This window comes from Dama dama, chromosome 24 (genome assembly GCF_033118175.1).
Source record: "Dama dama isolate Ldn47 chromosome 24, ASM3311817v1, whole genome shotgun sequence".
NCBI classification, from domain to species: Eukaryota; Metazoa; Chordata; class Mammalia; order Artiodactyla; family Cervidae; genus Dama; species Dama dama.
In genome coordinates, this window is record NC_083704.1 from 21644967 (window position 1) to 21849137 (window position 204171).

Consider the following 204171-nt stretch of genomic DNA (forward strand, 5'->3'; position numbering starts at 1 on the left):
GGCAGAGAAACGATGGCAAGGGTGTGGAAAAACTGGAGCCCCCACACACTGCTGGTGGAAATGCAAAATGGTTTAGCTGCCTTGTAAAACAGTCTGGCAGTTCCTCAAAAGGTTAAATATAAGGTTGCCATATAACCCATCAACCCCACTCCTAGCTATATACCCTGGTAACATGAAAACATATGTCTACACAGAAACTTGTGCACAAATGTTCAAAGCAGCATTATGGATCATAGCCGAGAAGTGGACCCAACCCAAATGCCTATCAACAAACAAAATGTGGTCTAGTCATACAATAGAGTATTATTCAGCAATAAAAAGGAATAAAGTACTAATGTACTATATGATATGGATGAATCTTGAAGACATGCTAAATGAAAGAAGCCAGACACAAAAGATCACATATGTACAATTCCATTTTTATGAAAGTCCAAAATAGGCATATCCGTAGAGACAGAAAGTAGATTGGTGGTTGCCAAGGGCTGCGGTGGTTGGAAGAAATGAGGAATAACTCCTAATGACATTGGGGCTTCTTTGGGGCATAATGAAATGTTCTAAAATCAATTGTGGTGATGGTGCAGAAGTCTGAATATATTAAAAAAACAACTCTGTGTTTTTAATGGGTTAATTGTGTGGTGTGAGAATTAACATCATTAACATTAAAATAAAGCTGTTATTTTTTTAAACCCATTACAATAAAACTAAAAAGCCTAAGGGAACAAAGTTGTTCTATATTTCAAAAATCTTTTCGGGTGAATTTGTTGACAATTAGATCTACAAAATAAGATATTCTTCCAAGTGCATTTCATACAAACAGGGCCACTAGGAATGGTTGGGCAGGTTGTAGACTTAACAAAGTATTAAAATTAATACTTAGCAGTATGTAACAATCATGCCCAAGGGGAACTCCATCTCAGACTGTGTGCTTTCACAGCTGACCTGTGCCTTTGACCCTTCTTCGTGTCAACAATCAAATAGTAATTATTCTTCATTTTCACCCATTATTCCTTATTTCACATGGCCCAACTCACCTAAATCCTCCAAACAATTCCCATGAAATGCATGGCACACAAAAGAAAGCCAGAGCCAGGAACAGAATGGGTGCAAAACCTCAGCCTTCTGTCTGGTTGGATTTGAAACTTTTCTATCTACTTCCTGAGTCTGTAGTGACCATCTGAGGGCTCCATCTGTCTCCTCCTTGGCCCTGCAACCCTGGATTATGATTCTTGCTAACAATTAATTGGAAAAGACCCTGGTGCTGGGAGGGATTGGGGGCAGGAGGAGAAGGGGACGACAGAGGATGAGATGGCTGGATGGCATCACCAACTCGACGGACATGAGTTTGAGTAGACTCCAGGAGTTGGTGATAGACAGGGAGGCCTGGCATGCTGCGATTCACGGGGTCGCAAAGAGTTGGACACAACTGAGCGACTGAAATGAACTGAACTGAACAATTGATTGCCATGATTCCATTTCAACAACAATGATCTGGAGTTTTACTTTGAGTGTTTAAGAATCCTTCATTATCTACTAATGGCATAACAGAAAACACACTTTAACCACTAAAGAAAAGTGAACAGCTTGGTATTATTTTGAGAATAAAATGAGTTGACACATGTGAAAAAACCTTGAAGGTTTATAGAGAACCAATGATTTGATAGAAATAATTAGGGAGTCTATAGTAAAACAGTTGAAGTTATGTGTCATCAGGTTAATTATTTTACTTCAGTTTATCCATTTGTAAAGTAGGCAAAATGGTAGTAACCTTCCTATAAAGTTGTTGTGAGTACCAAATGAATTAATACATATAAAGAACTTTAGAAAAATATGTAGTCCCTACTTTGCTCTTATTATAGTGTTGGTGTTTCATTGAACATTCCCAATTTTCCTTTGAACAAATTTTGATGGGATTTGCTCCAATGTATTGACCACCAATTTATGGGTTTCTTCTTATTCTGGCTCTAATTTTTCTACATAAATAAGTTAAGCAACATAATTCAGTGGCTAAGAAGTTGATTCTGGAGCTGATAATCTGCATTTTTAAACCTGGTTCTGTCATTTCTCTATAATTTCTCTGAGCCTCAGTCTCACCATCTGCTAAACGGAGATAACAGTAGTATCAACTCGATAGAGTTGTGAGGATTAAATGAACAGAGACTGGTAAATAGTAAGCACTGTGTAAATGTTTGCTATTATTATTATTGTTAGGTTCAAAATATAAAAATATTACTGATGGTCTTATGATCAGTATTCCTCACTCCTCCAGGCTGCTGATAAAGGGAAAAAAGAGAAAAAAAGATCTCCAATAATAATCAGGAACAAACTAGACCCACCCTCTCAGGCCAAGGTAAGACAGACCTCACTACTGGAGAAGAATCCCAGGATATCCCTCCTGAGTTTAAAGCCCAGAATTTACATCAGTTTAAACAATTAATCAAGTTAAACACAAAGGAAAACAACTAGTAGGAACCATTCAAGGTGATTATTTCTTCATCCAAATTCAGATTTCAGAAACACACAAATGCTGCATGCCTTCAAAGGAGAGCAAATACAATTTGTACCCGTCACAATAGGGCAGTAAGTTTGTAAGCAATACAGAGGGAGTGCTACAGTTGTAACAAAACAAGTCATCACACTTTAGAATTGCTCAATGACTGTCATTTTTCCCATTTGCACTTTCCAAGGCCCCAATCTCACAGGGGTTAAGATGAACATCACCTTGATGCAAGGCCGTAAGGTCTAGAACTGTAAGAGCAAGTACCACTGGACTGGTTCTGACCTGGTGTATCACCAGGGAGAAAGCTGAAAACATATACTTGAAAGCAATACTATTTTTTTTTAATCTTCATGATATTATGCTGACTTTGTTTGCTCAGTCGCTTAGTCATGTCCCACTCTGCAACCCCATGAACTGCAGCATGCCAGGCTTCCCTGTCCTCTATTTCCTGGACTTTGCTCAAACTCATATTCTTTGAGTCGGTGATGCCATCCAACCATCTCATCCTCTGTCGTCCACTTCTCCTCCTGCCCTCAATCTTTCTCACCACCAGAGTCTTTCCCAATGAGTCCTGGGAATAATTACTTCTGACTGTTCTAAAAAAAAAAAAAAGAAAAGAGTAACAATAGTCCATACTAAAGCCCAAGTCAGTGTTGGACCCCAGTCCTACCAGAGTATGGTCATGAATCCTGGACTTTAGATCCTAAAAATAGACAATATTCTCCTGTAAATACTGATTAGCTTTGGTTAGATTAGAAGTCAAAGGATCAGAGGGAATTCAACACAATAGGTACACTCAAGGGGTTACTTCTGAAGAATTTCTTACTGATTCACACAGAAATTATTTAACCATTTAAAACATTCAGTGAATCAGAAAACCAAGTGATGATTACTAATGTCAGCTAATGATGAAGAAAATGAAGGAAATATAAAAAATATTAATCCTGACATACTATTATGTGTCTATAGCATGCATATGAGAATTTGGACCCCCAAAATTGAATATACGGGAAGATTCATCACCATCCTACTTAAAAATATCTTTATTAGCCATAAAATAAATATTCCTCAGAAAGGGGGCCTCTACCTCCACATTTCTCTTCTTATTAAAACCAGTTGCGGAAAGGAAAACATTACAGATTGAAACATAAAAAATCCAAACGCTTTGTTTAACAAAAGATATTGCAGACAGAATTAAAAGACAAGCCACCCATGTGAGAAAAATACTGGTAATATACATAACCAGGAAAGTAATCATATCTATAATTCAGAGACTCCATAAATCCATAAAAAAAAAAAAAAATAACAAAACCCCCAAACTGGCAAAGGTCAGGAACACAAATTCACAGGAGAAACAATAGTAATAAATGCATGAAATATGTTGAACTTCAGTAATACTCAACAAAGTTCAAGTTAGAAATAGAATATGCCTTTTTTGCTAATCACAAGGTAAAAAATATTGACAATAATACTATGAATAGAATTTTCTATTGTAATTTCCATCGTCATTAAAATAAAGAGACTTTTAAAATCTCTTTATGACTAACTTCATTTATTCAACCAGTATTGACTGGATGCTTCTAAAGCCGGTGACAGTGCTAGATGACGCAGTAGTTACTAAAACAAATGAAAAGACACCTACAAGGAAACTACAGTGTAGGGAGGCAGAGAGAGATCAACATCCAAGCAACCAACAAAATACAAGACAGAGTAAAGGAGCTACCCACACGAGAGATTTGGAAGGTCAGAAAATTCCCAGTGGGAGATGTCCTCAAGAAAGGTTGACATTTGAGCAGAACCTGTAATATTGAGCTGAAATAATATAGGCAGAAGGAGGAGGGAGAATACTCAGTCAATGTTTTTTAAAAAAAGAATAAGAAAGAGAAAAGTGAAATCACAGGAGGAAGGTCACCTGGAAGTCTGTGAATATTGAGACTGGTGTGAACATGGCAGCAAAGTGACTTAATGGTGAGACTGTCAGGGAGAAGATGGCCTATTCAGATAAAGCTGAAAAAGAGCCAAAATTTTACTAGCATCATTTAAGAACAGAGGCTTAGGTAAACACAAGGAATAGACTTGAGGTTGCCAAGGTGGCAGGGAGGGAAAGGGATTGTCTGGGAGTTTGAGGTTGGTAGATGCAAACTATCACATTTAGAATGGATGAACAAGGTCTTGCTGTCTAGCACAGGGAACTACACCCAGTATCCTGTGATAAACCACGGTGGAAAAAAATGTTTTTTAAAAAACAATGTGTATATGTACATAACTGAGTCACTTTGCTGTGCATCAGAGATTGGCACAACATTGTAAATCAACTAAACGTCAATGAAATAAAGTTTTTTATAAAGTAAATTTTTAAAAAACCATTTTTGAAAAAGACTATGCCTTAATCTCTGAAATCATAAATCAACTATACTTTTTTAAAAAAAGAACACGTAGGTAGGGATTAAAGCTATAACAGAAACAAGAAATGGTTACCACAAGAGGCATGAAAGAATTGGAGCAAAAGTAGCTTTCCATAATTGGGAAATGTTCCCTTTGTTGGCCCCAAATGGTGGTCACACAGGTATGTGCTTTACAATTATGAGTTAAAATATTCATTGATGAATGCTATAGATCACAATTAAAAGCATAATTTTAACACTTTTTAAAAATACAGATTTGGATCTCCTTTCTGTCCTAAACTATTTGGTAAGATTTGTTTTTAGGTATTTACACGAAATAGTTTGTAACAAGTAGAAATCAGTCCTTCTACCTTTATGAGAATTTCAGTATTAAACTACTGAACACAATTCAACTTTATGGGTCTCAACACTAAAGGAAGGAGAAAGCGGAAGAATGAGCTCAGAATTCACCCAGCACCAGATCATGAACAGGCTACAAGCAGTCACACACTCAGAAGTGATACAGAATGAGGTCGGAAGGGAGTTACGGGAATTCTAGAGCCTCATCAAACTTTTGGAGGCAAGACTTGCCACATTTATAAAAAACCATAGCATCTGATACTGAAAACTAGATTTATTTCCAGAAAGTTGCCCTTCATAAATTCCTGCTCAAAAAGAATCAGAGGCCAGAGCTCTTTTTATCCCTCCTTTTTCTGAGAGAGAAAAGGAGATTCTTAAGAGATGCCTATCTTAGTTTGGGATTTCCACAAAGAAGGAAACAAAGGGCTGCCTGAAATATCCAACTGTCTGAGCTATGCTGAATTGGAGGTTAACTTAAGAATCTAGCTGTTTGGGACCTGGGGTGGCAGGGTGGAATAGTAGGGAGGGGAGGAGTCAATTGCCAGGTGGAGACAGTAAACTAAGACTCCTCCCTCAAGCCAGCCAGTTAACAGCCTCCCTGTTAACTCTAAGTCTGCTAGGCAGCAAAATCCATCCAGAAAAGACACACCTCTCAGGCTTTCTAAGATGAAGGGGAGATACAAACAATTGAGCATCTCAAAGTTATTCCAGTTTGTACCCCAACTCCTCACTCCTTTGAAGGTTCTAATAAAGAACTGGGTGACTAGGAGGAGGCAGAACTCCGAGCAAAGGACAAAGAGCAGGGATAGGCAGGAAGGTTGGGACATAGAAGCTGATGTTGACTCAGGAACATGTGCTTAAAGCCTTAAAGTGTTCATGTCACTGCTTCCCAACTGCCTGTGTCTCTGCCTCTCCCAAATTCCTACCATTCTCTCATTAGGAAGATCCACAGGACTATAAAAGTAACTTCAGGGGATAACCACATAGGAATTGCTAGAGACAGGAAGGATGCATTTTACGACAGACCTTTGGAGTTGCTTTCCTGTTGGCTCTGCTTCCCACTTAAAGGGACCCAAAAGAAAAACTGGTCAGGAAGAAGGCACCCCTGGCGAGCTCATGGACAGTAGTATCTAACGCAGGTTACTGAATGGGGCTTGAAGAGCATTAAGGCCTAGTGCCCCTTTTTTCCTGCTCCACTGGCCTCTCGCAATAATTGAGGCAGCCAAGATTCCCCCCAAATTGAATTCAAGGTAAATCAAAGGGAAAGTAGGCAGCAGTAACTGGGCGACCAAACCAAGCTCAGGGAAAAACCCATAAAATGTGAACGTGGCTTACCACAGTGACAGGCAGAATTTTTAAAGTCTGAATTCTACTTGGGGGAAAAAAACCACTTCTGGAACATATTTAAGCCAACCATACTATAGAATCTTACCTCATCTAGTCTCACAAGGCATGTCGGAAGTGACTTCTCACCCAAATCTTAGACGGCAGTTCTCATACATGCACGTGCAGGAGAATCCCCTGTAGGGTTTGTTAAGGCACACATTGCAGGGTCCCAGGCTAGAGTCTCTGACTCAGGCAGTCCAGGGGAGGTCCCAGGAACCTGTATTTCTAGCAAGTCCCCAGGTGAAGCTGTTGGTTGAGGATATTTCTCATTGACGGAAATATTGTGCATAGGAATGGGCAGTAGTTTAAGTAGTGACTTAAGTAGAACAGCAAGCAAATACTGTCTTCCTAAATTTTAGTACATACAAAGGTGGTTACATTGGCTGACGCCACTGATTTCACGAAGAGCAAAGGATTTCAGTTTCAACAAAGACCTAGCTCTCTGAGATAAACTGTGTGTTTGCATTGTGAATACACTAAATGAAAGTTGGGGATGTATCTTCCTGAAGTCAGAAGTTTGCTATTAACTTTCAAACGGAAGTGCCAACCTTTTGGGTAAATGGTTTTTGAGAAAGTCACAGCAGGTATCAAAGGCTCTGGAAAGTGTGTACAAATGAGAATCACTGAGCTGCTGTTTACTTTGTCTGATGGGATAATGATAGGAGTGAAGTGCACATGTCAGCACCACAGAGCCAAAAACAACTTAGATAAAATAGGGGAGTTTTGCGTGACTAATTGATTTCATTTCCTGAAACTGATTGCCTGTTTTCCCTTCACTTACACCTGCATCACTAAGTATATTGTTGCAGGTATTAAATTGCTACTTTGCTTTTCTACAGGTAGAGCTTGCATTTGATGACCACATTGTCCAACTTACAATATACCAGTAATATCCTGACAGCTTCCACTTATGGAACTGTACTACTATCTTTATCAAGACATCTGAGTTGCATTTTCATGATTCCAAGTATAGCTTGTTTGTTTCTTCTCTTTATCTGAAGTGACTTTGAGAATGTTGGAAGTTCTGGTGGAAGTTATGAGAAAAAGTAACAGAATCCGAACTGAAGTTTTAATTGACAATATGGAATTCCAACTTTAGGAGTCCCTCTGGGTGATGTGAGTTTGAATAATTTTCTAAAAATATATTTCTATATTGTTGGAATGCTTAACAAAAGGCATGTGGGGGTTTTTTCCCCCAAAGGAGACACAGATACAAACTTTGACAATAAAACTTTGAGTACTTCCTCTAAGAATTGCCCTTCCTTTTGTAATCCTCCAAACTCTAGAAGTTTTCTGTTATTTCTTTGCTTAAGAACCTGGAAGTAGCCATGACTGTGACCTTACTTTTACATCCTTTATGCTAACACACCATCTGGTGAGATTATTAGAATTGCATAACCTAAGATGTCAGGTGAAGGGAGGGAAGAGTGTACATGTTCACAAAGATGAAAATACCTCTGTAAACATAAGACTTTGGTCAAGTGCACCTCCTTTTTCTTTGAAATCTGCTCTTTTAAATACATAAAGTTCTTGTACATAGGAGATGCTGAAGCGCCAGTTTTAGCCTAAATATTCCTGGGTAAGCTCCTGCTTATGGGGAATTAGGGTTATAAGGGAGAGAATATAAAATGTAATACTTATTTGCTCTGGGAGTATAGATGGAGCAAACCATTAAAAGCAGAGAGAATGGAGAAAGCACAAGGAAAATTAGCCATCTTCAGCATTCACTTTGGTGGTGGTAGCAGCATTGGTTTTGTAGCTCTGAGAGTTATAGCATGTGCGGTGTAGGAGAGCAAATGTGTACTTCCGAAATATTCTAATCTATCATCTTCTGTACCTTTGAGAACCAGGATTCTCTATGTGGAAGAAAGGAGATGACAGAGATAATACGAAGGAAGTTAAGAAAAAATCCCATAGTCATGCATTTCTCCAAAGAAGACATACAGATGGCCAATAGGCACATGAAAAGATGTTCAACATCGCTAATTATTAGACAAATGCAAATCAAAACTACAATGAAATATCACCTCACACCAGTCAAAGTGGCTATCAACAAAAATCCACAAACAATGAATGCTGGAAAGAGAGAAGGGAACCCTTTCTATACTTTGGTGGGACTGTAAATTGGTATAGCCACTATGAAGAACAGAATGGAGGTTCCTTTAAAAGCTAAAACCAGAGCTATCGTATGATCAACAACACCCAAGACATGGAAGCAACCTTTTAAACATCAACCAGGAATGGATAAAGAAGATGTGGTACACAAATATAATGGAATATTACTCAACCATTAAAAAGAATAAAAGAATGCCATTACAGCGACATGCATGGACCTAAAGATTGTAATACTGAGTGAAGTCAGAGAAAGAGAATATCATGATATCACTTATATGCATAATCTAAAAAGAAATGATACTTATTTATAAAACAGAAACAGATTCACAGACTTTGAGAAGGAGCTTACGGTTACCAGAGGGTAAGGGTGGGAAGAAGGGATAGTTAGGGAGTTTGGGATCGACATGTATATACTGCTATATTAAAAATGGATAACTAAAGAAGGACTTTCTGTGTAGCACAGAGAAAGCTGCTGAAAATTCTGTAACAAAGTAAATGAGAAAAGAATTTGAAAAAGAATAGGTACATGTATATGTATAACTGAATCACTTTGCTGTCCATCTGAAACTATTACAACATTGTTAATCAATAACAAATATAAATATAAAATAATATAAAATTAAAAGTTTTTTTTTAATCCCATAGTCATGCATTTGAAATAAAAGTATTAGCATGAACTCAGGGTATTTTCATTTAGCTTCTTAATTCTGCTGAGGAGATCTAGAAATCATGACCAACCTGATAGCAATGAACACCCCTAACACTTAGACTAAGGCCTGAAACACACCATTTTCTGTTCAAAGAAACCAGGGTTTCTTAAAGAAATGGATGATTCCAGGGACAGTATAGAAAATGCACTAGATGAACCTGGAACATCTTGCCATAAGGAAGCTATCAAAGCTATCAAAATTTAACAGAACTGTGTTTCTAAGGATGAGGCAAAAGCCAGACACGAGAGAATTTACATGGTAATAAAAAATATAATGGTAATAAAAATATTCAATATGTAAGTTATCAGTAAATCCACTATGAAATTTTACTAAAAGGAAAAAAGTCACCTCTGGAGCATGATAGAGAACAAACTCTTTTTAAAAAGTAATCAATTGAACCAAATACTTTCCTGCTTTTTCTATATAGACAGAATCACTAGGTAACCAACAAACTGATGAGAAGAATTTTCTCTCTATAGAAGTAGCTACCCAGATAATACATAAAAGAATAATATATTTAGAACGTTAACATTTTACATTCTCCAGTAAATTAATGCAAGTAGCACTGAAGGCTAATAATACCATAGAAGGAGAAATGACCAGACATTATGTGCTTCCCAGTGCAAAAACACACTGCCACCTATGAAATTATCTTGAAAAAAAGAAATCTGAATAGGATCAAGTCTCAAAATTCAAAGGACAGAAGAAAGTGACAAGTTACATTACAAGGATGCAACCACCAAAATCCAGTCTATGGGAAAGTTTAGAAGACAAATAATTCAATTTCTTCAAGCTATTATGCAAAAGGAAAAAGGGAGGTGAGGGAAACCTGTAGATTAAAAGATTTCAAAGACATTTACTTTTTTAGAAACAAAGCTAAATTATTGCATATAAGGATGCACATTTGGGGGTTAAAACTATAAAGAAGGGACTTCCTTGGGGGGGGGGGGGGTCCAATGTTTGGGACACTGTGCTCCCAAAGCAGGAGACATGGGTACAATCTCTAGTCGGGGAACTAAGATCCTGCATGCTGCTCTGTGTGGCCAAAGAAAATTTTAATATTTAAAAAAAAAAAAAAAAAACTGTAAAGAAAAGCAAGGAAGAGCTATGATTGCACAGGCTACAAAGGTGCTGTCAAAATAGATGGCAAAGGTCTATTTCTTGACCTGGGTAATGATTGCAAGGTTATTTGTTTTATAATTTATGAAGTTGTATTTTATGTGGGTTTTCTGCTCCTGTTTTACGAAAAAAAAAAAAAAGTAGTGGGAGAAAGAGAATCATGTTACCAATGGGGTTCATATCACTTGTTGGAGAAAAAGTCTTCTAGTAAGAAAAAGACAGTCAACATAATAGAAAAATCAGTAGAAGACTTGAAGAAGCACTTCACAGAAAGAGAAAATCCAAATAGCCAATGAGCAAAAGTGCTAAAATGAAATACAAATTACAACAATTAGATACCACTGCATGCCCACCAGAATATATTTTAAGTGCTGGCAGAGATGTACAGGGACTCTGAAATTGCTGATGGGAATATAAATTGGTACAACTACTTTGAAAATAGTTTGGAATTATTTGATAAGTTTGAGGACATACATCCAGTGAGGGCTGCTAAATATTTAACAGTTAGCTCTTTGGAAGGAAAACCCTGATTTGTAATGTCTGCTGATTTCCATGTGTGTAAAAAACTAGTGATGAGTCTTTTTGAGAAATATCATTAATTGCAAGTTTATATAATTTAAATTTTCTTTAATTTTTGGCCACACCCCATGGCATGTAGGACCTTAGTTTCTCAATTAGGAATCAAATCTATGTCCCCTGCTTTGAAAGGCAGAGTCTTAACCATTGGACCATCAAGACAGTTTCATATGTTGCATTTCTAAATATTTTTCTGTATGTGTGCTGCATTTCCCAATTTAAAAAAAAAAAAAAATCAAGTGAATATAAAATTGTCTCGAAGCCTAACTCTGAAGGTACAGCAAAGTTAGTCTCTGAAAGTTATACTTGAGAGAGGCAGAAGGCCTAGCAGAGAGCAAGAATCCACAACCTGGCCATGGAACAAGACTGATTCTCTCCAAATTATTTCCCTACTGTGAAACTGGGCCTGTCACCACCTACTGACCCACTTCATGGCATGACCATAAAGATAAAATGCTGCTATTGGTTTAAGCCCCAGGAAGCACTAGAGAAATACATTCAAGGAAGGCTTTATGGTTCAATGATAAATTTACTGGGCAATGCAGGTGTGAAGCTCTGCCTTGCTCCTACCCACTGAGAGGACACACCTCTGAGCCTCGGTGCCTGATCAAGGATCCTGCAGTGGCAACCAGCCCTTCCTTGAGGGTTGGTAGGGGGATCTTAAATCCTTGTCCCACATAGTTCAGTTCAATTTGTCACTCAGTTGTGTCTGACTCTCTGTGACCCCAAGGACTGCATCACGCCAGGCTTCCCTGTCCATCATAAGCTCCCCATGTTTGCTCAAACTCATGTCCATCAGGTCAGTGATGCCATTGAACCATTTATCCTCTGTCATCCCCTTCTCCTCCTGCCTTTAATCTTTCCCAGCATCATGGTCTTTTCTAATGAGTCAGTTCTTGCATCAGGTGGCCAAAGTATTGGAGTTTCAGCTTCAGCATCAGTCTTTCCAAAGAATATTCAGGACTAATTTCCCTTAGGACTGACTGGTTGGATCTCCTTGCAGTCCAAGGGACTCTCGAGAGTCTTCTCCAACATCACAGTTCAAAAGCATCAATCCTTCAGCGTTCAGCTTTCTTTATAGTCCAACTCTCACATCCATACAAGACTACTGGAAAAACCATAGCTTTGATTAGACAGACCTTTGTTGGCAAAGTAATGTCTCTGCTTTTTAATATGCTGTCTAGATTAGTCATAACTTTCCTTCTAAGGAGAAAGCATCTTTTAATTTCACAGCTGCAGTCATCTGCAGTGATTTTGGAGCCCAAGAAAATACAGTCTGTCACTGTTTCCATTATTTCCCCATCTATCTGCCATGAAGTGATGGGACTGGATGCCATGATCTTCGTTTTTTAAATGTTGAGTTTTAAGCCAACTTTTCCACTTTCCTCTTTCACTAGCATCAAGAGGCTCTTTAGTCCTTCTTTGCTTTCTGCCATAAGGGTGGTGTCATCTGCATAAATGAGGTTATTGATATTTCCCCCAGCAATCTTGATTCCAGCTTGTGCTTAATCCAGCCCGGCATTTTGCATGATGTACTCTGCATATAAGTTAAATAAGCAGAGTGGCAATGATGTACTCTCCTTTCCCAATTTGAAATCAGTCCATTATTTCATGTCCAGTTCTAACTGTTGCTTCTTGACCTACATACAGATTTCTCAGGAGGCAGGTAAGGTGGTCTGGTAATTCCCATCTCTTGAAGAATTTTCCACAGCTTGTTGTGATCCACACAGTCAAAGGCTTTGGTGTAGTCAATAAAGCAGAAGTAGATGTTTTTCTGGAACTCTCTTGCACTGTTAGGAAATTCTCACACTGTTAAGAAAGTTCTAGGACCAACAACAGATTTCCCAACCTGGGGATCTGGCAAAGGGACATAGAACTCCCAGGGAATTTGACTTTGGAAGCCAGTGGGATTTGATTGCAGAACTTACACAAGTCTGGGGAAACAGACTCTTGGAAGGCACAAGAACTTGTGCGCACCAGGAGCCAGGAGAAAGCAGCAGTGTCCCCACAAGAGACTGAGCCAGACTTGCCTGTGAGTGTCCAGGAGTCTCCGGCAGAGGTGTAGGTCGACCGTGGCCTGCTGCAGGGTCAGGGGCACTGAATACAACAGTGCAAGCATAAGGCCTTTTGAAGGAGCTCACAATTATCAGCATTATCCCTACAATAAGTCTGGCCTCAGGGAATATGGCCCTGCCCATCAACAGAAAATTGGACTAAAGATTTACTGAGCATGCCCCGCCCATCAGGACAAGATCCAGATTCTGGCACAGTCAGTCTCTCCCAACAGGAAGCTCCCACAAACCTCATCCATATCTATCAGAGGGCAGACGGAAAGAAAACCACAGTCACAGAAAACTAACCAAACTGATCACATGGATCACATCCTTGTCTAACTCAGTGAAACTAAGAGTCATGCCAGGTAGGGCCGTCCAAGACAGACGGATCATGGTGGAGATTTCTGACAAAACGTGGTCCACTGGAAAAGGGAATGGCATACCACTTCAGTATTTTTGCTTTGAGAACTCCATGAACCTCAAATCATGATTCTTTATTCTCTTCAGTCTGTGCTTAGTTGCAGCACACAGGATCTAGTTCCCCAACTAGGGATCGAATCTCAGCCCCTGCATTGAGGGCATGGCATCTTAGCCACTGGATCACCAGGAAAGTCCCCAAATTGTGCTTCCCTGGTGGTTCAGCTGGTAAAGAATCCACTTGCAATGAGGGAGACCTGGGTTCGATCCCTGGGTTGGGAAGATCCCCTGGAAAAGGGAATGGCTACCCACTCCAGTATTCTGGCCTGGAGAATTCCATGAACTGTATAGTCCATGGGGTCAAAAAGAGTTGGACATGATTGAGTGACTTTCACTTTCACTTTTTTTTTCAACAAACATATGACCTGTACATTGAACAAGCATTTAGTTGTGGAATCACAACTAAACTTTTGTCTTCCTCTATCCCTTCACTTTCTACAGTGAGTAATAAATAATATTCTCCTGAGCCTGGATGACATAGGCAGGATGAGAATTTTCTGATCACTCACAGAGAGTCCTCCATTGCCTTTAGCCACAGATAGTCTCAGTAACAGAAATTCAAGTGTCTAGCCCCATGCAGTGGTCTTGGTTGACAACTGTGATTATCGGTTGGCTTGGCAATGTCTCCCCTTTCAGCTGACTCCTGCTCCCACAGGGAAGTCCCCAATGGGAATAGGGGTCTCTTTTCTTCTTGCCCCTCTTTCCAGCTCACTGCTTTTCCTGTCCCTTACTTTGTTGTCCTCCCTTACTCAGAGAGAAACAGGAGTCAAAGTTTTCTCTCATGGGCTCACAGAGACTCCTCTCATCCCTTAACCTGAGCAGGTGCATCCATTTTCCAGGTGGTCCTTGAAACTCTTAGCCTCTGGGCACCCAGCCTCCTCCTTCTAATGACATCCCATCCCACTAGCTTGCCCTACTGGACGTGACCAAGACTCCTTCATGTCAGTTCTCCCCTGTATGGTCTACCTTGGGTGCATGGTGGATGCTGTCCAGTCTCCTGCCCAGATGAGTCCAGGAGTGCAGCCCCATCCCCAACTGGCCAGCCTGCTGTTTCCACTAACAAGGCAGAGTCAGCTCTTGCACATTCTGCATTTCCTGGGGTAACAGGGCATCAGGCTCCATTTGTAGTTCACTTTAGGTTTTTGAGGCTTGGGTCAGGTCGCAGTTCTGGGGTTCCCAACTAGATGGAATCCAGATCAAACTCTCCAACTGGTTTCCTGGAAGCCACCCTTGCTAGGCTTTTGTCACAAAACATCTGCTTCTCACAAAGGGAAATGGTTGAGCAGAGTGGCAGCTCTCTCCTTTGGATATCCAAGGATCTACCATGAATGTTAACTGTTACTTCTAAGGATTGACCCATGACCAGGCATAATGCTGGGTGCCAGGAGAAGAAAGATGAATAAGATACTGTCTTGGTTCTCAAAGGGGAATTATTCCTTGGAGTCTCTTAAACTTGCCAACTGCTTCTCGGAGTCTCTTAAACTTGCCAACTGCTTTTCTAGTGTTTCACTCTGACAAAAGGCTATGGAGAGGTTCCTCTAGTTGGCTGCCTTCTTCCTTCATGCTCAGCCCTTCCCAATCAGCCTTCCTGAGCCTTGACTCTGACAGTCCCAAGATTCTACCAACTGCTCAAAAAGATTTCAGGCTCCATGAACCCAACAAACGTGTACTCTGGGTCAGGCACTGTTCTCAGAAGGAGAACATCAAGGCATAGAGAAAGACTCTGCTCCAGCTGGGGGTTGGGGCAGACTCACAGGGAACAAGCACACCATATGGCACATGGCAGAAGCACCAGGAGGAAAATGAGACTGTTGCAGAAAGAAAGACCCCTTCCAGGGCCCAAAAGTGGGCTGTCTAACACTCGGAAATGAATTGTCTGAGGAGACATGTGCTGACAAAGCAAGAGATTTTATTGGGAAAGGGCACCCGGGTGGAGAGCAGGAGGGTGAGGGAACCCAGAACTGCTCTGCCACGTGGCAGATGGGATTGGTTTCCAGATTGTCTTTAGCCAATCGTTTTGACTCAGAGTCCTTCCTGGTGGTACACGCCTTGTTCAGCCAAGATGAATGCCAGCGAGAAGGATTCTGGGAGGTGGTTGAACATGTGGTGTATCCTTTTGACCTTTCCCGAACTCTTCTGATTGGTGGTGGCTTATTAGTTCCCTGTTCCTTACCAGGACCTCCTGTCATAAAACAACTCATGCAAATGGTTACTATGGTGCCTGGCCAAGGTGGGTGGTTTCAGTCAGTGTGCTTCCCGTAACAAGACCAGGAAAGTGCAGTGGTGGATTATCCCATCTTCCAGTGGTGTCCATGTTAAAGCTACCTGGGCCCAGCAATCCTGCAAAACAGGGAAGGTTAAGGAATGCCCCACCCCCCTACCCATCCCCCACCCGCTGTCCTTTGTGTTCTAGACATCTGCTACTGCAAAGAGCTACCTTTTCTCCCATAACTCAGATAAGACTCCTGGGTGCCTCTTATCTACCCTCAAAATTCCCTTTCTTTGCCTTGTAAATGATTAGCTGAAGCTTGTCCCCACTGATCAACTGGAAAAAAATGCTTGTTTATCAGACTTTGGTTAAGGTTCTCTCCTCCCTCCAGGTTCCTGAACTTTGGCCTACCTTCAAATCACCCTGAGCTAGCATACCACACTCCCACCTCCAGAAAACAGACTGGCCTCAGGGTCACACATCCTTTGATCTACTATCCAATCACGCCACCCTGTCAGTTCCACTACTCAAAACCTAGTTCCTTCTAGCTTTATTTACTCCTCTCTATAAATAAACTCTCTGAATCAACCCTTTGACACCAACTAGATCAGTGATGTGTTTATGTGTATAGGTGAAAAGATGTACTTTCCCAGTTTGTGAAACTGGGAAACTGAAACTCCTACTTTATTCTACACAAAGGTTAAAGTGAGATGGTGTCCTACAAAGACAGTTTCCAGTTTTAAAATTTAAATTATATTAATGAAGATAATATGAAACTAAAAGTTCAAAAATAGACCCATAGATATAGAAAACGAACATAAGGTTACCAAAGGGGAAAGAGAGGAGGGGTAAATTAGGAGTTTGGGATAAACATATACACACTAATATATATAAACTAGATAATCAACAATGTCATAATACATGGCGCAGGGAACTATGCTCAATATTTTGTAATACTCTATAATGGAAAAGAACCTGAAAAAGAATATAGATATAGATAAATATATAACTGGATCACTTAGTTGTTTACCTAAAACTGACACAACATTGTAAACCAACTATACTTCAAGAAAAAAAAAAAAGTACACTATAATTAAAATAAATAAAATTAAAAGTTCATTTTCTCAGTTGTACACCTTACCTTTCAACTGTTCAAGAGTTACATGTGGCCAGAAGTACATTTTTGAGACAAGAGCATTTTTTAGAAAAACTGAATTTTATTCCTTTAAACATTGAATGAGAGGTCATTTAGATTGAAATATTTAAATATATATTTAAATATGGGCATAGCATCTGCCCATATTAAGGATTTTTGGTGATTCAGATAATTCATCTTTGAACTGTGTATATAAACCACAGTACTGTGCCTATACCTTGTACATACTATGGTCTCCTCTCCCTTTGATGTTCACTGTGTTCTGGCATTCATCTGCTTTTAGTATTATTTTCTCATCTGTGAAAAGGAGATGTCAACTAAAAAAGATGCACAACTTGAGAGCTGCGAGTTAAGTTTTATTTGGGGCAAGATGAGGACTGCAGCTCAGAAGGCAGCATCTCAGATTGCTCTGACAGACTGCTCCCAAGTGGCAGTGGGGGACGTCAACATATAAGGTTTTGGTGAAGGGGGAGTTCAATACCATTAAGCACTCATTTTACAAAAGGTTTTTTGTTAGTCATGAGGACCTGAGGTCACCATGAAGGGATTTACTGCTTCTCTAAATATGAGGAGATACAAGGATTGAGATCATAAAATCTGTTCCTAAAAACATCCAACTATGTAAAGACCTGTCCCACCAAGATTCCCTGGAGCATAGCATGCTCATTCCACCCTGAACTCCCTCAGGAGTTGTTGAAGGTCAACAGTTATAGCGGCACAGGGTTCAGTCTCTGTAGAGGCAGATGGCAAATGCCTTTGTTGTTCAGTCGTTGGCATTGCTCTTCATAAGTGCCAATTTGTAGTTGACAGAAATAACAATACTATTAACTATCTCATAGAGTTAAATGATGTAGTGAATATAAACCACTGAGGACAGTACTTGACATAAAGAAAACACTCAATAAATATTATATATGTTCAAATTACAGTATATCAACTATTCAGTTCAGTTCAGTTGCTCAGTCCTGTCTGACTCTTTGTGACCCCATGGACTGCAGCACACCAGGCCTCCCTGTCCATCACCAAAATGCATGTCCATTGAGTCAGTGATGGCATCCAACCATCTCATCCTCTGTCATCCCCTTCTCCTCCTACCTTCAATCTTTCCCAGCATCAGGGTCTTTTCAAATGAGTCCGTTCTTTGCATTAGGTAGCCAAAGTATTGGAGTTTCAGCTTCAACATCAGTCCTTTTAATGAACACCCAAGACTGATCTCCTTTAGGATGGACTGGTTGGATCTCCTTACAGTCCAAGGGACTTTCAGGAGTCTTCTTCAATGCCAAGTTCAAAAGTGTCAATTCTTCAGCGCTCAGCTGTCTTTGTAGTCCAACTCCCACATTAATACATGACTACTGGGAAAACCATAGCCTTGACGAGACAGACTTTTGTTAGCAAAGTAGTGTCTCTGCTTTTTAATATGCTGCCTAGGTTGGTCATAACTTTCCTCCCAAGGAGTAAGCATCTTTTAATTTCATAGCTGCAGTCACCATCTGCAGTGATATTGGAGCCCAAAAAAATAAAGTCAACCACTGTTTCCACTGTTTCCCCATTTATTTCCCATGAAGTGATGGGACCAGATGCCATGATCTTAGTTTTCTGAATGTTGAGCTTTAAGCCAACTTTTTCACTCTCTTCTTTCACTTTCATCAAGAGGCTTTTTACTTCCTCTTCACTTTCTGCCATAAGGGTGTTGTCATCTGCATATCTGAGGTTATTGATATTTCTCCCAGCAATCGTGATTCCAGCTTGTGCTTCTTCCAGCCTAGTGTTTCTCATGATGTACTCTACATATAAGTTAAATAAGCAGGGTGACAACATACAGGCTTGACATACTCCTTTTCCTATTTGGAACCAGTCTGTTGCTCCATGTCCAGTTCTAACTGCTGCTTCCTGACTGCATACAGATTTCTCAAGAGGCAGGTCAGGTGGTCTGGTATTCCCATCTCTTTCAGAATTTTCCACAGTTTATTGTGATCCACACAGTCAAAGGCTTTGGCATAGGCAATAAAGCAGAAATAGATGTTTTCCTGGAACTCTCTTACTTTTTCGATGATCTAGCGGATGTTGGCAATTTGATCTCTGGTTCCTCTGCTTTTTCTAAATCCAGCTTGAACATCTAGAAGTCTATGGTTCATGTACTGTTGAAGCCAGGCTTGGAGAATTTTGAGCATTACTTTACCAGCGTGTGAGATGAGTGCAATTGTGCAGCAGTTTGAGCATTCTTTGGCATTGCCTTTCTTTGGGATTGGAATGAAAACTGACCTTTTCCAGTCCTGTGGCCACTGCTGAGTTTTCCAAATTTGCTGGCATATTGAGTGTAGCACTTTCACAGCATCATCTTTCAGGATTTGAAATAGCTCAACTGGAATTCCATCACCTCCACTAGCTTTGTTCATAGTGATGCTTCCTAAAGCCCACTTGACTTCACATTCCAGGATGTCTGGCTCTAGGTGAGCGATCACACCATCGTGATTATCTGGGTTGTGAAGATCTCTTTTGTACAGTTTTTCTGTGTATTCTTGCCACTTCCTCTTAATAGTTTCTGCTTCTGTTAGGTCCATACCATTTCTGTCCTTTATTGAGCCCATCTTTGCATGAAATGTTCCCTTGGTATCTTTAATTTTCTTGAAGAGATCTCTAGTCTTTCCCATTCTATTGTTTTCCTCTATTTCTTTGCACTGATCACTGAGGAAGGCTTTCTTATCTCTCCTTGCTATTCTGGAACTCTACATTCAAATGGGTTTATCTTTCCTTTTCTCCTTTGCTTTTGGCTTCTCTTCTTTTCACAGCTATTTGTAAGACCTCCTCAGACAGCCATTTTGCTTTGCTGCATTTCTTTTTCTTGGGGATGGTCTTGATCCCTGTCTCCTGTACAATGTCACGAACCTCTGTCCATAGTTCATCAGGCACTCTGTCTATCAGATCTAGTCCCTGAATCTATTTCCCACTTCCACTGTATAATCTTAAGGGATTTGATTTAGGTCATACCTGAATGGTCTAGTGGTTTTCCCTACTTTCTTCAATTTAAGTCTGAATTTGGCAATAAGGAGTTTATGATCTGAGCCACAGTCAGCTCCCTGTCTTGTTTTTGCTGACTGTACAGAGCTTCTCCATCTTTGACTGCAGAGAATATAATCAGTCTGATTTTGGTGCTGACCATCTGGTGACGTCCATGTGTAGAGTCTTCTCTCGTGTTGTTGGAAGAGGTTGTTTGCTGTGATCAGTGTGTTCTTTTGGCAAAACTCTATGAGCCTTTGCCGTGCTATACTTCAATCTTAAAAAATAAACTTAAAAAAAAAAAAACTTTTTGCCTAAATCTGGAGGCACTTGTAGATCTTATTTTCTCCCCTCACAAGGGGAGAATACTTGTCAGTATTTTCTCCCCTGCAGTTGTCTTTCTCCCCCCTTGCAACAATCCTTTTGAACGTAAGTCTCCCCTTGCTAAGTCCAGATTTGTTTTTTCTTTGGCTTGATCAGGGAGAGTCTCTTTCTACAGGAACATTTCAGCAAAGACCTGAAGGAAGTGAGGACACAAGCAGATATTAATAGATTCTGATGAGAAGAGACATTCTAAACAAGGGAGGAGCAAATGCAAAAGCCCCAAGAAGAGAACACATTTAGCATATTCAAGTGATAATGAGAAGACTACTGGGTTAAAGCATCACAAGCAAGAAGAAGGTGACCAAATTAGGGCAAAGGGATGCCAAAGACATCATTATGTAGAGCCCGTGAAACATCAGAAGGCCTTGGGATTTTATTTTAAATAGGGTGGGTACCCACTGGAGGGTTCAGAGATAGAGACAACTTGGATTTTACTGAATCAACTTGACTATCAGGTGAAGGATAGTGGGACAAAATTAGAAATAGAGGAATGAGTAGTTTGATAAGAAAGATTGTAGCCTGACTAGTGGACATAAGTGGTGGAGATAGTAAGGAATTAGGAGACTTGGGATGTTTATAAGGAAAGCAGCCCTAGTTCACTGATGATTAGATGGGGTCAGAGATGTAAGCTAGTGAGAGAGAGGATTCCAGAATGAATCTAAGTAACTAGAATTATAAAGTTATGTTTACTGAGCTGAGCTGATGAAGCTATGGGAGAAATGGGGGAATCAACAGTCATATTTGGGGCATGGGAATTTAAAATGTCAAATAGATACTATCTCAGCTGGGACAGAGCCCAAGGAAAGCACCAATGTGTAAATCACTTAGAGGGGCCAGTGGTAAGGATGGGGCCAGTGAGACCAATGAAAAGGTATGCTATCCACTACTATACATAAAATAGATAACGAATAAGAATCTACTGTAGAGCACAAGGAACACTACTCAATACTCTGTAATGACCTATATGGGAAAAGAATCTGAAACAGAGTGGATACATGTATATGTATAATTGATTCACTTTACTATACATCAGACACTAACACAACATTGTAAGTCAACTATACGCCAACAAAAATTAATCTAAAAAAAACCCCGTGATATTAAGGTTGCTGCCATGAGCAATGAGGGCTCAAATCTTCAGAGACGCCTAAGAAAATATACCAAAGGCCTTCAGGATTGTCTATCTGAAAGGCAAGAGGCAGGAGGATTTATCCACTAGCTCCATACCCCTGCTGGTTGAGGGTTTCTCCAGGCATGCTAATAACACTATACTATCTAGCTGCCCACTCCCTGGATGAAGCCAGATTTCTTCTTGGGGCCTGGAGGAATCCCTGAAGCAGGAAAGCAAAACTCTTGGTGACTGCTCTCTGCTAAATGAGTCAAAGTCTTCAAGGAACTGTTTATCCCAGCCATTTGGATCAAAGGCATGGACAAGGGACTGCAAAGCAGGACACTGGGCTGGAGATACAAAGTCATCAGTGTATATACAAACATAAGACATTCTCTTGAGTGGGTAAAAAGAGTAAATAGGAGGAAATTTTCCCTCTCACACCTCAAATCAAACCATTGAGACAACCACCCACTCTATTCATTGGTAAACTTGATCTTGACACCATAGCATGGGAATAGCCCCCTCCTCTCTGAGGTTTTCCCACACTGGAAAGTGAAAAGGGAACTCCCTCCTCCACCAAGGATATAATAGACTACAATGCTGGTGCTAATTCAACTGGAAAATTTGAGAGGCATAAATACAAGATCCTTTACAGAGATGCTAGAACGTGGGTATATGCACCACAGACATCTTTAGACAGGTGTTCAGCCACATGCAGAAGCAGGAGAATAAATTTGTGCTTGCTTCACTCTCTCTCTCAGACCAGAGGTGATTGTCTCCTGAAGAATGTCTACTTGGAAGTGTGGGCAACTCAGCAGCAAACGGAGGAAACACTTGGGAAATGACTTATTCACAGCACTTATAAATTACTTAGCTTCTTGTGCCTCACAGTAGTAAAATGAAGAGGTTAAACTGGATGATCTCTGAGGTCCTGTTCTACTGACAAATTCCCATTGTGCTTCATTTTGAACTTATTACATTGAGTAATAGACTTCATCTGATTCAATGACACAATCAAAGGCTCTTAGGTTAAAGAGCAGAGTTCCTGAAGCCAGATAAAACAGTGGTGCCTCGAGGGTGGGATGTTTCGAGAGAACAGCATCGAAACATGTATATTATCTAGGGTGAAACAGATCACCAGGCCAGGCTGGATGCATGAGACAAGTGCTCGGGCCTGGTGCACTGGGAAGACCCAGAGGAATCGGGTGGAGAAGGAGGTGGGAGGGGGGATCGGGACAGGGAATACATGTAAATCCATGGCTGATTCATGTCAATGTATGACAAAAACCACTACAATACTGTAAAGTAATTAGCCTCCAACTAATAAAAATAAATGAAAAAAATAATAATAAAAAAAATTTTAAAAAGAATGGTGCCTCATCCTTGGCTGCTCTGGATCTAGGGCCCCCTAGTGGATAAAAAGTTAATCGAGTTTCTAATTGAAAGAGACACATGTACCCCAATGTTCATTGCAGCACTGTTTACAATAGCTAGGACATGGAAGCAACCTAGATGTCCATAGGCAGATGAATGGATAAGAAAGCTATGGTACATATACACAATGCAACATTACTCAGCTATTAAAAAGAATGCATTTGAATCAGTTCTAATGAGGTGAATGAAATTGAAGCCTATTATAGAGCGAAGTAAGTCAGAAAGAAAAACACCAATAAGTATATTAACTCATATATATGGAATTTAGAAAGATGGTAATGATGACCCTATATGTGAGACAGTAAGAGAGACACAGATGTAAAGAACAGACTTTTGGACTCTGTGGGAGAAGGTGAGGGTGCGATGATTTGAGAGAATAGCATTAAAACATGTATATTACCATATGTGAAATAGATTGCCAGTCCAGGTTCAATGCATGAGACAGGGCGCTCAGGGCCGGTGCACTGGGATGACCCTGAGGGATGGGATGGGGATGGAGGTGGGAGGGGGGTTCAGGATGGGGACACATGTACACCCATGGCTGATTCATGTTAATGTATGGCAAAAACCACTACAATATGTAAAGTAATTAGCCTCCAATTAAAATAAATTAATTAATTTAAATTTTTTTAAAAAGTTAATTGAGTTTCCAAGTCTGGACTTTAATATCGGAAGCAGAATATTTGGGACCACAGGCCAATTTTGAAATCTTTGATTTTTTTTTTCTACCTAGAGGTATAATAGGTTCATTGACTTTTTTTTAAACATTTAAAGGGTTAGACCATGTTTCTATAGGGCCAGCTTCATGGGCACACAATCTGTGTAGTCACACAGGGCTCCACACTTGTCTTAATGCTCTGCTGTGTCTCAAAATCCGTAATCTTCATCAGAAGGTCTCCAAAAAGTACATTTTCATTTTGTACTGAGCCCCACAAATTGTGTAGCCAGTCCTGTGCATAAGTCATCTACAACTTTAGTTGGAGAACACAGAGAATGTGACTCTGCTGTCATCTTTCTAGCATAAACCTAGGACTTACCATGCACAAAGGACATGGGTGAAGCAGTGACCCCAAAGTTGACTTCAAGGGCTAAGCAGTAGTGTCTATCAGGATTCAGAGACAAGGGGGAAAGTGTAGAAAATAAAAAATGGGGAGGGGAACTGTCGAGGCCTGTGTGAGGAAAGCAGGAGAGACTCCATCTTGAAGCCTGTCATCGATCTTAAAGATAGGATGTGAACTGGGCCTGAACCCTGCTCAAGAGTGAGGAAACCGTTGCTAGTGAAAACCAGGTCTCTTGGAGACTTCCTTCCCTACAGATGACAAACGGAGATTGTAGTTGAGGTCAGGCTGCCCCTGTTAGATTAACCATGGAGACATCCCCACTTGATGTATAATCATTGTTCCCCACCTTTAACCTTAATTGTTTATTCTCCTAGCACCTACTTGTTGTAAAACTCAATCATATCCAACAAAGAGGTTACTGACATGTAACCAGTCACGTTCAGTTCAGTTCAGTTCAGTCACTCAGTGGTGTCCGACTCTTTGCGACCCCATGAATCGCAGCATGCCAGGCCTCCCTGTCCATCACCAACTCCTGGAGTTTACTCAAACTCAGGTCCATCGAGATGCCATCCAGCCATCTCATCCTCTGTCGACCCCTTCTCCTCCTGCCCCCAATCCCTCCCAGCATCAGGGTCTTTTCCAATGAGTCACATAGTGGGGGGTATAAAACTGGGCCTCTCAGAAACATCAGGGTTCTTGTTGGGAACTGATTCCCCTTGGACCTGCTGGCATAATAAACTGTACTCCACTGTTAAGGGTCCTCCAAGGTACGTTTTGCAACTCCAGATTCCACAAAAGAACTAGAAGAGAAGAGCCCCCCAGGTACCCACAAAGGGCTGAGTCTGTGGACCAAGATGTGGCTCAATAGGTAAGGGTAAATATTGGGTAAACATTCTGTGCAATCTTCTGAACTATCATATATGTGAGATCTGCCACCAGGAAAATTGAGTTCTCTGGGAAACAACTGTGCCTGTCCTTTCCAGATACTGCAAAGCACAATAGTAGGATTATGATAATCATTTCATGGCAGAGAACAGAAGAAAAGTTGTATAAACACACCTCATCTCCTCAAGTTTTTCATAAAAGCAGTTTGGTATGAGGAATTTAAAACCTGTAATAAAGATTATAATTTTTTTTTAATGCAGAACATTCAGTGAGCTTGATTTTGCAATTTCCTATGCTACTAAGCTCTTCCCATTTCTCTTTCATGCATTTGAACAGTTATGAGCATACATCTTTAAATTCCTGGGCCTATAGCTGAGTTTAAGACCATCTGTTTTTATTCAGACTAAGGAAGCTGGATTCTTGAATTTTTATCTTTATTTTACTAAGATCGTGGTAGCAATGTTTATTTTGAAGGTAGTAAATATTAGAATTATATAGGATTTATCTTTCAATATAGAGGTTTTTATTTAACAAACTTTAGTGTTTACAATCTGCTAGGCATTGTTCTAAGTGCTTTACAAATATGAGCAAATTTCATTCTCACAAGAACTCTTTAGAAGTCACCTTCTCTAGCATCTTCAACAAGGAACAATAAACCCACAGAGAAATTACAGGACAAGGGAAAGTATCTTTAGGTTTCTAAGAGTGGCAAACTGCAGGAAGGTAAATATATGGGAAGACACGAATTGAGGAAATTTTATTTGCAGATTCCTCTAGTACCATTTCTAGACTGCAGAGAGTTGAGAGTCATCTCCAATAAAGGAGAATTTATATCTTGCCTCCAGGCAGAAATGGGGGAGGGTAGAGAGTTTTCCCTGCATTTCCTGCTGTTTAATTGCCTTCAGCTCAAACAAATGTTTATGTCAAAGAGACATATTTTGGGATGACAGATTCTGGTTTCCTTCAGGATGGTCTCTTATTTCATTTCACAGATAAGGAAACTGGTGCACAAAGTGAACTTGGAATAAGCATGTAGCCTGAAATCCCTAAAATTACTTTTTCTAAATTCTGCTATTCTTCAACTTGGTTTTCCTTTTACTGGGGATATTTCCAAGCGGGGGGAAAAAAAAAAAAGAAATTTCTAGGTCCTTTACACCTCCTTTACCTAAATTCTATTTTCTAGAAGCTCTTAGGATATTTCACTCATCCGAACTGCCACAGTACTCTAAACCAAACCTACTATTTTTTAATGCGTAATATACATTGTGTTCAAAATCATCAATCTCCTCTTTTAAAATACAAAGATTAAACAAACATGCAAACATTAAAAGAAGGTACCTGGAAAAGAATCTAAACAAGAGTGGAAAAAAAAAAAACAAGAGTGGATACATGCCAATGTATAGCTGATTCACTTTGTTGTACAGAAGAAACACAACATTCAAAATCAACTATACTCCAATAAAAATTAATTTTAAAAAAACAAAGTACCTGCCGTGAGGGGAGCATACAGTAAGTCCCCTATATATGAATGAGTTCCATTCTGAGAGCATATTCATAAGCCCAGTTTGTTTATAAGTCCAACAAAGTTAGCCTAGATACCCAACTAACACAATCAGCTACATAGTATGTAGCTGATTAGTACATAGCTCTATATAGGTTTATAATACTTTTCACACAAATAATACATAAAGTACAAACACAAAAAATAGTGCTGTACGCAAAGTACACAAAAGCACAACTACCTGTAGAGGATGCACACATGTGACAATGTACACCAGACATGTGAACTAACTTACGAAAATGGACAGGCAAACACACAGTCTTATCTTTGAAAGTTCACAACTTGAAGGTTTGTATGTAGGGTACTTACTGTACAAGCAAACAGTTGAAAATGATGTGTTGACAGGCAGGAACATCTCACTCCTCCAAGTATAAGAAGAAAGGTAGCTGGGAAGCATCCTTGAGGGGTGATCCTTACTGAATCTTGAAGGGAAATTTGTACTTCATCAAGTAGACAAGCAAAAGAATTTCCAGGACCAGTATATATTGAACCAGCACAGGTATTGAATAACTCTTCTCAGGAATTAATGAAGCTCAGGTTCTTTGTGTCTCAGCACAGAAGTAATTAACTGAGGGACAAAGTGGTAAGTAAAAAGTGGGTTTATTAGTATAGGATGCTTGTGAAGGATATAAGAGGGCAGGCAAGGTAGCTCTTCCCTGAGAACTAAGAGGGCTTCATTTTTGTAGTCAATGGAAAAGTGGGGAGGAGAAGACCACCTTCCTCCTCATTTTTGAGTACAGTGTAGGCTTATATCATTAGCTCCTCCTTCATGGCAGGTTATTGACCCCATATGGTTAAACCAGGAATGTCATAGTGCTATTCAAATCAGCAGAGAAGTGGTAACATACACTATGTTAAATCATCTCAGATTTCAGTCTGAGGATCTTCTACTTTGAAATGTCATCTTTGCCCTATATCCTGTCCTTGGCGTGCAGAGGTCCTTGTCCTAAGGACCATTATCATGCTGACCTCAACCAGCATGAGGCATGAAGGTCTCATTTTTTCACCTAATGACCTGGAGCATATCTTGTGCTTTTACTGCATGGGTACATTGTTAAGCAGGCCTGTTTTGTTTCATGATGTTCTGATTCCTTTTTTGAGCAATCATTAATGTACAATGGTCTCCCAGAGTTAATTCTCTATACATAATCCCCTAGTGGGATTTCTAAAATCATCTGTGTAACTGCCCTACTCTATTTCTATCAGCATTCTGGATCATATGGAATCTACGGAACTTCAGTAGTAGTCCAGCGTGAGGTAAATGCAGGCAAGGGTATGTGTGGTGTTAACAAACAGCCACCCTCCACCAGGCAAAAAAGATAAAATTCTTACCCAACTGAACTTGAGTCCTTTTGCCTGCAGCACAAGAAAGCCAATATAATATCATGAGTTGTGAAGGAAGGTACAGTAATTATCTGCAGGGCACCAAGCAAGGAGTATTGGCAGTTCATGTTCAAAAGACCCAAACTCTCTGAGTCCTGCTCAGTTTCAAAATTATGACTGTCATATAGATATAAAAATGAGCATGTTAAAGATTTTGTTTCTCATATCAGGCAGATTTTATAACCATCTGCTCAAAGGACAAGACCGAAGAATAGACACATTTATAGACCAGAAATATTGAAATAAATGGAGGCAAAACCATCTTCTTTCACAGGGAGTGCAACTGTTTCACAGGGAGTGCAAATGTTCACAGGGAGTGCAAATGATTGAACTTCAGTAGGAGAGAATTTGCATTTCCATAGACCATCATTTTGCACTGCTACCACTCATTTACAACTTACACAATTGTAAAATAGCTCCCATAGAATTAGAATCAGGTAATGCAGAAAGGTCAGTTTTCATCTCAATCCCAAAGAAAGGCAATCCCAAAGAATGCTCAGTTCAGTTCAGTTCAGTCGCTCAGTCGTGTCTGACTCTTTGCGACCCCATGAATCGCAGCACGCCAGGCCTCCCTGTCCATCACCAACTCCCGGAGTTTACTCAAATCCATGTCCATCGAGTCAGTGATGCCATCCAACCATCTCATCCTCTGTGGTCCCCTTCTCCTCCTGCCCCCAATCCCTCCCAGCATCAGGGTTTTCTCCAATGAGTCAAAGAATGCTCAAACTACCATACAATTGCACTAATCTCACAGGCTCGTAAAGTAATGCTCAAAATTCTCCAAGCCAGGCTTCAGCAATACGTGAACCGTGAACTACCATATGTTCAAGCTGGTTTTAGAAAAGGCAGAGGAACCAGAGATCAAATTGCCAACATCCACTGGATCATCGAAAAAGCAAGAGTTCCAGAAAAACATCTATTTCTGCTTTATTGACTATACCAAAGCCTTTGACTGTGTGGATCACAATAAACTGTGAAGAGACGGGAATACCAGACCACCTGACCTGCCTCTTGAGAAACCTATATGCAGGTCAGGAAGCAACAGTTAGAACTGGACATGGAACAACAGACTGGTTCCAAATAGGAAAAGGAGTACGTCAAGCCTGTATATTGTCACCCTGCTTATTTAACTTATATGCAGAGTACATCATGAGAAACGCTAGGCTGTAAGAAGCACAAGCTGGAATCACGATTGCTGGGAGAAATATCAATAACCTCAGATATGCAGATGACACCACCCTTATGGCAGAAAGTGAAGAGGAAGTAAAAAGCCTCTTGATGAAAGTGAAAGAGGAGAGTGAAAAAGTTGGCTTAAAGCTCAACATTCAGAAAACTAAGATCATGGCATCTGGTCCCATCACTTCACGGGAAATAAATGGGGAAACAGTGGTTGACTTTATTTTGGGGGGCTCCAATATCACTGCAGATGGTGACTGCAGCTATGAAATTAAAAGACGCCTACTCCTTGGAAGGAAAGTTATGACCAACCTAGACAGCAAATTAAAAAGCAGAGACATTACTTTGCCAACCAAGGTCCGTCTAGTCAAGGCTATGGTTTTTCCAGTGGTCATGCATGGATGTGAGAGTTGGACTGTGAAGAAAGCTGAGTGCTAAAGAATTGATGCTTTTGAACTGTGGTGTTGGAGAAGACTCTTGAGAGTCCCTTGGACTGCAAAGAGACCCAACCAGTCCATCCTAAAGGAGATCAGTCCTGGGTGTTCATTGGAAGGACTGATGCTGAAGCTGAAACTCCAATACTTTGGCCACCTCGTGTGAGGAGCTGACACATTGGAAAAGACCCTGATGCTGGGAGGGACTGCAGGCAGAGGAGAAGGGGATGACAGAGGATGAGATGGCTGGATGCCATCACCAACTCGATGGACATGAGTTTGAGTAAACTCCGGGAGTTGGTGATGGACAAGGAGGCCTGGCGTGCTGCGATTCATGGGGTCGCAAAGAGTCAGACACGACTGAGCGACTGAACTGAACTTAATGCAGAAAGGTAACTCCTGTGCATAGATTTCCAATGAAGCACACTTTCTCCCCCACAGTGGCAGTTAGAGATAAAAATCAAATATTCAGGGGCCATACCTGAAACAGCAAATAACACACTTTCTGTTAGTTTCAGTCTCTGAGCAAAGGAGGTTCAAGAAAGGCCAAGGTGGGAAATGCCAAGATACCCTTTCACTGGAAGGGCATGGCCTGGCGGCAGGTGGAAGCCAACTGAAAAAGCACAAGGATGGAAGCACGAGTAACATCCAGTAGGCTGATGCAGTAGGTCAGTCAGAGTCTGCAAGCTGGAGCCAAGGTGAGTGGCTGACAAACACAGAAAGTCGAATCCAGCAGATGTCCTGAATGCGGATGTGAGGGATCAAGTCGAAAGGATATTTCTGACTGCTTCCAGGTTCCTTAATCAGACAGCTGGGTAGACAGTGGCGCATCCACCAGTACAAAAGGAGCAACTCTGTGAGGAAAAATAAGTTCAGTTTTGCATAACCGGAGGCTGAGGTGCCTACAGAACGTCGGGAAGGCAGATGGAACGGGACCCCAAGAGGCCAGGGGTAGAGTTAGAAGCCACTCGGTCTTTCAAAGCAACCAGGCACGACAGGAGGCAGGTTTGAGAGGGGTCCCGAATGGTCCCAGGAAGAGTCCAGCCTAGTGGAAGGTTCGACCCGGCAGACGTGGAGGCTTCACGGTCACGCAGCGAACCAGAGGCGACAGCCACAGAGCCTCGCGCTCCTTCAGCCCGTTGAGCCTCATAGCATTTTCCACAGCTAGGCTGCACGGGCCCCACTTCCGCTTCCGGTCCCGGGGTCTTGGCGGCGAGCGGCGTGGGGCGGGGCCTCAGGTACTTGGCGGAAGGAGCAACCTTCCCTCGGCTGGTGGGCTCTTGCGAGCCGGCGCGGCCTGCCTCGGCGGGGAGAGTGGCAGCCCCGAGCGGATGCGGCGTCTTCCACCCTCGGGCCCCACGACGGCCCCAGGGCGTGAAGGCGACACTCGAGGCCTGAGGAAGAGAAGCCGGCGGGCAGGGCCAGGCGAGGCAGGAGGCTGCGGCCCTGAGGCGGCGGGGCGCGAGGAGAGCGGGCAAAAGAGGAGGATGGTGGCCCGGGCTTCTGGGAGAGAAGAGGTGGAAAGTGACAAGTCAGGTGAGACGTCCGGGACTGGGAAGGCCTTAGCGAGGCGGCGAGTGGAGGGGCTGGGGGGACATGGGGCTTTTCAGACCCATCTGACAGGGCCAGCTTAGAAGCAGCGAAGGAGGCGGAGCTCCCATTGCAAGAGGGAGGACGCCGTAAGATAGCACTTAGGGGTCACTCCCTTTCTAGCCTTTGCATCCATTCTCCTTCACCCGTGTTTTATCAGTAGCTTTTCACTTGAATCTGCATGGGCCTTACTGATGCTCTCAGTTGACCAGAAAGGGGGAAAACACAGGAATTCACTTAAAAGTTATTTGTCCCGTTAGGGTGCCTTGGTCAGAAGTACTATAAGAGGAGGACTTCCCTGGTAGCTCCCCTGGTAAAGAATGCTCCTGCAATACACGAGACCCCGGTTCCATTCCTGGTTGGGGAAGATCCCTTGGAGAAGGGATAGGCTACCCACTCCAGTATTGTTGGGTTTCCCTGGTGCCTCAGACAGTAAAGAATCCGCCTGCAATATAGGAGACCTGGGTTTGATCCCTGGATTGAGAGGATTCCCCTGGAGAAGGGCATGGCAACCCACTCCAATATTCTTGCCTGGAGAATCCCCACGGACAGAGGAGCCTGGCGGGCTACAGTCCATGGGGTCACAAAGAGTCGGACACAGCTGAGCAACTAAACACAGCACAGCACTATAAAAGGGACTCCTACTAGTGAGCCACTTTGGCTAGTGCAGAATGATGACGCTAGAGGTTATTCAGCTGCCTTAGAATTCATACAGGTTTGTATGTAGTTCCTTAATAGAAATAAGGTCTTTGATTTTAAAAACAAACCTATGTTTTCCTACAGCTATTCAGGGAAATAAAAATGGATGACTTCACTTTTTTTTAAATTTGTATTGCTTTCCCTCCCTCAATATAAAATCTTCTCTGATATGTTTTGTTGTTTTGATCAGCCAAGGAAAAAAGAAAAGTTACTGAAGCCTCAAGTGATGATCCACAGCCAGGGATTGACCTGGTAAGAAAGGAATCATTAACCAGTTCGGAATCTTTCCCAACAGTGGAATGCAGTGAATTTCAAAGTATGACTTTCTTGCAGTCTTTGGGTAAGGAAAGGTTGATAGAAGGTATTAAAAGAAGAATTCGAATTAAAAAATTTAAAAGCTTAGAAAACCCACCTCTCAAAATGACTGAAAATAAGGCTACACAAAATAGTAAGGTTGAATTCCAAGATGAACTGTACAAGAATACTCAGAGATATTCTTGTAACAGCTTGTCACCTGGAGTAGAAAATAATTCCATTTTAAAATTACATGATTGCAGTTGTCTCTCCCATTCCAAGGATTGTAATGATGAAAATAATCTTGCATATAAACCTGATGGAGGATGTTTGCATGTACCAGAAAATTCCTCAAAGAAAGAAAACCCTAGGAGTCTTATAGATAAGACTAATCCAAGCAATATTCCTCAGCTTTTACAAACTGAAGAAAACTTAATGCAAGTAAGTCAGTTATTGCTTGAAGAAAATGATTCATACCTAAGTAAAAATAATGGCATGTTTTCCTGCCTTCAAAGTGAAAAAAATAAACATTCAGTAGAGGAGAGCAGTATTGGGAGAAAATCCAGAAAAAAGATGAAGGTGTCTGAAAAAGGAAATGGAGTGGTTATTGAGATGAAGTTTTCTAATATGTGTGACAAATCTGAGTTGATGTTACAAGGAAACCAAACAGGTGCTGAAGGTAAAGAAACAGAGACTTTAGAAGCTAAAAAAAGTTCTTTGAAAGTTTTGAGAAAAGTAAATAATAATACGCCGTCACCGATGGATCCCTTATTAAGTCTTCCAGAAACAGGGAAAAAAACAAGTCCTGAACATTATGTAAATGCTGTGTTTCAGAAAGCCCTTGAGCAACTTTCAGAAGAAGAAACAAAGAATGTTTCACAGCCTTTAGGATGTACCAGCATGGATCCACCAGGAGATTATTTTAAGTCAATGAAAAACTCATTAGTGAAGTCACTTAGTGATTGCTTTCCTGTTGAAAAGAGGTCTTCTAGGGAAGGCTTGAAGAATGAAGCTGAAGAATCTAAATATAGCTGTCACAGAACAATACCAATGACTGGCAAGAGAACTTGGCCTTGTTATTCATGTGCTAGAATATCTGCCCAGTGTTGGAAAAAAGCTTCCTTGCCACAAAGTTCTAGGCAAGATGATTTTCTTAAACATCAAACAAATCAAACTCACTTAACTGACTCCAAATTAATGCTACAAAGTTCTGTAACAGAAACAAACAGTGCATCTTCAAGTATAGAAAAATTGGATTCTAATTTAAATTGTTTACCTTCAGTCTCTACAGTGGAACCTACCTCCGTGGTTATAAAGGAACCTATAGTCAATGGTGACGAAAAAATGAAGTCAGAGAAACTAAGCAGAAGTGCATCAGAGGTAGTTTCTAATACTACTGAGAATACTCCATTGACTAATGTGACTCACAACTTAACAGGAAGTAAAAAAAAAGATAGAGGGAATTTAACAAAACTGAATTTGACAGTGGCTTCCCAGGATGGCCAGGAAGCAAGTAACTCTACAGGCAAAACTGTTCATCAAAAACCATGCATTACTAAGCAAGCACTGGTTGTTCCAGACCTAGTTAAGATACTGAACACAGGACGGCTGACTAATTTTAAAATTCCTTTACTTAAAAACAAAACAGAGAAAAGAAAAGAAATTAATGCCAAGTCATCAGAGAGAGAAGTATATAGTCCCCTAGAACTTCTTGACAATTTATCTGGAGCAGAGGTGAGGCAGAGTAGGACTAAAGAAAATGCTGTCACAGTAACTTCAGGACCTCAATCTCTGAGTATACAACATAGTGTAATTCCAGTGCAAGCTAGTTCTGACTCATTCTGCAGTAAGAATTCCTGTATTATTGCTCCGAGCTTTTTAAAGCAAGGTAATAATAATAAACCATCTAACCACATCTCTGCATCAGGCCATATCATTTCTAATAAGGCAGCTGCTTCTCTCACAGTTGAAAACAATACATTTTCTTGTGATCCTGGATGTATAGAGAAAAATCCCACCTTCTATTCCAATGAGCAAGAACCATTCAAAGCAGGTTCCTCTGAAGTTAGTGGTAGAAAAATGACTAAGAACTTTTCAGAAAGCAAAGTGGGGTTTCCAGATATTCTGAAAGCATATGAAGATGATGTCCTCTTAATTGATGTAATTCAAGATGACCCAGACCTGTTTGGAGTCTCCAGTGAAGGGGAACTCCCATTTCCTTCAGAGGTTCCCATGATAAGCCAGGAGCCCAATGTTGCTGAAGAGCATCAATCGACAGACTCCAAGCACATGGAACTTCCAGAAAAAAAAGAAACAAGCGATGACTTGAGGTATGCATGTTCAAGTATGCCTTTTGGTACAGATTATTGTTGCAGGTTTCAAAAGCACTTTCTGGTCTTAGGTGTCACTATTCAGTAATCATATTGACGCTCCATTATTTTTTCAACCCAGTTATTTATTAAATGTAATATAGTGTATTATTGCTGAGACCTGGAAGTGTCATTATCCTGAAACTTAGAATTGAAATAAAATGATTATTATATTTGAAATTATAATGGAGCAGATCAGCTGTTTGGAATTTTAAATGGTGGTTTATAAAGTGGCTTTTTAAATTACTGAGATTGCTTCTTTCAAAAGTCACTTAAATTGATCTCCATGTTTTTTAATCATTGTAAATATACAGATATACTTTCATTTCAATCAAGTTACTTATTAAGAAAAGTGCTGTATATATATTTTAACCCATTTTCTGTGGCTTCCTTGTTAGATAAAAAATTTATTTTTCAGTTGTCAGAGAAGCCTTGGAAAAGTTTATTTGAATTAAAACTTAAAAGTAAATCAAAAGTTAAACTAAATTTCAGAGGGAAAAAGCTTACAATTTTTTTTCATGGTTTTATTTTTAGGGAGATGGTTTTAAACGATAGCTTAGTCCCCAAAGAGGGTGAGTTTGCTGGAACCAATTTTAAACAGAGCCAAGTAATAACCTTCATGTTCAGGAACTTGCTATATCTGATGGGCCCAAATTTTATTTAATATTATGTTATGTTTTGCTAAGTTTCATAACTTTGAAACCCTAATTTGTTTTTGTATGTTACAATACTTGAATATTGGAATGTTTTGTGAACAGAGTCAAAATAAGAAAACACATTCCACTAAGATTCAATGGTACATGACTTAAATTTATCTGGTATTTATAAATTTAGTGATACTACATTCTCTTCTTGATGTTCTTAGTGTTATAAGAACTTGTAACCTATCACCCAACAGAGTACTTTCTATATCCCAAAGGAAGAACCAAGAGCTCTCTTATCTATAGATAATAATAATAATTATCTATTATTTTTAAAGCCATGTAATGAGGATGGTAATCTGCCCATTTTGAAGTGGAAAAAATGAGGGTGACAAGTTGTCACTTGTCCAGGTTGATACTACTAGTAACAGAATCTGAACTTGAACTATCTTACTTTAAAATTAATGGTCAAGGACTTAACCTTTGTAGCCTGACCTAGGTTTCTGAGTCTTCTTGCCCTAATAGCTCCGTGACCTTTTAGGCAAATTATTTTACTTTATCTGTTAGAAGGGGAGGTACTTGCCTCAGGGTTGTAAGAATTAAATCAGTGAATGGATGGAACAGGTATTGGTTTGACACTGTGTGAATAGTGAGAGCTCAATAAAGGGTAATTGTTAAAGGTGTTTTTAACTCTTCCTCTACCACGCTTCCTTTGAGGAATGCCAAGAGAAATCAGAGCAAATCTGGCATTCAAAAGCAAACATCTGTTAGTTAACAGGATGTTGACAATGAACTGCAATTGAAGGGAGAAAGAGAGAAGTGTTATGAAGTGGGCATAAAGTTTGTTTTTTATACTTTTTTTTTTCCTTTCTTAGAATAATGGCTGATTGCATTAAAATGACACGCGTTCATTACAATAGAAGTGTAAAAGGGAGGTAATCCCACCACCCAAAATAACAAATTAATTACTCAAAATTTGTGTGCATCATTCCAGACTTCTGTCTAGGCATGTATGTGGATATAATTTCAGAAAAATTGGTTCATGCCACTTTTTAGTAAAAACATTTAATTTTACTTACACTTAACTTGGGGAAGGAGAGACTGAAGTGAAACTAAAGGAATTGCTGAATCAAAAACCTCTTTACCACAAGAAATTAGTTCCTAAAAGTCTCTCCCAAGCTAATAAGAAAGATTATTTTAAAGCTTGAGTTTTGTTATCATGACTTTTAAAAATTGTGTTCTAACTTCAGACAGTACCATTTGCTTTCCTGATAAAAGACGGACATATCAGTACATATTTGCTTTTTCTCCCAATCTTGCCTCTTACATTTTTCTTAAAATTTTTTGTTTTTTCTTGTTAAGGCTTGTGCCGTTTACATTCTCATCAATAATCTGAATTTCCAAAGACTCTTCATTCTATATTTAAGTTGATTCAGTCTTTACCATCAATTCTTTTTACTCTCCTTTAATCTTGACTATTTTGATTCATTTCTTAGTTGAGTAGATTGCAGAGCAATTTTTTTTCAATAGTTCTTGATTGCTGTGTTTCCTAAGACCTTGGGCACATAAGAATGCCTGTTGTCTGCAAACAAATTGGGTATAAAATTATTAGTTTATATTTTTTCTTCTCACAACTATATAGTTATTTGTCCCAGCTTTCTGGCTTTGAATGTTATAGTGGAAAAGTCTGAGGCCAAACTAATTCACCATTGCCGGGCTCTAAGCTGCCTTCTTTTTTCTTTTCACTTCTTGCTTTCTGTTTTAGGATTATGTACTGTATCAAATTATGTATCAGATTTTCCTGGCCAAGCTGAACCATTTTGGTTTGCAGTATCAAATTTACTTCAGATAGTTATTCTATTATTTTAACCTCATTTTCCTTCATGGCAGAAGCACCAATGTATTAGCTCTTCTTTTTCTTTCATTTCTGCTTCTGAAGTTTGGGTTTTTAAATAAGCTTGAAAATTTCCTTAGTAGTTATTTTAGTATTTTCCTTTTCCTACAATGGAAATACCAGTTTTAGTTATCCACAGTGCTAGAATAAATCTTAACAGGAAAAAATGGAGGCCTGATCACCAGAGGGTCTGCTAATAGCTGTACAGAAAATTGTTAATGAATGGTTCTAGAACTAGATGAAGCTTAAAATGTAATTTCTAATGTCAGCTCTCTCCTTTTTACCAACTAGTTGCTAACTAATACATTGTTTTTTCATCACTCTGTTACACTAAGAGTTTGAAACCTGTTAGGATGAGTTTCTGTTTTGTCGTCGTTCAGTTTCCCAGTCCTGTCTGATTCTTTGTGACCCCATGTGTCAAAGCACGCCGGGCCTCATTGTCCCTCACCATCTCCTGAAGTTTGTCCAAGTTCATGTCCATTGCGTCAGTGATGCCATCCAGCCATCTTATCCTCTGTCTCCCTCCTCTCCTCCTGCCTTCAGTCTTTCCCAGCATCAGGGTCTTTTCTAATGAGTCAGCTCTTCACATCAGGTGGCCAGAGCATTGGAGGGAGCTTCAGCTTCAGCATCAGTCCTTCCAACAAGTATTCAGGGTTGATTTCCCTTAAGATCGACTGGTTGGATCTCCTTGCTGTCCACAGGACTCTCAGGAGTCTTCTCCAGCACCATAGTTTGAAGGCATCAATTCTTCCGTGCTCTTTTTTATGGTCCAGATCTCACAACCATATATGACCACTGGGAGAACCATAGCTTTGACTATACAGACCTTTGTCGGCAGAGTAATGTCTCTGCTTTTCAGCACACTGTCTAGGTTTGTCATAGCTTTCCTGCCAAGAAGCAAGCGTCTTCGGATTTCATGGCTTCAGTCACCATCTGCAGTGATTTTAGAGCCCAAGAAGAGGAACTCTGTCACTACTTCCACTTTTTCCCCCCTCTATTTCCCATGAAGTAATGAGGCACTGACTCAATGGACATGTGTTTGAGTAAACTCTGGGAGCTGGTGATGGACAGGGAGGCCTGGGATGCTGCAGTCCACGGGGTCACAAAGAGTCAGACACGACTGAGCGACTGAACTGAACTGAATGGGGCCAGATGTCATGATCTTAGTCTTTTTAATATTTTAGTTTTAAGCAGCTCTTTCACTCTCCTCCTTCACCCTCATCAAAAGGCTCTTTTAATTCCTCTTCACTTTCTGCCATTAGAGTGGTGGGACAAACATCAACAACTTCAGATATGTGGATGATACCACTCTAATGGCAGAAAGCAAAGAGTTCCTGTTTTACAGAAATAGAAATTGAAAATGGCTAAGCCCGGAAATTTTCAGAAGCTCTACACTGTCTCTTCTTGGTAAAATAGGTAGACAAACCTGAGTTAATTTAATGGTTGGGGGAAGTAGTCTCAGACCTTGTTAAGGAGAATTTGTAAGGTATTTCAGTTATGTTAGACGTATTCATTGTCGATCTCCACAGTGTTTGAAGTCCATATTAAATTTTAAAGCATTAGCATGTTAGAACTAATTCGTGAAGACTTGAACTGATGAACTTAGAAATGGATAATGAGTAAAATTGGTAAAACTTTTGAGTTAGCCTGTGACTATAGTTAGAGATCTGAAAATGTCTGTAATAGTCAATGCTATTAATCTGTATTAGGACACAGCATTATCTTCAGTCACAATTTAATTATATACCAAAATTTCAGTTGAGTGATATTATACAGGGGATCATTGAGATTTTAAAAAACTGCCAAATATTCAAGGGAATTGCTATTAATATATAGCTGGGGCTTCCCTGGTGGCTCAGTAATGAAGAATCCGCCTGCCAATGCAGGAGACACAAGTTCCATCCCGGGGTCAGGAAGATCCACTGGAGAAGGAAATGGCAAGTCACTCCAGTATTCTTACCTGGGCAATCCCATGAAGAGAGGATCCTGGCGGGCTGCAGTCCATCAGATCACAAAAGGTCAGATGTGAATTAGTGACTACACAATAACTATATAACTAGGGAATTGGGAACTAATGTGTTTGAAATGAAAATATGTAAACTGAGGTACAAGAACACTCAGTTCAGTTCAGTCGCTCAGTCGTGTCCGACTCTTTGTGACCCCATGAGCTGCAGCGCACCAGGCCTCCCTGTCCAACACCAGCTCCCGGAGCCTACCCAAACTCATGTCCATTGAGTCGGTGATGCCATCCAGCCATCTCATCCTCTGTCATCCCCTTCTCCTCCTGCCCTCAATCTTTCCCAGCATCAGGGTCTTTTCAAATGAGTCAGCTGTTCGCATCAGGTGGCCAAAGTATTGAAGTTTCAGCTTCAACATCAGTCCTTCCAATGAATATTCGGGACTTATTTCCCTCAGAACTGACTGGTTGGATCTCCTTGCAGTCCAAGAGACTCTCAAGAGTCTTCTCCAACACCACAGTTCAAAAGCATCAATTCTTCGGCACTCAGCTTTCTTTATAGTCCAACTCTCATATCCATACATGACTACTGGAAAAACCATAGCTTTGACTAGGTGGACCTTTGTCGGCATAGTAATGTCTCTGCTTTTTAATATGCTGTCTAGGTTGGTCATAACTTACCTTCCAAGGAGTAAGCATCTTTTAATTAGTTTAGAAAAGAGTGTTGTATGTACTCTTAGATGTTTGATGCTCAGTTGAACCCACATCTCTTACATCTCCTGCATTGGCAGGTGGATTCTTTACCACCTGGGAAGTCTAGATAAGAGGGTTGAGAAAAAAACAAAATTTGTACTGCTCCTTAGTGACTGGATTGATTTAGATTAACAAAGGGAAAAAAGTTTGAGTCCCATTAGACCCATGACTAGCACGAGTGTACCCTGGGTAAACTATATCATCTCAAGAAACCCACCCCAGTTACTTCCCCAGAATCTTAGAAAATTAGTTTTTTTCCCCCAAGAGATTTGCCTTCTGTCACCAGGTTTCCCATGCCAAATTCCCAAAAAAACAACCAAAAGAAAAACCAGTTTCCAGCAAAAGTAAAGGTCATTCTCTTTCTTTCCCTCATGTATTGTATTTAGACTCCTTGGCCTGTTTTTCAAGAAGTTCACCTTGGTCCATTCTCCCTTTTCACTGAGTGTCTAAGACACTCTAATTCTAATACACAATTTTATACTTAATTGTAAGAACTGACATTTCATGTCTGTCCTGTGCTACCTACATTTATTATTTCAGCAAGTGGAACCATTCAGAGATTGAAACTGGCCCTATCTTTAAAACTGAGTCAAAGTCATTAACTTTCCAAAGAACACTCAGCTCAGTCAGTATCAGAGCTGAGATCTGGACCCAGGCCCACCTGCTCCAAAATCTGTCTCCCCTCCCCAAAACAGCATGCTGGAAGAGTGGCATTTTGGCTCTTTCTATGGCTTCAAATCCATTATTCTATAGACTGCCAGCAAACATTGTTTTCTTTTGGCCCCTTTCCTCTCTCATCTCATCTTCCTCTTTAAAGTATCAGGTATAAAGAAGCATCATTCTGATTTTTACTTTTTTGTCTATTGGACCACATAAACCATTGTTTGTTTTTGCTAAAATAAATAGTATTGTACTTGATGGAGTTATTATTTGTAATGTCAGGAAACCGAGCACTCTGCATCATGGCATCAGGCTTGGGAACCTTTGGCCCAGTGAATTGGATACTGTAATATTTCTCTGCTTTTGGCCACTACTATCTACAGAATAATTGCCCCAGTAAGTTTAGGGTAGTCTTTTCCACAATCAGTCTGTGAATATATAAATAAGTGAACATCGATTCTATTCAGCTAGTTAGCATCTCAAAAGGAAGCAATAACATTATGAATTTTTCTTGGGCAATAGTTTTCAAGTTTTTTTCCTGTTAATAATTATTCTAGAGCTGTCATCTTCAAACCTTTTTGTCAGTTACTCATACTAAAGATACATTTTACATTACAATCTGGTACATACTTATGAATATGTAAGACACTAGATTTATAAAAATAATATTTTCCTTACTACAAGTGGTATAGTATCATATTTTTATTTTACTCTGTTTTACTTAAAAATCCTGGTTGGAACCCATTAAATTTCATTACCCCCTTGAAAAATGCTCTGTTAGAGGATAAGCTTCATGTAATCTGTGTTGTTCTTCAGAAGCTTCCCTAAGTCTCCTCTCCTTTTTACTCAGATCTTCTCTTTTGCTTCCCTGTATTCTGTAGCCTCAACCAAGTCTGCTTCTCTCCTTTCCTCCTCCTGCCTTTCATTTTTCTCCCTTTCTGCTCCACTGACACAAAGTTATAATATATTTATGGGAGTTACAGTTTTATTTTTTCTACTCTAGGTAAATTTAAAAATTTTATGTCTCTTTGTGTCTCACAAATTCGAAACAAAATTACTTCTACCAAGACTGGCATGTGCAATTTTACCTTCCTTGTAAGTTAGTTATGCACAGTGAAAAGTTTCTCACCCTTATGAACTATACCAGCAGTGTTAAAAGTACTCTTGTAATACTTTGATATTAAAGCAGTACACTTGCTATACCTATTTACTTTTTTTTGGTTTGGATTTTTTTTAAGGAGTAATCTCTTATGTGTCTGGATCCGTACCTCTTTGTGAATATAACTTTCAGGATAATTTGAAATATCCCTCAATTCTCTTATTTATTGAGTCAGTTCATCTTTTTCATGCTATTACCTTAAATATCTCTCATGGTTTTTCCTTTCTCTCAATTCTCACTGCTATTATCTTATTCATATTTTTTCTATATTATTACAATGAGCTCCTAGTTAATCTTCCTGAGCTCTTGGTATATCCTCCTCTTCTGTAATTTTCGGGACTAGAAATTGGTCTCCCAGTGACTGCTGGCAATGCTGCAGTGGCTTTTAGCCACCTGAGGTCAGAGTCTGAATTGCTTGGCACAGCTTTTTATGGCCCTTTGGTGGATCTGCATGTGTTCTCCCTTTGGCAGCTATGGGGCTGAGGGGGAAAGTGCAAGGAGAGGCTAGTAAAAGATGAGCAGAGCAGGCAGCTCACTGTTTCCACAATGTCAGATATTTGAATCCTTTTACATGTGTTTCTTTATCTGCCAATTCCTTTCTTTTCAATTCAGTTGTCCTTTAAATCACATCTGAGATGTTCTTCTAGGGATTTGTTCCAGTAGTTCTCTTGGCCTCAGGATATCTCACAATATCTCAGGATATTGTGTATGTGTGCCTCCTCCTATATGGGAAGTTCCTAAAGAGGAATCTTCATTTGAGTCTCCTTCATGTCTGGCCAGGAAGATGTTAGGGGCTGAGTGTACAGAGAGCAACTAGATGCCTGTGGACCTTATTCTCACAGAGCGTTTAGTCTATCAAGGACTGCAAATGATTAAACAAACACAATAAAATATGATAGGAAAAATACAAGATGTTGAAGGCTTCCTGGTCCTCATGACATTTAAGATGAACACTAACGAATAAGTAGGAACTAGGCAATAGGTAAAGAAAAGTGAGAGAAAAGGAAGCGTCTATATACAGGCCTGCAGGGAAGAGCATGTTACAACTGAGAGGCAGAAATAACATGCCATGGCTTAGTGTTCAGGTGGTAGGAAATGAAGCTACAGAATATGCAGAAAGCTCAGCTGTGTGGGGCTTTGTAAATAGGATGACAGTAGAATTGACCTTTTGAATTGCAAAAATTTTGAGAGGGACATGGGGAGGTATTAATAATTAATATACCAGGTTAAGAGGCATACACAAATCATCCTAGATAAACTAGAATCCATGGTGAGTTTGAACTTTATCCTAAGAACATATCAGGATTCACTGAAGGACTTTTTAAGTAGAAAATTTGATCAGATTTACAGTTTAAAAATCATGATAACTTTGCTGTGGAGAATAAATTGGCAAGGAGCTGTTGTAATAACTAGATCAAAGCACATGGTGACTTCAGCCAGAAGTGGGACTGGATTTCAGAGAGGTTTTAGGAAGTACAGATCTATTCATCAAATGGTGGCAAGGTCCGAGGTAGGAGTTAAGGATGATAACCTGGTTTCTCTTGTTTCAAAGAAGGGCATTACAATTCCCTGATCAGAACAGTCAGGACTGTGGAACAATGCTGGTTATGAGCTCAAATTTAGACATGTTGAGTTGAAGAGACCTTTGAAATACTGAAATGGAGATACTCTAGTAGATAGACATGAGTCAAGATGGGGTGGGGGAGATTTGTCTATGTTTCTGTCTTGTTTGTAATTTTATTTTTCCTTTCTTTAAACTGTATACTTATAATTTTCAGCCTCATGAGTTTTCTAGGTATAATCTGAAACTGTCCCCACAACACTCACACACACAGACACATACACACACACACACAAGGCAGAGAGAAACCAGAGAAAGAAGCAAATCACTCCAGATTGGTAGGTAACAGGTTTAATAAGCAAAGGAACTTACCTTCAAGACTTGTCTTGGGCAGCTACATGATGAGCAGATCTCCACTCCAGTCCACCAGAACCTTTTTGCTTTGGACTGTGCTGGGGTTTGTTGCTGTGCAGGCTTTTCTCTAGTTGCAGTGAGCAAGGGCTGCTCACTAGCCATGGTGCGTGGGCTTCTTGTAGCGGTGGCTTCTCTTGTTGCAGAGCACAGGCTTTAAAGCGCACCGGCTTCAGTCGTTGTGGCTCGTGGGCTTATTAGTTGCAGTTCTCAGGCTCTAGAGCGCAGACTCAATAGTTGTGGCGCATGGGCTTAATTGCTCCACGACATGTGGGATCTTCCTGGATTGGGTATCAAACCCCTGTCTCCTGCTTTGGCAGGAGGTTCTTTACCACTGAGCCACCAGAGAGGATGCTCCAGAATATTTTAAGATTACATAGAAACCTTAACTGAGTTCAGTCACATATAGCATCCAGATGGTCTCAGCACCACCTCCCATCTCAAGACAGTGTCCTTGGGCGCCTTCCAGTGTGGGGAAGGCAAGCAGAACACACATTCCAAGGACACATGAAGGAATGAGGAGTCCCAGATTGTCTGGGTTCGGCTCACAGGTCAGCCAGCAGTTAGCTCCTCTTAGTTAACCTCCTCTAACAACTTCTAACCGTTTCTGGTATTTACGTTGGGGGAAAGTTACTTCATGTTTTCCAATGCCTTCAAAGAATGGTGTATATAAAATGTTGTATTTTCTTCTTTCTTGGCGAGGAAGTATCCCTGAACCAATGGGCAGTCATAGAACTGTAGGATAAGTTTAATAAAACTCATTTATTAAAGGAATAAATAGTGAGGTCATGGGTGTTTATTATATTGTATTTGGTGTACTTTTATTTATTTTTTGTCTTAAGTTTTTAAAAGTGGAATAATATTAAGCCATTTTTTTTAGTGGCTCCTGTAGATGTAGTTTTCATTTGTTGAGCCTGTGCCATTGGCTTTAAGAACATTTTATCTCATTTAATCCTCACAGTAACCTCATGGGTGGGTGGTATTCTCATTTTACAGATGTGGTTAGACTCAAAGTAGTTTAATAATTTAATTTTGACATAGTAAGTGGCAGAACAATATTTGAACCCAGGTTGCCTTAACTCTCATCTCCATAGCTGTTACTATTAGTCCATAGGTTGTCTTCAGAGACTACCAAAAAAAAAGACTCAAACTGCTCTCAAACTCATCCTTTTACATTGACAGTAAGACATATATATGCATGCTTGAGAGTAGGAGTTAGTCATTATCTTGCATTGGTGTAATACTTAAAAAAATGTTTCAAATGCTTGGTGTATGTTCTCAGTTCTCTCTGAGTAACAAAGTTTGAATGGCAGCACTTCCTAACTATTGTGGCGAATGTGATTAAAAAATCAAATTCAGAATTGACTTAGGTGTGTGTCCCCGTATAGTGCTCTGACTTTGGAGGACTTGAGCTGATGTTCACCAGCTGCTAAAGCTAGTGTTATTTAATGTTTAGAGAAGTGGATAGTTCTGCAAGAATATGTGATAATGTTTAAGCTCTGTTTGCTTTGTAATAGAGAACTGCCTGTACCGGATCCTGGATCAATGAAGTCAGAGATCTGTGCTTCCTTGTCAGCAGGTAAAACTTGACATTTTCATAATGTATAACATTGAAGTGTTTTTGTATCTCTGTTTAGGCACAGTCAGAATGAATTCATTTAAAAAGGAAGCTTTTCATTTCAGAACCTGTCAACCCTGTTGTACACACTTTGTCAGTTTTTCTCAGTTTTAACTGCCTTGTTGGCAGATCAGATTTTGAGAAATTTTCCATTTGATTTTTTAACAAATAATTTTGTTAGGCTTTATCTACAAAAGATAATTGACCTCAGCAATTTTTGTAGTCTTATTTTGAAACCGAAATATGTATTTAAGCTTAACCATATTTTAAATGAGTCCTTTTAATATTTTTTATAATTAGCAGTTAATCATAAGTTTAAATAACCAAATCTTTGCAGGAAATAATTTAATTGGAAAGTTAATTTCAGAAACTTTCAAGTTTTAAAAATACATTGAAAATAACTGGACATGATCAAGAAAGATTCTTAAATTTATCTTTATGTCTTAATTTTGTGTTACTGCCATATCTTTTTATACCATGTAATGGAGTTATTTTGATAGAGAGGGAGGAATAAATGTATAATTTGCTGAAAATGCTACTTCATATTTGTCACATTGGACTTTAAAAGCGTCTCTGAATTCTAACTCACTTTTAGAACAATCTCTAAATGACTTGGTTATTTTGCCGTTTAAAGTTTCTACAGTTGAATATTATTTCTTTTCAGTAAGTGAGATAAAACATGATTCCAAAGATGCAAACATTTCCGTAGGAGAAGTTCCTCATGAAACTTCTTCAAATGAAAAACCAGGAGACCTAAGTGAACAGACAAAAAGTTCAGACTTGGACGAAAAGGTACTAGAGAATCTTTTGCATTTCCTTGTTTCTTGGTCCAGATGGTGGTAAATATAGAAGTTCATCTTAGCTGTGCACTCACACAACAAGGATAATGCCTTTTTGTTGAATAAAAGTCACATGATTCTGGCCATGGAATATATAGTTTGGTACTTGGCATAAGCACAGTATTAACAGAGTCTCACTTGTCTGAGAAAATGGGGTGTACTGTTTAATTACATATTTAGCTTTTAAGGTTCTTCTCAAACCTATATGAATCTTTCAAAATTGTTACATATCTTCCTGCCTCATTAAACACAAAGTACTGAATATCATTTGATATTCTTTGAAATTTTATTTTTTTCCCGTTTATTTTTATTAGTTGGAGGCTAATTACTTTACAATATTGTAGTGGTTTTTGCCATACATTGACATGAATCAGCCATGGATTTACATGTGTTCCCCTTCCCGATCCCCCCTCCCGCCTCCCTCTCTATCCCACCCCTCTGGGTCTTCCGCGTGCACCAGCCCTGAGCACTTGTCTCATACATCCAACCTGAGCTGGTGATCTGTTTCACCCTTGATAGTATACTTGTTTCAATGCTATTCTCTCAGAACATCCCACCCTCACCTTCTTCTTTGAAATTTTAGAATATCACAGTGCCTGAGTACTATGAATGCAAGCATCAGTTATTAAACCACAGACGCAGAAGCCCTAGGAATTGAATATAAACCTAATTTGATGTTGAAACACACCACTGGTGTATGATATGGGGAAAACAGGGTATGCGTTATCTGCCAGATAAAGTGTATGATTGTCTTAACCTGTTGAATAATTTAATTGACACCTCAACAACTATTTCATGGTTTCTTCTTTCTCCTTATTCCTCCTGATTTGTCCTCAACAGCTAGCAACTTTGTTTCCTGCTTCACTAACAAAATTAAAATAATTGGAAAGAAACTTAAGTTCCCACCAATACGTTAGCCCACCTACCTGCATCTGTTCCCAAAACTACGGTTTTTCCTCTGTTACAGTGGATGAACAGGCCAAGGCTATTCCTTACACCTGTGTGCTAAAATCCACCTCTTCTCTCTCTTAAAATAGGACTGCAGCAATTCTCCTTTCATTACTGGATCAATTCTGTTCTACATAAGCATTCTTTTCTCCCATCTTCAAACAAAACCATAAAACACTTTCATGGTTCCATTTTCCTTTTCTGCAGTCATCCTGTTTCTCCAAAGGCTTGTCTAGACCCACCATCTCCAGTCTTTTTCCTCCAGCTCCAAAGATATTCGCCTTCACCTCCACCGAAACTACCCTTCTTAACACTCCCCGGCCACTCCTCATTGATGAATCTAACGGACATAGTTCAGTCTTAATCTTACTGAAACTGTCACTAGTATTTAGCAGTTAATTACACTTTTGTTGAAACCTTCTTTTCACATGACTTTCAGGATAAATATAACCTGCCTGGTGTCATTTCTGTCTGCAACTCCCCAGTTGGTTTTGCTGGTTTCTCCTGATCTCCCTGACCTCTATGTGTTGGAGCAACCCAGCACCTAGACCAGGAATCTGTTCTTTTTTCTGTCTAAATTTGCTCCTTAGATGATCTCATGCAACCTCATTGCCCTGAATGCCACCTGTGTGCTAAGACTCTCAAATTCGCATCTCCAGCTTGAACTTCTCTGAGCTGCAGAGCTTTGTATCTGGTTGCCTGCTTGGCTTTTCCTCTGGGATGTCCAATTGGGCTTCTCAAACTTAACATGTTCCAAACTGAACTCCTGTTATATGTCCCCTCCCCTGCCACACACCAGCCTTTCCTGTCATTTTTCCCCTTTTCTATTAATGGCATTCCCATCCTTGATAAATCACTTAGGCTCAAAACCTTGGATTTCCTTCCTTCCTTTTTCTCTCACTCCATATGCAGACTGTAAGGAAATCGTGCTGGCCTCAGTTTCAGATGATGTCTGGAAATTGTCCTCTTCTCTTCACTCCCACCCACACCACATCACACCCGGGGCCAAGCCATGTATCATCTCCTGCCTGAATTACTGTAGGGGCCTCTTAACATTTCTCCAGCTTCTAATATTGTTATCTTATAGTTTATTGTCAACACAGCGTAGGTTAGATCATGTTATTCTTCCACTTCAAATTATCCAGTGGCTTTTAATATTCAGACTCGAAGCCACAGTCCTTGCTATGACCTACTTGACTGTGTATCTGTCTCCCCTCCTCCTACCCAACCTTGGTACCTCTCTGATCTGACTACTCTCCTTAGCTCTTGCACTCTGATCACTTTAGCCTCCTGCTGTTCTTGAAACAAACCAGGCTTTCTCCCACTTTAGAGCCTTTGATTTTGGCATTTTATCTCCTAAAAAAAATAAAAACTATATAACTGACTTTCTTATTTCCTTCACATCTTTACTCAGATTTCATGTTCTCGGAGAGACCTCCCCTGGCCGTCCAATCCAAAAATCCAATATTTTCCTTGCTGTCAACATTTCATATCCCCCTTTCTTGTACTTTACATTTACTTATTTATGTTTATCTCTGTCTCCTCCTGCTAGAATGAAACTCCATGAAGGCAAAGATTTTTGTCCATTTTGCTCACAAATGAATCTTTTATACCTAGAGCAGTGGCTGATAGAGAATAATAATACAAATGATTGTAGGTTTTTGTTTTTTGTATGTGTTTTTGTTTCTTTTAGCCACCTTGCATGGCAGGTCATGGGCCAAGCTTTTAACAGATAACATATGGACAACCCAGATTTACTGAGTTAATACCTTACCGTACCTGAAATGTGTACTGTTATTTCCCTTCACAGATGAAAACACTGAGACTTATTATCTTATCCAGGGTCACACAGTAGAGTCGTCTATACCAGGGGTCAGCAGTGACTCTATAGCAGGGGTCAGCAAACCTTTACTTTAAAAGACTAGATAGTAACACTTCTCTGTCTTTGTGATCCCTGTGGATGCTGTCACAGCTTCTTAACTCTGTCACTATAACAAGCAAGAAACCATAGACAGTATGAAAACAAATGTCAATTGCTGCATTCAAATAAACCTTTATTTACAAAAACAGGCAGCCTGCAGGCCATTGCTTGCCAACCTTTGCTCTAAAACATTAAAAAATAAACAGTTTGTATCCTGTTCTACTTAAAGCAGAGAGAAGACTTAATGCATTCTCTTCTGCAAGGATAGATTTTAAGAGATGTTTGCCAGAAATCACTGAGTTCTTAACGCTAAATATTTTAAGGATGTAGACTGTTTTCAATATTAGCTCTTTTAAAAATAATCCACAAAATAATTTAGCTGCTTCCTAAAGTGATGCTATTTTTTGGATTTGTTTAAGAGAAGAGAAATGATGCTTTTTTCCTTGTAATACCATGGTAAGCTTCAAAGTATCAACTCTTTAGAAAATACATGACCCTGTTAATAATATTTGTCTTTAAGATATCTGGCCCCCAGATTTGGGAATTAACAAACTTTAACTATTTCTCACCTTACATTTTCGGAATTTTAGAGGGTAAATAAGTTGATTTATAGGACATAGGTCTGGACTGCCATTTTTTCTGCTTTTATGTATGGTTTTCTGTGAATTTTTAGAAATGCTTCCTATTGATCTTCTATATGTGTATATATTTCTGTCTTTTCCGCCCATAGACCTTGTTTTTTCTTACTTTTACGTATCAGTTATACTCAGAATCCATATACAACAATTTTTAGGTTTACCATGGTGGTAATTGCTTAGTGATTCTAGGTTTGAGCCCCAGATAGTCAAAATGCTAGTGTCCTTAATTTTTATTTGGAAACAATTGTAAATTCACAAGTTGCAAAAGTAGTTTTCCCCCATGATTTCATCTCAACGCCCAGTATCAGAAGCAGAAATATGGTATTAGTATAATGAGGGTATACAGTTCTGTGTATTTTATCAGGTGCTCAGATTTTTGTAGCCTCTAGTGCAATTAAGATGATAATTACATCATTACAAAGACCCTCCTTATACTACTTCCTTGTCACACCTCCCTCCCTACCCCTAACATCTGTAACCTTAGCAACCATTAATATGTTTTCCATCTCTATAATTTGGTATTTGGAAAGAAGCGCCCAGGTTTGCAGTTGCTGGGCTATCTGGTAATGGCATGCTTAGGTTTCCTCAGTAACTTGGGTGGACTCATCCTCCAGGTTATTCTCCAGTGGTAGTAGGCAGTTGAAATGTTTGTTCAAAAAAAAAAAAAAGAAATGAAATATTTGTTCAGTTCTTTTAGTGTCACCTGGGTTGTTTGGAGTCTGCCTTACAAAGGTATAGCTCAAGGGTCAGCTGGAGATTTGGACCAAATTTAAAGCACATTTAGGGACTTCCTCTCTTAGGCACTCTCCTTTCCAGGGTCCCCAACCTCACATCCCAATTTCTGACTTTGCCCTCAACTCTGTCTTCTGGTTCTTTGTTTCATTCAGTAGGGCAAATTTTTAGCTTTCCCAAGTGGTTACAACCGACTGAGTTCTCCCTTTAAAAATAAATTCATAAAAACAAGACTGTTACCCAGTGTCATAAAAACAGGACTGTTACACGGTATGATTCCCTCTCCTCCAGACTGCCTGCTTTTCCTATCTCTCCTGTGCCTTCAGGCAGTTTGTTTGTTTGGTTTTGTATTTTGTCTAGGGTTCATAGTTGTTACTTAAAGAAGGATTAGCCCAATAAGAGATACTTACTTGCCATTTCTTAAACTGGACCTATTGTGTATTCTTTTTATTTTTTGTTTGAAACTTTAAACTTTTTATTTTATTTTGGGGTATACCCCATTAACAATGTTGTGGTAGTTTCAGGTGAATAGCTAAGGACTCAGCCATACATATACATATATCTATTCTCCCCCAGTCCCATCCAGGCTGCATCCAGTTCTTTTTAATATCTTGTCTAGGGTTTATAGTTGTTACCTGAAGAAGGATTAGCCTAGTAAGAGATACTTGCCATTTCTCGAACTGGACCTATTGTGTATTCTTTTTAATTTTATACAAATGATAACATACCATTCTTTATCTTCTTTAAACTTACTATATAATAGGGAGTGTTTCCTTTCCATATATGTAAGGATGCTTTCTTTTACAATTATATAATTATCCACTATATGGATGTACTCTGTTCAACAAGTTCCACTATTGATGGGCACTTGGTTTGTTCCCATTTTTTTGCTATTTTAACATTGTTGCATTATGCATCCTTGAGCATAAGGCATTTTGCATATGTGCAAGCATTTTTGGATTGATTCTTAGAAGCAGAATTTTCAGATTGCCCTACATAAAGATTGCTTTGATTTATGCTTCCATCAACATTGTATGGGAATGACAGTTTTCTCCCCCATACACTCACCAACTCAGTATTAAAATTTTTTTTATTTTTGTCCATCTGTGTATTTTTACAAATGACTTTTCTTTTGCTTTCCTCTTATGAGTCTAGTTAAGCATCTTTTAGTATGTGTAAAAGCCATTTACATTTTCTTCTGTGAACTTCTTTTTTATGTCCTTTGCCCATTTTTCTTTTGGGATTTTGATCTTTTTTTATTTGTAAGAACTTTTCATATATTAAACATATTGGTTCTCTGTCATATGTTGCCCTACTTTTTCCTATTTTTCATTTGTATTCGACTTAGTGTAGGAACTTTTTACCTTGAAGGAGCTTTTTATTTTTATTTAGTCCAATGTATCAGTTTTATTTTATGATATTTGAGTTATGAGTTGTATTTAGAGAAAGACTTCCCCATTTGGGGGTTAAAATTTTTCACCTGTATCTTTTTCTAGTATTTTTTGGTGTTACTTATTATATTTAAATTTATCAATATAAATCTAAATTTTATCTTGGAAGAAAGAATGTAGAAACAATGTAACCTTTCTATTCTTATTTTGACAGTTGATTTTTGTCATCTTAGCATATGAAAATACTTTGAATGTTTGTATTCAGACCTATTGATCCATAATTCATGGTTTCTGCCTTTGGTGTTATCTTAGGCTTTCTCTACCCTCCAAATTAGATAACTACTCATATTTTATTTTTGATACCGTCAGTATTTTCTATATTTAAATATTTATTGAGTGTATTTTGGAATATGGTGAATTGGAGTCAAGCTTATTTTCCATCCAGCTAACTACCTGTTGTTGTTCCATTACTATTTATTGAATCATTTCCTCACAAATTTCAAGTGCCATCTTTAATATGTTCAGTTTTTATGTATAGAATGATTCCTTCTCTTTTAATTAATGAAAATTAATTGCTCAGGTCCTGTACCAATTCCATACTGTCAATTACTTGAAAAATAAAAACAGTAAGGAAGGCTTGCTTTACAAGATACCAAAATGTTTTATAAATCTAAAATATTTTTGGCTGTTCTTATATTCTTTTTTTCTAAGAAAGAAATATATATTCTTTTCTTTTAAACTCCTGTTATAATTTTTTGAATGTATAAATTAATTTGGAGGGAATTAGCATTTTTATGTTTAACATTCTCATCCAGGAACATGTTATATCCTAATATTTCGTGTTTCTCAGTTGATTTTTATAGTGTTCTTTCTAAAGGTTATAATAGTATATATAATGTGTACTGTTATTATAAAATATTCTTGTATAATTTTAGAAAGACTAGAAAGATATAAAGTAAGATATTAAGTGGTTAACTCTGGCTACCCAAATGATGGGTGATTCGGGGGATTTATTTTGGTGCCTGTTTTTCAAAAGCCTAGTATTTGAGCATGTATAACTTTCTTGTAATTAGAGAATCACAATTCCCAAAACAGTTATTGTAAAGAGCTTTAAGTATAGCAACATTTTAAATAGGTATAACTATTCCTAATGAAAAATACATTTATGTTCATAAATACCACCTATAAATAAAAATCACTCAAAGCTTTTCTTTCTGAATAAAAGGAAACATGTTCAAAATAGTGTTCAAAATTGTTCAAAATAATTTGACATGGTAGTTTGCATAATTAAAGGTGATATCAAAAACTAGGGAAAATGTGTTGATTTATATTTTTCTGAACACTGGAAATTTTGAAGTCAGTGTTCAGTGTTTTAAATAATATAGAGTAGAATTGCTTCCTGGCTTGGCCGTAAGCTAGTTGTTTAATTAATATCTAATACATTCTGATCTGGTAAGCCTCATAGCCTAATATGGGATGTAGAGATATTCACTTGCATTTTTTAACCATAATCTCTCCACAGTGTAGATTTTCAGACAAAGTAGCTATTCAAGAAGAACAAGAAACTATTTCTGAAGTTTGCAGAAGGTCTGTAACATAATTTTTAATTACCTAATGTTAAAATAGTCATTCATGTAATTTGTGTTTTGAGCATGTTTTTCAGTCTCTCCTGTATGTAGTTGGGCTCCTATGTCATAAACAGTATGCCGGTATTATTTAATGTGTCACATATATACAGAGTCAAGGATATTATAAGTTACTTTAAAACTGTCACTAACTGTTCTCAGCCATAAATTATTTTTTGAGAAAGGAATGAGTGATGGTAATACAATAAAAGAAAAAAAAAAGATGTGGATGTGACTGTTATGAAGGTAAGAATAGCTGAAATCAGATGAGCATTGCAGTTTGCAGGTACTTTCCATGTCGGCAATGATTAGTACTGAGAGGTGCAGTACATTCACTGGGACATGTTACAGATACCAAATTTAGGTTTGAAGGGTACCTGGGAGATCATTTGATTCACCTCCCACACCCACTTTGCTGTGAGGCAAGGCACAGTCAGGTCAGGTGACAAATCTGTTCAAGTTCTTTTATGTTAAGACAGTGTTTTTCCAAATGTGAGCCTTAGAGTAGCAGCATTGTGTGGGAACTTGTTAGAATTGTAAATTATTTGTTCCATCCCTGACCTACTGAATCAGAAACTCCAGAATTAGGGCCCATCAATCTGTGTTTCAACAAGATCACCAGCTAACCCTGATACATGCTCAATTTGAGAACCTTTACATTAAAGAAAAGCCTAGTTAAGAATTAGATTGACACAGTATGATTCATTACCGCTTGAAGATCTTAAAAAGAAAATGTGACAAGGTTAACTTTTTTGTCCTATTAAAAAATTGTTTTCAAGCTAAATAGTTGTAACCTGCAGAGTTTTGTCATCACCTTGGCTCTGCCATAATGACCAGGAGTGTGATATTGGGCAAGTCACCCCCTTACCCTGGATTTCATCATCTAATCAAAATAAAAGAAGTTTGCTAGAAAGTCTTTTCCATCTATAAAATTCCATAATTCATATTTCTTTGTTTTATGTTACCTGGTTTACTTTGTTTTATTTGGAGGAGAGTTATGATGATGGCTGGATGGCATCACCGACTCTATGGACATGAGTTTGAGTAAACTCCAGGAGTTGGTGATGGACAGGGAGGCCTGGTGTGCTGCGATTCATGGGGTCACAAAGAGTCGGACACGACTGAGCAACTGAACTGAACTGAACTGAACTATGATGATGGCACATATCAGGGATATCCCTAGTTGGGGAGAGAAACAGAAATTTTTATTTTGTGTGAAATGATTAAACTCCATCAGTGCTACTAGGTTTCAACTGTTATAAGCATTGCCCCCTCTTCTTACTATTTTTACTCTCCTCTGGCTTATTAGAATTGTATTTAAGGTAAAATGTTTTAGCATCTGAATAAGGACATGAATCTTTCTCTGAGAAAGTAAATTCATTTCTATCTGTTAGTTCTAAGGTAGTTCTCACCCTTCCACCTGCTTAAGTTACTTATTTTTCTAGGTAAGTGACCTCAAGATTAAAGTGTTTTAATTGGCTATATAGGATCTCACTAATTAGAATATAATCAAAGCTGTTTAAATCAGAAGCCTCAAACTATGCATTTCTTATACCTTCTTCTCAAAGGAAGATCTCAAGTACATGTATAAATTTATTATATATACTTGTCCTGAAGAATAACTTTTAAGTCATTTGTTTCATTGCACTATCAGTAGAATTGTTGAATGATCTTTTCTGGATGTGGACATTGATCTAGTTCCTCCTCTAACCTTTTGGCTGGCGTGATCAAAAGTATTTTGCTCTAGTTTCAACCCCACCACCCCACTTCTCCCTACACCCTAGCCATTTAACAAGTATTGGTTTTCTAGTTAAGGCAGGAACAACCTATTGAAATTACTGAAGAATCATAGTATATAATAGTAGTATATTAGCATAGTATGTAGAACATATATATCATTAGGATGTGTTTCTACTTATTTGATTCTCATTATTTTAATGTTTTTAGAATAAATCTAAATTCTGATTTTGGTTTTTCTGCTCACACAACAGCGATTCTAAAAATACAGAGATTATGGTTGGTGAATGTCACTTAGCAGCACTGGTCTCCAAACCTCTGTGCTTACCAGTGCCATTGCCGCCTTCGAATCTAAGTGCTCATCAGGAAGACACATTACTGAATCCCTGGATGAATGGTACAATTTTCTTAATAAAGTTCTATTGACTTTTGACAATATAGAAATGATACAGGTGATTTTTCCACCCAAAACAGAAAAGTTAAGGAAAATAATTGAGGGAACTCCCTAATGGTCCAGTGGTTAGGACTCTATGCTTCCACTGCAGGGGGCACAGGTTCGATCCCTGATCAGGGAAGTAAGATCCTGCAAGCCGCAGGGTCAGGCCAAAAAAAGGAAAAAGAAGAAAATGGAAACAAGCGTAGGATATGTTAGGATTAGAAGGTTTGTGTACCTTTAGTTACTATTTTTGATTAAATAACTTCTGGGATATCTGTGTATTGTGTATTTACACAATAGTGGCAGTACAGGCAGATTACAGTTTATACCTAAAATATTCATAATTTAGTTGAGTGTTTTAGAAATTTAGAATGTACTTTATAATTTGTGTCATTTTTAATAATTCATAGTGATGTGTGTGAACAAAATAAGCTAGATTGAAGAATTAATTTAGAAATAATAAAGTCCTTTTGTGTATGTAGCTCACACCTAACTGTTCCATACCTCCCATCTCTGCCCTCATGCTGCCCGCTTTTGTGTCCGATAGCAGCAAGCCCATGATTATCGCATGTTTATAAAAGCTTTACAGGTGTCACAGTAAAACGTACTGCAAAGCTATGCAGCAAAAACTTCAACTTGTCCCAAATTATATCTGGATGCAGCCAAAGTAAAAACTGAAATGACTTAAGATAAAAAATGTTTCTATGTTATCTTTAGAAAAAATAATTTCTAAATGTCATAATTCTCATTTTAAAAGACTAAGGAATAATGATGCCTGGTATAGTAGTCAGCCTGGGCTGCCGTAACACAATTCCTCAGACTGGGTGGCTTAAGCAACAGATACTCATTCTGGAGGCTAGAAGTCCAAGATCAAGTTTCTGGTAGGGTTCGGTTTCTGGCTGTCTTCCTGGCTTACAGACGGCAGCCTTTTCACTGAGTCCTCACATGGCCTTTCCTTGGTGCATGTGCTTGGAAAGAGAGAGGGAAAGCTCACTCTTGATGTCTCTGTAAGGACACTGATTCTGTCAGATCACAGCCTCATTTTTATAACCCCATTTAATTTTAATTACTTCCACAAAGGCACATTGGGGGTTAAGGCGTCAACATGTGAATTGGAAGAGACACAATTTAGTCCATAACACCTAGGTTTGTCAGTAGTTTTTATCCCTATGAAAAGTTTATTGTGTGTAATTTGTTTAACTTATCGACCTTTTGAATATAGTACTCAATGCTGCTATGTGAGACTTTTAAGAAAGTATCCTTAGCTCATAATGAATTTAAAATGTTAAATTCAGATCTAGACATCCTTAAGGAACACCTAAGGTGTTAATCATTGTATATTTCACAGAACTATACCACTGGCAACAGCCTGTGAATTGAACACAAGAAGTCCAAAGTGAAATATTGAAACAGATAGTAGTAGTCTATTCCGTTGTTTTGAAAGGCATAAGTTATAACATATTGGAATGTAATGTCATTCTTAATCATTTATAGATTTCAGATTTCCAGGGAAACATTCTCTCCTAAAGCTACAGAATCCTGAAATTTGTGAAATATTTAAGAGGGAAAAAAATGTAGGGGTAAGTGCGTTATTTAAAAAATAATGATAATCTTATAAGCATATACTTTGGGGCTTTCTGGTTTTATTTCATTATTATCATTTAAGCAGTTCTGGACATTTTATTGATTTTAAATGGGGTTGGTGAAAAGGGACAGAAAATGTGTAGCCATTCAGAGGATGTTCACAAACAATATAAGACGTTTAAGGCTGGGGGAGCGGGGGAGGGATGGGATATCCAAAACAGAAAATAATAGGATGAATAGTTTTCTATGGTGGAGGAGAAAGCTAGTAATAAAAAGCAATTGATAGGAAAAGCTTGTTGTAAATAACTTTCACTCATTACCTTTTTTCTGTTAATTAGAAAAACTGAGGAAATTTTCAGTTCTAACAAATGCATCTGAAATAAGTATATATAAAAGTAGAAGTAACTTTTTATAAAACTAAAATGGGCAGGCACATGACGAGGAGGGAAAGTATAAACATTTAAAGCCATGTGCAGTGAAACAGTAGTAACTGGTGGACTATAAGTTTTACACTAAATGAAATTGCAGAAATTCAGACAAATAACTTTAAATTGATTGTATCATAATTTTTTTAAATATAAATTGTTTGGAGTTATTTTTTAATCAAGTTAGTGAACAATTTATCTTGATACTTTTTTTGGACATATATTATTTCTGATTGTTTCAGATGCTTTCTCACTTGATTGCTGTTAAGTGTTTTACAATTAACACAGAAAGGGAATTTGCCTAATTTTCTAGGTGTTCCAGAAGCCACTAGGGTTGATGATACCCCACAGATACTGCAAATTTCATTTTAATACGTTACGTGGCTGTGAGCGATCACAATGCAAGTTTGCCCACGTGCCTGAGCAAGGGGATGAAAAGGTAAAATATGTTAAGTCTTTGAAGTAGAGATTATTTTAATAATGATTTCAGTCATATGGTTTTAATTCAGATTTGCATCAAATCCTGATATAAGAGCTTTGCCTGATTTTGAGCTTATGTAAATGGAATCATACACTGTGTGCTTTTGTTTCTAGCTTCTTCTGCTCAACATGTTTGAGATTCATCTGTATCTTTTTACTTAATTGTAGATGTTTCTTTCTCATTGCTATATAATGTTGACTATTCCATTGTAGAGTATAGAAAAATTTATTTTGTTGATAAATACTACTTTTGATGGATGGCTTCTAAATTTGGTAAATACAGTGGTAATGCCATCAATATTGTGCATGTCTTTTGGTGAACATATATAGCCATTCTTATGGGTTATACTTGAAACTGGAATTATTGTGTCAAAGGGTTTGCATATGTTCAACTTTAGTTAGATACTGCCAGATAAATTTCTTAAGTGGCTTACCAAATTACGTGTTTAATTTGGTCTGAAAGTTCTGGTTGCTTTACATTTTCACCAGCTCTTGGTGTTAGCAACCATTTTAAGCCATTCTAGTGGGTGGGCAGTGATGCTTTCCCTCATGGTTGCTGAAGTTGAGCATTTTTCAGAATGTCTGTTGGGTATTTGAATGTCCACTTCCTGTAAATATCTAAATATTTCATCTGTATTCTAGAGGATGTCTTTTTCTTATCCATCTCAAGAATTCTTTATATACTCTGGATACAAACTCTTTGTTGCATATGTGTGTTGCAAATAATTTTTTCTACTTTGCAAGTTGCCTTTTCACACTTTTACTTTTTAGTTTTAAAATTTTTATTGGAATATAGTTGATTTGCAATGTGTGTGTTAGTTTCAGGTGTGTAGCAAAGTAAATCAGTAATATATATTTATAACCACTCTTTTTTAGATTCTATTCACCTATAGGTCATTACAGAGTACTGAGTAGAGTTCCCTGTGTTATACAGGAGGTCCTTGTTAGTTAGTGAATATATGTCAGTCCCAATCTCCTCCCCTTCCTGTTTCTCCTCTTATAACCACAAATTTGTTTTCTACATCTTTCTGTTTTGTAAATAAATTCACTGGTACCATTTTTTCAGATCCCACATATGAGCGATATAATATTCATCATTCTGTGTCTGAATTACTTCACTTAGTATGATCACTATCTCTAGTGCATCCATCCTGCTGCAGATGGCATTATTTCATTCTTTTTATGGCTGCATAATATTCCATTGTATGTATGTACCACATCTTCTTTATCCAGTCCTCTGGCAGGACATGTAGGTTGTTTCCATGTCTTAGCTATTGTAAATAAAGCCGCAGTGAATGCTGGGATTCATGCATCTTCTAGAATGATAGTTTTCTCTAGATATATGCCCAGGAGTGGGTTGCCAGAGCATATGGTAGTTCTGGGTTTAGTTTTTTAAGGAACCTCCATATTTTTCTCCATAATGATTGTACCAATTTACATTCTCACCAACAAGCCTTTTTACCCTTTTAAAAGTGTCTTTTGGTAAATAAAATTATTAATCTTTATATATTCCAATCTTACCCATTTTTTTTCCTTTTATGGTGTTGACTTTTTACATCAGTTCAGTCCAGTCACTCAGCCATGTCTGACTCTTTGTGACCCCATGTACTACAGCACATCAGACTTCCCCGTCCATCACCAACTCCCAGAGCTTGCTCAAACTCAAGACTTTTTACACACTATTGAAGAAAATTTTTCCAAGATCATGAAGGGGCTTCCCTGGTGGTTCAGTAGTGAAGAATCTGCCTGCAATGCAGGATACACAGGTTCTGTCCCTGGGTTGGGAAGATCCCCTGGAAAGGGAAATGATAACCCACTCCATTATTCTTGCTTGGGAAATCCAGTGGACACAAGCCTGGCAGGCTACAGTTCATGGGGTCACAAAAGAGTCAGACACAACAAATAAACAACAACATGAACATGAAGATCGTCTTTTATATTTTTCCTTTAAAAATTTTGTTGTCTTATCTTTCGCATTTAGAAATCTAAGCTATCTAGGACTAATTTTTGTTTAGGATGTGAGACGAGGGTCTAGATACATATTTTTTCCCATGTGGATCTCCAGCTGACCCAACACCATCCTTTCCCCTACTGTGTTACAGTATTACTGTGTCATAAATCTGCTAATTGTGTATAAGTGAGTCTCTTTATAGGATCTATTGTCTAATCATTGGTCAATGTGTTTTTCCTTATACCAGTAAAAGAATCCCTCCCTTCTCCAATTGATTGCTGACCTTGACTTTGTTTCCTTGACTCTTTCTCTGAACAGCTTCTCTGTATAAGGGTTTTATAATAAATTCAGTATGCATTTCCCATCTTAGTTAACCTAACATCAGCTTCTTTATTCCAGTGCCTTAAATTGACTTTAAAAAAAATAGAATAAGAAAAAAGATAGGACTGAAATTTGTATAGTTTTTGTAAAATATGAAAAGGTGATTTTACATTTTTCATGACTTTTACAGGTTTGTATGGATGTGTTTAAGAAATATATAAGTATCAATGAGCTGTGTTTGCTACAACGTGCAGGTATGAGATAATAGAATGATTACTATAAAATCATTAATGCAGGTGTTTCAAACAATGCTATTGTCCTCATGGTTTAAATGTAAATTCAATACTTTCAAGTATGAAAACTGAGTGTCTTAGATTAGTTGTGTTGGTCTTAGAAAGGATTAACAATAAGTGTGGCATTTTGGTTAATAAATTTTAATCCATGTAACATTGTAATTCACTTACATACTAATATTTTCATGATGTAGAAACTTTATTTACAGGTATAAGATAGAAAAAAGGATGTTGTTAATTAGCTTAAAATCTTTCTGAAGGGATCTGTCAGAAACTGAATCTTCCCTACATCTTCATCCTTTTACACGTGTCCCTTGTAGCTGAGGAGAAGGAAATGGCAACCCACTCCAGTTTTCTTGCCTAGAGAATCCTGTGGACAGAAGAGCCTGGTGGGCTGCTGTCCATAGGGTCTTAGAGAGTCGGACATGACTGAAGCGACTCAGAAGCAGCAGCAGCTTGTAGCTGATGCATATCAATCACTCTGTGCAGTTCCCTAAACAGGCCAAAGTGAAAGTCGCTCAGTCGTGTCTGACTCTTTGTGACCCCATGGACTATGCAGTCCATGGAATTCTCCAGGCCAGAATATTGGAGTGGGTAGTCTTTCCCTTCTCCAGGGGATCTTCCCAACCCAGGGATCGAACCCAGGTCTCCTGCATTGCAGACAGATTCTTTACCAACTGAGCTATCAGGGAAGCTTCCCTGGTGGCTCAGATGGTAAATAGGCCAAGCTCTGCTTTAATAGAAAAGGCACTGCTCTTCTACCCAGGATGCCTTTCTTTTATCCCACTTCCCCATAGCAAAGACCTATTCATCTTTCAAAGCCTAGTCATAGAAAATAGGATTATCTCCATTACACCCTTATCTGACTCCATAGCCTCATCCCATTCTCTGCTCCCATCTCCCCCTACTACATTGTGAGTCCCAAAAAGAAGGGACCAAGCTTTAATATTTGTCAAGTTGACAAGTTCACAAGGGGGAAGTACTGAGAAGGTGGGACTCCCCATTACCCTATTTAACCTTAGGTTCATTTTTATCTGTTTGATATTTGAATTTCCACATAAAATCCTTTTTCCAGAAGTTGTCTGATTAAAACCATTATGTAAAACTACTGCTGCTTGGTATATACCAGAAGGAAATCTTCACTGTTGAGTTATACCAAACATTTAAAGAACTAATATCAATTCTCAGACTTTTCCCAGAAATTGAAGAGGAGGGAACACATTGATATAAAATTCCTCAACAAAAACTAGCAACCTGAATTGGAAGGATCATAGACCATGACCAAGTGGAATTTGTTCGTAGAATACAGTGTAGTTCAGCATACAAAAATCAATCCAAGTAACCACATTAACAGAATGAATGGAAAAAAACACATGATCTTCTCAGTTTATGCAGAAAAAGCATTTGACAAAATTCAATACCCTTTCATTGATTAAAAAAAAAAGAAACACTCAAAAGACAAGAATAAAAGGAAACTACCTCAACATTTAAAAGCCACATCTGAAAACCTCACAGTAAACACCATATTTGGTGGCAAAAAAGTGAAAACTTTTTTTTCCTAAGATTAGGAACAAGGCAAGGATGCCTACTTTCACCACTTCATCAACAGAGATGGAAGTTCTCGCCAGAGCAATTAGACAAGGCGTCCATTTCAGAAAGGAAGAAGTCAGTGGCCTGTGTGCAGATGATATGACCTTATATGTAGAAAATAATTAAGATTCTGAGGGGAAAAAAGCTGTTAGGGTTAATAAGTGACCAAGTCAACATGCAAAAATCATTTGCATTTCTATACACTGAAATTGAGCACCCTGAAAAGGGAATTACAAAAACAATTCCATTTACAGTAACTCGAAAGAATAAAATATTTAAAAACTAATTTAACTAAAAAAGTGAAAGACTTGTACAACGAAATCTACACAACATTGCTGAAAGATAAATTAAAGATACATCCCATGTTCACAGATTGGAAAACTCTGTACTCTTAAAATGTTATTACTAAGATCATGGCATCCAGTCCCATCAGTTTATGGCATATAGATGGGGAAACTGTGGAAACACTGACAGGCTGTATTTTCTTGGATTCCCAAATCACTGCAGATGGTGACTGCAGCCATGAAATTAAAAGACACTTGCTCCTTGGAAGAAAAACTATGACAAAACCTAGGTGGCGTATTGAAAAGCAGAAACATTACTTTGCCAGCAAAGGTCTGTATAGTCAAAACTATGGTTTTTCCAGTAGTTATGTATGGATGTGAGAGTTGGACCATAAAGAAGGCTGAATGTCAAAGAATTGATGCTTTTGAACTGTGGTGTTGGGACAAGACTCTTGAGAGTCCCTTGGACTGCAAGGAGATCAAACCAGTCAATCCTAAAGGAAATCAACCCGGAATATTCATTGAAAGACTGATGCTGAAGCTGAAAGTCCAGTACTTTGGCCACCTGATGCGAAGAGCCAGCTCATTGGAAAAGACCCTGATGCTGGCAAAAATAGAAGGCAGGAGGAGAAGGGGATGACACAGGATGAGATTGTTGAATGGCATCACCAATTCAGTGGACATGAGTTTGAGCAAACTCCAGGAAGAAGTGAAGGACAGGGGAGCCTGGCGTGCTGCATCCATGGGCGCACAAAGAGTCAGACACGACTGAGCAACTGAGCAACCACCACCCATGTTAATAGATTGGGAGACTCAGTATTATTAGAATGTCATTACTTCCCAAGAGAGCTGCAGATTCGATGCAATCTCTATCAAAATGCCAATAACTCAGTAGAAATAGAAAAACCCATCCTAAAACTCATATGGTATCTCAAGAAGTCCTGAAATAATCTTGAAAAAGAAAAAACTGGAGGACTCATACTTCCTAAGTTGAAAACTTACTCCAGAGCTATTTAATCAAAAGTGTGGTGCTAGCATAAAGGGAGACATATAAATCAATGGAATAGAATAGAGAGCCTAGACATAAACCCTTACATATATGATCAAATGGTTTTTGAAAAGGATGCTAGACCATTCACCAGCAATAGTTAGATAGTGTTTTTCAGCAAATAATGCTGGAAAACTAAATATCCAAATGCAAAACAGTAAAATTGAACCCTTATCTAACACTGTATACAAAAGTTAGTTCAAAATGGATTGAAAACCTTGATGTAAGGTAATACAACAATAAAACTCTGAGAAGAAAGCATGAGGAGAAAAACATCACAATGTTGGATTTGGCAATGATTTCTTGGATATGAAACCAAAGTCAGAGGCAACAAAGAAAAAATATAGATAAATTGAACTTCATGAAAATTTGAAAATTTTGTGCGTTATGAGACAATATCAACAAGATGAAACAGCAGCCCACCGAATGGGAGAAAATATTTGTAAATCATATATCTGATAAGGGATTAGTATCTAGAATACATAGAGAACCCTTAAGACTCAACAACAACAAAACCTTATTCAAAAATAGGCAAAGTATTTGAAGAGATGTTTCTCCAAAGAAGATACACAAATGGCCAATAAGCATGTAAAATGATGCTCACCATCACCAGACCTAAGGGAAATGCATATCAAAACTACATTGAGATACCACCTCATATCCATTAGAATGACTGCTATCAAAAAAAAAAAAAGTGTTAGGATGTGGAGAAATTGAAACCCTCATGCACTATGGGAAGGAATGTAAAATTGTACAGCACTGTGGAAAAGTATGACAGTTGCCAAAAAAATTAAAAATAGAGTTACCATATGATCCAGCAATTCTCCTGATATATACACGAAAGAATTGACAGCAGGGTCTTGAAAGATACTTGCACACCCCTATTTATAGCAGCATTATTCACAGTAGCTAAAATGTGAGGCAATGCAAGAGTCCATTAAGAAACGACTTTTCAGAGCTTCCCTGGTGGCCCAGTGATAAAGAATCCACTTGCCAATGCAGGAGACACAGGTTGGAGCCGTGGTCTGGGAAGATCCCACACGCTGCAGAGTAGCTAAGTGCATGAGCCGAACTATTGAGTCTGTGCTCTCAAGCCCAGGACAACTTCTGAGCCCATGTGCCACAACTACTAAAACCTCCGTACGTAGAGCCTGTGCTCCACAATGAGAGAAGCCACCGCAGTGAGAAACCCACATACCACAACTAGACAGTAACTTCCACTTGCCATAACTAGAGAAAAGCCCATGCAGCAACAGACACCCAGCCCCAGCCCAGCCAAAATAAGTAATTTCTTAAAAATAAATTTTAAAGAAACACTTTTTCAGTGGAAACTAATCAGTGTTGTAGTTTTTAGGAGAAGGCGCATATCATAAACTAGAATAAAAATATCCCCAGGGTCAACATGTTGATCAGGTTAAAACAGAGAGAAGGGGTATATGTCAAAATAGACTGCTTCCACTCTTAAACAGGCCACTGCCTAAAGTCCCCCTGAGACTCTCAGAGTTCATGTTGAAACCACGATGTTTTAGGTAATTTGGTCCTATTTTTTGTGGCTAGCACATGAGTTAGATCCTAATCTAGTACTTAACATCCTGGTTGACATGTTGTTGCCATTTAACTTTTGCTTTAATGTGTTTTCATCAAATATTTCTGATACTGGAAGTGTATCTTTTAAGAAATTGAGTTAATGCTGCTGCTGCTGCTAAGTCACATCAGTCGTGCCCAACTCTGTGTGACCCCATAGACGGCAGCCCACCAGGCTCCCGTCCCTGGGATTCTCCAGGCAAGAACACTGGAGTGGACTGCCATTTCCTTCTCCAGTGCATGAAAGTGAAAGTGAAGTCGCTCAGTCGTGTCTGACTCTTCGCGACCCCATGGACGGTAGCCTCCCAGGCTCCTCTGTCCATGGGATTTTCCAGGCAAGAGTACTGGAGTGGGGTGGAGTTAATGCTACTTGATCTTTAAATATAGAAAAATTGTCTAATTTAGGAAAGGTGACTGTCTTAAAAGCAGCAAATGACTTTACTGTGTATTTCATCATTTTCAGCAAACATGTTTATGGAGTACTACAGAAAGTTTCTTCCAGGTATACACTTTGATTTACAAGTATTAAATGACCTTCTAAATTCTTTACTCAGACACTGTTTATTGAAAGAAGTATTTCAGGTCATGAACCTCTGCATAATGATTAAGATGCTGGTAAGTAACCTGAAAATACATTTTTCTAATATTTTAAGTTAATTTCTCTGATACATTTCTTATATGTATAATTTAGCAGTTGAATTTCTGTTTGTTAAATACTTCCTAGAGAACACTTGTGTTTTTCAGCATAAACAAATTCGAGAAACTTAAAGTATACTGAAATAAGACATGAAAATGAGTGTAATTTTTTTGTTTTATCCAGCCTGCTCTGAAAATATTACTAAAAATATTTGAGTATGTGGCAACTATGAAATTAAGGAATGCTGTACCTGCTTTAATTGATATCTTTTGCAAGGTATGATTTTTTGTTTTATCCATTTTATTCTTTAATAGTGCGTAACCAAGAAAATAGTGATTTCTGCTTACTCTTAAATTGTCTTTTACTCACATTTTTTATACCAAAGAATTACATTTTCAGAAATGTTCTTTTTCTCCTGAAGTAGGGTTTATAAACAGACTCCAGTGACTAACAGGCCTTGCCCTTAATTAAATAGTTCTAAGGATGCCAGGTGACTTCTTACAAATTCATGAACCATCCTCATCTCTACTTCTTAAGAATGATTGAAGAGAATTTTCTTTTTCAAAAAGATTTGAGGTCATATATAACAAAAATAAATACACAAATCAATGTATAAATAAGACATTGTTACCAAACAAGGTAGATAGATAAGAATATGGTGGTTGTGGTAGTTTAGTCACTAAGTCGTGTCCAACTCTTTGTGACCCCGTGGACTGTAGCCCACCAGGCTCCTCTGTCCATGGAATTCTCCAGGCAAGAATACTGGAGAGGGTGGCCATTTCCTGCTTCAGGGGATCTTCCCAACCCAGGGATCAAACCCACATCTCCTGCGTTGCAGGAGGATTTTTTAACCACTGAGCCACCAGGGAAGCCAAAGAATATGGTGGCAAGGAGTTAACTTTATATTTGGCATATAGCAAAAAGAAAAAGATTTTTATATTTTTTAAAGTATATTAAAATTTTTACTGTTGTTAAATATTTCTTAGTATTTGGTGCTTTCATTTGCTATTTCATTTGCTACCATTTCATTTCAGAGTAGGTCTATAGCAGGAAAACACGCCACTTCCCGCCCATTCTCTTTAGGAAGCAGCATTTGAACCAGTTTAGCAGATGAACAAATATTTCGGTGAATATCTCTAGTTTCACATTACAAAACTTGTCAAACTTACTTGCCTGGAAATTTTTTTAATCAGGAATTACTCAAACTTCCAGTTACATAAGAGCTGAGTAACAGGGATGAAGTGTATGGCACGGTATAGTTAGTAATTGTAATATCTTTGTATGGTGACAGATGGTAACTAAACTTATCATGGTTATCATTCTGTAATGTATAGAAATGTCAGATCACCGTGTTGTGCAGGAGTAACTAACATAGTGCTATAGGTTAATTATACTTCAAAAAACAAACTTGCAAAAAAGGAAATAAGATTTCTGGTTACCAGGAGCAGAGGGTAAGGGAATTGGAAACTGGATGAAGGTGGTAAAAGGTACAAACTTCCAGTTACAAGAGAAATAAGAACTGTGTGTGTCACTCAGTCGTGTCTGACCCTTTGTGACCCCATGGACTTTAACCTACTTGGTTCCTCTGTCCACGGAATTCTCAAGGCACAAATTTTGGAGACAGTTGCCATTCCTTTCTCCAGGGGATCTTCCCAACCCAGGGGTCAAATCAGGGTCTCCTGCATGACAAGCAGATTCTTTACTAACTGAGCCACCAGGGAATCCCTATGTATTATACAACGTGATGAATATAATTAACACTGCTATATGTTATATATGAAAGTTGGTAAGAGAGTAAATCCTGAGAGTTTTTAACACAAGGAAAAATTTTTTTCCTTTTTCTTTTATTTTGTGTTTATATTAGGTGATAGATGTTCACTAAAATTATTGTAATCTTTTCATGATATATGTGAGTCAAATCATTATGCTGTATACCTTAAACTTATACAGTTGCTGCATGTCAGTTATTGATATAGCTCAGTAAAATTGAAGATAGATAAATTAAAAAAAAAAAAAAGGAAGAAATTACTGATCACCTAGAGTCATTGTAGAAAACCTCAACTTGATATATCTCAGGGATTTTATCATCCGGCATACAGTGTAACCACAGTGCTATACTTACTAAAAGACAGAATTAGTACCAAGCAAGATGTTCAGTTGATAAAGTAGTAGACATAACTTGGAGAAAAGGATTAATATTGTTCAAGTTTAAATTCAAAAGTATTATTTTCATTTTTGCTTTAAATTCTTGATGTAAGGTGTCCTATGGTGGTTCTCAAATATTTGAAGAAAAATATGCTTCAGATTTTTTAATGAATTTTAATTCTGTCTCCATGTTTCACTTCTTCCATCAGTCTGTTAGTTTTTCCCACACACATTGGTTTCACATTTTTAAAAGAATGACTACTCTTTACCCTCTTCCACAGCTCGTTGAAGCTGGGATGGTACTTGACCCAGAACACTTTAACTATATCATTAAGCTTTTATACCAAATACAGGCTTCCAAGCCAGAAATAACTGCAGTTCTGGAAATGAAATCCAGGTAAGAAAATCATTATAATTAGGACTAAAATATTTGTATTTTGGTGGGGACTTAAAAAGGATGAAGACAAAGCACTTATCATTCTTCATATGCCCAACATAAGCCCTTGTCCCCCTCTTGGTTATGGCCTGGTCACATTGTCATCAGCTGCCTCTAGCTAGCCCTCCTGGCCAGCCTCACCACATCTTTTTCATCACCTGATTTCATCTCGCTACCTGGCAGATCAAATGTAAAGACTCTTTTGCTTTGTTTCACAACTTACTTAATTCTACTTAATGCACTCTCTTACGTGTATTCAAATTACTTTAATCCTTCTTTCTCTTTCACTCACTTCTTGTCATGTTAACTAGATAAAATATTTTAAGGTCTCTCCTTCATTCTTTCTCTGACTTGTTTGCTTTCTCTGTCTAGTTTATGCGCCTCAAAAGGCCTTAAAAAAAAAAAACAGACCTATAATAATTACAAGAGTAATACCATAAATACCTGTATTGAGAAAAAGGAAAGCCATGACTTTGATAAAAATTTTATTAAACTGTCACATACATAGAGAAAAGTATACAAATTTTAGGTGTTTAAATGAACCATAACTTTTTAACAAAGTCAGATTTGATAAAATGCAAATGACGCCAACCAGAAAAGTCCTTGAGAAAGCCCAGTAAGCTCCTTCAGAGGCACTTCCACATTTATTTCATGTTTCATGATCCTCTGATACAGAGGTTCCCACACTAGTATCCCGAGGCCAAAAGAAATACATTAACAGTAGCATTTATTAAGAGGTTAGATCCAAACAAATTAATAGTAGTTTGATAGTGTCTGACAGATGTCGTGAAAATATTAAAATTACCTGAGGAGCCCCTGTGAATTTGCTCTAGTGCCTTTTTATTAGTTCCCTTTTTCTCCCCATACCCATTTGGTGTGATTATTCATTTATAGATCATTTAAATTTATTTGTTACTGTTTGTATTATATTTTCAGTTATCCCACATCATAGTCTGTTTGATTTGGAAAAGTATGTGAAATACTACTGTTGGTTGTAACCATCAGTATAAACAGATGCAATGAGAAATGTTGCTCCCCCTTACCCCTACTCTACCATTTCTGTTTCCTCCTCCTTTTCACCCCTTTTCCACCTACATACTAGAGGTAACCAATCTTTCAGTTTCTGGGGTTATCCTCTTATAATGAGCAGATACTTATATATTTTCTTATACCAACTTCTTTGTTACACACAGTGTAGCATATAATGAATTTCAAATTTGCTTTTTTCACTCAAACAGTATATCCTGGAGATCAGTCTAAATCAGTTTAGAGGGAAATTTGTCAGTTTTTAATAAAAGCAAAGTACTCCATTGTTTGAATGTACTTCAGGTTATTCAATCAATGTGTGGGTTTTTAAGTTGTCCCCAATATTTTGCAATTTAAAACAATGCTACTAATCTTGGATTGGAAAAATTAATATTGTTAAAATAGCCATACTACCCAAAGCAATCTAGATTTAATGCATTCCCAATCAAATTAACCATGACATTTTTCACAGAACTAGAACAAATAATCCTACAATGTATATAGAATCACAAAGTCAAGAATATTCAATGGAGAAAAGACAGTCTCTTCAGCAAGTGGTGTTGGGAAAGTTGAACAGCTTCATGTAAATCAGTGAAGTTAGAACATTACCTCACAAAATGTACAAAAATAAAATTATTCAAAGACCTAAATATAAGACATGACACTTTAAAAATCCTAGAAGAGAGCATAGGCAAAACATTTTCTGATGTAAAATGTGGCAATATTTTCTTAGACCAGTCTCCCAAGGCGAAAGAAATAAAAGCAAAAATAAGCAAATGAGACCTAATCAAACTTAAAAACTTTTGTACAACAAAGGAAACCGTGAACAAAATGAAAGACAACTTACAGACTGGGGGAAAATATTTGTAGAATGAGGCATCCAACAAGGGTTTAATTTCCAAAATACATAAACAGGTCATACAACTCAGTATCAAAAAAACACCAAAAAAAAAAAACCCCACCCAGTCAATAAATGACAGAAGACCTAATTAGCCATTTCTCCAAAGAAGATATGTAGATGGCCCACATGAAAAGATGTCCAACGTTGCTGATTATTAGAGAAATGCAAATCTACGGTGAGGTACCACCTCACACCAGTCACAATGGCCATCATCAAAAAGTCTACAAACAGTAAATGCTGGAGAGGGTGTGAAGAAGAGGGTGCCCTCCTACGCTGTTGGAGAGAATGGAAATTGTTGCAGCCACTGTGGAGTACAGTATAGAGATTCCTTAAGAAGCCAAAAATAGAGTTGCCATATGATCCAACAGTCCCATCCCTGGGCATTAATCCAGAAAACATGAAGCCTCTAATTTGAAAAGATATGTGCACCACAGTATTCATAGCAACACCATTTATAATAGCCAAGACAGCGGAAACAACCTAAGTGACCATCCACAGATGAATGGATAAAAATTAGGAACTCGTCCTTCCTTTTCAATGCTCTGGAATAATTTATAAAACATTGGGACTAATTACCAAAATTGACCCCATAGTTGGCTCTTCTACAGTATTAACAGTTTATTGGCTCCCTCCTCTTTGCACCTTTTCTTGTCCTCTTCCCAGTTGCCAAAGCATACTTCTTTAATTTTTGTTTTTTTTTCCTGTCCCTGAAGCTATCCATGCATTTCACATTTGCTTTGTTCAAATCATACAAACTTCTAAATTCCTTCTGTGTGGTTTATGTTCTCATCTACCCACTTGTTTTCCTTAGCATTTTCAAACTTTGTGTGGACTTTGTAACAGTGATTTTTAGTCACTGTTAGGTCCTTCTGCTAGTTTCCTTCTATGGTTCTCCCCTTACAGATACTTTTTGTTTGCTCGATTTGGTTGTTGTGGTTAGTGTTTGCTTGCCTCATATCCTTATGGAGCAATAAGGGTGGAGTGAGAGCAGCAGAGAGCAAGTGCTAGGATTTCTTTTGTGTGTGTGTTTTTTTTTTTCTCTTTGTATTCACAATTATTTTGAAGCTTTGACATTCTCTGTGTTCAAGTTGAGATGAAAGTATGGTTTCATATGGAATTGTTTTTTCCTCCTCATTGCCTGTGGTTCAGGAGGAAATAGTTTAAGTAAGGTAACTGTGCAATTACCATTTTATTCAGCACTAAAGAATTTTTATAGCATATTACTCTTTCTCCAGTCTTTTAGGTATAAGTTAACAAATGAATTAGAAGCAATATTGACTTCGGGGGAGTGAACATAATTAACCCTTTTCTGTTGTTAAAGGTTACACATGAGACAATTTAAAAAGAACTGGAAATGTGACTTAGAGGCAGCCTTGAATGAAATAGAGGTACGATGCTTATCTTTTAAATATGTATCTGGGAACTCTGAAAACCAGTAACAACAAAGAATCTGAATAGTAACCCAGTTTTAAAAAAAGGTTTACAAATGCAGCTGTTACACAGAGAAAAGAAGGAAAAGAAGTATAATTTTTTGCAAGTTAATGCCTTCAAATGGAAACATAATTTCTAGAGTTTGAACTATTCTAAAAATCATTCTAGACATAGTTGTTCAGTTAAAAATTAACGTATGTTAAGCTATAGTAATCTATAGCTTGGCTTTTAATTCTTGTAACTAGGTGGACTCCTTCAGTACATGAGTGAGTTGGCTTTTTTGTCATGATCCATGGGTGATCATATTGAATGGACAGGATGTGACCTGACAGGGTAAAGCCATGGTCACTGTGTGCTCTCCAAGCACTTAGAGTCTGAATAAGAAATAGAGGACTTTCAGGATGACTTGACTTTTTAAGATCATTTTTATACTCATTATAATAATAGTTGATCTAGTCTAAATTAATATGTATATCCTTGAAACAGTATATTTTGTTGGTATAGAAAACTTTTACTTTAGAATAGAAAATAATAGAAAGAGAGTAAGTTTAGTGAAATTTACTTTTTAGGTCCTTCTGTAGAAGAAATGTAATGCCCAAAATTGTGTGTGGGCCCCACATCACAAATGGCCAAATAATCGTAAAATGCAATCTCTAACAGTAATAAAATAATGTATTACTGTGGAAGCAGCTCAAATCATGCTGCTAGTCATCTCTTCTCTGAAAATCTATCTCCACTGTGTATTCCAGGTTTGGGGATGACGTCAATTAAGGACATTAGGAACTAAATAATTAAAACAGGTGTACGTTGACATCTGGACCTTATATAGGCTTTGCCATGGTCAGAAAAGCAAATTGTACAGTAACATGTTACTGCTGTTATAACACTTGCCAGGAAGCTTATATAAGATTTGCAGAGATCACGTCTTATTAATTTCTGTAATGCCAACATGTGCCTACCCCATAATATGTTTGCATAAATGACAGCTTACATTTTTTGTTTTGTTTTTAATAATTCTCATAGCATTGTAAAGAAAAAGGTGACTGGACCAAATTGGGAAATATATACATTAACATAAAAATGAGCTGCGAAAAATTGGCAGATTTCCAGAGATTTTGTGCTTGTATTGCTGAAACACTAACAAAAGACTGTAAAGAAGAGCAACCAGGTGTTCCATTTTGTGAATTTGCTGAAACAGGTAAATGTTGCTGTTTTGGTCAGAGTACTGCATGTTAGGGTGATATGGTGTTCTTTCTTACTGATTGATAGATTGACTGGCACGGTATTCAAAACATAAAGCTCCTAATAGTCTCCATGTTGAAGATAAATTAATAATGCAGGTTTTAGATATGATTTCTTCTCTTTTTTTTTCCATCTATTTATTATTAATTTAGATTATAATGATAAAGTGATAAAAGGTCAGTATATCAGATGTTTCATGTTCTTATTTTTCTTTTCATTCAGATTGATAAAACTGTTGCTAGCAAATTATAGTGGAGAATCTGAATTTTGGGATCACTGTTACTATCTTCACTGTTGCAAGTCAATAAAATTCATGTGTTTTTGAGACCTTTCTCTGTGTGTGTGTGTGTGTGTGTGTGTGTGTGTGTGTGTGTGTGTGTGTGTGTGAGCCCTTCACTGCTATATTCTCTGTCAGGGTTGACGAACTCTGTAAAGGAGCAGATAGTAAATATTTTAGGTGTTGCACACACAACATATGATCTGTGTCACGTAGTTTTCTTTTCAAACAACCCTTTAAAAATAAAAACCGTTCTTAGAAGCTCACAGGCTATACAGAAACAGGCCACAGGCCAGATGCGGCCCATGGGCTGTAGTTGGCCGACACCTGGTCTTTGTGGTAGTATCACTAATTCCATATTAAATTTGCCTTTTCTGTCATTCAAAGTGACTATTTCATTTTCTTCCATGTATCTACTTTGTGTTTCAGTTAGCAAAGATCCGCAGAATAGTGAAGTAGATAAAACTTTGCTGGGAAGAATCGGAATCAGTGCTATGTACTTCTATCACAAGCTGTTGCAGTGGTCCAAGGTACTTCACTAAATTTTTGTTTTGGCTTGATCTGTAGAGTGTTCGTTTTACATTTTTGTATAGAATATAAGTTAACCCTGAAAGTTAAAATTTTGCTGATTATCGCTACAGGGGGCGAATTGAGCCTCAAACAGTAAATGAATTACTAGGTGGTATATTTGGGCTTTCCTGATAGCTTAGTTGGTAGAGTCCACCTGCAATACAGGAGACCCCAGTTTGACTCCTGGGTCGAGAAGATCCCCTGGAAAAGGGATAGGCTACCCACTCCAGTATTCTTGGGCTTCCCTTGTGGCTCAGATGGTGAAGAATCCGCCTACAATGCAGGAGACCTGGGTTCGATCCCTGGTTTGGGAAGATCCCCTGGAGAAGGGAAAGGCTACCCACTCCAGTATTCTGGCCTGGAGAATTCCATGGACTGTATAGTCCATGGGGTCTCAAAGAGTCAGACACGACTGAGTGACTTTCACTTCACTTCACTTAGGTGGTGTTATTAGGAACATGTGGACAGGAGGAGGCATGAGACTGACTACCATGAAGAATCTCAGTGTGGGGAATACTTGGGAAGCTGGGCTAAATGTCATTTTTACTTGAAGCACCTGTCAATTCAGTATATTTTGCCAGCTCCTGAGTGTTGGCAGTATTACAGTTTTGGAAGACCTCTCTTAAGATGAGCCCAAGATACAATTAATAGAACTCCTTTGAAATTACTTCTTAGGATTCCCTGGAACACTGTTACCATCTTCATGTCTACCTTTGAGATTTAGCTCATTGTAGAAGCAGTGTAGGAACTCTAGGCCGTATTTTACTACCTGAGGTATACTTCCCTGAGGTGTGGGTAGAGTGATAAATTCAATAAAGTTAAGTAAAGGGCAGGAAAATCCAAAATAGGGAGAGAAGTGCTGAGATATGGAGAGTAGGATAGTTGAGAGTGAGGTTGCTATTGAATCAACTATTAAAATATAACTTTTATTCCTTCCTCCTCGTTTTTTTTAAAAATTCGTGTACTGGTTTATTTCTATGCAGTCAAACACAGGTGTTCCTCCCTCTCAATTCTCTAGTTTTTACATTTCTTTTTTCTTTTAATTTGTTTTTTTTTCTTGAAGGATAATTGCTTTACAGAATTTTGCTATTTTCTGTCAAATCTCAACATGAATCAGCCATAGGTATACATATATCCCCTCCCTTTTGAACCTCCCTCCTATCTCCCTCCCCACTTCCTTCCTTTTTATAAAGAGGTTGTTTCACAATTGAAATAATATTTAAGGACATTAAATGTGTACATGGTCACTCATGTACACATACAAAATTCAAAATTTTTTTAAAGAAAAACATTTTCAAATAATCATTGTACAGAAGATCTCCAGTTTCCAAGCTCTTCAAGAGCACTTATTATCTGATAGACCTGGACTGGACAAAATGTACTTTGTCCCCCTTCTCACAATCTAGCTTAAGGTCTATCATAGCATTAATTTCTTGGGTATTTAATGCTTGAGAATTTGAAGACTACCTAGTAGGAAAGTTCTTTTTACAACTCAGACTGATTTTGCTTTAATTTCAGAGTATATTTTAATTTTATTTGGCTGTTTTTATTTAAGATATAAGCAGTTGGTGAATTTGTGCCTATATTTTAATTTTAAATGTTCACTATATTATTCAGAATGAGTATTTTATTTGTTATCTTACTTAGCTGAATTTTTAATGAAGTGTAAATGAAAATTTTTTTTAAATGAAAATTTTTAATAAAGCTTCCTTTTTGAACATAAAAGTAAAACCATTGGGATTAAACTTAAGGTATCCCTTGAAAAATGCACTCATTTAATGCAGTCAGATTGAAAGTACTTTGACGACATAATATGCATCCGACTCAAAATAGCGTATAATATAATATGAAACAAGAGTCTGTAAACTAAAAGCCAGATCTGGCCCACAGTCTATTTTTATACTACTCATGAGCTAAGAATGTTTCTTACAGTTTTAAAGACTTAGAAATTTAAAAACAACCAAAAAGAATATGCAACTGACCAAATGTGACTTGCAAAGCCCAAAGCATTTACTATCTGGCTTTTTATAGAAAAATTTTGCTGACCCTAATAGAAATAATAACACAGATCCAATTTCTAATGTCTACCCTAGAGACAGTCCTTCTGTAGATTATGTGAAACTATTAGCCTATTGACTCAGAAAAACAATTTTCAGCCAACAATTTTATCCCTTTTTCCCCACTATCATTCTTTATCTCAATTTTATATTAAATTATCTTCTTTTCATTGGCTCTCTCTCCTGGGTCTCAGGGTGATCAACATAAGAAGAGCAAGAACATATAATGGGTAGTTTTCCACTTTAAGGCATGAAATCTTTTTGCCAAATGAGGTCTTTAGAAAGGAAGCTCACTGACTAAAACAGATGAAGGGAGATCCACTGAAGGGAGGCCCAGTGGTTAATGAGGCAAAACCCTGCTTGCTCCCCTTCCCTTTCTGTTTTCATGGCTGAGCTGGAAAGGGCTTAAGGAGAGCATCTTGAAGCAGTTTGATAGCCATCAGTCTCGAATGATGATTCAGATTGCATAATTGCCTTCTATATAATCTTCAGTGACTTTGTATCTCTATAATATTCTAAATGATTAACAATCAGTGTTCTTTTTTTTTTTTAACTCTAGGGAAGGAAGGTCTTAGATAAACTATATGAATTAAAAATACATTTTACAACTTTAAAAGGACTTATAGGGCCTGAGAAGTTAGCACCAAGATGTCAAATTGTGAATATTGCAGCAGAAATTTTTCTAAAAAGTGGAAGCCTAGATGGTGCCATTTGGGTATTAAGGGGTAAGTTCTGATACATATCAGCATGAAATGTTTTGTAAGCTTATTATAAATTCTTGGATTTGTAATTACCTCAAGTTGATATTAAATGGTGGGTGATAATTTGGCCTAAGCCTCTAGTGTTCATGTGGGTAGGAAAGGTTGTTGTGTAAAATGAAAGGAGAATGTTAACAGCTTTAAAGAGAAACTGTATGAACCTTTGTTGAAAAGTTAGTTGTTACTTTGGCCTCAGCACCATAGAAATGCTTTACCTGATTATCTCACTTAATCTTCCTGGAAACCCTGTGAGTTTGAAATTATTACAATCCCCATGTTACTGATAAGAAAATCTTGTTAGAGACAATAAGCAGCTTGCCCAAAATGACATAACAAGTAAGATGTGGAGGCCAGATTTAATCCCAGACAGCCCAGCTTCAGAGCCCAAGCTTAAGCTGCTAAGACAGGGAAATCCTGATTGCAATCTATATAAACCCTATCTTTGCATGTGCCGACAAGCTGGCTCCAAACCAAAACAATAAAGCTTGTTTTCCCTAGTAAGTCAATTCATCTAACAGAAATTACAATGCAGTTAAGCCAGCAGAAGCAACTAAGGTCAGTTGGGCATGAGGTAAATACAATTTAGAGAGCAAAGTAGCAGCACAGCATCTAATGTAGCCTTGGCTACTTAGACCATCAAGCAGATTTTATCTGATAAAATGGGATAAATAAGAATGAAGATGGAGAAGGAAATGACAACCCACTCCAGTATTCGTGCCTGGAAAATTCCATGGACAGAGGAGCCTGGTGGGCTACACAGTCCATGGGGTCACAAAGAGTCAGACACGACTGAGCGAGCGACCTATGAAGGAAAGTGAGAGCGGCTGGTGTGCGATTCACTGACAACACGGGACCAGTGAGTGATGACGTCCAGCCTGACGATGACAAGGACCCATGACTGCCACGCACGGCTACTCTTCGCCCAGGAACGTGGAAGCCACCATTCACAAGTCTATAACAAGATGACTGACAGCTGGAGGTAGTTTCCAATTCTTCGCAGCCCACTGGGTCCCAGAGTGATATCCCCGGCTCTTGTTCACAGGACTTTGCATGTATTATGGATATTAACCCTGTGTCTGTGATGTATTTTCCCTAGTGTTAGGAGTTGCTGTATATGTAAATGGAGCCAATAAGGGTCTGGATTGTTAAGAAAAGGTACAGTATGAGGGGAAAGAAGCCCGTGTGGTGACCAGGAACAGCAACATCGAATGGAAACAGTTACTACAAAGAAGCTGGTGCTTCGGAAGGAAGAGCAGCTGGGACGAGTGTCACAAGCAAGCATGTTTACAAGGCTCTAATGAGATGAAGCAGAGGAAGTCCTTGATGAACCGCTCAGTGCTGTGCACACCAGAGGTGATGCCAGCTTTTGGACTTACACGAGAGAGAAACAAACCCTCTTGTTTAAAAAAAAAAAAAAGAAGAAACCTCAAGAGTCTCAGAGTTTAGATGGAAGACAGGATAAACACATAAGTAAATAAAATTGGAAGCTTTTGCATTAACACACACAACTAGCATACGTACATATTTATCTATATATAAAACACGTGCATTTATCGAATGCTGAGAGTTTATGGAATACAGAGGTTGTGACTAGACTTCATGATCAAAAGCTTGTTGGAAAAGGTTTTCTTCAACTTAACAAATGTAGCCAGTGAAGTTTCCTGGGAGAAAGATTAACCGAAATAGAAAGGTACAACACAAAATACAAATATACAAATACAAAATAGAATGTTTATAAAAAGAGGAAGTAGCAAAATGCAAGCCAGAGTTCACAAGCTCCATGAGAAAGAAAAAATGTGGCAAGAAACGGAAAGGTAAAATAGTTGGAAAAGAAGTGTATAGGTGATCATCTGCCTAAAAGTTTCTGGCAAAATCAGTCTTTCTCTAACTGGAGATTCTGGGAGAGTTTGCAGGAGGGGTATGCAGTGGGTTATGGAGATTTACAGTTTTTACAAATTTGATGTTTCAAGTTTGAGATGATCTTTTTAAATTCTGTCAGTTATCAACACAAGATTTTCTTTTGCAGTGACCTTTTCAATTGAAAGTCATTTTCATAAGTAAGATTTTATTTCTTCTAAAAAAGGATAATTCTGTGTTGTCACCAGAACTTTTTTTGTTCTTCAGAGGGTTCTGCAGTGAACAGGCCATTGTCAAGAAAGGAAACACAAGTGGCTTGATCTCACTTGTAATAACTGAGAAATAAACATTAAAATCCTAAGCACTTGTCAGACCAGCAAAGATTAAAGTTTAGTGATATGCTTTTTGTGAGGGTATAGAGGAATGAACCTTCACACGGATTGTCTTTAGGGGCTTTCTGACAAAAATATCTGTCAAAATTTAGTAATGCATATTTCCTTTAATCTGTTAACTCCATCTCTAGGAATTTGTCCTACAAATACATTTATTTCTATATTCGAAGGTATGCACTGTAAGTTATATGAAATCTTTTTTTCTTTTACCATCAACAATGATAAAGAATTCCAGATAACTTAAGTGTCCATTAAGGATGTAACAGTTAGTGAAGCTGTGTAACAGCCATATGATGGAGTAGAATGAGTTAGAGCCACAAAAACTCATTGGAATGATCTCCAGGATTTATTACCAAATTAAAAAAGGAATATCCTGAATGGTGTACACAGTATGCTACCATTTGTGTAAAAAAAAATTTTTAATGGATACATACATATTTGCTTTATACCCTTAAGATAGTTGCAGAAGGATGCATAAGAAACAATTGATGATGGTTGCTTCTGGGAAGAGGAATTGAGTGTTTGCAGGACAGGGATGAGAGGCATATTAGCTGACATATTTTTCCTATATTTTTTCCTTTTAAAAACATGTGCGATTATTACCTATTAAACTTTTTAAAGAAGGGGTTTACATACACTTATGTTTGAGAACTGTAGAATATTTTACACGTTTTTATTTAATGTGCAGCAGACATTTTGGTGAGAAGTACTCCATTGTTTTGACTTTTCATGTGTTCACTCTCCCATTTTAAACTCTTGCTCAGCACCTTGTTTTCTGGCAAATGATCAACAAATTCCTACCTTGCTTTATACCCTTACCAGCATTTTAAAAAGGGGGAAAAAGCCTTAAAACCACAATTTTATAATCAAGGTTTGAAGCCTGAAAAATAAGTATCTTAACATTCTAGAGTACAAATTTTTGTTTTGAAAAAAGTTATGCTATTTGTTGAGAAACTGCTCTTAAATTTTAAAGTAACTTTTATTGTCTTTATGTAAGTAATACTTAGTCATTTAGAGAAATAATAAGGGATGGATAAGCAAAACTGATGATGAAATAAATTCTTATTCAGCCACCCATCTGATGTTATAAATAACACGATAGTATTGCTATACAGACTCTATTATACCTTGCATTTTGTTTAAGGCAGCAGTCTTTCTTTGGACATTTTTCTATGAAAGGAAATGTTCCTCTCCAGCATCACTTAATGGACTGCGTAGTTTTCCATCTTATGAACAAATATAGATAAACACAGATACATAGATGGGTCCACACGTCCACTTTTCTTGAACTAGCTGGTTTTAAGATTGCCATGATGAAGAATCATAGGGCAGATACACTGAAAGCATAATCACAGAAAACTAGCCAATCTGATCACACGGACCACAGTCTTGTGCTGTGTGGGGCCACCCAAGACGGACGGGTCATGGGGAGAGGTCTGACGGAATGTGGTCCACTGGAGAAGGAAATGGCAAACCACTTCAGTATTCTTGCCTTGAGAACCCCATGAACAGTATGAAAAGGCAAAATGATAGGATACTGAAAGAGGAACGCCCCAGGTCGGTAGGTGCCCAATACGCTACTGGAGATCAGTGGAGAAATAACTCCAGAAAGAAGGAAGGGATGGAGCCAAAGCAAAAACAATACCCAGTTGTGGATGTGAATGGTGATAGAAGCAAGGTCCAATGCTGTAAAGAGCAATATTGCATAGGAACCTGGAATGTTAGGTCCATGAATCAGGCCAAATTAGAAGTGGTCAAACAGGAGATGGCAAGAGTGAATGTCGACATTCTAGGAATCAGCGAACTAAAATGAACAGGAGTGGGTGAATTTAACTCAGATGACCATTATATCTACTACTGTGGGCAGGAATCCCTTAGAAGAAATGGAGTAGCCATCATTGTCAACAGAAGAGTCTGAAATGCAGTACTTGGATGCAATCTCAAAAACGACAGAATGATCTCTGTTTCCAAGGCAAACGATTCAATATCACGGTAATCCAAGCCTATGCCCCAAACAGTAACACTGAAGGAGCTGAAGTTGAACGGTTCTATGAAGACCTACAAGACCTTTTAGAACTAACACCCAAAAAAGATGTCTGTTTCATGACAGGGGACTGGAATGCAAAAGTAGGAAGTCAAGAAACACCTGGAGTAACAGGCAAATTTGGCCTTGGAGTCAGAATGAAACAGGGCAAAGGCTAATAGAGTTTTGCCAAGAGAACACAGTGGTCATAGCAAACACCCTCTTCCAACAACACAAGAGAAGACTCTACACATGGACATCACCAGATGGTCAACACCGAAATCAGATTGATTATATACTCTTTGCAGCCAAAGATGGAGAGGCTCTATACAGTCAGCAAAAACAAGACTGGGAGCTGACTGTGGCTCAGATCATAAACTCCTTATTGCCAAATTCAGACTTAAATTGAAGAAAGTAGGGAAAACCACTAGACCATTCAGGTATGACCTAACAAATCCCTTATGACTATACAGTGGAAGTGAGAAATAGATTTAAGGGACTGGATCTGATAGACAGGCTGATGAACTATGGATGGAGGTTCATGACATTGTACAGGAGACAAGGGTCAAGACCATCCCCATGGAAAAGAAATGCAAAAAGGCAAAATAGTTGTCTGAGGAGGCCTTACAAATAGCTGTGAAAAGAAGAGAAGTGAAAAGCAAAGGAGAAAAGGAAAGATATTGCCATTTGAATGCAGAGTTCCAAAGAATAGCAAGGAGAGATAAGAAAGCCTTCCTCAGCGATCAATGCAAAGAAATAGAGGAAAATAACAAAATGGGAAAGACTAGAGATCTCTCCAAGAAAATTAGAGATACCAAGGGAACATTTCATGCAAAGATGGGCACAATAAAGGACAGAAATGGTATGGACCTAACAGAAGCAGAAGATGTTAAGAAGAGGTGTCAAGAATACACAGAAGAACTGTACAAAAAAGATCTTCACGACCCAGATAATCACGCTGGTGTGATCAGTCACCTAGAGCCAGACATCCTGGAATGTGAAGTCAAGTGGGCCTTAGAAAGCATCACTATGAACAAGGCTAGTGGAGGTGATGGAATTCCAGTTGAGCTATTTCAGATCCTGAAAGATGATGCTGTGAAAGTGTTGCACTCAGTATGCCAGCAAATTTGGAAAACTCAGCAATGGCCACAGGACTGCAAAAGGTCAGTTTTCATTCCAATCCCAAAGAAGCTCAAACTACTGCACAATTGCACTCATCTCACACACTGATAAAGTAATGCTCAAAATTCTCCAAGCCAGGCTTCAGCAATACGTGAACTAGGAACTTCCAGATGTTCAAGCTGGTTTTAGAAAAAGGAGAGGAACCAGAGATCAAATTGCCAACATCCGCTGGATCATCAAAAAAGCAAGAGAGTTCCAAAAAAACATCTATTTCTGCTTTATTGACTATGCCAAAGCCTTCAACTGTGTGGATCACAATAAACTGTGGAAAATTCTGAAAGAGATGGGAATACCAGACCACCTGTCCTGCTTCTTGAGAAACCTATTTGCAGGTCAGGAAGCAACAATTAGAAATGGACATGGAACAACAGACTGGTTCCAAATAGGAAAAGGAATACGTCAAGGCTGTATATTGTCACCCTGCTTATTTAACTTACATGCAGAGTGCATCATGAGAAACGCTGGGCTGGAAAAAGCACAAGCTGGAATCAAGATTGCCAGGAGAAATATCAGTAACCTCAGGTATGCAGATGACACCACCCTTATGGCAGAAAGTGAAGAGGAACTAAAAAAGCCTCTTGATGAAAGTGAAAGAGGAGAGTGAAAAAGTTAGCTTAAAGCTCAACATTCAGAAGACTAACATCATGGCATCTGGTCCCATCACTTCATGGCAAATAGATGGGGAGACAGTGGAAACAGTGTCAGACTTTATTTTTGGAGGCTCCAAAGTCACTGCAGATGGTGACTGCAGCTATGAAATTAAAAGACACTTACTCCTTGGAAGGAAAGTTATGACCAACCTAGGCAGCATATTAAAAAGCAGAGACATTACTTTGACAACAAAGGTCCGTCTAGTCAAGTCTATGGTTTTTCCAGTGGTCATGTATGGATGTGAGAGTTGGACTGTGAAGAAAGCTGAGCGCCAAAAGATTGATGCTTTTGAACTGTGGTGTTGGAGAAGACTCTTGAGAGTCCCTTGGACTGCAAGGAGATCCAACCAGTCCATCCTAAAGGAGATCAGTCCTGGGTGTTCATTGGAAGGACTGATGCTGAAGCTGAAACTCCAATACTTTGGCTACTTCATGCGAAGAGTTGACTCATTGGAAAAGACCCTGATGCTGGGAGGGATTGGGGGCAGGAGGAGAAGGGGACGACAGGATGAGATGGTTGGATGGCATCACCGACTCGATGAGCATGAGTTTGAGTAGACTCCGGGAGTTGGTGATGGACAGGAAGGCCTGGCATGCTGTGATTCATGGGGTCGCAAAGAGTCGGACAGAACTGAACTGATGATAAACAATAATCCCTTCTAAACATCCCTGCTAAATCTTTATTATGCCCTTAGGATAAATTCTGATGGAATTGCTGGGCAAAGGTAAGGGTAGTTTAAAGCTTTTTGGTAAATGTTGGCATATTTGCCCTTGGTGCCATTCAGATTTGCAGTAAATTATTTTGAGTTTATTAGAAAGCTTCCCCTTGTGAGAAAATCCCTGGAGAACTATTGCGTAGGTACCATCTATACAACCTGTCCTGTTCGGGCCATGGGTATATATTAACAATACAGATGTTACTGCCCAATTTCATGGTTTTTTAGTTATCAGACAAACTCTGGTGCACTTTAGTTTAGGTAAACCCTAATCTGGCTGTTCTGAATATTCCAGTCTAGGTTTTAAATCTGTGAGTAGAATTCAGAAGCACTCTAGATCTTTAGAAATGTGCTAATTTTAGTCGTCTTACCAGCATTTGAAGTTGTTTATTATGAAACAACCTTGCCACCTTTGAATATTATTATTTTTCCTATCTCTTTGATAGTTTGATAGAATAAAAGTGATATTCACTGGTTTGTTTTGCATTTAATTGCTTATTACAGAATTTAACTATTTTTCTTTTTGTTTCCATTTGTACTTACTCTTTTGTGAATTACTAGTTCATGTTCTTAGTCCCTCAGTATTTCTCTTCATTATTGATTTAATCACTTTAGGAGTAGGTTAATGAAGGTATCTGTGTAAATGAGTTAATAATTGTAGAGCTGATATTTGTAAAATGTTGCCTCATAGGTAGTATAAATCAAGTCTGCCAGTCAAGTGGGCTCTAGTAATTTTAAAACAAGCTCCTGTTTTAAAGTTTTCTTCTCCATACTTAAGGCTTTATTTCGGCATTGTATACTTGAATTACCAAATCTTTCTGTAATATTTTCTGTGTTTACCGTGCTGGAAAGGCCACAAAAGCATAACTCCTGCTGTTAGTCCAGTTGAAAAAGAATGCAGAAGTGTGATTTGAATGCTACATAATAGCATTTCATTATGTGTCCCATCATGTGTATAGTGATTGAGGGAAATAGGTAAATAGTAAAATTCTGACATTTCTACCATGTTAGCACCTTGGTGTTCTGTACTACAGTCTGCTATTGTTTTTCTCAATGTGAAAATTGGCAGAAATTAATGAACTTCAGTGTAGGTAATACTCTCTTTTTTTTTTTAAGCTATGTGTTGAGTACCTAAGTGTTCTTTTTATTATTATGCTTTTATTATTTATCTATGTTAGATGTTAACTTGTACATAGCAAATATTTTATTTAAAAAATTTTAAATAGGCAGATATTGTGGGGAAAAGCTGTTCCTCAGGAATACCAAAACTAATTAAATTATGTATTCTTTACTGTAAAATTGTTCAATTTGTCCACACAAATAATATTTTACAGTATAACATATACACATTATAATCTTAAACATCATATAAAAATAAACATTAAATTCAGAATCAATAACTGATTAGTACATTTAGAAAAATGAAGAGTTAGTAAAAAGATTTAAATAACAGTGGTCATTAGTTTGCATCTTTTTAGGATGCTAATCATCACTATATACATTGTTTCTAATAAATCTGAGCTGTGGTTATCTTTCTGAGTATGCATATTTAAGTTTTGCCACTTTCTCCAAAAGATGTTTAAAAACATTAGTTGTGATTATACTGTTAAGTAATTTTCATGGTGTAAAGTACTTATACTTTTCCTTCTCGTAAGAGTCCGAGTGGATCATCAGTACACCAGTATGGCCTTGTGATCGACTGGATGTGCTCAATCGGCATAATCTGCTCTGTACAATTGCACATGAAATCTTAGCGAAGAGTCTTTACAGACAGACATTTGAAGTTTTGCAAAATCTACCAGGTTTTCAAAATTCTCAAGGTATGTTTTTTCAAAGTCTAGCTTAATTATCTCTGGCCCATCTGGTATTTAATAAGAAACAGTTCTCCACCTGTCTTGGTTGAATTTTATATTCCAGCATGTATTTTTAATGATGTTGGTTTTTGTAAAATGTGTTCTCTGCAAATTGAATATGCTTTCCTGATGGTTTAAAAAAAAAACAGAAATGCTTATCTTTGAGTTGTCTGTCAGCAGTTCCTGAAGGCATCATTTCATCATTCCCCTTTTCCTTCCTCTGTCAAGTCATCAGCAAACAAGTAAATTAATCATGTAACAAAGATGGAACTTAGTCTGCATTGGAACATAGAAAAACATGGAATAAATGGAGGAAGTTCAGCAGATGACAGGTTCAAAGAGAGAGATGCCCATGTGGGCAGTGGCAGGTAGTGCTGAATGCTTGCAGGTCATAGGTCAGTAGCAGGAGAGAGTCTATGTCAAGGGAAACTGCAGAAGCTTTGGGTCAGGAATGAGCTGAGCAGTGGGTTCAGGGCATGGTTCATGTTTAATGAAAACGTTGACTTGAAGGCCTCCACTCAGTGCTTTGTCAGTCTCCATTTTCCCATGTATTCCACTGAGATTCTGTATTGTCATTAACATTCTTATCCTTTTCTCCCTGTAGATAGTAAACTTCTTAAAGTCAATGAGGTTTTCTTTATTTTAGTATCTCTGGTACAATGGTTGCTGTAGAACTAGCTTTTGATATACAATTATCTTAATAATGAGACAAAGTAATAATAGTGAGATTGATCAGATAGTTGTGCCAGATTTTGGAAGACCCTGAATGGCAGGCTAAAAGAATTTACTTTTCTATATGTAGTTGGGGATCACCCGCGTTTTGGGGTCAGGGAGTGACATAATGAAGTTGGTATTTTAGGAAAGTTCCTCTGCTGTAAGGTAAGAAGATAAATTTCCTGATAAGGCCTGGACCACTGAAAAATCCTAAAGTGATAAAGACCTAGAAAGTGAAAGTTGCTCAGTCATGTCCAACTCTTTGTGACCCCATGCACTATACAGTCCATGGAATTCTCTAGGCCAAAATACTGGAGTGGGTAGCCTTACCCTTCTCCAGGGGATCTTCCAACCCAGGGATTGAACCCAGGTCTCCTGCATTGCAGGGGGATTCTTTACCAGCTAAGCCACAAGAGAAGCCCATTAAAGACCTAGAGTCTAGGTTATAGACCCACCTAATTGAATATAGCAAATAAAAGAGTTGGAAGTCTCCAAGGTGAGTTCACTTTCTTCTGAATGAAAGGCAGAAAGGAGTAGGCATACCCAAGAAAGGAGGGTTTTGGTTTTTTTAATTTGAGAGTGAATGCTTGTGAGTGGTTTTATTTTTAGTAACAGGAGATATAAGTCTGAGGTCCACTCTCTAGATAGAATGCAGACAGAACCGTGCAGATGCAGTCACATGGGAAACCATGGACAGGGTTGTTAATGTAGCCTCTATGGTCACATTTCTTTCACATTCTCCATTACAAAGTGGACACACCATTTTGCTTTTGTTGAATGCCTTTTTTTGGTTAACTTAGTGTATAAGATGATTGCATTTTGGTGACTGTGTCTCCTACAGTGGGGAGGAATGGGCCAAAGAGAGTAGAGGGGAAACGGAAGGAGTAAAAGAGAAGTTTGAGAGATGAAACTAGATCAATTTCATTTTATCAATTATTTTTTCTTTTCAGAAACTGTGGAGGTCTCACAGTATAGCCTACTTTTTAATAAACTTCTAGATGCCTGTATAGAAAGCAACAGCCTTGGTATGTCATCCTCTGTAGCAGAATTCATGATTTCAAAGAGAATCCCTATTGATTTTTCCTTTCTTAGAAGATTAATTACTTCTTTAGGAAGGAGTTGTTTATGGCTCAAAGCCAGAACCCACTACAAAAGTAAGTTACATTTTAAACTTTAATTTTGATATATTGGTTTTGAATTTGATTTTCTAACCTGACATCTATGTATAATATTCACAATGTGACATTAAATATATAAAAAGATCAGTTTATACATGTTTAAAAACAGTGGTCTACACAGATTTGTGCTTTTTTGAAACCTGTTATGTCTCTTGTTTCTAATTACTATATTTTTATTTCTTTGCATATTGGCATGTCCCCTGGAGGATATGAAAAGGAAATAAATGACAGAATTTGAACCAGTTTGGCATATTTTATAAATATATAGGAGTAAAACACTTGGTAAAATGAAGTTTCAGAAATGTGTACTTATGCCTGACATTTTTGGTTAGAATATTTTATAACAGGCACACAGGAAGCACAGAGGCAGTCATTACTGTGCAATATGATATGTAATGGGTTTTCACATGGCTCTCAGTAATAGAACTTTGTTCATCTGTTAACAGTTGTTCTTTTTTAACAAGTAAGCCTAGAAAAGGAATACTTCCTCTAGTCCCAACCTCCTCACAGGTATTTTAATTAGAAAACACTTGTGTGATCTACAAAGGAATTCTTTTCTGCCTTCATGCAGTGATTTGTCATAAATTTTAATTCTACCACTACCATCTGTATAACAATCATTTGAGTACCTACTCTGTCACCATTGTGCCATATGTGGCAAACATCCCAGCCATCCTATTAGCGCCAACAGAAACCTCTCAGAACTGGAAGTGTTTCTCACGTTGCCAGCTGGGATCAGTTTGGCAAGTAGTAACTTTTATTTCCCCAGTGAGATGTGAAAGAAAATATTAGTATGCATTGCAGATAGTAACATTATGTATTATTTAATATTCTTATATGTGTGCTAGGTCATTATGTAAGATGTATTTCTTATTGCCAGTTACAATAAAAAGTTTTCAAAACTGAATTGTTTTAAAAAGGATGATCAGAAAACTACAGGCAAGGTGGAACTGTTTGTTCATAACACCTCATTTCAGTTTTGTGGTTGTTTCAACTCCTCATACTCTCTGCAGACTGCTTGAAATCACACCACAAAGTATATAAGTAACTATTTGCTATAACTTCTTGATTTTAGTTTTTATAATTGATGTTAATGAGATTACTTGTTTTCCAAATAACTGTTTGATTTGGGGAAAATGCCATCAGAAGGCATTTACATATGCCATAGAAACAAATTATTAACTTGGAAATATTTAACTGAGATTTCTATGATCTTTATGTTTTTAGCTGAAGATGAAATTTTGTATTAAAACAGCTAAACTTAACCATTAAAAAAATTTAATTTATAGCTTTATTAAGATAAAATTCAAATACCACACCATTCACCCATTTAAACATGTACAATTCAGTGATTTTAGTGTATTTACAGAGTTGTGCAATCATCACCACAGTCAATTTTAGAACATTTTTATCAAGCCAAAAAGAAACCCATATGCATTGATTCACCCCACCCCCACCCCCCCCAGATTCTTTCAACCCTGGTAATAATTTATATTTAAAGACATTTTTTTAAGCAATGTGTTAAAGCAATTAATGCCTGAGTACAATTCAGTACCTTTCTTATTAGTACTTTTCCTCATATGTAAACACATCTATGCCTGATTTTCATATGCAGTGAAGCTTTAGGGACTTATACAAGTGAGGTTATAAAGAGTGTTTTTGTTGTTTTTTTTTTCCTAATGTACCTGAGTTATAAAATGAAATTAGTAATTTATAGTCATTGATCAATCTTCAGAGCATCAAATTTCCCAACACTGTTGACATTTAAATTATCGATGGAACTGTCTTTGAATTTATCTTCACACACAGGTTAACAAACACTTGAAAAGACTTTCAGTGCCTTATAATCACATCTAGTGGAAATATTTTATTATGTTGTATTGACTATGGCTTAAAGTAAGTGGGCAGTTTTGAAAATTTCTCACTTCGTACTTAATGTTTCAAAAACATTTTACAAAGAATGATCTCAAATGTACTAGGATAAGCTCACTACCATATAATTTAATGCAATAAATCTGCCTCTAATGTGAAGAATTATTCTGAAACAGAAATAATTATCACCTATGGATATTTTGGAAGCCTGTGTTTTCACCTGTTGGAGTTTTAGTAAAGTTTGATCTATTACTTTTCAGGTGCTCTTTCACTGGGTTGCTACCCACCATTGGAAGGAAATTTGTACCGAAAACTTCTACTGATTCCATCCTATATGTCTGAAATTGAAATGCTTTTAGCTATTGAAATCTTCCTGGTATCTAATGCTAGTAGTATTCAGAGTCCTGGAACTTCTACACAGATGCTGCAGATAGTTTTAAAAAGGTTGGTTGAAATATTTCTAACTGCATCCTGACAGTAGGTCATGACTCCCTACACCTGCCCTAGAATGTAAATGTTTTATCTGTTTGTGTATATATGTAAAGCATTTGCATAGATATATATGTTTATATACTTGTGCATGTGTGTATTGGCAAACTTTGGTAACAGGTTGAGAAATTATTTGACCTATTTGAGATTTAAAACTAAACAAGTTAGTACCTTTCAATAAACACTTTGACAGTTTCAAAGATCTTATTAGATATCCAAAGAGATGGGTCTTCTTTAGATATGGACCTTTCTCATTTACTGGTGGTTTTCAGGTAGGTACCTGAAAGTTACTTTTTTTTTGGTCAACACAAAAGATGTAAGAACCAGGTCTAAAAGGGAAATACATGATCATTTATTAGATTCAGTGAAGAATCCTGTTGAAAATAAAGCCATCAACCTAGTTTCGATATTTTAAAATGTGGTAAGAAGTGCATGAATGTTACTGTGTGGCTGTTGGACCAGTGTGGCATCCTTTCCGATCATTTTGTTCAAAGTCCCAGCATGTAGTTGTGCACCATTCCAATTTCTTGTCAGCTTTATCCAGGAAACTTGTAAGATAAGGGTCTCACAGAGCTCCTGTTGGAGAGTATCTTAACAAGAATTTTACTTGAGTTTACTGGTATTAGAAACCAGATCTTCAGACTGAATATTATGTTAGCTATCTCTTAACAGTGCATGTTATCCCAAAACTTAGTGGCTTAAAACGGCAAAAATTATCTTAGGTCCTGTGGGTCAGGAATGTTGGGGGACCTTAGCCACATGGTTCTGGCTCAGAGTGTCTCACATCCTGGAGTCGGGATGTGGTTAGGACCTGCAGTCTCCCACCTGCTGGCTTCACTGGGGCGGGAGGATCCATCTCCAAGCTGGCTAACTCATGCCTGTCAGCAGGAAGCCTCAGCTCCTCACCACACGGGCCCTGCCATAAGTTCCTCAAGTGTCTTCATGGCACGACAGCCAACTTCTTTCAGAGTGAGTGGTCCAGGAGAAAACAAGGAGGGAGCTATAGTGCCCCTTTTGACCTTTGTGACCGGATCTGGGAAGGCTCTGACATTTCACCTATTTGCAGGCTATCAGTGAGCCTGCCGCAGTTTCACGGGTCCTGGCATAAGACACAAGACTTGTGGGTTGGAGACAGGACTTGATCACTCATGGCACAGCAAGCAGCAGGATTATCTGCATATTTGCCTCTCTTCCTCTTGCTCCCAAGTCCCACACTCGAACCCTGATGGATACCTGTACATGAAGTGAGTTCCATTACAGGAGAGGAATTCTGAACTTAGGATCCCAGATCTTTTATAATGGATTATCAGCATGCCTGCCCCTTTGCTCTTCAGGTAGAAAGGCTGTCTCCACCTTGTAAGGCTGTAAGCAAACCTGTCTTTGGCTCTCGAAGGAGAAGCTATCTTTGTCTTTCCAAGTTGTTCACTGTAGTAAACATCCTTAATATCTGGAACAAGGGAATAATCAGTCTCTGCTGTCAAAATTTCCAGAAATGCAAGAAGCCTGAAACATTTTAAATTCACTAAACTTAGTGTTTTTGCTAGAGCTCTTTTCTGAGGGCCTTGTATTTATGACTGTGCACTACAGTAGCATGAGTTATTTGCATTCCCCATTATCCTAATGAGGGTTTGGTTTTCTCATAACTTTCCATTCCCCACACATATGCAGTCTCTATTCATTATTGAATGTAGGGGTATCAGTATTTGTGACACCAGTCCATAACTCGTGACATGCCTAGAGCCTCCATTTTGTCCAAACCGATATTGTTTTCTCTATTATTATTATCATACTGAGCCCTGCTTTGTTACATTAACCTCTGAGAGAGAATTTAATTCATCTTCAGACTGTCAAAAACTGCATGTAGCTGGCATATGCCCAGATTTCAGACACTAATCCTAAGCTAGAATGTACTAGAGGTGGCCTGACCAGTCTTTGCTCCCTGTGATCACTGATTCCTGTTCCAGGTGGAAGTGCTCACTCCCCCCACTCTGTGAATCACACTTGGTGCTAATGCAGGTACACTTAAGCTTGGGCTTTGCTGCTGGACCTTCTTTGTGCCCAGGGCAGGATTCAGTGAACACAGAGGAAAAAGTGTTGCCTAATAACAGCTACATCTCTATTCTATATACTTCTTACTCCCTATCCCACAGGAGAAATAGCTATAATGTATGAGTTTTTTGAAATTTGGAGACTGGTAGAAAAGTTAGTTTAAAAGTAAATTCTAAAAAAAAAGAAGTAAATTATAGCACTTTAGTGAAATACCTTAAATCAAGACTGAAGAAAATAACTGGAAATTGAGTAAAGGCATACAGCAACTATTTGTTACCAGATGTGAGCTTCATATTAAGTATATGCTTAAAATTAAAAACAGTTGTATCAAGGTAAAACATGGAATGTTAGTATCTCCAAACTTGATTAAATTTAATATTACTTTATGCATTATAATAATTAATTATACAGTATTAATGACAGAGAGGTAATAAGTTGTGTTCTAGATCATTGTTTCCAGACTGCAGGTTGTGTAGCCTGTTTGGGTAGTGAAATCAATTTAGGGGGTTGCAACCATTTTATTTTAAAAATAAACCAGAATAGAATATAATGTCATAAGGGTAAGTCTCATTCTGTGAAACTTTTGTTTCCGTTTTTATGTAGCAGGTATATACTCGGTCACAATATAAAGTGTCTTTTTTACTGTGCATCATAGTCAAACAAGTATGAAAGCCACTGATAGAATATAGTAAAAGACTGCCATAGCTTAGAATTAATACATGTAAATTACTATCTTTTAAAGAAACTATATAGCTTCCTTTTAGAGTTTCTGACTTTGTGAGGTGTTCACTTTGTAGATGTGAAGAAAACAAATCTCGGAGCAAGGATGATTATCAAGCTGCAGTGGAAAGATTAATTATGGCTGCTCGTATATCAGATCCAAAGCTTTTCATTAAGCACATGACCGTCAATGTTAATAAGGAACAGGTTTATAGTTTGGAACATTGTTCTGCCCTGAAATGGTTGAAAGAGAATATGAAGTGGGCCGGAAAGGTTTGGCTTTTCAATAACCGTTAGTTATAAAGGCTTTTTTTTTTTTTAAGTTCAAGTAATCATTGTTGAAAATAAAAGGCAATAAAAATATATAGTTTTCACTATATTCAGCTTTTGCTCTTTATTGATGTATAGTATGTCAATAGTTTTCAAACATTAAAAATTTTGATTGATGTATGCAATTTAGAAGTTTTCCCATACTGCAAATGATTTTTGAAATTACTTCTTGACTTCTCTTTAGGTAAACTCAAGGATGGTGAATCCCAATTTGTTATAAAATCTAAGAAATGAAAAATTACAAAATGAGTATTGTGCAGCATTTAATAAGAGGGAGACATAAAGGAGAAAGTATGCAAGCAGGTGTCTGGAGCTTTCAGAACAACCATTAGGGGTCTGAAGTAAATTTGATGAACACTCAGTCCAATGTCTAAAGCCTGTTCTACATTTGTACTCTAGAGTAGTAAAATAATACTGGAAAATGACTCAAACACTAAAATTCCAGAATACCTTCTGAGTTATATCAAAAATGTTATTCTCTTAAATTTTCCTTCAGTGTATCTTAAAATACTGTTTCTTGAAGATTTGTAATTCATGTACATTAGGTATGACTAAAGACAACAGTATTTTAAACAAATATGCCAGAACTTAAAATATCCAAACAAGAATTGTACCTTTCAAACTACCTTAGGAAGTTTAAACTCCTTTTCTGAAGCCATCTGCAGAATCTGCAGCAGTCATTCTTCAAGGTAGTCATCCTCAGTCCTTGATTTGATACTTCAGGCCATAATTTAAATCATTTAGAGAAATGTCTGAGTAAGGGGACTGATTTAAAAAGAATAAGTGGTGACTAGGGGGACTGAATGTATTTCTTAAAGGAGTTCCCAGAATATGTAATGGTAACATTACTGAAATAAGCCTATAACCTCACAAGAATAAAAAAGCTAAAACCTAGAACTTAGCAAAATGCCTTACTATGATAAAATGTAGAATGAATACCCTCCTGAATGGTATATGGGAAGTGAGGCAGAAGATGTCCAGAAAGAGGCCCAGTTTTCCAATATGAACAAACTGGGTGACTGATTGCCATCACTGAAATTCAGCACCTAGGAAATAAATTGGATTTGGAGATTACTACCATCAGTTTGAAGTGCTTTTGAGGACAAGTGAAGAACAGTAAATGGACAGTTAGAAACTTGTTTTTTCTATAGCTGGTAACTAAAACCCAAAGAAAAGAAAGAAATATGAAGCCATTTCGATGCTGGTGGCAAGGTTGGATTTGAAAGGATGAAGATACAGAAGATGGTAAATTAAGCTTTTAGGGAAAATGGGATTGGATGGAATGGACCACAAGTTGACCAGATTGTTTCTAACGAATGAGTAGTCAGGAACCCTTAGGGCTGAAACAAAGGAAGGTCTTGGGTTTTTGTTTTTTTTCCCCCCACATCGGTCAACAGTACCGAAAGATAGGAGAAAGAGGAGAACGGTTATAGTATTTGCTTTATTTCATCTGTGGCAGTTTAGGGAATAACCAAAGCCATAGAAGCGAAATATAGCTAACAGTAAAAAAAAAAAAAAAACCCATAGAAGCGAAATACAGCTAACAGTAAAAACCCCAAACTGATGGTGAAGAATGCTCAAGGTTTCAAAACATCTAGATACCGAAGGGGCCAAAGTCAAAATGCAAATCGGAGACAATAAATCGTTTCCATTGGTATTTGTGTAAAGGAAGTCAAAGGACACTCAGTAAGACCTTTAAATCTGGAGCTGTCAAGTGAGAGTCGTCCTAAGGCGACAGACCCGCGCACTCTGCGGGCTGATCCGCTAAGCCAGCCTCCTCCCCCGCGAGGTTGAAGGGACCCGGGCCGGGGCGGAGAGCAGAGCCGGCGCATGCGCGCGCTCGGTCGCCCTTCCCTCCTTGCCCTCTCCGGCGACCCTCGGGCCAAGCCTGGCTACCTGCCGCCCAGTCACCTTCCAGCTCCCTACCACCTAGTCCTTCATATCCGTTAGCGCTCATACGCGCCTCCTAAAGCTTTCCGGTGAGTGCGCAGGGCCCCCTCCAGGCCAGGAGGTAAGAAAACGGAGGGACGGGGGGCTTCTACGCTGCGGGCAGGCAGGCGATCACCGGGTCGCCGACGTCACCACGGGGCTGAGAACCGCTAGGGTTTTAACCCGCGTCCCCGGCTGCGCGCAGGCGCCCCAGAGAGGAAGGCCTGGCGCGCTTCAGCCAATGAGAGCGCGACCTGCGGCCTGTCCCCGAGCCCGGGCTCCTCTCGAGCGAGCCTCGGCGCTGGGGCTGACGGACTGGCAGAGCAGTACGCGCCCAGCTGAGATTTCAGGGCTAGGGGTTCACAGAGCCCCGGGGGTAGGAGTCTGTCAGCGCCAGTCAGGTGCGGCGAGAGCAGGCGGGAGCGGCGCGAGCTCGTCGGCCGGGCTAGCGCCCCGGTGCGCATGCGCCCCCGCGTGGCCCAGCGCGTCCCACACAGTCCTGCGGGAGGAGCGACCGTCCTTGCACCTGGTACCTAGTGGGAAGTGGAGCAGGTCAGAGCAAGCCCTCGCGGAGGAGACTTGCTGGAACTGTAAGCTGCAGGACCGAAGGGACTCCGTTTGTACTCTCAGGCTGCTCGGGGCAGAAGCGGGGTGGGGGGGTGCGGCGGCGGGGGAGTGCGGGCAGAGCAGCAGAGTCACCTTAGCTCGACGTACTCACTTTTGAACTCGGGCAATGCCAGCGGCCGGCGTCCTCGCGTCGCATCTGTTTTAACTTGTTTGAAATGAGAAACTTGAGACGGTTTATATTTTGTTTCCGCTATCGTATTTCCCCGGTCTTTGACTTATCACAGAAAAATGTTATGATTCAAATCTCAGAGGATAAGATATACGAAAGGAAAGCTTTAAAAACCTAGATATTTTGCTACAATTTATTAATTTATCTAAAAGGCTTCCTGCTTTTGCCTTTTCTTTGCTTTTTCCCTTCCCTAAGAAGTATTAAACTGAAGAGCAATGAGAAATTGCCTGCTTTTATCTCTCCTTGATAGAACATACTACTTTTTATTTATTTATTTACATACTACTTTTTAAAACCGTAGAAGATAGTTACTAAGGAAAGCCACAGTTTAAATGAGAGTAAACCTAAGGATATTAACCCTGTTAAAGTAAATGACTTTCAAAAAAAATTATGCCACCTGACTAAAGATCAGTACTAGGACCTCTATGTGGCAAACATGGTTTCTGTCAAAAGTAATTTAAACAAAAATTTTAAGCTAGCCGTAATTTGGCTTTTCCACCTATTTAGATATCTATTTCTACCCAATTTGATTTGAAACTGCCCAGATTTAATGCCTCACTTTAAAGAGCACAGAATTTGGGTTAAAGTCAGAACCTTTCGTTTTATAAAAAAGAAGCTAATGTTGTCACTATAAAGTGTATTAGGGCAGCCATTTACTATGGTTTGTGATTGAATTGCATCTTTTCCTGGTCTTCCTCCCACCATGCAGAGGAAACTGGCTCCGTGGTAAAGCCTTCCAGAGTCCCGCCATTCTAAGTGTAGCCCCTGGTAGCTGCCCGGGGTACTTTGCGCATTGCTATGTTATTTCATTTACTGCAGTTTTATAATCATCTGCTTGTGTCCAATTCCTCCCTCTCTCCTAGACTGTAAATTTTTGGAATGGTGGAATTATCTTGGTATTTTTCTATTCCCAGTGTTTAGATAGAGCCTGGAACATAAGTGTTAGGGTAAATACCTGTTGATGAGCTAGGTAATTAAGGCCCTGAGTTTCTCCCAAGTGTGGTAAGACAGAGGAATGTTTTAGTCATTTTGTAGCATGCCTGAGGCCTTTTCCAAATGGAGGACTAGTGGGCCAGGCGAAATGCGGACAAGATCGGCCCAGGTATGAATTTGAAGACCGGAATCCTGCCGCTGACCTGGGTGCCTCCGCCTTTTGGACCTATTTCTCACTTGCAAACGGCAGCACCCAGCTCTGCCCTTCAGTCAGCTGATAGTGATTTGATTTTCTGTGTAGCTGGTCCTGTAGATCTGAATCTTCTAGTCTTCTTAGCAATTATATTTCTCATAATAAATTTAAAAATTGTCATGGGAGTTGTCAGCCCCTTATGTTTCATTTTCCCAGGGCCTCTTTATTTCTGGCTGAAGTGATAAAATTGGGTGCTTGGTCTTGAAAAGATGAGAACTGACCCAAGATCTATGCCACGTGAAAAGGCACGCAGCGAGTGTACCAACCTGCTGGCCTATAATCTTATTTCCACTTAGTTGTTTGTTTTTTTTATCTCAAGAAGTAGGTTAACCATACAGGAAACAAAGAACAAGGTCAAGCAAAACTTAGAATCTTCATTTGAATTTTAGCATACAATTGAATATGTAAAAATCTTTCCCTCAAATTGTACTGAACAGGTATATTTAAAGAATTATTTCTTAATTTCTCTTTCTGTTTTCTCATTGTTAGTGTATAGGAAAGCGTAAAAGTTTTCTAACAGACCCCTCAATCCTGTAAAATGATAGAATGCCTTAAGGCAGTGATTCTCGAACCTGAATTTGGAGAACCACTGCCCTAAAGGATATTCCCTCGTTTTTTTTTTTTCTTCTCTTTCTTGCCTTGTGTGTGTTAGCCACTCAGTCGTGTCCGATTATTTGAGACCCCATGAACTTCTCTATCCGTGGGATTTTCCAAGCAAGAATACTGGAGTGGGTTGCCGTTTTCTTCTCCAGGGGATCTTCCTGACCCACGGATAGAACAAGGTCTCCTGCGTGGCGGGCAGATGCTTTGCCATCTGAGCCACCAGGAAAGCCTCTTCTTCTCTTCTTATCCCTCCTGTTTTTTCAAAAAATGGGTCCTGATCTGATCACGCCTTCCTTATCACTTGGTTGTCAGAGCCTGCTCTTAAAGGGGGGCTAATGGGAAATAAATTTTTCCAGCAATTTAAATACAAAATGAACATCTTAGAATTGTAGTTTGGTTGAGTGTCTATCACAGTTATTAAGTAAAAATCTTTCTTATGTGCATGGGCATTTTTCTATAGAAATATGAATGGCCACCTTTGGGGAAGGGAAGGATTGTTGGCAAAAGGAAAAGTAGTCACGTCACGTTCCCTCTCATAATGCCTCTCCACCTCCCAGTTGTGAAACACTGTCTTTATTTTTTTTTTTTTGAAACACTGTCTTTAAAAAGCCATGTTCATTCACTGAAAAGGCAATTGCCACAGCACAATACACTTGATTTTACCCATTTGGGTTCCTTTGCATTTTGAAGAGAGAAATGCTACTAACATGAAAACTTATATTTTTATACTAAGCAAGTGCTTTCCAGCATTTTAAATGTGTCTTTCAACATTTTTTCTTAAATTCACAGCACAGATAACTTCAGCCTGGTGAGCATCAGATAAAGCTCAACAGTGCTACATATATTTGTCGTTGTTTCATTTGTGTTAAACTTGTTATTATTGGTAGTATTAGAATTGTCATGTATTACAATTATTTTTTTATTTATTAGTATTAGAATTGTAATTTTTCCTTTTTATAAAAGGGAGACATTTCAGTAAAATATTTAGTTGTCAAATAGACTTTTTTTAATTGAGCTATAGTTGATTTATAGTGTTGTGTTTCAGATGTACAGAAAAGTGATTATTTTTCAGATCCTTTTAATTTACAAGTTGTTAAAAAATACTAAGTATGGTTCCCTGTGCCATATGGTAGGTCCTTGTTGTTTATCTGTTTTATATATGGTAGTGTGTATATGTTAATCCCAAACTCCTAATTTATCTCTACCCCCTTTCTCCCTTGTTAACTGTAAGTTTGTTTTCTATGTCTGTGGGTCTGTTTCTGTTTTGTAAGTTCATTTGTCTTTTTTTTAGATTCTACATATAAGTGATATTATATGGTATTTGTCTTTCTCTGTGAATTGACATTTTCCACAATGAAGATAAAGTTTCTGACTTAACTACTCCTGCCTAGCAGACTATAGTATTGTGTTGGCTCACAGTATTCTCTCAGTTAATAAAAAATTTTTCTATTTCAGTTTGACATGACAGTATATGTTATGCAGGTGTTTCTGCTATGACATACACACATTCCTGGAAACCTAGACATTCTGTAAGATAATATACTAATCAAGGTTCATCGAAAAAAATATACACCTCTCAAAACAAGACATGTGGGAATCTCTAGCTGTTTCATTTGTGCTATTGCAGCTCCCCAGGTTGCTTGATGAAGTGGAAAATGCAAAGATACTTGAAGCGACTAACCATCTGCTGCTTAAACCAAAGGAAGAAACTACTGGAGGATTTTCAGGGTTTTGTTTTTTTTTTTTTCCAGGATTTTGTTTATAGCTAAAACTTTCTTTGTAATAGTAGAAAGCCCACCACTGATGGTCTCAAATCATTAACATGGTGGGGGAAATGCACCCACCATGATATAAATGATATATAAATGATATAATATCTCTCCCCTGCTGACCAGATGCCCATAAGCTATGTTAATTCCCAGTAAAGAAACTTCTTTGGTAGCAGAACAGACTGCTCTTGGATCATCTCTCTCATTTATTAGATGAGGAGCAGACTCAGGGAGGTGAAACAACTCGTCCGTTCTCACACAGCTAGTCAGTGATGCAGTCAGGATTTGAATGTGGATTTCAGAGACTCCAGACTTCCCAGGTGGCACTAGTGGTTAAGAATCCACTGCCAATGCAGGAAATGCAAGAGACACAGGTTCGATCCCCAGGTCGGCACCCCACTCCAGTATTCTTGCCTGGAATATTCCATGGACGGAAACTGGCAGGCTGCAGTCCATGGGGCTGAAAAGAGAGGGACACGACTGAGCATGCGTGCTCGGAAACTCCCGCCTCCCTAACCGTCGTGCAGACTGCCTTCCCCAGCAGGGTCATGTTCACTTAAATTTGCCTTGACTTGGCCTAAATCCGTGCCGTCCAATAAAAATACAGTATGAGCCCCAGATGTACTTTAAATTTTTCTAGTGGTAAATCACAAAACACAGTTAAAACCAGATTGCGTTTTGCTTTTAAAATAGAAACAAGTGAAATCAATAAATTATCAACAGCTCATCAGAATCTAAAATTCTAAATGTGATACTTGGCATTTTCTCTCTGTGCCCCCTGCCTTCCCCCAGAAGTCATATTCATAACCACTGGACCCCAGGGAAGTCCCTGTTGTGTTTGTTTTGATGTCTTGCTTTGGAAAGTGGGCTGCGGAGCATAACTCGGATCACCTGTGTTGCACATCAGATGGAGGCTTTGTGATTTCTTGAACTTCTAAGATACTGCTGCCACAGACCGTTAAAACGGGCTTCTTTTAGAAGCCTGAGAGAAAAAGCATAGTGGTTAAAGCGTGGCTGCTTATTATTTTCATCTGTTTCCCATTCGTCTTCTTGGGTAACCATATGCCTCTAGAGTATTATTCCTCATTTCTTATCCACAGTTTTAGCTCATTTTATCATCTTTGCAGTTAAGTGGCATAAATGTTCTTAATATGAAAACTGAAATATCATCATGTGTGAATGTGAAGGACTCTTTTCTTCTTGAACTCCATTGGACCACAGTCCAGGGCTGTCCCTGGACAGGTTTCCCAGAGCCGAGGGCCTGTCTTAAATACTCAGTGACCAACACGCATGTCATTTTTGTTTAATTTTGTATGCCAGCAGCACTGTTTTTTTTTTTTTTTTTTTAATTTTAAGGACATATTTTGCATGTTCATGGTAAATAAACCAGGAAATATAAAAAGTAAAGGGCTTCCTAGCTGACACCTAGAGAGAGCCAGTTTTGGGTTGGATATGTATATTCTTCTGGTCTCTTCTTTGCAAACTTTAAGCCTTGTACCTGTTCTCTCTTAACTAAGTCGTGATTGTCCAGTTACTTTGATTGACTGATTTTTGGTTGCACTGGGTCGTCATTGCTGCGCACGGGCTCTCTCTAGTTGTGGTGAGCGGGGGCTCCTCTCCTTCGCTGTGCACAGGCTTCTCATTGCGGTGGCTTCTCTCGTCGTGGAGTATGAACTGTAGCTTCAGGAACTTCCGTAGTTGCGGCACAGGCTCAGTAGTTGTGGCGCACGGACTTAGTTGCTCCAAGGCTTGTGGCATCTTCCCAGGCCAGGGATTGAGCCTATGTCCCCTGCATCGGCAGGCAGATTCTTACCCACCGTACCACCAGGAAAGTCCTGTTTGGTTAATTTTGTGACGACGTTTGGTAAGAATTCAGTCCATCATGGACAGCATTGAAACTTCAATAAAAATGATTCTTCTTCCCTCATTATGTCTCCATTTAATCTCAGAAATCTTCCAAATGGTAGGAATATTTCTAGTATCTGAATTTATTACAAACAAAATAGCAAGGTGAATGGTTAAGTAAAACCTTTTTAAACATTTAAATGAATGCCTATAAACACATTCTATATCCAAGAGAGTCTTGCCACACCAGTCAACCAGAAAATAAATGGAAGCATCCACTGTTGTTTGCAAATGCGCTTTTTAAGTAGGTAATTCTTGACTTTTCTTTAAAATACATCTTCTGTTAGTGGCAGTTATGCTTCATTACATTGCCTTGGTTCAGATATATTAACTGCATTATGAAAGCATTTTTTATTTTAAATTAATTTATTATTTTTTAATTGAAGAATAATTGCTTTACAGAATTGTGTTGGTTTCTACCAAACATCAACTGAAAATTTTTAAACCATTTTTAGTGCTTAAGATTTTGACAGAATAGGACTTGAGCCATGTGGTGGTTTGTTTTGAGGGAATATGGTGCTCCACATGGCTATTAAGAGTGGAATAGTGTAGAAAGCTCCAAGCTTCGTAAGCCCGGGGAAGAAAGGAGAAAGGATTTTTTTTAACCTGGTGATTATCATGTGAATAATAAATCATTTCAAGACTTTAATAAGAGATTGCTCAGAGTTTTTAAAGTCACTTGATCAGTTGACATGGGTTGCTGAAGCTCTGAATTATTGGAAAAGTTCATGTGATTAAAATCATGTTTCCCCTTTATCTGCTTAAACTTTAAAAAAATAAAAAAACCTTTGTTTTTTAGAGCAATATTAGATTCACAACAAAAGTGAGCAAAGTACAGATTCCCACTTCCTCCCTACACACACATAGCCTCCCACACCTGAATTGTACATTTGTTATAATCGATGAACCTATATTGACACGTGATTATCAGCCAAAGTCCATAGTTTACATTAGGGTTCACTCTTAGTGTTGTACATTTCATAGGTTTGGGCAAATGTATAATGATATCTATCTACCATTGTAGTAGTATTATACGGAGTACTTCCACTGCCCAAAAATCCTGTGTGCTCCACCTATTCATCCCTCCCTCCCTGCCAACCACAGATTTCTTTACTATCAGCATAGTTTTGCCTTTTCCAAAATGCCATATAGTTGGAATCATACAGTATATAATCTTCCTAGGTTGCTTCTTTCACTTAGTTATATGCATTTAAATTTCTTCCATGTCTCCTCCTAGCTTGAGAGCTCATTTGTTTTAGTACTGAGTAATATTTAATTAGCTGGATGTACTGCAGTTTATCTGCTCACCTACTGAAGGAAATTTTGGTTGCTTCCAGGATCTGGCAATTACGAATAAAACCACAATAAACATCCGTGTGCAGGTTTGTGTGTAGACATGTTTTCAGTTCATTTGAATAAATACTAAGGAGTGTGGTTACTGGATCATATGGTAAGAGTCTGTTTAGCTTTGTAAGAAGTTTCCAAACTGCCTTCCAAAGTGGCTGTATCATTTTGCATTCCTGCCAGCAATGAATGAGAGTTTCTGTTGCTCCACATCCTCACCAGCATTTGTTGTCAGCGTTTTGGATTTGGCCATTCTGATAGGTGTGTTGTAGTATATCATTGTTTTAATTTGCATTTCCCTGAAGACCTATGATGTGAAACGTATTTTTATATGCTTATTTGCCATCTGTATATCTTCTTCCATGAGGTATCTGTTCAAATCTTTGGCCCATGTTTTAATCAGGTTGTCCATTTTCCTGTTGTTGAGTTTTAAAGATATTTTTGGTGTATGTTGGATAGCAATCCTTTGTCAGATATGTATATCCTTTGCAAATATTTTCTCCCAGTCTGTGGTTTGTTCTTTCTTTCCCTCTACATTGTCTTTCACAGAGCAAAATTTTTAATTTTAATGAAATTCAGCATATCAGTTCTTTCCTTCCCAGACTGAACCTTTGGTGTTGTATCCGAAAAGTCACTGACATACCTAAGGTCATCTAGGTTTTCTCCTAGGTACCTGTCTATGAATTCTGTAGTCTTGTGTTTTATATTTAGGTCTTTGATCCAGTTTGAGTTAGTTTTTGTGAAGTGTGTAAATTGTATGACTGATTAATATTTTTGCATGTAGATGTCCAGTTGTTCCAGTACCATTTGTTGAAAAGATTATCATTGCTCCATAGTAGTGCCTTTGTCAAAGATCAATTGGCTATATTTTTGAGATCTCTTCCTGGGTGCTCTTACTGTCCCATTAATCTATTTGTGTATTCTTTCACCAGTTACTTACTGTAACTTTATAGTAAGTCTTGAAGGCCACTAGTGTCAGTCTTCCAACTTTATTCTTCTTCAGTGTTGAGTTGGCTGTTCTATTTATTCTTCATATAAGCTATTATATGTTGTTTCCAAATAATAATTTGCTGAGATTTTGGTTGGGATTGCATTGAATCTGTAAATCAAGTTGGAAAGAACTGACATCTTGACAAAACTGAGTCTTGCTATCCATGAACATGGAATATCTCTCCATTTCATTCTTCTTTGATTTTCTTTAATCCAAGTTTTATAGTTTTCCTCATAGATCTTCAACATATTTTGTTAGATTTATAATTTAAGTATATCATTTTGGGGGTTGCTAATGTAAATGGTAATGTACTTTTAATTTCAAATTCTATTTGTTCATTACTGGTATCTGCTTAACTTTTTAAGTGATTAATGGATGCCTGGAACTTGACCTACATATATATTCAGAAATGTTTTGCCACCTGAGACCTGTGAGGAGGTAAGCTTTGTGATTCAATCTGTTATTAGTATTTGGGAGGTGGGGGGAGTATGTGGAAGCTGTTAGGTGTTTAATTTCAATTTATTATGATTTATCAAATTCTAACTATTTTGTCTATATTATGGTGGAGGGCAGGAGTAAGAAAAAGAAAATTTATGTAAACATCCATGTCTTTCTCCCAAGTGTCTATTCAGAGTAAAAGATGAAAAGAATAAATACCATCTTTCAAAATAGTTCAGTGTGAAGAGTTTAAGAGGAAAAGAAGATAGTTTGTCCTTAGCACAGATCTTACCCTGTTGCCGTCAAGTCTGTTGCTGTCATATAGAAAACCACTTTACATTGAAATTGTATAATAAGATCAGTCAATCGTTATATTTGCTATTTATATATAGTCTAAATGCTTCCTATTTCAGGAAAGGATTTAAGAAGCTCAATAAAATTTAATTGGCATAGTAATAGGCACATATGCAGTTAATCAAAATGAAAACCAAATGCCCTCTAGAGAAAAAAGATCATTTGTTTAAAAAGTAGAACTGATTAGATGATCATTCAAATATCAGGTTTCTGGCTTCTTGGTAGCCAAGTCAAAAAAGGTAAATTTATTTGGCTCAAAGTATATAACCAAAATAAAATTTGATCTGTTCCATAAAAATAATGTCTCCATTATGTCTCCATAATGACTCCACACTTCGAATGCAGGAGACACGGGTTCAATCCCTGGTCAGGGAACTAAGATCCCACATGCCTCAGGGCACAATCTCCCCCCAAAAAATGACATGTCAAGTTTTAGATTACTAAAACACATTTGGCACTAATTAGTACTTTTAAATAATGATGCGTTGATACGTGACTATCTCAGTGAATAGTCACTGTTAAAAGGACTGTCTTTAGAGGGAACAGACTGTTTCCACCAATTCAGTTTATGATGAGGATTATCCAAGAAAGGGAGACTTTCTCTCACTGAATTTATGACATAAATTGTTTAAAAGAAGAAGAAAAGAGAAACAAAAGAGGCTGAGAGATACTGGATAGCATCCCAAAAAGTTGTTGGGCAGATGTTGAGACATTCTGTGTGTTGTGATATCTGATAATAGTGTTCAGCTGTAGAAAACCAGGCTAACGTGCTGTGTCCTCTTGCTCTGATACAAAGAGAGGCTGTAGGAGCTTGGAAGGATGGGATTTATAACACTTTCTGGGCTGTTTCCTTCAGTGATACCTGCTCCTTCACCCCCATGCCACTGATGGCAGTAAGTACTAGTTGTTGTGGATAGAGACACTGTTTTCTAGCTTTTTTGATCTCAGTCTTTAGAAAGCTATATTTTAACTCTAACCTATAAAAATAAAAGTTTCATAACAGTAGTTAACCTTGCCATACATAATATCCCAGAATATTTTCTGTTCTGAGATATATTTTCTGGGGTTTTTTTTTTTTTTTTTTTGGTGTGTTTTTCATGTTGGTCGTGGATTACTAAATTGATTTCACAACTAAGTTGACTGCACAGTCTGTGTGTGTAAATGAAGCTTCATTCGCCCCCAGCCACCTCCTTCCTTTATTTCTTGCCTGTGGCTTCTTTCCCACTACAGCAGTGGAGTTGCACAGTTGCATCACAAGCCAGATGGCCCTGAAAGCCTAAAATATTTCCTCTTTGGCCCTTTACAAAAGAAGTTTCATGTGCCAGTTTTGCTCAATCTAAAGCAACACACACATACAAAATAAAGCAACACAATATTGCTTTCAATTCAGTTCAGTCACTCAGTTGTGTCCCACTCTTTGCAACCCCATGAATCGCAGCACACCAGGCCTCCCTGTCCATCACCAACTCCTGGAGTCCACCCAAACTCATGTCCATTGAGTCGGTGATGCCATCCAACCATCTCATCCTCTGCCGTCCCCTTCTCCTCCTGCCCTCAATCTTTCCCAGCATCAGGGTCTTTTCAAATGAGTCAGCTCTTCACATCAGGTGGCCAAAGTATTGGAGTTTCAGCCTCAACATCAGTCCTTCCAATGAACACTCAGGACTGATCTCCTTTAGGATGGACTGGCTGGATCTCCTTGCAAACCAAGGGACTCTCAAGAGTTTTTTCCAACACCACAGTTCAAAAGCATCAATTCTTCGGCACTCAGCTTTCTTTATAGTTCAACTCTCACACACATACATGACTACTGGAAAAACCATACTAAACAGACCTTTGCTGGTAAAGTAACGTCTCTGGTTTTTAATATGCTGTCTAGGCTGGTCATAACTTTCCTTCCAAGGAGTGTCTTTTAATTTCATGACTGCAGTCACCATCTGCAGTGATTTTGGAGCCCAGAAAAATAAAGTCAGGCACTGTTTCCACTGTTTCCCCACCTATTTGACATGAAGTGATGGGACCAGATGCCATGATCTTAGTTTTCTGAATGTTGAGCTTTAAGCCAACTTTTTCACTCTCCTCTTTGACTTTCATCAAGAGGCCCTTTAGTTCTTCTTCACTTTCTGCCATAAGGGTGGTGTCATCTGCATATCTGAGGTTACTGATATTTCTTTCTCCCGGCAATCTTGATTCCAGCTTGTGCTTCAGCCAGCCCAGCGTTTCTCTGGTTTTTCTTACTCTTATTTCCTTGCATTAAATATCTGCTGCACAGTCATTTACTATACGTTAGCCAGACCCTGTGGTGGGAGCCTCTGGGCTCTCCTGCCCCTCTGGGTCTACCTCAGGGTTTGCCCTGAGGCCATCAGTGGCTGAGGGGAAGAGGAATACCAAGTCAGGCTCACTCCAGCAGGACACAGGATGCCCCCAGTGGGTGACTGGCTGGAAGACTTCCCGCTGGCAGGACCGAACCCTTCTTGGGACCAGACAGCAGCCCCAGACATCCTCCCCAAGGCTCCTCCCTTCTCTTTCGCCTTCTGTAGGTGTCTGGCCTGAACCATGGTCTGAAAAGTCTCCCTACTTCCTCTCTTTCCCAGTCATTCTGTCTTGCACAGAATGCACATCTACTTCTGTCTTGACTTCTGCTTTTCAGCAGACCCAAACTAGCATAACGTACAACAGAAATACCTGTGAAATGTTTTACCTGCCCTCAAGGATGCCATGGTAGTTGAGGAGGATGAATACATATCATTTCTACATTATGGTATTCTGTTCCATGTATGTGGGGCACACAGGTTGTTTTATTAAAGCTTAGAAGAGGGAAAGACTGTTTATAATGAATATACAAGAGGGAAGGTTCTGGGGGACTGGGCACATTGCCTCCTGGCACATTGCTAGGACTGCAGTAATTAGTGAATGAGTAAGTACAATTTGGACAGACGGAAGTGGGGAACAGAAAGGATGTCTGAGAGCTTAGAAATCATGAGAAGAAAGGGAAGGACAAGGCAGATCGCCAGCAGGGCTGAAGCTGAGGGTTTCTGTCAGGAGTGCTTGAAGATCAAGTTGGAAAGATAGATTGGAAGTTATAAATACCAGACTAAGGAATGGATTTTACTCTGCAAGAGTTGAAACACCATCAGAGGTGTTTCAGTAAGGAATCCAAGGATAGTGGGATTTTAGGAAAATTAACCTATAGACAGCATGGTTAGGGAAAAGAAACAGGAGAATACTGATTAGGAGGCAGTGCAGTCCAATTTTATGGTGGTCATTGCTGGGAAGAAGGAATAATTTCAAAGGACGAGGTAAAGTGAGAAGAATAAGACTTCAGGACTGAAAATAAGGTGGGGCTGGTGAGCTAATTGAGGCAACAGTAGGTTTAAGGGGTTCTGCATTGGCAACAGGAAGAAAAGAGGTACCTCAGTAACAGAAATAAAGAATGTAATCCTGGATGGCACTGTCCAGCTGCTTCCTTGCCTTTTGTACCCAAGCTCAGTTTAGAAGAAAAGTAATAACCTCGGCTCCTTTTTATTAAGACATTTAAAATTTGAGAGGCTGGCAGGATAGCTAAAGTGTCCATCACACATTTGAAAATGGGGACTTAAACTCAGATAGAGAGGAAATGGAGCTGTCAGTAACATTTACTTATCCTGCCTCCTACTGAGGACTTTTCGGCATTTCCTTTACTGTCCAAACTCCTGTTATATAATCCTTAATACACAGCCTGTATGTTGATTTTATAGAAGGTTCAAGTACAGGTTGAAAAAAAGAAAAGTAATCTGAAAATATGATGGTGGTGCTCAGATTGTTTTTTTTTTTTAATCTCCAGAAATGATTCTATAATATCATTTTATTTTTTGAAAATACATATTTATTTGGCTGTGCCAGGTCTTGCTGCACACGGAATCTTTTAGTTGTGCATGTGGGATCTACTTCCCTGATCAGGGAACAAACCCGGACCCCTTGCATTGGGGTCTGCACCAAGTCCTAGCCACTGGACCACCAGGGAAGTCCCTCAGTCATTGTAAAAGTAGAAAACTTCCCCAAAGATTCAGTGCACCTAATGTAGGAGACCAAAATGGACACAGTATTTAGAGACTTCTTCACAGCCCATTGGGACTTCCCTAGTGACTCAGATGGTAAAGAATCCGTCTGCAATTTGGAAGACCTGAGTTCAACCCCTGGGTTGGGGAGATCCCCTGGAGAAGAGCATGGCCACCCACTCCAGTATTCTTGCCTGGAAAATCCTATGGACAGAGGAGGCTGGCAGGCTACAGTCCCTGGGGTCACAAAGAGTCGGACATGACTGAGCAACTTTCACTTCATTTCACTTCACAGCCCGTCATCATACAGTGAAAAAGGTAAATTATTACGTTCAAAAATAGAAGTCATGAAAGTGCTTCCCAGAAATTGCAAATCATTTCATTTGGATTTAAAACTACTTTTTAAAAAAAACACTCCCAGGTGAGTTATGCCAAAATTTGAGAATGAGATGTCAGGGTATCTAACTGGAAAATTTCAGCATGCTGGTAATGAAGAAATGAACTAAAAAGACATTTTATATCTCTCATGAAGCATTACAATTCTCAAACAATTTTTCACTTTAAAGATTATTCTTTTGGATATTGGGTTTTTTTTTTTAATCTGGAAAAGAAAAATGATACACAAAATTATCATCATTTGCAGTGAAGCCAGTTTACATTTCAAGGTAGGCTTTTGAGAGGAAGTTTTATTATTATTATTAAATATTGTCTTATGATGTTACATCAGAGGAATTTATAACCACTGTTTATAGAAATCATGTAGCAGTCACTGAAATCTACTCTTCTGTAGATTTCAGAAAACCACCAAGTTTTACATTCTGGTTTCTACATTGTTTCTGTGATGTTTTCCATACATGGTCATCTTAATGTTACTGTTACTTTATTCATGGGGGGATTTGTGTCTGTGTCAGTGATCCAGTGAGTAATAAATCCATATCTTTTAAAAAGGTTATGTCCAGGAAAGATATTTCCATACTGCTTTCTGTTATCAAGAGCTTTGTCAGGAGCTGAAGCAGTCAATGCCTTGAGGCCATTTTACTTTGCTGTGCATCCAGATTTCTTTGGACAGCACCCCAGGGAAAGGGTAAATATTTATTTTTCTTTATGTTTAATGTTCGGTCTACGTTTGTTTATTTACGTTTGCTACAGTGTAATACAGAGAGTTCTATAAATTGGGTTTGTTTTGTCATAGCGGTATAATCAATGCTTTGAACTGCAGACACTGGAAATTGAAACTAACACCATTGTTTTTTTATGAAAGCTGTCATATTTCTGGCAGGCAATAAAGATACCAGTTTAGGAACTTCCCTGGTGGTCCAGTGGTTAAGACTTCACCTTCCAATGCAGAGGGTGTGGGTTTGATCCCTGATGGGGAATCTTAGATCCCACATGCCTCACAGCCAAGAAACCAAAACATAAAATAGAAACAATATTGTAACAGATTGAATTAAAAACTTTAAAAATGGTCCACATTAAAAAAAAAAAATCTAAAAAAAAAAAAGATACTGTGTAAACTCTGTATGTGAGTAGTCATGTTTTCTGTACCAATTTTGAAAGTAAAATTGAGGGTCAGAAAGACCACTTCTGGCCTCTGTTAGTATAATCAGTCCCTTTTTTAAGGTTGATATAAGGAAGGTTTTTCAGTGCCTGAATAGTTGCCTGCTGTTTGTCCATTTCCCTATACCATCAGTTCATGTGTGTTCAAGGAATACAAACTGATGTGAAAAATAACTCATGATAAACTTAATTAGGAACACCAGTATTTTTTAACATTAGATCATATATTACAAAACCAAATGCTTTGAAATTATCTCATTGGTTCCTTTTATCTTCCTTTATACTGATAACTGGTTTAACATGAAAAGGAATTTAAAACTCTTGAAAATTAGAACATTACTGTATTGCTTTTTTCTACTTACCATGGAAAATAAATCAGTTTTACTTCTTTGCTCTAGGAAAATACTCTGATTATGATGGTGGTTATCTTGGTTGTTAGAAATTAGATCCTTTTTAACTAATTAGTAAATTGAATCAACAGCAAAATATCCACTACCTTGGAGATATAATAAATTAATACAAATTATTGGGAATGTCAGACATGAATACAGTTTAATGTTTCACAATTTACAGTTTTTAAATCCAACGTGTATGGAAAAATTAAGCTTAGTGCTAGGTGATGATTTCCCTCCTCTACCAATATACCTTTTTTTTTCTTTTAACTAAAACTTTTATGTGCCATAAAATGTGAACTCAGCAGACTTAGGTTGCTTTGTTAGAAAGAAATCCCTGGCTTCAATCCTGGCTCTTCACTGCCTCCTGGGAGATGAGCTCTCAGCCTGGGGATATCCTTGCCTGATAAGAATGTTTCTGTGTGCCCAGAGCCTTGGGCCACACCAGACAGTTTATCCTAACAATGTGAGTTATGGTAAAATGCCTAATTTCTCATTTCTGAGACCCTCTGGGAGGCTGGAGACAAATACCTAAGCTCAGTCACATGGGCACACAGTGCCCCAGTGAAAGCCCCGGCCCCCAGGGCTTGAATGAGCTTTTGTGGTTGGCAGCGCTTCTGATGTTGTCACATGTCCTTGCTGGGAGCTTAGGCACTGCCTGTAGAATGTCCCTGGGAGAGAACAGCTGGAACCTTGCACTTGGCCCCTCCTGGACTGCACCCCACACACATTTTCCCCTTGCTGATTCTAATCTGTATCCTTTTGCTGTAGTAAAGTATAACCATGAGTGTAATAGCTTTTCTGAGTTCTGTAATCCTTCTAGGTAGTAAATCATCAAACCCCCAACACAATATAGCTGAGAGTCGGTTTTTGCCTATAGAATTGTTTGTGTGTGTGTGTGGTGTTTCATGCGTTCTTTCTTTAAGCTTGTTTTAAGATTGAAGTATAGTTGATTTACAGTGTGTTGATTTCTGCTGTATAGCACAATGATTCAGTTATACATGTGTATGTATTTTATATTCTTTCTCATTATGGTTTATCACAGGATACTGAATAGTTCCTTGTACTATATTGTTTTTATTATGTAACTGGATTTATCAATCATTTATTACTGTCATAGTTAGGCTTTTTCTACATCTCATTTATAAAGGAACTCAGCCATGTTTTCTTCTAATACTTTTGTAGCTACATTTTTTTTTTTTTTTTAAATCTCTCTTCTCTGTGGAGTTACATGTTGTGAGGTATGGATTCAATTTTATCCTGTACCGAGGACCTATGAAATCCCAACTTTTTTTAGTACTAAATTCTTTAATACATTCAGTAGTGTGTTTAAAAGGTTGGGATATAATTTGTGATGTTTCCTTGTTCTATTTTGTACATAAATGTCTCAATATTTTTTTTCCAGGAAGTCAATGAAAATTCCCTTAAGAGATTAAGTGCCTACTTAGAAAACCTTCAGAAACCAGGCTTCAAGTCTTTGAAACCAACCCAGCTTGTGTTTTATGTAAGAGAAACAGATCAGAATCCCTCTGATGGCCAGGAACACTTCAGCACTTCTGGTACATGTCTTATTTCTCATATGTCCCTTGCACCCTTGCAGGCTTCATTTGGTATGAGTTCAATCTGCCTAAAAGTTGCTAGAAGACCTTTGGAGTGAAGCCTTGTCGTAGAAAGTAATATCATTTAATCAAGTGTTTTCCTGGAGTTAGATTTTATTCCTGTCTACTTCTGTTCAATGAGCCTCCTTTTTTTTTTCCTTAAGGATAGTTGCTTTACAATGCTGCATCAGTTTCTGCTGTATGACAGAGTGAATAAGTTATATGTACACATACATCCCCTCCCCCTGAATACCCCCACCCTATCCCCATCCCAGCCCTCTAGGTCATCACGGAGATCAGAGCTGGGCGCCCTGTGTGGTACGCACCTTCCCACTAGCTGTTTTGTGTATGGCAGTGTATATATGGATGAGCCACTTTTTATGTTTAAACTTTTTTGACTAGAAAACTAAAATGTTTCTGTTTGTCCCCTTCCTGTTTCAGTGCTGTTTTATTAAATGTGTATATGACAATTAATTTTTTTAAAGTATAGCTTACCTTTTCTTATCTAGTCCTGAAAGTACCCTGTGAGGTACCTAGTATTTGCCCAGTTGTAACTTAGTAATGTTCCAGGACCATGGAGACAGAATAAGGGTCTCTGAACTCTCTAACCCCAGCCTCATACTATTTCTAAAATCTGATCAGTCTAAATATACAGCTTTCTGTTTGGTCCTTCGTTGCTGCTTTGCATGTCCAACTCTTTGCGACCCCATGGACTCTAGCCCACCAGGCTCCTCTGTCCATGGAATTCTCCAGGAAAGGATACTGGAGTGGTTTGCCATTTCCTGCTCCAGGGGATCTTCCCTACCCAGGGATTGAACCCGGGTCTCCTGCACTGTAGGCAGAATCTTTACCTTCTGAACCACCAGGGAAGTCCCAGTAATACTTAAAACTAAGGGTAAATGTGGTCCATTATTCTCTAAACATCCATCCTTTTTGTCATTCTTGAGGAAATAACTCTTTTAGAATAAACTTTAAAACAATTTAAAGATTTACTAAGAGTTTTCTGTGAATTAATGCTAAAACAAATAGCTGTAGTCAGCTTTGGCTGAGTAAAGAGAAAAATCCTCTACTTTCAGTTAATGGTTAACTTTGAACCATTTACTAAATAAAAATAGATTGTGAAAAATAATTAAGAGATGAGAGAAGACATAGCATAAGTGAGAAAAAGATAATGTTAGTATATAAGGAGTTTTTAGGTGTCAGAAAAAAAACAGTAGCTCAATTACAAAGATTGGCAAACAGTGTCTAGGCACTTCAAGAAATAATACCCATAAATAGCCAGTGGGTCTTCCCAGGTGGCTCAGGGGCAAAGAATCCACCTGCCAAGCAGGAGATGAAGGTTCCATCTCTGGGTTGGGAAGATCCCCTGGAGAAGGAAATGGCAACCCACTCCAGTATTCTTGCCTGGGAAATTCCATGGACAGAGGAGCCTGGTGGGCTACAGTCAATGGGGTTGCAAAGAGTCGGATACAACTAAGTGACTAAACAGCAAGTAGCCAATAAGCATATAAAAATGTTTAGCTTTAGTAATCAATGCAAACTAAGTTAATTAGATAATATTCCCAATAAAGGATGCGTGCAATCTGGCAACAGGCATTCCAAACTGTGTAGCAGCTCTTACATTGAATTAAGTGATTAATGGAGTTGGTAAATTAAGAGAGAAATTGAGATTTACTCCTTGACTCATCTCTTCTGAGGATAAACTATTTCTTCTGAACCTCAACTGCAGGAACTTGGATTTTCCTTTCCTCTTTCACTGCCTAGAATAATTCTACCAGTATTTCTCTCACATTACCATCAGTGATTCAACTAAAAACTCTTTCTTAGTCTGCATGTTCTAGACTCTGTAAATCTGTGTGGCAGGCAGAAAAGGTATCTCTGAGAACAATCGTAGATTGTGATGACTGTCATCAGTAGCAAAGACACGAAAAAAGCACATTTCAGCTTTGAATAGAATGGTGAAAAATTAAGAACAATTTTTATGCCCATCAGTTTCAGAAGTGTAAAATAAATTATGCTCTATTCATTATGTGGATTAGCATAGCACTACTAAAACAACAGAGGTTGACATATACATACAGATATGAAGGAGTCCCCCAGGTTAAATAACAAGAGCAAATTCGAAGTAATACACGCAGAATGGTGTAGTTTATATGGGGCTTCCCTGGTAGATTAGACAGTAAAGAATCTGCCTGCAATTCAGGAGACCTGGGTTCAATCCCTGGGTCAGGAAGATCTCCTGGAGAAGGGAATGGCAACCCACTGCAGTATTCTTGCCTAGAGAATTCCATGGACAGAGGAACCTCCAAGCTACCATCTATGGAGTCGCAAAGAGTCGGACACAGCTGAGTTTATATGTTTAAATGGAGCGGTTCACACCATAGGGGTGTGTGTGTGCAAAGACATAAGTGTGTATGTCATGTGTAACATGCATACGAAGCACATAGGAAAGGTTTAGAGCAGTGCTATTTCAGAGAACCTCCTGCAGTGACGTCACGCGTGTGTGTGTGTGTGTGTGCATGTCTGTACAGCCGGCACTGGCCCCGTATGGCTCCTGAGCACTTGAAGTGGAGCTAGTATGACCAGGAACTGAATTTTAAATTTAACTTAATTTTAATCAATTTAATTTTAAATAGCCACATATGCCTAGTAGCTACCATATAAGGCAGTGTGTACTTGAATGTTAATAGGATTGTATCTAGTGAAATTGCGTGCCTGTCAACAGACTTTTATTTTATACGTATCATTTTACAGTAAGGATGTACTTATATAATACTTATATAATTTTTAAAACCAATTTTTAAAAATTTTTGAAGAAAAAGGGGTCAGCATGTTATTTATAGTCGGGAAAATGCTTGGCATGGTGTCAGCTCTGATGTAAGCCCTCACTCACTATTCTTAACCCCTTGAGCCTATGCTTCTTCACATTTCAAAGGAGGTAATAATGGCACCCGAAGTGAACGTTGATTGAAAAGTGATACACATTCAACTACTGCCAAGTTTAATAACCAATAAGTAGTGAGGGAACCCAGTAGATTTCCTGTTGTTGACTTAACAAGTTAGATTACTAGTCTGAGCACGGTGACTACCTGTATTAAAATCAGATTGTGAAGTGCTGACTTCTAAAAAATTAGGGAATTTTGAGTCACTTCTGAAAATACTGAGTCACAAGATGGAAGTAGGGGAGTATAAGCACAGTCACTTTGAATCATAGAGAAAATTTGAGATGAGTTTCTGTGACCCTCTCCTCGAACCACTATCCCCGTCAGCCTCCCCTGCCTCTACCTTTCCCCTGGGCCTTAGCCCTGGAGACTCTCTTTGGTGAACACTTGCTTATAGGAGAACTTTCCCATTCCTTAGACTGTAGAGATACAATTTATGAACAGCATTGAAAAATATCCTCAATCCTCTTCTTGGGCCGGGATCACTGGTGCCAAACTAGAAAAGGGAGCTGACAGAGAACTTCATAAATCAAGATAGCATGGTACAGTTCTGGAGAAGGAACATCATTTTCTTTTTCCAGAAGATTTTTCAATAGGATGAATTTTAATTGGTAATGGAGTGTTTTAAAAGATTTTGATTCTATAAATGTTGTATGAAAAAAATGTTTTTAAAGTAAAGCAAATAATCATCTGTATTAACTGTTTGGGGGAATTATATTCTCTAGGATTTCGAGCAGTCAAATTTACTTTGCACACCAGAGATCTGCTAAGCACAGTATTATATATTCTCAACTCCTGCAGTTTATCTATTGAACATGTCCAAAGCTTGAATACTAATGTGCATTCCCAGCCTCTCAAAGAGGCCAAAAGGACATCTGACAGGCCCATCAAATGGGACAAGTCTTACTACTCCTTTACTGGATTCAAGGACCCTGATGAAGACCTCGAGCAAGTCTGGAGAACGGAAACAACCCTAACGTATGTAAAAGTTTTTACTTACCTGATGTTAATGTTTAAAATTATAGTCTAAGATCCTGGTAGTCCAGTGGTTAAGGCTCTGAGCTTTCACTGCAGGGGGCAGAGATTCAATCCCTGGTTGGGGAACTAAGATCCTGCATGCTGTGCAGTACATGCAAAAGAAAAAAATTTTAATTGAAAAAATAAAAGTAAAAGCTTAATTTTCCAGGAAAAGTAATGTTATCAATGTAGTTAACCCAGTAACCATTACAAAAAAGATATTTCATGCTTCCTACTCAAAGTGGCCAGAATACTTCGAATGGTATTTGATTTTTTTTTTTTTTTTTTTTGGCCTTTTCATACCAAATGCAGAAAATTGTTTTGTTTTGAGTATGAGCTAGAAGAGAGTGTCTCCGCCTTACATGCACTGGATTCCAGCCCATGAGACTTCTGCTTACGACGTTAAGAGGGTATTGCTCTGCTTACACCCTTAAGAGGATATTCCTCACAGTATGCCCAGATGAACCAAAGCTTGGGAATGTGTTACCTATACCTTTCAGTAAAGAAAAAAGTGGGATTGGATAAGTCAGAGCAAAAGAGCAAGAATAAGATTTGTTGCACCGTTAAGTCAAGAGGCTTAAGAATAACCTATTAAAGAAATTCAGAGAAGCAGTTAACCTGCAGTTCAGTTGAGTGTTTCATGGGGTACAGTTTTGGTCTGGTGCTAAATGTGTAACCATTGTGAAAAGACTGTTCCAGAGACCCTGAACTCGGAGTTAGTCATCTGGCAAACTAACGAAAAAAGATTGGAACTGGGAAAAGCCAGTTCCCCGAGATAACTGCTATTTCACTGGTTCCTTGTCCAAGCCAAGTATAATTTCCTTACTTGAATGTAGTTCATCTAGTAAAATTCTTGAGTCTTTAATAAAAGACTTTCTTACATTATATTTTATTATACTATTAATAGATAATGAGTTTTTAAGAATAGGGACTATGTTTTAATCATCTCTCTTTCTAATACTAATCTGCTTCACAGATTCATAAAACCTATCCAGCATTTTTATTAACACTGAATTAAAGAACCATTAAATAAGTGTGACTGTGAAGTGCTGTAGGCTCAGTATGGAGAACTCAAGGTTTAATATGGAAATGTAAAGTAGCTTAATATAGATGATAGCAGTAGAGTGACTCAGCAATGAATGCAGAGGGCCCGTTTTTTTTTTGTGGTGGGGGGAGTGGAACAGTGCCTCTGTTAATTTCACTAGTGTTGACTTAGTAAAAGTATCTGCTGTTTTAGTAAGAGATGACATTATCTTAAGGAAAATTCCTGAGTGTAAATGAGTTGTGTTACTATGAATTCTTGATTTTCTCCATAGGTGTTTTTAATTGATGCTCTCATGGATTCTTTACCATTTGAACCACCAGGAAAGCCCAGTAATAACCAGCACTAGCTCAAATCATGTCATTTTGACTTGTCTCCTCTCAAAGAAGATAACATAAATTGAGTAAACCATTGTTTTAGAAATTGAAGTCGGTGGAAATTTAACATTCTAACTTATTGACAAAATGCAGTATCCATTGCTATGTATCTTGTCAGACAATGAAGTAAACCCCATTATTAGCTATATAGCTTTTCTTAGTTTTGGCAAGTGAAATTAATGATGCAGCATTACATGTTTTAACATGTTTTAGCCTTGTTTATAACAGATCTTGCAGTCCCTTTAAAACTGATTTAATGGGGAAGAATGACTACATGTATATGTATGGCTGAGTCCCTTCACTGCTCACCTGAAACCATCACATAGATCTAATATCTACATAGATAGATAAATACCAACTGTAGAACCTTCATTTTTTGTCTTAGGGTTTAGAAGCAAAACACAAAAATTGTTAAACTAGGCCACTTAAATTTTATACATAAATGTAAGAATTCAAATAATCAGGTCATGAATATATAATCATAAGATTCTATTTCAGTCCACATTTTAAGACATTTGGTCCCAGAAGGAAACATGGTATTTGCTTGATAATTCATTTGTCTACAAATCATCCTTTTTCTTGCCTAATTTAAGTTAAATTAATATGTATTATTTAATAAATGAGGGAAAATGGAAAAATTGTAATAGCTAATATTCATGACATAAAGTAAGATATTTTTACTTTTCTTATTTCTCACACACCATGCAAAAATGACAAAGTCTTTACCAATATTCTTAAAGGGGGAGTAGGAAGAAATTATTAACAACTGCACACAATTAGTGAATCAAAAAAATGTGGAATGTAGGGACTCCCCTGGCGGTCCAGTGATGAGGACTCTGCACTTCCACTGCAGGAGGCCAAGTTCACCTCTGTCCAGGAGCTAAGAACCCTGCAGTGGCCAAAAAAAAGATGTAGGACACCTTTACTTAAGAGTGCAAGGTCCCAGTTCCTCATCACAATGTGCAAGACATTTTATGATCTCTCTTTCTCTCTCTGTCACACACACACAACCTCTCCAGTCTCATCTCACGCCCCACCCCACTCCCAGGCATTGTGTGATCTGGTTCATCTCACAGTTCCCTGTGTACTAGCCTCGTGGGCATGCCCTTTGCTCTCACTAATCCGCCTGGGAACACCTGATCCATCTCTCAGGTTCCAGGTCACTTATCACCTGCTCTGTAGAACTTTCCAGGCAGAAGTAATTCATTCTTCCTTTGTTCTCATAGAAGCTCATATATTCTCTTCCAGTTGCTTATCTCTCTACTCCTTGCTAGATATGTCTTCCTTATACTGTTAGGCCTTCAGGGTAAATATGTGACTGGTTTTGAGAGTTTTAACTTGATTTTCTTTTTTTGGCCACACCACATGTCTTTCAGGATCTTAGTTCCCCAACTAGGGATCAAACCCATGCCTTGTATGGAGTCCTAACCACTGGACCACCAGGGAATTCCCTCAACTTGATTAGTTTTTAAATATTGTAGATTACAACATCTAAAACCTTTAAAGTGACTATTAAAAGGAACCCTAAGAAGGTTTACTTGACAGGCATTTTTGAGATGGACAAATGAGCCTTTCTGCACCATTATCATAACACCTGACTGTCACTGACAGGTGTCCAGTGGGTGTCAGATGTCCTGGGGGGGCGGCGCTTTAGACCATCTTCCCCCAGTCTCCCTGGAGCTTTCTCTTTCTCAGCTGTACCCAGGGCCCACTCCACCTCCACCCAAAATGTTCCTCTGGTCCTGGAGTCTGCTTGCTATTCTACCACGGCCCCTCCGGCAGCAGCCTTTCGGCCTGCCAGGCACGACCCAGGCCTTGTCTGTGCAGACGTCCCTCGGGAAAGAGAGGCCCAGCGCCAGAGCCTGCATGCCCGTGCTGTGCCCGTTACAACGCTGAGGGAGAGGAAGCCTCGGAGGGGGAGCAGGAGGAGCGCGCTGCTACAAGGCCGCCTCGGCTGCCTTCAGCTCTGCTCTGAAAGCTGCCCCCTTCTAACCCCTAGGCAGACTTTGACGTTCGTTTTCTCTTTTAAGACTTCACTAAGGTAAACGTTCTCAGAAATGCAGATTTAAGAGAACATCTTTCTGCTGAGCCCATGATGTAGTTGTAGGAGAACGATAAAGGTGGGGAGAGGTGAGACGGGAGCGGCCTCTCAGTTGGGTGGAAAGAAACCAAGGGGCAAACAGACCCTCTTGGGAGGAGGAGGTGGGCGCTGACTGATCAGGTCTGAGCAGTGGGAGCCTTTGGATAGAGAGGTGGGGCGGGAGGCAGGGTTTGCAGTGAGCTGAGAACTCAGGGTGCTAATAGACAAGATGAAGACCAAGGAAGAAACTGAATCTACCCAGTTAGAATCCATAGAGTTACCTTCGCAAGTTCCTTCATCAGGAAATAGTGCCTCTTAAATGACACCAGTACCATTCGGTACGTCTTCTGACGACTTTTTCACCACCTGGCTGCACAACCACATCATTTGCTCTAGTTGGGGAAGGGGTAGTAGCCCTGCCCTCGCATGGAGATGACTGATGTAAGTGAAGGCCTAGTGGAACTTTCTGAAAAGGCAATAAGCATAATGGAGGTTTAATTTTTTTTAACTTATTTATTTTTTAATGCTTTTATTTTTTTTACTATTCTTTATTTTTTGGCCACACTGCAGGGCATGCAGTATCCTAATCCCCAAACCCAGGATCAAACCCATGCCCCCTGCAGCAGAAGCACAGAGTCCTAACCACTGGATCACCAGAGAATTCCTCAATATTCAGCCTTTTGTGGGCAAGGAGGCTGGAACATGCAGAATCTTGGTTCCCCAGCAAGGGGTCAAACCTGCACCCCCTGCTTTGGAAGCATGGAGTCTTAACCCCTGGACCACCAGAGATGTCCTTGAAGCATCTTTGATTTTTAAAAAATGGCTCCATCTCTGGAAGTCTAGTAAAAAGCTTGGTGTAATGCAAGTTTAATTTTCTTGATAGGCTAAGGAAGTTCTCATAACTAAAATATGATTAACAGGTACTGGCAGTTCTCCAAGAAGCCTGTTTTAGAAGTAGGAGTTTACTCTAAAAGTAGACTTGGCAGGAGTACTTATAACTTGGTAAAGGTTTGATGGGAAACTCGGTTTAACATTGGGGCTGCTTTAAGGTAATGAACACGTGTTTCAATAGTAGAAATGTTTGCATTATAGTTAGTATTGCAAAGTGTACATCTCTGTTTTTTTTTCTTTCTAGTTCCTGGTTAGATATCAATGGGAAAAGTGCTATTAAAAAGCTGAAGAATAGTTTGCCACTTAGAAAAGAACTAGATCGTTTAAAAAATGAACTGTCTCATCAGTTGCAGCTGTCAGATATCAGGTAATGAAGAAGAGAAAACCTGATTTATAGATTAAAATAAGCGTGTGTTAACTATTGGTAAAGGTTTCTAACAGTTAAATATTTGCATCTTTAATTATTCTGTTCACTAAATACTCAATTATCTTTTTATGAAACTAATCAAATGTTTATCTAAGAAAACCATTATGAATTTCTTATTTGAAAAAGTGGAGTAAGGTTTAGATACTGACATTTTTAGCATAATAACAATGGATTTATAAGAAAAACATACTTTTCCATATGCATATAATATTTTTAAAAATCAGTATTTATAAGATTGGTATTTGAGTTTAAAAAGAGAAAAGGAGGACTTCCTTGATGGCTCAGCAGGTAAGGAATCCACCTGCAATGCAGGGGACACAGGAGATACAGGTTTGATCCCTGGGGAGGGGAGATCCCCTGGAGAAGGAAATGGCAACCCACTTCAGTATTTTTGCCTGGAGAATTCCATGGACAGAGGGGCCTGGCAGGCTACAGTGAGTGTATAGGGTCGCAAAGAGTTGGACACATCTGACTAAACAACTAAAGAAAAAAGAGAAAGGGAAAGGAAAAAAAAAGTTGTATTCTTGGTTCTATGTTATATAGCATGACTTTTAAAATTTTTTTTAGTTGAGATATAGTTGATATATAGCGTTATACTAGTTCCGAGTGTTTTACCTAATAATTCATTATTCATATTCATTATAAAATGATCACCACAATAAGTCTGGTTGACATCTGTCATCATACATAGCTAGGAAAATTTTTTTCTTGTGATGAGAACTTTTAAGATCTGCTCTTTAAGCAACTTTCAAAATGCAATACAGTATTATTAACTGTAATTACCATATGACTTTTTTAAAAGTTTTCGTAAACTTAGAAATCATTTGCTGAAGTTTATTATAAAATAGATTTAACAGCTGCAGCCCTAAGGAGTGGGTGATGTGATTCATTCATGGGACTCCCTGAGGTATTGTCATCTGGCCTGGTGCTTAAACTTCTGTGACCGTTTTGCTGCAGCCTGTTTTACTTTCAACCTTCATTATGAGGACTGTTTTCTTATATTGAACCACATGACTTGGATACAGTCATGTATCCTTTGGATACATGATGGATGTACACTTTGGATACAGTGAAAGTGAAGTCGCTCAGTCATGTCCGACTCTTTGCGACCCCGTGGACTGTAGCCTACCAGCCTCCTCCGTCCATGGGATTCTCCAGGCAAGAGTACTGGAGTGGGTTGCCATAGCACCTTTATCCTGTGCTTGCAGAATCACATAGTACTTATGCGTTCTTCTGTATTTAAATTATAATTGTTGAAGATAATTCAGGTTTATAAGGAAAGTGTTTACACTTGGAGCTTTCCAGGAGTCAGGCAGGTGGGGGTGAGTATGCGCCTCCCTCTGGGGGGACACGGGTGATAACGGGCCTGTGTGCTCTGTTGGACCAGGTGGCAGAGGAGCTGGGGTATCGCCCACCGCTGCAGCCAGCTACACAGTTTAGGCCGCTTAGCCCAGCAGAACTTGGAAACCCTTAAAAATGCAAAAGGTAAACAATTTCCACTCACTTCCGAAATCCATATATACAAATCTGTAAATTCTAGAGGAAAACTGTTGAAAGTCTTTGTAGATGTGACTTGATCTCAGCTGAATTGTTAAGTCTGTTCCTTTGAATGAAACAATAACTTCTACCAAGTTTACTCCTGAATTGATACATGAAATGTAAGTAATTATTTGCACAGTGCTAAAAAAATGAAGCCTCTCTGGACAGTGACCAAAGGGTTTGTGTTTTATCATCAGGATGTACAATAATATTTACAGACCGGTCCGGGATGAGTGCAGTGGGCCATGTGATGCTAGGAACAATGGATGTCCATCACCACTGGACAAAAGTAAGAAAAAGCTTAAAAGCAAAACAAACAAAAAAAAAAGATTTGTCTTCCACATACTTTTGTTTCAGAAAACTAATATGTCAACAAACTAAAAAAAAACTTTGAATCATAGTTTCAGCTGTTTGCAGAGCAGATGCTTTATATTTAGTAGTTTAAATTCTTAGATGACTGATTTTTAAGTCCATTTTTATTTGGAAAATTTTACAGTCTTTTCTAAAGCACAGCCTAAAGGCCTGCATTCTATTGGGTTTTTTGGTTTTCTTTTTCATGGATGTACTGTGTATAATTGACACAATAGACTGTGCATATTTGGTGGGTATAGTTTGATGAGATATGACATAAGCAAATACCTGTGAAACCATTACTATAATCAAGAGAGTGAACACATCCATTACCCACAAAATTATGTGCATGTCCCTGTGTAAACCCTCTTGTCCATCCCACCACCCCCTCCCAAAGCAGCCGCTGGTCTGCTTTCTGTCACTGTAGATTAGTTTATATTTCTAGCCTTGTATCTGAGTAGAATCACAGTATGTTGGGAAGGATCTGATTTCTTTCAGTCGGCATAATTATTTTGAAATTCATTCATGCTAGTATCAAGAATTAATTTTTTTATTTCCCCAAAGTATTCTGTCCTGTGGATATATACCAGTTTGTTTTTCCATTCACTTATTGATGGATATTGGGTTATGTCAGCTTTTGATCACTTAAAAATAAAGCTGCTATAAACATTTACCTACAAAGTTTAAATGAGCATATACTTCCTTTTCTATTGGGTAAATACCTGAAAGTGGAATGGCCAGATGTGTTAGGGTATTTTAACTTTTCAGGTAACTGCCAATACTTCCTTTGGTGACCTTTTTATTTATTTATTTATTTATTTAAATCTCACTGCGTGACACATAGGATCTTAGTTCTCTGACCAGGGATCGAACCCATGCCCCCTACATTAGAAGCATGGAGTCCCAGCAACTGGACCACCAGGGAAGTCCCTGCTATGGTCATCTTTTTATTTTTAGCCATTCTAAGAGGTGTGTGGTTTTATTTCATTGTGGGTTTTTACATTTCTCTAATGATGAATGGCAGTGAGCACCTTTTCATGTATGTATTTGCCATCCATATGTCTTCTGTGACATATCTGTTCATATCAAATATCTGATAGAAGATATTTACAAACCACCTATCTGACAAAGTCCAACCCTAACCTTTTGTATCTAAATATATAAAGAACTCTCAAAACTCAATAGATTAAAAAAAAAAACAACAGTTCAGTTAGAAAATGGGCCGAAGACATGAACACACATGTCACAGAAGAGGACATGCAGATGACAAATAAGCTCATAAACAACCATAGAGAAATGCACATTAAAACTACAATGAGATACCACTGCTCACCTGTCAGACTGGCCAAAATGAAAAATAATGACCGCCACATGCTGGCAAGGATGCAGAGAAACCGGGTCCCTCGTCCATTCCTGTTGAGCATGTGAAAGGGCACGGGCACTCTGGAAACGAGTCCGGCAGTTTCTTACAATACTAATAAACACATGCTTACCATGTGGTTTGGCAGCTGCCCTCTTCCTCTTAGGCATTTATACTAGAGAAATGAAAAGGTATGTTCACACAAAAACTGTACATAAATGTTTATGATAGCAAACACAAACTGCAGCACATCCATGCAACAGAACGTCAATCAGCAATAAGGAATGAACTGCTGATACAGTCAAGATCTTGGGTGGATCTCAGGGGCATTGTGCGATGTGAAAAAAGTCAATCTCCCAAGATTACATGCTGTATGATGCCATTTATATAACATTCTTCAAACAATAAAATTAACAGATCAGTGGTGGCCAGGGGTCAGGAGTTGGGGGAGCAGAGGTGTGGGTGGCCATGGAAGTGTAGCAGAGGGGATCCTCGTGATGCTTCTGAGTTTGCACATGCTTTTTTCTTCTCCTGAAACTTTCCCACATGCAACTGACCTTCTCTGCTTTTTTTTTTTTTTTTAATTGAAATACAGTTGATTTACAATATTGTGTTAGTTTCTGGCATACAGGAAAGTGGTTCAGTTATATATACATATATGTATTCTTTTTCATATTCTTTCTCATTATGGTTTATTACAGGATACTGAATATAGTTCCCTGTGCCAAACAGGACTTTGTTGATATTTTATGTAGCAGTTTATCATACTAACCCCAAACTGCTAATGTATCCTCCCTTACCTCCTTTTCCTTAGACAAACTCTTGTTTGTCTTCTATGTCTGAGAGTCTGTTTCTGCTTCATAAATAAGTTTATTTCCATCATATTATTGATCCCACATATAAGTGATACCATATGGTATTTGTCTGACTTACTTCACTTAGCATAATCATCTCTAGCTCCATCCTTGTTGCTGCCAATGGCATTATTTCATTCTTTACTGTGGCCAAATAATATCCCATTGTGTGTATATATATATACACCACATCTTCTTTATTCATTCATCTGTCAATATAGACATTTAGGTTGTTTCTATATCTTGTCTGTCATAAGTACTGCTGCTATGAACACTGGGATACATGTATCTTTTTTATAGTTTTTGAAGGAATTTCCATGATGTTTTCCATAGTGGCTGCACCAAGTTACATTCCCACCAACAGTGTAGAAGGGTTCCCTTTTCTGCATACCCTCTCCAGCACTTGTTATTTGTAGACTTTCTGATGGTGGCCATTCTGGCCGGTGTGAGGTGATACCTCATTGTAATAGTGAGGATTTGCATTTCTCCAGTAATTAGCAACACATCTAACCTTCTCTAAATCCTCTTTATCTTTTATTGGTCACATCAGATATCCTTAGGAACCTTTGCTTGACTCTCCCGTCCCTTCACCCTAATGTGGCATTTGTTATGCTGAATTCTGATTCCTGTTTTGTTTCCCTGAACCCTGACCATGAGCCCCTGGTAAACAGGGGCACAAACTTTTAATCTCTACACTCCAAGGGCCCATTTTGGTGCTTTAATTCACTTACAGATCCTTCATAAGTGAATTTAGTTGAACTAAAGTAAATTCTGAAGAAACAGACTTGGAGTTGAAATACATAGAATTTATTTCATTGTACCTTCATTATACCATTTAATTTGTCTAAACTAAGATTTCTACTTGAATATTTGCATATTAGTACTTAGGATTTATTTTTATTTGGAACATATTTCTTTTCTTTTGCAATCCCTTCAGTTCCTATCTAAAAGTCCCTAAGATTTACAGTGGTTTGTTTTGAATATTAATATTTCCAGCATTCCATAGTCTTTTTCTTATCCCTTCTTGAACTTTCCCTAGAGGAAGAAAATTTTCTTGTTAGAATTTCTCATACCATTGATCGGAGTCCTAAATTTGGACTCTTAAAGTAACAAAACTAAATATTCCTTCCTTTTCCTTTTTTAAATACTGTAGCTTTTTGAAAGATTACCAAGTTATTTTGACCTGCAGAGGAGGCTGACACATTTGGAGGACCAAATAAGCTATCTTCTCGGTGGCATCCAAGTTGTTTATATTGAAGAATTACAGCCAGTGTTGACACTTGAAGAATATTACTCTCTTCTTGACGTGTTCTATAATAGACTCTTGAAAAGTCGAGTACCTTTTCACCCTCGAAGTCTGCGTGGTTTACAAATGATCCTTAACAGGTTTGTATCTAAAACAATTACTTTGATTCATTTACTCACACCAGTTGTATATGTATTGCATGAAATTGTTTTGTATTTCCGTGTGTGATTCTTAGAAGTTAAAGAAAGGAATGTTACTGCCTCCATTGGCAACACTTTTTACACATGAGAAAAGTCAACATGAGAGGATTAGAAAGATTGAGTTTCTCAAACATTCTGGAAATACATGGCCACTTCCAGGGCAAATCAGTCCTGTGGAAAACTCTATAGGATTAAACTAATGTGAAATCAACAGTGTGCATTTCAGGCAGTGTGCTTGGAACTTAAATGCATTCTCTCTCTTTAGCTCTCAGAACCTCACCATAGAGTGTGTTTCTGCCCCCATCTTACAGATGAGGAAGGTCACAGGAAGGATATGGTCATCCTAATAAAATGTGTCTCTTTGGGGTGCTGTACCTTTAAAGTGGATTTTCTTAATGAATTCCTTTTCCATTAAATCAGACTAATAAAACCATTCCTTCAGGGATGGAACAGGGGATGGAGAGATGGCTGATTTTTCCTTTTATGTATACTTTATTACAGTGACAGATATGCCCCAAGCTTGCATGAACTCGGGCATTTTAACATCCCAATCCTTTGTGATCCAGCAAACCTCCAGTGGTTTATTCTCACCAAAGCCCAACAGGCAAGAGAGAACACGAAGAGAAAAGAAGAGTGAGTACTCTTAGCCCTCTCTCTTCCTGTCTTACCATTCTAACCTAGTCAAATATTTAAAAGTATTCAGGTATTCAGAAGGGTGGGGCGGAGGGATAAGTTAGGAGGCTGGAGTTAACGTGTACGTTAGTATACATATAAAACAGATCGTTAACACACACCTTCTGTGCAGCACGGGGAACTCTGCTCAACACTCAGTAACAACCTGTATGGGAAAAGAACCCAAAAAAGAATAAGGTGTATGTGTGTGTGAAACTGAATCACCTTGTGTGACAGAAAAGAAACACATCATGTATAGTGTAAATAAACTGTACTCCAGTAGAAAATACAAATTCCATGATAAGAGAAAATACAAATGCCTATTCTCGACCCCTCTATCCTGATGGGCTATGCTGGTGTCACATCTGAGGGGCCTGAGCAGGTACGGGTCCCAAGGGTGGACTGTCTCCTGGCTGAGGGAGGTGGGAGGATGTGTAAGTAAATAAGCCCTTCCCAGGATCCGGAGGGCCTAGTCCTCTGAGCGTGGGACCTCAATCTTCAGATCCAGGCTGGCCCTCCTCCACCCACACGAAGCCTCCTGTCGCCCACAAATGCTGGACGGCTCCGTGCTGGAGGAGCTTTGCAAAGTCACCCTGTCTCCATGTCGCCTGGTGCTGGGGTTTCCACTTCCAAGCTCCTTCCTTAGAGTCGCTCCACCTACATGACAGCAGCCTCAGCATCAGCGATTTGCTGGGGTTAAGATTTGTTTGGAGGGTGATAGGTAAGGGGAAAAAAGTAATGGGACACAAGCCCTTCTGTGTTGGTTCAGGCACTTTCCACTCCAATTTAGAACCTAGGAACACAACTTCTAGGGCTCTGGTTGCCCAGGGAAGCAGAATTGGGCATGAAAAAATGCTGCTGCCTTGTGTGGCCACTTCTCATAACAACAGCTTCCAACCAGAGCTGATTGACACTTAATATTCACAAGGCCTGCAGGGCTGTAAATGACACCTGCCTTCAAGAAATGTCCTTGCAGTAGGTAGTTGAAAGAGATGTCAAAACAGGGCAGACTTTCAAGAAACCAATCTCAAACTGTTTAAGAAAAAAAGTACATGAAAAGATGCTGAACATCGTGAAACACTAGAGAAAAGCAACTCAAAACTACAACAAGGTATCTCCTTGTACCTGTCAGAATGGCCATCATCAAAAAATCTACAAACCATAAATGCTGGAGAAAATGTGGAGTAAAAGGAAACCTCCTCCACCATGGGTGGGAATGGAAATTGGTAACAGCCGCTGTGGGGAACAGTATGGAGGTTCTTTAAAAAGTAAAACTAGAGCTAGCATATGAAGCAGCAATGCCACTCCTGGAATCACCCAGAAGAAACCTATGTATCCAGAGAAAACCGTCCTTCGAAAAGGAATGAATGCACCCCAGCGTTCATTGCAGCACTGTCTACAATAGCCAAAACACAGAAGCCACCAAAATGTCCCATCAATAGAGGAATGGGTAAAGAAGACGCAGTACATGTAGCAATGGAATATTACTCAGGCATAAAAGACAATGAAATAATGCCATCTGCAGCAACATGGATGACCTAGAGATGATCAGAGAAAGTGAAGTAAGTCAGAGAAACAAAGACAAGTATCATAGGCTGTCACTTACAGGTGGAATCTAAAAATTGATACCAAAAAACTAATTTACAAAACAGACTCATAAACCTAGAATATAAAGTTATGGTAAAAGGGGAAAGGTAAGGGAGAGGATAAATTAGGTGGTTAGGATTAAGATATACACACTAATTTATATAATCAGCAAGGACCTAATGTGGAGCAAAATACTCAACACTCTTTTCATAAGCTATATGGGGAAATAATCCAAAAAAGAGTAGATACAAGTAAATGTATAACTCAGTTTAGTTGCCCTATAGCTACTGCAAACACAATGTTGTAAATCAAGTATACTCCAAAAATTTTTTTAAGAAATGGGAATTTCCTGGTGGCCCACTGGCTGAGACTGTGTGCCCTCAATGCAGGGGCCCCAGGTTCGATCCCTGGTTGGGGAACAAGATCCCACATGCTGCAGCTGAGACCCAGTGCAATCAAATAAGTAAATATTTAAAAAAACAAAAATGGGAGGACCATTTTCAGTGTTGAGAGTAGAAACTAACAGCCCAATATACAAAAAATGGGTTTTACATTTTATGTTGTTTTATTTGGTTATAGCTTGTAGCAGTCATATGTTTTGTTTTTGACATAACAGGTTGAAGGTCATTGAAAACAAATTGATGCAGGCTTCCACGAAGAAATTCTCCCTGGGAAAGTTTTACAAGGAGCCCAGCGTTTCCAGTATACAGATGGTGGACTGCTGTAAGAGACTTCTAGAACAGTCGCTGCCTTACCTACAAGGGATGCACCTCTGTGTCTCACATTTCTACTCTGTCATGCAGGATGGAGACCTTTGTATTCCTTGGAATTGGAAGAATGGGGAAGCCATTAAGTAACACAGAAATCTATATTATATTTTAAAGAGAAAAGAAACTATTATACTTATTTAAAATCCACAACTTGATATAACAGTATTATTTACATGTTACAGGAACAGAGTTTCTAATTGCTGCTTTGGAAGTAGACTTTTTAAATTAATTTCTATTAGGAAACTTGTTTTTAAAAGGTTTTACCTGCCAATGCTTTCTTATTCCCACCCCCACCCCCCCAGATAGTGTTTATCTAATTGGCAGAACTGGCAGAAAAGGTGATAGAAAGAACATATTTGTAGTGGTATTAAAATGGAGGATTCTACCGGGTGAAAGAGATATATTTTTTTTTTTCTTTTTTTTTTTTTTAATATGAGTGAACACTGGTAAGTATAAACAGGTCTCATTCAGTATAGCTCTGAAGTCTTGGAACTCATTTCCACATGCAGCAATTCAACATGCAACTTTATGGTTACATCACATGGTATCAATACACATACCTGTACTTTGCAGCCAATTATGCACTGTCTGAGTCCAAAACAGGTGACCTGGGTAGCACAAATTCATGAACCAAATTTTGCCTAAACACAGAGTAGATGGGAAAAAGCCATTGAATGAATATATGATATTGACATTATCACAAGCCATCTGCAACCATTTGTGAAAGCACATCCAATGACAGAGGATTTAAAGTTTTCAATAGGTACATGTATATGTGTGACTGAGTCCCTTCACCGTTCACCTGAAACTATCACAACATTGTTTGTTAATCGGCTTTACCCCAGTACAAAATACAAAGTTTGTTAAAAATAAAGCTTTCCTACCCGTTAAGATACTCTGTCAGTAGCCTATAACAAAGAGACAGCGAATTTTTCTTGAATCATTGAATGAGGTGATTGATTTGTTTTCATGGACAAACACTATCCAGAAAAATCCTTGTTTCTCAAAGAGTACCACCAAGTAGGGTCCAGTTTAAAATGATTCAGACCACTCAGGATCTGTCCCCCCCTCTCAACCCTGGTCTTCCAGTGATTAGAACACAGATTAAAACACCCGAGTCACCTCCTGCCCACAGTTGGGTGGCCTTCGCTGAACCCATAACCCAGCCCCAAGCTCTGTAGACACAGGCTCCTCTGCAGATACTTCCATTAGGATAATATTTTTTTACCCGATCCCAAACCTCTTTTGCTTATTTCTCAAAAGGACAAGGTGAATCCAGCTCTGTAACACCCATTTTTGAGGCTCTTACCACTGAAGAAATAAAGGCAATAGAAATAGAAAGGCAAAGAGATGTTAAAATCGATTCTAGAAGTATGTTTTAAATTTATCTAAAATTGATTATTTGAACGGTTAAAGTACAAATGTGTGTGTGAATAAGTATTGATTTGTATTTAGTATAGTTCGTGCATACCACCCCTTTTAACCTGTGCCTAACAACTGTACTTTTTTTCTTTTTCTAATGTAAAAATGTTGCTGCCTGTGAAAGTTTTCCAGAACCAAATAATGGGAGTGAAACATTTTTCAGAGGTTACACAAGATTTACTGGAGGGACTTCAGTGGTGGTACAGTGGTTAGGACGCTGCTTTCACCACTGAGGGCACAGGTTCGATCCCTGGTTGGGGAGCTAAGATCTAGCAGACTGCATGGCCAAAAAAAAAAAAAAAAAAAAAATTGGAAAAATAAGTTTGGATTATGCCATTTCTAAGATCAACTAATACAGAATCCTCAGTAATATGTTTTGAATTGCACTTTGTCTCAGAACTGTTACATAATAAATAATACGTTAACCAGATCATCACTTTCTCATTATTCATTAATGGTTTACAACTGTTTCAACATAAAGGAATTTACCAAAAAATCGTTGCCTGTTTATGCCTGTTTGACTTCTTCTCCCAGTCTAACAAAGTTCTGGAAAATTCTCTCCCGCCACAGAAAGCTAGGACAGGATCAGACCCCTCTAACCTTGAATCCTCAGCTCTCCAGAGGGACCTGAGTCCCGAGCTCATCCAGGGGTGACCCTCTGCCCGGGCCGTCCCGTCAGGGAAGTGTCCATTCAGAGGCATGACTGTCCACAGGCCAGGTCTCCCGAGGCCCTGCGTCTTCCTCTCCTCAAATCCTCCTCCTCCAGGCAGCCTCCTGAGTCACGAGAGGGCTGCGGGCCTTGGGGCGTGGACAGTTGGGCAAGAGGAACCATGGCTGCCTCGGGAGCCAGCTCACCTAGGAAACGGCTAACCCTTGGCCTCAGTCTCCCCATCTGTGAAAGGAGGCCCAGGGCGTGTTCCCGGAGCTCCTCCTCACCCTGAGTGAGCCTGACCCTGAAAAGAGCCCTCCCTTGGGTGGTTCTTGGCCACCAGCCCAGGTGCCTGTTGCTCCTTAGCAGTTGGAAGAGGAGGAGGAAGTGGGCTGCCGGTGGCCAGACAGAGCAGACCTGAGTTGACACCAGGGGACCCTCTTCCCCGCTACATCCAGCTCCTGCCAACTGGTTCTACTGGTCACTCCAAACCCTTCCCCGTTACAGAGCACTTCAGGGACTTTTTTCTCTAAGCTGACATGTTTCATGTGGGGAAGCTACAGGGTGAAGGCTTGGCGCCAGGCCCTTTGGTCTGCAGCAGGCAGGAGAGGTGGGATTAGAACCCAGGCACCCAAGGACTGTGAGGCGTCCGCGCGGGCGGGAGCACCCAGCTCTGGGAGTGTCCACCCCCAGGTCAGCACCAGGCGTTGGCAGGACCCCCACACGTCCAGCCACACGCTGGTCCTGTGAGGGTGGACAGCCTTGGGGTCAGTCGTGTCAGTCCTGGCCACAATGGTGCACACAGGTCAGCGGGGGCCAGGGCTGACTTTACCCGGCCCGGGGCCCCACCGGTGGCTACAAGTGTCGTTCTGGAAGCAACATCTGTATATACCTCTGCCCCAAAGTCCAACACGGCAGCCCATGCCGGGGAAGCCGGCTCAGCACAGGGCTTAGCCACGCTGGAGGGAGCCATTGGATTTCACCCTCAGTTTTTGGGAGGAGGTCAGTTTTTCTTTCTGTCACTGCCTCAGGCACTGGCCTAGACCAGGTGTCAGCAGGCACAAGGCAGGGTTTCCGGGTGAGCAGGACAAACAGCAGGAAGGCGTCAGAAGGCGTGACAGAGGAGCGCGATACCATCCATGTAGACGGTGGCCCTGGGAACTCACTTTATCTGCACCTCAAAGAGCAAGCAGGATGAACGAAGCGGGAAGCAAGGACAGGACTTGCACCCCTGGGAGGAAGCGGTGGAAGAGGAAAGGTTCCCCCACTCTGGGAAGCCTCTTCACTGGCAGGGAGATCAGCTGGGACTGCGAAGGAGTCTCAGAGGCTTAGAGGAGGGCAGAACAGCCGGCTTGTGGCAGGCAGGACAGAGAGACCGACCAGCAGGCGGTCCTGGCCACCGCGCTGCACTCCCCAACCCAAGTCACGCATCTACTGGTGCACATGGGGGTCGAGGTGCAGGAACTCCGGCATCAGCAGACAGATGGGGCTTGCTGCCTGCTGACACTAGAATGTGGTCCGGGCCACAATTCGGGGTGCACAGGACAGAGCCCGAGTCCGCCCTAGAAGCCTCACTGTTAACACGTGCGAAGAGAGGGGCGCGTCCCCGCCACATCAGCCTCACGCTGTGTGCTCGCAGTGGACTCCGCTCTGCTGCCAGCAGCTCTGGGAGCTCTCGAGCCGGCAGGCTGCCCACACGTGGAGGCGGGCCTGAAATCTGAGCCAGCTCCCAGGGGCTGTTTGGCTCTGTCAGCACCGCGGCTGTGGGACATCTGAGTGCATTCCTGGTGCTCCCATGCTGGGGCGCGTCCCACACTAGCACCAGCGGGCTTTGCGGGCGCGCACCCAGAGGCGAGCAGGGTCTGGGCTTGTTCCATAGCTCCCACAGCAGGTCCGGTGCCAGACTTGAGCGGTTCTGCACCTGCGGCTTTGCGAGCACAGTGTCTGAGAAACACCTGGGCCGACTGTCAGCGTTCCCATGAGTGAGAACGGGCAGTCCCACGAATGAGGCAGGGCTGAGGGCAGTGCCAACAACAGTGTAGTTTGTGAGCGCGCACAGCGGGTGATGGGCGACACTGTGGAGACCCTTCCCAGGGGACACATCCCGCAGAGGAATATTCCGCAGCTCCTCTCTCAGTAGGCTCAGATGGTTAAAGAGTCTGCCTGCAGTGCAGGAGACGGAGGTTCGATCCCTGGGTCAGGAAGACAGATCCTTGGAGAAGGGAATGGCAACCCACTCCAGTATTCTTGCATGGGAAATTCCATGGACGGAGGAGCCTGGTGGGCAACAGTCCATGGGGTTGCAAAGAGCCTGACTCACTCACTGACTCCCAGCCCCACCTCCCTCACACCACAGCTTAAAACCAGACCTGGAGGCTTCTATCCTAACAAGTAAGAGGCAGATCCTGCTCCCAAACAGGGCCGTGACAACCACAGAGCAAAAAGGAGGCCCCACTCTACATCCAGGGCAGGCTCCGGTCATTGTACCACCAACCACAACCACACCTCCTATCCGGGGGATAAAGGCTAGCACACACTGAGGAAAGATGCGACCCGCAGACATGCTAAAAACAGCGCTCACACCAAAAATATTAGACTCATGCAGGCTATGCAGGGACAGGCCCACATAAAAACAGCCCTTCAAGACCAGAGTAGATAACTGTTACTCCTAAATTCAGAGAGACAAGAAGTAAGGAAAAGGAAGAAATTAAGAACCAAACTGATTAAAAGAACAAGACAATTTCCCTGAAAGAACAAACGATGAAAGAGACCTCTCTGATCTCAGAGACCCCGAGATGAAAAAGGAGGTCATAGAGGTCCTCCTCTATGGAATTAAGGATTTAAGAAAAGCCATCAGGAGAAATGCAGATCACTGTTAACAAGGAAATAGAAACTAGAAGCCCCTGCCTTCACAGCTGTGTGATCGTCACTCCACTCTGACTTGAGAACCACCCACAGATCTTTTTTTTTTTTTTTATTACGTTGCTGAATCTCAGTTTCCTGACCAGGGATCGAACATGTACCCCCCGCTGTGGAAGTGTGGAGTCCTAACCACTGGACCACCAGTGAACTGCTCCACCCACAGATCTCTATTTTTCCTTCCCCCATTTCATGTCCCCTAATGTACGTGTGTGTGCACGTGCATGCACACACACCAGCCTATAGTGCAGACCTTGAGTGAAGTATGTGGTCTTGTTAACTGCAGAGCCCTTGCAGTTAGCCACTTGCTTGGAGGGGTGTGGGGATAAGTGTTACACTCACTGCTGGCTAACTTTCCAGATTAGAGACCCTATGGACAGTCAGGCCAACCTGGACAGGAAATTTTCTGTCAAGCTTTTGTCACATGAACGCGGTCAGCAGAAGAGGCCCTGCCAGGTCATGAGGCAGAAGACCAAGCCATGCTATGCTCCAAGGGCTCTGGGTGGTTTGTCCACAGGATGTATAACAGTTACTGTTCCCCTGGGGACTCTGCTGGTGTAGATGGAGCCCTGGTCCCTGCCCCAGGCTGAGCTTGAACTTCTCTGGGCATCCCTGGGACACTTGCTGGGACTCTTGGGGGCTAGATAGAGCGAGGCTAAGGAGCTCCTGCAAAGTCAGGACTAGGGGCCTGGCCACAACAACTCTGCCTGAGAAGCCAGCACCTCTAACCATGACAACGAGGTCTTTGTCAAGGCCATCCATCAGGGACCCTGGAGAGTGTACACTGGTCATCCCCTCTCCCAACCCTGTAGAGCTCATGGCCCCTGCCCTCTGCCACGCTTGGCCATGCCCTTGGCACCAGCTGACCCCACGTGAGGCCTGACCTCCAGGCCCTCCGTGTCCTGGGGGCCTCACCCAGTCCTGGCTTCTGGGGACACAGTCACAGACTGTGCAGTTGAGCAGACCTGCAGACGTCACGCAGGGAGGGAAACTGAGGGCAAGAGGGGTGGGGTTCTGGCAGTGTCAGAGGGACATTGGCCAGAGGATCAAGGCTGGGTTCCAGGCCTTTATTCTCCAGCCCAGAGAACTGGGGTTTCCTGGAGTCCTCAGGCTGGGATAAGGTGTTTCAGAACCTCCACTTGCCACCTCCTGCCCAGCATGATCACATCAGGAGGCAGGAGTCACTCCACTCCTGGGAGGGCCGAGAGGCTGCCCACTGTCCCACCAGAGCATTGCCCAGCCCCTATTCCAACTAGGGAGGCTCTCTGCCCAAAGTATCCCTGGCCCCAGGCTGCCCTCCACCCCCCATCCAGATCCAGTTCTAACCCCTTCCTGATCAGAGCCCAGGCTGGTCCTCAATGCAGCCCTGAAGCCGGGGTGGCCCTAGATTGTGCCCAAAGACACCAGGCCTTCGAGTCCCACTCAGCCCGGCTTGTTCCTATCTCAGCCAAGGCCGGGATCCTTCAGGCTCTGGCTGGGAACTAGGCGTATTACTCTGCTGCTGACAGCAGAACCAAATTCTTGAATCCCAAAGAGTTAAAAATACCAAGATGTCTTGAGAGGTAAAGGGAGTTCTTAAAAAAAAAAAAAATTATGTGTCAAAATCTAAGTTAAATTTATATGGGGTTTGAAAGCACCGGGCATATTCTTGTAAGAACTCTGCCAAGGGTCCTGAGTGCCTCTAGGGGAGGCAGGCCAGTCTGGGCGTACTGGTGCCAGGCGACAATGGTTCAGCAAAGGTGCTTAGAGGGCGTGGTCAGGCGTATTTGCTCGGGCTCAAAAGGAAAATCGGTTATTCCCAGAAAGGATGTTTTTCAGCTTGCAGGTGAAGCCCCAGGGGGCAGAAGGGCTGGGAGGGAAGGCAGAGGCTTGCGGCAGAAGGGCTGGCCCAAGGGGGCTGAACGGTGGCAGAGCGCCTCCTGGCGGTGAGATGGTGACAGGAACTGCAGAGAACGGCAAAGGGCTCGGGGCTCCATCTTTGGCCCGGAGATAGGGCGGCGGAGCTGGGAAGGAGTTTCGGGAGCCAACGTCTTTCAGGGCAGCTTTAGGAGCGGGTGGAGGGGAGGCGTTCTGCGCAAGTGTGCTGGCCGCGTCCTGGGTGCTGGGAGGAGCACCCTGAGCGGCCCCGCGCTGAGATCTGGGTCCCTCTCCCGGCTTCTGGAGAGGAGCTGGCGACGTTGCGGGTGCGTCTGTCTTCTGGGGGTAGGTGATTTCTCCAGTTACCTCGTTTATCCAGAAAAATGTATCTAGAGTTTTCTTCCCGTGTCCAAATCGACTCTTTGACATAGCTACAAGGGAGAAAATAGAGACAACACAGGAGCGTCCTCAGTCTTCCATCCTGAGGACGGAGGGCTCCACCCACTGCATCAAAGGGAACCATCGGCCACTGGGCTTCTATAAACCACCTGTGCTAGCCCTCTGTCATCCAAGATGCTCCAGAAATCTTCCCAGGACCAAGAATAGACCTACCTGGAGGCTCCAATGAATTCTAGAAACTTTTTTTTTTTCTTGGTAGTACCCGTGGGTCTTATGGGATCTTAATCCCCAGACCAAGGATTGAACTCCTGCCTAGCAATGAAAGCACAGAGCCCTAACCACTGGACCACAGGGACATTCCTAGGTTCTTTTGTTTCTTAATTACCTTTTCAAATTTTAACATTTTAACGGAGTATACTAAAAAGTATACTTTAGGGGCTTTCCTGGTCCAGTGGTTAAGAATCCGCCTGCCAATTCAGGGGACACAGTTTCAATCCTTGGTCCTGGAAGATCCCATATGCTGCAGGGCAGCTAAACCTGCAAGCCACAGCTACTGAGCTTGTGCCCTGCACCAAGAGAAGTCACAGCAATGAGAAGCCCATGCACTGCAATGAAGAGTAGCCCCCAGTCACCACAACTAGAGAAAGCCCACAGCAAGGAAGACCTAGTGCAGTCAAAAATAAATCAGTAAAAATAAAATTTTTTTAAGTATACTTTACATCTTTATCTAGTTCAGATACGCTTGTGTGTGTGTGTTTGTGTGAATGCATGTGCTTGTGTGTGAATGAATACTAACAGTTTCATGAAATGTCAGTGGTTGTGTGCCATGGTCTCTGATATTTTCTATGCAACTGAGTTCCCCCATAATCTTTTAAGAAAATGCTCGTTGCCATTCCTGAAACTCATTTTATAAAGGAAGCAACAATGATTAAAGAATGACAGCTTCAAAAACGCTGTCTTAGATTAACAGGAAAACGGAGAATGCTGGACCTTCTACAAAGACGCCAAAAAAAATCACTCTTACAAATTTTACAAACACATGACCATGTGTAGTCAGTGGAAAGGCCCCCTAAAGATGTCCTTGCCCTAGTCTTCGGAACCTGTGAATATGTTTTATTATCTGGCCAAGGGAACTTTGCAGATGTAATTAAAATGATGGACCTAAATCTAGGGCATACTATCCTGTATCACCTGGGTGCCCCAACCGAATCACTTGGGCTCTGAAACATAGAGAACTTTTTCTCACTGGGGTCAGAGAGAGAGAACAGAAGAAGTAGAAGACAAACTAAGTATGAGAAGGATTCTACTGCCATCGCTGGCTTGATGACGGCAGGACCGAGTGAAGACCGTGAGAAGGAAGTCAACTCTGTCAAAATGAATGAGCCTAGAAGTGGATTTTCCTCAGAGTCTCCAGGTAAGAGCCAAGGATAGACAAAAACCTTGATGGCAGTCTTGTGAGACCCTAAGCAGAGGAACAAGCAACACTTGCCAGTCTCAGGCTCTGTGAGATAGTAAATGGCTCTTGTTCCAAACAGCTAAATTTGTGGTCATTTGTTACTGCGACAACAAACTCACACACCATGGGAACACTTTTCCAGGAACACTGCAAGAGGGAGGCTTCAAAGCTGATTCTTTCTGAGCTCAGGGTAAGCCTGCCTTGGTGTGGGCCTCTTGGCCAGTCTGGAGATTCCTCTTTCCTTCTTTCAAGATTGATAATTACTTCACTTTCATTAGAATGGACAGGGACTGTCACCCCTGAGAAACATCAAGTTACACTACCTAGAACGTCAAGGAGCTTTCAAGATTCTGACACCTACATCCTACATGAAGCTCTGATTTGCCCTCAGGCAGAGAGGATTTCTCCACCTTCCCCAGTGGTCCACAAGGCCATGGAGAAGTCAGCACACTCGGCAGGATTCCCAGAATCAGGGTTGTTTGTAGCAAAGGCACAATGGTTTGAACAGGTAGGGGCTGGCCAGGAGCTAGGGGGCTAAAAAGGTGTGAAGGATTTGAAGCTCACCTGTCAGAAGGTGCTGGAGGGAGGAGTCTCTGGAGGGAGCTTCAGAGAGAAAGGGCCGTAGAAGACTGGGGGCTCCTAGCAACCTTATTATTGTGTAAAGTGCTTCCCACCCTATCCCAGCCCAGATTCTACCTAGTAACCTCAACTCTTTCCAGCAAAGCCATACACACACCTCACCCCTCCTCCGGACCCCTCTGCCATAGCATCTGAGATGCCAACCTAGAAGTGTCCCTGACACCTGCCCTTCCCTTTCCCCGAGTTGCCAACTTGTGCCAGCTCCCCTGCATGGCTCCACAAAGCAGCATCTGTTTTCTCTAGGATACAAGCCTATAGACAAGGGGGCGTGTCCTCCCCTGGCAGGGTTAGTTCATGTTAGCATAGTGGATGCCAGGCTAGAAATTTCTCACAGATCTACTCCCTGCTCAGCTGGGCGTGGCTCACCCTTGGACCCAAACTTTCTCTGCGGCCTCAGCTCCCTGAGAACTAGACCTGTTCCCCATGGTGGCTTGTTTGCTGGAGCAACACATTTTTTTTTCAAGCAGGACGCATCGCTTCCTTCCTTTCCATACATCAGGAATTAATAAGTGCTGGCTTCAAATATCTTTTGGCTAATTTAATTTTCAAGGACCAGGGACTTCCTGGCAGTCCAGTGGTTAAGATGCTGAGTTCCCAATATTGGGGGCATGGGTTTGATCCCTGGTCGGGAAACGAAGATCCCACATGCCCCATGAAGGAGGGAAAAAAATTTCAAGGACCAAATTATGTCAGAATCAGACACTCTTTTTTGTGTATGTGCATGTCTAAATTTTTCCTCTTTCCTTACAGAGAAGAATAATTAGCTATCTATCTAAAGTCAATTCCCTCTTATTTTTTCCTGTCACACTTTATCTCTTTTCCCTCTCCTGAATATGTGAAGGATTTACTTATCAAAAAATGCATTCGGATGTTATATATATACTCTATGAACATTTAGGTTGGATGAAGCCAAAATTGTCTAAATAAGAAAAAGGAAAGAAATGTTACTAAAGTATTTCTATTTATGAACATTGGAAAGTATACTTGGGAGTTTCCGGGCTGGTGGACACATGGAAATGCTGGCACGTTGGTCATTCAGACAGGGCATGGATGTTACCGTGTGAGTCTCTTCCATCTGGCTGTTCCTGGGTTATATCCTATAATAAACCAGTAATCTAGGGAGGAAAAAAAGTATATTTACCTAATAGCCTTTGTAACTATTAAGAAATAATAAGAAATTAATTTAAAAGAAAATCTGCTTTGATTCAGTCTTCACTAATTTATCATTTAAAAACATGTTAACACAATATTTTGGTTTGTCTAAGACCAAAATTAAATTTCTCATGGTTCAAACTTCCTATATTTCTTATACTGGTTTCATTAGTTAAATATGTTTCCATTATATTCCATTCTATAACTTAGTGGAAAGTAGGCCTCATCCAATCCATTGAAGACCTGAAGGAAAAAAAAAAAAAGCTCTCATGACTGTCTTCAGCCTGTAATATCAGTCTTCTTGTGCCTTTGGCCTCCAACTTAGACTAGAACTACAGTAGCAGCTCTCCTGAGTCTGGACTTCTCAGCTTTCATAATAATGTAAGCCAATTCCTTATAATAACACACACTCTCTCTCTACACATACACACACACATACACACATATTGTTGGCTCCATTTCTCTGGACAACCCTAATACAGTCTTTTTAAATGACTACATTAGTAGAGGTTCCTTTTTTGTCACCAAACTATTCTGCTAATTCTCAGTCCTTTCAGCATACACTTAAATCCTGTTGTTAGCAATTCCCTTGCATAGATCTAGTTTTCTTTTCTTTTTTTTTTTTTTTCAAAAAGACATATTTACAAAATGTTCATATTTTTAAAGATTGCAGAAATAAATTCACCCTTAAAAATAAAGACTGCTCCTCAAAATTAAATTTCCCAGAAATTATAAGTTCACAGGACTAAAACAATTGCCCTTGCCCAGGCACATTAACCAGCAAAAACAGAGAGGTATATATTTACACTGGTAGCAAAGGTGCTTTCCTCCACAAGTTGCCTTGGAGGGTCCACGTGACAGCACAGGGTGAGCGCTATGACTGACTGAAGACCTTGATGTCATAAACGCCAGGTGCCAGAGAATAAAAGGAGATGGCCGTGGGGCAGGGAGGGGATGACCAGACTTCAGCAACTCTTCCTCCTGGTTCTTTCCTTTGAAGTCCTCCTTCCCTCAAGCCCACTGAACATGGCCTTCGAACCCACGTAGCATTCTAGTCCCAGGCCCAAAGTCTTCTCATTGCCCCTCAACTGGACCCACCTTTTTCACCCAGCGTCTTAACAGCTGAATAGCTGCTCAGATCTTGAAACCTACTCCAACCTAGAAGGTAAGGGCTTTCAGTGACCAGGAAGGATGGTCACTTCATACCTCCTAAAAGAAATAGAACTCACAAATGCATAGGAAACAGCCTTTGGCAAACAAGGGTGTCACTTATTTAGACCAGGAGTGGACTTGGATATATTGGACTGAAGCTCTGATCAAACCTAAAACTGAACTTTGGGCAGTTTAGGAGACCTTTCTTGTTCCTGGAAAAGCTTCTTAAAAGCTGTACTCCCACGGGGCATGGGGTTAGTTCATCGAAGCCCAGGGACCACAGGGTTCCTTGCCGAGTGAGGGGTGGATCCCTCCATTGCCCACTGATGGAGAACTCACCGAGGTTTTCTCTCCCCTCCTGTAGATGTCTAGAAGTCAGGTGGGGTCAAAGAACAGGCCTCTACCCACATTTATGTGGGTAAATGAAGTCACAGCACAAGTCACCTACCCCACGTGGAAGACAGATCCTCCGGCACTGTCTCCTGATTCCCTGCTGAACCTGACATGTGAACCCCCATCTGGATGTGGGGCTGGGGATGTGGTTGCCCCCTGTCCCAGAGGCCCACCTATTGTCCCTACACAGACACGGGGTCCAGCGTCACCCCCTGCTGCTGCCTCTCCAAGAAAAAGTGGCCCAAAGAGCCCTGGCTACTCTCCAGGTGCTGACCAGGGGCCTGTTACTCTCAACAGACCTCCATCGCTGCCAGATACAGGGCCTCCTCTGCTCTGCAAGCCATCCACACCACCCCCTCAGCCACTGCCCGATACATTCCCCTCCCCACAAGGCACTCTCCCAGCGCAGGGGCTTTCCTACTTCCATGATTTGTCCCTGAAGCTGACATCCTTCAGCCCCGAGAAAGTCATCTTCCAGGTTGTTAGCCTCACTCACAGGATGCTACACAGGATCCTCAGAGGCCTCCAGCCTGACATAAATCATGACCTGGTTTGATCTTTAAAATTTTCTCAAAATCTAATTTTGGAGGCTTTCTTCAATTCTTTTTATCATTATATATACATGTAATTATTTTAGGCAATTAAAAAAATAACACCCAGTGTGTCAGTCTTTGTGCTCCTATGTATTTTCTGTTTCAAAAAAAAAAGATATGATTAGGAAAATGATGAAGATATACACTGAAAAAAAAAGGCTGGGACCTAGAGTCTTTCATTTCAGTGGTCCTATAAAGAGCGAAGCCTTCTACTATTGAAAAGGAAAGGAATCCAAAACACAGGGAACATTCAGTGGTCTCTGCTACACCAATGGCATATGGAATCTTTAAGAGAGTTGGAAACACAAACACAAGGGAGAAGAAACAACAGAAATATAAAGCAACCAAAAAACAAAAGATAAAATGGCAGTCATCAGTCTTCATATATCAGTAATTATCCTAAATTTTAGGTGAATTAAATTCACCAACCAAAAGACAGGGTGGCTAGACGGATTGGAAAACAAGATCCCATTATATGGTGCTCCCAAGAAACTCAGCTCTAGAGATAAATGTAGGCTCAATGTGAAAGGATGGCATACTCCAAGCAAATGGCAGCCGAAATAAAAAGTGTGGCCGTACTCACCTCAGACAAAATAGACTTCAAACCATACAAGGTTAACGAGAGGCAAATATAATGATCAAAGGCATGATTCACCAAAAAGGCACAACATGTATTAATATATAGGCACATAACATGGAAACACCAAAAAATATGAAACAATTAATAATATAATTGTTTAAAGGCAGGAAAGGGGAAATTGACAGCAACACAGTAATTGTAAGGGACTTATACACGTCACTTACATTAATGGATAGATACTTCAGACAGAAAATCAACAGGGAAACATTGGCCTTAAGTGAAACATGGAACCAAACAGACCTAAAACTATATATAAAACCTTCCATCCAAAAGCTGCAGAATACATTCTTCTCAAGTGCACATGGAACATTCTCAAGAATAGACCATGTGTTAGGACACAAAAATTTATTCAGTAAACTTAAGAAAACTAAAATCACATCAAATATCATATTCAATGGTGAAAAACTGAGAATTATCCCTCTAAGATCAGGAATAAGACAAGGGCCTACTCTCACCATTCTTTTCAACATGGCATTGGAAGTCCTAGCCAGGGCAATTAGGCAAGGAAAAGAGGGAAAAGGCACTCAACTTGAAAAGAAACAAGTAAAACTTTCACTATTTGCTGATACCATGATTTTGTATATAGAAAACACTAAAGACTCCATTACACATGAAAAAACCTACCAAAAAAATAAACAAATACAAGGCCTTCCCTGGTAGTCCAGTGGTTAAGAACCCACCTGCCAATGCAAGGGACACGGGTTCAATCCCTGGTCTGGGAAGACTCCACATGCCGAGGGGCAACTAAGCCCATGCGCCACAACTACTGAAGCCTGCTAGCTCTAGAGACCCTGATCTGCAACAAGGGAGGCCACCACACTGCAAAGCCCACATACCACAATAGAGAGCAACCCCCATTCGCCACAACTAGACAAAGGCTATGTGCAGCAATAGAGACCCAGAGCAGCCATAAGTAAATAAATGAAGCATTTTTTAAAAATACAGTAAAGTTGCAAGGTACGAAATAATATATAAAAACCTGTTGCATTTTTGTACAGTAACAATGAACCAGCAAAAAGACACATTAAGAAAGCAATTTCATTTACAATCACAACCAAAAAAAATAAAATATCCCTAGGAATAAATTTAACCAAGGAGTAAAAAACTGAAAACTATAAGATACTGTTGAAAGAAATTGAAGACACAAAGAAATAGAAAAATACGTCATGCTCATTGCTTGGAAGAAGTAACATTGTTAAAATGTCCATATTACCTAAGGAAATCTACAGATTCAGTGCAATCCCTATCAAAATCCCAATATTTTTCACAGAGGTAGAATTAAAAAGGTCCTAAAATCTGTATGAAACCACAAAAGATCCAGATAGCCAAAGCAGTCCTGAGGAAAAAGAACAGACGCAGGTGTCACAGTCGCTAATGCCAGGTTTTACTAGAAAGCTAGTAGTCAAAACAGCATGGTATTGGCAGAAAAATAGATGCTTAAGACTCTCTGCTTCCACTACAAGGAGTGCAGGTTTGATCTCTGGTCAGGGAAGTTCGGCACACTGTGAGGTGCAGTCAAAAAGAAAAAGGAATGTGTTGGAGAGAATGTAGGAAAGAAAGAATCATATATTGTTCATGGGAAAGTAAGTTGGTGCAGCCACTATGGAAAACAATATGGCAATTCCTCAGTATATTATTAGAATTACCATATGATCCAGTTCTTCTGCTTCTGAGCACTTATCCAAAGAATATGGAAATATAATTTTGAAAAGATAAAATGCACCCTATGTTCATTGCCACAGCATATACAATAAGCAAGATGCGGAAACAACTGAAGTACCCATCAACACAAGGATGTGCTGTATATATATATAAAGATGTGGATAAAGGATAAAGATGTGGTGTATATATACAATGGAAATATTATTCAGTCATAAAAAGATGAAATCTTGTCATCTGTGACAGAATGGACTTTAAGGGTATTACACTAAGTGAAATAAGTCAGATGGAGAAAAACAAAATACAATTTTATTCATACACGAAATATAAAAAAACAAGAATAAAAACAGATACAATCGCTTCTCGGCCTTTTGGCTAAGATCAAGTGTAAAAACAGATACAAAGAACAAGCTGGTGGTTATCAGAGGGTAAGGGTGAAAAGGGTAAAAGGGATCAACTGTATGGTGGATCAAAACTAGACTTTTGGTGGTGAGCACACGGCAGTGTATATAAAAGTAGGATTACAGTGCTGAACACATGAAACTTATGCTATAAACCAATGTTGACTCAATTTTTAAAAAATATTCCATGAATGAATGAATGAACAAATGAATGATTACTCCAACTACTGTGACCAACGATAAGTGAAAAGTCATCCCAGGACTGAAGCTTCGTAGTGTGTGAACAAGACATCTGAAGACAGGAAAACACCAACTGTTATTGGACACTGGATTACTCTAGCACTAGCGACTAAGGCTTACCACTTGGAACATTCCTCTACAATCCAACTCATACAGGTAAAATCATAGTAATGAGACTTTCTACTTACCTGAGATAGCTCCTTCTGATGATATTGCAGCCACCGAGCTTGGTTTCAGGACTCCAACTAGACTTTCTTCTTCTTTTTTTTTTTTTTTGGAAGAAAATTAAGTCTTATTTATTTTTAAAACCAAACCACTAGGAAAATATATCACAGTCTTGAAACAGCAAACAGACAATATTATTAAGTAATAAGTCGGTAAAAAGATAAGGTCCTTATCAAAATAAGGTGCCAGAACTGGGCAAGAATGATGCATGTAGCAAAGGCCCTGGTAAAAGTGGTATTTGGTAACGGAGGGCAGTCCCTTTATCGCTCTAAAGGAGCTAAAGCTCACCCCTAAATTGTTTACTTTTCCTCCCTTGACTTTCTTGCTGCCAGGGAAGTGTCTCAGTAAAGCTCTGTTATTTCGGGGCAAAGTAAGCAACACTGGGTTTTGGCTTTCATTCTGTTTCATGAAAACCAGATTTTTCCAAAGCCTGTACTTCACAACCTTCTTAATTAAGCAGCCAACAGTTCCTCTTTCACTGTTCATTCCTGAATATGAGCATATAACACTGTCAAAATCCCGTTTCCCTTCAAGGGTGAGCGTCACTGTAGGACTGCCTTGTCGCTTGCCTGACTTTGCTGCAGGCTGCCCCAGGACTCACCGTGGCTGCCAATGAAAGGGAACACTTGCTTCCCTTACCAATGTGATACCACTTCTTATATTTTTGCAGGGTCTCCAGGCTGGAAGATGCAGTGTGAAAATATTAAGAAATACACAGCCACATCTTGGTCAGAAATGACTATCTGCAGGGACCCTTTCAAAGTTTTTATCCAAACTTCCTCTCCCAACTTTACATCTTAAAGTCATGCCCTTGTCTATAAAACAAAACCAAGCAAAACAAAATCCCTAGAAGCCCCCTGTCCCTTTCTAAATTAGTGACTGCATGAGTTTTATTAATTTGTGGGAAAAGTTGTAGTGATCCTTCTGGTAAACAGCAGGTGGGCAACAAACCGAAACACCTCTTCTTATACTCCACTAGACCATAAGCAGGTTAGATGAACCTGCCAGCCTCTTGGCATCTATGCAGTAAGAGAATCTGGTACCTTGAAGGGCCCTGATGTGGTACAAGGGAGCCTCCCTGTTGCCAAGAGAAGCACTTGCCACATGAAATTCAGGCTCACAAAAAACCTCCTGAGCTATCAGTGACCCAAATTTTAGCACCGCTTTTTTCCATTTCACTTTCTAGGATTGAAACACAAAGGAACCAGCGTTCAGAGCAAAGAAACACAGGCCTTAGACTTGCTGCCATCCTTAATTTCCTCATTCATCAACTTTCCTTAAAAGACCCAAATCCCCATTCCTCTTTTTAAATCGATTCCTGCCCTCACCCCTGGATGGCCACTAGCAGACAGCTATTTCCCAATGGCTGAGAGAGACTCCTTCATCTTCCTGGTCAAGGTTGGGATGAGGTTCACTTGGTCACGCAGGTCTCCAGCCGCCGCTCCACCTGCAGCTCCTTACTCCCCACATCTATTGAATCTTTGGCTTTGTCACTGCAATACATAGAGTGCACCGGGCCAGGCGGTCCTGGAACTTCTCCAACTCGCTGGTCACCAGGGCCTGGGCTTGAGCCAGAGATGCATGGCAGTGCTCAATGCACTGGTGCACTTGCTACACGGACGCCTGGCTGTCTTCGCAACAGCCGGCGCAGCACCAGAACATGAGGCCCTGCATCTTCTGGATATCTTCCCTCTCCAGACACTTCACCATGGAGTCCACTGCCTCCTGCAGCCAGAACTGTTGCAGCTCCACCATGGCAACCCGCGCGGTTCCTGGCTGCACCAGCGCCCACGTGGACTCCTGCGCACAGGCTAGACCTTCTTATATGTAACTTTTTTTTTTTCCCTCACATGATTTTTTAAAAAACATTTAATTGGAGGCTAATTACTTTACAATATTGTGGTGGTTTTTGCCATACATTCACATGAATCAGCCTTAAGACACAAAAGTTCCCGCTTATGTTCACATTAGACTGCACCTTGACAGAACGAGCTTCTCAGCTGTGGATCTGATAGAAAATTTAAATGTATATAATCAATTGTAAATGGACCAAGAAGGAAAACCTGTGGATTTTCCCAACAACTTTATACTTCTATATGAATAAGATTCATGTGTCCAACTATTACGTGGAAATGTCTGCATGAATCTAAAAGCATATTTCTCTTGGGTTGCTGAGGTCAGTATTTAGTATTGTTCTATATACACAGTGACTCCTTGGACTGACTCTCACCAAGGGAGAATCTTCCATGGCCATTTTAAATAAGCCACAATGATGTATCTGAAGGCAGTCTGTTTTCTGCTCTCATTCAAATCTTAAGTTGAAGAGGGAAAACATCTTAGACCAATTTTTTCTACCTCTATTCAACATATTTATCAGATTCTTTAATTCACACCAATAGGAACCACCTATTGAAACCATTAATATCCTATGAATCTTAACCAGTACACCTAGATGCACATTCTCCTTAACTTAGCTATCTTATACAGATTTAATAGTGAAGGGCATGAACTGATGTGCTCCCAGGTCATTTGGGCAACAAAGATAGCTCAACCATGAATGTAAATGGAGGCATCCTTGCCTCTTTAATTGACTCTAGGACTCCACTGCCTGGTTTCCCCTGTGCTCTGCTGGGGTCTTATCCAGGTCACTGCTCCATTTGAGGCAAATGTGGATTCTGTGTTGTGTTTTCTTAAAGTCACTGCTGCTGCCGCTGCTGCTAAGTCACTTCAGCCGTGTCCAACTCTGTGCGACCCCATAGACGGCAGCCCTCCAGGCTCCCCCGTCCCTGGGATTCTCCAGGCAGGAACACTGGAGTGGGTTGCCATTTCCTTCTCCAATGCATGAAAGTGAAAAGTGAAAGGGAAGTCGCTCTGTCGTGTCCGACTCTTAGCGACCCCATGGACTGCAGCCCACCAGGCTCCTCCATCCATGGGATTTTCCAGGCAAGAGTACTGGAGTGGGGTGCCATTAATTTATTAATTTATTGAACCTTGTAAAATAAATGTTCATGAAGAATACTCTTAACTGTGTTCTTAATTTTAAGAAACTCTTCCTGAGACTTTTACTGAGTTCATTACAGCAAGGTAAGGTCAGTCAACAGCTATTACAAGGTCAATGGGTAAAACCAACTGATGACATAATTCACTCCTTTAAGTGACCAATTGTCTACAATTTAACACAAAATTTCCTCAACAAGTATTATCCATCTCAAAATTTTAAGTCAAATATCCTAGGAATTTTAAAAATAATTCAGGAAAGTTGCATCATTTATTAGATTATCTTTCTGCTTCAAACCTGGCCTTCTAGAGATGCTTTGTGATGATGGGATTGGAATTCTGCAATCCACATCTCTGCTTTGCCTGCTGGTTTCATTAGGTTCTGCAATCAATGAGTATGAGAGAGAAGCTGCAATACTGGACGATGTGATGATTAATTTTGTGTGCCAGCTTGTCTGGGCCACAAACATTTGGTCAGATGTTATTCTGTTAGGGTGTTTTTTGGATGCAATTAACATTTAAATTAGTGGGCTGTGTGAGTAAAGTAGATTACTCTCCATAATGTGGACAGGCCTGTTCTAATCAGTTGAATGCTGGAATAAAACAGACTGGCCTTCCCAGGCCAGGCAACAAAGAATACTCTAGCAGACTGTCTACCAACTTCACCCACAACATTAGCTCTTTCAGGTTCTACCGCAAACAGCCTTTGGGCGGAACTGGAATATGGGCTCTCCTGGATCTCCAACCTGCTGGCACACTCAGCGAATTTTGGACCACATGAGCCAATTTTATTCTATATATACATACACACACACAAACACACACACACACATCCTATTGATTCTGATTCTCTGGAGAATCCTAACATAGGAGGAAGAGGAGACTTGTTCCTTCTTGCCTTTTGTGGGCACTGCTTTCTGTTCCCAATGCTTCTTCATTCTGGGGCAATTCCTTTTGGTGGCAGCAGTAGAGTCCGGCTGTGCTCTCCTTCTCATAGGTCTGAACTCAGTTCCACAGGGGTCCACTTGCAATGTCTACCTAATGTTTTAACAATTCGAACCACTCCTCTTGGTTCCTGCTTTGTAGCTTGCCCTGTGGAGGTAGAATCAATATGATACCACCATCTCAACCTGGTTCAGATGTTGAAACTAATGACATCACAACATATCAAAAGGTTATGAAAAAGTTTATTATTCACATAATGAAGGTCCATGGGGACAACAGGACAGGTACCAAAGCCACCTGGTTTGCCTTGGTAAAAGGAGGGGTGAGTGGCTCTGGTTTTTATTGTGGTTAGGGGTAAGGATTCCAGTACAACTAAAAAGGTCAGGGTTTGCATAAACGTCATCTTGAAAGCTGAGAGGGTGTGCTTGGGATTTCTTTTCAGCTTGTCCAGATGTGAGGCAAAATGTGGGCAGGGCTTGAAATCCGTCAGTGGTCAAACATCCACAATGAGGCCAGATTCCATCTCAGCTGCTCCAGTCGTAGGTGGTAGCTCCTCCTCACAGTTACTACCTCCATGATACCTTAGCTTTCTCTTTTCACCTTTTTACTTAGACAGATCTAGCGAAAAATTCTCTGAAAATTTTTTGTTAAAATAACTGACATGGTTTCTGGCTCCTGACTAGAACCTGGCTGATACAAAACCTCTTTGCTCTTCTTAGCTGGCTTAGCATTAACTTAAAAAGAAGGGTGGTTGGTGTATAAACCTACTCACCACCCTAAAACAAAGCAATGGTTGACGAACCATCTTCCATCCACAGGATCCCAGGCTACAGCTTCTGACATCACTTGTTTTTAGGCAAGGAGGAATTAAAGGAGACATAGCTTATAATACCTTTTAAACTGCAGGTCTTGAAGATTACATGTCATTACATGGAGAACATCCCCATTCTTTCCAGCGGCTGCCTGGTTTACCACTGCGGATGTTTCAGACCTGCTGAACCACTCCTGGACTAACAGCCATTTGTGCTGCTCTCCATCTCTGCAGGCAAGGAACCTGAAGCCTTGAGAGAAGGAATGGCCTGCTCTAGGAAACACCACATAAATGGCAGAGCCAGGGTTTCTAAAGAATCATGAAATAGCAGAGCCCATGCTTAAAAATACTTTTATTTTGAGATATTTTAAACACACAGTTAGAAAAGAACCCATCACATATCCCATTAAATCAACATGCTGACCCAACTACATCAACATTTTAAAAGAAATAAAACACAACTGAAACCTCCATGTACCCTCCCTGATTCCATCAGCAACTCCTGCTCTGGGAAGGCAGAGCATGGCTTTCACACATCATTCTAACACAGGATTTTACACTCTTCATTTCATATAACTTGAATCACAAGAAATATATTATTTTGTGAAACAGTAACACTGGTTACCTTATGCCAACAATGCTTACATGCCTGCCACTATTCTAAGCAGTTTACATGCATTAATTCATTAACTGTCCCCCTCCCCCACCACCCTGTGAGGTTGGCACTACTATGTCATTTTACAGAAAAAGTGAAACACGATTCAGTTTAAATAACGTGCCCACAGATAACACAGTATGTGTAACTTTACATAAATGGTATATGTAGCTTCTGCAACTTCCTCTGCCTCATTTTTGATTCATCTATGTTGAAAGATGTAACTCTAGTTCTTTCACATTCACTTACCAAAAACAACCTGTTCTTCTGCTGATGGAAATTTAGGCTTCTCCTAATCTTGCTATCTACACAGTACTGCAATGAACAGTCATAGACACATTTCCTTCTTCAAATGGAGTCACTTTAGGGTTTATCTAGGAGTAGAATTCTGGGTGGCAGAATATACACAATTTTACCAGATTTTACATATTGCTTGGCACAGCAGTTGTCACAATTTCCATTTCCACAGCAGTGAGTTCCCATGTACCACACACTTACCCACACCAGGGCTTCTAAGTTTAGCCAACTTCATGAGTATAAGATGATCCACATCCATTTACATTTCCTGCAAGTTCTTCTCTACACTCACCTCTGTCTGGACTGACAGGTTCTGTCAGCAAGGGTGAGACCAACCACACTGAACACTTGCCTGAAACATCTCCTGATGTCCACCCCTCTGTGGAGTCCCAGCCCATCTGGCTCCCACGAGCCCTAATTTCAGTTCCTCCAAGGGAGTGGGAGAATACGGGGCAGGTTTGGAAGAAGGGGTATGTTCTCCAGACCAGGACAGGGTGTGAGGTGAGCACGGTTGGCCAAGGCAGTCAACTGGGTCCCCTCTGGCTTGGAGACACCAGCGGCTGGGCTCCCAAGTAGCAGGCGCACTTGTGGGCAGTCTCCAGTCAACATTTCACTCGCAAACACCTTCGAAAAGATCCAATCCTGACTTAGCTAAAACAATGAATTCAGTTCTACATTCCTTAAAAGAGGCAACTTTGTGCAAAATCTATTCTGCCCAGAAAAAAACACCCAAACCTGGCTTCTGGAGTACTCAATCTGGCTGCAATAATGGGAATAACTTGGAAACCCAGACAACACCCAACAGAGCAACATGCAGGCATGAGGAGAGGTGGGACCAGGGTCAGGGAAGGCTGGGACTGAAAGAGTGAAGACCTGGGCCAGATCAGACAGGAGCGTGGCACTCCACGTGAAAGGAAACAGCACGAGTCAGGTCAGCCCAGGGACGTTCAGGGAAGAGTAATGAAGTTAAATCCAACACTGACTACGCCAAAATGTTTAGTAGTTAGCTCCAAGTAGTCAGACTTTTCCTTTTAGTGAATCTGTACATACTAATATTTCTATCATAATCATATACTACTTACATAATTATTTTAAAACTCAGGTTACCAAACAGACTGCATCAGTACAATCCCAAAATATTAAAGGTTTACCTCAGTACAGAGGGATTTCTGTTGGCTTTTACTTCACTCTTTACATTTTTAAAAATCTGACTTGAATGTTTAAAAATAAATATTTATCATTTTATAAAAATGGCAGTAGAAACACCCCTACTGGGGCAGGAACTCTATGAGGTACCAGGCGGCACAAGGAGTAGGGAGATGAAAAGATGGACAGAAAAGGGGTATTTCTGTGTTTGCAGAGTCAACTGACATGGGATCTGCAGCTCAGAGAAGCTCTGGTCTAGAGATCAGACTCCTAACCCAGAATCTTAGTAAGTCAAGCCTCCTTTTCACCAATCTCAAGAGTTGAGTAGCAGAGTTGGCCACTCTAATTTTAGATGCCAATGTTCAGTGATTCAGCCAAGATCATCCTGCCAAGAAAAGGTACAGCAAGCCAGGAACACATACCTGATGACTTTGAGGCCCTTCCCATGACCTTGGACCCTCAACACGTGAGACTCTGAATCTGAACTACATTCTGTAATGGTTCAGATTCAGACCATAATCCTCAACTCAAAACTGTCCAAAAGTTCCCCTCTGAGGAAGCCAAGGCCCAGCAAAGATCCATGATGCGCACGTGGCTTGGCCATCTACCTTTCTGGGCTTCTCCCTTCCAGATGGCTCACTTCACTTTGGTTCAGGGGCCTATGGGCCATTCCCTAAGGAGACTACCTCCTGTGAAGGCTCCCAAGTAGGAACAAGGGACCTACGTGGCTTCCTCCATGATCTCTTTCGGGTCCTTGTTCAAATCTGACCTTCTCAGTTGACACCCTCCCTGACCAGCCTATTTAAAATCCCAATCCACCTTCCAACCCAGCATTCCCTCTCACTCTGCTGATTCATTCTATCCACAACACGTATCATCACCCAAAACATTACATATATCTCATTTGCTTATTGTCTGTAAAGATCCAAGATGGCAGACTTTTCTGCTCCAGTCCCCTGCTGGGTCTATGGCCCACATAACAGGGCCTGATATGGAAGATGCCTGACGCATTTGTTTAGCAGATGGACTGCTGCTGTCCATTCAAATGTGGGGGATGGAGCTGGCAATGGGAGAGCTTCATTCTCCAGATGATCAAGCCCAGGACCATGTTCTCTTCCACTTGCAGCTGAGACAACTGTTATGCCCACAGCAAATACCCAAAGTCAGCTGTGAAGATTGAAGACACAGCCGGAACTCCCCTGGAGGTATCTGGAGACACTAGTTCTTGCTGCTGCTGGTGCTTTTCAGGTCAAATAGACTAGACACCATTATAAGTCACACTCAAAGGCAAACTAAGGATCCAACTGGACCGTTCCCAGCAGCCACAGCCTACCATGCCACGGACATTCTGTTGAACCACCACGAAGTGCAATGGTCTCTCCCTTCAGAGTTACAGAAGAAAATCTGGCTGGGGGGAAATTCCAGGCCATAGTGCGAAGACCACTTCGAGGGGCCCAAACCTCCTTCTGAAACCCACTGAGGCTCTTCCCCAGCATCTCATTTTCCAGCAGTAGGATGGAGGTGCCCTACATTTTTTAATACTCAGGATTCTCTGCCACAAGCTTCCAAAAAAGGATTGGGCCCTCTGTGAAGGTCTGCCCCACATCCCCTACCATCAGGGGTTCTCCAGTAGGGTAACCAGGACCCCCTCTCCCCAACTGTTAGACCCCAAGTTAATCTCTAATATGGTTTTTCATATGCCGAGCCAAGTTTGAAGACCACCTAAACGTCTTCCCACACTCTCTGCATTTGAAGGGCCTCTCCCGAGTATGAAATCTCTTGTGGCTGATGAGTTGTGAGCTCTTGCTAAAAGTTTTCCCACATGTGCTACATTTGTGGCACTTTCCCCGAGTGGGTATGTCCTGGAGTCCAGGGAGTTCAGACTTCTGATCACAAGTTTTCTCACCATCTCCAAGAGGATTCTCCTCACCTGATTTTAATTCATGTAACTTCACCCCTGCCTCCTGGCGAGAAGACAGCCCAGCCACACCACTTTCAGACTGGGCCGCTCTGATGTGTTTTCTCTGATGAATGGAGAGGGTATGTTTTCCAATGAAATCTTTCCCACAGCACTGACATTTAAACGGTCTCTCTTTAGTGTGAATTCTCTGATGATTAACAAGGCGATAATTTCTGTCATAAGATTTCCCACACAGGTTACATTTATAGCGCTTCTCTCCACTGTGTATTCCCTCATGATCTAAAAGACTTCTTTTACGTGTAAAGTTTTTCCCACATTCTTGGCACCGAAAAGGTTTTGCACCAGTGAGGACTTGTGACTGAAGATTTACAGCGTCTTCGCTTTCAGAGTACTCATCTAGTTTTCCCAAAGAGTGAGTCCTCTGATGTCTCGAGAGGTTAGAACTCCATCTGAAAGATTTCCCACACTCTTTGCACTTATAAGGCTTCTCTCTGGTGTGAACTCTCTGATGGATGAGCAGGAACGAATGATTGCGGAAGACTTTGCCACACTGGCTGCATTTGTAGGGTTCCTCTGTGGCGGGACTGGTCTGAGGAACTTGGAATGCTCTGTCATGACTAAACGAGGGTGTGTCCTCAGGTTTTCTTTCAGCGGCATGCTGCCTCTTATGAACAATGTAGGCTGACCTGTGAGGAAACTCTTCTGCGCATTCATGGCATCGGTATGGTTTCTCGCCTGTGTGAATTCTCTGATGATTGATGAGAGTCTTCTTTCGAATGAAAGTTTTCCCACACTGCTGACACACAAGAGCTTTTTCCATGGTGGGGGCACTCTGGGGCTGGCTGGAGTTGGAGGTCTGCCTCAACTCTTCTCTACATTTGTCCAGGTCATAGAACTTCTCTTCCTGGTGCAGTCTCATGTGACGAGTGAAGTTGGACCTCCACCTGAATGTTTTCCTGCATTTGGGACATTTGTAGGGTTTCTCCTGGGTGTGAATCCTTTGATGTTCAAGAATGTACGATTTACAGTGGAAGGATTTCCTACATTGGCTGCAGTCAAAGAGTCTCTCCCCACTTTGGTCTCTCAAATGATGATCAAAATCTGAGTCACAGGTCAGAGCTTCTTCATCCTGAGTAGATTCAAGATATTTCCGCTTAGCATGGGTTTCTTGGTGCAGGCGGTAGACAGACATGCGACGGAAGGCTTTGTCACATAAACTGCACTTATATGGTTTCAGTCTGGTGTGAATTTTTTCATGTCGCACCCGGTTCGAGCTCCACCTGAAGGCTTTCCCACATGCCCTGCATTTAAAGGGCTTCTCTTGAGTGTGCAGTCTCTGATGACATACAAGGTGGGAACTACGACTGAAGGTCCTCCCACAGTCGCTGCACTTATACAGTGTCCCCACCACGTGAAGATTCTGCCCGTGTTGGTGATGGGAACTAAGGCTGAAGTCCTTCCCATGTGCATCCTTGGCCTTGCCTTTCAGCCCAGCATGAATTCTCTGATGTAGGCTGAACCCACCCATCATGCGTCTGAGCCCTTTCCCGTACTCCTTATAGTCATAGTGGTAGGAACTTCCCCTGAAGTGTTTGCCATAGCCGTGTTTAAGGGACTGCTTTCTTCTGGGTCCTCTCAAATACGTAATATGTCTTAGATGAAGACCATTACTTCTTCCCAAATCTTCGCGGTCTTTCCCTGCCCCGTGGCTGGAATCGGTCTCTTCCTTCTTAACTCTCACTTGTGTGGGGTTTCCACATCGTTCCTTTAACCTGCTCTTCTGTGCAACAGATTCTCTGAGCCCTGGTCCCTCATAAACAGTTGCTGCACCATGACATCCTGATGGCATGGCTAAGGTTATTGCTTCTTCCAAAGGTTCAGGCTTTAAGATGAACTTGTCTGTTTTCACAAGGAGTTCATCTCCTGACACAAATAAAACATAAGAGAATGTACTGCTCTTGGGAGTGCCCTGGTTGCCTAGTGGTTAGAATTCCAGGCTTTCACTGCCATGGCCCACGTTCAATCCCTGGTAACGAGACTGAGATCCCATAAGCCACTAGGTGTGGTTTTAAAAAAAAAAGTGGGGGGGTGGGGGGGGGTGGGAGTAAAGAATGTCCTCTTTTCCCATACTTGGAAATACAGAAAGCATCAAGGGACCAAAAAATGTCATGAACTTAGGTGGTGAGGCTTTTGCCTGACTGCCAATAGCTTTACAAAAACAGTCAGGGATAAGGCAAAACATGGAGGGGTATTCCAGATGACAGAAAGGGGAAAGCAGAAGCAAGATGGGTATACCAGCTGGCCACATGCAGGGATCAAATCCAGGGGAAAACTCAAAGGGTTCAGAAGGGAATGTTAAACAGCAAGAGAGGGGAGAGGAAGCATGACACGCACACATGACAGGAAGGTCTTCAAGAGCTGAGAGGAAGGGCTTGAGGAGGGCTGGCTGCAAGGGCTGCAAGCTGACCACAGGGAAAGGATCAAGCAAAGAACAGCAGCAAAAGTGGGATGAGGGTTGCCAGGATCAGGAAGGGCAGAGCAGGACAGGGCTGAGGAGGAGTATCAGTGAATGGACAAGGGGACAGTGATGCTGTCCCATGGGCAAGAGCTGCTCCTGAGAGGGCTGCTGGGTGAGGGGCAAGGCCGAAAACCAATATCTAAGAGGCCACTCTGGAGGGGAGAAGCCCAAGCACCCAACATTTATTAGCAACACTGCTAAGGCTCTTCCTTCTAGCAAACAACAGAGTTTCCCATAATTTTTATAGTGTAAAAGACCTTAAGAAACAGAAGAGCAGATGTGAAAGGAGCAAGAGCTGGTCATTTCTCTGTAACTCACCTGCAGGGGCAGCACCTGGATTCCCCTTAAACTGAACTACCTGGACATTCAGGCCCCATGGCTCCCTTGCCTCCAACCAGGAGATGAGAGCAGGTTTGGTGAATGGCCCCACTGCAGAAGAGAAAAGAAGGTGATGTGACTGGACAGTAGATGAATCAGGCAGAACTACTCTCCAGGACCCTCTCAGGCCTAAGCTCCTGATGGGGAGGAGAGGAAGCCCAGGAGGCCAGTGGAGGAAGTCAGGGCAGGATGCCCAGACAGGGATTTCTTTCTGACAGTTCTGAGCAGAGACGAGAGAGTTCAGTTCAGTTCAGTAACTCAGTCGTGTCTGACTCTTTGCAAACCCATGAACCGCAGCACGCCAGGCCTCCCTGTCCATCACCAACTCCCGGAGTTTACCCAAACTCATGTCCATTGAGTCGGTGACGCCATCCAACCATCTCATCCTCTGTCATACCCTTCCCCTCCCACCTTCAATCTTTCCCAGCATCAGGGTCTTTTCAAATGAGTCAGCTCTTCGTGTCAGGTGGCCAAAGTACTGGAGTTTCAGCTTCAACATTGGTCCTTCCAATGAACACCCAGGACTGATCTCCTTTAGGATGGACTGGTTGGATCTCCTTGCAGTCCAAGGGACTCTCAAGAGTCTTCTCCAAAACCACAGTTCAAAAGCATCAATTCTTCAGCATTCAGCTTTCTTTATAGTCCAACGCTCACATCCATACATGATTACCAGAAAAACTAAAGCCTTGACTAAATGGACCTTTGTTGACAAAGTAATATCTCTGCTTTTTAATATGCTGTCTAGGTTGGTCGTAACTTTCCTTCCAAGGAGTGAGCGTCTTTTAATTTCATGGCTGCAATCACCATCCACAGTGACTCTGGAGCCCAAGAAAATAAAAATCAGCCACTGTTTCCACTGTTTACCCATCTATTTGCCATGAAGTGATGGGACTGGATGCCATGATGTTAGTTTTCTGAATGCTGAGCTTTAAGCCAACTGTTTCACTCTCCTCTTTCACTTTCATCAAGAGGCTCTTTAGTTCTTATTCACTTTCTGCCATAAGGGTGGTGTCATCTGCGTATCCGAGGTTACTGATATTTCTCCCAGCAATCTTGATTCCAGCTTGTGCTCCCTCCAGTCCAGTGTTTCTCATGATGTACTCTGCATATAAGTTAAATAAGCAGGGTGACAATATACAGCTTCGACGTATTCCTTTTCCTATTTGGAACTAGTCTGTTGTTCCATGTCCACTTCTAACTGTTGCTTCTTGACCTGCATACAGGTTTCTCAAGAGGTAGGTCAGGTGGTCTGGTATTCCCACCTCCTTCAGAATTTTCCACAGTTTATTGTGATCCACACAGTCAAAGGCTTTGGAATAGTCAAGAAAGCAGAAATAGATGTTTTTCTGGAACTCTCTTGCTTTTTCACTGATCCAGCGGATGTTGGCAATTTGATCTCTGGTCCCTCTGCCTTTTCCAAAACCAGCTTGAGACGAGTTAAGCCACAGACAAAAAGGACTGTTAGGATTCTCCAGAACCAAGTGACAACTCAATCAGTTAAATCAGCTAACTTTTTTTTTTGATGCCTGAATAAACCAGGAACTTGACACATATGACTTTTAATTTTTATAGTATCTCAGCAGGACAAGCATTATATCCCCATTTTTAAGAAAGAAGACTGAAGTAATGGATTAAGTGATCTGGTTAGTAGTGAGACAGACAGGACCCAGGCCCAGGTCAGGACCCCTTCCTGGCACCACGATGAGAACTAAGGAGGCAGGAGAAAAGGCAGGTGGAAGATGGCAACAGTGACGCCTTACCCACAGAAGCCATGTTTCCATAATTCTCTAACATCACATCCCTGTACAGGTTCCTCTGAGAAGCGTCCAGCAATCCCCACTCATCCTGGGAGAAGGTCACCTCCACATCCTTGAAAGTCATAGTCCCCTGGAAAAAACACAGTCCGATGCCTGAGAACCACTCCACAGCTCCCAGCTTTTAGGGTGGGGAAGTGGGGCTGACTCTGAGTACAGGATGGATCTGGTCAAGGTGAAAGGGAAGGTAATCACCCAGCACAACAGCTCTGGGCTCCAGGGGGACAATCTGGTCTCTGGGATGTGGGGTCACTGGACAGAAAGAGCCAGGACAAGGGAGAGCTGCAGCTACCCCATTAGGCAGCAACGGTGGGACAGCAGGAAGGCTCAAAGGTCCTGTGGCTCACCTGAGGCTGGGCTGTCACCTGGTTGCCTGGGCATCCCTCCTTCAGGCAAAGGGCAGGCACCTGTGCAGCGGGAGGATCTGAAGAAGAAAGAGCTGTGAGAAAGGGCAGCCCGGTTCCAGCATCCCAGTGAGACGCCCACTCTTCCCCCCACAGAGGACTCCTGGGCCCCGCAAGCAGGTATGGGCTATTTTAAACACCCATTTCAAATTTCCCCCGTGTCTGCTGGGGTCAGGGGAGCAGGGGGTGCAATGGGAGGAGAAGTCAGGGACACGCGGGTCACAGTAGGATAAAAAGGACAAGGAGCTCAAGGCCAGGACAGAAGGGATTCTAGTGAGAGGACAGAGGGTGGAAAGACGGTATCGTAGGAGGTTCGGGAAGTGTGGCACAGGCTGGGATCTCAGAGCCGGGCAGCAAGTACCGGGTTGCCCAGCCAGGAAGTCACGCACTCCTATTTCATAGGGAGGCTGCAGGTGGTCCCCCAGAGCCGAGCCGCTCCTGAGAGGTGAAGCAGGGGGCCATATCTGTGCGGCTCGCAGGGCTCCTGTGCCCATCCAATGCACATCTGGGCTCTGGGCAGGGGCTGGGTCCTGGCAAGAAGAAAATGTTGTGAGAGGATCCCTGTAGGAATCAGAAAGCACCTGCAGAGAACAGGCCACCCGGCCGATCTCTAAAAGGCAGAGGCCCAGGAGACGGTGAGCCGGGCCCTTTATAACCTACAGGCAGAACAGAAAGGAGGACCAGAAAGCCCAGGGAGGATCCCCCTCACCCCTCCACCTCCCTGGGCTCTAATAAGGGCCATGCAGAGATAGGTAGAGCCAGATTCTCGCTCGACTTAGGAAAGCGCCTGGCCGGTCAATGACAGTACTGCTGTTCCAGCCTCAGGTGCTACAGTGATGCCTGCCCCCTGGCCCTCAGCCCCCACCCCCGGCCTGGAACTGAGAAATGAGAGAAGAGATTTCTCCCTGAGAGGTAAACTGATAATGGTTCACAGCAGATATGCAGCCGGATAATATCTACCAAGTGTCAGACACTGGTCTAGGTAACACTATGCCAAGTGACCTCAAAAAGGCAGCGAGACTCCTAGACTGTAAACCTAACTGAAGGAATAATACCACTGGAGCAGCAATGCTAACTGTGAGTGCCAGCTATAGAAGCACAGAAGAAAAGGTCTCAGGAGCAAAAAAAAAAAAAGGGGGGGGGGGGGGCAGTGCCCATGCAAGCTGAGACCTGGAGACAGAGCCTTTGTGCTGGGACTTCAAAAGTCCTGGTCTCTGGAGGTAAGGCCACTCCTGACACAGAAGTGAGCATAGGAAGCTGCAGTCAGTGAACTTCAGGTTTTTCTGGTCCTGTGGCCAAAACATTCTCTGTACTGATTTGGATGGATCTTAGCCTGAGGCCATTAAATATCTAAGACACAGCTACTGACTGAAGATGATACAGCCATCACAGCAGTTTATCTCCTATTCCTCCCAAACCCCACCAAACGGAGAATAAAGCAATGACAGGGAAGCACAGACAAATGACTTTAAGGACAAACTTTCTCAGGCACCAGCTTCTCACATTTTGGTAAGTCTGATAAACTATAGGGGGATTCTGTAATTTTATATGCAGCTTGAGTATTTTTGCTCATTTTTTAGAATTTGGGAGGCTTTTTACCAGCCTACTTTCTGTTTTCTAATTCCTAACTAACTTTCAACCAGATAACCCCTTTCTGCTCATTTGGCTATGTTTTCATGGATTTTTAAACCACATACCTTGTCCTAACTGATTTGAATATACTTGAGCCACAATTTTGTACCTACCAGGTACCTTATTTGCTTTAAAAGTTATCTTTAGGTCATTTTGAACATCTCATTGTTTTTGGTAAAAATTATAAAAGTTCTTTTAGATTTTAAAAAATAGTACCCAATATTAAGCAAAGAGGTTTTCTCTTTTAACATGTTACCATTTACTGCTGGTAGACCATGTTCAGAGACCACGTTCAGATGATTTATTGATCTAACTTTTATTTTACATTTAGGGGAAAAGTGTCTTAAACTTTTGTTTCAGAAATCTTAAACATAACTTTCATTTATGCATGAATCATATATGAAGAATTACACACTTTATATAAAAATTTTTAAAGCCTACAAAAGTGGTAAAATACTCTTTAAACACAAAAACCTCAAAGGCGGAGAAGCACCGAGAGGCCGGCCTGTGAGGAGCAGAGGAGCACTCGGGGTGCACTTGATCCGACCTGCTGCTCCATCGCCGGCCCCGGGACTGTCAGCTCTGCCTCCCAGCACCAAGCCCAGGACCGGCCCAGGGCAGGCCCTCAAGGATGTTCCCAGCCCCAGGCTGCCCCTCACCACTCATCCAGCCCATCTCCCCCGCACAGAACAAGTCTTCAAAAGTTTACTGAGAAACAGATAACATGACATGTGTAGACGGCTCTTCTAGGTCTCATCAATATGTATTTAGAAACCAAGGATCCTGACGCTAATTTTCCTACTTCTGAGCAAGAGATAACCTCCACTTTACACATGGGTAGCAAGTCAGGTTAGGTATGTGGAGATACACTTTGTGTAGTCAATGTGTCCAAAACCTCATTACTGTTATTTTTGGATATTTGCAGACCCTCTTCTTCCCGGAGCTTACATTCCCCTGCAAAGAAGGGAGGAACTGCCTGCTAAACGGTCCTTGGCTTAGGGTCTAGTTCTTTTCTGTTCACGTGCCATGGAATGAGAAGGGAAGGCTTCCTATAAACTCCTCCATTGTGAGGGTTCAGAGGTCCACCCCTTCCCCCCACAAGTGGACTCACTGGCAGACAGAGTTCACTGGGCACCGCACACTGTCTCACACTCACCCTCCATGGTGTCTCATCAAAGTCCCTCTGAAGTTCTTCCAGCAAGGCCACAGCCTCCCCACCACTCTCAGGGTGATGCAGCTGCACCCAGGTCCGGAGCTCCTCTGGCAGGATGCTCAGGAACTGCTCCAGCACCAGCAGCTCCAGGATCTGGGCCTTTGAGAGAACATCTGGCCTCAGCCACCAGCGGCACAGCTCCCGGAGCCGGCTCAGGGTCTCCAGAGGCCCAGAAGACTCGTGGTAGCGAAGCTGCCTGAAGAGCTGACGGAACAGCTCCTGGCCAGGACGGTTGAGTGTCTGTGGTCTGGCAGCCGGCACTGAAGTGTAGCTTTCATCCTCTTCTTCCTTCTTTACCATCTGAAGGCGTCCTCGCTCCCTGGAAGCCTTGGCCTGAGCTGGGTGGACAGCGTACCACCTGCCTGGAGGCATCACTCCTGTTCAAGGTCTTCCCAGCAGAGTGCTACCAAGTCTGCGTTAGTTGTGGCTATCACTGCTGGGCCCTTGGGAGTATCTTTTCAGCACCATTGGAGATAATGCCATTTGCTGGGACATCAGAAGTCACTGGTGAGAGACTGAAATAATCAATGTTACCATTCAGGAAGGATGTGAGAAGGAAGGCACAAGCAGATGCTGTTAGATCATCTTTGGATTTATGAGAAAAGGGCCTATGAACATTTGCATAGTGGAGCTTGTCAAGATCACGCACACCAGGAAAAGGGATATTTGTGGTTACCAGCGGCAGGGGTGGGGACGACGGGATGAAGGCAATCAAAGGTACAAACTTTCACTTATGAAATAAATAAGTACTAGGGATATAATGTACAACATGATAAATATAATTAACCCTGTTGTACATTATATATAAAAATTGCTAGGAAGATGAAAATCCTAAGAATTTTCATCACAAGAAAAAACTTTTCTATTTCTTTAATTTTGTATCTAAATGAGATTATGAATGTGCACTAAACTTATTGTAATAATCATTTCATGATGTACCTCTGTCAAATCATTACGTTGTCCACATTAAACTTATACAGTGCTGTATGTCAATTATGTTCCAATAAAACTGGAAGAAAAAAAATTTTAATTAAAAAAAAAAACAATGGCTGTTTTTTACATAAAAGAAATGAACAAACCAAAAACAAAATTAAGAAAACAATTCCATTTACAATCACATGAAAAAGAATAAAATACTTAGGAATAAATTTAACAAGAGAATAAAACTTATACTCTGAAAACAACAAAACATTGTTAGAAGAAATTAAAGGTTGAAATAAATGGAAAGACATTCTGTGTTCATGGATCAGAACACAAAACACTATTAAGATGACAGGATCACCGACTCAATGGACTTGAGTTTGACTAAGCTCCGTGAGTTGGCGATGGACAAGCAAGCCTGGCGTGTTGCAGTCCATGGGGTCGCAAAGAGTCAGACACGGCTGGGCAACTGAACTGAACTGTCCAAATTAATTAATCTATAGATTCCAAAACATCCCTATCAGAATCCCAGCTGGCTTCTTTATAGAAACCGAAAAGCTGATCCTAACATATGGAAACTCAAGAGAGCCACACAATACACAACACAGTCTTGAAAAAGATTAAGTTGGGAACTTCCCTGGCAGTCCAGTGGTTAAGAACTGGCCTGCCGATGCAGAGAACACGGATTCTTTCTCTGGTCTGGGAAGACCCCAAATGCCTCAGGGCAACTAAGCCCATGTACCACAACTACTGAGCCCATGTATCATAACTACTGAAGCCAGTACAGCCTAGAGCCCATGTTCTGCAACAACAGAAGTCACTGCAAATGAGAAATCCGAGCACTGCAACTAGAAAGTAGACCCCACTCACCACAACTAGAGAAAGCCTGTGTGTAGCAATGAAGACCCAACACAGCCATAAATAAATAAAAATTTAAAAAGAAAACAAAAACACTAATTTTAAAAGATAAATACACGCCAATCCTCATAACAGCATTATAAAAATAGCCAAGGCATGGAAGCAATCTAAGTGTCCATTAACAGATGAATGGATAAAGAAGATGTAGACTATTATTCAACCATAAAAAATAATGAAATTTTGCTATTTGCAACACGGTTGGACCTGGAGGGCATTATGCTTAGAGAAATAAATTAGAAAAAAAATTCTGTATGTTATCACTTAAATATGGAATCTAAAAAATGTGGGCTCTAGAAAATGAAAATATAATATAGAATCTAAAAAATGAAATAAACAAATGAATGTAACAAAACAGAAACAGAACAAACTAGTGGTTATCAACTGGGAGAGGGAGGGGTGGAGGGCCAAGATAAAGGTAGAGGATTAAGAGATATATAAAATAAGCTACAAGCATATATTGCCCAGCACAGGGACTATAGCAATATTTTATAATAACTTTGAGTGAGAATAATCTATTTAAAAAATCAAATCACTAAAAATAAAGACAGTAAGTTGGAAGATTCACATGACAAATTTCATTACCTTCTTTATAAAAATAGGCTTCCCAAGTGGCTCAGTGGTGAAGAATCCGCCTGACAAAGCAAGAGACATAGGAGACGTGGGTTTGATCCCTGGGTTGGGAAGATCCCCTGCAGGAGGAAACAGCAACTTACTCCAGTATTCTTGCCTCGAAAAGCCCATGAACAGTGGAACTTGGCAGGCTACAGTCCATGGGGGTCACAGAGAGTCAGACACAACTTAGCAACTGAGCATGTACTTTATAAAAAAGCATCAAGACACTGTGGTACCGGCATAATGACAGACATATAGATCAATGAAAAAGAATTAAGCGTCCAAAACTAACCCATATATCTGTGGTCTCTTTAGTTTTAACAAGTGTACCAAGACCACTCAAATGGGATAAGAACAGTCTTCTCAATAAATGGTACTTGGACAACTATATATCTACATGAATGGAATAAAGTTGGATAAGATGGTATACCAAAGTTAACTCAAAACAGATCAAAGACCTAAACATCAGATGCTAAAACTATAATATTCTTATCATAAACTCTAAATGCAATATTTTGTGACAACGGATTAGTCAATAGATTCTACCAAATGCATATCACATGCAAAAAAAGAAAAGAAAAAATAGATAAATTGGACTTCATCTAAATTTAAAATTCTTGGGGGTACTCTTTTGCCCCCTTCTGATGCCTATGTCAGAAGCTTTCTCTATCTCCTTTATACTTTAATAAAACTTTATTACACAAAAGCTCTGAGCGATCCCGCCTCGTCTCTGGCCCCGGATTGAATTCATCTCCTCTGGAGGCCAAGAATCCCGCGTCTCATCGTTCAGCAACAACCTTTCATCTTGGGGGCTCGTCCGGGATCCTTCAGGACAAGATGGGAGCTAACAATTCCAGCCTCACTCCTTTGAACTGTATCCTGAAAAACTGGGATAGATTTGATCCCCAGGGCTTAAAGAAGACACACCTGGTCCTCCTATGTGACACTGCATGGCCGCGGTACCCACTGGAGGACGGCGAACGGTGGCCAGTTGGAGGGTCTCTTAAATGGGCCTGATAATCTATGTGAGCCTACTTCTGCTGACTCCAGAAATCCCGGGTCTGCCGTTTGATCCTCAAGACAATGCCTTCCTGTCCTGGGCTCACTCCTATGCTGCATTCCACAGTCAGTCTAACTGCTGGGTCTGCGGAGCACTCCCCTCTTCATCAGTGGAAGGCGTCCCATGGTGGACATCTCCACTTCAAGGAAAGGACTTTCTCCAAGTCTGCAAATACCTTCAACAATCACATGTGATGGCTCTTCTTAAACTGATGACATCTAACAACCTTAAGATGGACTGATGTAACTATGGACATAATGTGACTTTTCATTTTGATTTTAACTTGGTTTAACGACTATTTTGCCTTACATCTGTAACTGTATAATGGGGTTTTCTAACTGCTTTTAACTTACCAATAGTTGTCCGAGCTCCTATGAGTGCCACAGCCTCCTCCAACTATTACTTGGGGCCCCTGGATCAGACATCCTCACTATGAGGATTAGGAGAATATGTTGCCTCATCAATTTAGGGACAATGCCCCTTGTCAGCTCAGAAGCAGTTGTAGAATGAGAATGATGCCCCTTTTCCCCAGGCAACATAATTCTCCTAAAAGAAAAGGGGGGAATGAGAGAGTCATTTCCTAGGCAGGTTGATAAGAAGTCTAGGGGTCCCCAAGGAGAGAGAGAGGTCTGGGATATTCAAGGAGGAAGAAAGGACAAACTTTTTTACTTTTTTTCGTCTACATTCCTTAGGATTATATAACAATAATGTATCCTGCCTGAGGACAGTCTTTGGATTAAACCCTCTGGCTAATTCTGTTATTTTAAAACATAAATTATGGGAGTAGGTCTGGTCTTTACAAGGATGTATCCTGCCTGAGGACAATCTTTGGATTAAACCTTCTGGCCAACTCTGTTATCTTAAAATGTAAATTATGGGAGTAGGTCTGGTGAGGTCTTTGCAACCTCCAGACATTCTTTGGATTCATTGGAGAGTATATAACTCCATTGCTAATACTAGCAAAGGGGGTACTCTTTTGCCCCCTTCTGATGCCTATGTCAGAAGCTTTCTCTATCTCCTTTATACTTTAATAAAACTTTATTACACAAAAAAATAAATAAATAAATAAACAAATTTAAAATTCTTGTGCTTCAAAGGGCACATGAAGAAAGTGAAAGGCCAATCCACAGAGAGGGAAAAAAAATCTGCAAACCATGTATCTCATAAGGGACTTGTCACTAGAAAATACAAATAACTTACAATCCAATAATAAAAAGACAACACAATTAAAACTGGACAAAGCATCTTAGCAGACATTTCTCCAAAGAAAATATAAAGATGACTGAAAAACACAAAGGATACTCAACAACAATAGTCATCAGAGAAAAACAAATCAACACCACAATAAAACACCACCTCACATCCACTAGGCTGGCTAGAATCAAAAAGTCAGAAAACAATATATGCTGGTAAGGATGTGAAGACAGATACTGGAACACTCATACACTGCTGGTGGGAATATAAACTGTGCAACGTGTAGGTACACTGGAAAAATCCCATCATTAAGCTAAACATCCAGTTACTATTAATACTTGCAACTCCATTCCTAAATAGATAGATACAGCTGTCCTTCAGTATTCACAGGGGATTCACACAAAAAACAAAATTCTAACTAAAGACTTAACTTCAAAAACAAATTTTAAAAAGTAATAAGAACCCTAGGGTAACCAAGGACTTCTTAAGAAAATCAAAGGAAATAGGTGACATATGACTAGGTCTCTGTATTTTAACTCCTCTTGCTCAAAAAAAAAGAACAAAAGCACAAACCAATGCATAGACGTGTAAAGGTAAACTTCCACCAGGAACTGTAGTTTGAAAGTCTGCAGTTAAAAAAAAAAAAGAAAGAAAGAAAGAAAGTCTGCAGCAGACCTAAAACATCATGTTACTTATGCCCCTGAAACTTCACTTCTAGGAAGCTCCCTGGAAAAGCACCTGTGCAGGTATTCAGGCATTTACACAGGTGTTTACTAAAGTACTCTTCGTAATAACATAATATTGGAAATGACCTGTTTGTCCATCAATACAACTAAATAAAAGTGTAGCAATTTATGGACTGAAACACCATACAACTTAAAAGACTGTGAAAGTGAAAGTGAAGTCGCTCAGTCGGGTCCGACCCTTTGCGACCCCGTGGACTGTAGCCTACCAGGCTCCATGGGATTCTCCAGGCAAGAATACTGGAGTGGGCTGCTACTTCCTTCTCACTAGACCCTTAAGCAACAATATAATTGTTTCACTGTTGACTGTCAGGCTGTGCAGCAAAGGTTAAAAAGCAGGTAAGTGCCAACCACAGAAGAGACCAGAACATAACTTTAAGTTGCTGAGAACAGACAAAACACACAGTAGGCTCCAGTGACACAGTTTACTCACAGCAAGAGAAGAAAATATGGGCTTCCCTGAAAGCTCAGTTGGTAAAAAATTAGCCTGCAATGCGGGAGACCCCAGTTCGATTCCTGGATCAGGAAGATCCCCTAGAGAAACGATAGGCTACCCACTCAAGTATTCTTGGGCTTCCCGTGTGGCTCACCTGGTAAAAACTCTGCCTGCAATATGAGACACCTGGGTTTGATCCCTGGGTTGGGAAGATCCCCTGGAGAAGGGAAAGGCTACCCACTCCAGTATTCTGGCCTGGAGAATTCCATGACCGTCCATCCGTCCATGGGGTCGCAAACAGTTGGACATGACTGAGCGACTTCACTTTCACTTTTCACTTTCATGCACTGGAGAAGGAAATGGCAATCCACTCCAGTGTTCTTGCCTGGAGAATCCCAGGGACGGGGGCGCCTGGTGGGCTGCTGTCTATGGGGTCACACAGAGTCAGACACGACTGAAGTGATTTAGCAGCAGCAGCAGAGTGACTTTCACTTCACTTCACTTCATAATAGAGTAGGACCTCGGCCCCCCTTCTAAAATACAGAAAGTGGGGTGGGCATGGGGGGCCACTGACACATGCACTTAAGAAGAAAAAAGGGGTATAAACACTGAACCAGGAAAGATAGTCCCTCAAAAGGCTAGAAGTACAGCACAGGCAGTGAGGATTCAATTTCTTTGCAAGAAAATATCCTCAACCAGAGGCTAGTATTACAGTGCTATGCAAGAAAGAAGTTGCACCTAAATTTGCTGTTTTCCCAACAAACATAGAAAACATAAGCTAAGTTAAAAAGAACACCCTAGACATAGCTGGAGGAAAAAACCTAAAATTCTATTTACATGTAAGTATGTCTAGATATGACGTACATATAAGCACTCAAAAGATTTTTAAACGGCCAAAAAAGGATTTACAAAAACTCTTACTGACAGTGGAGGTGGAGAGGTTGGGAATAACAGTTAAAGGAGACTTTATTTGCAGTGATTTGACTTTTTTAATTTATGTACGAGGTCTCTAAGACTGTACATCAAAAATGATGAATGCAAATATCCCAAAATGTAAGAAGAGGTTTACTCCTGTGTACTGCCTGTCGGTTATTTTCTTCTTTATACTTTTTGTCTTTTCCCAATTTTCCCAAATAAATTAAGTTTTAAAAATTATAGTTATGAACTCTTTTATGTCTTAAAAATAAAATACAACTTGCTTATACACAAAGAAAGTTCCCAAGCCTTGGCCACCAAAGTGTTTTCCACAGTTCTCCCCTCTGGCAAGTAATGACTAGAGGGTTTTCCCTTCCTGTTTTTCTGTATTTCCTAACTATTCAACATTATTTCTGTAATCAGCAAGGTGATCAATAATTCTGTTTAAAAAACAAAGCAACTGGACTCCCCTGGCAGCCCAGTGGTTAGGACGCAGTGCTTTCACTGCTGGGCCCTGGTTCAGTCCCTGGTCAGGAAACTAAGATCTCACAAGGAGTGCAGCCAAAACAAAAAGAAAGAAAGCAACCGAGTATTAGCACCCTGGACTGAAAGGTGGCCACTGAGCAGAAGAGGCTGCACATCCCTGAGGGGGACATGTAAGCAGATCTCAAGCAACTGTAAAAGGAAAAAGAAACCTAGTTGACCCTAGTTCTATTTAAGCCACTCAGCCAACAACCAAACCAAAGAAGGCAAGCCAAACTGAGAACACGTCAGACAAAAATTGACAACTGAGGCACAGAACAAAAGAGAGTAAAATGCTGCCTAAAACCACAATATGCACAAGAAAACAAGAAAGAGCGTGTTAAAACTAAACAAAGCCAAAAAAAGTCTATAAAGAGGTATTCATGATGTACCCCATGTCCAAAGCAGCACTGCTGATAATAGCCAAAACATGCAAACAACCTAAATGTCCATCAACAGATGAATGGATAAAGAAGATGTGGTACATACCACTCAGCCATTAAAAAAACAATGAATTAACGCCATTTGCAGCAACATGGATACTTAGATCATACTAAGTGAACTAAGTCAGACAGACAAAGACAAACACCACACGGAACCACTTCTATGTGGAATCTATAGTATGACCCAACGGACTTCCCAGGTGGCTCAGTGGTAAAGAATCCACCTGCCAATGCAGGGAACACAGGCTTGATTCCTTGTCCGGGAAGATTCCTCATGCCACAGAGCAAGTGAGCTTGAACACCACAACTACTGAGCCTGTGCTCTAGAGCCTGGGAGCCACAGCTACTGAAGATCTCGAGTCCTCAAGCCTGTGCTCCACAACGAGAGATCCCACTACATGAGAAGCCCAAACACCACAGCTAGAGAGTAGCCCCTGCTCTCCACAACTAGAGAAAAGCCCGTACTGCCACAAAGACCCAGAACAGTCAAAAATAAACAATAAAATAAAACAGACACAAATGAGTCTGCCTACGAAACAGAAACTGACTCACAGACATAGAAAAAAGACCACTTGGGGTTGCCAAGGGGGAAGGAGGGAGGGAGAGGGATGGACAGGGAGTTTGGGGTTGGCAGACGCAAACCATTACATTTAGAAGGGATAAACAAGGTCCTAGTATATAACACAAAGAACGATATTCAATATCCTGTGATAAACCATTAATGAAAAGGAATATAAAAGTAAGAAGAAAAGAAGTATGCATGGCTATTAGCATAACTGACACTATCACGGGCCCATTCAGTTCCTCCTGTCCCTCCACTGACCCTACCTATGACTGTACTACAAGGTAAGTCACTTTTCTGTCATCAAGGGCTTTGAAGTTAACAGAAACTTGTTTTTTGGATCATTAGTTCCAGTTGGCCGCAATGCTCCGTTAGTCTCCAAACAATGATGAAGACCTTCACTGACATACTTCCACTGCCTACGAGACTAGTTAGCCATTCATAAAACCTAATTTAGCCATGCACTTCCTGTTTCCAAGCACATGCTCGCACACCCTCGGTTAACTGTGAAACTGTCCCAGCGGCGCCTCATTGGCACAAAGTGCAGCTGCCACTGCTTCCCGTTCATCCGCCTGATCTCACCATGTGAGCTAAGGACCCTCTAATAAACTGATCCACCATTACATGGAGTTACCTGCCTAGGTTTTCAGTCTCAAGATACCTTCTCAGTTCAATGGGCATTTTTCATTCCCTCCATCCTCCAGCGGAAGTCAGAGGCAGTCAGCAGGCCTTAGTGCCTGTTGTAAAGTGGCCCCATTACTCAGGGCACAAATGATGGTCATCTTCCCCGGAAAGGGTGGCACCCTCCACCTCTCACCGAGCTAAGAAAATTTAAAGAAATCGTTACTTCAACCAAAAGCCAAACACAGACTCAGCAAGCATTTCTAGGACTGTCAAAATAGATGACCAGCGACAGAGATGGGACAAAGAAAGCATGCCATCTATGTGGCTGGACCACACTGACTTCATTTTGTCAGCTCCATCTTAGACCCGCGGCAGCTCCCTTTCTGAGCTTCAACCCGACTCATAAGAAATGCACCCAAGCCAGATAACTTCCTATCAGCTCTTACGCTTGCCTTCATCTGATATGAAAACTGGAAGAATGTATTGTGCTGTGCCAGAGGGTTAATGGTCCATGAGGAATAATGTTCGTGAGACCTCAGAGGGGAAGAGAAACCCAATTTCCACTTGTACAAATGTGCTTCTCATTTAGTAGTCAGATTCTATCTTTACCCTGGTCCCTTTAAATTCCCCCGTGCCTCTTCTGGCCAAAGTGAGTTCAGCTTCAAATGCCTCTTGATGGTTGTGCACCCACAGCTACCGCCTGATCTAAGTACCTACAGTAAACATCATAATTACATTTCAAGGAGTTGCCAGCTTCATTTTTCAGTCTCAAAGTTCCTTCTCAGTCCAGAGGCTATTATTTAATATTCCCTCTGTCCAACACCATCATCCAGATAAAAGAAATGGCAGTGCTGCTACAAAGACATGGACAGTCAAATGAAGAACTACTTTGGGATCATGCATGATGAGGAAGCTGACTAAAGCTCTAGCAGAGAGACGAAGCTTTGCAGTGAAAGGAGGGGGCAGGATAAGGAAAATAAATATACAGAGAAAACAAAAGCAAAGGCAAACTGGGAAGTGATAAGGTACAGAACTGCAGGCCTACAAAAAGGGACCTGAAGACACAACAAGAGGAGGCTGAGAGGAAAGGTGTTTCCGGAGAGGCAGGGGCAGGCTCCAGGCTTGCAGAGCCCCAGCAGCACCAACAAGAATAGAAACAACTGCTCAGGAGGAAGCTGAGAGAGAAAGAGGCAGAGACTTTCCCAGGCAAATGTGCAGAACAGACTGGAGAAGAGAATGACGCTCAGGTGAAGAGAAATCCAGCAGTGAGACTCAAGAGAATGAACTGGAGGCTAGACAGAAAGATTCTGAAGAAATGCACCCAGTGGGAAATATAAAGAATTGACCTATCTCTGGAAACTGGGGCCTACAGTCAAATTAGCACGAAACATAAGCCTCCAAGCTGACCTGTCACGAAGCAGCTGCTGTAGAAATGTCCAAAGAGGTCAGTGAAGTATTTGTAAAGAGACGATGAGAAAGGCCAGCAGAAAAATGAGGACAACTGGCTGTGAATATGGCAAAAGAAGACAGTCCTTTGAGCCCAGCCTCTGCAATCATGAAGGTGGATAAAAGCTAATGACGTCCTGGGCCTTTCAAAGTCTGAATGAAAGACCCACACACAGTAAGTAAAGATGGAGGCCAGTGAGCTGAAACTGCCCAATTAAATCCAGGTATTCTAATGCCTCAGGGTTCCTCGCAGGTCCCAAGCAGCTTTTGAGGACAGAAGAAAAGCTTCATTCATTGACTTAAGATGACACCACAAATGTGTGCCCCCAGGCTGGGGAGGAGCCTGAGATGGATGAGGCCTCTTCTCCCCGAGAGCTTCACCCCTTCATTCAGTTTCACTCCCAAGCGAAAATGGCCTGGAAAAGAACCTGGGAAACCCCAAGCAATCACACGGGCATTTTTCAGGGACATTTTCTTCTGTGATTTTGTTTTAATACAAAGTAATTTTGATTTCCTCTTAAAATCCCCATTGCGTGGCCTCTTATTCTCATGTTTTTCCTGCCAGTGAGAGGGTACAGAACGCTTATTTTACACACTGGTAAGCAAGTTTCTAAGACAATCAAAAACTAAGGAAAGACTGCTTCTGGTACACATTTAAAATGTTAAAACAAGAACTCCCCTGGTGATCCAGTGGTTAAGAGCCCACACTTCCAATGTAAGGGGCAGATGTTTGATCCTTGACCAGGGAACCCCATAAACAACACAGCATGGTGTGGCCAGAAAAGAAAATAATAAAAGTATTTTTTAAAAAACATTTCAGTGTTAAAATACTATTTACACCAATTTGCTAGTTAAGAAATGAGCTCAACCTAGTGCCCAAAATTTGGTTTCTCAATACCATTCTATAATGAATGAAACCAGGAATCCTTGCAGAAATGGTTGATTCCAGGGTTGGGGGAAATGAAAATAGAAGATGTATCTTGTGGTGCCTTAAAAAATCAGAGAAAGACACAAAAAAGGATGGGAACGTCTAAGGGGAAACAGGCGCTTTGACTTGAAAGAGCTCCCAATAGACAAAGCTAGAATAATTTAAGCCACAAAATAAATAACATACCTCAATAAACCCCCAAAATAAATACCCAACATCACACACTGATGTAACTGATATAATTAAGTAAATAAACAAATGGGAGAGAAGGCACAACTCTTCCTCACAAAGAATTCCAGTTCATAGATGTAGAAAGAACAGAAATGAAAGGCACCTAGAAGAACATCGCAATAATAACTGCTTCAGGCAAGATCCACCAAGAAATGCTAATTAGTAGGTGAAAGTTGAGAAGAAAGAATATTTCTATGCAGTCTCAAGGTGTCTATCTCAAAATAATTGCCAATTACAAAGGAAAGACAGTAACTTTACAGTGTTGATGCATGGCAGAAATACTGGATCAAGAGTAATATCAGTGAATGGACATGTGGACACCGCAGGGGAAGAAGAGGGACAGGATGACTTGAGAGAGTAGCATTGACATAGACACACTCCATGGGTAAAACAGCTAGTGGGGAACGGTTGTATACCACAAGGGTGGGAGGGAGGCTCAAGAGGAAGGGGAAGTATGTATACATAGACCTGATCCACTTTGCTGCACAGCAGAAACTAGACCATTGTAAAGCAATTATACTTCTATAATATTTTTTTAAGAGTAATATCACCAGTTAAAAGACATATCGACATCATCCTCAATCTAAGGAGAACATCGGACAAAACCAAACTGAGAGGACCACTCTAAAATTACAAATACAAAATACTTCAAAACGGTCAAGATTGTGAAGAACGAGTAAAACCGAGGAGCTGTCACAGACTGAACGGGAGCTAGAAGACATGACAATTAAATGGAATGAGAGATTCTAGACTGGATCCTGGAACAGAAAAAGAACATGAGCAAGACAGTGAGGAGCTCTTAATAAATCAGAACTTTAATTACTAGTACTGGACCACTGTAAATGTCTCAAGTTTGGTGACTGCACTATGTTTATGCAAGATTCTACCTTTAAGCAAACCAGGTAAAGATACAAGGGAACTCTAGAGTTCTGACACCCTCTGTGAGTCTACAATTACTCAAAATGAAAAGGTTTCTTAAATTGAAGACGAGTTGTTTCTCTTTTCTTATTTTTTTTTTCCTATCTTAGATACTAAGGATTAACGTGGTGATCAAGGATACTGAATACTGTCAATTGTTAGCTAAAATTTGAACTCACTCTTTCATTAATTCAACAAACATTTACTAAGCACCTATTACGTCCCAGACACTATGGTCTCTGTAGTGAATAAAGCAGACAAAACAGGCTGCTTTGAGCAGCTTATAAGATAGACAATGAGACAGAAACAGCATCAGGTGCTACGTAGTAAAATAAAATAAGGAAGGAGGGTAAAAAATCTAAGATCAGGGAAAGAAAAGTATAAGCTCAAAAATTCAATCTTGGGAAGCACAGGATGACTCACCAGAGGAACCTCCTTTCAGATGTTAAAAGTACTGAAGACTACAAAGTAACAGAGTTACATTTTACCACATTTTCAGTTTCTGCTCCAGAGTATGACATCAGACTGCCCATGCATTAATAATTGGAGATACCAAAAGCCACAGAAAATTTAACAGTGGCACAGTTACTATTTTTCATGATTTTATCAGTTTCCCTTCCTTATAAGTATACACAGGAGTTTATCATTCCCATCTTTTTGGCTTTTCTCATCAAAAATTGTCAGTCTTTCCTCAATCTTAAGAACATGTAAGCAGCCTCATTCATCGGCCCCTGAAAACACACACAACGACACACACATGTATAATAGATGGAAAGATCCCTGAAATCAAATTACAGCTCAAACTGCTCTCTGACACTTCTGTGCACAATAACCCACCTAATATTAATGAGTTTTCAGTTCTGAAATGCAAACAGTTTGAAACAGAATGGGGGTCTTTTCCGGCACTACTTTTACTTAGGAAGGTGAACATTCTCCTTTTTTAGGCCAAGGTAAGTGAGAAGACAGAAGAGTGGCTTTAGGTTACAGCTGTAGCTTGTGTTTAAAAACTGTACTTTATATCTTACTCTTTCATTTGGAAACCAGAAACAATCGACCTAATACATCTCACTTGTTAAGCATTTACAGCATCATATAACGCGTACTATGGAAAATAAACTGCAAACGAAAATGTTTTAATTATACTTGCAAAATTATGTCTCAGTGGTGTCATAATGCTGGCTTCAATTTTAACCAATTTATGAACAAATGCATTCCACAAGTTGAAGACATCACAGTTTTCAAAAATAGGATGAATGTACTTAATGCCACTGAATTACACATTTCAAAATGACTTAAATGATCAATGATTACATACAGTAAATGTCATCTGTATTTTATCACAATAATGCTAAAAAAAAAGCTTTTTAGAAGTAGCACTTATACAAATATGGAAATATATTGTACCCCTAAAACCAACATGACGTTCTCTGTGGATTACACGTCAAATTTTTTAAATTAATTAAAAATAAAATATGTGGGCTATATATTTTTAAAAAGCAGTAAAATAACCCCACCTTTAAAAAAATATATCTGTACATGTATAAGCGTCTGCATAATTATGCACACATTTTAAAAGGTCAAGAAGCCTCCAGACGAAAACATTAACGAATTGCGTGTACTTCTACTTTTCTTAACAATCACCCAAGTCATCTAATTACCTGTAATCAGTACGCTTTGTTTGCATAATTGGGAGAAGTGATAAAACATCGAAACCACCGCTCCAAATTCGCGCCCCAGGCGACGAAGAGCAGGCAGATACTCACCGCGGCGGGTCAGGCTCCCAGGCCAGACCCCCTCGGGTCGCGCCTCCAGGCCGAGCCTCACTCGCTGGCCCCAACCCGGGAACCCCGCTCCCGCACCGCAGCGCCCAACGCCCGCGCAGCCACCCGACTCACCGACTCGCGCGGCCGCGAAACGCTCAGTCCCCTGGCCGCACGCCCCGGCCCGCACCACTCGCCCCCACGCCGACTTCTTCGCTGGCCCGAATCGCGCACGCGCGTCACCGCCCCAGGCCTCTCGGCCTCTCTAGGAAGCTGGGAGGGCCAGCGTCTCGCTTTCTCCCGGGCCCCAGAGCCTTGTTGGCCTCTGAGCGCAGCCCAAGCGGCTTGGCCCCACACACCCCCACCTAAAGCACTGGACGCGTCTTCTGTTCATGACACAGAGCTCTATCAATTTGTCCCGTTTTCCTACCCCCACTCCCAATGTGTGTGCAGGGCTTCCCTCCAGGGCTCCCTCCGCCCAGGGAAGAACGGGATCAAAACCGGGGGTCCAATCAGGGACCAGCAAGATTTAGTTGACCAGGCTGGCCAGGAGGAGCTGTCAAGGAGCCCCGCATTACTCTCTGGTGCCCCGGTCAAGGGGAGGAATAAAAACCTAAGGGAGTTCACAGCAGTCCCTTTCCTCATCACCACCGCAGCCAGTTGCTCATTCCCAGTCCACAGGCACACAAACTTCCTGACCACAGCTTCCAGTGTTTCCTCCTGTTAACGAAATTTAAGTAAATTTTAAAGATCTTTCTTTAAATAGTAATAGTAATTTAATAGTAATAGTAATTCATTAGTCAAACTGCATTCCATTTAGCAGATAGAGAACAGTTCTGAAGAGTATGAAAAGCAAGAGATTTTATCCTGAGAAGGCAGTAGAAATGAGGGACCATAGGGACAATATATATATATATATATATATATATATATATATATATATATATATATATATATATAACTTACTTACTTATTTATTTATTTATTGGCCATCCTGCACTGACTGCAGGATCCCAGTTTCCTGAACAGGGATTGAACCTTGGCCCTCAGCAGTGAGAACCCAAAGTCCCAACCACTGGACTGCCAGGGACTTTCTGGGACAATTTATTATAGTTAACCTACAATATGAGGGTAGATGCATTCATAGGTTAAGATTTATAGATGTGTAACTAGTCTTGTGAGACTGGGACTACACCAGGAAAGGTTTTCATCATTGTTTGGGGATTAATAGAGCATAGAACCTGGACCTAATGCTTATTAAAGAAAAGGAAAGTGAAGTCACTCAGTCGTGTCCGACTCTTTGCGAACCCATGAACTGCAGCACGCCAGGCCTCCCTGTCCATCACCAACTCCCGGACTTTACCCAAACTCATGTCCATTGAGTCGGTGATGCCATCCAGCCATCTCATCCTCTGTCATCCCCTTCTCCTCCTGCCCTCAATCTTTCCCAGCATCAGGGTCTTTTCAAATGAGTCAGCTCTTCACATCAGGTGGCCAAAGTATTGGAGTTTCAGCTTCAACATCAGTCCTTCCAATGAACACCTAGTACTGATCTCCTTTAGGATGGACTGGTTGGATCTCCTTGCAATCCAAGGGACTCTCAAGAGTCTTCTCCAACACCACAGTTCAAGAGCATCAATTCTTCTGTGCTCAGCTTTCTTTATAGTCCAACTCTCACATCCATACATGACTATTGGAAAAACCATAGCCTTGACTAGACGGACCTTTGTTGACAAAGTAATGTCTCTGCTTTTTAATATGCTGTCTAGGTTGGTCATAGCTTTCCTTCCAAGGAGTAAGTCTTTTAATTTCATGGCTGCAATCACCATCTGCAGTGACTTTGGAGCCCCCAAAAATAAAGTCAGCCACTGTTTCCACTGTTTCCCCATCTATTTGCCATGAAGTGATAGGAGAAGGAAATGGCAACCCACTCCAGTACACTTGCCTGGAAAATCCCATAGACGGAGGAGCCTGGTAGGCTGCAGTCCTTGGGATTGCTAAGAGTCGGGCAAGACTGAGCGACTTCACTTTCACTTTTCACTTTCATGCATTGGAGAAGGAAATGGCAACCCACTCCAGTATTCTTGCCTGGAGAATCCCGGGGACGGAGGAGCCTGGTGGGCTGCCGTCTATGGGGTTGCACAGAGTCGGACATGACTGAAGTGACTTAGCAGCAGCAGCAGCAGCAGATGGGACCAAATGCCATGATCTCAGTTTTCTGAATGTTGAGCTTTAAGCCAACTTTTTCACTCTCCTCTTTCACTTTCATAAAGAGGCTCTTTAGTTCTCGTTTTCTCCCATAAGGGTGGTGTCATCTGCATATCCGAGGTTATTGATATGTCTCCCAGCAATCTTGATTCCAGCTTGTGCTTCTTCCAGCCCAGCATTTCTCATGATGCATATAAGTTAAATAAGCAGGGTGACAATATACAGCCTTAATGTACCCCTTTTCCTATTTGGAACCAGTCTGTTGTTCCGTGTCCACTTCTAACTGTTCCTTCCTGACCTGCATACAGGTTTCTCAAGAGGCAGGTCAGGTGGTCTGGTATGCCTATCTCTTCCAGAATTTTCCACAGTTTATTGTGATCCACACAGTCAAAGGCTTTGGCATAGTCAAGAAAGCAGAAATAGATGTTTTTCTGGAACTCTCTTACTTTTTTGATGATCCAGAGGATGTTGGCAATTTGATCTCTGGTTCCTCTGCCTTTTCTAAATCCAGCTTGGACATCTGGAAGTTCATGGTTCATGCATTGCTGAAGCCTGGCTTGGAGAATTTTGAGCATTACTTTACTAGCATTTGTGCAATTGTGTGGTAGTTTGAGCAATCTTTGGCATTGCCTTTCTTTGGGATTGGAATGAAAACTGACCTTTTTCAGTCCTGTGGCCACTACTGAGTTTTCCAAATTTGCTGACATATTGAGTGCAGCACTTTCACAGCATCATCTTTTAGGATTTGAAATAGCTCAACTGAAATTCCATCACCTCCACTAGCTTTGTTCATAGTGATGCTTTCTAAGACCCACTTGACTTCACATTCCAGAATGTCTGGCTCTAGGTGAGTGATCACACCATTGTGATTATCTGGGTCATGAAGATCTTTTTTGTACAGTTCTTCTGTGTATTCTTCTGACATTTTACTTAAAAACAAACAAAAAAAATAAGACTGAACTTAGAGAAAAGAAAGTCAGTCATTATCATTACAACCCTAAAGAGGTGGACAGAGTGTATCAGCTTCTTCCTATAGTACCCTCATATGGTTTGATTCTTGTATGTTGGTGTTACGTGTTCTTTCTGTATCTATAAGTAAAATCTCCAGGGACAAAATGTTAAGTGTCACCATTGGGGCCCCTGAAACCCTTCACCCTACTCAGAGGAAGAGTGTGAAAAAGATCTGTTAATGAGATTTAGGATATCTCCTCTTTTGCTTATTTTAGAGCACAGACTTACTTTGAAATTCTGTTAAAGGAAATCAACAAAAATAAATTTTACTATAAATAAAAAATAAAATAAAAAGTAATTGTTTAATAGTCTCTTCAGAGTGGAAAGGTGATTCCACTCATCCATAGAGGATTAGTAGACTGTGAGTACTCAAGTAAAGGAAGATAGATGGGAGTGGCAGGAGTCACGTCAGTTTTATAGTCTTTGGTTTTGGGTTATCTCTTGTGCCTTTTGACTTTTCATTAGCTTTTTGCAATGAATCTTCCTGTGAAGCTATTTTGGAATCTTCAAGCCTTTTGGAGGCTTCTGCATATCAACTAAGGTAATAAGTATCTCATTTGGTTGATTTGATTTCGGAAACCTTGATTTCAGCTGTACTTTTTAAAAAATTAATTTTAATTGAATTCTTATTCCCTTTTTATTTTAATTTTTTCTTTTTTGACCTCCCTATGTGGCATGTGAGATCTTAGTTCCCCAACCAGGGATCAAATCCATAGCCCTTATATTGGAAGTGTAGGGTATTACCCACTGGATTGCCAGGAAGTCCCTCAATCGTACTTCTTGAATGAATGACCTTGTCTAACCATGGAATGTTCTCCATAATGGCCATTGTAAATCGAGTTGTCTTTAGTAAGATTTTGACATTTTTGTATGTATCTATAGCTTCTAGGACCACGGTTCTTATACATAAAATAAGCAGGTGTGTCAGAAGTTAGAGCACTCAGTTCTTTTGAACTTGAGGAATCTATTTCTACCTAACAGAAATGTACCACTAGGTTGGAGATTTTGTAGTGTTTTATGTTTTACTGGGCGCCTCACTGCACAAAAATTTTCTGTAGGTTTGAGGGTAACCTAGTATTGATCTAACCCACTCCTTAACCAATCTATCCTAGCATGGGGGTCTTTGGCTACATGGCAAACTCTAACAGCTTTTAGGTGCTCAATGTAAACCCATATTTTGCATCTTGGCCTTCCAAGATTCCCATTAACAATAAATCTATTTTTCTTTTAACTTATGTGTATGTATATCAGCAGAAACCAACAATAACTAAAGAGGAAACAGACCTGTGGATGCCAGTGGTAACCAAAGAAATGGTACTGTGGACTGACCAAGAGCTAAGGACTGGTGCTCTGTTAGAGACTCCTGTTAGCCCAGGCTGCCCTGTTAAGCCTGGCCTGGAAAATCGATGAGTGCAGCAAGCTCAGATGCAAAGGGAGAACTCAGATTCAAGAGAAGCTTACCCATGCACTTCAGAAGCAGCAAGAGGGAATTCCCTGGTGGTCCAGTGACTGGAATTTTGACTTCCACTGCAGGGGGCACAGGTTCAATCCCTGGTCCAGGAAATAAGACCCTGCATGCCCAAAAAAGGTTTCGGTGGTGCCAGTGCCTGTTTTTTTCATTGTCCTTGAGGATGTTAGTAGACTCCCTTGGATCCTATTCTCATCACTGAAACTGTTAAAGAACAAATTCAATGAAGAAAATTTTAAAGATCTTATTGGCCTTAAATGGGAAACTCATGAGTCAAACAGCATACAATCTAGAAGACAGAAATGAGCTCCAAACAGTTATGCAAGGCAAGAGAGTTTATAGACAGAAGGGAGCAGGAACAAGGAGATTATACTAGGCAAAAAGATACGGGTTGTTGCAAGGTTGATTTCCTTATAAAGGATGACAAGGGGTTATCAGGTAGATTACTGAACTAGTGCTGATCAGGAAATTCCTAATAGACTGGGACTGTTTTAAAATTCCACTTCTGGCAAAACCAAAACTTTAAGTTTTATTTTGGAGCTTAGCATGAGTTACTCCATTTTGGGCCTGCTGTCTGGTCTTTAAAAGCCCCATCGGTGAGCTTTAACAAAGCTCACCTAGTGGTTGAGCAAGTGATGTTACTTGCCAATCTGTGGAATCCTGGAGGAGTAGGTTTGGGGGTACAGAGGCTGCTTGGAGAAGGACTGAAGCCACATCAGGAGACTGCCCAGCGCCTGTAGGAGCAAATGTCCTCTATCAACAACACCAGAGAACCTGGAGGGGGTGGAGCCAATGCTACAAAGACGGCCTGCTCCCATTGGAGCACACGTGCAAGCTGCTGTGCCAAGGGGCCAGGGAGCTGTCCTGGTTGTCTTCTGGTAGATGCATCCTAGTGCCAGGCCTCAGCATGTTCCCAACTGATTTTTTCAGTAGGAGGGATGTTCCATCTGTGACCTGAGGCTCTGCTCCACCTGTCTGAACCACCCTAGATTCTTTTTCAATGTCCCAGCCACCAAGGATGGAAACAGAGTGGATCCTGGCACCAGAGAGCTATTGATGAGACAGAAGAAAAACCAAGGGCACAGTATAACTAAGAAGGGTTCAAGGGGTGATATATAAAAAGTGTAACTGTGAAAGATGTGGTACAAAACCTCAAGGCTAGCGATATTTGAAATGGTAAAAACAAAGCAACAGGCCCAAAATGGAGTAGCTCATGCGAAGTGCCAAGCCACCAAAATAAAATTTAACTAAAAGTTTTGACTCTGCCACAATTGAGATGTTAAAACTAGTCCCAGTCCATCTGGAATTTCCTGATCAGCATTAGTTAGGTAATCTGCCTGACAGACCCCTGCCATTCCCTTACAAAGGAAAGTAACCTCATAATCAACCCACTTTTTTTGCCTTATATAACTTCCTCATTCCTGCTCCCTTCTGCCTATAAAAGTCTTTTGTTTTGTAAAGCTCCTCAGGGCTCCTTTCTATCTGCTAGGCTGGCTGATTCATGAATTGTTGAAGAAAGTCAACAAGCTCTTTAAAATGTACTCCATTGAATTTTGTTTTTTAACAGGAAGCTATTACCACCTCTACAAACAGACTCCCTTACAGAAGCTGTAGCCTTCAGCTTAGGGACATTCATAGTCCAGCATACAGTGATCTGGGGGAGCAAGTTTCTAAACTTGAGCTTCCTTCTGATCTGTCAGGGCCTGCCACTGGCATAACCCAACTGGAAGCTGGAGGGCAGTCCAAGAAGGTCAGTTTCCCAAGTCTTAAGGCAGGGTTGAGAAGAACCAAGAGTGAATATGGTGGTTGTGGGGCAGCAGTGGGGGACAGGATGCAACTGGAAATATCCAACACACCCAAAAGGAAGATAGGAACTGTTCATCTCCGCCTAATATGTCCATTAATTTCCTTTTGAAATATGTGAAAGAAAAATAAAAATGAAGTCAGTATTGCTAAGAGCACTCACTCACATGGAGATAAGAGGGCATTGAGGAAGAAGGACTTATACACATCTCAGCCAGAATGGAATCTGAAGTTTTGACTGCTTTTTGACTTAAAGCAGGCACATAGAACATCTACACAATATTCCAGAAACCCAAGATACTTATCAGAACCTTTCCCTAAATAACTTATGACAGTCTATCCCTTAAGGGCAAATATTCCCTTTTTACATTAGACCCAATCATAATTCTTACAAGACAACTTTAACAATCTCGTGGTTTCTGCCTTTATAAGCCCCTGATTTTACCCAAGACTGTGTCTCCCAAATTGCAATTCCCCAGATCCCAAATAAAACTCTGTTCTGTGGACACAGAAAAATGAGGATCGCTAAGCCAAAGAGCATTGCTCACCACCCAATTCTGCAAGGGTTAAGTTGTAACCCACTGCAGTTGCTGACCTGACAGTTAGAAACAGGCAGACCCCATAGATAGCGAAAGTCGCTCAGTCGTGTCCGACTCTTTGCAAACCCATGGACCATGCAGTCCATGGAATTCTCTAGGCCAGAATACTGGAATGGATAGCCTTTTCCTTCTCCAGGGGATCTTCCCAACCCAGGGATCGAACCCAGGTCTCCTGCATTGCAGGCAGATTCTTTACCAGCTGAGCCACAAGGGAAGCCTGACCCTATACATAGTTAGATGTATATCTCAGGAAGAATTTTAATGGCCCTGGATTTTTTTTTTTAATCTTCCCATACATAGAAATGCACTAAAACCATTAACTTGAGATATCTGTTCTGTATGATCTGCAATATTTTCTTCTTTTGATGTATGCATTTGAAATTAAGTACCAAGACATATGGACTTCCCAGGTGGCTCAGACAGGAAAGAATCCTCCGCAATGCAGGAGACCCAGGTTCAATCCCTAGGTCAGGAAGATCTGCTGGAGAAGGAAATGGCTACCCACTCCAGTATTCTTGCCTGGAGAATTCCATGGACAGAAGTGGGCTACAGTTCACAGGGTTGCAAAGAGTCACAGGGTTGCAAAGATTAAGACACACCCACCAAGACATATGCTTGACTACATGTATTTCCTTGCCAAAATCATGTATAAACTGGTTTCTCCCCTCTTTCTTCAGAGAAGTTCCTCAGAGCCAACTGAGAGACTCTTTCCTGGGCTTTAGTCTTCAGAAAGACCCCCAAATAAAACTCCAACTCACAACTCTTTCATCGTGTGTCTTTCTATAAGTCAACAGTTCTTTGCAAACTTGGTACTGATTACTGTGGGACAAATAATGTTCCTGATAACTGGTCTCTCAGGGGTGGAACTGAAGGTGGCTGGGATAGCTGGAGTGGGGCTGGGAGTGCTGAACATTCATAACCATCCACAGAAAAGAGCTTTTTATTTTGTCCGAGAACAAAATGTTCCCATGAAAGAGGAGCTTGAGCAGGTCCTGTGTTTGGGGTGGACTTCCCAGGTGGTGCTAGTGGTAAAGAACCAATGCAGGAGATTCAGGTTCAACTCCTGGGTTGGGAAGATCCCCTGGAGCCGGAAACGGCAACCCACTCCAGTATTCTTGCCTGGAGAAATCCCATGGACGGAGGAGCCTGGTGGGCTACAGTCCATAGGATTGCAAAGAGTTGGACATGACTGAAGCGACTTAGCACTACTCAGCAGAACAGCAGCTAACATGGACAGCACCCAGATTGCTGTGGTCCACCAGGTCCGGGAGATCAGCCCTCCAGCGTTTGCAGAGCTCAGGAGCAGACTCCTCCTTCTGCTCTGTTCAGACAGCAGCTCTGTTCTGAAGTCCTGCCCGGCTTCCTGAAGCTCAGCCCGCCTCTGCTGCTACCTGACTTCTCTGAGAGTCATAGCACAGAGCCTGCAGCAAGGCCATCTCTCCCCTCCTCTGCTGGGAGCCTGTCCTTGGAACTCTGGTTCCTGAGAGCTTTAGTTCCCTTCATATTGGGCCGCTTGACTTGGCAGGAGCCAGGGCAGAGCTTCTCCAACTTGAATGTGCATATGAATACAAATCACTTGGGGTTACCCTAGTTTAACCAGTTGTTAAACTGCAGATTCTACTTTGGGAGCTCTCTGGAAGCTGGTAAAGACTGAAGAGAGAAATTTAAAACTTACACTCAGCTAGAAATAACTTCATGCTCATTCTGCTCTGTAAGATGCTTGCTGCACCGAGATAGGAACAAGATGACCTAGCGTCTTATAGTTATAAGATGTTCTGATAAGTATGGAATGTTCTGTTTCTGCTTCTAAGAGTTTCTGTTTGGAAATTCCCTGCACATAACCCATAATATCTCCCACACTCTGTAACTGCCCATATCCCATATCAACCAGGTAACCAATCAACCAGTGCCAACTGTAATTGTGTGTACTGACACTATACCAATAAAGCTCACCCTGAACTTGGAAGCCCCCAGAACTAGAGGGTGTTAGCTCGTCTGGGACCACCGGCTTAATAAACCCGAGTCCTCCATCCCTCCGAGTGTGGTGCTTAGTTTCTCAACGGTCCAACTTCTGCAATAAGACTATTTCTTGAGAGACTCACAAGTGTGCCCATGTTGTGTTCCTAAACCAGGCTTTGAGTAGGAAAGAACTGTTACTGCAAATCACTGACTTTTAATTTTTGCTGCTCAGTATAATCTCCTGGCTTGGAAAAGATCAGTTTGCATTCCAATCCCAAAGAAAGGCAATGCCAAAGAATGTTTAAACTACCATATAATTGCACTCATCTCACACACTAGCAAAGTAATGCTCAAAGTTCTCCAAGCCAGGCTTCAACAGTATGTGAACCAAGAGCTTCCAGATGTTCAAGGTGGATTTAGAAAAGGCAGAGGAACCAGAGATCAAATTGCCAACATCCATTGGATCATAGAAAAAGCAAGAGAATTTCAGAAAAACATTCTACTTCTGCTTCATTGACTACGCCAAAGCCTTTGACTGTGTGGATCACAACAAATTGTGGCAAATTCTTGAAGAGACGGTGATACCGGACCACCTTATATGCCTCCTGAGAAATCTGTGTGCAGGTCAAGAAGCAAAGTTAGAACTGGACATGGAACAATGGACTGGTTCCAAATTGGGAAAGGAGTACTTCAAGGCTGTATACTGTCACCTTGCTTATTTAACTCCTATGCAGAGTACATCATGCGAAATGCTAGGCCAGATGAAGTACAAGCTGAAATCAAGACTGCCAGGAGAAATATCAATAACCTCAGATACGCAGATGACACCACCCTTATGGCAAAAAGCGAGAAGAACTAAAGAGCCTCTTGATGAAAGTGAAAGAGGAGAGTGAAAAAAATGGCTTAAAACTCAACATTCAAAAAACAAAGGTCATGGAATCCAGTCCCATCACTTCATGGCAAATAGATGGGGAAATAATGGAAACAGTGAGAGACTTTATCTTCTTGGGCTCCAGAATCACTGCAGATGGTGACTGCAGCCATGAAATTAAAAGACGCTTGCTCCTTAGAAGAAAAGCTATGACCAACCTAGACAGCATATTAAAAAGCAGAGACATTACTTTGCCAACAAAGGTCCTTCTAGTCAAAGCTATGACTTTTCCAGTAGTTGTGTATGGATGTGAGAGTTGGACTATAAAGAAACCTGAGCACTGAAGAATTGATGCTTTTGAACTGTGGTGTTGGAGAAGACTCTTGAGAGTCCCTTGGATTGCAAGGAGATCCAACCAATCCTAAAGGAAATCAGTCCTGAATATTCATTGGAAGGACTGATGTTGAAGCTAAAACTCCAATACCTTGGCCACCTGCTGTGAAGAGCTGACTAATTTGAAAAGACCCTGATGCTGGGAAAGATTAAAGGCAGGAGGAGAAGAGGACGACAGAGGATGAGATGGCTGGATGACATCACCGACTTGATGGACACGAGTTTGATCAAGCTCTGGGAGTTGGTGATGGATAGGGAAGCCTGGTGTGCTGCAGTCCATGGGGTGACAAAGAGTCGGACACAACTGAGCTACTGAATTGAACTGATAATCCCCTGTGGTGGCTTCCCAGATGGTAAAGAATCCATCTGCTAATGCAGGAGACTCAGGAGACGTAGGTTTGATCCCTGGATCAGGAAGATCCCCTGGAGGAGAAAATGGCAACCCACTCCAATATTCTGTGAAGGACAGGGAAGCCTGGCAGGCTACAGTCAAAGGGGTCGCCAAGAGTTGGACAAGGCTGAGTGACTGCGCATGCATGCATAATCCCCGGGGGGAGTTTCTCAATTAAGTGGAAAACTGTGGGTGGGACCTAGGTGTTCCTACTTCTTTAACTACCCAGATGGTCACAAAGTGTAGCCAGGGTTGACAACCTGAGGATGAAGGAGCCTTCCTTTTACATAGATTCCCTGCAGTGTTGCTGAAGGGTTTTAATCATTTGCTTGTTTTCAAATTTAAAACACTTTAGCTTTTGACTTTGAAAAAGGAGGAAAGTTTTACCTTCCCTGTTCTTCACCTCCTATTTTGTTTGTTTGATTTTGGCCTTGCCACATGGTTTTTGGAGCTCTTAGTTCTCTGACCAGGGACAGAACCAAGGCCCCAGCAGTGGAAGTGTGGAGTCCTAACCACTGGACCACCAGGGAATTTCTTTTACCTCCTATTTTGAAACGTGAAGAGATAAGTCTTGGTAAATTGAGGCGGAAGTGGGAGTTGCAGGGGTGCTCTGGACTGCAGTCAAAGAAAGATCATAGTGTACAACTGAGAATCAGCTGTGGCCAAGTGACAGAAAGAAAACTGTCCTCACGGGTGAAGGAAAGTTACAGGGCTCAAAATAGCCTGGAGTTAAAACTCCCCTCCAGGTCCTCCCCACCATTCTATGCAAAACAAAGGGCTCTCTCACCCGGAAAAAAAAAAACAAAAAACAAAAAAAAAAGGACATTAAGGCTGATTACACCCAGCTCCCAGCCAGTCCAGCCTCTGGCTGATCTCTAAAATTCCTTGCCCCAGCTGTTTAAGAGATAACTACTCCGAACAACCTTGGAGAAGAACAGGCCCCCTTAATACAGTAGCTTTCCACATATATGCCTATATATACTTACTCTTTTCTTGGGTTAGTGTAGCAGCTCACTAATCTGACTGCTGCCCATTTTCACCTCATTAAAGTGTTCTGTTCCTGTAAAGTGCCGGTTGTTTTTCTGAACCTCGCCTTCTTTAACTCCCTTACCCTAGAATAGGATTTTCCACTCCTGGTCACAAACTCAGCCCCGCTTCATGGGGGAAAACAAGGAATCAAAAAATGTGTTCTCTTTTACAAAGATGATGTTTGAATTTTTAAAGTACTTTCTAACATAGCAAAGAAATACTGATACTAATACTTAAAAAGATTTGAAAGTGGAATTCAGCTTCTCCCTTGCCAGGAATTCATACACATCCTTCCTCCATCCCTAGCCCTCTAAAAGCCCTCCTCTGTCTTCCTCCAAAAAGATGATGGCATGCCTTTGGATCCAGGGATAAAGACAGGATCAGGAAGTTTCTCCGGGAGAGCTGAATCTCTATTGGTAATGGGTAGGGGATCCATCTTTGGGTCAGGTCATAGGAATGGGAAAGAGAGATTATGGAATATTTATTGCTGTATCCCAAGTGTTGTTGGATGGCAGGGATACTGAATGATAACTGTCGATGGGGTGTGGTGATGGGCCAGCAATTCGGTGGTAAAAGGATTTACTGAGTCAGAAGTGAGGGTACCAAGTGAGATTTATTAAGTACACTGCAAGGGAGCAGCCGGAGAGACCCAGAAGTGTCTGCCTCCGGTGGGGGAGAGAAACTGGGCTTCTTTTATGGTCCATTCTGGTCACCCTTGGGTTAATGTTCCACCCGTATGGTGGTTAGGGCTGGGTGTGTCATTGCTCAATCTTCCTGGACCACTAACTGCTCATGACTGCTGGTGATTTTTCCTTGGGGGAGGGTATGACTGTCTTATCTTGAAATGACTTTCTGAGCCTAAGATGACTGTTTTATTGTTAAGTTCCACAATAACCTCTGGACTGAGAAGGAAGTTTGAGACCCAAAAAATGAAGCAGGCAACTCCGTAGAGAGCAATTATGAAATATGTTGTGGGTAACTTGCCTACAGGAAGGATCAGGCAGGCGACCACCAGAGGCATTAGCAGCAATACTCAGCGTTGCTGAAAGAGGTAAGGAGGGTTCACACTGAATTGGTTGATTGAACCCAGGACGCTTTGTCTTAAAAGGTGTAAATACTAAAGAAAAGGTGCAAACACAAACCTTACCATCAACTGGAACATCTCTTGAGCCGTGCGCTGCACTTCACTAAGGGAGTGGTGAGAGCGCTCTCTGCAGGCTGTTCAGCCCCTTCTGGTAGGGTTACTACTTGTTTCAGACAGACCAGACAACTCCCACAGAATTCACACTCTTAGGTTTGGGAGCAAGACTCCCCTAGAGCTCTATATAAGCCAGTGGATCCAGAAGGTGGGACTATCACCCCTAATCCTGGAAAGCAGAGAACTGAACCAAAAAGAATTATTCTCGAGCCTTAAGATCTCATTTAACTAAGTTTTGAATTTGCTCAGGACCAAGCACACTTTTTCCCTTCGGATTTCTCCTCTTTGGAATTAAAATGTGAGATAATATACATTGGTCTCTGCCCCTAGTTCCTAGCACAGAGCCCCTTAAATGCTTGTAATTTTCTAAGTGGTAAGAGCACCAGGAGCACCTTTTGTTCTAATATTTGGCCTTTGACTCTGGTTCCTGACTCAGGGTTCCTGAAATCTTTGTAACTTACTGATAGGAACATTGCTTTACTTTTTTTTTTTTTTTTTTGGTCGCACTGTGTGGCTTGTGGGATCTTAGTTCCCCAACCGAGGATTGAACCTGACCCATGCCTCCTGCACTGGGAGCACAGTCTTAACCACTGGACCACCAAGGAAGTCTCATCTTTCATTCTAATAAAGCAACTCTGCATAGCTTCCTGGATGAGGGCTGGTCACAGGAAAGACAAAACCATGATTCAATCTTGACATTTTCAGCTCCCCCTGCCCCCACCCAGTTCTCTTAATAAAGGAGATGCCTGCATGATGAAGCCTCCATAAAAAACCAATAATACTAGGTTCAGAGAGCTCCTCAGAGGGCGACACATCCTAACTCCAGAGACAGCAGCTCTTGTGCTCAGGACCCTCTCAGATCTTACTCTATGTATCCATCCTCATACCCTTTTATAAAAAAAACAGTAAATATAAGTGAACTGTTTACCTGAGTTCTGTGAACCACTCTAGCAAATTAAACCCAAAAGGGGGTTGTTGGAACCTCTGATCTACAGCTAGTTGGTCAATAGAGCAGGTGATAACCTGGGCTTGGAAACAGTGTCTAAAGTTGGTATGTGTGTGTATCTTGTGAGACCAATCCCTTAACCTGTGCAGTTTGACACTGTCTCCACAGTGTCAGAACTGGGGTAAATTGTGGGACACCCAGCTGGTGTTGCACAGAATTAGTGTGGGGGAAATTACCCACATTTGGTGACCCCAAATGTCAGAAGGGAAATGTTCTGTGTAAATAGTAAGGAAGACACAGAAGGGAAACACAGGAGGGAAGGACTGTGGGTTTTTATCGACATCCAGTGTCTACCCTATGAACACCCAGAATTGTACTTGGGAAGCATATAACCTGTCTGGTTTTACAGGTTCACAGCTGAAGAGGAATTGCCTCAGCTTGAATTTGACCCATATCTGACTTAGATAATGTTTAGATGAGGCTTTGGACTTCAGACCTTAAAGCTAATGCTGAATTAAAACTTTGGGGCTGCTCAGGATGGAATTAATTTATTTTGCAGATGAAAAGGACCTGAATTTTGGGAAGCCAGAGGCAGAATGTATGGACTGAATGTCTGTGTTTTTGAAATTCATGTGTCAAAGCCCTAATCCACCTAAGGGTGATTCTATGTAGAGTTGGGCTTTGGGGAAGCAACTCGAATAGTTTATGTGGGTAGAGCACTCATGATGGAGTTAATGTTCTTATTAGAAGAGGAAAGGACTTCACTGATGGTCCAGTGGCTAAGACTCTACGCTCCCAATGCAGAGGGCCCAGCTTCCATCCTGGGTCAGGGAACTATATCTCACATGCTGCAACTAAAGATCCTGCACACTACAAAGATCAAAGACCCCATATACTGCAACTAAGACCCACAAAAGCCAAATAAATAAAAACAAATACTGAAAAGGAAAAAAAAAGAAGAGGAGGAAGAGACAGCTGCTCTCCTTCTCTGCAATATGAGGATATAGCAAGAAAGCAGCTGGCTGCAGCCAGGACTCAAAAGGATTTGTACCAGAACCCGACCATGCTGGCAACTTGATCTTGGATTTCCCAGCCTCTGAGGAATAAATGTTTGTTAAGCCACCACTCTATGGCATTGTATTAAGTAATTCCAACTAAGGCAGCTGCTAAAGGTATGTCCCTCCCAATACCCTTCCTCCCAAAAAGGGATCAGGCCGTTATCTTTACTCTTCAAAGAATATCTCCCTTATTATGACAACTCTTCCAGGTAATAAAAGAGAAACAAAAGTCCCAAATTAATTTTGCTAAGCAAATTGAATCTAGTTCTGTACTTCAAAAATAAGATACAATCACCAGGAGAAAACAGATTTTATTCCAGGAACACAAGACAATTTTAATTACTTGGAAACCCGCCAACAAAATCGATACAAAAAGAGTAAAGGATAAGACCTATGAAATTTTACCAACAGATTTTTAAAGTTCTTGATAGAACTTAGCATCCATTCCTAACAACTTAAGTATGATAACTTCCTACAGTATGTGTACTCTACATGTCAAGTACTGTTTCAAGTAACACTTATAAATGAATTTTATCCTCAAGGCCCTATGAGGTAGCTCCATTTGACACATGGAAGACAAAAGGAAGAGCATTCATGATGGAGTTTATGTTCTTAGTAGAAGGGACTTCCCTGGTGGTCCAGTGGCTTGCCCAAGATTACAGACCTAAGGAAAGTGATGGAGGCAGGATTTCAACCTAGGTTTCCAGGCAAAAAATCTGTGCTCTTTACCACTATAACATATTGCTGCATCTAAAAATAGGAATAGAACAAAACTTCCTTAACACAGTATTTATCAGAAACAATGAGGGTGAACCACATATACAACTGTGACATGCTGAAAAACGTTTCTGAAAATTAGGAACAAGATATGGAATATGCCTTTTATTCACTGTTCAACTTTTTTTTTTAAATATTCACGCTGATTGACATGAGTGGCATACAGATTAGAAATTAAGAGAACGCTAATCGTTACTGTTTTATTGTATACCTAGAAAAGCTAGGAAATGAAACTAGGAAAAAAAAATTCTTCAAACCAAAATTAATTAAACGAGGTAACTGGATCCAGGTAAAAAAATTTCTTTTAATCAGTTAACTTTTAAAATACTAGCAATAGCCAATAGAAATTGAGATGTAGCTTTCAAATGTAGCTCCTTTTCCTCCAACCAAGAGCCTGAGTGCTTTCCTAGGAAATGAGGACATTCATTTCTATTGAGAACCTACTGGTGCTGCTGGTGATCAGCTCACAGAGTTATAAGCAGTGCTGGATCTGTCCCCCCAGAGACTCAGTGTGGTAGGGTATGAGCAGAACCAGAAGATAATAAATTAAAACATTCAACAGACAAGAGTTTCTACTTAAGATATGACCAGCCACATTCAAATTAGAGTTGAGGGCTGGACCCGTGTGTTCATATGGGGTCTCCCTGGAACCTGGGAGTTTCCAAAGTAAAACACTTAAAAAAAAATATAGTTCTGGATCTTAAAGGTTCAAGGGACACAGACTGGCAAACAGGAAGAAAAGCTTTTCTTCATAGAGAACACAAGTGTTGAGGGTCTAGATTAAAGCAAGCTTTAAAAGGGCCACACTCAAGAGGTAGGAAGAATGAATCAGTCTTAGAGGATGGCTTTATATAAACAGTAAAATGGAGGAGGTGGAATAGAATAAGGAAATATCTCTATCCTTGAGAATGTGATCGTGGCATGCATAACTGAGTTAGATGTTAATTATTTTAAGAAGTGAAAGGGAATTCCCTGGCGGTCCAGTGGTTCAAGCAGTCCAGGACTTCATGCCTTCATTTCTGAGGGCACAGGTTCGATCCCTGGTTGGGGAACCAAGATCCCACAAGCTGCCTGATATGGCCATAAAAAGAAAAAGGAAACCTATAAGCACATGAAACATGTAGTCCTTATTTCCCCAAGAGGAGGAGGAGGAGGATTGCACTCTAGGAGAGTGCAATTGCACAGATCACTTGCACAGAAGGAGGATTGTAACTCTAACTCTCCCACCTTTGTGACCAGCAGCGAGCACTCGGAGATGGTCCATATTTTTTTTTCTAATTTTTTTTCTTTATGGTAGCCATGCTGTCTGGCATGTGGAATCTTCATTCCCAAACCAGGAATCAAAACTCATGCTCCCCATCAAAACTCATGCTCCAGAGCATTAACCACTGGACCACCAGGGAAGTCCTGGGATGGTACACACGGAACAGGTGGTTCCAAGTAGAGATCAGGATGAACATACTTAAATAGAAACCTTAACCTAAAGTTTCTTGCTGTCTTAGAGAATCATGTCTTAAGAAACAGACTGAGCCAGACCTGAGTGCTTCTCTCCAGTGTGAGTTCGCTGGTGGTGATTGAAAGTAGAACGCTGACTAAAGGCTTTCCCACACTCGATACATTCATAGGGTTTCTCTCCAGTATGAACTCTTTGGTGCACGGTGAGTTGTGAGCTATCACGAAAGGCTTTCTCACAAACTTGGCATTTATAGGGCTTCTCCCCAGTATGGGTTCTCTGATGTACCATAAGGCTAGAATTATGAGTGAAGACCTTTCCACATTCATTACATTCATAAGGTTTCTCACCAGTGTGAATTCGCTGATGAATAATGAGGTACGAGTTTTGATTGAAGGATTTTCCACAATCATTGCATTTATAGGGCTTTTCATCAGTGTGAAGTCGCTGATGTCGAGTGAGACATTTACTCAGACTGAATGCCTTACCACACACATTACATTCAAAAGGTTTTTCTCCAGTATGAATTCGCTCATGGTCGGCAAGTTGAGAGATCTGATTGAAGGCTTTCACACATTTGCTACACTTATATGGTTTTTTCCCAGTGTGGAGACTCTGATGTCGAGTAAGACATTTACTCCTACTGAAGGCCTTGCCACATTCGTTACACTCATAAGGCTTCTCCCCAGTGTGGATTCTCTGATGGTCAATAAGATTTCTGTTAGAACAGAAAGCTTTCCCACACTCATCACACTTGTAAGGTTTCTTACCAGTGTGAAGTACCTGATGGCGGATAAGGCTTTTACTCCGACTAAAGAGTGCTCCACACTCATTGCATCCATATGGTTTCTCCCCAGTATGAGTTCTCTGGTGGTCAAAGAGTTTGGAACTTTCATTGAAAGCTTTTCCACATTCATTGCATTTATATGGTTTCTCCCCAGTATGAAGTCTCTGGTGTTGAATGAGATGGGAGCTGTGGCGATAGGTCTTTCCACAATCACTGCATTCATAAGGTTTTTCCCCTGTATGGATTCTGAGGTGGACAATGAGCTGAGAGGTCTGCCTAAAGGCCTTGCCACACTCAGTACACTCATATGGTTTCTCTCCAGTGTGGATTCTCTGATGCCCAATGAGGTGTGAACTCCAATTAAAAACTTTGCCACATTCATCACATCGATATAATTTCTGTCCCTTCAGAACTCCCTGATGTTCTGAGAGACTGGAGGACAGATCTAGATGTCCCTCAAGTTCCTTATACTCATCAAATCTATCCTTTGTAGATTTCTTTTTATCCTCCTGTGTTATCTCTAAGAAATCACTTTCCAGTCTGGTTCCTTCTTCATTTGAGGGTTGAACTTTTAGCTTCTCTAAAGCTTCTTCACAGGCAGCCCCAGCTTCTGGTCCTCCAAGAATCAGTCCACAAAGTATGCCTGAGGTCCTGTCAGCTGATTTTGACTCTTCAGAAATGTCCTGCTTCCGAGACAACTGTGAACTTGCCATCCTGTTTTCACCTGCTGCCAAAAGACAGAAGAAAATAACTGTCACTCACTTCTTGTCCTATTGAGGAAATGAACTGTCAGGAGTCTATGTAGCTTAAAAAAAAAAAAATTCACTTTGAGGGTAAGGCATAAGGAGACATATTGAGAACAGGAGGGAAAAAGCAGAGCTATCAGGACAGAAGGATGTGGAGCCAGCATAGCCAGGTGAGCAGGCCAATTGAAAGGCAAGAGACCAGATTGTAAAGCACAGTGTGATCTCCCAGAAGTCACTTAGATGTGGCGTCTCCTTAGTAAAATGATGAACTCTCGGGTCCACTCCAACCATGACACTGTATGGCTCCACAGTTCACAGCAAAGATGTCGAGGAGAGTGATGGCAAATACTTTAAATATGAGAAACATGTAGGCAAACATGAGAGTTGAAGGAAAATGTGTATTACGAGGGCATGATCAAGAAAAAGTGCACAAAAAGGAGTGATTCTGGTATGAAAGAATAGTAACAATATTTGGAGAAGCCATGGGTTCAAAAAGGCTGGGAAAAAGTACTGAAGGAGAGAGTAGAGCTCTAAAATTGGGGACATCCTAGTCTCTGGAGCACTGGACTAGGACGTGCCAGTAAGCACTCCTCTGAAAATTAACAAAGGCAATAATTTGAAATACAAATCAAAGTACATGTCTTGTAGCTTGATAACCTGGAATCATAATGAGACTGAACAGCTGAGTATTTGCTTTTGAATTCTGGAATTTAATAAAGAAACTGGGAAAGGCAGAGCATCCATGGTCATAGGTAAACACAAAAATATTGGTTCCTTTCAATCACATCTTAAGCGGCCACAAGCTATCATACCATCTCAGCATATTGAAAATGAAAGGTATCTGGTCCTTTAATTCTAAGCCCACCTTCTCCGGAGTAGGCTACTGTCCTAGACCAGTTAACCCCAGAACCTCCTCTGACAACAGCCCCTTTCAGGAAGCAGCCCTGCCCGAGTCTTTCTGAAGGGGAAGCTGAGAAAACCATGTTTTGTGCAAAGCAACCCAGATCATCCCGGGATGGACGAGGACCAGGACTAGGTGACTGGACCAGGGCCAAGCACCAGACCCAAGTGCAGCTTATAGAGTAGTCATCAGCTATGGGTGACCTGGAATGAAGTTCTGCCCAAAGAAATATGATATTTAATGGCTGAACCACCAATGGAGTCCCTTTCTACATAAATTCTGAACTGAGAGTAGGACAAAATGAAGGAAATTACAAGTAGTAGCTCAAGCTGAAATGATGCATGGAGAGAAGAAATCCATCAGGAACCAGAGCAAACAGAACATATGAGGAAATAGGAAGTCTAATTAAGAAAGCTTGGAGGGGGACAAAAGATTCAGAGTAAAGAGAATGGCCATCAGTGGGAACAGAAAAACAGAGACATAGGACACAGCTGTCTTACAACACTGCCGTAAAAATCCTTTCACTTCTGCTGCTGGGTTGGAAAGATCTCTTGGAGCAGGGAAAGGCTACCCACTCCAGTATTCTGGCCTAGAGAAATCCATGGACTGTATAGTCCATGAGGTCACAAAGAGTTGGACACGACTGAGTGACTTTCACTGTCACTTTTCTGCTGCTGAGGCTCCCAGGTCCCCACAAAGCTTTGTTTCCCAAAGCCTGGTCTAGCTGGTGAGTCTGGGCAGGGCTTCCAAACCTTCAGTCTTATTCCAAGTAACTTAGCTCATGACTCAGAGTAACTGAATGGCTCTCTATTCCTTCCAACTACAAACTCTTAACTAAACCAGCTCACTTCAATTAATAAGGAAGTACAGAGAGTGTTAATAACCATCAAAGTGAGTGATGATGTAGAGAGATTCATTATACTATTCTTTCCATTCTCGTTATATTTTCATAATTAAAAGAATAAGAACATAGCAAAGAAAATGTAAAGAAGGCAGACTCTAAGTTACTAGGGAGCAGAGTCATTACCCAATGGGGCCAGGCTGCAGCAGTTTTCCAGCATGATGTTCCAGTACAGTGCTCTCTGGCTGAGTGCTGTACCTTTCCACTTCTTCAGAGTATAGTTCACAGACAGAAGCTCCAACTCTGCAGCCTCCTGTAATGACAAGCTTCTATTGCTCAGGGACATTCGCAGCCTGAGGGGCAGAGTCAACAGCGTACCAAGACAGGGTTGAGACCCTGGTGGCCAAAGGGGTGGGGGGACAGAAAGAAGCTGGGAGGACACATTAATAAAAGGACAAGTTCAAGGTAAGATGACAGTCCATGAACTCAATGGGTGGGACCAAGTCCAGGGGAGGCAGTTGGGAAGAGAAGTCACAGGTGCAGACTCTGAATGGGCCAGAGCCCTGGAGATGAGGTCATGCTATTCCTGGGCCACAGACTTGGAACCCAGGAAGCTCACCTGGGGCCTGACCATCTGGAGAATTCACTGGAAACTCAAGGATTTCAGCACAATGAAGAAAAAAAAACCTTGAAAAAGAAAATTAAGTTGAAGAACTCACACTTCACAATTTCAAAACTTATTTGACAAAACAGCACTGATCAGGACTGTGTGATACACACTTAGATCAGTGAAATGGGTAAGAGTCCAGAAGTAAACATCTACAGTTAACTTTTTTTTTTCTGGCTGCACTGCGTAGCATGTGGGATCTTAGTTCCCCAACAGGGATTGACCCTGTGTCCTCTGCATTGGAAGGACAGAGTCTTAACCACTAGACCACTAGGGAAGTCTCCTAAGGTCAACTTACTTTTTAAATATATTTTAAATTTATGTATGTATTTTATTTGGCTGCACTGGGTCTTAGTTGCAGCATGTAGGATCCAGTTCCTTGCCTAGGGATCAAACCCGGGCCCCCTGTATTGGGGACATGGAGCCCCAGACACTGGACCACCAGCAAAATCCCCATCAACTTATTTTTTATGGAAGTCCCAAGACCACTCAAAGGGGAAAGAAGACACTTTTCAACAAATGGTGCTGGGACAACTGGATATACACATACAAAAAAATGAGGTTACACCTCTACCACAGTCCATATATGAAAATTATATGAAAAAAAAAATATATATATATATATAAAAGAAAATTATATGGACAGTAGGCTTTGGCACCTGTTGCAAATTGGCCCCACTAATTTGTGTACCAAATCATACATGATAGCTAGCTTCCCCTGAGAGCATGGAACCCTCCAACTCCCATCACTTTTAAGCAAAGTTTTAAAAAATCACTATCCTCATCCATGATTAAAACAGAGACCATCATCTACATTTGCTACAAACAAATACCTCGTCCATGTCTCCTGGACTCAGTGAGCACTGGGAGGACTGACAAGACATGACTGCCAACTGAAATGGGAAGAAGGCTCACACCAGAATGCTTGTCACCACCCAGATAAAAGAAACTGCAGTGCTGTTACAGGGTCACGGACAGTCAAATGAAGAACTACTTTAGGATCGCGCATGATGAGTAAGCTGAAGTTTGGGCAGAGAAATGAAGCTTTGCTGTGAAAGAAAAAGGCAGGGCCTTTGCCAGATAAATTTGCAGAACAGACTGGGGAAGAGAAAGATGCTCAGGTGAAGAGAAATCCAGGAGTAAGACTCAAGAGGATGAGCTGGAGACCAGAGAGAAGTATTTTGAAGAAACGTACCCAGGAGGAAATATAAAGCACTGACATATCTTAGTGAAATAAGCGCCAAACGTAAGCCTCCAAGCTGACCTGTTGTGTAGCAGTTGCTGCATAAATGTCCAAAGAGGTCGGTGAGGTATTTGTAAAGAAATGATGCGAAGGACCAGCAGAAAAATGACAGCAACTGCCCATGAATACGGCAAAATACAGTCCTTTGAGCCCAGCCTCTGCAATCATGAACATGGATAATGACCGCTAATGACCGTTTCTGCCATGAGAGGACAAAGCAAGAAGGCCATCTATGAACCAGGAAGCAGGTTCTCACCGGACACCTAATCTGCCAGCACCTTGACAGTGGACTTTCCAGTCTCTAGAACTATGAGAAATAAATTTCTGTTGTTCATAAGGCATCCAGTCTATGGCATTCTGTTACAGCAGCCCAACCAGATTAAGACTTTGAGAAAGAGCTTTCTTTAAATTTCTATTTATCAAAGTCCCAGACTTAAGCCTGGCCTGGCTAACACATCTCTTTATGAACCAATCACTGTGACGAGGTGATAAAATGCTCTGATGGGTCACATCTGAGTCACTATCTGCCACTGGAATATCCTGGAAGGGGAATTGAATGCATCAAAACCTCAGGAGCACATGGACTGAGAGTGGGGACAGTAGTTCTCCCCAAGTTGAGATGATATAATCAACAGAAAGGGGCCTGTGTGCCAGACAGAAGAAAGAAAACAGACATTGCTACCAAACCAACTTGGGTCCACTTGCTCTGATGCAGTAAAGCCAATGTACTGACACTGGGTTGTGGTGAAGGAAAGAGTAACATTAGAAAAAAAAGCTAATGACCTCCTGGGCCTTTCAAAGTCTGAATGAAAGCCTCACAGCACAGTAAACAAAGATGGAGGCCAGTGAGCTGAAACTGCTCCATTAAATTCAGGTATCCTAATGCCTCTGGGTTCCTTCCAGGTCCCAACCAGCTTTTGAGGACAGAAGAAAACATCAACTTATTAAGATGACACCATAAATGTGAGCCCCCAGGCTGGGGAGCAACCTGAGATAGATCAGGCCTCTTCTCCCCAGCTTCATCCCTTCACTCAGCTTCATTCCCAAATGAAAATGGCCTGGAAAAGAACCAAGGAAACCCCTGGGCAGTTTTCAGGAATATTTTCTTCTTTCTGTCATTTTGCTTTAATACAAAGTAATTCTGACTTCCTTTTAAAAGCCTCTTAAATAAGTAGTCTCTTATTCTTGTTTTTCCTGCTCGTGAGAGGGTGTGTGCTGTGTTTAGTCGCTCAGTTGTGTCCAACTCTTTGCGATCCCATGGACTGCAGCCTGCCAGGTTCCTCTGTCCCTGGGCGTTCTCCAGGCAAGAACAGTGGAGTGGGTTGCCATTCCTTTCTCCAGGGGCTCTTCCCAACCCAAGGATCAAACTCAGGTCTCCTGCATTGTAGGCAGATTCTTTACCAACTGAGCCACCAGGGAAGCCCCCAGTGAGAGGGTACATAAGGTTTATTGTATACACTGATAATATGCAAACTAGTTTCTAAGACAATTAGAAACTAAAGCAAGACTGCTTCTGCTGCTGCTGCTGCTAAGTCACGTCAGTCGTGTCCAACTCTGTGTGATCCCATAGACAGCAGCCCAACAGGCTCCTCTGTCCCTGGGATTCTCCAGGGAAGAATACTGGAGTGGGTTGCCATTTCCTTCTCCAATGCATGAAAATGAAAAATGAAAGTGAAGTCACTCAGTCATGTCTGACTCTTAGCGACCCCATGGACTGCAGCCCACCAGGCTCCTCTGTCCATGTGATTCTCCAGGCAAGAGTACTGGAGTGGGTTGCCGTTGCCTACTCCAAAGACTGCTTCTAGTACACATTTAAATGTTATAAATTTATTTATACCAATTTAGAAATGAACTCAATCTAGTGCCCAAAATTTGATTTCTCAATACCACTTCTACAAAAAACGAAACCAAGAATCCTTGCAGAAATGATTGATTCCAAGGCTGGGGAGGTGAAAACATAAGACGAGTATCTTGCGGTGCCTGAAAATCAGAGAAAGACACAAAAAAGGATGGGAACATGTAAGGGGAAACAGGAGCCAACCTGAAAGATGCCCAACGGCTAAAGCTAGAATAATTTATGCCACAAAATAAATAACAACATACCTCAATATACTCCCCAAATAAACACCCAACATCACACACTGATGTAACTGATATAATTAAGTAAATAAACAAGTTGGAGAGAAGGCACAACGCTTCCTCACAAAGGATTCCAGTTAATAAACGTAGAAGAAAAACACAAAAAATGAAAAGCTCCTAGGAGAACATCACAATAACAACTGCTGTAGGCAAGATCCACCAAGAAATGCTAATTAGTACTTTTAGCATATTTCTGTGTAAAGTCTCAAAGTGTCTACCTCAAAATAATTGCTAATTACAAAGGAAAGACAGTAACTTTACAATCATTAATCCTTGGCAGAAATACTAGATCAAGAGTAATATCACCAGTAAGAAGACATGTGGATGTCAACCTCAATCTAAGCAGGAGAACATCTGACAAAACCAAATCAAGGGTCAGTCTAAAATTACAAATATAAAATATTGCAAAAGTATCAAGATTGTGAAAAACAAGTAAAACTGAGGCATTGTCACAGACTGAAAGGGAGACATGATAATTAAATGGAATGAGGGATTCTAGACTGGATTCTGAAACAGGAAAAGAACATTAGCTAGCCAGTCAGGAGCTCTAGATAAATCAGTAGTTTAATTACTAGTACTGGACCACTGAAAATGTCTCAAGTTTGATGACTGTTCTATGATTATGCATGACATTGCCTTTAGGTATACCAGGAAAAGATACAAGGGAACTCTACAAAATTCTGAAAGTCTCTGTGAGTCTACAATTATTCAAAATAAAAAAGTTTTCAAACTGAAGTTTGAGTTGTTACTGTGTTTATTTCTATCTAGAAATAGTAATGTCTATATACTAAGGATTAACTTGGCAATAAGGGTATTGAATAGGGCGACCCAGGTGGCGCAGGGATAAAGAATCCACCTGCCAATGCAGTAGATGTGGGTGGTCCCTGGGTTGGGGAAGATCCCCTGGAGGAGGAAATGGCAACCTTACTCCAGTATTCTTGCCTGGAAAATTCCACTGACAGAGGAGCCTGGCAGGCTAGAGTAGGACATGACTGAGCATGCGGCCACACACACACACCACACAAATATTTACTGAGCACCTACTACCTTCTTAGACACCATGGTCTCTGCAGTGAATAAAGCAGACAAAATGCACTAACTTAAGTAGCTTATAAGAAGACAGACAATAAGATAAAGACAGTGGCAGGTGCTATGTAGCAAAATAAAACAAGGAAGGAGGCTAAGAGGCCTAAAATCAGGCAAGGAAAAGTATAAGCTCAAAAATTCCATCTAGGGAACTCCTTGGTGGTTCAGTGGTTAGGGTTCGGCACTTTCACTCCGGAGGGCAGTTTCATCCCTGGTTGGGGAACTAAGATCCTGATAGCTGCACACAGTTACCAAAAAAAAAAAAAAAAAATTCAACCTAGAGCACATAATGACTCACTTGAGGGACCTTTTTCAGACTGTTTCTAATATTAAAAACACTGAAGACTATAAAGTAATGAGTTATATTTTATTACCTCTTCTGTATTTTTGCTCTGGAGCATGGCATCACAGAATGCTCACATACTAACATTCCTGGATACCAGGAATCACAGAATTGTGGCACAGTTACCATTTTTCAGTTTTTGTCAGTTTCCCTTCCTTGTAAGTACACAGAGATTTATCTTCAAAACAGTCCCACAGTCTTTTTGGCTTACTTTTTGAACCAAAAGCTGTCTGCCTTTCTTCAGCATTACGAACCACATGTCAAAGCAGTCTTATTTGTCAGTTCCTGAAGATGCACACAGATATTTATGTGTGTAACAAAGGGAAATTCCCTGAAATCCTTGAGCAAATTACTTACTTGCAAAATAAGAGACCTAACATTAAGGAGTTTTTAGTTTGGAACTGAGGCAGGCTGGGACTTGGGACCCTTTGTTGCGTGCTTGCACCTGAACAAACGTTTCCTCCAGCAACGAAATACAAAGAAACTATAAGGGTCTAAAAATAACTGCGCACATTTGCAGTTGGGGCATATTTTGAACGATAAGCTGCAAAAAGACCAAAAACCCAACTGTCACTTCTGAGGAGCTGGGAGCAAAAGCAAAGTGTTGCCCAAGCACCCTGCACAAAGCATCACCAAGAAAGTGGGTAGACCACCTAAAACCACCCCTCCAGCCAGATTCCTGGAAGCACTTCTACCCTAATTCTGTGTTAGGAACCCCCCTCACCCCTAGGAAACAAACAAAGGAATCTGTTAACTTGTTTTCACTCCCTCCTGCTGCCGCATAAATTCCAGTAAAGCCTTGAATGAATTTCAACTTTTATTAAGGAGACCAAGAACTCCAGTTCATAACAAAAGTCCAAACAATGTGAAAAAGAACAGTCTTCTTTTCCTTACCACTACTCTTAGTAAGGAGAATATTTTCTTATTTCTTAGGTCTATGTAAGCCAGAAGACATTAGAGTGGTTTTAGGATAGTGCTGTTACTTGTGTTCAAAAACTGCATTTTATACATACTACTCTCTTTATTTTGAAAACAGAGATAATCACCTTAATGAAGCTTTTGGTATTTTTCTGCACAAATGTCACTTGCTCAATTTACAGCTTCCTGCAATATCTACCATAGGAAACTGCAAACAAAATGTTTAATTATAGCTGCAAATATATGACTCAGTGGCGTCCTAATGCTGGCAACAATTTTAACCATTAACTGCATTCCAGAAATTGAAGACATCATTTTCAGAAAGCAATAGTATGAATGTACTTAATACCACTGAATTATACACTTCAAATGGTTAGAATGGCAACATTTACCATGATACATGAAAATTTATTACAACTGTTTTGCTATAACACCAAAAAAATTAAAGCAATAGTAGGTGCCTGTTTTCTAATAAAAAATATATATATAAGAGTTTGAGAAATCATGCACAAATTTTAAAGAGTCAAAAGACTCATTAATTAACGGATTGTGATTACTCTTCCTTTTCTTACGGTCACCCGACTCGCCTAATTATCTGTGATGAATATGCTTTGTTTGCATAACTGGCAGAGGAGATAAAATTCAGAAACCATTACTTCAAATTCGCGTCCCGGGCGCCCGGAGCAGCGAAGGACCCGGGCTGGTTGATCTCCAGAGCCAGATCCTTGCCAGGGCGCAGCCTTCAGGCCGATCCTCACCCGCCACTCCCCGGGGAACTCCGCACCCGCACAGTAGTCCCCACCGCCTCCACCGTTGCCCCGCTCACCAACTCCAGAGACCGCAAAACTCTCAGTGCCCTGACTGCCCGACCCACCCCACTCCACACTCCTTCAGCCCGGCTCGCCGCAGCCCCGTATTGCGCATGCGCATCGCCGCTCCGGGCCTCTCTAGGAAGTTGGGAGGGCCAACTTCTCGGCTTCTCTCGGGCCCCAGTGCCCTGCTGGGAGGCCTCTTTAGCCTATCCCAGAGGCTTGTCCCCACGCCCCCCACCTAACCCACTGGACGCCTGCCTTCTGTTCCTCCCACAGTGAAACGCCTTCCCACCACAACTAGAGAAAGCCCTTGCGCATCAACGAAGACCCATAACGTCGCCCACTTTTGAGGACTGGGGATACTTAAATTCCTTACTGCTAGCAGGACAATAGGGGAGAGCCAAAAAGGATCTGAGCCCTGATACTACAAGGAGCTTGTACATTCCCTTCACATATGAGGCCTCTACAATGTCTCCATCTGTTACTGGAGGTTTGCCGCGGTTTAAGCCTAGTCTTTCCTGAGACGATCTAGTAGATCACTCTGTGCTCCAATAACACCAGTGTTCCATACACTGATGTATCTACAGAGTAAGCATGCAGAACTTCTTTAGTGAGTGGATGTTTCCTAATTCCTCAGAAGAGCCTTTCTGGAGGGCCAGGCTGGCTCTCCTGGGAGGTGGGAGGAGTATTGTTTTCTCTATCTTTTCTATTAGTGTCTGGACCAAGGTTGTCCCCAGGCTGCTCACCTGAAATGTGTTGAGCCTGTTCCCCTGTCGTCCTAATTCCCTGTCATTTCTGGCTTCCTTCTATTATCCGTAAACTGATGGAGTCTGGGAACAGTATAAGTGAAAGTGAAGTTGCTCAGTCGTGTCCGACTCTTTGTGACCCCACATACTGTAGCCTACCAGGCTCCTCCCCCACACACTGTACCCTCCCAGGCTCCTCCGTCCACGGAATTTTCCAGGCAAGTATTCTGGAGTGGTTTGCCATTTCCTTCTCCAGGGGATCTTCCCGACCCAGGGATTGAACTCGGGTCTCCCACACTGCAGGCAGACGCTTTACCATCTGAGCCACAAGTGATAACAAGAAGGAAAGTCTGATAC

The 204171-nt window shown here is 40.6% G+C and overlaps 5 protein-coding genes and 1 long non-coding RNA gene across 15 annotated transcripts; 2 read left to right on the forward strand and 4 right to left on the reverse strand.

Annotated features, from left to right (window-relative positions):
* The first annotated feature begins 30800 nt into the window (after positions 1 to 30800).
* Positions 30801 to 92374, forward strand: TOPAZ1 (testis and ovary specific TOPAZ 1). The gene is made up of 20 exons (XM_061129168.1): positions 30801 to 31005; positions 31949 to 34382; positions 44975 to 45036; positions 45740 to 45867; positions 53067 to 53131; positions 55161 to 55303; positions 56837 to 56922; positions 57665 to 57790; positions 60294 to 60357; positions 65366 to 65517; positions 65723 to 65815; positions 67966 to 68081; positions 71369 to 71435; positions 72502 to 72676; positions 73427 to 73527; positions 76184 to 76349; positions 84858 to 85022; positions 86720 to 86923; positions 89080 to 89263; positions 92155 to 92374. The coding sequence occupies exons 1-20, from the start codon at positions 30801 to 30803 to the stop codon at positions 92372 to 92374; spliced, it is 4956 nt and encodes a 1651-aa protein (XP_060985151.1).
* A 1878-nt stretch (positions 92375 to 94252) lies between these two features.
* Positions 94253 to 130513, forward strand: TCAIM (T cell activation inhibitor, mitochondrial). Of its 4 annotated transcripts, none has more exons than XM_061127916.1 (11): positions 94253 to 94386; positions 103296 to 103368; positions 108708 to 108843; positions 111114 to 111267; positions 114974 to 115226; positions 119900 to 120022; positions 121470 to 121567; positions 121819 to 121910; positions 125340 to 125572; positions 126134 to 126265; positions 128508 to 130513. In XM_061127916.1, the coding sequence occupies exons 2-11, from the start codon at positions 103340 to 103342 to the stop codon at positions 128746 to 128748; spliced, it is 1491 nt and encodes a 496-aa protein (XP_060983899.1). In that variant the 5' UTR covers positions 94253 to 94386; positions 103296 to 103339; the 3' UTR covers positions 128749 to 130513. The 4 variants fall into 4 exon arrangements, with proteins under 4 accessions (XP_060983899.1, XP_060983900.1, XP_060983896.1 ...); XM_061127917.1 differs by having other exon boundaries at positions 94274 to 94418; XM_061127913.1 differs by lacking the exon at positions 94253 to 94386 and adding an exon at positions 94618 to 94865.
* LOC133045678 (uncharacterized) lies at positions 128585 to 130966 on the reverse strand. The gene is made up of 3 exons (XR_009690309.1): positions 130684 to 130966; positions 129222 to 129302; positions 128585 to 128713 (listed from the first exon to the last, which is right to left on the reverse strand). It is a non-coding gene; the product is annotated as an uncharacterized LOC133045678 (long non-coding RNA).
* A 4461-nt stretch (positions 130967 to 135427) lies between these two features.
* LOC133045579 (uncharacterized) lies at positions 135428 to 147157 on the reverse strand. Its single transcript, XM_061127766.1, has 4 exons — positions 145786 to 147157; positions 144421 to 144492; positions 138987 to 139117; positions 135428 to 135939 (listed from the first exon to the last, which is right to left on the reverse strand). Exons 3-4 carry the CDS (start codon positions 139075 to 139077, stop codon positions 135428 to 135430), a joined length of 603 nt encoding a protein of 200 aa, XP_060983749.1. The 5' UTR covers positions 139078 to 139117; positions 144421 to 144492; positions 145786 to 147157.
* A 4760-nt stretch (positions 147158 to 151917) lies between these two features.
* ZNF445 (zinc finger protein 445) lies at positions 151918 to 175673 on the reverse strand. 6 transcript variants are annotated; one of them, XM_061127921.1, is made up of 9 exons: positions 165053 to 165987; positions 163610 to 163716; positions 162128 to 162197; positions 161132 to 161703; positions 158705 to 158873; positions 158287 to 158363; positions 157886 to 158012; positions 156066 to 156176; positions 151918 to 155152 (listed from the first exon to the last, which is right to left on the reverse strand). In XM_061127921.1, the coding sequence occupies exons 4-9, from the start codon at positions 161558 to 161560 to the stop codon at positions 152982 to 152984; spliced, it is 3084 nt and encodes a 1027-aa protein (XP_060983904.1). In that variant the 5' UTR covers positions 161561 to 161703; positions 162128 to 162197; positions 163610 to 163716; positions 165053 to 165987; the 3' UTR covers positions 151918 to 152981. The 6 variants fall into 6 exon arrangements, with proteins under 6 accessions (XP_060983904.1, XP_060983902.1, XP_060983905.1 ...); XM_061127919.1 differs by lacking the exons at positions 162128 to 162197; positions 165053 to 165987 and adding an exon at positions 175557 to 175673; XM_061127922.1 differs by lacking the exons at positions 162128 to 162197; positions 165053 to 165987 and adding an exon at positions 175557 to 175629 and having other exon boundaries at positions 163610 to 163659.
* Positions 175674 to 190649: 14976 nt separating this feature from the next.
* LOC133045682 (zinc finger protein with KRAB and SCAN domains 7-like) lies at positions 190650 to 203047 on the reverse strand. Of its 2 annotated transcripts, XM_061127928.1 has the most exons (4): positions 197361 to 198038; positions 196480 to 196547; positions 196047 to 196173; positions 190650 to 194099 (listed from the first exon to the last, which is right to left on the reverse strand). In XM_061127928.1, the coding sequence occupies exons 2-4, from the start codon at positions 196492 to 196494 to the stop codon at positions 192646 to 192648; spliced, it is 1596 nt and encodes a 531-aa protein (XP_060983911.1). In that variant the 5' UTR covers positions 196495 to 196547; positions 197361 to 198038; the 3' UTR covers positions 190650 to 192645. The 2 variants fall into 2 exon arrangements, with proteins under 2 accessions (XP_060983911.1, XP_060983912.1); XM_061127929.1 differs by lacking the exons at positions 196047 to 196173; positions 196480 to 196547; positions 197361 to 198038 and adding an exon at positions 202913 to 203047.
* Positions 203048 to 204171: the final 1124 nt, after the last annotated feature.

Coding starts and splice junctions, on each gene's coding strand:
- LOC133045579 (XM_061127766.1), bottom strand. CDS start 139,077: ATGGAAGAGACTCACACGGTAACATCCATGCCCTGTCTGAATGACCAA. Junction 135,940..138,986: donor ACCAGCCCGGAAACTCCCAA/GTATACTTTCCA, acceptor TCTCCCTTGTAG/CTATGTCAAAGAGTCGATTT.
- LOC133045682 (XM_061127928.1), bottom strand. Junction 194,100..196,046: donor CTGCAGCCTGGCCCCATTGG/GTAATGACTCTG, acceptor GTCTTTTGGCAG/CAGGTGAAAACAGGATGGCA.
- ZNF445 (XM_061127919.1), bottom strand. CDS start 161,560: ATGCCTCCAGGCAGGTGGTACGCTGTCCACCCAGCTCAGGCCAAGGCT. Junction 158,874..161,131: donor TTGATGAGACACCATGGAGG/GTGAGTGTGAGA, acceptor TCTTCTTGCCAG/GACCCAGCCCCTGCCCAGAG. Junction 158,364..158,704: donor CTTCCTGGCTGGGCAACCCG/GTACTTGCTGCC, acceptor TTTCTTCTTCAG/ATCCTCCCGCTGCACAGGTG.
- TCAIM (XM_061127913.1), top strand. CDS start 94,799: ATGCGCCCCCGCGTGGCCCAGCGCGTCCCACACAGTCCTGCGGGAGGA. Junction 94,866..103,295: donor AGCGACCGTCCTTGCACCTG/GTACCTAGTGGG, acceptor TAACTTTTTAAG/TGATTAATGGATGCCTGGAA. Junction 121,911..125,339: donor TCCATCACCACTGGACAAAA/GTAAGAAAAAGC, acceptor TAAATACTGTAG/CTTTTTGAAAGATTACCAAG.
- TOPAZ1 (XM_061129168.1), top strand. CDS start 30,801: ATGCGGCGTCTTCCACCCTCGGGCCCCACGACGGCCCCAGGGCGTGAA. Junction 45,868..53,066: donor GTTCAGACTTGGACGAAAAG/GTACTAGAGAAT, acceptor ATCTCTCCACAG/TGTAGATTTTCAGACAAAGT. Junction 72,677..73,426: donor TTGTGAATTTGCTGAAACAG/GTAAATGTTGCT, acceptor TTTGTGTTTCAG/TTAGCAAAGATCCGCAGAAT.